Here is a 237,861-nt window from a genome sequence, read left to right on the forward strand (position 1 = left end):
GTCCTGCCGCCTACCTGTGCCTACTCAGTTCCTCCCTGCTCCCTGGGCCTGGGTAGGGTGACCCTGTAGGCCACCGGCCCCTGCACAGAGCTGCTGGCTTGTTTTCACTGCACAACTGCCCAGATCCGTATCTCTCGACTAAAATGCAGTGGGGCTGAGGCACGCTCTTGTCTGATCAAACCCCCACGCCTTCCCCAAGGGAAAAGTTTTCATGACACAAAGCAAGATTTGGGGCCTTGAGAACCAGGGGGCCTAGAGAGAGGTGAGTGGTTCATGGACTCCTTTGGGCTAAGGACCTCGGTTTCTGTTGAGATAATCAGTGGGAGTCAGGGTGGTTCTAACTTTCTGAGCCAGCCCCATGGTACATGTGGACTCGAGAGAGCTACGTGGGGCATAGTTGGAGAGGAAGGTAGAGGCTGGATGCTGGGAAGGGGGGAGCCGTGTGTCCAGAGGGAGAGGCCAGAGCACTGACCATTCCTCAGTGTCAGGCCCTGGGCCACCTCAGGTTCTGGGCAACTCCCAGGGCAGTGCTATGGTGGTTCTATTTTACAGAGGAAGAAGTCAAAGTCATTTCCAAGGTGGCGAGGCTACATGGGTGAGAGTGAGAAGGCTAAACATTCCTTTATCTTGTAAACGGCCTCTCCATCCACCAGAGCCAGAGGCAGGTCCATCAGGTCCCCTCTCCCTCCCCCCAGCACCAAGTCCTATCAAGTTTTCTCCATCCCCTTTGGCATCATCGCCCAAGTCCAGGCTGCCATCCTCTCTCAAGTTCACGTGACAGCGTCCTCCATCCCTTCTCTGTCTGTAGCCTCTTACGGTCAGCATGAGCTGGAGGAAGCCACAGTCCAGCCACCGGACTCCTCGACTCAGACCTTCAAGGGCTTTCCAGCTGAAGGTCAGTCCACCCTGCCCTGTTTTGCCATCCTGTCCTACTACCTTGCCTTCCCAACTTCATTTTTGCTCTTCTCAGTTCCTTGAACATACCACGCTTTGTTTTGCCGTTTCACTCCAGGTTTTCCCAAGGCCTCTTTCCTCTGCCCTAGCCTTTCCCCGTCTGCACCCCTTTTCCTGGCTAGTCTCTCTTCTTCCTTGCAATCTTAATCTTTAAACGTCAGTTCTCCAGAGACCAGCCCCTTGTCCTCCCCCACGCACAGGCACACGTGTACACACACCCCTGCGCGTGCGTGCATGCACATGAGGGGTCAGGCCCCAGGGAACCGTGAGTTTCCTCCGGACGCCGGCCGTGTTTGTCATCACCATTTATCTTCCCTACCAGGGCGAGGTGCCCTTAGCCACTGCCGTGCCCAGCACAGAACTCACAGCAGGTGCCCAGGGGACCCACCTGCTCAGTGAGCCCTCAGTGTGCCGGTCCACAGCCCAGTGGCAGAGGGTGTGGGGAGCCTGATGAGATGGGCATGGAGGTGAGGGGACAGCTTGAAGGTCCAGACATCAAGCTAAGTAGGTGTCGTGCAAGGTGAGTGCCTATTTAATATAAAACATCGACTTCAGTCATTCGGGTTGTAGATACGAGAACAATCTCCAAAAGACATTTGAAAGCATTTCATTTTGGACATGGACTTGATCCTATAGAACATGCTTTGCCTTCTTTAGTGGTTCTTTTTTGTACGTCACGCTCTGAATTCAGCCTCGTGTAGGGGGTTTGATTCCACTCAGTATGTGCTTTCACCTTTTTATTTCGGAAACTCCAGCATACACAGAAGTACGGAGAACAGTACAGTGAACCCCCACTTACCCATCACCCACTTTAACAACGACCGACTCGGGGCCAGCTTTGTTTGATGTGTACCTCACCACCCCCGCCATTCCTCTGAAGCTAATCCCAGACACGCCGTCCGGATTTCATCTGTTAGTGCTAAATGTGCTTCTGAGTACCATTTCCAGAATTGCATATGTGCCTGCAGGGTTGGTCGTCTGAAGGCTCCCAGAGGCTTTGTGAAAAGTTACAAAGTCACAGTTAATGAGAAAGCTGGGGAATGGGGAGTTCTGATTGATCAGATTTTCTGTTTCACTGAATCATTAGCTAGAAAACCCTTGTTGTTTAGAGAGGGGAAAGCTTTCTAAGATAAGAGTCTGCTTTCCTGCCTCAATGGGCATGCACAGCAAACAATCTAATCTCTTGATCTCGTCTGACTGATTTTCGCTCCTGGGGGATGTGACTGAACAGGGCTGGTTGGTACCATTACAGGTTTGGGGTGCGGGTGGGGCCTTCCCACCTGCCCCGTCACCTGTCCCCCAGCCGAGTCCCCAGTGCCCCCATCGGCGTGACTGCACCACCTCCCCACTCCCCAGCTTCTGTGAAGCATCTTCGGTTCTGTGTCTCCTCCCCCAGCAGCCGCCTCAAGCTCACCCAGCCTCCCCCTCTCTCCTCCAGTCTTTGGTTGACACGCGTCTGCTGAAGGCCACATCGGAACTCGGGGGACACAACAGTGCTTTTATTGGAGACACGACCAAATCTATCTTGCTACCGAGGGATGGGGGAGGTGCGGGGGGGCCTAAGGAGTCGGGGAACATCCCCGAGTAGGTGGCCCCCGAGCCAGGACCCAGCAGGACCACAGACCACAGGCCCAGGGGGCAAGACCCGCAGGGCAGAGCATGTTTCCAGGGAGGAAACCGCATCCAATCCGACACCTTTCGACCTCCCCTCCCTCCGCCGGGGTTTTCACGGTCCGTTACGTCTTCAGTCTCATGCAGTTTTCTTCTTTACTAACTGGCTTTCTTCTCTCCCAATGACTTCTCAAGTCTCTTCCTTGTCCAGGCTTGAGCCTTCAGTCTCCCCCGCCAGTCACGTGTTCATCCCCAGATACTCTGCACCGTGATACGGGGCATTGCCATCCACCCAGTGGCTCCAGCCAGAAATCCAGGCGTCACCCTGAGTTCTTCCTTCCCTTCCCTCCTTTGATCCAACAGTAAGACCCCTCAGTGGTTTCCCCAAAACAATCGCAAATCCAGCCACCTCTCTCCATCCCCACCGCCATTACCATCTGAACCCTGTCACCTCGCTGGACAAGCAGCATTCCCAGGTCCCCCCTCACTGCTCTTGCACTGGTCCTCCACAGAGCCAGAAAGGTCTTTTTAAACACACCTGCCATACACTGTGTCTGCTTAAATGTCCAGGGGCTTCCTGTTCATTTAGAAAAAAACCCGAACTCCTCACCATCTGGCTCCTGACTGCCTTGGGCGAGTGATAACCTTTCTAGGTCCGGAAATCTTCACCTATAAAATGTAGGTGATAATTACACCAACCCCCACCCCGATGGCTGCGAGGGTAAAGGCACCAGTTTAGTTAGAGTCAGCACCACTAATGTCAGCTCCTTCTGCTCCTCTCCGCCTGTCTCCACTTCCCCACCGCCTTCCAAAGTTCCCTGTGTTTATTAACACGACGCTAAGACCCTCCTCCTTTTTAATACCCTGGAATCATTCTGGTTCTCCTTTCCCCATGGCATCTTGCCTGCCCTGTCATTCATCAGACCCTGTGCTCTGAATTCTTTCTCCAGAATGTGGGCCCAAGCCAGGCGTGGACATAGCGGGAACAGGTCAGGTTCCTTCTCAACGAATCTTCCCAGCTCTGGCCTGCAAAGGTCAGGAGAGAGCTTGCAGCTTCCTTCCACTGTCCCTTTTTCAAAACTCAGCCCCTCCCAGCACTTGAGAACTTAACTGCTTTTCTAGGAAAAAAAGCCCCCACGCGTAGCCTGGTGCTCAGCTCAGCACTGATGTCTCCCATTGCTCCCCGTTCCGGGTTCCAGGCAGAGTGGACTCCCTGTGGTTTTGTGGCCTCGCGCCTCATTTCTTCCCTCTCTGCCTTCGCCCACATTCCCTCCGCCTGGAAGGCGTGGTGCTTCCTCCTCTCTGTCGCCTGCCCGGCCCAGCCCGGCCCAGCCCGTCCCACCCTACTGCGGACTCTGAACTCCTAGTGGTGCTCTATTTCCGCCACTTCCATCACACGCCACCTTTTGCTTGGCGCTGTAAATGTCAGCGCTGCATTCATGAAATCACCTCTTCCTAAGGGCAGGACCCACATCTCATTTTATCAGTCATCTACCCTAGCACGAAGCTTCAGTGTCCTGGGCTGGTGATCGAAATCATATCTACCACTACCTGCCACGGGATGATGCAACCACCCAATGAAATAGGCACTACTATTGTACCCAGTGGAGAGATAAGGAAGCTGAGGCTTAGAGTCACAGAACTTGCCCACTGGCACCATCGCCAAGTGCGAATCTGAGCTACAGACCCAGATGTGTCTGACTGTAGAGCCTCCGCAAGTGATAACAGCTGAGGCGCCAGCACCCCCCCCCCCCCCGCCTTAGACATTTTTACATTACCCACTGTCATCCTCAAAAGACCCCATTGGTGGAGACTATTATCCTCATTTTACAAAGAAGAAAACTAAGGCTTACCTTCCACAGTAAGAGCACTCAAGGAACTGGCAGTAGAAGGAAGTTCCTCAACCTGATAAAGGCATCCACGGAAACCCCAGAGCGAGCATGTTTAATGGTGAAAGACAACGCTTTCCATCTAATCTAAAACAGGAACAAGGCGAGGATGTCCACTCTCACCCGGACTGTGCACCCCTGTCCTGGAGGTTCCAGTCAGGGCAGACAGGCAAGACACAGAAACGCAAGACGTGCCGCTAGGAAAGGAAAGAGTAAACTCTCTCTCTCTGCAGATGACATGATGCTTCTTATAGAAAACCCTAAGGGTTATGTGCACATGCAGGCGCGTGTGCGCGCACCCACATGAGAGCTGGTAAACAAGTGCATCCAGATCACAGGACACAAGATCAACATACAAGAGTCAGCTGCATTTCTGGATGTCCGCAACGGACAACCCAAAAATGAAATTAAGAAAACAATTCCCTGCACAATAGCATCAAAGGGGGTAAAATACTTAGGAATAAATTCAATCAGGAAAGTGTGAGACTTTGACACTGGAAACTGCAAAACGTCATTGAAGAATATTATTCAGCCATAAAAAGGAGCACAGGTTACAACATGGATGAACCTCAAAAACATGATGCTATGTGAAAGGAAACAGACACTAAAGGCCACATAGTGTATGATGCCATACATATGAAATATCCAGAATAGGTAAACCCATAGAGCCAAAAAGCAGATTGGTGTTGGCAGTGGGGAGGGAAAGTCAGAGTGTACTTAATGGGTCAGGGGCCTCTTGTTGGGGGTGATGACAGAGTTTGGGAACTTTATATGCATGGTACTTGCAGGGGATTGTGAAGGCACTAAATGCCTCTCAGCTGTACACTTAAGATGATTAATTTCATGTTATGTCAATTTCACCTCAGTTTTTTTATGTTGAAGAAAAATAAAGACCTAAATAAATGGAAAGACAGCCTATGTTCATGGATTGGGAGACAAAATCGCCAAGACAGTAATACTCCCCAAAGTGAGCTGCAGATTCAGTGCAACCCCTGTCAAAATTACAATTACCCTTTTGGCAGAAACGAACAAGTTGGTTCTAAAATTCATATGGAAATTCAGGGAACCCAGAATAGCCAAAACAATCTTGAGAAGAAGTACAGAGTTGGAGGGCTCACACTTTCCAATTCAAAAACTCACTGCAAAGCCACAGTGATGAAGACAGAGTGATACTGGCATCAAGATAGATGTGTAGATCAGTGGAATTCTATTCCATTGAGAGTCCAAAAATAAACCTGTAAATCTGTTGTCAGATGATTTTTGACAGGGAAGCCAAGACTCGGAAAGAATAATCTTTTCAGAAAATGATGTTGGACTTAGAAGAAAACAGGTGTAAATCTTCATGACCTTAGACTGGTCAACAGTTTCTTAGACTTCACATCAAAAGCACAAACAACCAAGGGGAAAATAGAATACATGTCATCAAAAATAAAAAACTGTGTGTGTGTCAAAGGACACTATCAAGAAAGTGAAGACAAGCCATAGAATGGGAAAAAGTTGTAAATCATATAAAAGACAAGGGGCTGGTATCCAGAACGTAAAAAAGAAAGCTCTTACAACTCAACAACAAAAAGACAACCCAATATATACAAGGTCTTGTGGTAGCTCACAGCAAAAAAAAAAAAAAAAAAGTGACGATGAATATATATATGTTCATGTATAACTGAAAAATGTGCTCTATGCTGGAATTTGACATAACATTGTAAAATGACTATAACTCAATAAAAAAAATGTTTAAAAAAAAAGACAACCCAACTTAAAAACAGATGAAGGATTTGAATCAATCTTTCTCCAGAGAAGATACACAAATGGCCAATAATCACAAGAAAAGACGCTCAACTTCATGAGTCAGTTATTAGGGAGATGCATATTAAAGACCATCATGAGATGCCACGTCACACCTACTAAGGGGGCAATAACAAAAACAAACACACAAAAAATAACAAATGGAAAATAAGTGTTGTTGAGAACATGGAGATACTGGAACCTTTGCACGTGGCCGGTGGGAGTGTAACATGGGGCGGTGGCTGTGGAAGAGTTTGGAAGTTCCTCCAAAAGTTAAACAGAGTTTGTAGGTGGCCCAGCAATTCCATTCAGGGACTTAGACAGTTGTGTGCAAGGATTCAGAGCAGCATTATTATAGCCAAATGTGGAAACAACCCAAATGTCCTTGAATTGATGAACGAAGTGCTGACTAAGCATGATTGAATGTGGAAAACCGTAGGCCAAGTGAAAGAAATCAGACCAAAAAAGGCCACATATGGTATGATTCCATTGAAATGAAGGGGAGGTCCAGAATGAACAAATCCATGGAGGCAGGAAATAGAGCGTTGGTTTCCAGGGGCCGAAGGAGAGGAAGAACGGGACATGACTGCCTAGGGTTTCTTCCGGGGGGTGATGAAAATGTTCTGGCATTGGATTGCAGTGATGGTTGCACAACCCTGTGAATGTACAAAACTACGCATACACATATCTGCAGGCACACTCAGACTACTAAACTGCATACTGTAGAGAGCTGAAGTAATTTGTCTAAGGTTACATCACACATAGTAAGTGGGGGACCAGAAACTGGAACCCAAGAATATCTCCTTCTACACCAATGCTGTTGGGGGAAGAATGCTTCTAGGGCCCTTGAATAAGTAAACGAATAAAGTCTGGGATCTCAAAGAGCCTCAGAATTGTCATTTTGAATATTCCTTCTCATTATGAAATACTGTCCGTAAAACGGCTGAGGCAAGCAATATTGGTCACACTGAGAAATCAGTTACACTGTGTAAGGAGTAATCTGCCCTGATGCCTACTTTCGTTGTGCCATTCAGTGAGAAGTCTGAGGAGCAGATGAAGAGCTGTGAACAGTGGACTCCGGTCTAATTTCCGAGATCAGTGAGAAGAAACAACAAACCTTACAAACCTGCTACTCTGGTGGAGAGCCTTGGGGTGGCCAAAGAATTTTGCCATTACCAATACATATAAAACCCTCCATTTTCCACCCACATTTCTCTGATGGCTAATTCTTTCAAAATTTGACGTTGTGTTCATTTTACTGATTACTAAAATTATATATACCGATTTTATAAAATTTGGAAAATACATAAAAGTATAAAGAAAATTACCTTTGTCCCCAAAGATGCATTCTTCCAGTCTTGCTTTCTGTCCATATACAATTATATATGTACTCCCTTAAAAAAACTCAGTGGGGAATCATCATAATACAGTTTAGTATCCTGCTTTTATAAACATCATATTTGGAGCACTGTACCATACTATTAAATTTGAGGAAATGATTTTGAATGGCCAAATGATGCCTTCTTATAGAGACACCAGGGTTTTTGTTTTGTTTTGGTGTCTTAGCTGTCCCCTTATCTTTAGTCATTTGGGCACATGGCAGCTGTGAAAATGTGTTTCTCAGATCTCTACTTTGGGAAGCGTAATGGACTGAGGGTCCCAGCTGCTGTGTTCTGAAATCCATCAGCCCATCAAGCAGACTCCCAGCACCCCCACGGGCCTCTCCCAGCCAATTTCAGGGTGGCAGGGACCCCAAGGCTGGCTCACCCCTGAGAGGCACGAGGTTCCTCTGACAAGTGACTTGGAGGATTTCCTGGCAGCATCGCCGATCTCTCTTAGAAAGGCTCTTCAGAGTGCAATGCTGCCCCCACCCCTCCTTGCTTCCCTGTTTCCTTCAGCAGGGACCAGACCCGCCTCTCCCTCCGCGCTCAACCACACCGACCACTTCCCCTCCAGGCCTGTCTGCGGATAGACCTTCATTCGTGGCAAATCCCATCTTGCTATCCCCGCCGCCTCGGCTGGCCTGGACTGACACAGGCTGCTTCCTCTCCTGTTTCCTTGTGTTTGAAGTTATCTTGATTGCTATTGTGTGTCCGTCCTATCCTAGTCACGACCGTCTCCTTAGGAAATTGCATCAGGATAGAACACCGAGGCGGGGAGGGGGTCCCCGGGGGGATCTTGTACAAGGCGGATACTTGTTTCCGGAAGTGGCTGAGGAGGCCTTTCACAGCCTCATCATCAAGCCTGATCTCTTGTAAAATCTCTGCTGTTTGGATGGGCAGGAAAAACACTTTCTGTTTATTTGCTTTCTCGGTTACTTGGTGAGGTGCAGCTTGGTTTCACATTTACCCGCTGTTTGATTTCTTATTTTCACATTTAAGCATGTTTCTCTTTTCTTCCCTCTCCTCCTCTTCGTCTTCTCTTTCATCATCTGATTGCCTCTTCTATTTCCTTTTGGTTTTTCTCTCACTTCTTAATTCTCCAGAATAAGGAAACAACATGGCTTAAAAATGTTTTTCTTACAGCTTGCTATTCCCTGCTCTTCCTTTATAACTAGTGTTTAAGCTTTAAAATTTAAGCCCAAAACGTTCCCCCCAAAAAAGTAAGTCATATTATCGTTTGATTGTTTGCTTCTCTGTGACCCTTGATGTTCCTTATTTGTTTCCCTTCCCTGGTGAGTCACCAGCACTTGGTTTTTCAGTGTCATTATTTTCGAGTGTCTCAAGCACAGGACAGACCCTGGAAATCATTTGGTGGAGGAAATATTAAATTTGTCACAAAATACGGAGATCTGCTTCTCTTTTTGTCTCCTCCTGGGTTTTGGCGGATGACCACCAAAAGAAGTTCTAACTGTTTGAGAGTTCTTGTGAGCTGAGTTCCAGGTGACAGGATTCCTCACCCTTGTCACCTATGGTCGTCTCTGTCCTAAGCTGCTGTTGTCAGGAAAGGGAATTGGCTTACTTCCTCTTGAGCAGTGCTTGGTTTCGAGGCGAATTTCTGCCCTTGTCTCCTCCCCCATCTCCCTCTCCCATTTTTCTTGTTTCTTCACGATGGGGTCTCTGTTCGCGTGGACCCCCTGCCTCGGGCCTTGGCGGCCTGCGAAAAATGTGCTGACCCCACGATGCTCAGCAGCAACAGGGAATGAAGCCCCGACAGAGGCTATAACAGGGATGAACCTTGCAAACATGGTGCTGAGTGAAAGAAGCCGGATGCAAGAGGCTGCAATGTTGTATGACCCTGGGTATAGGCAATGTGCGGAACAGGCAAATCCATAGAGGCAGAAAGCGGATTAGGAGCTACTGGAGGCTGAGGGAAGGCAGGAACAGGGAGTGACTGCTAATGGGCACAAGGTTTCTTTCTGGGGTGATGAAAATGTCCTGGAATTAGTGGTGGCTGTGGTACAGTTCTGACTATACTCAAAAAACATTGAATCGCTTCTCAGCCTTTTGGCTAAAATCAAGTGCAGCATCAGCTCTTAGCAGTTTCATATCTGATACATCCTCTTATCCGAGGATGATATATTAAATGGATTTTTGGAGCAGGGAGTTAGAATAGGGGCTTGCTCCGTCCACTCCACACGTGGACCCAGTATTACAGGACCTCAGGAACGGCGCACCTCCTGCGGGGAATAAAGCTGAAGTTTAAAAGTTAGAAAAGAAAACCCAAAAAAGCATTGAACTGTACACTTTAAATGGGTGGACTTTAAGTTGTGTAAATTGCATGTCAATATAGCTGTTAAAAAATAGCAACCCCGGGGCCCAGCCCAGGCCGACTCAGTCAGACTCTTGGTGTCAAACCCAGAAGTCTGTTCTTCACCCAAACAACCCAGCAGGACCAGCCGCATCGTTTGCAGGCTCAGTGCAAAATGAAAGTGTGGGGCCCCTTGTTCAAAAGTCATTAAGAATCTCAAGACAGTGGCAACACAGCATTGAAAGAAGCATGGGGCCCTTCTGAGCGTGGGGCTCTGTGCCGCCGCCCAGGTCGCAGGCCCTCAAGGCTGGCCCCGCAGCCTGGACTCACGTTTGGGATGCTCCATCCAAAGGAAGGAGGGAACGTGGTGAGCAGGACGCCTCTGCGTCAGAAAAGCTGTAGGTGGAGGAGCTGGAAGTACAGGAGGAGAAATCAAAAGCTTCAAGAGAAGGTCTTCTCTCTCTCCAAGAGCAATGAGTTGGTTTTAGTCAGAAGAGCGTGGTGGAGTCCCCCAGCCCGGGGCTGAGTAATCTCCAGAACTGCGGGCTTTCAGTGAAAAAATAAAGGCTGGGACTGCGGCCAGATCTGCGGGAGATCCCGGGTCACTCCATCAGCTGGGCACCACTGACAGACCAACTCGAGCCTAACGGGAGTTTATGGAAGGAAATGAACAAGGGGCCCGTCTGGGGCGGGGTAGGGGGTTGGCAGCCACTGACAACTCAGTGCCTGCTGCCCCGAGACTGGGTCTCGGAGCAATTGCCACCTCTCCCTGCAGCCATGGACTTCCCACCGTCCCAGCTGCTTCATCACCGGGGGTCCCTGACCCAAAGTCTGATGGAGCTGCCAGGGTCGCAGGCTGTGACTTAATAAGAAATGCATATTCAGTCTCTGCCCCCAGTTCCTCACGTGGAGCTCCTGAAACCCTCGTAATTTCCTGAGCTCTGGGGGTGATGAGAGCATCTAACACACAGCTCCTAAAGCCCTTGGAATTTCCTGGGTGGGAGGAAGTCTTGGTTCTAATGCAGTGACTCTTGGCAGCTCCCGGCTGGAGATGTTCTCCAGGAAGACGGAGCCGGGATTACACACGTGACACTCTGGGGAGGGAAAGGGCCTGGAGACTGAGTTCAGTCAATCATGCCTACACGATAAAACCTCTGTAAAAATCTCCAAGTTGCTGGAGATCGGAGAGCCTCTGCGTTGGCGAACACATCCCTATGCGGGGAGGGTGGCACAGCGCAGCCCCTCGGGGACAGACGCTCCTGTGCTCAGGACCCTTCCAGACCTCACCCCATGTACTTCTTCATCTGGCTGCTCGTCTGGCTCCTTTATGACGTCCTCTGTAATAAACCAGTAAACACAAGTGTTCCCTGAGTTCTGAGACGTCCTAGCAAATTACTGAACCTGAGGAATGGTTGTGGGAAGCCTGGTTTGTAGCCAGGACGGACAGAAGTGTGGGTAACCTGGGACCCACTACTTGTGGTTGGCATCTGAGGTGGGTGGGGGGCAGTCTTGTGGGACTGAGCCCTGAACCCGTGGGATCTGCGCTAACCCTGGGAGGTTAGGGCCAGAACTGAACTGACGCGTAGGACACCCAGTTGGTGCCCACGGAGAACTGGAGAGTTGCCTGGAGTGGAACCCCCCACCCGTTGGGTGGGAAGTGATCTGTGACGGGGAGAAGCCGTCTTCCTTGGCACCGGTCCCCCCCGCCCCCCCCCCCCAGCTGCAGGGAAGGCTAGGAGGGCAAACCTCCTACCTTTCCAGCTTCAGTAGCAGGAGGCAGGCTGCACTTTCCACCAAATGTACGTCTCAGGCTATTCAAACTTAATTCTCAGAGTGAGCGCATGCCAATGAAATACTGATCTCCTCCAGGAAGGAGTCGATCAGCACAGCACGACCGATTCAGAGGACAACGCCAGAAGCTAACATCTCTCTCGCGCGCACGTCTGTTTACCCATCACCAGTGGAGGCAATGAAGACTGGAAGGAAATGCAGAGGTAGACGTTCACCTGGTTGGTGTCCTACAGCCACAAAACCATCACCCCTGGGATCATCTCCTGGAGAGAAATCATCGATCAGTTTTCTACAGGTTCACAGACTCTGCGACCTAATCAATAATAAACCATGACGAATGGAGTCCCAGGCCCTGAAAGCAGTGCTGTCCAGTAGAACTTTCTGTGGAGGAGGAGATGCTCTGCGTCTGCGCTGTCCAGCACGGGGGCCTTCAGCCACGTGCGCCTGTTGAGCACTTGAGATGTGGCTAGTGTGACTGAGGAACTGGACCTTTAAAACTGGTTTTTAAAGTTTTTTTTAATTGAAGTCTAGTCAGTTTACAATGTTGTGTCAGTTTCTGGTGCACAGCATCGTGCTTCAGTCATACATGAACACACATGTATTCCTTTTCATATTTTATAGGTGACTACGAGATATTGGACAAAGTTCCCTGTGCTGTACAGTAGAAACTTGTTGTTTATCTATTTTATATGTAACAGTCAGTATCTGCAGATCTTGAACTCCCAGTGTATCCCTTCCCACCCCCTTCCCTCCCTAGTAACCAGAAGTTTGTGTTCTATCTGGGAGTCTGTTTCTGTTTTGTAAGTAAGTTCATTTGTGCTGTTTTTTAAGATTCCACATACAAGTGATATCATACGGTGTTTTTCTTTCTCTTTCTAGCTTACTTCACTTACAATGATGATCTCCAGCATCCATGTTGCTGCAAATGGCATTAATTGTTTTATTTGGAAATGAATTTGGATATAGAGCAGAGTTACAGACAGTACAGAGTTCTCATAGACCCTTCTCCCAGCTTTTCCTAAATGTGAAGCTTTACATAATCATGGCACATCTTCAGAACTAAGAAATTAACGCCAGTACAGGCTTAATTTGGATTTTCACCATGGTTTTTCACAAATATCTTTTTCAGGATCCCCTCCGAGATTCCATCCAATTATCTCCTTGGTCTCCCATCTGCAATGATTTCTCAGTCTTCCCTCGAGTCTCCTGACCCTGACACCCTTGAAGAGGACCGGTCAGGGATTTTGCAGAATGTCCCACAATCTTGGTTTGTCCGATGTTTTCTCGGAAGGAGGCTGGGCTGGTGGATCTGGGGGAAGAGGCCCACAGAGGTGAGGGGTGCCCTTCCCGTCGGGTCACCTTGGGGTACCCGAAACCCCCAATGTCACTGCAGGTGGTGTTGACTTTGCCCCCTTGCTCAGGGAGGTGTCAGCCGTGTTTCTCCTCCACCGAGTTGCTGTCTCTCCCTCCGACTCTGTGCTTTAGGGGCAAGTCCCCATCCAGCCCACTGTCAAGGGGACGGGAGTCCAGCTCCATTTGCTGGACGGGGAGCATCAGAGAATTTGTGGACGCAGGTTAAAACCTCCACAATGATGAGTAAGTATGTGTGGGCAGGTGCTGCGGGGCTGTGCGAGTTTCCTGTCTCTCCTGCAAGTCTCCCTGTGAATTTCACCTTCATCTGAGCACCTTGCCTGCAGCAGTCATCACCGAGCTGCTCAGTGGTGGTTTTCTGTTTCCCTCATTGCTTCTACGTTTATAAGTTAGAATTCTGTAGGGAATTTGTCCCTTTCCCCCATGTGTTTATTTCTATCACTACAGACTAGGGCACGTTACTTTCATTCTTCAGAAGGACACGTGGTCATCTTTTGCCTTATTTTCCTGTTTTGGGTAATTTTTCTAATAATAATAATGGTGTCCTTAACGATATGATCAATGTCCACCAGAGCGGGTGTTTTGGAAGGATTGACCAAAACCTTGTCATCAGAGGCTAGGATTTGGGAGCTTTAAAAGCCTGATGTGGGACTGGCGTAGAAATGCCCACAAGAGTAAGACTGAGAAGTCGGAGGCTGAACTGCGTATCTCAGGGTCCGGACCTCATCCACTTTATACGAGACCTGGGGCAGATCATCCTGTCTCTTTGGGCTTCAGTTTTCCCCCAGTGGAGGTGGAGGTGGAGGTGGAGGTGCTGGTCAACTCAGGATCAGCACTTCTCAGGCTGGAGTGTGCATCTGAGTCACCTGGAGGTTTCGTTCAAACACTGGTTGCAGGCTGCACCCCCAAAGCGTCGACTCAGTAAGTCTGGGGAAAGGGGGAAGGATCTGCATGTATAACATGTTACCAGGTGCAGCTGATGCTGTGGTCCAGAGACCGTGCTTTGAGGACTATTGGTCTGGATGAGCGCTAAGCACTGTTCACAGCTTTGGACTCATCTATTCAAATGATTCCATCTTTGACCCCGGCTATGAAGAGATCACTGGTGGAATGATGGAACAGACCTGTGTGGGAGCAGAGGTGCTAGAAATCCACGGGGAACCACACAGTAGACACCTGGGTGAGTGCCAGGCATGGCACGAAGTGCCTCGAAGACCCAGTCAGTGCCCAGGGAGGGATAAAGTTTGGGCAGAGCAGTGGAGAGCAAGCTTGAATCGGGGTCCCACCATGTAACAGCCACGTGGCCTGGGGCAAGTGACAAAGTGACTTCTTGCCTCTTTCCCCACCTCTGAAAGAGGACACGGCCTGACATGAAGAGAATGCCCAATGAATGGTTGTGGCTGACAGAATTATTGTCATTTGGAACTAAGCTTGTCTGGTGAGGAGAAACAGCAGTAACAGAAGGAAGGTCTGTGTCCACAGCACGTCCCAGGCACCCGCGGACGGGGTGCACCGCCCAGCCCGGGTGCCCAGCCGCTCAGTCTCACCTACTCAAGAAGTCCAAAACAGACGATGAGGGAAGTTCAATATAATTTATTAAATAGTTTCCAAGGGCTCCTCCCAGGAGGATTAACAATCTCAATACGATAAATAGCAATAAATTAACATAGCTGCCATCTCCTGCCCTCACAAGGGTGTAAGAAGTAAGGTTTAAGTCTTCAGAAGGAAAACGTCCCATAAATAACAAGACTGATAACAATGACATAACTTGAAATTGGTTTCAAGTTAGCTCATACGTTTATATCTCAGTCCTCCCAGGACCAGCCCATCCGAGGCTTCACTGAGATTATCATTGGAATAATTTACTTACTAAGTCAGAATTCAGGCAGTTTGAAAACTGATTTAAAATAGTCAAGATGAATCTTTTCTTTTCAAATTGATCTGTAGGCACAGAAATGTTTGTTTTTGGTGCACGTTGAAATTCGAGTTTGTCGAGATGTTCTATGACCACATCAAGAGTTTGGTTATTGAGTATTGGTTGGATCGCTCTGAAATAAGGCAGGATGGCTGAGCTGTCGAGGTAGTGTGGGGGTCTGGGGTCAGCAGTGAAACACGGCATCTCGTACTGGCTGGATATTGGCACTCCTTTCTCGTCCTGCAGCTGGGGAACAAGGAGTCGAAATGGGTGAGCGTCAGTTTTGCGAAACAGCCAGAAATCCCAACAGTTCACATCTGAGTGCCTCCCGGGCCGGCCCTGGGCAGGGCTTTCCCTTCACCATCTCATCTGGTGGGTGCTACGGTCCTTCGAGGCTGGGATCGCCACTCTCCCCCTTCCCAGAAGAAATGGAAGCGCAGCTGGTTTGCAGAGCTGGTGCAGATCCAGCCCACAGCAGGCAGCAACTCCAAAGCCCAAGCTGATAGCCACGCTCCATCCCGCCTCCACAGCCTCCTGGAATCTGCTCTTAGCTGCCCAGCTGCTCGGCTCAGAGAGGCGGGGAGCAGGAGGGCCCTGGGTTTCCATGGAGCCCTTGCTCTTAGTGACTCTGGGTTAAAATCAGCATATCCCCTGCTCACAGAGGCCAGTTTGTGCTTGTCTGGAAAGGCCTCCAAGATGCCAGGGAGAGTTTATCCAAACATACTAAGGATCCCAGACCATGCCTTCTCCCATCCTTCTTCCTAAGGACTAAGAGCATCTCATAAGCCTGAGCTGCCTAGTCACCTGGGCTGACCACAACCTCGCCTTTGTGTCTATAGAAGACAAGGCTAAGGCTGAAATGCCGGGTGGAAGGGGAGAGCAAGGCCAATTTCACGAATTGTTTCCATGTTTTATTATTTGTTTGTTTAGTCAAAGCTGCCTAAGAGCATCTGTCTTAATCACAACCCTGAGACAGTGAAAGAGTATTTACATTTACGCAGCCTCATACTTTCCCCGCAATGGGTCAGGCTCAGCAGAGCCTCTGCTGGAGGCCAGCTGGGCCCTAATTAAGCAAATCAAAGAGCAAACAGACGCCTAATTGGTTAACTGGCCTTCTCCGCAGTAAGAGACCCTCTTCGTGACCCCCACAAGAATTGCGACATCCCGCGTTTGCTGGGCTGTCACTGACAGCTTAGGCTGGCATCTGCTGCTCCTGGGGTGGGTGGGCAAGATGGCCCACCTCTGGAGATGTGCTACAGGAGGAAAACTCACTATTACTGCGAACCAAGCACATTAGGGACTGACACGCCGACTAAAGCAGATCCTACAGTGCACGAGAAATTGTTGAGCTGTGGGCAGCCTGGGTTAACCTCTGCCTCTGACCCCCACCCTCATGTGGATTCCATCCTAGCCTGCCTGGTTGCTCCTACCCCTTCCTGCAGTACCCACAGCCCTGGCTTCTGGTCTGAAAAGAGTAGGCATCTTCTGGGTGCCATGGAAGGCATTTTAAAGAAATGGCTTGAAAGAAAAATCTCGAGGTCACTTACATAGTTATCCAAAAGCTCCTTAAATGAGATCTTTAACTCCTCGATTATGCCTCGTTGGTCATATGGTTCCGGCGTGTAGGTGGGCACCGTGCGGCAGGACAGGAAGGGTCCCAAACAGCAGAACAGGAACAGGGCAAGTCTGGCAGATCCTGGAGAGAGAGAATGATGCTATGAAGCCAGACACCCCCGCCTGCCCCAGCTTGCGTCACTTAAGCCGCTGTTGGGTTGAGCCACCTCTGGGCTGACCCCCTGCATGGTCTTCCTCTCCATCTGGAGACACCAGACTCTCCCCCCAAACCAGCGGCAGCAGGCCGCAGCGGTACCTGTGTGGGAGACCATGGCGGGAGAGAGAGAGGCTGCTTCGGCGACAGCTTCTGGAGCCCGATGTGCTGGCCATGGTCCTCGGGAGGTATATAAAGGGCCAGTCGCAAGGAAGAAGGACCATCAATGTCCCGCCCATAGCAGAATCATTACTCAGCTTTTCTCCAGAAAACACTTTCAAAATTCTGCCACCCAAGGCTGAAAGGAAACGCTGAGGTTACCCTGAAGGTGGGCCACCGCCTGACTCAGTCCAGACGCACACAGGCTGGCACAGGAAGGTGCGCACGTCTTTGCCATTTCTTCTTGGAAAGAGCTTATTGATTTGACTAGAAGAAACTCTGAAGCCCCAGGTTGACAGGCATCACCCGCAAGGAACATGTGACTCAGAGCAGTCGAGGGGTCAGTGCCCCACTGGGAATTTCTGGGGAGGGTCATGGGTGAGTGCATGTGGGCGTAAAGCTGGTGCGAAGTTTGTAGAATGTATTATCTCTGGAAATTTCTGAAGTGTGCGCAGGCCAGGGTGCGGGGACGGCCCTGATAACCACCATGAATGTGATGAGTCAAAGTCTTCATCTCCACTCCTCTTGGCTTTGAACATCATTGGATTCTCAGTGATGTCTTTGCAACCGCAGGGTCTCAAACCGGAATCTGTGTCCAGAGTTATCTGTTGAAATCACTTATTCGTATTTCGTTGCCAACCTTGACCTTCTCGGGTCTCAGGAAGAAGTCGCACAAGGTCTCTGCCTTCAGGGGGCTGGTGTCCTAGTGCACAAGGGGAAACCACGAGCAACATTAAAACACAGGAATGTACCAGGCAATCATTAGAACATACACATAAAGCAAGGTGACGGGTGAGAGTGATGGGTGAGACACTTCAAGTCAGGTGATCAGGAAGAGTCTCTCCGAGCAGCTGCCGTTTACGCCGAGTCCTGAAAGATGAGAAGGACCAGGTGAGATGTGTAAGTCAAATGTGGAGCTCTGGAGAAAGATGATTTAGTCTAAAATACTGACACCCTCCAAGAGGGAAAGAAATGTACTAGAAAGCCGTATAGTCATGGAACAAGATGAAAAGTGGTTTTCAACGAGGCGGAAATGATTGGCCCCACCATAAGCCACGGAGAGGTCAAAGAAGATAAAGCCTGAATAGACGCACTTGGTTTGAGAACATGAGGTCATTGGGGACTTTGCTAGGAGAGTCTGAATAAATTGTTGGGGGGCGGAAGCCATGTTGTGGTGGTTTGGGAATTGAGGAAAAAGTAAAACCACTCCATTGCTTCATCAGGATCCCAGAGTCCTCCCTGAATCATCTCTTTGATTTGTTTATATCACTACAGACTCATGGATATTTGTTTTATTCTTTAGTGGAACATATGGTTTCCTTTTGGCTTTCATTTCCCAGTTTTGGAGAGTTTTTCTAATAATAGTAAAGGTGTCTGATATAGGACTGTCAAAAAGAACGACAGATGTCCACAAGAGTGGGTGTTTTTGGAAGGATCACAATCAATAAACTAGACTTCTTCAAAATTATTATTTTTTTCTCTTTTAAAGACACTGTTAAGAAGATAAAAAGATGAGCCAAGACTAGGAGAAACATGTTCACCAGTCGCAAATCTGAAAAAGGACTTGTGAGCAAAATGTATAATGAATGCTCAAAACTCAATTTTGTGGTTTAGGTAGTGGTTTCTTAAGATGATACCAAAAGTACAAGCAACCAAAGAAAACACAGATAAATTACATCGCAAAAATTAAAAAACTTTTGTTTGTCAAGGGACACTATCAAGAAAGTGACAGACAACCCCCAGAATGGGAGAAAATCACATATAAGACAAGGGGCTAGTATCCAGAATATATAAAAACTCTTACAACTCAACAATAAAAAGACAACCCAATTTAAAAGTGACCAAAATATTTGAATAGATTTTTCTCCAAAGAAGATATACAAATGGCCAATAAACACGAAAAGATGATCAAAATAATTAGGCATAAAGGAAATGCAAATAAAAACCACAATGAGATGCTACGTCACACCTATTAATTAAGATGGATATAATTATTTAAAATGTAAAATAATAGGTATTGGTGAGGATATAAAAAAAATTGGAACCCTCATATATTGCTGGTAGAAATGTAAAATGGTACAGCTTCTGTGTGAAACGGTTTTGAAGTGTCCTCAAAACATTAAACATACAGTTACCACGTGACCCAGCAATTTCATTGCTAGGTATCTACCGAAGAGACAAGAAAACATATATTCATACAGAACTTGTACATGAATGTTCATGGCAGCATTATTCATAAAAGTCAAGAAGTGGAAACAACCCAAATGTTCATCAACCAATGAATGGATAGGCAAAACCCAGTCTGTCCCTATAGCATTATTATTCAGTCATAGAAAGGAACGAAGTACTGACCCAGGCCACAACACAGATAAACCTTGAAGACATTAGGCTGCGAAAGAAGCCACTCACATAAGGACGAATACTGTATAAGTCCACTTACATGAAATATCTAGAAGAGGCAAATCCACAGAGGAAGAAAGCAGATTAGTGGTTACCAGGGCTGGGCAAATGGGGGGGTGGGGTTGACTGCTAATGGGTAAGGTATTTCCTTTTGGGGTAAGGGAAATGTTGAAAGTCAGACTACAGTGGTAGTTGCATTATTAATACAGTGTCCCTGTGACTCTACTGAAAACCATAGAACTGTACACTTTAAGCGGGTTAAACTACATCTCAATCAAGATGTTGCATTTCCAGGGGGAGGCGGGTGTAGCTCACTGGTACAGTATGTGCTTAGCAGGCATGAGGTCCTGGGTTCAATCCCAGTATCTCCACTAAAAAAATAAATAAATAAACCTAATTACTGCCCCGTCCACCAAAAAAAAGTTGCATTTCCAAATTATAGGAACCTGATTAATTTCATAAAGCAGTGCTCAGGAGCCCCTACTGAGTGGCGGGCAGTGGGCTAGACGCTCTGAGGACCGGAGAGGCGAATGAGATTGAATCCGTGTGAAATGGGGCATTGGTATTAAACCAGTTGTCTAAGTGGACAGTGGTTAAAACCCCTGACTCAAGGATTAAAGAGACCCACCGTGGTGGAATCCACTGATTAGAGTGTTAAGATTGATCTTGGCCTCATTCCTCCTTTCCAGTTCTGTCAAAAGGGGTTAAGAATTAACACTTTATTCGGAGGGTGACTGGGAGAAGTAACAACAGAGTAGCATATGGGGAGCGTCCGCGGCCCGCTGAGGGCACCACAGTTATCGCCCCCAGCTGTGGCGGGGAGTGTATGATGATCCCACTTTTACAGCTGCGAGCACAGATGAGGTGGGAAGAGAAAACGCAGCCCGTCTGGGTCTGAGTCGGGGTCTCGGATTCCCGGCCAGGAAAAGTGCGCAGGTTCCGGGAAGTAATGGGTCCCAGGAGCGCCCGCGCCCCCGCGCGCCCCCGCCGGCTCGAGCACGAGCACGCGCCGGGCCCCGGCGAGAGCTTCCGGGTGGTTGCCTAGCAACCGGCTGGCGTGGCGACCCCGCGGGCATGGAGGCGCCCGCCGGAACCGTGAGCGCGGCGGTCCGGGAGCACCTGCGGCAGCTGTGTCTGCGCGAGTTCCCGTGCGGCATCGGCAGCTGGGTGCGGGCGCGGCCGCAGGAGGGGCATGGGAGTCTGGGGGACGGAGGGGACTGACCGGGGACCAGGCCAGGGCCGAGGAGCTGGGAGCGGGGCCGGGGTAGGTCTGGCCCCAGGAGCTGAACGGGCCGCCAGCCCTGCGGGTTGGCTGACCTGGAGAAGCCTAAGAGGTCTGGATCTAGCCGTGTGGGGAGGGTGGGGACGGGGATGGACTGTGGGAACAGGGCCACTGCAGGGGTGGATGGAATAGGCCCCTACGCAGGCGCGTGGGGGCTGACCCAGGTAGGAGGGCAGAGCCCCCTCCTCCACCAGAGTGAGGCCCCATCCTGAGCACACCAGGTTGGTCCGGGACAGGCCCCTGGCTGTCTTAAGGACACCAGGCTCCTTTGGGGATGAAAAGCTCATCCTGCAAACAGTGTCCGCAGTTAGGACCGTGCTGGATGTGGCCAGCTTGATGGGAGGAGGAGCACACATCCAGAACTGGGGGCTGCTCAAGTGTGCGGGGAAATACCTTGCGTCCTGACTGGTTCCTGTGGGCCTGATGGGAAGCTGGGGCCCCACATACCCTTGTAAGCTGGTTCCCATTTTCATAGAAGTGAAAACTGAGTAATCAGGGGACTAATGTGTTTGTTTCATCAACAAACACTTGTTGAGCACCTCCTGTGTGCCTGGCATGGTGCTGAGCTTTATTTAGGGTTTCACAGATGTCTCTCCAGAGGAAAGAGTGGGAGAGAATAAACTCAGGGACTGAATTCTTTCATCTTCCACTTATGTCATCTGAAGGTTCTGAATTTACTTTTTCAGCCTCGCTACCTCTTATCCAAAAACTTTTCCTTGACTAATTGCATCCCGCAGATTGCCTTTTGTGCCTTCTGGCTTCTAAACTATCCCTGATTGTCCTCTTTCACAATCGATCCCGTTTTGAGAGTTTGGAACCCATGAAAGGGCTGCGTCTTACAGAGGGACATTCTCTGTCTCCACGCCTGCAGAATAAGTCTCGCTTTCTTCCTCAAACTTCACGAGCATGGCGGGAGCTGGTCCCCAGAGAGGAGGAGGCGGTGAGCCCTGGGGAGGAGACGGTGGAGGACCTGCTGGGCCTGGTCCGAAGCCCCCACTCACCCTGGGCTCTGCCAGAGGCCTCAAGTGCTGAGGACTGTTTTCTGAGAGAACTGGCCATCCAGAACCCCCTGGTGCTCAAAGACAGCTTCTTCTACACCTACTTCAAGTCGCTGCGGGTGGTGGACAAGCAGGTGAGTGCGGGAACAGACCAGAACACAGAGTTGATGTTAAGGAGGCCACTCCCCTTATGGTACTTGGTGGGAAGACCCCGCTCTGCCCTCCTGCTGATTACTCGAAGGGCCAGACATCCTGCAGGGCAAGCTGGCACAGTCGATCACCCTAGAGAAGAGAGGCTGGGCCAGGCAGGGCCCCTGATGTCCTTGACGCCGAAGGGAACTGCGGATTCACAGAAGCCCCTGAAGCTTCTGGTCTGAACCTGCTGTGTGTAAACTGGAGTGATTCCTTAAGACCTTAGGGTTCACCGTGGCTCTGGGGTAGACAGCAAAGAAGTGGGATTCCTGCCCAGCAAGGGACATGGGACAGGGAGCTGGCAGTTGGACAACGCCTGCAGTCAGAGGAGGAGTGAGGGTTGAAGAGGTGAGGGGCCACTGCGGTGGCGGAGGCACCTGGATGCTGGCCGGAGGATGCAGGGAGGGAGAGGAAAGGGTGGGGCTGAGGGGGGTTGCTCTGAAGACAGATCCCCGTTGCTGTCCTCACGTGGACTCAGTTCCTGCTCCAGGGCTGCCTCGCCCACTAGAGCTCTGAGCTCCCTCTCCTTGCCTTCCAGGTGAGCCTGGTAGACAAAGACCTCCTGAAATTTGTGAAGCTTGAAGAGTTGATTCTGAGTGCTAATCTAATCAAGGAGATTGACCCCACCAACCTGCCCCCGACTCTCAAGGTAAAGGAGCCCAGGTTCCACTGGGGGCTCTGGCCAGTGCTGCCCAGAAGCCCGGCCTCTCCCCTGCCTCTGCCAAAGTTTAGTCCTTGTGTCTGTGTGCTAAGGCCAGCCCCAGGCTTTTGAGGCAGAAGCCAAATTCCTCACAAAGTTAAATAGAATTTCCATATAACCTAGTAATTAATTCCATTCCTAGGTCTATGCCCAGAGGGACTGAAGGCAGGAACTCAAACTGACTCTTGTATTCATAGCAGCCTTATTCACACAGCCAGAAAGTGTAGCTCACCCACGTGTTAGCAACAGACAATCCATCAGCAAAATGTGGTGTATCCGTTCAGTGGAACATTATTGATTCTCAGAAAGGAGCGATGACACATGTACAACATGATCAGACCTTGAAAACACGATGAAAGAGGCTAGACACAGAAGGCCTCGAATTAGATGATTCCACTGACATGAAATACCTGGAAGAGGCAAATCCATAGAGAAAGAAAGCAGATTAGAGGTTACTGGGGGCAGGGGACAGGGACTGGGGAATTGTTGCTCAGTGGGTACAGAGTATCTGTTTGTAGCGATATAGTGTTGGAAATGGACAGTGATGGTAGTTGTCCACCAATGTGAATGGACTTAATGCTGCTGAACTTCGCGGTTAAAATGGAAAATTATGTTATGTATATTTTACCACTATAGAAAGTTTTAAAATGTAGGCCAGGTTTTGTTATGAATCTTCAGATGTCAGAATGGGTCTTGATTTTAAATTAAATGTGAGACTAGTAGATTTGGTGGCAGAAGAGACTCAGAAATCTGGCTCAGTGCCCCACCCAAGAAAGAACCCGGCGAGGCCTTTGAGGAGAGATACAGCAACTCTGTTACCTTTGGGTTTATTCCCCATTCCATCTAGGATCCCTTCCACATCATGGGGTGAGGAGTTGCCTAAATGTTACGTAGCTCCTCTCTCCCAGCCCCACGACATCACCTCCACTCTAGATTTTAAAGTTTCCTCCACAAAAGAAGAGGAAACTTCCTGACACCTGCTGCAGGAGTACTTTCTTCGCAGATTTTTAAAAGGGTGTCCTGATGGACTCAGGGAGACAGGGTGTGAGTGCTTCGTAATTGCCCTCCTGCGTTGCCCAGGGCGGGAGGAGGGAAGTGGATTCTCGGCTGACCCGGCTCACAAGCGCCTTGGCCGTGTTGCAGGTGTTGGAACTTTACGGCAACAAGATGAGCAGCGTGGAGTGTCTGTGCTCTGGCCCCCCCCCGGGGCTGCAGCACTTGGGGCTGGGCCACAACAAGCTTCTGGGCCCGCTGGAGAGTCTGTACGTCACCAGCGACCACTGGTAACCCGGGAGCCCCACGTGGAAGAGGGGGAGGGGTTAAGCACTAGGTTTGGGCCGCTCCACCCTGGTGGCTGGGAAGACATGGCTTTGCTTTTTCCTATAATGACGCCTGGTTGGCTGCTGACACCAGACCTAGGATTTATTTCTCTGACCCAATAAACAAAAAAATCCCACCGAAGCCCAGAGAGGGGACACCGAGAGGGAGTGGGAGTGAGTGGGACCTTCTGCTTTGAGGACATGCTTTAGCTTTGGGGTTTCTGTTGACATTTGGGCTGGATAACTCTGCGCTGTGAGGTCTGTGCCGGGCACTGTGGGAAGCAGCATCTGCGGCCTCTGCCCACCAGATGCCGGCAGCCCCCACCCCGCACCAGCTGTGACAACCAAAAGTTCTCCAGACAGCACTGAATCCCACTTTGGGGGCAGAACAGCCCCCCCTTGAGAACTGCTGCCTGACGGACAACTCTTGGTTTGACCTTGTCTCCTTGGTGGGGGAGCAGTGGGGAACGGAAACCCCGGATCTGGGGAGCCTGAGTGGGTGGGAGACGCCCTGTGAAAGATCATCAGAGGAAGCAGGGCCAGAGGCCTGTGGAAGCTCACTGTGAACATCCCCTGGGGCTTAGGGTCACTGCCGTTCCCTCCTTCACAGCCAGGAAGGACACCAGGCGCAGGTCGCCCCCCTGTCCGTGCTCCCCAGGTAGCCTGGGAAGGTGCTCTGGGAAGCCCCCTCTCCCTGACCCTCATTTCCTTCCTCCTCCTCGTCCTCCTGCTCTCGGCCAAGCTGCCCCCACACAGCCTTGGCCACATCCGATTCCAGGTCCCTTCCTCCCACTGGCCGCAGCGCGGGAAGGAAACCTCCACTTTGGACTTTCTGTGACAGCCGGGTTCACTCATCCCCAGGACAGAGCCCCAAGGGTTCTGAGTTTTGATTTAGAAAACAGGCTTGCCATAACGTAACCTGCTCGTTGCTGAGTGTGGCTTTCATAGAAAAACATACATGGGAAGCCTCTGTCTCTCGCCGTTTTGAAATTAAAAGGAGGGTACGCTTCCTGCCGATCGATTTTGCTGTGTTTCCACCCATTCCCTTGAAGGTGACACTGGGGAGTGTCTGCGTGCTGGTCCCCACGAGATGCTCTTCTTGTGTGTTTCCCGGGACTGTTTTCCCGGGCTGGCCCGCCTCACCTGCAGGGTGAAAGCAGGAAGGGGGAGGTCAAGCCGCCGAACTCAGTCAGCGGGAGACGGTCACCTGCGATCACAAATGGGCACCGATGTGTCCCCCTGTGGGTTTTTTGTTGTTTCCCTCTGTTCTCAGAGCTGCCATCAGTTTGCTTTCTGGTTTGTGCAGTCGGGGGGCTGCCCCTGCCCCACTTCCCGGCCCCCCTTACTGGCCAGGTGGGCAAAGGGGCGGGGCCAGGCACCCCCAGCTTCCTGTGTCCTGGATGGACGAGGCCTCTTCCCCTTGACTCCTGGATGGTCTTGCTCACCTTCTAGGCCCAACCTCGTCTCCCTGGACCTGAGCTTCAACGACCTGACGGACCTGAGGAGCATGGTGGCCAGCCTCAGAACGCTCCCGTGCCTGAGGCTGCTGGTGCTGCAGGGGAACCCTCTGGCCCTGGTGCCCTACTACCGGGGCTTCACCATCGACAGCCTGTCCCGGCTCTGCGTGCTGGACGACATCACAGTGACATCCAGTGAGAAGCATCAGTTCCGGGGGCTGAGGCACAGTGGGGGTAAGGGGCTGATGGGCAGGGCGAGGGGACGGGGGAGCCGCTTGCCTGTCCACCACCCTGCTGGGTGCACATGTCCATCTGTCACCCAACTCTCCGGCTGACCCAGACCCTGGTCACGTGTAGCTCACCTTCTTGGTCAGAGTTCTCTCCCAGATTTTGACCTTTGTGATTGAGATTTGGGGACAGAAGTGGTAGGGAGGCTGGGACCACCACGGTCCCCTCCCTTCCTAGGCAAAAGGGAAACATTCAATCAGTTTCTTCACTTCCATGGTGGCTTGAGATCACCCCCTTGTGGCTCCCACCACAAGCTGCATCAGAGCCTCCTCAAGGTCAGGGCGAGAAAACTGACAGTGATAGCTGCTGCGTGCCAGGCGACATGGTCCCATCTGTAACCATCCTGCACTCCCATCACACAGATCTGGAAAACAAGGCTTGAGAGGAGGGGTGTCTTATGCAAAGGAGACTTACCCCCAAATCATTGTTTGAACTTGGCAGAGCTGGGATTTGAACTCAAGTCTGTGGGAAGAAAGAATGCAGGAGCCATGCTCACCTGCTCCCCCCGCCACCCCCATCCCCATCCGTCTGTCTGTCCACTTCACCCCTGGGGCTCCCCTCACCCCAGCCCCTCGCCCTTGCAGATCTCCTCACCCAGGAAGCACAGTTGGTGGTGACTATTGGAAATGTCCGAGGGGTTCTGGACACCTCGGTCTTGGACCCAGAACCAGGGCCCCAGGGCCCTTTCATCACTTACAGCTATTACGTAACCTACGATTTTGTGGAAGATGAAGAAGCCGAGGGAAATGGATACGGCGGCGTGCTGGCTGAGGTGCGTGCCCTCGGGCTGTCCTGGGAACGTGTGGGGCTCTGCTCTCAAGTCCATGGGGTCTACCGGCAGGCAGAACGGCTTTGAGGGCCCAGGGAAACTCTTAATGTGGATCTTCCCAATTCATACCCTGCTCCAAGCAGGAGACTGGCTTCGGCTCAGCCCCTTTCTTGCAGCTGGAGTAACTCTGGAGCAGCCCAGAATTTCCCAACTAGGCTGATGGCTTCCCAGCCCCGTTTCCAACTTCCCCTACACGTCCCATCTCCCTTCCCGTGAAGAGAAAACCCAATGATGTCATCAGACTAGGAGAAAAGTGAGGGTACCGTGTCTCATGCGGAAGTTACTGTTTTTGCTCTTAACACAGGACTTTCAGAAGAAATAAGTCTTTCGTTTTTTTTTCTAACTTCCTGCCTCCCAAGCCCCTGTGTCTGCCGTGCGTCACACCCACCAAAACCCAGGCACCCGTTCACCCACCTTCGCGTCATCATGTCAGATGAGCGCCCGAGGACGGCAGCCCTGGGTGTGTTTTCGTGTTTTCTCTGGCAGATTGTCAAGCCCTCTCCCAGCACAGAGCAGCTGGGCGAGGATGTTCCTGAAGAGGTCGTAGAAGAGGCTGAAGACTCCGTAGAGTCCGGGCCAGTCTCCCAGTCGCAGTCGGGTGAGATGGAGGAGTCTCTGGTCTCTGGTGGGTCGGCACCCTTGCTGCGGACGTCTGTGGACTCTGCTGAAGAGCTGGCCAAGCTCCGGCCGCATCTGGATCCCCGGCTCTGCCCATCCCCGGGGTAAGGATGCACCCTGGTGGGGAGCAGGGCTGGGGGTCACCAGCTGGCCTGAGTTCAGACTGCACCTGCCTCCCCTTTCTCGTTTGGATCCTGAGTGTCCCCTGCAGCCCACTCCTGATCTGTGGGGTGAGACGGTTTAAATTTTTAATTCATCTAGGATTTATCTAACACGTGGTACAGATCTTCCAACCTGAGTAGCAGGTTCTTTCCTGCCCTAGTAAGTCCAGTCTCGTCCATTCCACAGGCTTCGTGTGTATGAGACATATGAATAGGTTCATATTTCTCATGTATGAATAGATAGATGTTTTGCCTTATTGATCATGCTTTTTGATGATGATGAATTTTACAAGAACTGAAGAGTCAGTTCTCACTTAGTATTGAAGCTCTGTTAACTGATTTTGTACTAATTTCAAAACATCGAGCCTGGTTTGGCTTTATTGGTTGATTGATTGCAAAATTCCTGTTAATCCGCTTTTTGCCGTTACTTGGTTCTTCTGATGACCAGAGGGCAGAAAGCACAATTTGCAGCTGAGGTCTAGTGGGCTGAGCTTTCCCTTCGCACAGAATTACTTCGCTGCTGATGCCCTCAAGGAATGTGAGAAGCCAGCTGCTGTCAAAGTGTGTTGAAAGAACTATTTTTGTTTAAATTATTTAAAACCTCAACAGAGCGTGAGTGATACAGGCTTGTCGAGACTGCGGGGGCAGCGGAAATCGCTCAGGCCCTGGTACTGGTGCTCCCACCGGTGCCGGAGCAGCTGGCCCGCCGCAGGGAGGGCGGTGATGGAGGCAGCCCTTCCGCGCCGGCGCGTGGAGTTAATCACAGCCGCCGCTGCCACCACTGCTGCTGCTGTTGTCATTTTGGAAAGATGCACAAAAACATTAAGAGCCACAAAGAATTCTACCACATTAGCCCCAGTCGCCTAATGGATAAGGCACTGGCCTCCAAAAGCCAGGGATTGTGGGTTCGGGTCCCACCTGGGGTACCAAAAAAAAAAAATGAATTCTACCACTTTAAAGATCGTGTTAATTATAAAACAAAAGCTTCCTCACCTCCATCCAAGTCATCCCACACAATTAACTACTCTTAACAGGCATGATTCTGGGTGTGAGGCTCGCAGAGAGCCAGCAAGATACTTCATCTCGGTGTGTTCCGTGGGGCCCTCACCCAAGTCGGGAGGGACCCGCACCGACGGCGGGCAGTGGACGCTCAGCGTGAGGAGCGCTGCCCTCTGGCAGGTACAGGGGGGCGTCCGCGCTCCTGTGACGGGCACGTAGATTTAGGAGAAAACGGCCGAAGGAAGATGGAATATGGAAGAAGGTGGAGATTGGAAAGACATAGAGCTGGAAAGGTGGACAGACAGAGAGAAAGCCTGCTTCCTCCTGATGGGAAACTGTTAAAAGTTTTCAGCAGAGGAGTCCCAAGTCAGACGTGCATTCTAGGAAGATGACCGTAGCGGAGATGCTGGCCTGCAAACAGACCGTGTCAGCAGCTCCTTTCTTTCATCTAGTAGATTTTTGAATGCCATCCTTGGCGTGTTTGTGTACACAATTTTATCATTGGGTTTTTTTTTTTTTTGCATACATTTTAAATTTCAGGAGGTTATGACATTTCTTTAATCTGGGAAGTACGTATTCACACTCTGTCTCAGATTCTTTCTGTCCGCATCCCTGATTTTTAACATCACATGTACTTCCTCTAGTTTTATGTTGCCCTCTTAACGTGCGTTTTGCACAGCTGATCTGCAAGCCCTGGACTGGCGTCGTTATTTTGTTGAATGCAGCCTCTATTATACTTTGATCCGTAACTTTATCTTTGATTGCACTCTACTTGGAGGAAAAGATTTTCTCCCGCCTCGGTGCTGGAGTAAGTCTTGTATTCTCTTCTAGGTTTTAAAATTCATGTTTAACTCAGATTTACCTTAAATTTGTGACAGTATGTTGTTATTGCTACTCCAGGCTGTGACCGAGTTGTTAAAACAACACGCGTCACACTGCTTCCTCGTGGTTATCACGCACATTGTAATTCCAACCTAACTCCTGCGGATTCTGAATTCTAGTCTGGGGGACTCGTTGTTCCCGCTTTAGACCCAATATATTACTATTTTGGGAATTTTTACTCTCCAGTATACTTTAGAAATCCAGTGGCACAGATAACTGATTTATTCATGAATCCACTCATTCATCAAGTGCTTGTCTTGATTTGCCAGGAGCTAGATTAGGCACGAGGCATTTGAAAATGAGTAATGCGGCATCATATTCCTGGAGTTCACAGTTTTCGGCATCTTTTTTTTTTTACTGTGGTAAAAGACACATAACTTAAAATTTACCATTTTAACCATTTTTTCAGTGGACAGTTCAGTGTCATTAAAGGCATTCACATTGTTGTGCACCCATCACCGCCATCCAGCTCTAGAACTTTTTCACCTTCCCAAACGGAAACTGTGTTTCTGTGAAACAAAACTCCCCATTTCCTCCTCCCTCAGCCCCCGGGAACCTCTATTCTACTTTCCTTCTTTATGAATCTGATTATTCCAGGTACCTCATGTAAGTGGAATTCGACAATATTTATCGTTTTGTGTCTGGTTTATTGCATAATGTCTACAAAGTTTGTCCATGTTGTATCAAGTCAGAATTTCAGTCCCTTTAGTTAAGGCTGAGTCACAGTCCATTGTACGGCTGTCCCATCTTTTCTTTATCCGTCACTCGGGTGGTCCCTGCCTTTTGGCTGTTATGAAGGATGCTGTTGTGAACGCCAGTGTACAGACATCTGCTTGAGTCCCTGTGGTCCTAAGTCTGCTTAGAATTAGAAATTAGCAGAATGAATTTCCACCTCAGTTTGCCAAGCCTTGTGACATTCCCAGGAGAATTTTGCTTGGCACTTTGTGATGACTCAGGAAATTCATCATGAATCTACTTTTTTTTTACAACTACTTTGCTGAACTTAAAAAAAAAACTTTTGATTCATGTTTGGTTGTTTTCCATGTTGTTCGGTGCACAGTCAGGCCCCTGAAGCATGTCTCCACTCGGCATTTATCATTTTGTTTTCTCCTCTGTGCCCGTATGGGTCCTAGCCCTCTGGCCCCAGCCTCCCTGGGGGGCTGGCCCCGCAGTCCCACGCTGTGCCCGCACAGCCTTGTCCCTGGTCCCCGGTACAGCCCCCGGGTGACGGCCCCCGTGTCTTCATCTTCCCTCCCCCAGGACAGTCCTGTTCAGCACAGTTCGCAAGCCCTGGGCCGACGTCATCCCCTGCAACTACGAAATGCAGCACACGCTGAGCGACCTGGTGCCGCTCAAGGCCTTCCTCATGTCAGGAACCACTGTCACCATCGTGGAGGAGAAGGTGGGCGCGCGGCTGGAATTCGCCAGGGGCCTCACACTGCCCTCTTCTGCTCTGTTCTTTTCTGTCCGGGTGTGTGAAGCCCCGCTCCCTTGTTGGTGGAGTCTCAGCGCCTTTCCAGAAAGATGCCGTCTAGCCCCGACCTGGCCTCCGTCCCCTAGATTCTCTCCTGGCCTGTGGTGCCGCCTTCCCCCGACAGCCCCCTGCCTGCCAAGAAAGGAAAAGGGGAGAAGGACAAGAAAGGGAAGAAGGAGAAAGAGGAGAAAGACAAGAAGGGAAAAGATGGGAAAGACAAGGCAGGCAAAGGGGAGAAGGACGCAGCCAAGGTACCTCCGGGCGGGGGCGGCCGGGGAGGAGGGAGGGCGCCCCCACAGCCCCTGCCCGCCCCGTCCACCTGCCCGGCCTCTCCCCGCAGGAGCAGAAGGAGGGCAAGAAGAAGAAGGAGCTTCTGAAGGATCTGCGTCAGGACCCGCCCATCCTGCGCGTGCTGGGCAGCGGCCGGGTTGCCCTGGAGCCCCTGCTTGCAGGGGAGCCATTCGTGTCCACCGTGTGCGACTTTGGGGTGATCCGCACCTTGGAGACTGACAAGCTGACGTTTTTCAGGGTACAGCAGGGCCCCTGCACAAGGAAGCGCTTGGGCAGGGAAGGGCAGTGGCCAGGCCACGGAGGGAGGGGAAGTGGGCTAAGGGTGGGGGCCCAGAACCACGGGAAGAGGGGCAGTAGAAGGGAGGGGCAGCAGGAGGAAGGGCCATCATGAGGCAAGGGTCACCTGCACGTGGGCAGCCTTCTCAGGTGCGGGGGGCCAGGCAAGCGGGCAGGTGGGGCAGCTCCTTGCAGGAGACCCCGCCTTGCCTTCCTGGTCCAAGAGAGGCCCTGGCCGGGGTGAGAATGCCCACGGGAGGGCACTGGAATCTGCACCCACTCCTTCCCCAGCACCCCCTACTCCAGTGAGGAGTCTATTGTGTGGTTCTTTTTCTTAGGATTCAAAGAATAAGAAAGCGACAAAGGGTAAGGACTGATGATGGCGACAGGGCAGGGAGTGCTTCCCAAGCACCAGTCCTCGCCCCTCCGGGTTGCTATGAAATGGCTCAGCCTGGGTGGCTTAGAAACAACAGACGTTTGTTTCTAGATGCTATGGAGGCTAAGAAGTCCAAGACGAAGTTGCCAGCAGCCATTGGTAAGAGTCCTGTCCCTGGCTCACAGCTGGTGCCAGCTCCCTGGTCCTCACATGGTGGAAGGGGAGGGTGGTCTCCCTCTGTGCTCAGGACACAGTCCCCTTCCAAAGGCCCCCACCTCCCTAATATCATCACCTTTGGGGGCTGGGATTTCAACATATGAATTTGGAGGGAGGGACACAAATATAGCAGAACCTGCTGAGGGGTCAGCCCAACTGGGGACAAGGGGATAGAAGGATGGAGAATCGTATCTTCCAGCCAGTGGGAAGGCCATGCCCACCCTGGGGACCAAACCCTGTGTCTTCCCTGCCACCCTGAGGTGCAGCGGCCTGCTGCGGTTATGACACGGGCAGGAGAGGCACTCTGGGCAGAGGCCAGGATAAAATGGGTGGGGAGGCTCAGTGCTGGGAGCGGCCCGGTGTCCTTCTGGCTCAGCTGTGGTCCTGCTCCAGCTTGGGGTCATTAGCCCATATTTGCTGTATGAGGAGCCTGGGCTTGTGGTCCGGGCAGTGGCAGCCATCGAAATCGGTAAGTTTTAGATTTCAGTTTTAGAAAGAACTGTCTGGCTTGGAGGGAGAGAGGAGGGAATCCGGCTGGGAGACTACTACAGAACTGTAAGTGAGGATCTGAGCAGCATTATTCACAATAGCCAAAAAGTGGAGATGGTAATTGTGGGCAAATACGGACTCGTTATTTAAATATCTTTACATGACAGTTGATTATTTAATGCAAAAAGTAAGTGTACTGTGGTGCCCATATGTAGAAGTGAAATGGACGCTAACAATAGCAGAGAAGCTAAGGGTGGGAGCAAGGAGAGAACGTGTGTGTCTGTAAGGTTCTTCCGGTCACTGTACGTGGAGCGGTGTAATAACCCCTGACGCGAGACTATGATAAGTTAAAGATATTTATTTTAAGCTCTAAACAATGAGTTTAGATAAAAAATAAACAAAAGTTTATTTTAAACTCTAAAATGACACAACAAAGATTTGTAGCTTACTAGCCAACAGAGGAAAGAAGACAGAGATCATAAAAATATTCAGTTCATCTAAATGTGGAAACAAAAAGAAACAATATACGGGATAAATAGAAAACAAATAACAAGGTGGTAGTCTTAAACCCAATTACTTCAGTAGTCACACTGAATATAAGGGGCCTAAATACCCAATTAAAAAGCAGAGATGATATAATTAGATAAGAAGGACAACTATATGCTACCTACCAGAAACCCACTTTAAATAGGAAGATACAAAAATGTTAAAAGGGTGGAAAAAGCTATTCATGTTACCGCTAATCAAAAGAAAATGGGAGCACTGTATTAATATTGGGCAGCGTAGACTCCAGAGCAAAGACTGTTACCAGGGATAAGGAGTGTCATTTCATAATAATAAAGGAGTCAGTTCATCAGGAGGATGTAACAGTCCTGAACATGTATGCACCTAATAACTGAGCTTCAAAATACATAAAACAAAAACTGATAGAAGTACAAGAAAAGGTAAACAAATCCAAAATTATATTCAGAGATTTCAGTACACCTCTCTAAGTAATTGTTGATAGAACAAGTAGACGGAAAACCAGTAAGGATATAGAAGATTTGAATCATACTGCCAATCACCTTGAGCTAACTGACGCCTGTAGAGTAAGCCATCCAGTAACACACACCACACACACACACACATGCACACACACACACACTCTTTGCACACAGAACTGAGATAATTCTATAACCTGGGCCATAAAACAAGTTTCAATAGTTTAAAAGAATTCAAGTCACATAGTATCCTCTATGACCACAGTGGAATTAAATTAGAAATCAGTAACAAAGATATTTGCAAAATCCCCAAAGTTTTAGAAACTACATAGCACACTTCTAAATAACCCATGGGTCAAAGAAGAAATCAAAAGGGAAATTAGATAGCATTTTGAACTGAAGGAAAATAAAAATACAAAATACCCAAATGAGTTGGATGTAACTAAAGCAGTTATTTAGAGAGAAGTGAATAGCCCTACTACCTGTATCAGAAAAGCGTCTAAAACTAACAAGTGAGTTTAACAGGGTGGCAGAATACAGGATCAGTACTCAAAAGTGATTGCCATATACTAGCAATGAACAATGAAATACTGAAATTTTAAAACAATACTATTTACAGTAGCACTGAAAAAATATAAAACAGGGATAAACCTGACCAAGGATGTAGACATTCTGTATACTGAAAACCATAAAATGCTGCTGAGAAAAATCAAAGACCTAAATAGGTGGGGGGTTATACTATGTACGTAAGACCAGGAGATTCAATGTTGTTAAACTGTTGGTTTTCCTCAGATTGATCTACATGTTTAATATAATCTCAGTCATAACCCTGGAGAGTTTTTTTGGGGGGGGGCGGGGGGTAGAAATCAGCAAGCTGATTCTAAAGTTCATATAGAAATTCAAAGAACCTAGAATAGCCAAAACAACTTTGAAAAAGAACAAAGGACTTACACTACTGGACTTCAAGACCTGTACAAATATGGTCAAGAGATTTGTGATTGAGCCATGGGGGTAAAATGGGCTTTAAAAAGAAAAACTTTTTTTTCCATATTTTCACAAACCGCTTTAATATCTGGCTTAATTGAGGACAGCTGTGTTTGCATAGCTGCTTCTGCAGTCAGTCTCTGCTGCTTCTGCAGTCAGTCTCTGTGATGTGTCAGTGTGGTTGAAGTGTATGAAGACTGTCCAACCTCAAGGACGTATACTGGAAAAGAGAAATATTTCAATAGGCTTTTAAGTAATTGTGGCTATTCTTCTTTGACATTACATCAAATTTGACAACTAGTAGTTTTTTTTTTTACAGGTTGTTACAATGTGAAAACAATCTATATGGATGAATTTTCTCATAATCAGTTATGTTAAAATCTCTTGGTCTACATCGCTTTTTTTCTCACTTTGCATTTTGAATGGCTGTCACATCCGCGGACAAATGGTAACTTACATCTGGCAGTTGTGTATTTGTAAAAATAACAACTGCTATTTGTAAAGTAAGTTATTTGCTCACTGAGTTATGCAGATCTTCCAACTGCTGACACATTTCTTTATCCATTATCCAAAAATCGCATTCTTTATCACTACCCACAGCGTAAGAAAAGGCTTAGAGTATTGGAAAACTGTTAAGTTCATGGAGGCAGATACAGTGTTCCAAAATTCTAATTTCTACTTGAAAGCTCGAATGTTATAAATGTATTTGTCAAAATGCTTTCAGTTGTTTTCCCTGAAGTGGCAGGATTGCTTTATTCGTTTTTCAGAAAATGCCTGCCCAGTGCTCACGTCGGGATAAACAAGTTTGTCAGGTGAAAAAGGTGTTCCAGGAAAAAGGCGCTAGTTCGTCTTGTAACTCAAAACAGCTGAGACTGGTTAAATGACCTAATTAGATGTGGTTTAGGTTTATTCCTTATTACGGTTTAGACCGGAGGGCGGAATGCGGTTGTGACACTGTGGTCGCCTTGGGGCGGAGGCCAGGTTTGCGTTTCGGGGACGTGCGACGAGCGGGTCGGGGGCGGCCGGGCAAGCCAGACCTTTCGCGCTGCCGCTCATCGCTCCGCATTCACATACTCTTGTTTTTATCTCCTCAGAAAAGGGAAAATCTTTGGTTTCAGTGTACGAAAGCAACTACCACCCAGACCCCCTGACGGTGGAGGTCCAGATCCAGCTGACCCAGTGCCGCTCGGCGGAGGAGGCGCTCCGGGCGCTGGTCCTGTAGGGCGCGGGATTAAAGGCTGTTCTGAGACCCCGGCTCCGCGTCTGTCCCGCCGCGCGTCCCGGGAGCGGGGCTCAGGGCGCGGGATGCTGGCGGGCGGCTCGGGGACCTGGCCGGGGAGAACTGGGACGGGGTCGGAGGGGAGGGGACCCGGGGCCCGCCCCCCAGAAGCCCCGCCCCAAGCCGCCTCCGCGGCCGGGCAGGTGGGCCGCCCGGGGGCGTGGCCGGCGCGACGGGGCCCCGCCTCCCGCACGAGCCGTGCCGGGCAAGGTGCGCTCAGCGGGCGGTCCGGGAGCGGGCTCCACTGCGCGAGCTTCTCGCCTGTGCCCGCTCGGCGTCGCGGCTCAGGTACGTCTGCGAGTGGCGGGTGGCGCCGGGCCGCTGCTGGGAGGGGCTGGCCCGCTGTGAGCCGAGGGGCGCCGACCCCCCGCCCGGGAAGCGCAGGTTTGGCCGCGGCGGGGCGGTGGCCGCACTGCCCGGCGGGAGGGCGGCTTTTCTCCCCCAGTGGACCAGGCGGCCTCCTGCTGCCTCTCGGCTTCTGTTCGCCCTCTGGGGCGACAGTGGCCGGAGCCGGGCGTTGTGGACGGGGAGAGCCTGAGCGGCTTGCCCGGGACGCCGCGGCGGGCAGCCCTGCTCGCTGTGCTTAGGCCGGGAGCGGTGTCGACCGCGGGGCTCTGGTCCTTGCTCTGGGCACCCCGGGGCCTTTGCGCCCCCACAACAGCACTTTATAGAGACTGTAGCTTGGAGAGAATGAACCAGCCCTTGACTCTTTCCCTCACTGTAGCATGTTGGGTCACAGAGACCTTTTAGGACCCGGGGCAGCTATCACCCCAGAAACAATTTCAGAACCTTAGGACTCAGCGCCCAATTGGAGGGGGCCGTGCACTCGCTGAAGCCCATGCTGGTTAAGGACCAGGCTTGGGCTCACGGTATGGAGAGAGGCATACGCTCAGCAGGAACTGAATTCGATTCCTAGTAGGTGTGTGGAAGTGGGGAGCAGAGGAATGGTCCCCGTCACTGCGGTGGAGAGTTGCAGTTGAGTTCCCGCAGCAGAGGTCCGAGGGTGGGGGTGGGAGGGTGTTGGGTGCCTGCATCGGGGGCGCCTTAGGCAAAGGGGAAATCTTGTCCACAGCGCATCTCAGCCTGGGCCTCTGAAATGCACAAGTCAAAACCAAACGGCTGGCTTTGCGCACTTCTCAGTAAATGGCATTATCAACCCCCTTCCCCCAGCGGCCCTCACCCACAGCCGGCGTATCTTCCACACCTGAAATCCACTTTCCACTCCTGAAATTCACCTGGCTCTTACTCGCTCCACAGCCACCACCCTAGTCCCAGCTGCGCCTGGGTTCTGATTAATGCAACAGTTTGCTAGCTGGTCTCCTGTCTCCGTTCTTGCCCTTCCACAATCCATTATCTAAGCGGCAGCAGTAGTGACCTTTCAAACAATGTGAATTCTTTACTGCCTCTGCTAAGTCCTCCAAGGGATCTCCATGGTGCTTACAATATATATAACCCCAAGTGCTTTCCCAATCCCCTCACCACTGCCTTTGCCTCCCTCCTTGTGCTCTTGTTCCGCTTCACCACCTACCACTTTCCTCCTTGCTCTTTACCCTCAGGCCACGCCACCCACCTGTCCCGCTTCAGGAGCTCCGCTCGTAACTGCTCCCTCTGCCCGGCACACACTCCAGCAGTCTTCATGTGGTTTGGTCCCTTACTTCATTCACTTCTTGCTCAGATGTCCTTTTTCAAGGAGGGCTTTCTAAACTCCTGTAGGTTAAAATAACCTTCCCAGTCGCTGTATTTCATCACACTGCTTTAATTTCTTCTCAGCACTATCTGAAGTTTGTACTTTTTTTGGTCTCTGTGAGGGCTGTGACCCTGCCTGTCTTGGCATCCCTAGCCTCTAGAAGAGATTCTTTTGCGGCAGTGGTGGCGGCGACGACCAGGATGAGGTTAACGTGGGTAGACTGGATGAAGTGACGGCTGGCTGGACCGGGGCATGGCAGGGGAGGTGACCAGGAGGGGGATGGAGGCCTGGCTTTGCTACTGTGGACCTTGGGCAGGTTACTGTGCTAAGTTACCATTTCTCAGCCTTCTCTCTGGGTGGCTGGGAGACTTGCTGAGAGAAAACCAGAACTCGGTGGTGGGGACAAGTGAGGCGTGGCCCCCGGAAGCCATCCTGGTACAGGTCTCCAGCTTGCTTTCCTGCTCTTCCTGTGTGTTTTTCCCCTAAAGTCCCATTTAAATGACTCCCCAGGAAACTCAGGCTACTTCAGGCAGATGTTCTGTGGTGGCCACAAACCCCTGCTGCTGCCCTGCAGTGGCTTCCTTTCCCTGGAGGAGCAAACTCCTAAAGGGCAGTGCCTCGGGCTGTCACCTGAGACAGGAAACTCAGGGTCTGCCACCAACAGACCAGACTCCACTTTGGTTTTTTTTGGAAATAAGCTGTGCCCTTTTCACTAAAGCTCATTAAGTACTTGAGTTTCCTGGGACATGCTGACAACACTCGTGGTGCCTCAGTTTTAAAGTGGCTGCAAGTCCTTTTGGAGAAAAAGTTGACCCCACAGCCGCCAATGACAGAAGGAAAGTGGGGGCTGGCAGAGCAGGTGTGCGGGGTCTGTCCCCTGGGAGAGGGACTCTGGAAAGAGTCAGCAGAAACACTGATAAGAATCAAAGGACGTCCCAGGGACTAAGCCGCTGAGCCGTGGGTAACCGCTGCTCCTGGAACTGGGAGGGGGAGGCCGGGGAAGGGCCCAGGCCGCTCACCCGCGCTTTCCTCGCAGGACCCGCCATGCTCCGCAGGCTGGGCTGGCTGGTCCTGTACAGCCTCGCGGTGCTGCTGCTCAGCTGCCTGTTCTTCCTGAAGAAGGGGGCCCAGCCAGCCGGGGACCCCGGGGCCCACCGGCCCTTCTGCGCTCCCGCAGGGCCCCGCCGCAGCCAGTGTCCACCCAACCACACGGTGGCTAATGCTTCCCTGTTCCTGCCTCACCGCCACCGCCTCTTCTTGACGTACCGCCACTGCCGCAACTTCTCCATCTTGCTGGAGCCTTCGGGCTGTGCAGAGGACACCTTTCTGCTCCTGGCCATCAAGTCGCAGCCTAGCCACGTGGAGCGGCGTGCAGCCATCCGCAGCACCTGGGGCGGGGCAGGAAGCTGGGCTAAGGGCCAGCAGCTGAAGCTGGTGTTCCTCCTGGGGGTGGCGGGACCTGCGCCCCCAGCCCAGCTGCTGGCCTATGAGAGTCGGGAGTTTGACGATATCCTACAGTGGGACTTTGCTGAGGACTTCTTCAACCTGACACTCAAGGAGCTGCACCTGCAGCGCTGGGTGGCGGCTGCCTGTCCCCAGGCCCGCTTCATGCTAAAGGGAGATGATGATGTCTTTGTGCATGTCCCCAATGTGCTGGAGTTCCTGGATGGGTGGGACCCGGCCCAGGATCTCCTGGTGGGAGATGTCATCCGCCAGGCCCTGCCCAACAGGAACACCAAAGTCAAATATTTCATCCCACCTTCCATGTATAGGGCCCGCCGCTACCCGCCCTATGCTGGGGGTGGAGGGTATGTCATGTCCAGAGCCACCGTGCAGCACCTCCAAGCGGCCGTGGAAGAGGCCGAACTCTTCCCCATTGATGACATCTTTGTAGGTATGTGCCTGAGAAAGCTGGGGGTGAGCCCCATGCACCACGCAGGCTTCAAAATGTTTGGAATCCGGCGGCCCCTGGACCCTCTGGACCCCTGCCTGTACAGAGGGCTCCTCCTGGTGCACCGCCTCAGCCCCCTGGAGATGTGGACCATGTGGGCGCTGGTGACAGATGAGGGGCTCAAGTGTGCACCTGCCCCCTTGCCCCAGCTTCGAGGGGTGGGTTGAGCGAGGGGACTTTAATTTTCCAATCATGATGAGAAACTGAGAACCTTGAAACTTGGCCCTCAATGGTCTACAGGAAATGCTGACTTCATTTTTGTAACCCCCAGCAAACCCTGCTAACTTTGATTAAAACATTGAAACTGGCTAGCTAGTACCAGCATGTGTTGAATGGGCAAAAATGCAGCGAATGCAGAGCTCTGTGGGGGCCTCCTGGAGCCCCAGGGGCCCCTCCAGTCTGGGGGTTGAAGGAGGGAGGCTGCACAGGGCTCCAGAAGATACACACACTTTCTTTTTTAAATTGCAAAAAAAAATTATTCTCCTTCAGATACAATAGAGAAACTCGAAAGAAATGAGAAGCATGTGTTGGAATAAGTCCTGCTGAGAGCACCAGGTAAACACTCCGCATCCAGTTCCTGGGCCTGAGCCATCCTTACAGGGCAGCGGGGCCAGGTCAGAGAAGGCATTAGAAACACTTAAACAGCACAGGCTCCCCTTTCCCTGAAAAACTCACATTCCTATGGAGGGAGCAAATACTAAATCATATTTGAAACGTGAATAAGGTGGGAAACAGGTTAAACGGCTACGAACTTGTGGACATGACAGGGAAGACCCCCTCTCTCTGGCCAGGCTGGTGAGATGCCCTGGGTGGGAGGTAAAGATAGGTGGTGAGAGGGCCCCTGTGCTGGGTGGGTGCAGTGGTAAACAGGGTACAGTGCCCATGAGCTGAGAGCCAGGTCCAGGACAAGCCTGAGACCCTGGGGTAGGGGTCAGGCCCTCGCAGTGACCTCTGGGCAGGGGCAGGACCTGTCACTGCCTCTCCTTGCAGAGGAAGATGTGCCGACCACGGGCCAGCTGGTGTCTGCCCCGCCTTCCCCGGGCTGAGCAGGCAGCCGTGGGCGACAGCTCAGGCCCTCAGTCCTCACGCAGGTAGGCCTCCTGCTCCAGCTCAGCCCTCTCACTCCCTTCCTCCTGTGTTTTCTGTCGGAGTTCTTCTGTCTGTGCTTCTGCCAACTTGGTTTCCGCTTTCTGGGAGAGCTGGCGCACCTCCTGAACCTGCGATTTCACCAGCTGGATATGGCTCCTGGCGGTTACCGAGGCCTGGTCCGCTCCTGCCAAAAGATGAGCCAAAGATACTGAGCGGACGAGCAGGGCGAAGAAGGTGCAAGTGGACACAAGGTAAGCCTGCAGGTGCTGTGGCTGTCACCTGAGCCGTTCTTGCAGCCACGTTCCTTGCCCTCCCTGCCGGCCTTCTCTCTGCAGAGTGGAAGACCCTCTACCTCCATGTTCAGGTCTGCATTTTACTCATTGTCAGAACCCCGGCATCCTCCTCCGGCTCTCAGCAGCTACCATTATCATACGTATCAAATGCAGTTCCCACAATCCTCTTTATGGCTACACAGCTTAGTATAGATGTTTTAAGATTATAATTTTTTAACTGTACAAGTAATACATTTCTTTTTGACAGTTTTTTTCCTTTTGACAAATTAAGAGATCACTTATAAAACTGTCAAAAGATGTCTTTCCTCACCCTACCCAATATTCAGAGATAACCTCTGTTGGAACGTTTAAAGGGCATCCTCTTCATTCTTTAAAATGTTACTATAAATAACATTCTTCTAGTTCCTGGATGGGCTGCTGTCCAATTCATGAACCACTGAATAAAGCCAATTACGTCTTTTAAAAAAGTCACTATATGTACATGTGGGATGCATAGGAAAACATCTTGTGACTTTCAATCTACATAATGGCAAAAATTTACTGAACATGTTTGGCAATTTTGTTTGTTCTCGAGCACTATCATGACACCTGCTGTCAGTGCATGTCATCACAGAGATACGCGTATTAAGTTCATCTGCAGGACCTTTGGGTGGTTCTTTTCTGTCTCACTGCATTGAGAACCTTCAGTGCCATGTTGAGAGGTGGTGAATAGCAGGCATCCTTCTCATTTCTGACATTGATGGAAACGCTTCTCATATTTCACTATGAAATGGGATTACTTAGCCTTTATCATGTTAAGAAAATTCTCTCTATTCATGTGTACTGAGATTTAAATCATACTGCACACAACACTTTGCTGAAGGCTTCTGGGGCATACATCGATAGGATTGTACGGGTGGCTTTTCTCCTCTAATCTACTGCAGATAAACTCAAGTAGTAAATAAACGTTGATAGTTTTAATGTTGATTTATTGTATTTTGAAGGTAAATGGCTACATTTGATTTATACCCATATTCATGAGTGATACTGAGCTCCAGTTAGCCTTTTTGTGTTGGTGCCGGCCCAGCCCAGTCTGGGGTCAGGCTATGCTGGCTCGTACAGCTGCAACAGCCGGGAGGCGTGCCGTCACTTTCTGGGTACTGGAACACTTTCTGCAACACAGGCAGTACGCTTCTTGCAGATTTGATAAAACTCTCCCACAAAACTGCCTGGGCTTGGTGTCTGTTTTGAGGGCCCACAGTCTTTGTGAGTACTTTCAACTTTTGTGGTTACTGGTCTCATTTAGATTCTTTACTTCTTGGGACAATTTGGGAATTACATAAAGAACAAAATATTCTCACATAATTTAAAAAAACCCTCTGTATCTATAATATCCCTTTCTGATGTCACCTTTACTCTCTAGGCAGCTATACTTGTGAAATCTTATTTTTAATTCCTTTCAAGGAACCAGGTTTTGCTTTTTTGACTATTTCTTTTTAATCATATTTTTTATTTCTTATTCTACACTGTCTGAATTAATTTTGCTCTTTTTCTAACTTACCGGGTTAAAAGTTTGTTTATTTTCAGTACTTCTTAGTTCAAAGAACACTACCTGTTATTCACGGCTGCTGTCCTTAGTATTCATGACATGAGCCTTTAAAGGGGTCAATTTCTACTTAAGAGCTACTTTGTCTACAACTCTGGGTCTGCTATACTAGTCATGACAGTCCCAATTATTTTTATTTTTATTTACATATTTTTTAACTGAAGTATAGTCAGTTACAATATGTCAATTTCTGGTGTACAGCACAATGTCTGTCATGTATATACATACACATGTTCGTTTTCATATTCTTTTTCATTAAAGTTTATTACATGATATTGAATATAGTTCCATGTGCTATACAGAAATTTTTAAAATCTATTTTTATATATAGTGGCTAACATCTGCAAATCTCAAACTCCCAATTTATCCCTTTCCACCCGCTTCCCCACTGGTAACCATAAGTTTGTTTTCTATGTCTGTGAGTCTGTTTCTGTTTTGTAAATAAGTTCATTTTCTTTTTTTTCTTTTAAAATCCCACATATAAGTGCTATCATATGGCATTTTTCTTTCTCTTTCTGGCTTACTTCACTCAGAAGGACGATCTCCATGTCTATCCATGTTGCTGCAAATGGCATTATTTTATTCTTTTTATGGCTGAGTAGTATTCCACTATATAAATATACCACAGCTTCTTTATCCAGTCATCTGTCAGTGGACATTTAGGTTGCTTCCATGTCTTGGCTATTGTAAATAGTGCTGCTATGAACACTGGGGTGCATGTATCTTTTTGAATTAAGGTTCTCTCTGGACATATGCCCAGGAGTGGGATTGCTGGATCATATGGTAAGTCTATTTTTAGTCTTTTGAGGAGTCTCCATACTGTCTTCCATAATGGCTGCACCAAACTACATTCCCACCAGCAGTGTAGGAGGGTTCCCTTTTGTCCATGCCCTCTCCAGCATTTCTTGTTTGTGGACTTCTGAATGATGGCCATTCTGACTGGTGTGAGGTGATACCTCATTGTAGTTTTGATTTGCATTTCTCTGATAATTAGTGATATTGAGCGTTTTTTCCACGTGCCTATTGGCCATTTGTATGTCTTCACTGGAGAATTGCTTATTTAGGTCATCTGTGAACTAAATATTTTTAAATTTCCATTTTTTAAAAATTGAAGTATAGTTGATTTACAAGAGTATATAAGTTTCAGGTGTACAACATAGTTATTTTCAATTTTTAAAGGCTATACTCCATTTACAGTTACCATAAAATGTTGGCTATATTCCCTGTGCTGCATAGAATATCCTTGTAGCTTATTTTATACATGGTAGCCAGTACCTCTTCATCCCTGCCCCTGTGCTGCCCTTCCTCTCCTTCCCTCTCCCTCCAACTGGTAACCACTAGTTTATTCTCTAGGTTCTTTTTGGATTCCACAAACAAGTGATATCATACAGTATTTATCTTTCTCTATCTGACTTATTTCACTAAATCTAATATCCTCCAACTCCACGCATGTGGCTGCAAATGGCAAAATTCTGTCCTTTTTTATGGCTGAGTAGTAGTCATGTGTGTGTGTGTGTGTCTGTCTGTCTTTCTGTCTGTCTACACACCACATCTGTTGATGGACACTTAGGTTGCTTCCATATTTTTGGCTTCTGTAAATAATGCTGCTGTGAACACTGTGCATGTATCTTTTCAAATTAGTGTTTTTGTTTTCTACAAATACAGATCCAGGAGTGGAATTGCTGGATCATATGGCAGTTCTAGTTTTAAGTTTTTTTTGAGGAACCTCCATAGTGTTTTTCACAGTGGCTGCACCAAGTTACATTCCCAGCAGCTGTGTACTAGAGTTCCCTTTTCTCTACATCCTTGCCAACATTTGTTATTTATAATCATACGTATTGATGCTGTCACCTCACACCTGTCAGAATGGCTGTCTCACTGTGGTTTGGATTTACATTTCTCTGCTGATTAGTGATGCTGAGCCTCTGTTCACGTGCCTGTTGGTCATCTGTTGTGTCTTTGGAAAAATATCTATTCAGGTCTTCTGTCCATTTTTCAACAAGGTTTTTTTTTTTTGATATTGAGATGTATGAGTTAAATTTCCCTTTTGATTTTTGGTGAGGAAGGGGAGTATCAAAGGATTTGAGTCTTTGTCACTAGGCATAAAAATCAGCTTCTGTACATGTTTGTGTACTATTTATATTTGAGAATTTTTTGGTGGGGGCAAAATTTTATATTCAGTATATCTATACATATATATATATATTTGGTTAAGCTCTTAAGTTATTCTGTTCCAACCCTTAAGTTTTTTTGGTCTTGACCTGTAAATATGAGATGTGTATAAAGCTCAATTTCTCCTTATAAATCTATCAGTTTTTGCCTTATTAGGTACACATTTTGTGACTGATGTCTTCTTGATGAACTGTCCTGTCCCTTTTATTTGTGTATATATATATTTATTGAAGTGGAGTCAGTATACAATGTTGTATCAATTTCTGATGCACAGCATAATGCTTCTGCCATACATGAACATACATATATTTTCATATTCTTTTTTACTGTAAGTTACTACAAGATATTGAATATAGTTTCCCTGTGCTATACAGTATAAACATGTTATTTATCTATTCTATATATATTAGTAGCTGCAAATCTCAAACTACCAATTTATTCCTCCCCAGCCCCATAACCATGTTTGTTTTCAATGTCTGTGAGTCTGTTTTATTTATTTTGTTCTGTCCCATTTAATGTATTTTGTCTTGAATCTCTTTTCTGATTCTGACATTGCTCTGCTGCCTTTTGGGGGCGGCATCCTCCTTTTTGTTAATAATGGTTCAGTTTATCTTTTTATAATTTTCAACCTTCCTATGCCTTTTTGTTTTAGGCGTGCCTCCATAAAATTTTAGCTAGAATCATTTTTCTACTACAGTCTGAAGATATAATAAATTTATTCTTAGTTATTGTGATTACTGATGTTTGAGTGTGTTCCTCTGTTTTACTTTGCACTTTCTAATTGTCAGGTTTTATTTCTTAAACCTTTCCTGTCTTGATTGAATTTATCAAGTTTTCTTTGTCCCTTTCCCCCTAATTTCTTTTGAACTATTTAACAGTGTCTAATGTTAAGCTTGTATCTCGCTTTTCAAAGAAGAACGCTTAGCATGCTTTCACTTCTTCCCCAGACACTCAGAGCTTTTGGCAAGTTTTACTAAATTTTGTTCATTATTCTTGTATATCAGCTGCTTCTAATTTTCCTTTACAAAGTAGTTTTTCTAGAAAGCATATGTGGTTTGTAAATTTTGAGTTTTTATATGTATGAAAATATCTTTCATTCTCACATTTTAGTGATACACACGGATGGATAGAAAATTCTAGGTTACTGATCTGTCACCCTGCATCTAGGGCTGTGGACAGGATTAATGTCTAATTATACTTCCTTTGTAGATAATTCTATTTTTTCTTCTAGTTTTTAGGAGTTTTCTTTTTGCCACATGAGAGATACATACTTCTATTTTAAATTCTGTTCAGAATCTTTGTGAGCCCTTTCAATCTGTTCTGGGAAAATGTCTGTAATGCTTACACACTCTCCCTCTTTCCTCCTGCCAGGTCTGAGCCTGCCTAGGGAAGTTCCTGCTTTTGTACCGTCAGCAAATACGCCTGGAACCCTTCCTCCCACTTTTGGTGTGCCACTACCATGAAGCTACTTTTAACCTATTATTTCACTCTTCATTTCAACCCTGTTTTCAGACTCTGATTCCTCAGATTTTGGTTAACTAATGATTCTTTTTGCTTTTGCTTTAAAAAAAATCCTTTATCTTTTTTAAGACTTCAGAAAACAAAAGCATTTTAACAAATGAGTTTAAGAATTTCTGTGGCAACACAGTTTGGGACCAATCATTTGACCAAGACTGTCAAATGAAGGTTTCCCTCAAATACATTTAATTAGAAAACAATTCAGCTCAAGTCCACCGGAAAGGTAGTGATGGTTAAAGAACACCCCGGTGAATGAATAACTGCATTTTCTGTACTGGGGCAGCAAGACACAAGGCTGAAGCCCTGACTACCAGGAGCAAAGGCTTCAGAATTTGATCCACCTGGCAGAATCCCAGTTTGGCTGCTTACCTACTGTACACAGCATACTGGGTGAGTCACTTACCCCTCTATCCGCCAGTTTCTTCATTTCTATCTTCATCTGTAAAGTGGGAATGATAATAGCTCCTACTTTAAGTTAAATTGTCTATAAAATGCTTACCACAAAGATACTAGTTATTCATAAATTATCTGGGCTATAAGAAATAAAATACTTAAAAACTATTTGGAAGCAATCAAAATTTCCAACTGACAGAAGTTTTACTGTTTTTCACTTTCTAGATATTGTTCACCTAACTTTTACTGATCTCATCTACAGGGGCAAATAAAATATTGGTTAATATATTGGAAATGGGAACATTTTCTCACAGTCAGAGCCACAATATCCTCATTTTACAGCTAGATGGAAACTCAAACAGCACTCCAGAGTAAAAGCTTCAACCTACCAGTCTGGTAAGCAGCTTCTGCTGCCATCTCTGAAAGACTAACTGCAGTCATCCAGGTGGTTTCCAGCTTCAAGTATTCTTGTTGTTTTGACGTCATCTGTAAATTAAAGCACTCAGGACAACATGACCCTTTATTACGTCACTGAACACATTTAACTGGACTTATTCAGAACAGATTTAGACCAGTAACTGGTAACACATCTTAATTCAATAATTTAGATATTACAGTGAGGTAGGAGCACTAATACAAAGGGCCTAGTAACTGTTTGCTTACCTCAACTCTAGCGCCTATGATCACCTGCCACACTTCATCTTCCTCCTGTGAATTCATTTTCCCAAGTAAACTTGTATATTGTCGGTACAGAGAAATTAAGGTATAAACAGCCTACAAATGTAGAAAAAATGAGTAGAGTTAAGTGAGGCATATTAGAATTAGTGAGACTTACACATCAAGGTGATGAAGTCCCATTACATCCACTGGCCCTTCAGTCCCATCTCACTGAAACTGCACTGCTGCATGGCGCAGAGGCGTTATTCTGGGACGTGGTTATCTCCCCTCGTAAACTTCTATGTTCCTAAAAGCTTGTTAGCAATTCAGACATAAAAAGAGAACACAATGCAGATGAAAAATTCAGAAAGCTGAGAAAAAGTCTACTGCAAAACGAAGGTAGGTAAACATGTGAGACTTTTATCCATAGACTCCATCAGGTCAGATCAGAGGTTTCAAACTGTCCTCACAAAGGAGTCCCCGGTGCTGCTGCTGGTGGACTTTTGGACCCCTTCACCCCTAACTGAACCAGATCAGTGTGTCTCCCTGTCTTATATACTAGGCTGCTGTATTTAAGATTTTTCTTTTAAAAAGGGTTCCTGGAAAAAGTCTAAAAACCAGTGACTCAGATCAGGGCTCAGCCAGCTTTTTTGGTAAAAGGCCGGAGGGGGCCCTACAGCCTCTGCTGCAACTACTCCACTCACCGGAGCAGTGGGACAGCACCCAAACAACGAGCCCGGCTGTGCTCCAGTCAAACGACAGACAAAGATGGCAGACTGGATCTGGTCTGTGAGCCACAGTTAGCTAACGATTTACAGGATCAAGACTTAAGAGAGCACTTACCTTAGTATATTCAGTGATAGCTTCAATCAGTGCGTATGTGGTCTGAGAGAGAAAGGTAGAGGTGCTATCTGTTACCAAAGACACAGCCCTCCTCATTAATGCATCGTTACTAAGAGAGTGAGGCTCTGATTTCTGAAAGACACAAACATTTTCACTCAACTTATAACTAAAGCTGGAGCTGAGAACATCATAGACGGTCACGTGACAAACAAACATGGTTCTCATGCCTATGCTGCTTCTGTGCTACTTTTTAAGCTTTATTTTTACTATTAAAAACAACATGAAAATAATTCTACCATAAAAACAGATCTATGGATCAATGGAAGAGAATAGAGAGCCCAGAAATAAACCCACAGACCTACAGTCAATTAATCTTCAACAAAGGAGGCAAGAATACACAATGGAAGAAAAACAGTCTCTTCAGCAAGTGGTGTTGGGAAAACTGGACAGCAGCATGTAAATCAATGAAGTTAGAACCCTCCCTTATACCATACACAAAAATAAACTCAAAATGGCTTAAAGACTTCAAGAGAAGACATGATAAACCTCCTAGAAGAAAACAGACAAAACATTTTCTGACATAAATCTTAGCAATGTTCTCTTAGGGCAGTCTACCCAGGGAACGGACATAAAAGCAAAAATAAGCAAATGGGACCTAATTAAGCTTTTCCATAAGAAAAACAAAAAGACAATCTACGGAATGGGAGGAAATATTTGCAAATGATGCAACAGGTTTAATTTCCAGAATATATAAACAGCTCATACAACTTAGTAACAAAAAATAAACAACCCAATCCGAAAATGGGCTGAAGACCTAAACAAGCAACTCTCCAAAGAAGACATACAAATGGCCAATAGGCACATGAAAAAAATGCTCAATATCACTAATTATCAGAGAAATGAAATCAAAACTACAATGAGGTATCTCCTCACACCAGTCAGAATGGACATCACTCAAAAGTCCATGAACAATAAATGCTGGAGAGAGTGTGGAGAAAAGGGAACCCTCCTACACTGCTGGTGGGAATGTAGTTTGCTGCAGCCATATGGAAAACAGCATGGAGATTCCTCAAAAGACTAAAAACAGACTTACCATATGATCCAGCAATCCCACTCCTGGGCATCTATCCAGAGGGAACTCTAATTCAAAAAGATACATGCACCCCAATGTTCATAGCAGCACTATTTACAATAGCCAAGACATGGAAGCAACCTAAATGTCCAATGACAGATGACTGGATAAAGAAGCTGTGGTATATTGATACAATGGAATACTACTCAGCCATAAAAAAAGAATAAAATAATGCCATTTGCAGCAACATGGATGGACCTGGAGATTGTCATTCTAAATGAGGTAAGCCAGAAAGAGAAAGAAAAATACCGTATGATATCACTCATATGTGGAATCTAAAAAAAGAAAAAAAGAGGATACTAATGAACTCATTTACAAAACAGAAACAGACTTGCAGACATAGTAAACAATCTCATGGTTAAACTGGGGGAATGGGGGTGGGAAGAGATAAATTTGGGAGTTTGAGATTTGCAGATGTTAGCCACTATATATAAAAATAGATTTTTAAAAAATTTCTTCTGTATAGTACAAGGAACTATATTCAATATCATGTAATGAACTTTTATGAAAACGAATATACGTATGTATATACATGACTGGGACACTGTGCTGTACACCAGAAATTGACACATTGTAACTGACTATACTTCAATTTTTAAAAAAGATACAAAAAAAAAGAAAATAATCTAGAGAGTAATTTATCCCTTATGTTCTGCTCCAAAAAGCAAAGTATTCCTTTATATAAAATAAGAGGCTAGTATTTATAATCAACAGATTTCATGCTTGGGATATAAAGATAAATGAGATATAGTCTCTGCTCTTGAAGATTTCAGATGGGGGAGAGGGAAGCTGGGGCTAACAGTGAACTTGAAAATTAATACAATCAAGTACCGTAGGAGCTGTGGAAGAGGTCCTTAGGGGCACACATAAGGGAGCAATCACTTCTATGTGGAATGAGAATAGCTTAGGAAACGCTTCATAGTTAATAAATTTTAAGCTGAGTCTAAGAAAGTGAGTGAGTGGATGGGGAGGACAGTTCTGCAGACTGAGCAGTACAGTCTTGGCGGGAAGGGAAACGCTTCACTCTGATCTCAGCTGTTATGTTAAAAAAAACAAACCCAAAGTCAGTAGAACTACTTCAAGAGTTAAGGGAATGTGGCCACCTTGATCAAAAACTGGCAACCATGAAGACAAATCATCCCTAACTCTGCCTTTTTCTTCTTCAGCAGAGGATTTACTGTATCAGAACCAACAAACCAATCCCCCTCTCATCTGCTGACCTGTTTTTGCTCTTTAAAGTATAAACACTGAATCACTGCCTGTTGAAAGCAGCAGTCAAATATCTTTGATACACTAATGAATCACGAATTGTATTTATCACATTTAAATTTCACTCAATCAAATAATTATTTAAATATTTATTAAGTACCTTGCACTGAGGGGCTAAAAGGGAAAGAATGACATCATCTCTGCTCAAGAGAAGCTGATTTTGACATATTCTGATGATTTATGTCTTCACAACGGCCTCCATTTTACAATGCATTTTTACTCGTTCCTCACAAGTCCAGGTATTATCGCTTCTTTTTCAAAGATGAGGAAATGGATGCTCAGAATAATTACGCAACTTTCCCCAAAAGACACACATCTAGACCTCAAACCAAATCTTCTCACCCCAAAGTTTCCATTATGCTCTGCTGACTCAGGGGAGTCAAATGGATTATCATCAAGTATCAAAATATACAACATCAGTGGTCAGAAAGGGAGATCGCTGTTGGCCAGTAACTAGGAAAGGCTTTCAAAAAAGGTGGGATTTGGGTCTGAAAACAACTAGGATTAGAATGGACAGGCACCCTGGACAAGAAACAATGAGGAAAAAAATACATAGCTTGCACGCAGGGGATGTTCAGGGACCTAGCCTGGATGGAGTAGGCGGCACAAGAGAGATGAGACTGGCTAGGGCACTGAGTGCGGGGAGAGCCTGCTGGACTTTAGTTCTGTAACACATAACGGAGAGCCTCTGTAGACTCTGAAGAACCGAAGTGGCACTGCTGTTCCTGCAGGAGAATGACTAGCGGCTCCTGTCAACCGGAGGCTCCTGTCTTGTGGCCTAGAACTGAGGTAACTAGAGCTTAAGGAACAGTATATGAACTAAATAGGACAAACACAAAAAAATCTTTTGGAGGCAGAAAGAAAAGACTCTCTTAATTGTGACTGAAAATGGCTTGCTGTTTAAGTAAGGGTTTTGGGGTTAAAAATTCATTAGTCTGCGGAGATGAGGGTTGAAGTAAGGCACAAAAAGAGAAGGGCTCATGAGTGAGCCTCAGAAGATGCTGACAATACTTGTGATAAATGGAATTAACCTTGTTGTGACAAACACATGTTTAAGTATCAGGAATATTTTGCCAAAATGGGGCTTGCTGGTTTCCTATTTAGCTCTTCCCTATAAAGCACATAACAAATGATTTCTTAATAAGGTACCACTTCCATATCAACTGTCTGCTTGACAGCTCCACCTAGATGTCTACCGGACATCTCATTCTGTCATTTCCAAAACTGAACTCTTGATTTCCTCCTCCCAAAACCCACTCCTATCCTACCGTATGGCAACTCCTTTCAGTTGCTTAGGCCTTGTAAAAGCACTGGAATCTAAGTTACATACTTCACATCTGATCCATTAGCAACTCCCGCTGACCACATTCAGCCTGCTTCTCTGCATTTAATCCAAGCCCACCATCATCTCATGCCTGGACCCCTACTGGTCTTACTTCCACACAGAAACCTTTAAAAACTTATGTCAGGTCATAATAAGCTTATGTTAAAACCCTCTGTGGCTTCTTTTTCATAATAAAATCCAAAGCGTTTTTGCACAGCAAAGGAAACCATGAACAAAACAAAAAGACAACCTACAGACTGGGAGAAAATATTTGCAAATGATGCAACTGACAAGGGCTTAATTTCCAGAATATACAGACAGATCATGTAACTCAGTAACAAAAAACAACCCAATCAAAAAACAGGCCGAAGACCTAAAAAGACATTTTTCCAAAGAAGACATACAGATGGCCAATCGGCACATGAAAAGATGCTCAATACTATTAATTATCAGAGAAATGCAAATCAAAACTACAATGAGGTATCACCTCACACCAGTCAGAATGGCCATCATTCAAAAGTCCACAAACAAGAAATGCTGGAGAGGGTGTGGAGATAAGGGAACCCTCCTACACTGTTGGTGGGAATATAATTTGGTGAAGTCACTATGGAAAACAGTAATGGAGGTTCCTTAAAAAATTAAAAATACAGTTACCATATGATCCAGCAATCCAAGTACTGCGCATATATCCGGAGAAAACTCTTAATTTGAAAAGATACATGCACTCCAATTTTCATAGCAGCACTATATACAGTAGCCAAGACATAACAACCTAAATGTCCATCGACAGATGATTGGATGAAGAAGTTGTGGTATATTTATACAATGGAATACTACTCAGCCATAAAAATAAAACAATGCCATTTGCAACATGGATGGATCAAGAGATTCTAATAGCAAGTGAAGTAAATCAGAGAGAAAAACATATGATATCACTTATATATGGAATCTTAAAAAAAAGATACAAATGAACTTAAACAGAGACAAACACAGAACAAAACCAAAGGGCAAAGGAGGGACAGGATAAATTAGGAGTTTGGGATTGGCAGTTACAAACTACTATACACAAAATAGATAAACAACAAGGTCCTAATATATAGCATAGGGAACTACATTTGATACCTTGTAATAATTTAAAATGGAAAAGAATATGAAAAAGAATATATATATGTATAACTGAATCACTATGCTGTGCACTGGAAACACAACACTGTAAACCAACTAAACTTCAATTAAAAAAACTCTAATCAATTCTAAAAATTAAAAAAAAAAAATCCAACACTTTACAGTGGCCCACAAAGGACAAAAATTGAAGTACCTTTTGGTCCTTAGCTATCTCTGGCTTCATATATTACTCTCCTTCATTCCATTTTCTTTCCATTTCATTTCTCCAGAATATAAGCTTTATAAAAGCAGAAACTTTTTTCTTGATTTGCTCTTACATTCTCAGTGTATGGCACAAAAAAGTTGCTCAATAAATTTTTGTTAAATGAAAGACTATATTGTTGGGGGAGGGTATAGCTCAAGCAACAGAGTGCACGCTTAGCATGCACAAGGTCCTGGGTTCAATCCCCAGTACTTCCTCTAAAAATAAACCTAATTACCTCCTCCAGCAAAAATTTGGTTGATAAACTTTAATATGCTCTTCTTCTTTCTTCCCTCTTTATATAATTCGATCAACTTGACATACTGTTCCTACCAAATGAGACTATCAAAATGGGAATATGAATATATTTGCTCAGCTCTGAAAAGAAGATGCTGGTACAGTAGAAAGTATACCATCATGCAGGGGTCAGGGGGAGCACTGCGTAAAACCATGAGAGCTTGTCAGCTGTTTCACATCTACCTGAGACTTCTAGAGGACACAGTACACTAAGACAAGAAACACTGAATGACAGGACAGTTACCTCACCTGTGCAATAGGAACTGCACACAGGGTTACCCCAAATCCAACTGCCACAGTTTTGTGCCATGGTTTTATCAATTCTGAGAAACAGCGCTTCTTAACGTTAGCCACGACTGGAACACGCTGTCTGTACCTAGAAATAGAAGTCAGGTTTAACAAGGCACATTCACCAATCGTAAAAGTCTCTTCAGTTTATTTGCAGGGGTTGGAAACTCAAACTCGGGCCACGCTGGAACCTAAATTAAGGCGTAGGGTGGCCTCCCGGACAACAGGGCTCAGTGAGGAGCGTGGTGGACTGGAAAAGCCCCGACTGGCAGAAAGGGACAACAGCTACTTGGCTCCCGTGAACCATCGCCGTGCAGGAATGAGGGCCGAATGGTGCTTGTAGTTATTAAAACTGCCACAAGGTGTGGAAGTTTAAAAGGTTATTCAAAGTTTCTAAAAGACCTCATGCCAAAATAAAGCGCTTCTGCAGGCAGGATTTAGCCCTGGACCCCTGGCCTAAGCTGCAAGATGTCTGATAATCTCCGCGGGGCAACACCTGGAGCCCGCAGGCGCTGCGAGAGGAGCTCTGGCGTCAAGAGGCACAGGGAGCAGGGCCGGCAGGGGGACACACAAGTCCCTGGAGCCCCTCTGCGCTCAGGGAAAACTTCCTCTAACAATTTGCCAACTGCCCGGGCCTCTCCCCCTACTCTCCCCAGTGACCTCGACGGGCCAACGGGAGTCACTTAGCGGGCAGGCCAAGCAGCCCCCAGAAGGCCGCCCGAGATTGGGGGCCTCGCTTTCAGAAGGTTGAATAACGGAAAAGCCGTCAGTGAGACAAGAGCCCAGGCTGAGCCAAGGAGGCGGGAGGCCTCTGGCCCGGGGCAGAGGCGGGACGTCCTCAGACCTTCGAGAGGGGCGGGACGCCATGACCCGCTCGGCCAGGAGCGAAGCGCACGCCCTCAAAGCTGGGGCTGCGGTTCTGGTTATGACGTTCTCAGCGTCGCCTCCCTCCGTCCAACGCTAACGTCCTACAAGACTGCAGCGGTACCTGAAAACGGAGGCTACGCTCCGCGACAGCCAACTCCGCAGAGCCGCCATCCCACCGCGAGCGGACGCCAGATGTACACGGCGGAAGTGACGCCACTTCGTGGGCGGGGCGCGGGGCGCGGCCTCCACTTGGGCGGCCCTGGTTCCATGGCCACGCCCCTGCCCGAGGGCACAGTCGGGATTGGACAAACGGGGAGGGAGAGGGCGGGGCTGAGGGTAACGGCTGTAACTGCCTCTCCCGACACCCAACCGCCGGAGTATCTGCGCGGGGCAGGGCGGGCCCTGGGGCTGAGGGCGCAGAGCCTGCAGAGCGAGGTCGGCAGTCCTGAGGGGTAGTTGGTCTGCCCAGGGCCTCGCCTCGAAAGGCAGCCCCGGCCCGGGCGCGAGGCTGAGAATTCTCTCGTTAGCGGGCTATGCGGGTTCCGCGGGACAGTGGCTGGAGGCGGAGCAGCGCACGGTTGGGCCGGCGGCTGGGGGCGGGCGGGAGGCGGGCGGGGCTGGGAGCCCGGCCGGCGGCGCTGTCACTTCAGCACCAGGAAGTAGGTGGTCCAGCCGGCCAGCAGCAGCGCCCCGATGAGCACTGTGTAGCTGAGGAGCACGAAGGCGAGCAGCTCCCGCAGCAGCTGCAGCACGTGGATGGTGGACGAGGCCGGCATCGCCCTACGTGGGAGGCCTGAGGACCTGTGGGGCAAGGGGAACCCGGGAGACCCTGAGCACTCAAAGAGGACGGTCCCCTCCCTTGCCCAACCTCCACTGGACACTGAACAAGCGCTACTGAGCCAGGCACTCTTACAGGCGGTGGGGAGACAGGAGGCTAGACTAGGTCCTCGCCCTCTAAAGAGTAAACACGCTTTCCTAAGGCTAGGGAAGCCCAAAGTGCTGATTTTCTCCACAACAACCATCTGGACACTCTTTATGCATTTACACTATAGAACTCTTTCAACCCAAAGTTACCCTCGTTCTTTGGCTCCCTATCTGGATCTGAGCTGGAAAGAGAAGTCAGACTGTTCCCAGCCCTTGCTGCTGCACTGGTCTTCATCCTCGGCCCTCTCCTCCCACCCACCTCCTGCATTTTTAATATTGTGAGTGCTACTAATGGGCTAGTGGAATCAAGCTTTCTTTTGCCATCACTCAAGCTGCGGCCCCGGCTGTCAGTGCTGCTTGGGAGGGGAAGGGAAGAGAGATCCATTTGGGTAAGGGGAAGGCAGCAGGCCCTCATTGCAGCCCTTCTGCAATTCCTCTGGCCCCAAGGCTTATCAGTTCACAAGAGTTTGAGGATCTCTACTTTGTGGTTCGGCGTGCTTGCCCTTCTGGCCAGCCGGGATCACAGGAGTGCCAAGAGGTGGGCATCAACTTGGTTCTGGGCTCATCTCCTTCCCCACTGTGCTCTTGTGCATCTTCCAGCACAGATGCACCAGGTGCTAACAATCACAGACCAGTTTTTCACCTCCACTGCTGCCCTGCCCAGCAGCTGCCCTCAGTGCCAGCCACCAGCGTCCCTCTCTCCCCATTTCACTCACTCAGCAAGGTTTCCAGGACTCCTCCACCGTGGCAGCTCCGTGGTCCCTCTCCCGTCTGGCGTCCGAAGGTAGGCTTGTGTGCGCCCCAGCGATGGCGGCAGAGCTGAGAGATTTTCAGGCAGCAGCTGCACTCACCAACTAGGTGTGGTCTAGAGACCAATCACATCTCCATGTGGTCCCTGAGCTCTCCGGAAGCTGCGCACAGGCAATCCCAGGCCAGGCGGGGCATTGGCAACGCTGCCCGCCCGCCCTCTGCCTCTGTCACTACCACAGCTCACAGAGCTCTGAGGTTCCCTGCAAAGCTCCTGACTTAGACGGGCTGAGCAAGTGGTGCCCCAGGGGGTCTTTCATGACCCCCTTGTCTTGCTTTTCTAAACAATGCAGGTGGGAAATAGTCCAAAATCTCTTCTAACTCACACTGAGATCAGTTCCATCCTACTCTTGAGTCTCAGATAAGAACCACTGTACAAACAACATTCGCTTATGACTGTCCCACTAAAGCAAAAGCTGTTGCTTTAAAAAAAAATGCAAGTCTGAGCATTCGTGTGTGAGAACCCAGAGCTCAGAGAACCAAGAGCTCCCAAGTGCTCGATTCTAATTTACAGAGGTTAGCAATTTGGACTCCTTATATGGTCACCTTCCCAATGTGCCCACTTCCAGTTTCAGCTCCTCCAAATGTGAGGTAAAAAAGAGCCAGTCGGGATTTCAGGCAGTAAAGAATAGACCCTTTCCCAGATGTAACGATGAAGGGAAAAGAAAGCACAAACTTTATGCTGCTTCTGCTGCTTTTGCTTTTTGTAGTAGTTTGTAGTTAGACTATGTTTTGACCTTTAAAAATGCAGGCAGTGTGGACATCAACCCTTTTATCACCATCATCATCCAGAAGCAAATCGCTTTTTAATTTGATCAGGATCTCTTATTATCAAATCATTGCCCCGCTGCAGCCAGGCTGAAAACAGGAGCAGAACATTATCAAGCTGCACAGGAAGCCAGTGAGTTAGTAATTGCTCCCCTGGAGAACTGGTCATCTGGAGGGCTCTGTGTCCTGCCGGGTCACAGGGAAGGAAGGATGGCTGAGATTTATACCCTCACCCGAAACCAAAGTAATGGATGAAAAAGGCTATTAAATAGGCCTGATTTTGTTCCCTTTTAAATCTCATGTCCTTCAAAGGGATATCTCAAGGCAGTTATGTGTTCTAGCCTTTGCAGCCTTTGGTGCACCCAATTTGAGGTATTGTTACAGCAAGGGAGCAACTGAAGCTGAGAAAAAATTATGTAGCTTGGAGTTCATATGCATTCATTTAGAAAAGAATCTTGAGAAATTTTACATTACTGCCTGTTTTTTTTTTGACTGATGGATGACAAAAAGGCATTCTCTATTTTCTATAGTATGTCCTCATTAAACCATATGACTGATAACTCACAGCCTGTTCACAATTCATGGTCTGTGTGATGCCTGCATTTACACACCTCAATGTCCTTATCACAGCCCCTCTTCCTGTCTGCTTTAGATACTCAGTTCTTCTGGTTTTTTTTTTTTTTTTAAAGTACTTCTTGAATTCAACTCTGCTTAATATGAACACTTCCTCCTGGTGACAGGCCAGTCTTTAACGTACAAGTGAGAAGAAGAGAGAAACTGGCATGTCATGATTAACCATAATCCACTTGCGGGGAGGGCAGAGCGACAGTGGACCATCACATGGAGATCCTCCCTTCCCAGTTCTGTTCAAGAATTACAGGCGCTGTTTTTAATCCTCCTCCTCTTAACCAATACTCTCATTTTACAGTTAAACTACAGTTCAAATACTTATTCCTCTCTTGGCTAAAATTCAAGTGTGCAGTAAGACACAAAACAGTGCCTACACAGACTTCTTTATCTATGCAGATTTCTTTTTTGTAGGATGGCTGGTGTGGCAGAACTGTCTACCCAACTAGACAAAAGTCCAGACATGATGTACAATCCACCCTCTCCAGGAATAAATGTACCATTCACATACCCTTTTTCTCAGTAAGGGCACACTCCTTTGAGACAAAGGCTGCTTCAAGTATTAAATGAACTTACACAAAGGCGTGTAATATATAATTATCCACCTTTCTATTTGCATACAAATGAAGCAATTGATGTTTTGAAGTCTGCTCCTGAATGCGTTTTTAGGAGCTGACCTAACTATGCTTGGAGCAAGCAAGTATAGAGTCCCGAGTGAATGCAGACACACGAGACACCACTGAGTGTCTGTTCACAGGACAAAATGCCAGCCAAGCAGACCTGACTGAACTTGAATTGAATCCCATGAGCTAAAAACACTGAGGGACAAGGTGGATTTCATTCTCTAAAGCAGCCGAGGCTGACAACCGCTGGGGCCAGAAGGTATAAACTAATCTCCCTGGAATAACAAGGATTTGAAAAAGGATTGTAAAAACAGGAATGTCTTTAAGACCTTTCCAAATACTGAATGTCAAAGCCACGAGAAGCTAATCTTTTAAATATTCCCACTTCTACCCCTCATTCTTTTATTAAAGAGATTCTTGGTAAAAAATACACAATTTCTCCTTCACTCATATAACACACCGTGTGCTAACAGAATTCCACTAATGAAAAAAAGTGAGGGAAACAGGTATGGGTACTAATTAACAATAGAAATGACACCTGCAGAGGGACACCAGCCCCGGGCAAAGAGGGGGAGCAGCTAATTGTGTGGAGACTTGGGCAAGGGCTATGAAACCATCGATTTGGTCCCTTTCTTGGCCTCCAGATTTGGTCCCCTTCTTGGCCTCCACTCCTCCAGATGCCGGGGTGGAGCAGGAGGGAGATTTCCAACTTGCCACCAGCACCCACAGTCCTCTGTCCCACAGCCTGGCCATCCCTGGCAGGGAGGGGCAGCTCTGGCTGCTGGAGGATGAGGTCACCAGACCAGGGGCTGAGACGGAGCTGGGTGTTTTCAAGCAAAACGAACGCGAGAGGCCGAGTGTGGAGAGGCCGCGGACGGCTGGGGAAGCAGTAGGGAGAGGGAGCTGCAAGATGCTGAGGAGGCCAAGTTGCTGGCTGGTGGGGCCCACGATGGGCAGTGAAGAAAACTGCTGGCCTCTACCACTGAAATGTCTTGGAGTTAATATCACGTGCACTAAGTGTCTTTGAATGGTTACATTCTCAGGAAGCCGCTTCCTAACTATTACGCTCCTCAGTAGGAAAAGCCCTTGCTCAGTAGGGGACCCACACTGACGTGGCGGTGGATCAGAGAGATCATAAACTTTGTTCTGGGGAAAGAAGCTCCCCCAAACCTCCTACTTTATAGAAACAAGAATTGAAAACGGAAGGCATCACAACTTGCCTTAATAACTAGATAAGACAGAGACTGGTGACACTGAGGGTACCAGCTCTGCAGAAGAGGAAATCTCACCTCCGTGATTGCAGCAGCGCTAGGCCACAGCACTTAGCCGCTGCCCTGGGCATGACGTGCTTTCAAGAAATTCAGCACTATTTATTAGGGGTTGGACTTTCCCCTTTTATTTTCATTTTTACCTACTTGGTCCCTGCTTTCTTAAGAACTACCCCATCTGTGCAGCTGTACAGATTACCCATCCCCAACATCCTTAAATATTTCCAGAGGTCCCTAATGAAGATTTTCAGAGCGTTAAAAACTGGCATTTCTTTTACCCAGGTGGATTCTCTTCCATTCTTCTTTCTTTAAGAAATTAGGGACACAAAAGAGAAGCAGAAAGGAGAAAACAGCATAATTTAAGAAGCTGACCCCAACGGCAATTCTACATTCTGGTGTTATTCCTTTACGGGGCTGTACTTCCTTCCAGCACCTTCTTCAAAGGAGCAGTTTATTCCGCAGTTCCCTTGTCAGTCTACTTTGAACGCCCTAGAAGGGTTTTTCCATGAGCGACTCTATCCAGCTGGCCCCGTTCATCAGTTTAGTGGTGGCAATTACATACTCGGTACCTCCATCTTCCAACTGGGAAAGGAACCGCAGGGCAGCAATTTCAGCAAAGGTCACACCCCCGAGGAAAAATATCAGAGTGACTCGGTTTTCTCCTGGCTGACCTAAAATTCGAACATTGCAGAATTAAGAATTATTTATTACTAATGCATCTTATCCTACCTCTTAAAGAAAAAACTGCATCGTTTATAAGGAAAAAAAGTCATACATGTCTCAGTACAGACCACTCATTTGACACTCAGGAACATGATTTTGATCTCAGTGTTTTTTCTAACTTCTCAGATCATCAGTTCAGATGCAGAAAGCTACTGACAAGAGAAGTCTATCAGACTCTGACTCCTAAGTACTTTACAAACGTATTTTACAAAGCAATTGCACAATACACGAAAACCACACTAGCAGTACGTAATTATCTGTGGGTAACGGCCACGGACTTACGTTTCTTCTGCAGTCCCGTGGGCAGTGGCTGCCGCTCCTCGAAGTGGGGCCCCGGGAGGATGCGGAGAACTTCCTCGATGCTCCGCCAGCCGGGCCGGGAGAGCAGCTGGGCCAGCCGCACACTGAGCGGGGCATAGCCACTGTACACGTAGGATATATCCGTGGGATTCTGTTAAACAATCAGAGGGAAAAAGCCTGTAGAGAGAGACACAGAGTACCTACCTGTGGCTTTGGGGGCAATCCAGAAATACTGGATTTGGCTTTGAAGGCAGAAAACAAACGAACCCCCAAATATCCTGCTCAATATCCAAATATTCTGCTCCAATCCACCCCTGCTGGGCTGTGTTCTTAGCAGCCAGGGGTTCATTTTTGACTCAAACCTTGAAAAGCCACTCAAGGCATCTCTAGGTACTAAAGATGAAAAATTATTACTTGGTTTGGCAAGAAAGTTCTTGGAGGGTGAAGTGGCACTCTCTAGCTGAGAATTACGACCTGGAACCCAGCAATTCTACTTTTAAGCATTTATCACACAGAGGGCCCCTTACTCACTCCAGGGGAGAAAAGACCAAAGCACAAACGTATTACTGCAACACTGTGTACCAGCAAAAGACAGAAAACGACCTGAATTTCTATCATTAAAAATCTGTCAAATCAGGGGGAGGGTACAGCTCAGTGGCGGAGTGCATGCCTAGCATGCATGAGGTCCTGGGTTCAATCCCCACTACCTCCACTAAAGATAAATAAGTAAAAACTTAATTACCTACCCCACCCCCCAAAAAATGAAATCTGTCAAATCATGAAATAAGGTATATCAGCAAAACCATTATGCAGCACCTGAAAAAAAAAAAGTATGTATCTGTATAACTGAATCGCTTTGCTGTACACCTGAAACTAACATTGTAAATCGACTACACTTCAATAAAAAAGAATTTAAAAAAAAAGTCAACATCAAGTAGAAAAAAAATCCTGTTGGACTTTTACTAGGATTGCACTGAATTTATAGATTAACTTGAAGAATAGTTAAAATCAAAGTACTAGTTATTTTTATACAAAAAACCCACTATGTAGCAATTAAAAGGAACTTAAGATTGGGATAGGTCACAGAAGGCTCTTCAAGGTAAGCAGTCGGCAGGGTGGGGAGAGGCTGGTCCACGCAGTGATGAGAGCAGAACTCATATATTATTTACATTGTACAACACAGGAATTGAGGCAATCGATAGTCCCACTGGGGAAAATAATCCAATTTTTCTATTGAGAGAGGAGACTTTAATTATTAGCTTTTGTGGCAAGAGGCAGCCTAAGAAAGTCCCTTATGAAAAAGATACTAACTACTATATATAAAATAGACAAACAGCAAGTTTCTTCTGTACAGCACAGGTAACTATATTCAGTTTCTTGTAGTAACCTATGCTGGAAAAGACTATGAAAAGGAATATATGTATGTGTATGTATGACTGAAACATTATGCTGTTCACCAGAAATTGACACAACATTGTAAACTTCAATTAGAAAAAAAAAAGATCATTAAAAAAAAGAAAGAAAAACCAAAAAGGAAAATAAGAAAATACGAAAAATGAAATTTTGAAAGACTAGAATAAACAATAAATATAAAGCAAAGAGCATGCTACTTTGGAGACCAATAGTTTAGAATATGCACCATTTGTGTAAAAATGTTAGTCTAGACATAGAACCCTTCCGGAAGGACCAGATTAAAAACTGGTTACAGTGGCTGAGGGGAAATTGGAGTTGGATGTGGAGGGAATTGGATTTTTCACTGCTAGCTTTACTTTTGTTCTGGATCCTTTCCAGATCCTCTGCACCCCACCCCTGTGCTCCATGCCCAGGAGGCGGACCTATGGGCTCCGCACCCACATGCTCCCCCATGGAAACTGGAGCGTGGACGGCAGGGTGCGGCCGGGGTCTCGATGCCCCGACTTCCTCTCTGTGACGCTGCTGGAGGCTGGCTGTGTCCCTCGTCTGGGCAGCTCTGCACATAGCTTTTCTCTCCAGGTTCTGGAACAGGTCTCTGGAACAGCTCCCTGTCCCTGCCCTCAGGCCTAGGCTGGTAAGAGATGCCCCCTGCACTGCCCCACACTGGTCCACCCCACATCTTTATAAAACTCTCCTCATACCTCCACTGTGAGAGCATCCTCTGCTTCCTGCTGGGATTCTAACAGACCCAACACACGAATGCATGACTTTCCCAGAAACATTAGGAGACCATCTTTAGAAAGCAAGGTGGGTGTACAGGTCAAGCAGCAAACGTCATCACAATCAAGTGTTAACTGGTAACGGAACTGAGATGAAGAAGAGGAGGGGCATCTTACTTGTTCGTTTACATCATCCATCCAGAGGCGTAAGGTTTTCCGGATGGTTGGGTAGTTGTTTCGGCCCCCGGTCTGTGGTTTCAGCAGGCCCGCCTTCTCCAGGTTGTGTAAGGTCAGTATGTGCTCATAGCCGTAAGTCTGCAAGAGAAGTCGTTTGGCCTTGATGTCAAATCAGGAAAAAGGTTTCTGCGACTTTCAGAAAAAGAGCACTGGCAACAGATCAATCAGGTTCTTACTTCAGGGCACGTTACTGAAGTCCAGGCAACGACTGTCCAAGGGCACAGGGCTGGGCAGCGAGGAAGCCCACCCTACAACTGTGGGCAAGTTACAATGAGTCCGGCTCACTGTCTCAAAGAATGATGTAAGGTTTTTACTTTAAAGCAAAAGCAGTTACTTTTGCTACGACATATGCAACTTTTTACTTTAAACTTTTACTTGAAAGAATTTATGGGGGGGAGGGTATACCTCAAGTGGCAGAGTGCATGCTTAGCATGCACAAGGTCCTGGGTTCAATCCCCAGTACCTCCTCCAAAAATAAATAAACCTAATTACCGCCCCCTCCTGCCAAAATAAAAAATAATTAAGTAATGCAATAATAAATAAATACAATATTTTAAAAAAGAATTTATGGACCCAACTTAAGCATCAAATAAATTATAGTATATTTTTCTATCGGATATAATTAGCTATTTAAAAAAAGAATGAGACAGTATATACATCCTGATAAGAAAGATCTTCTGGATTTATTCTCTAAGGACAGGAAAATATAGTAATAGAATACTGTGTATAGTAGGATTTTATTTCTGTTAAAAATAAGCTGTAGTAATAAGAGTAGTAGCCAACACAAAACACTCCCTATGTGGGGGGCTGTTCTAAGTGCTTTATAAACGTTAACTCAGTCGTTCTTACTATAACCCCTCAAGGTAGATATTATTATTACCTCCATTTTACAGAGAAGTTTAAATAACTTGCCCAAGGTCACACAGCTAGTAAGTAACACGGCTGGGTCTTGGGGTTGGTGTCGCCCCACGGTCTGTGTTTGTAACCATTCTCTGTACTAAGCGCAAAGGGAACCTGGAACCACACAAACTGAACTGCCGGCGTTGGTCCCATCATGGAAGGGAAACGGGTCGGGGTGGGAGGGAGGCAGGGAGGTTCGCATTTTGCACGGTGTACTTCTGCTCTATTTGAATGCTACATGATGAAAATGCACGTGCAGTTTGGGTAATGTTTAAAAAGGCTAAGAAAAAAGTGTGAATGAGTATTTCATTTTAACAATAACGTTATTTAATGGTCACTAGTGATAGCAAATAAATAGTGGCCAAGACATTTTTAAACAAAGAGGAGGATTTCAAAAACCATAGTGGGCTTTTCCTTATTATAAAGTAGCAGAGGCTTGATTTCAGTAAGTCTGCTAAGGAACTGATACCAGAAATTTGCGAAAGTTCCCTTCCTCCATCGAACAGTCTGGAGCAAGGGCACGGGTTTCACGCTGGCTCTGCCCCTTCCTAGCTGGGTGACCCTGGACAAGTTACAGCACTACTCTGTGCCTTGGTTTTATCATCTATAAAATGGGAGTGGTAACAGTTTCTAACTCAGAGCACTATTGTGAGGATTTAAACGAATACGTATATAAAGCTTTTCCAACTGAGCCTGGTACAGAGTGAATACTCTAGAAACATTTACTGTTGTTATTATGCAAACACAATAAACAATGATCAATGCCAAGGACAACCCCTTCAGGTAGCAAAACATTTAAAAGACAGTGTAAACAATATACCAAAATAGCAGTTTTTTAAAAAGATGTTTTCTCCCCTGGTAAGTTAGTAATTTACAAAAATATACTGACCTGCAGGATTTCTCTTTTGTAATAATCCAAAACTTTTTGTTTGAGCCCACTATTGCACACGGACTGGAGGCAAACTAGTCTTAACACCTTGATCAGCGGGTGTTTCTGGGCAATACAATCCTCGATGTAACTGTTGACCTGGAAACCAAGGACACACAGGTACCAGCGATCGGTTTGGGGACCTAGAGAACTTGGTATTTACAAATAGTTTTCAAAGTCAAATAAAGGAGATGCGTGGGAGAACAGCTCACTCTTTTTTCACTTTCCCTAAACCCTCTCCAAAGTAGCTCCTCCAGCCCCTGCCACCACGCAAACACACCAGCGACTGGGAGGACAAGCTCGGGAAATCCTAAGGCCTGTCTGGACTCTTCTGTCCCTACAGACAACCTCCTGAGAGGCTGCTGCCTGTCTGGGGTGTGTGACCCAGTCTACTTTAATAACAGCAGGAATTTATCAGCATAAAGTAGCAGGAATCTTTTTAGGAGATGGGACTTTTCATAAATTGAATAGCTTTAAATGTAGTCATAGAGGTGGCTACCTAAAGGAACTATACAACTCCCTGAGAAAGCATATCTATTGATTTATCTATGACAGCCCTTAAAAATCTCTGATTTTAGGGGCTGGGTCTCACCTCTCCGTGCACTGCAGAACATCATCTTAAATATTTGATACTTGATAAAAATCTCTATTTATACATTTTGCATTTGCCCTTAAAAATATGTAGGCAAGGCCTGGGAATCAAAGCAATTGCTCATCTCGCTGTAATCTTATGTTTGATAAGATATCAATTATTTGTTAGAACAGTTTTATTGTTCACATACCTTATCAGTATCTATTCCAGACATAAACTCCTGCTCCACTGTTAGTTTATCAAAGAAGTCTTCAGAAGCTAAAATAGAATTGGCAAATTTGTAACTAACAAATTAAATGTTAATGCTTTTATACACAGAGCATGATTAAGAAACAAGACCCGAAAAAAAGAAAGTAAATGAAGTTCAAATTGTCACTTGAAAAGAATCTTCTTAGAAGCATGGAAAATGCTACAACCCTGGATTCCTAAATTATATCTAGAGATAGCTGACCACTGGACCCCTCTGCCGTCCTTAGGACTCACATAAGATCTAAAGAATTTTACCTCAGTATCAGTGAAAGCTGATTTCCCAAGAGCATTTCACCTTTATCATCAGAGCCAACCCAGTTTCACCTGATTTCCACTTCTATTAACACACTGATCACCCACTGTGGGTCGGGTGCCCCTAAGGAAACACAACTGCCACCCAGATTTGGGTGACATGGTAATCCACACGTTAATATGAAAACAAAGGACTGATTTCCCAACAGTGTTTTATTTAAGATTCAAAGTATACTTTATCAAACAAGGCATTGAACAATCTCCTCCTCGGCTTCTACAGCCTCTGTTTTAATGAATAAGCTTATCTTTGTTGTAATATACGTCTTCCAAGCTCTTTCAAATCCTTAACGTGTGCTCTCTACCAATTCTGCACACAGTCTTCAAGGGAAAAACAAAAATGAAAACAGAAACATTATGCCGTTCTAATTAGGTAATCCTTAACAACAGGGAAAAAAAACAGACTGAAAAAATTAACTGCCTTGTTATGAAAGCAAATTTATGGAAGAACTGTTTTCTCTCTTTGCTAGTCCAAATATTTTGTCATATTATTCTAATAATGAAAAAAAGACTGAGTCAACTACAAATAGAAAGTTTTTAACTATAAACATGTGTCCTTAATTAACATTGAGAATCACAGCATTAAATCAGAGCTGACCTTCCCAAGGAAGCACGGTGGTGCCAACGACCGAGGGGTCTAACGCTGTGTGTGCAAGCCAGCCCCGCTGAGCGCGCCCACTCCCAGCGATACTCACTAGTGACATCTTTGATTAACTCTGCAATCGAAGTGTGGTTGGCGAGTGAGCCTCTCGCTGCCTGCATGTGGGGCAGCTGTGAAACGAACTGCTTGATTTCCCCAACTGTCTTGGCGTTGTGCCTTTCCTGAAATGTAAAACAGCAGAATCATCGCGCGGGGAAGGTATTTTATTTTTAAGTGCTCTGTTTCTGTATTGCTTAGAGGACATTTAATGTACGTTAATTCGAAAGAAAGAAGGGAATACAAATAAATCAGGCCAAACGGACCTCCAACATTAGATAGAAAAGCAGAAAAGATAAGCTCATTGTGCCTGATTACCGCATTAGTACTTCTTTAGGGAGCAAATGTCCCAGGTTCTGTCTTCCTAGGCGCCAGGGCATATGTATCGTGATTAGCATTTGTGAGGTCAGTGCTAGGTTATTAACAAACATTTCTGAGTTAAAAACTGAAACGGGTCGGGGGGTAAGGTATAGCTCACTGGTAGAGCATGTGCTCCGCATGCACAAGGCCCTGGGTTCAATCCCCAGTGCCTCCATTAATAAATAAATAAATAAGCCTAATTACCTACACCCTTACCAAAAAAAGAATTTTTTAAAAATGTGGAAAATCAATAAGATAGCTCAAAAACAAGTATAAAAAAATGAAAATGAAAACATTATGTTAAGAGGGGATGCTAAACAAGTTTCCTCCATGATAGAAAAAAATCCATTCTTACTGCTGAACCTCAGACTTGAATACTGTCCATGAATAAAGTGACTCCTGCTCAGCAATGAGAAAAACTTTTTGGCAAAAGTTAGTAATTTAAGACAAAAATAACGTCAGAAACTTGAAGAAAATCAATTAACGAATATAATTCCCAGGAAAGATGAAACCTGGAAATACATACTCAGTAGAAAAATCAGTCTTCAAAAATTCTCCCAATTTATGTTTCCAAAGACTAAATATGCAGAGTTCATCATCTTACTGAATTCCCATGTTTCAAAAATGAGCCTAACCAAGAATAAACCAGTGGCTGGGCAAGTGGAGGCAGGAAGGTGATAATGGTGCCGCCAGTTTAAAAGCTTGGGGCTGCTGGGACTTCACTGTCATTATCACCTACCGCGGGCATGTTCGCTAACCCGGGAGCTTTCGGCCCAAACTGCCAGTTCCATTATAGAGGGTCTGTAATTTATAGTACAGCTGGCTTCCTCTTAAGTTGAGATAGGAAATAATTTTAAAAAATGTAAAACAAATGTGTATGGTGAAAGTTTGTAAACGGCAAACACTACCCCTTCCTCCTGCAAAAGGAGAAAAACTTAACACCTTTCTCATGGGTCTGGGAAAGAGTTTTAAAAGAAAACCTTGGGTCCTCCAGCGGCTGAGTCTGCAGTCTTCTCGGGATGAGAACTGTAGCCCCACTTAGTGGCTGCATCTTTTGGCAGCTCTTCCTGCCATGCTGGGTGGGATGGGCGGTCCAGCCCGTGACCTACAGAAGCGGGATGCTGACCAAACCGTCTCACCTCAAAGGCCGCAGAGATCACCTTGGCTTTCTTGCTAAGTACGGAGCCCACTGCATTGAAGTTTTTATCTCGGATCTCAGCATACAGCTCCTCCGCAGAATTCAGCTGAAGCTTCTTTGCTTCCGTGGGAAGATCCTTACCACCATCGCCCTGCTTCTTAGGTGCAAATTTCTCTGGAGGTAACTTCACGTAACCTGAACAACCGGGGAGGGGAACAAGCCTCTGTGTGCATTTACTGGAAGAACCAATTAAGTGCCAGGCACAAAACAGCATTTTCCAACTGAGGAGAGCAGGGAAGCCGGCTTCAGGAAAAAATGGCCTTCCACACTGAGGGTTCAATTTTCCCACGATCCAAGTACAGGATGCAGTGACTCTTTACTATTAATATCATGGTTCTACTTTTCTTCGGCGGCATCTATGTAAATCACTGCACCAATGGCCAGTTCCTAAACTTATTCACAGATTAGACCACCTTTTCAAAAAATTTACAAGGATCTCCCCATTATCTTCTGGTGTTTTTCAAACTGGAGGTCGTGTCCCATTAGTGGATCATAAAATCAAGTTGGTGGGTTGCAGTTAGCATTAAAAATAAATAACTAACTAAAACAGCAACTAAAACATTAAATACTACAGTGCATCACATGGAGTAGGGAAAGTTTTTGTTTTTAAATAAAATTTTGCATCAGTTTCACACACACATACAATATGTGTGTATATACTGGATCATGATTTACATATACTTATTATGGGTTATTGTCCAAAATAGTTTGAAAGCTATCACCTGAAGGCCAGTTTGAGCCCACTTCCCGTTTTTGTAAAGTTTCATCGGCACAAAGCCACCCCTATTCTTTACATCTCCTCTGGGCTGCCATCACATGACAATGCGGAAGTGAGGTTCCACAGAGGCACTGCAGGACCTAAAATATTTCCTATCTGGCTCTTTACAGAAGTTGCCCACCCCGCTGGAGAATAAGCTGCCACGTCTCTCAGCAAGGTATCCAGCTCCTCCAATAAGTAGCCTTAACCCTCTTCTCCCACCTCTGTTCCTGCCAAACCAATTTAGTTACCATTTCGGGAACACCCCACATGCCCTCATGACCTGCCTGTGGCACATGAGCTGGTTTAATTCTAAGAAGTTTGGCAATATGAACCAAGGGCCTTATAATGTTAACACCTTTTGACCAAAAAATCCTGCATCAGAGAACGCAGAAAAAGAAAGTAATATGGTATACAAAAAAATCTTTATGTATACAGATGCTTTTATTACCATAAAAACCCCAAACAACCTAAAATGCCCAGCCCCGGTGTGACCCACCAAGCGGTTTGCTCAGAGGTCGCTTAATCCTAGCATCTGCAGGTCAAAGGTCAGATGACCTTTTTTTTTTCAAATATTCTCTGATTTATTTGGAAAGGAAGAGCCTTCTTTTAAAAAACAAACAAATGGCCTTTTGGGTATTTTTATCAGATTTCCTATTAGTAAAAGTAGATGTCACTTTACTCACTGTTCTGAATGCCATAAATTTCATCAATGAGTCCCTCATACGTCAGCTGAGTGGCAAGAGGCGTTAACAAATCCACGTTCCGATCGAGCAACAAGAGGTTATCAAAGACGGGAAATATTGAGTTTTGGCTTCCTGTGAACTCTCTCTTCATCCTGATCATCATATTGGCCACTTGCTGGAAACAAAACATTGGATCAGGTGGGACTGTCCTGGGAATGAGCAGGACATTAAAAAACTCGACTGAAAAATGGAAAGACAATCAAAAAAGTAAAAAAGGGGAGAAAAACCGTGGAAGGTGAGATTGATAAGAAATACAGAAAAGCATTCACTGTCGGCCGCCGTTCTAACACTTCACACTTTAGCCAACAGGAACCACTACTTCCCAACGAGGCATGAACCCAGATAGTCTTGTTTTGTTATTCCCAGTAGTCCTGGGCTATAAAGTCACCGTGACAGCGATACTGAACCACTGCTCCGAGGGGCAGTGCAGGGTTAGGGTCCCACAGGCCTCTGGTTATAACACTTCCATCATCTGATCAATATATATCACAACCTTGTTTAATGTGTGTTTCTGTTTAAAGACACGCTGTTGATTCACTATCACTCACGCCTGAACAAAGCTCATCTAACACATGTGGTTTCTCCCTTAGGCACATCACAAACCTTCCTGCGCTCCGAACACGAGACACTGCTTCGGTAACACCCTTGGGGGCCACTTTGAACAGCAAAATCATCAACAAAAAAAGCACAAAAATGCAAAAAAAAAAAAAAAGGTGGCACTGAGTAGCGCATGGCACTATGTAGTGGCAAAAAGGACGCCTGTGTACTGTATGAGCTGAAACAAGAAAGCAGGGGGTAGGTCCATCTGATCTCAGCTGGGAACACGCACACTGGACAAGTCAACTCACTGCCGCTCTGGGCATGTCCGCCAAGCATTGTGAATATCGATTCCGGGGCTATAGATCAATTTTAGCAAGCAGGTGAATCCCCCCCCCGAAAAAGAGTTGACTGTGTTTGTAAACAGTTTCCCCCCTTTCTGCGTCCTGGGAGGCCCTCCTTCCCCACCAGAACCGTCTTGCCACTTCTCACCCGGGCGCACTCTCCTTTCCCAAAGATCTGGGGGATCGTGCCGTACAGAGCTTGCAGGGTCATCAGCCCCTTGGCTGCGTGGTACAGGCTGGTCTGGTCACTCTCCAGGTAGCACTCCTGCGGGTAGGGAGGAAGGGCCGGTTACGGTCAGGCACGGTCAGCCGGGTGCCCAGGGGGGCCCGGGTTTGTCCGGCGCTGGGATCCGGTGGTCATCGGGTAAGACCATCTCCACTGACTCCCCACTTTGCTGGGGAAGCTGGGGACCTGAGCCCATTTCACAAAGCTGCTGTTTGGCAGCCCAGGCTGTGAGGCCGACAGCTCTGCCATCGGGGTGCAGCTAGGGAAGCTACTCTCCCAGGGCACAGCCTTCTGGAAGAAGAGCGTTCTTCTTAGTTTATCAGCTCTTGAATAAACTACAAATGGGTTCTCTCAGTCTGGTAGGACACTGTGGGAGGGCCACGTGCTAACACTCGTAAAATGCACATATTCTTTGACCCCTTAAATACCAGATGACCCCACAACAGAATACTTGGCAGTCTTCACAAAGAACATGAGCAGATTTTCAGATACACAAATGAAGGCCATAACATCTTGAGAAATGAAAAGGGGCAGCTGAACAATCTTTAGAGTGTGATCTCATTTTCAGAAAATAAATTTTATAAAGGATATAAAATTATGCTTTTTTGCATAGGAAAAAAATGCTAAAAAAAATACATACAAAACCAGGTGGGAAGTGAGAGGAGAGACTCAGTTTTGCTTTTTGTTTTTTAACATTTTTTATTGATTTATGAAGAGACTCAGTTTTGAAGCTGGTAAGTAAGAGCACAGGTTCCAGACTGTCTTGATCTGAACCTCGGCTGTGTTACTTCCCAGCTGGCACCCCCGGCCAGTTAGATAACCTCTCGTGCCTTAATTTATTCTTCTGCAGAAGGGAGTATATTTGACACAGTATAAGGATTAAATGAGAAAAACACATGTAAAATATTTCATCCCAGCACCTGAAACATACAGTAAGTGCTTGATAAATGTTAGCTTTTATTACTGGAAATAGTTTGGTTTGTTTTTTTTTTAAACAATCATCATCCACTCATACTTTAAAATTGGAACACTGTACCAGACACCCCTCACCCACCCTCCCAGTGTGTCTCTAGCCTCCAAAGCCAGGTGGGAGGGGACACTGGCCGGATGATGGAAGAGAGGGTGGAGCTCTCATTCACTCTGCCCCAAGGACAGGAGGGCTGTCCCTGCAAAGATCCTGCGCTTGGTCTTTACTGAAAGTCTGTCCAGTGGCTCTTCCAAGTCTAGTGATTTTAACATTTCAGACTGTGACACATCAAAACCAAGAACGTCCAAAGACACACTTTCTTGAAAAATTACTTAAAACTCCCGACTGGAGCAGAGCTAAAAACTCAAGAAAAAAAAATTAGGGAACATCTCTCAAAATAATATTCTTTTTTTTTTTATTTAAAAAGTTTTAAAAGACAAAGGCACTCCTTTTATAATTCCATCTTTTATAAAAAGACTTAAAAGGTGATGACAGATGTTAACCTTGCATTTCCGCTCTAACATGGGGTGGCAGTGGGGTGATTATTTGTACTAATATCCCCCTATTCTGCACCTGTGGAATTTCACATGGTATTTCAAGCCATGAAGCCATGAGGACATTTTTGGAGGGAGTGATGGCTAATGGGCAGGGGGTTTCTTTTTGAGATAAAAATGTTCCAAAATTAGACACTGGTGACAGTTACACAACTCCGTGAATATACTGAAAACCACTGAATTACACACCTTAAAAGAGTGAATTTTATGGTATGTAAATTATGTCTCAATAAAGCCATTATTTAAAAAATTAACTACTTTATAATTGGAAATGTCTACATGATAAAAGACATTAAAATTAAAGTTACAAGGGAAGCCACAGCCTGGGAGAAGATATTTGCAGCTTTTATCATACACAATGATTAGTATTCAGAATATATAAAGAATTCCTCAAAAAAGAAAAAATGGGCAAAGAAAATGAACAAGTAATCTGCTAAAGAGAAAAATCTTAAACACCAATAAACATATGAAAAGAGGCTCAGCTTCACAGTAATCATGAAGATGCAAATTAAAACAATACTGTTACCAGAAATCAACACAACACACTGTAAACTGACTATACTTCAATAAAAAAGAATGCACAAAAATATTGTTGATCCTCTTGGATTGGAAGAATCAACATTATTAAAATATCTGTACTACCCAAAGCATCTACAGATTCAGTGCAACCCCTATCAAAATACTCAGGATATTTTTCAAAGAACTAGAATGGATAATCCTAACATTTACATGGAACCACAAGACCTGAATTGCCAAAATAATCCTGAGAAAAAAAGAACAAGCTGGAGGTATAACCCTCCCAGTCTTCAGATTATACTACAAAGTTACAGTAGTCAAAACAGTGTGACACTGGCACAAAACCAGAACATAGAACAATGGAACAGAATAGAGAGCCCAGAAATAAACCCACACATCACAATCTATGACAAAGGAGGCAAGAATATACAGTGGAGAAAAGACAGTCTCTTCAACAAGTGGTGCTGGGAGAGCTGGACAGCTACATGGGAAAGAATGAAATTAGAACATTTTCTCACACCATATACAGAAATAAACTCCAACTGGATTAAAGACCTAAATGTAAGACATGAAACCATAAAACTCCTAGAAGAAAACACAGGCAAAACACTGACATAAATCACAGCAATATTTTCTTGGTTCACTCTCCCAAGGCAAAAGAAATAAAAGCAAAAATAAACAAATGGGACCTAATTAAACTTAAAAGCTTTTGCACAGCAAAGGAAATCATCAACAAAACCAAAAGACAATCTATGGAATGGGAGAAAATATTTGCAAACAGTGCGACCAACAAGGAGTTAATTCTCAAAATATGCAAACAGCTCATACAACTCAATAGCAAAGAGCCAAACAATCCAATCAAAAAATGGGTAGAAGAGTTGAATATAGACATTTTTCCAAAGAAGACACACAGATGGCTAGCAGGCACATGAAAAGATGCTTAACATAGTTAACTTTACAGAAATGCAAATCAAAACCACAATGAGGTATCACGACATATCTGTCAGAACGGTTATCATCAAAAAGTCTACAAGTAACAAATGTTAGAGAGGATATGGAGAAATGGGAACCCTCCTACACTGTTGGTGGGAATGTAAATTGGAGCAGCCACTGTGGAAAACAGTATGGAAATTCCCTAAAAAAGTAAGAATATAATTACCATATTACCCAGCAATTCCACTCCTGTGTATATATCCAGAAAAAATGAAAACACTAATTTGAAAGATACATGCACCCCAATGTTCATAGCAGCACTATTTACAATAGCCAGGACAGGGAAGCAACTTAAGTGCCCATCAACAGATGAATGGATAAAGAGGATGTGGTATATTTATACAATGGAATATTACTGAGCCATAAGAAAGAATGAAATATTGCCATTTGTAGCAACTTGGGTGGACCTAGAGAATATTATGCTTAGTGAAGTAAGTCAGACAAAGATAGACAAATACTGTTATATCACTCATATGTGAAATCTAAAATACTAATACAAATGAATGTATATACAAAACAAAAACAGACTCACAGAAATAGAAAACAAACCAGTGGCTACCAGTGGGGGGAGGGGCAAATTTACTAGTTTGTAATTGTAATAACCTATAATGGAATATAATCTGCCAAAATACTGAATCACTATTCTGTACACCTGAGATTAACATGACATTGTAAGTCAACTACATTTCAATTCTTTTCAAAAAGGCAAAGCAATTTCGTGGACACTGTCATGCTCATAAATTTGGCAAAAATTTAAGTCTGACTTTCTTTTTTAATAAAGAAAATGCCAAACTTACTTTGAATGCACCTTCTGATTCCATGGATAAAAGATCCCCATCGAATGGAATGAGATCCAGGCTGTACTCCTCTCTATGAATGAAGGATCCCAAAACACCCAGATCCTTCAACCGCTGTTCGCACAGCAAGCTACGTCGTGGCACAAACAAAATGTGGAAATCTCTTGCTGGGCCACGTCTGTCTTCACTGCAAAAGAAGTAACATTTGTGAGCTTATGAGCTCCTTAGGGTCACAGACAATTTCACTTACTCTATTCCCACTGCCTGGTACACAGTTGGCACTAAATAAATGCAGGTTAGATAAACATATGAATAGTGACTTTCAGACCCAAACTGCTACAGTTGCCTTCTCACTCTCTCTTCACCCACCCGCCTACCCCCTACAGGAAAGCAGCATTGATTCAGAGCCTGTATTTCTGATGCATTTTCCAGCTTTCTCTTATTTATGGGGCATTAAAGCTCTCAGATTTACTGAAACAGGATATCTGTGTCTTATTGAAAACAAATGGTTCTTTGACCAAACCAATACAGTAATAGAGTCTCATATTCAAATGAAAGATCATCCCTGACTCCTACTTCTATTCTCCTTGACAGTGGACTTCTCAAAATAGCTCATATGCTTTTATGATTTCAGGGGCCACATCAATCGATTGTACCACAGAGTGCAGACTGGGCTGGGAGAGCTTCCTTTCTAGACTGGATGCTTTATTAAATTTTAATCGGCTCTTACTTACTTTGCTTATGAAATTCAAGCACACTATGTTCACTATATTGAAAAATAACCATTAGCGGTTTTGTTTTTTAAATCAGAGTCCTTTCTACTGATACAGGTCCACACTTTCAGCTGTCCTGAAAGAACAGAGTTATGTCACGATCACGCTCTCAAACTGTTTGAACATCCCAAGATACCCATTCCGTCTTGTATTCTTTTGTGCCTTTCCTAGTCATCTGAAAGACCACTTTCCAGTGCATTGGCAAGAGACAGGGTTTGCAATGAAAAGCTCAGGACATTAAAACCATTAGAAGGACCAACCTCTTTTGGCCCAAATATAAGCTCTAAGAGATACCTGAGCACATTTTCAGCAATTATATCCATCAATTCTAGCCTGGGTCGGACAAAAAAAATTATATTCTTGACATCAGCTGCTGGCAAACGACTTCCTTTAAGCGTGAACATTTTTTCCACTTCATGTTCCTAGGAAAATACACAAAAGATTAACAAAACCCCTGACATTCACATATCATATCCAGACTCAAGACATCATAAACACTCCCAGCAAATGCACATCAGTACTTGTTAATAAAATTTAGATTTCCCAAAACAAGCTGTATAAAGGACAAGGTTGCAAGACGAGGTCACTCCTATTGTATCTGAGTTTAAATGACTCCCGCAGGATGAACTATCAAAGACACCGGGTGACAATTACCTAATACAATGCTAATAACTAGGATCAGTACAGCATCACTGGCCAAGGGACCACTGTATACAAAATGTTAGTCAGGCATTAGCATCAGTGTTTATAAAGACCAAACAGACTTGCAAACCAAGTTACTCAGGAGGAAATATACAACCTTATTATTATTGTTAAAGTACAGAATTAATCTCTCAACAATCCCCAGGTAGCTCATTTACCTTCAGTAGTGAATACTGTGCAATCAAGCCAAACGGTCCTGTGAGGTACTCATCCCAAACTATTGCCTATAAGAGGGGAGAAACATTCTTTTACTACAATTAATATCAAGAATTTCAACAATATCAACAGAAAATAGTAGTCATATGTAGTACAAATATGGGTCTCAAACACTGAATTAACAAAAATTATAATTGGACCTGAGCACATTCATATCCTACAGGTCTAAAAAAGTAGCATCAGGGCAAGTGATGCTACTGTTGGTCATGAGAAAGTTAAGACTTAATCGCTGTCCTCAAGAGAAAGAAGGAACTGTAGTTTGTTATGTATCTGTGTCACGGTATTGATGACTAGACTGAACCGTATGGAAACAGCCAGTTGCAACGGTTTGATCTAGTATTTTATATATAAGCATCATATAATCCAATTATAAAAATTAAAACCTCTGATACAGGTATTACAAATACCTTTTTAAATTGAAGTTTAGTTGATTTACAATGTTGTGTTAGTTTCTGGTGTACAGCATTGTAATTCAGTTATATATATTCTTTCTCATTATAGGTTATTACAAGACATTGAATCCAGTTCCCTATGCATAGGGGACCTTGGAGATATATATATATAGTATAAGGGAGTCAGGACTTTTTGATCCCAAAAGCCATTGCTCTGGGATCAATGAGCATTTCTACTGCTAAACTTCTGTGTCATTTCTTTGTCTCTTCCTTTTCACTTAAACATTTTATTAAGATAACTGAAGATTAATATTCAGTTGTAAAAAACAATACAGACAGATCCCTTGTATATGTTGCCCAGTTTTCCCCAATGGTAACGTTTTGCAAAACTATAGTTCAATAGGTATTACCACCAAGATACTGACACTGATACAATCCATGATCTCATTCGGATTTCAGCACCATTTCCTGAGCTTGAATAGCTGCTAGCACCCACTCTACCCCTTGGGATCCTATTCTTTCTACGACTGATTCCTCAGTTTCCCCAGTTCTCCTTTTCTCTTCAGAGTTGTGCTGCAAGTTACTTAAAGGGACTGATAAATCCTAAGCGGAGAGGGGAGAGGTAATACCACTTAAAAGAAATCCTATAAACTCCTTGATCTACGGTTTCTGATTCCATTATGAGGTGGGTGCTAATAAACGTCTAACAGGAGAAACAATTCTGTTTTTGGAAGGTCACGTTAAAACCTCAAATAGCTACCACTTCTCCCACCATCCGTGTGAGCAGCAGGTTGTAAGGTGTTGGTGCTTCAGACTTTCTTAGGTATGATTTGTAAATACACGTGGATCGCTGCAATGAATGGACACTGGACCATCTACGTTCTTGGGCCGGGCCCGCCGCACCAGTACCAGTGTTTGTGGGGAGGTGGACAGCGGATCGGCCCCTCTGGACCTGAAAAGCACCTGACGCAAGCTGGTTCGCGAGGGGCTGAGACAGCACGGTGGCGGACTCTGGGCTGGATGCCCCTCTCCCCCAGTCACCGTCACCGCCAGCTTGCCTCCCTGGAAGCCCCGGCGGACCTCCTACACCTGGAGCTCAGGCGGTTAGGGGCCGGATTAGGCCAGGCCGCACCGCCCCAGAGGGCGCAGCACACTGTCCCTCACCTTGCTTCCCGCGCACTTGTCCAGGAACTCGCGCAGCTCGCGACGCACCGCCTCGCGCAGCACGTTCAGGTTCACCCGCCCGTAGGACAGGTGCGCCGCCATCTTGCTCCCCCGCCCCGCCCCACTGCAGTCCAACCCGGTCGGCTTCCCCTTAAGCCCCGCCGACGGACGCCGTCACGTGACGGCGCGTTCACGTGACCCGGGCCGCTGACGGCCCGCCGAACCCGGAAGCGGCCTCGTCCGACGTCTGCAGGTCTTTTCTGGCCCTAGCGCCCTCCACTGTTCCACCGCGGGGATCCTGAAGAAGCTCCCCGAGACCAACCGCCCCGCCCAGACCCCGCCTCAGTCCAGGAGTCGTTGGGCGCTGAGAACGGAGTTTAAGGACGGAGACTGGAGCCTCCTGGTCCCGTTTAAAAATCACGACTTTCTTCTTACCAGCAGGCATACTCGCTGTAAAATGGTAACTTGAAACTAAACTTGAATGGAAATCTTAAATTATAGCAACCAGAAAGTCCTGCGTTCTGCTCTTCTGGTTTGTCAGCTAAAATCTACAAAAGTGCCTAGGGGCTGAGGGACGGACCCTTGAGTGACTTGTCTGTTTAGCGCTTCTAGGAGACTGAGGCGACATGGTATTTCACACAAGTTCTTTCCGACGTGGGATACAAGTAAAATGTTACCTCTTGAGTTGCGAGGATAAAAGATGTCATTTACATCGTGTGACTTATGTAAAAGGCTTAATATTTAATAATTTGCTCAATAAATAACATTAGCAAGGTATGTGGGTTTCAGTACTTTGAGGTGGAAATGGATATTTGGGACCAGGTGAAAGAGGCTTTAAAATGTTTGGTCTTCGAGTGCCTGGCTCCCTTCAATCCTTGTCCTTTGTGAAGAAGGGACTTGCTAAGCAATTACCATGGAGTGTGTGTAAGCAAAGAGCGGGATTTGGAGATGAAGCAGTGACCAATCACATATACATACTTGCATTCTTAATTTCATGGCTCTATTAGACATTTAGATTTTAAAATAACTCCTTTCCACACATGCTGACTGTTCCATGCCCTAGTTCTCAACTCGATTTTCACTGTGGTTCTCAGCGTGTATCACAAACTCTTCTCACATGTGCAGTTTCTTTGCTCAACTGAGAACATTTTAGCACAATCTGCGAGAATAAATGTTGAGCTCAGCAAGCCTCGTCATGGACTGTTAAGCGAGGGCACGACTATGTAAGAAGTAAAATTGCCCACAGTCACTAAAATCTCAAGCGTGCATGGGTGCAAATAAGCAAGGCTAGGATAATAAAGGATCCTCCTCAAACAGGATCAGGATGCTAGATGATCAACAGAGGTGTTTTATTTGTGTAGAGATTCAATGTTTGGAGACACTGCTATACTACTGAGTTGCCATATAAATATCACAGACTTGTTTATAGTTTGAGGCTTTTTTCTTCTTTTCAAAATGTACTTTTTATTGAGATATAACTGATATATATTAGTTTGAGGTGTACAATGATGACTTGATATATGTATATATCATTACCATAGTAAGTGTACTTAGTAGTTCAAGGCTTTTCCAGTCTCTTCAGCAAATGGTGTTGGAAAAACTGGACAGCTGCATGTAAGTAAGTTAGAATACCCCATCACACCATACAGAAAAATAAACTCAAAATGGCTTAAAGACTTAAACATAAGGCAAGACACTATAAACCTCTCAGAAGAAAACATAGGCAAAACATTCTCTGACATAAATCTTAGCAATGTTCTCCTAGGGCAGTCTACCCAGGCAATACAGAAATAAAGGCAAAAATTAACAAATGGGACCTAATTAAACTTATAACCTATTGCACAGCAAAGGAAACCATAAGCAAAACAAAATGACAACCTACGGAATGGGAGAAAATATTTGCAAAACATGAGACTGATGAGGGCTTAATTTCCAGAAAATATAAACAGCTCATACAATAACAAAAACAAACAACCCAATCCAAAAATGGGCAGAAGACCTAACAAGCAATTCTCCAAAGACATACAAATGGCCAAAAGGCACATGAAAAAAATGCTCGATATCACTAATTATCAGAGAAATGCAAATCAAAACTACAGTGAGGTATCACCTCACACCAGTCAGAATGGCCATCATTCAAAAGTCCACAAATGATAAATGCTGGAGAGGATGTGGAGAAAGGGGACCCCTCCTACAGGGATGATGGGAATGTAGTTTGGTGCAGCCATCATGGAAAACAGTATGGAGATTCCTCAAAAGACTAAAAATAGACTTACCATATGATCCAGCAATCCCATTCCTGGGCATATATCCAGAGGGAACCTTAATTCAAAGATACATGCACCCCAATGTTCATAGCAGCACTATTTACAATAGCCAAGACATGAAAGCAACCAAAATGTCCATCAGCAGATGACTGGATAAAGAAGCTGTGGTATATTTATACAATGGAATACTATTCAGCTATAAAAAAGAATAAAATAATGCCATTTGCAGCAGCATGAATGGACCTGGAGATTGTCATTCTAACTGAAGTAAGCCAGAAAGAGAAAAAAAAATACCATATGATATCACTTATATGTGAAATCTAAAAAAAAAAAAAAAGACAAACTTATTTACAAAACAGAAACAGACTCACATAGAAAACAAACTTATGGTTACTGGAGGGGGAGTGGGAAGGGAAAAATTGGGAGTTCAAGATTTGCAGATACTAATATATATAAAATAGATAAACAAGTTCATACTGTATAGCACGGGGAACTATATTCAGTATCTTGTAGTAACTTATGGTGAAAAAGAGTATGAAAATGAATATGTGTATGTTCATGTATGACTGAAGCATTATGCTATGCACCAGAAACTGACACATTGTAAACTGACTATACCTCAATTAAAATATATATATATATATATATATATATATATATATATATATATATATATACACACACACACACACAAAATAAATGAGTCTTTTCATCAATTCAGTTGATTCTGAAGTCAAGGACTACTGTAAGTGTATTTTTTAGGTAAAAGTAATGTTCAGCTAGTAAATGTGCTTTGGAAATATCTCCCTGTAGGGTAGTCAGAGCTCATGAAACAGATGCTCGGTTGTCATCATTTTGGTAAACACGATAGCTTTCAGTTTCTTTCCCAAACTTCTTCATGCATTAATAGTTGGTACTACATGGTGCCATTTACATTTGTCAGGTAATATAGTAATGGGGGTATTTATTTTATGCTAAGTGGGTCATAGAATGCTTTGAGATAATTTCTTAAAAGCTGTTTATCAACAAGACTGCAGTAGAAATTGCTATTTGGATCTGTACTGCTTGCTCATTTGCAGAAAAACCATTATGACAAATAAACCTGAGAATAATTCCAGTTTACTACCACTGGCAAAAAAGAATAACCGTTTATTAAAGTAGATACAGAACACTTGTTTGCTCAAATTTTAATACTGCTTTACATACTGTGTTTGTGAAACAGTTCCTATTATGTTTATAACCAAAAATTTCAACTGATTACAGATTTGTCACTTGTCAAACACATAGCTGATAATCTTGAGGGGAAAATACATCAAAGGCATATATACAATTATAGAAGTTTCTTATTATACATGTCACATGGAAGATACATTTATTTATTCCTTTTTACATATTCTAGAAGACATTCAAATGAAGATAAATAGATTCAAAGTGGTTGATAAACTTCTGATGGTTGAGGTCCTTCATTTTTTTTTTTGTGATAAGAAAATCCAAAATTATTAATGTTGAATTTCTCATCGTACATTCATCTAAACACAGTAAAAAAAAAAAAAAACTTGTAGAGTTTGTAGATTGGCTAATTTAGGTGTTTCATAGTGGCTTATTATCCAATTAATTGACTGCTGGGGATATCCATTGGAGAACGAAAAAAAAAATCTGGAGAAAATGCTCCCAGTTACTTATATCTGATAAACAAAATGAAAACAAAAAAGAAGGAGCTGCAAAGCCACATGGTGCCATTTCTGGCCTAGTCTGTTATGTCCTGATGAACATTTTAAGTGTTTTCTTTTTCATAAAGGTAAATACCTGAAAAGACAGACACACTGTGTATGTTTCTTCCCAAAATATAGATTTTTAAAAAATATATACATATCGTATTATAGAAGCTGAAATTATGCAAAACCAACAAACAAAACACCACAGTAGAGTAAGTGGGTGCAGCATAGAGATTATAAAATGTCCCCACAGCAGCTTGGGGGCTCCCCCCGCTTTACCTGTTTCATGATTTTATAATCACACCTAAGTATTATCAAGCCTGAAATAAAGGCACTACTGACTTCAGGTAGTGCAAAGAGCTCAGCTATTTCTTTGATTAAGAATAAAATACTTTAAATGAATAGATGAAAATGCAAAATGGCACATTTTTTTCAACTCATTCCAGTGTCAAAGCTTAACCAAAACATCTAAATATACAAATGCAGCCTGCAAATACTTTAGTGCAAATGTGAAAAGTAATGGCATAATTTAAAATTACTTAAATAAGGTATTGTAAGGGTAGGAATTGTTCTAAGAGGTCTCCCTAGGGACAACAAACGTAATGGCCTCTGGTGCAATGTCTTGTTAAAACTTTCAAAAATCAAGAAGACAAAATTAGAGGTGAAAACTCACCCAAGTATTTATTATTCTAACTTATAAACTTAGAAGGGGAGGCTAAAAGGGCGATTTGTTGAAGATCAAAATACTTCCTTAGATTTGTCGATGGGGTTCAAAAATAACGTGAGTTCTCCTGAAGTCTGCTCACACGATGCTGGTGGTCAGTTGCCGACATGCTAGCGCGTCTGAGGAAGCCTGGGCCTCGCGGGAGGCTTCATCAGAAGGTCTCGTCGTCATTGCAGTTGGTGGCCCAGTGCCCGAACATCTCACAGATTTCACAGTAGGGGCGCTCCTCGCTCCGACTGCCGTGGTGTGTGGAGTGGGGGGGGTCCTCGGACATCTGTGTCTGGGTAGGACAATCCTCTGTGTCATGGAGATCAAAGCAGTCACATATGTCACAGAAGAGGCGAGGTTTCTTCTTGGACTGTTTCTCCTGGTCATCACTACAAATGTTAATGTGTATAGTCAGAAACTCATTTCATCAGAAGAAATTTAAGTGACAGTATCACTTGTAATGAATAAAAAATAAGGAAGAAGTGGTAGAGCACGTGCTTAGCATGCACAAGGTCCTGGGTTCAATCCTCAGTACCTCCGTTAAAAAATAAAGTAAAAAACAAACAAGAACTATGGCCAAGTCTAGGAGCCTCAAGTGTAAAGACTATGTCCACATTTCAGATTTTCACCCCATTGGTAGTGTACCGCTCTCCCGCCAGATTTATGGAAATCGACTGATGGCCAAGTAATCACAAATCAATGGCTTCTCCCACCCATTGGAGAACCTAACTTTACAAACACAACATTAGACAGACCTCAGGGCGCAATCAGCGCTGCTTAGCATGGAGTACCTGTCATAATTGTTCAGGTCGTCCCCATTCCCGTTAAGGGCTGCTTCTGACATCATCTCCACCTTCATCTTGAGGTCCTGATTCTTCCTTTGAAGGTCCACTATTACTGAATTTAGGAAATCAATCTGATTTGTTTGGGGGAAAAAAAAAAAAGATGTGAAAGATGTGTGAAACGTGTCCGCTGGAGCGTCAAGCAGGCAGGAAGCACACTCGCACTACGGCTACAGAGTGTGCGGGGCGGCATCAAGGGGCCGACAGAGCCATTAGGGACCCCGGGTTTACACATGTTTATATGCAAACACACACACACACACACACACATATGCAAAATTTTACAAAACGCATAACCAGTTATTTGTTCCATTAAACTGCAGAACTAATCCAGGACTTTTATGTTCTATAGATTTGAAAAAGCTCATGGAAATTCTGCTCAGATCATCATTTAACATTTAGTTATTAGTCACTATGAGATGGTAAATGTGTCTTCAGAGTAAAATGAAGGAATTTTAAAGAGAAGGCTGAAGCTCCCTTTTAACTGAGGAGACACTGGTGCACACTGAGGGCCGGCGTCCAGGGCCCCCAGGCAGTGAGGTGACCAAGTGACATCGGGAGCAAAGACTCTTAATGTTTCCTTTCAAACTGGGGTACTTTTAATTAAAAACAGTGAGTTTCTTCCCTCTTCTACAGACAATAAAAAGGTCTCATTTCTCTAAAAGTCCATTGAAAAAAAAATCCCATTTTGCAATATTAAAAAAAAGTGTGTGTGTATATCCACATATATACATATTTCACTTTTTAAAAGAAATGTTTGGCCTTTTCCTCCCACTGTGGCAATTATGAAACAAAGCATCACTAGCTTTGTGATTCCTGGCAGAACAGCCCTTCTGACACTGACGGCAGCCCCTCTGAATCTAATCTCATTTCTCAAACTGCATTTTCTAAGACATTATCCTCTTAGAAGCTACATATCAGGAAGAAATAGCCACAAAATGGATGTAAGTACAGCGGGAAGCCACACGCTCACGCACAAACACACACGTGCTCACAAATTAGGAAACATAAAACAAACCATTTGCTGATTGGAAGATAAGTGTTGGCAGTGGCAGACGAAACAAACGGAAGCGGAAAGGAAAGGGGGAAGAGAAAACATTGTTAGTTAAGTCTATGCTCCTTAGACACACACGCTAAGCAGACAATGCTGTCAGGTAGGTCAGGACGTTTCCTGACTCCTTACAAGCTTTTCAAAGGAGATGTCAGATAACTAAAATCACAAACTCACTCAGTTTTTCTTTCATTTGAAAGTGAAAGATGGCTTTTACACCTTTGAATTTTGAATGGGATAAGTATGTTCAAAATATGTTATTAAAATTGAAGATAGTGGGGAGGGTATAGCTCAAGTGGTAGAGCACATGCTTAGCATGCAGGAGGTCCTGGGTTCTATCCCCAGTACCCCCTCAAAAAATAAACCTAATTATCTCCCCACCCAAAATAAAATAAACAAACAAAACAGTAATAAATAAAGTAAAAAAAAGTATTCTCATAAAATTGAAGATAGATGTTCATTGCTTATGGGCTATACATTTCCAAAAACAATAATTTGCCTCCGTATAATTCCATTTTTTAAACTAAAGCTATTTTGATAATTTCAGCTTTAGGAAATAGTTTTCAAGAACCCATCTTTTTAAGGTAAAGATGAGCAAGGAAACTTTTGACAGAGTAATTCTACTTCTAGAAATTTATCCTAAAGAAAAATTAGTATATCTGCAAAATGATAGACACCCAAGATAGTTCATTATAGCATTATGTATAGTACACTTAAAAGATCAGAAACATGCAACTGTCATGTCAACCAATAGGGAACTGACTGAATTATGATATGTCCATACAGTGGAATACTATACAGCTATAAAAAAGATCAGTGCAGCTCCATTTACGTGACATGCTCCATTTGTGTAAAAAAGGAGAGAAAAGACTGTATTAATCTTGGCTTGTATATACTTTTTTTTCAATGCTGAAAAGATTTTTAAAAAAGACACTGATAATACTGATTATCTATTTGGTGGCTGGGAACTGAGCAGGAGAGAGATGGTGTTTGGAGGGAGACTTTTTTACTGTACATATTTTTAATGTTGTTTAATGATCAGACCATATGAATATATTACCTATGCAAAAGAGTAAATGATTTTTCTTAAATAGCAGGTAAGCAAAGCAAAAGGAAAGATTGTTACCTGACTCTCCTGGGCTCTTTCATCGTCTTCTGCCTGAGTATCAGTATTACCTTATATTAAAAACAAAAAACAACAGCAGAGGGGGGATTTTTTTTTAACTGCCATTTTTTCGTTGTTATTGCAACGGAAGGGCCAGTGTTAGAAACTCATTCTCACGTGGAATTCCCAGAGGCGCCTCTTTGAGGAGACATCCGAAGCTCCTGTCCCGCCTCTGGACCGCTAAGGGGCCCGCACGGACGCGGCCCAGCCCCTCAGGTGTCCTGTCTCAGGCTGGCCCACTGAGGGGTAGGGACGCCTGCCACACCCATCTGAGTGTAGAGACGTGAGCCCTCACTTTCTCCCAAAGAGACTGTCCCTCTCTCCTCCCCTGCAGTGCACCTGCCGAACCCACAGCTGCTCCCGGGCGGCTGCCTATCAAAGCTGTCTCATGCAGACTTCTGCCAACACTCAAGACCACGCGCAGGTCCAGAGGTGGGGGGTGCGGGGAGCCCGGGCGGGGTCCCCGGTGAAGGGCATGGCCTCGCGCAGCAGCCCGGCTGCCGGAGCGCCGGCGTCGCGGAGAAGCGCAAAGTGGTCATCCTTTTACCTGAGGAGCTGCTGAGCTGCCTCTTGTTCTCTTTGAGTTGAAGCTCCAAGTTCTTTACCTTGAGCTCAAGCTTCACCTTATCAGACTCTAGAGACTGAACGACTGAATGCAGGGACTTGGCGGAGGCGTTCTCTCCCCTGAGCACCGTGACCTGGAACACACGGGCTGGCTCAGGCTGGGGGTCGGGACACAGAGAGGCAGCATGAACGGTCCCCGAGATGGCACCCTACCTCATTTCTCAGTTTTTCCAGCTCTGCATCCTTTTCTGTGAGTAAGGCACTAGTGATACTGATGGATTTCTGCAAGGAAGCTTTTTCTTCATCTGCGTCTTTTATTAACTTGGATTCTCTAAAAGACCAAAGAGTTAAAAATTCCAGAAATCAACCGAGAGAGTGATCAGTGTACAACTGTCCTAGAACAAACATGTAATTAACTTTAGCTAATGTAAAGGCACAAAGTATCACAGGGAAGTGTTAGAGGGGGTGGAGACTATTACGCTTGCAAAATTTTACTTGAAATTTTACTTACTGTGAGGGGAGAAAAAGTTTACCTATGCACAGACATGCCAGAATCTGCATATCATTGTATCCATTTGAATTTAAAGAAACAAGTTAATAACTTTGGAAGACGTGGAATTAAAAAACAAAACAAGACTGTTGCACCCCACCCCAAAGAGTTATTTTTAAAAAATCTAACCTCCCCCCCGAGATGAATTCCGTTACTTCTTGAATAAATTGTTACCAAGCAATAACAACATTTAAAATACACACATGCAAAGCGGTTATACAGATGTCATGCAGAGCAGTTTTATGCTGGAAGTATCGATTGGTTCTCACTAATTTCGGTAACTTTTAGCAAGTTCCAAGAATGTGTTTTGGAGAGCTCGTGGGCCAAAACGGTAGCGGAGATTATTACTACTATTCCAACTGAAAGATTATGACTTTTCGTCCATAGTCTCTGAAGAGGGGATTAAGTTGCTCGTAGAAATGAAAGGTAATTACATAAAGGCTAGAACAGAAACGTGAAAACAGACTTCCAGGGTAGGATGGAAGCAAAGTGGCATCTGGAAGGAGGTGAGCGCACCTGAGTTTATGCTCTCAGGCTGCCCCAGCGTTTGGTTCTCACCAGAGCAGCGGGGACCAGGCTTTTCCTGAGAGGGACACAGTGACCTTGGAGTCAAGGAGTGGGGAGAAAAGGGGGAAAGATGAAAGGATGACAGGGAAGGAGGGCAAGACACACTAGAGACGACCCCAAAGGGCAGGCTACTACATGTTTATCAATGTGTGTGTGTATTTACATCTTTGTGGTCAAAATTCAAAAGTGCCAAGGTCATCTAAGCCAAGGAGAGGCTGAGGAACTGCCGCAGACTGGAGGGGACTGAGGGGATGTGACAACAAAAGGCAATGGGGTCTCCTAGACGGGATCCTGGAAGAGAAAAAAGACGTGAGGGGCAAACGGGGCAGAGCTGCCCCGCGTCTGGGGCCTAGCTGGGAGTGCCGCACCACGCTGCTCTCTCAGTTTCATGAAAGGACCAGGGAAGGCAGGATATGCGCACGCGGGGAAGCGGGTGAAGGGCAGGCGGGGAATCCCTGGACTGCCTCTGCAACTCTTCTGGAAACCTCAAATTTTAAAATAAGAAGTTTTTAAAAATTACAAGCGGTGTGAAACAAGAGGAAAAAAAGCTCGTGGCACAAAATTATGTGGGGAAAACAAAACTGGAGAAAAAATTCCTAGCTAGCCCTCAGGTCACACAACCATCGGCCCTGCGTGAACGTAATCATCACTGGGAGCTCACGGCTTAAACCACAACAAACCAAGTCCCTCCTGGTTCTGTTAGAAGTCACCGGGTGAATGCAGAGCATGACATGGTTCAGCCTGGCTTTAGAACCCCTTGAAGGGTCGGAAACTGAGGCCCAAGTTAGAAATGGCAGAATGTATGTCTGGTTAGTGAGACCCAAGATATCCGGCACACGAATTACAGAATTCTCGTGATTTATGGTAAATCGAAATTCTATACAAAGATGAAAATATAAGTGTTGTATTTTTCTCATTGTGTGGCTTACGCTTACACTCCAGCATAAGTAGTAAGAAAAGAATCTGAGACTAACAGAAATTTCTTGAATTCAACACCTAAGCGTTACATGTACACTTGGTGCTGTGAAATAACTGAGTGACACCTCGCCCGGAAACAGGATCTTGTTTAAGGGGAAACAAAACAAAGATTTTTGTGAAAGGAATGTACAGGCACTTTTTCCACCTGGAAAGTAAATATCTGATTTTATACCAAGAGTCAATAAATTTTGGGCTCCATATGTTTCTACTAAACTTATTTGGTAGTTGATCCTACTGTAAAAACGATTTCAAGAGATTTACTTGTAAATCCAACTCAAATTTGAGAAATGTGATTTTAAGTGTTTTTACTGAAAAATACCAGGATTTGGAGGCTAACAGATTTAGATTCTTCTATAGTCAGGACTCTACTTAGTCAAGATTTGACGGGTGTTTTGTGGGGGAGGGAGGGATAAAGACAGCATCAAGCTGGCAGAAGGAAAAAGGAGCAGGTATCTTTGCTTATCAGCACATACGTATAACCTCTGAGGCTGCTTTCTAAGAAGATGGCAAGAAGATGTTTCTTGTACAAGTTATCAAGATGCCTGGTTAGGAAAGGGATCTGACTTGTGATTTATACGCCAGATGACGGGACAGACAGACCTCGTCAGCTCATCTTTGCGACAGATCTTCATTGCCAGCATCTTAGTCGATTTCTAAGCCCAAATCCCACCGTGCAAACCGAGAGGGGCTAAATTAAACCACTTACACCAATATTACTGACACCTGAGTCACAACTCACATTGACAGGAAGGCCTGGGTGACTTTTAAGCCAGGCTGGCTAGGATGAGTTGGCATTACTACAAATATCAAGAAGGGAAGACAAATATAACATGAAAGAAGGGCTACAGGGGCCGGAAATCTTCCCCAGAGGGAACATCTTACCCAGATTCTTTCCTTACTACTTACATGAGAAATAAACTCCAGTAATGAAGCAAATACCTTAAAGTGTTACTGGGCAAGCTTTAAAAATGCAAGATAACAAGAACCAAATATTAGAAACATGAAGAGGAATGCAAATACAGTAAGGAGAACTCAATTTGCACGGCAGTTCTGTGCTGTATACAGATATAAAAAAAGACGTGTGTGTGTGTGCGCGCGTGTGTGTGTGTACTGCTGAGGATATTTTACAAAACAAAAGCAAGACACAGAGGGACAAAGGCAGCCAAAAAATATATACAACAATTTGGTTTACTGAAAATATATGAAATTTATTTATTAGAACGTGGATAGACTTTCTTTAGTCTTACCATTAAAGACACACAGATAGAGCAAGGGAAGCGAGAGTGGAAAGGGAAAAGAGAGGGGTGAGATGAGCATCGGTCAGCAGCGCAAGCTCGGAGACAGTCAGACAGTCAGCACCCGCAGTGAGCCGAACGAGCCGAGCGGCGCGTGGCCTCGTCAGCCGCTGCTCCTCCCTGAGTACAGAAATCTTGCATTGCCGCTAACACCATCAGTTCTGACTCTGCAAACCCACGTCTAAGATTCTGGCTCTGGAGAACCTTCTTTGACATCAAAAAGCCTAGAGAAGGGAGGGAAGCCAAACAGGTTCCCAGATCTGCTGTAGGCTTTCTCAGCCAGAGGAACGCACTTCTCCGCATCTGCCCGTGACAGCAATTCAGCGTGGCTCTGCTTTACCTACTAGACATCTCGGAACCTGGTTTGCCTGACTTGAAGGCCTGTTTTCCAAAGAAATGATTACACTTTTAAGCTAAGAGGAAAATTTTTACTACATATTGTTTGCAACTCAATGTTTAGGTAGCAAAAAAAAAACCACAGCAAATACAAGGTGATACTAATTTCTTAATGATCAGTAGTTTACTCCGACATCAGGAGTAAGTACTGCACTTCACTATAATGAACAATATAGTTTGAAGGAAGCAATTACATACTATTTTGGCTACATATGTTCAGTTATCACTAAACTGCTGCCTAAGATCTCAGTTCTTGCACAAACACTTCAAATATCTATGACTTAAGTACTTTTGAGACTTTCAATTAAGAACGTACCAAATTCTGTCTAGTAATCTATGCTAAAATTTACTTAACGATTACACACACGGACCTACATTGGAATCCATCACCAAACGGACTTTTCGAATGCATTTAAGGGCCCACAATATTAGCTAAAATATACTTGCATTCATATTTCTGAAATAGACATAACTTTCTATGAGGGTTAATTAACAATTTGAAAAAAAAAAGTCCTAAATATAAGAAACTAGGTTTAAAACTTTTTTCACTCCCAGAAAAAAATATCATCTTTATCTCATTTAGTGATTAAAAGAGTAATTTTCTGGAGACACTCTTCTACGCATACCCAGGACCTAAAACGGGAGCAGGGTGAAACCAGCACAGAGGAATGGACAAGCATCCAAATTTGCTCCAACTTTTTAAGCCATGAAAAAAGTCACACACCAATCACATCTTGAAAGGCATGTGATTCAGTCCAAGTCATGTGGTAATAAGGACTAACAAAGCAGAGCACTGTTCTTTTTTAAAAAAAAAAAAAAAGATTAAAGAGTAAAAATAAATACATAAATGATAAACGAATGTACGGTGAGAAAAAAAACCAGCATAGAAATCTGAAGACCTGGGTCTTATGCCTGCACCTGACTTCTTGGCCAGGTTGTCTAACTTTGGGGGCTTCAGTTTCACCGTTTTCAGATGCAAGCCCCACCACATATTTCACAGGGTTGTTTTGAGATTCAATACGTGTGTGAATTAAGAAGTGCTACTTAAATGCAAAGGGGTTACATCAGTACTCACACCAGCCCAATGCCTCAGGAAAAAGCACTATTAATTTTTTCACATGCCCCTGCTAGCGGCATACATGGGTTCTTTTTTTTTTTTTTTTTTTTTTTAAGAAATCAAGTCTTCTCTATGTAAAACAACTATCCCAAGGCTCACATGAGCGGAGCTGTGCTTGGACACGGGGACCAGGCTGAGGCATGGCAGCCACCACAGCTCGTGGTCACATGGAGAACAGCTGGCCGGACAACGGGCGAGGCAGGGATGAGACACACATGCATTCTGTTGTGAAACTTTAAAGCAGAATGAGTCTAAGGATTTCCTAAAAAAGAAAGGAGGAAGGTACCTCTGGGCTGAGGCCTAATTCCCTTCAGAATGTGGCTTAGGGAACGCAGATATCTTTGTGGGCCAAATAAAGCCCCTAATTCTGAAGCAATCGCCATGCTGGCAGGAGGGGACACCGACAGTGTGAAACACATGCGTCAGTGGTCAGTGAGGGAAACTTCCTGCCCTGACAAGGAAGAATAAAGTGTTCTGCAAGATTATGAATGAATTCTTTTCTTCTATTACTATTTTTTAATTGAGGTATGGAAGAATTCTTGACTGTACTATTCCTAAAGTTTATTTTTATTTTTGTATTTAGTAAGACAAAAAAGTGTGGCACTGTTGTGAGGCACTGTACAGCAAACCACTGCATGGGCTGCGGGTCTCGGCAGCAGTACTCACTAATCTGCTCGGCATGCGGGGTAAGCACAGAATTTCTCAAGACACAAACCGCACATCTTAAAAGAGCGGACAGAGACCATCAGAATGCATAAGCATTAGGCTTCTGAATGATTATTCCTGGGGGTCCTTTATCCTCACCCATTTGATTATCATGAAAGAATAATGAAGTTCTTTTTTAGAAAATAAATAGGAACATTGAAAGTGGTGTCTCCCAAGGTTGGGGGAGTGTGGTACAGCTCAGTGGTAGAGGGCATGCTTAGCATGCACAAGGTCCTGGTTCAATCCCCAGTATGTCCACTTAAAAAAAAAGTTTCCCATTATTACTAATTAACATTTTCATAAAACTGAAACCAGTATTTATAGGCAGATCAATTACTCTAGGAAAACTATTGTTTCTTTAGTTACTGAAACTAGGAAGGAACAGCGGCATAATATGAGACAATCTGATTTTAGAACACTTCCGAAAAAACGCAGCTGAACATGGCTTAAAAATCAAACTGTTCTGTGTTTTAGTAATACTGACACTCTTGCAAATGGATTTCCATAATTTGTCAATTATGAACACCAAACTATCACAATGCAATTTTCTGTTCAGGTCGTATGTTTTCCACAAGTCACTGTGTGCATCATGTTCTAACATTTTCCTTATTAAACACTCACATACACACACATACACACACAAACACACACAAGACAATAAACACAAAAAGAAAGCCTACCTCTTTTTCATTTCTAACAACTGATTATTGAGCACAGACCTCTCTTCTTCCAGCTGGAAAAAAAAACACACATATAAAAGAAGTTTAGTTCGTAACAAGTCCACAGAGGGGCCCCATTTCTCACCTTCAGGTCCCATTCCCACGCTCCAGTTAAAGCAACTGGCTTTCCTCAGAGGTGATGAAAAAAGAGCAAGCGTATCTCAGATATTAATTCACAAATTGTTTATGACCCGAATGATGCCCCCTCCTCAGGGACCTGAGAGTTAACATATTAAATAATACCACCTTGAACAGTACACATTGCATCTCAGACATTCAGTAAATGTCTCCTGCATCTGATAAATGCATGAGTGAAGACTTCGCTATTAACATTCTGGTCCTTTACTGAAACAAGAGGTCAGGTGTCACCAACGTGTAGGGCGAGGAACAGGTAAGTTCCTCTACACGGGCCTCATCTTACGCCTACTATATTCCAGGCACTTGCTCCTGACATACAAAAAAAGAAATTCTACAAAAGAACTTTAAGAGGTCCTTTAGTTCTAAAATTGTTATTCTATTAAGGATTAAAACAAAAAAAGAATCAGCTAGTCCATCTTGTGAGAGGAGACCCACCACGACCTTCCGTCTGCACCACGCAGTTTATTTAGCCAAATACAGCACCGATGTTAACTCATACTTTTAAACAAAAAGACAAAAAAGCTCTTCCGTGTGTGTGTTTTTTTAATCAAAGGACAACACCAAAGACTATGTAATGGTTTCCAACCATGGGAGTGGCCCAGAATTTAAGCCACTGGCTCACTGTAAGTAGTTATTGTCTTGTTTCTGATTATGTATCAGTTATGCACACGCTTCGCTATAAAGGTCCTCATACTTTAAAAGTTCTTAAATATAAACATGTATGGTTTAAACATAAATTTATCAAGAAATCTACACAGGTTAACATACAGTTTTTTTTTTCACTACAGACTCCCCTTTCCTGGTCCATTAAGATATATGCATTTGCTGCATAAGTAATTTTAAAGAGTCAAAGGAAGGAAGAAGTGGGGGAGGCAAACTTTAAAAACTCAAATGAGAGCGAACATCTGGAGAGTGGGATGTGGAGATGAGAGGGGCTCTCATTTTTTCCTTTGTGCCCTTTTATATGGTTTATATTTATTTTTTAAACAAGGAAGCCGTTTCACTTTTATAGTTAAAAAAAATTAAAACAGAGGGAAGAAAATCAATAAACAAACTTAAGACTGAGAAATGACTACAATGAAGATATAAATGGATACAGGACATGGCAGATAATTCACAACAGAGAAAATACGAATGATTAATAAACACCTGAAAAATCATTCAACACTGCAAACAAGTATGTAGAGATTCTCCCCGTTTCTCGAGGGACGCACTGTGCCCGAATTTCCACAGAACAGAAATTCAGGCTGCTCATTGTACTGATTCTTTACAGGGAAACAATGTTTTTCCCTTTTTCTGGTCCAGGACCCAATCCAGGATAACAAGTTTCATTTAGCAGTCATATTTTTTTAGTCTAACTGGCTCCTCATTTTTCCTTGTCTTTTGTGACCTTGACAGTTTCGTTGTGACCTTGACAGTTTCGAAGAGCACAGGCCAGTAGAATGTCCATCAATTTGGATTCATCTGATGTTTCCACGTGGGTGGAGTCAGATCAGATTTTTTTGGCAGGAACACCACAGAAGTGATCCCATGTCCTTCTCAGTACGTGACAGTAAGAGGCACACAATGTTGATTGTTGCTGAGGGTAACACTGATCACTTGGTTAAGGAGGCATCTTCCACGTTTCTCCACTGTAAATGCACTATTAATTTGTGGAGAGATATTTTGGAACTCTGTAAACATCCTGTTCCTCAACAAAATCTCACTCACTGGTTTTAGCAACAATTGATGACTCTTGCCTAAATAAATTATTACCATGATGGCTACAAAATGGTGATTTTCTATCATTTTACCTATCTTCCAGCTGGCATTTTACTGTAAGGAAAGGCTTTCATTTTTCTTTCATTCATTTATTTATACCTATCTGTTTCCATGACATATTTATATCATGGTTTCTTATTTTTTCAGTAGGCTATAAACCATTACAAACATTATTTCTTTTGATGCTCAGATTATCTCAGACTTGGCCAGTGGAAGCCCCTTCAACGTGGTTCTGATCTGGTTTTGACTAATCCCCAATATTCTTTAAGTACCTCCTTGCTTTTTGGTGCACAAGATATTCCAGGTTCATCCTGTATTCTTTCTGACTCAGCCCTGGAATCAGTCATTTCTCAAAGGACCTTTTAGTGGAGAAGAGCATTTAGAACCCAAAATCTAGGTAGCTAGGTGTTCTTATTGATATTGGAGTGTTATTACTTCTAAGTTCTGTTAGTGGACTTGATCAACACTTGAAACTTCTGCTCTTCAAAAGACTGTTAAGAAAGTGTAAAGACAAGACACAGACTGAGAAAAAACACTTGCAAAATATAACCTGATGAAGAACGTGAATCCAGAATGTATTAAGAACTCTCAGAACTCAATAATAATCCAGACAACTAAGCAAATTTTAAAACATGCAAAAGATCTGAACAGACACTTGACTAAAGAAGAGATGAAGGCGGCCAATAAGCAGATGAAAAGAAATTCCTTCATTAGTCACCAGGGAAATGCAAATTAAAACTACACTTGAGACACTTGTTATCATTTCTAGTTTCACTCCGTTGTGACTAGATAACATACTTCGCGTGATTTGAATCCTTTTAAGTTCAGAGACTCGTTTTATGGACCAGCACATGGTCTACCCTGGAGAACGCTCCGTGTGCATTTGAGAAGAATGTGTCTCCAGCTACTGCTGAGTGGAGTGCGCCACAGATGACTGTCATGTCTCGCCGACATACAGTGTTGTCCAAGTCTTCTATTTCCTTGTTGATCTTCCCCCACTATCAACATCCCACAGCAGAGCGGCACATTCATGACCACCCACGAACCTACACTGGCACAGCATTATCACCACAAGCCCATAGCTTACATGAGATTCACTCCTGGTGTTGCACATTCCATGACTTTTGACAAATGTATAAAGACGTGGATCCACTGTTGCAGTACTGTACCGAACGGAGTCACTGCCCTAAAGACCCTTGGTGCCCTCCCTGTTCATCACTCCCACCCTCCTCTACCCTTCACAGCCACCATATTTTTGTCTGTATAGTTCTGCCTTTTCCAGAATGTCTTATCTTTGAAATCATACAGTATGCAGCCTTCCCTAAATTGGCTTCTTTTACTTTGCAATATGCATTTAAGGTTCCTCCATGTATTTTCACGAGCTGATAGGTCATTTCATGTTGCTGCTCAATAATATTCCATCATCTGGATGTACTTTAATTTATTTATCCACTCACCTACTGAAGGACATCTTGGCTGCTTCCAAGTTTTGGCAATCGTGAATCAATCTGCTATAAACATCCACGCGCAGCATTCTGTGTGGACATAAGTTCCCAGTTCATTTGAGTAGATACCAAGGAGCACGACCGCTGGATCACACAGGAAGAGTATCTTTAGTTTTGTAAGAAACTGCTGAGCTGTCTCCCAAGGTAACAAGAGTTCCTGTTGCTCCGTACCTTTGTCAGCGTTTGGTGTCATCAGCGTTCTGGGTTCCGTCCATTCTGACAGGTGTGAAGTCGTACCTCACTGCTAGTTCCCAAATGACACATGATATTGCGCACCTTTTCGTATGCTTACTTGCCATCGACGCATCTTCTTTGGCGAGGTGTCTGTTCAGGACTTTTGTCCACTTTTCAACTGGGATGTTCATCTTCTTATTAAATTTTACAACTTCTTTGTGTATTTCAGTAACAGTCCTTCATTCGATGTGTGTTTTGTAAAAACTGTCTCCCAGTCAGTGGTTGTCTCAATTCTCTTTTCACGTTATCTTTCACAGAGAAGAAGTTTTTAATTTGAGTATCGTCCAGCTTATCAATTCTTTCTTTCATGGATCATGCCTTTGAGGTTGTATCTAAAAAGTCATCTCCATACCCAAAGTCAGCTAGGTTTCCCCCTATTTTATTTTCTAGAAGTTTTATAGTTGTACATTTAACATTTAGGACTATGACCCATTTCAGCTTAGTTTTCATGAACAGGGTTAATATGCGTCTAGATTCACTTTTTTACATGTGGATGTCCACTTGCTCCCACACCATTTGTTGAAAAAAAGATCTTTGCTCCATTGTATTGCCTTTCCACCTTTGTCAAAGATCAGTTGTCTATATTTATGTGGGTCTATTACTGAGCTCTCTATTCTGTCCCATTGATCCACTTGTCTATCCTTTCACCAATAACATGCTGTATCTGATTACTGCAGCTTTATACTAAGTCTGAAGTTGGATAGTTGTCAGTCCTTCAACTTTGTTCTTCAATACTGAGTTGGTTATTTGGGGACTATCTGCCTCTATGTATAAATGGAGACTGTGTTAAATCTATAAATCATGTTAGGAAGAACCAATAACTGAACAATACTGAGTCTCTCTATCCATGAACATAGACTATCTCTCCATTTATTTAGATCTTCGATTTTGAATCAGTCTTTCTTTCTTCCTTCCTTTTTTTCCTTTCTTTTCTTTCTCTCTCTCTCTCTCTTTCTTTCTGTGGGAGGAGGTAACTAGGTTTACTTATTTATTCTTAGAGGAGGTGCTGGGGACTGAACCCAGAACCTCAAGCATGCTAAGCATGTGCTCTACCGCTTGAGCTACACCCTCCCCCAGCTCTTCTTTGATTTTGTTCATCAAAATTTTGTAGTTTTCCTCAGATGGATCTGGTACATATTTTGTTATATTTATACCTAAGTATTTCATTTTGGGGGGTGCTTATGTAAAATGGTATTATGTTTTCAATTTCAAATTCCACTTGTTCATTGCTTGTATATAAGAAACCAACTGACTCTTGCATATTAAACCTAGTATCCTGCAACTTTGCTATAATCACTTATTAGTTTCAGGAGTTTGCCGTTCTTTTGGATTTTCCGTACTGTGTGATCTGTAACAAAGTTTTATTTCTTCCTCCCCAATATGTATACCTTTCAAATCCTTTTCTTATCTTATTGCATTAGCAAGGAATAGCAGTATGAGGTTGAAAAGCTGTGGTGAGAGGGGACATCCGTGCCCCGTTTCTCAGAGGGAAAGCCGTGAGTTTCTCACCACTAAGTATGTTAGCTATAGAGTTTCTGTAGCTACTCTTTATCAAGTTGAGGAAGTTCCCTTCTATTCCCAGTTTGCTGAGAGTTTTATCATAATGGATGCCGGATTTTTCAAGTGTCTTTTTTGCATCTATAGATATGATCATGTGGTTTTCTTCTTTAGTCTGTTGATATGACAGGTTACACTCTTATTTTCAAGTGTTGAACCGGCCTTGCATCTCTGAGATAAATCCCACTTCGTTGTGGCATCTAATTCCTTTTAAACATTGTTGGGTTCAATTTGCTAACATTTTGTTGTTTTATACTATTTTGATTCCATTTATGTTACTTACTAGAAAAGGCAAAACTATAGCATCATAAAAGAAATGAATGGTTTTTAGGGATTGGGAAATGATTGACTATAAAAGGAGTATGAGAACAGTTTGGGGTGAAGAAAACCTTGATTGTGGAGTAAATTGTATGACTGTATATATACGTTAAAACTCACCAAACTATATACCTATGAAGGATGAATTTTATGTAAATTATACCTTAATAAATACAAATTTCACGGGGAAGCAAGTTTGAGCTATTTATACAATACAGCTTTTGTAAGAAACAAAACCCTATGTACATGCTGTTACACATGTGAAGAACGGCATGAAAAGATACACCCAACCATTTATAATGGTGCCTCAATGAAATGAGAGGAGTAATGGCTTTGAGATATGTGTTTGTATGGTTTCATGTTACAAACATGTATGATTATTTCTAAACTTGAAATAACATTATAATTTAAAAGGAATAAATAATTCCTATTTTTTAGAGGCACAAAAGTATTTGCAGAAAAAATGATAGTATATCTAGGGTTGGCTTCAAATTAATCCACAACAGGGTGGAGGGTAAGTGGCAGTAACCAAGAGTTGACTGCCTTTTGGATTGAACACACGGGGATTCACTATATCGCTCACTCTGCTTCTATGTGTGCTTGAAATTTTTCACAATAAAAGGCTGAATGAAAGAGAGGGTTACTTTACCCCAAAATATTAAGAAAATAATATTACAGTGAAAAAGGTACAAGAATGATCATGGTTTGGGGAATACTAAACCAAAAAATCTCAAATAGCTCATCCATCCACAAATAGCTCATCTGTCCACAAAACTGCTTAATATGTAAACATGGTGGGTAACTTGCTTTAAATCTATCACTTAAGAAAAATGCTAGCTTGCGTCCAGTGAAGGATGTGCTGAAGTTCAAAATCATTACATACACTACTCCTGCTTTTGTAGGCTCAGTAAAAACACTTGAATACAAATCTTCAGAAAGGAGTGGCAATTTTCTGTTTTGCTCACCACTCTCCTCCATTTCTGGAACACTGGTAGGCATGCAGCAGGCGCCCAATAACTACGTGCTGAGTGAACAACGGTGGCAGATCGTCAGTAAGCTGGTGCTCTGCATGGGTATGAGTTGGCAGTGGCCATTGGAAGCCAGGGTTCTCAAGAATGACCTCTCTCTGCTCAACTAGTCTAAGCGAGCCAGTGCTAAGCCGATTCTTTTCTCGCCGACTTCCCCAGTGAAGTGGTTCACATTTGGGCTATTTCAGTCTCTTCTCTAACCAAGTGTTCTGAGGTCCAAAATAGCAGCTCTACCTTGACAGCACAAAACACATTCACATTCCCTGTGTCTGAGGATTTCTAGTCTCGCCTCCCACACACACACAGACAGACTCCTGCTCTTAGAAGTGGAGAAGCTAATGGGGGAAAAAAGGAAGAGGAGGATTTAGTCATTTCCGTGGACAAACCCTTCCAGAGAAGAAAGGAGGGTGGGATGGACACGGGGAAGTGCTGCCCACACCCCGCTTTCCAGCCTGGCCTTGTCGCCAGCCTCTGGGAGAGCTGTCAGCAGAGAGCCCCCGGTTGTCGACCCTCAGGGATCACTGCAGCAGAGCCACCTCTGCTGGGGTCACAGCCCCTTCCTGGGATGGACCACCTCCAACGACTGATCCATAGGAGATTATAAAAAGACTGGACATCTGGTCCCAACTGGGGACAAAGTACGAGGGCCACTCCAGCTCCAGAGCTTCCTGTGGGGGTGGTCAAGGCTGTCGCTGGGCCTGCATCATGGCTCAGCTTGCTCTGCCCTGTCCTGCCTCCTTCCTTTCTTTTCTACAGGTGCTGCCCCAAGAACACACCTTAATAAGCATCATGCCCACTGAACACTCTCCCAGCCTGCTTTCCGGGGAACCCGACCTCCAACAGTAAGCATTCAGGTACCACCCTAAGATTTTAGAAGAGGCACAGGATGATGGCAGGCCTGGGAGACTGGTCTGACTTTATATAACGTATGTAAGTAAATATACATATGAATATATTTATATCTTCAAATACACGCACACACAGGTATCACTGGCCTTTAACAAGAAAGCTACTGATGGTGCGGTTGCACAGTGGGGGGACTGTGACTGAGTGAGGCCAGTCCTCAGGACGTAGTTCTTCACACAGAGCACACCCATCAACCTAGTCTTTAATTTTTGCTCCTGGTTGCTGGAAAGACGGCTGCTAACATCTTCGGTGTAGTTCAGGTGCGTCCTCTGCAGGGCTGCAAGCATCCTTAACTAAACAGAAGCAAACTGGAGGAGACCCATGCTCTTCGGTCTAGACATTCCGGCAGTCATTTACAGACAGGGTGGAATCTCAGGGCTAGGAAATGCTTTCCTACAAATCCCCTCAAGAGCTAGGGTGCTTATGAGAGCCGTGCAGAATCTAGAGAGCTGCCTCGAACAAGAAACTTAGAATATGCAAAAACGGAGTATGCGGAATAAAAAAACACTTCTGCAACTGAACACACCCCCGGCCCATTTCTTCAGTGTAATGTTTGAATACGCTTAACTGGGTGAAGGGGAGATGCCCTCAGAACCCAAACAAACCACAGGTTTCAGCTTTAGCCAATTTCTAAGTTGTAGATAAACTTGGTATTTTTTTTTTAAAGAATACTTTATTACTTTGGTTAAAACCATATATGATCTTTTTAAGATAATTCAGCAATACAGAAAAAGAAAAAAAGAAAGGACAAAATTTCTCCCGTTTTACCACTGGGAAATAATTCTAAGTGAATGGGATACTTCATGTGGAACTTCATGGTGAAATAATTCTACCAGAATTAACATTAGCTGGATGGCATGCCAGCTGTCCCCAACTATACAGAGCAATAAGGACAGTTAAAGGGGGAAAAAAGCAAATTTAATTTTACTTGAATTTAATAGAAGGAAAAACTGAAGCAAACAAAAGAATATAGTTGAGGGTAGAAAAATATTCTTCACCAAATTCTTTACCACCATACTCCATTCTAAGAGCTCCCACTAGGTTTATACTACACATTTATTTTATAAAATAAATTTTAAGTAGAATTTTTTTTAAATGAGGTTAATATTTTCTTGGGTGTAAATTAATTATAATTTTAAACAACATCAAACATCATCCTGATATAAAAGACAAGGAAGTTTTCACGCTTCCACTTTGTTTCAGTCCTATAACCTCAAATTCTGTTAATCATAGTCTCTCTGTATATTTTTCTCTTTTTTTCTCCTGTTTCTGTCTGTCTTTTTTTTTTCTTTCATTTTTTTCGCTTTTATCTTGCAAATGCTTTAAGCTTAAATTCACTAAGTGATCAAAACCAACATCAATAATGAGATAAAGAAACACAACCTGCCTCCTGGCGGGTACAGTGTCACTCACAGAGCCTTTCGGCTAAAAATGTGTAACCAACCTAAACACTGCCACGATGAGACACCGACAAACCCAAAATGAAGGGTTTTATACAGAATAACTGGCCTGTTCTTTGCAAAAAAAAAAAAAAAAAAAAAAAAAAAGTCAAGTTGTAAGAGGCAAAGAAGGCAGAAGAACTGTTCCAGATAAAGACTATAAAGAGACTTGACTCAAAGAGTGGAACACATGATCCTGGATTGGATCCTGAATCAGACCAAAAAAAAAAAAAATCACACAAAAACTGTATCGAACATTTCTGGGACAGAAGCCTAAATATGGAACTTGGCCTGTACACTAGACAGTAGTGCTCAACTTCCTGAGTTTGACACCTGCACTGTAGTTTGGTAACAATGAGTCCTTAGCTTCCACGAACACTCTTTTATTTTCACAACTTTTCACCAGACTTCGTCTGCACCTGTGACCTTTCTGAACTGTTAGCTGAGTTGTCTGTTCACCTGGAGTCAGCGCTCCTCTCCAGTCCTTCTGCCCCAGCTTCTCTCGAGCTGAGCCCTGTATTTTGATTCATGTCTTGCTTGGCCAGATTTTATCAGTAAGTAGCTACTTTCCAGAAGGGCTCGTAGATGCTACAGCTTCTACGATCTTTCATGTCTGAAAACATCTGTCTTCTTCCCTGGATAATAACTGCCTGGACACGATGCTCTTCTTCCTATTTCCTGTCCCTTTTCTTCTGTTGTCCCACAACTTTGGAAACCGTGAACTATGGTTTCCTGGCATTGAATGCGGCTGCATTGGGCTGCTTTTTCTCCTTTTTGTAAGAAATCTGCTCTTACTGCCTGGGGACCACAAGAATTCTCTCTGTATTTTTAGAAACGCTCATTAGGCTCCTTTCTGTTTCTGACGCGTGTAGTGGTTCTGATACGCTGTGGGTTTGGCCTTCGATTTGTCCCCTTAACTCTTTGCTGTCTGTTCAGCTTGTATCACCGCATCACCTTCTCTTTGAACAGCTGTTTTATTTACATCACCGAAGTTTCTATATAACACAGAGCAGTATTTCACTCTGGGCAGTATCTTCTCATGGCCTGAATTTCTCCTCTCTCTGTGGACCCCTAGGTTCCCTTCTCTTTTTCCCTCCATGGGTACAGTAGGTATTCAGTTGTTCATCTTACCCTGGGCAGCTCCACCTACATCTTGCTGGATTGGCTCACATGTAATGTAAATGACTTTTCCTTTATATCCCTCCCACTTTATCTGAGACCTTCAATCCTCATCTCCAAGCCACAACTGAAAAACTGGGCACTGCAGTCTACACACCTCTGCAGCCAGAGGACCCGGGGCAAGGATGGGTGTTGCAGTGCCTGGAGGTACAACAGCCACTGAGATGAGAGGATGAAAACTACGGTAAGAACAGCAGCCGCGCAGAGAGGAAGAGCAGGGTTCCCTGAGGACGCTCCTGAGCGGCTGGGCCCACCTGGACAACCGGTCTGTGCGCTTATCAACATTTGAGAAAGAAAAACCCACCTGCTCCCACCCACCCATTTACTTAAACCACTCCGTTGGCCAGACTAGCCATGGAAAATGACAACTCGCAGTTTTTCCTGCTCTGGTACATCCTGAGTGGTAGAAGAGGGCTTCTAGCTTCAAAGGCTTTTCCTCGACTGTCCCCCAGGCTGCCTGCTCACTTCTTCAGTCTAATTTTCTCCAAACTAGGCTGGGCATGGGAATGGGAAGATGATTTTAGAGTAAAAATTTTCAGGATTTTGTTATTTGCTTTCCTTTCTCTTACCACCATGAACACAGCGTCAAATGGAGTCAAACCACAATTTTGTTTCTTTCCTTGGTTGTCAATTTCAACATGTACAACATGAAGTTGACGGGCTTTTCCTGGAGACATTTTTCATAGTCAAAAATGTGTTCATTCCACTAGGTATTGAGGGAGGTTCTGCGATCCTGCTCCCCTCAGACCTACTTGCCCAGAAGTCTTCCCAGCCCAGACTGAAATTTGACGACTGACGATCACTGTTCCAAAATAAAACATGACATACTAAAAACAGCGTCCCCCTTCTAAACATTCACACCTGGGAATTCAAGCTTATTTAAAAGGCGGGCGATTATTCATGGATCAATTGAGATAAGCCCAGGGTTTTTTTTGTAAACTGCACCTGTTACAACCTCTGTCAGGAAGAAATGTTGATGACATACAGTTATTGACTCATCCGCTAACTGTCCAGTTTCCACGAGCCAACTGTAACCTCATTTTGCAAATAACCAGGGCGAAAATCAGCCCTGTTCCCATAGTGACAGTTCAGTGTAAGTGTAGCCCTCACAGGGGGGAATGATAAAGCAGACATTTCTAAAGAGTCTCCCCTAAGGTGACTGTTTCTACAGAAGGCTCATATTATTCTGATTATTTTTAGTATTCTCTATGAAAAGAAATAATGCTCTGTATGGCTTCCATTAATCTCAAAACCACGAGACCCTGCCCGAATTCACACTGTACACACTACCACCCACGCAGAGCAAATGCCCCGCTCGTGTGGCAACAGGCTTTTGGCAACCACAACTCTCTGCAACAAAGCCACGAAACTGGAAGTAAGTAGACTTGTGCAACAGAGTAGAAAGAGTGGTCAAAAGGCTCTGCATCCCATTCCGTAAAACAGGACCTGAGGCCTGGCCAAAGAGACACTCACTTCACCCCCCGTTCCTTTTTACTCACTAAACCTGTACACCACGTTCCAGGAGGCCCCTCTCCCACCACCTGTGCGGGGAGGGCCTGGGACGACCACGGACAGTGTTCCCTGAACCAAGGAAGAAAGCATCTCCCCGGGAGACCAGCGGTGATGGCACTTAGGGTGGGCCCCCAACAGTGAGGACAAGTTCACCAGCGGAGGAAGGGAGAAGAAGACATGTAAAAGCTGACACACGAATGGCAAGCGGCTGGGGAGTGGCGGCAGATGCAGGAGAAACACAAGCAAGTGGTGCAGAGAAGCCAAAGGAGGCGAGCCGGGGATGCGGGTGGCGGTGCCAATGTCCATGGACGGTAGAAGGAAGCCCTGCGCGTGTGCAGTCATAGGGCAAGTGACAACTCGAGCAAGAGTCATTTCTGGAGTGTACCAGTGGTGGCAAAAAGCGGACTGCAGGGGACTGGGAAGAAAATGGGAGGTGAAACAAACTTTGGAAGTAAAAAGTTTGGAAGTGAAGATACGGAGAAGATAGGGTTGTGATTGTGGACAGTGTGGCAAGATTGCCAGAACTGCTTTTAAGGAACTGAGGAGGATTTCCCAACCCACAGAAGACCCAGAGGCACAATCAGAGGTGGTGGCTACAGGCAGGGATGCAGACTTCAGGAGGAATAGGGGGCGGTCTGAATGCAGAGAGAAGACGTGAAGCCCCTGAAGCAAATGGATAAACAAAACGCAGTAGGTCCCTTCAACAAAATACTGTTCAGCCAGGAAAAGAAAGAAGTGCTGATACGCTACGAAATGGATGGACCTCGAAAACATGCTGAGTGAAAGAAGCCAGACACAAACAGACACGTATTTTGTGGTGCCACTTATATAAAAAAATCCAGAATAAGCAAATTTATAGAGATAAACATAGGTTAATCCTTGGCAGGGGCTGGGGTGGGGGAGACTGGGGAGCTCACGTGGGCATGGGGTCTCTAGGGTGATGAAGATGTTCTGGAGCTAGACAGAGGTGACGGCTGCACAGCATTATGAATGTACCAAATGCCACTGAACTGTAAAATGGTTAAAACGGTATACTTTATGTTATGTGTATTAGAACACACACATACACAAACCTGACCCAAAGCAGCATGAAACCAGTCAGGCTATCAAGCTGGAAACATGTGAGTGTGAACAGTCAATGGCAATTATGATGACAATCTCCAAAATCGTCAGTCATCAAGAAAAGAAAAATTAGGGACACTGGCTATTAGGACAAACCACAGGGAACCATGGGACAACAGTAGTTTCATATGGTTCAATCTAAGACAGTCTCTTTTAAAAGACAAGGCGCTCTATGTGACATTTCACAAGGATTTCTGTCACTGTTGATGCTGGAGAGATCCAACACTTCTGTCTTGACTTTGGAAAGGGGACCTACAGAAATCACTGTCGCTGGAAAGGAGACGTCTGACAGAGCGGACAACTGAGCGCACACTCGTGGGCTGCTCCCCTCTGGCTCGGCCGGCTCCGTTCTAGAGGGCGATGGGCCTTTCAGTGGTTAACATGCTTCTTCACAGGGGTGCACGGGGCCCAGCTGTCAATCACGTCCAACGAGGGCTTCTCATGAAGCACAGAACCTAGTATCACTATCTTTGGCCAACCAGCCCTGCTCACTATTAGCCCTCTTACTTCAGAATTTCCCACAATCCCCTTTTAAGGTGATAAAGAGAGAGGATGCTCTACAAAACCACTGTCACGGGGAGGCACGGATTGTTTTATTTCAACCAGTAACCTCACTTCCAAATGACAAACAGGAAGTGAAGCAGCCCTCTCCTAACGGGGGCTTCTCAAGGAAATCAAAGGCCTCAGCCAGTATTCCTAGCGGAGCCTCCAGATGAGGAACAGATTCTGGGATCCCCTGGGCTTTCTAAGCAAAATAAATACTGGAGGCAGAAAACACAAATACCAGTAGTAGTGTTTGACCCCCATCTACCCCATTCCCAGCTCAGAGGGTTGTTTTTTTTTTAAATCTTAACAACAACAATTATGAAGTACACAGATGTTAAGCTTTATCCTCAGTAAAGTCCGGCAGAGAGCAAACAGGCTCACAAGGTAGCTGGACACGCGCTCAGACCCCGGCTCCCCCCGCAGCCTCATTCTGTGCCTTTGGAAAGCTGCTTCAGTTTTGAGCCTCACCTTCCTTGTCTACAAAATAACCTCACTGTCTCAGATATGCGGCCCTGAGCCTGTGCAACCCCGGCAAAGCCGTCTGCTCGGTCAACGGTCAACAAATTCTGGTGCTGCTCAACAAAGGGGTCAGGGTGGAACCAGGTCCCAGGTCAGTGTTTATCTGTCCCGCATCAATCCAGTCTCCACTGCCTTCATTTCAGGATGAAACCCTGAATATTTCTATAGTCCTATAATAAAGACTCTTTTTTAAAAAAATAGGGTTTCTGCCAGACTCTGTAGTATATTTCTGAACAAAGCTGATCAACAGTTTGGCTCAACTATAGAAAGTAACGAAGTGGAAATCCGTGATTTTACGTAAGCAAGCGGCACTCCAGAGTCTTGGAGATTATTACACAGTAAGAGTAACGGAGCCAATGAATGAATCCCCCTTCTTTAGACAAGGCTGCTTCTAAGTTGTTTTAAATGGCTGATTCTCGCCACTCTTTTGAAACGTATACATATGTATCAAGGGAAGAGATACCTGCAGCCTTTCTCGGTGATCAGTACCTCCCTAAAGTCTTTATCACTAAGTGTTAGCTCACGGCCACCTGCTTCTCCCTCCCGCATAAAACACACACAACAGCCCTTCTTCAGAGGTCGCTGTCCTAGCTGCTCCTCTGCAGGAGCAGTTTTCTAACACTCCTCAAAGTCACTGATTTTCAAAATACTGGTCACAAAACCTTTTCAAAAGGAAGGTAATTCAAGTCCCAAGGCAAAAGAGAAACAGCCGGAGGATGGAGAGGAACCCTGAAAACCTCTGCCCAAGAAATCGAGACGCTTCCCTCTTGGTCATCCCGGTTCTGAAGGACTGAAACAGGAAATGCAATCAACAGCCCAGTTAAGGTCACGGCGCAAGAGGAGAGGCTGGCTTCTGCGTGGTCCCCACGTGTGTGGAATCCACTCTCTCCACCAAAGACGTTCCATGGGATGAGAGAAAAGGCAGCGAACAGACTCAGCACGCAGCTGAGATCCTTCCCTTGCAAGTCTTCATGGATCAAGGACGGCAGAGGTCCCCAGGGCTTCAGACGCTCTGGTTTGTGCCAGGAAAAAAGGAACCTCATCCGGTCAAAGGGCATCTGTCTTTCATGACCTTCACTTTCTCACACACTGACCAAAGCAGAGTGCGGCGACCCATTTAAGTCACCCTGCTCAGATTCTCTGCCCGACCCAAATCAGATGACACACATCTCCTGACGCTATTGGCTGAACGAGGCTGAGCGCGATACTATCTTCTTGGTGCTTCCGTTTCCTCTTTCACACGCGGGGATAATGACTGTGCCATCTCCTAGGATTACTGTGAAGACTGACAGGACAGCTGTCATTTACTTGTGCCTGTCACACAGTTCGAGCCTCTAAACCACCACCACCATCATCCTGGAGTCTGCAGAGAGGGGCCGTCTCTCTTGTGAAGGAAGAAAATTGTGGAAAGCCATAATGAGGACTTCAAAGTCTGAAACCAACTTTCCAAAAAGCGCTTTGACCACCAACTGTACGGCATCAACGGATACATAGTACAACTAACCCAAACTACCCCGTCCAAGTGAGAAAATAACGTTTACAAAGTACACCTGGGGAAAAAATTTCTTTCCCTCGATGTGTAAAAGCAAGAATTAATGACTATATAGGAAAATTCTCTTTAAAATGACATTTTTCGAGCCTCTGCTCTGAAGTCAGATGTGACTAACAGTTTAGCAGTTTAATTCCACCTCTCAAGAATAAAAAGGAGAAGACAGCATTCTTTACAATTGGTCTTGTTTCAGTGTTCTATAAACTTGTCAGAAACCTTTGTAATTTAAATACAGAAGCAAGTGGGTTGCGGTTAGGTCATTACAGGTGTAACACACATTCCAAACATCAACGCACACAAATGCACATATATACACAGTTCCATTAGATGTTTAAAAAATTTTTTTTTAGTTTAAAGAAAAGCAGAGTTCTATTTAAAAACAGCTGCCAACCCTCACACCAAATCCATTTTCTTGGAATCTGTTTCCTGAAAACCAATTCTCATGAAAGAAAGAAAAAAAACATCTTAGAGGAAAAAAAAAATTGAAACCCAAGCAGTAGGGAGAAGATACTGTTCCTTTCCGTTTAAACGCTTTGCTATAAGATCATCGGAGAGAGATCTTATTTTCTACTTGCTTGCAAGTTCCTAGTGGTTTGTTTTTTTTTTAAAGACCTGTCACTCCTGCCCAAATCCCACCGCAGCACACTTGAAAACAAGAAGACACACAACACAGGTGACTCGAAATCCCATCTGAATGACCCCACCACATCCAGCACGTCTCTGAGGAGCCCGCAAGTGCCCTGACCACAGCAGCAGGCACCAGCAGGGCAGAGCCGGGAACACCGCCCCCGCCCCCTCCGAGGCCCACCGACCTTTTGATGACCTGTGACTTCGTCCCTGCTTCTCCCCAGCTCCTCGGCAAGTTTCACGTTCTCTTCTTGCAACGCTGAAAGCTGCTGGGACTTCTGAGCCGCTGCCTGCTTTAGGGTTTCTCTGCAAGGACAGTGAGCGCAGGGTTACCATAGAAACAAGACAGGCAAGGAAACTGTGGGAGACGACCAGCTTCACAGCACTGAGGAAAATATATCTGGGTCACGTGCCTGATAAGATGTATAACAAGAGGCAGACTCATCTACAGGCAAGGGGGGCCACACGGCTTTAACCTCAGGAGGACTGCCATCCACAATTATTACATTTTTTTCAATCTAATAAACACTACATCCACCCTCTCGCCACCCACACTTACCCCACTTCTAAGCACTCCCCATACAAAAAGCAGTCATTAGCAAATAAACGACAAATGAAATGGCCGGCATTCCCCTTGTTTTATTAGAAAATGATATTGAAACCAACTACGTTGAAAAAGTGCCACAGCACTCTGTTCTAATTGTACGAGCCTGTAATCTGTTTTTTCCGGGCAGAAGTGAAAATCTAATAGTCCCCCTTGCCAGTATCTGTCAGAATCAAGTGCTGGTGTGAATCTGGGGATACTTCCAGTTCAACCAGAGGTGCAATGCCCAAAGGAAATGCAGTTTTCTAATTACATAACAAGTGATGTATTTTGAGTGTATTCTTTCCATAATGCTAACTTGCTATTAAAAGAAGCAAATAAAAATGTAGCTTGCTAACCTATATCATGAATATCAGCATTTAAAATGTGAACAGGATAAATGTATTTATTGAAAACTCTTCCCGTTATTAAGATTAATCCAAAATATATACCCCAAATTATTATCCTTTACATGCAGATATTCAAAATAGTTTATTTGATCGTTGGATTTTAGTTTTATGCCATAGAAGGTTTTGATGTAATTATGAATTTTAAGTCTGTGCTGGCCATACTCCATTGAGTGAGCTGTCACACATGGCTGGGTTTTGCATCAAGTCATCTGGGTTTGAACCATCTGCTGATGCATGAACACATCTATTTTTAATTTCAATTGTCTAATGGGTGGCAGTGCTTGGCGTCTTCAGTTTTCTCGATTTTGAATTCTCCATGCACCTATTACATACCTACAGAGCTGACCTCATGAAGATACGGGGAAATGTATCTACACAAAAGTTCTCTTAGCACATTAAATTTGGCGTTTTGCAGAGATGTTTATTTAGCAAGTGAAGAAAACCAGAGAAGGAATTTTAGCCTCAGGTAATTAGTCATTCCAAAGCTGAGAGGTTTGGTTTTAATTATGGTTCAAAACATATACACACACACTGTACAGGTTAAGGTTCATCTTCTGGCCAAAGTCCATCAGTTCTTGACAAATCAGAAGACTTTACTTATGATAGAATCATCATAAGCCAAAACTTTTAGTCCCAGGTGGTCACTGGCTTATCAGGGGCTATTTGGGCTCAGCATTAATGGTTAGTCAGTGAGAGTTTTGTGATACTGTTCTTTCTCTCTCAAAGATTTTCATCCTTTAAAGTTTTTTTTAAATCCTTGGTTTAAAGAACCCATAGTCAGGAAAATTAAAACAGGGAGTCAAGGAAACAGCAAGATGCCCGAAGATTTAAAAAAATGGTATTTGTTCAGTGTTTTAAAACCTACAGAACGCTTTCAGGTACATGTTCTCATTTAATCTTCAAAGCCCGAGGAGGCTAATGTTGTCGTCTGTATTTTAAAGATGACAAAACTGAAGCTCAGGGAAGTGAAAAGATATGCCCCAACACAAAGAAGCTGCAGACCCAAGAGAACCAGAGTTAACACTGGCACACAGAGCTCAGCGGCGACTCTGATGTGAGACACCTTTCCACCTTCCTTCAGACCAGAGTGGATACATACACGTCACAGAGGGAGCGGGCTCTGACAGCTTAACTGCTGGACATACTCAAAGGAGTCATCCTGAAAACACCTACAAATACATTTCTCACAATTTTTTAAGCTGCGTTTCTTTCTACATAATAAGGTGTCTTGCAACAGAAGACTGTCACAGTTTTAAAACTGAGAGGCAAAATAAACATTGCTAATACCGACTTGCAAACATTCTACTTAGGAATCCATCGTAAACCCATTAATTACCTTGCTAAATATATTCCAGATTTATTACTGTGCCAGGTGAGTAATTAAAGGCAAAAATTAAATGGCTTGTATCATTTTCCCTGAGATTCAAAATTACACACCAGAGAAAAAACATCTTATTCTCTCTCTCCAACTAAAAATAGGAGCTGGCTAACCAAAATCAAGAGTTTTCCTAAAACCAGTTCAGTAAATAGCATAGCGGAAAAGGAACATTTAGTTACAAGTGCTGGGTGTCCAGGGCCCAGGATAAGATTCTATAGGAGGTGGGTCTCTTTTCCTTCAGGAACTGCAGTTTGCCTGCCGGGTGAAGAGGAACACCCCAAAAGCTCTAGAGGACGTGAAGATCCCGGATATGCGCTGAGCCGCAGAGAAACCAACAGCTGTGCACTCTCCAGCTTCGAGCACCGGGGAACAAGACTAAGGAACAGTAGGAATGACTGCTTTTCTTCATTTTTATTTTGAGAAGCACTGTTCTCATTATGGAGCACATTTCTATCAGATGGTCCCTGAAATGTGGCCAAGTCTAGGGCAGGGGACAGTGAGTCACTGGGGGCAGCCTACACCTCACACCTCCCTCCAGCAGTTTCCCACGACGTCACCGCTGTGTCTCCCACTGCCCCTCCCTCCTGCTAAGAATGGCGGCCACGTTGTGCTGAGTTACCGGCACAGGACGGGATGCTCTTGGGTCTGGCGGGCCAGAGAAAAGGCTGACAGTCAAAAGCAGCCCAGGCTCTGTCTGCCCTGTGGTCTGGGTCCTCCTTGCCTGGACCACTGCCCACAGGGGTTGGAGCTCTGGGAGGCAGCACGAGGGAGGAGGCAGGCCCGGGTCAGAGGGCCAGCAGCGTGGCCTGCGCTTTTGCTCCCGATCCCTTGTGCCCATAGGCATGAGGCTAAGCGTTTATTATTCAGTGGGATCATCAAAGAAGGGTGCACAAGAACAGCTTCTCTCTTGGTAGAGATGAAACCACCCCATGCCATCTGGGGGTAGGCGACACGACAGAAAGATTGGGTGAGGATTACACAGCAGACCAAGGTCATGCCCATTACAAGAGACTCCTAGGAAGTGGTGCAGGAAAGAGGAGTGTTCTCTGACTCCCACGAGCCCTCGGCTTGGTCCCTCTGGCCCTGCCCCTCCATCACCTAGCACGGCCCAGAGAGCCCAGAGGAGGGACTCTGGCAGAGGGAGGCTGGTAAGGGACTCTTCTCCTGCCGCTCAGATCCTCCCTCACCAGCTGCCTGTGTGACACAAACGAACCCAAGTCAACGTGCTGCTCCGAACACTCCAGGTTAGCACAACTACTGTGTCAAAGGGCGGGCGGACCCTACACTACAGCTGAACCCACCCTCTCCGAATTGATCTGACTTCTCTTTGTGTGATTTGGCTTTGACAGACTAGGAGATTTCAGCCTCTCTTGGTGGCCACCACCACAACTGTAAACGTGTACGTCTGTGTAAGTGCAGCTGCTGGGAGCTGTCTGAATGTCACCCAGGGAAGTATCACTAAGACCGAGGAAAGGACCCATCGTCCACCTTGTGAGCTGTCCATCTCCTCAGATGAGCAGCTCAGATGTTTACTTCTAGGAGGATTTTAAGAACTGTCAGAAGAACTAGACATAATATACACTAATTTAATCCAAGCCTGATCAACAAACAGAACTAGGGATAGAGACTTGGGAATAGCAGCTTGGAACTGATGCTTTTGTATTTGAAGCTCATCTGTTTGATCAAACCTGGAAATAAATAATACAAATCCCTGAAGGGTAGGGCCTCCGTGTAATCCACCTTTGTACCTTTCCCAGTTTAACTATACCTAAGGCAAAGGACATACTCAAATGTTCACCAGATCAACTGGCTTTACATTTTTAGGTTCACACATAGATGATACAGTGGAGTTCTCAGAACAGAGAAGCAAAATGAAATCTACTCTGTGACTCTCATTGAAAATGCCAGATAAATGACCATCTGCAATAATTGTAAGAACCAAATTTGAAAGGCTGTCTTGACAAAGGAAATGTGGGCAGCCTATCTGCCTGAAATCTGGGTAGCAGACTGACGGGTAAACCTTGATGAGGAAGAAGGGTCTTCCAAAATTCTGCTCATTTAATTTTATGTCGGAAGACTTGATCACTCTTAAAATCAAGATTATTGATAATCTTGAAAGTACGTGCTTTTTCCCTAGAGGGTTTTGAGGGATTTACGAACAGAGGGTCTAATGTTTCTTAACGTTGAGATTAGCTACCACGGGAACACACGACTTTAAAAAACTGATTCTACTTGTATTTTCGTAAGGCTTTAAGAAGTCACGTTTGGATTCCAAAATGTCCTAACTCATGAGCCAGCGCACATTTCATTTTGATCCTGTAATTGAGCTACAGTTCCGACTTCTCAGGTTTGCAACAGCCTTTGCGGGGCAGGAGGGTGACTATTAAGCTTGACTTCATGTATCTGCCAAGCACCTTTAAAATAATTAGCACTGTTCTCACTTTTGCAATTTTAAATATGTTCCCACAATTTCTCTCAAAGGAGGTAAACTTACATTTCTTTCCTGAATTCTTCCATTTTTTGATTCTCTACAGTCAGAAGTTCTTTTGATTTGTTCAGCTCTTCCACATTTTTCAAGTTGTTTTCTTTAAGTGTATCCAACTTAAAGACCAAGAGAAAAAAACTTGATGAAATTATTTCATTTTCCAATGACATGACTGGATAGACAAATCATTCATGAAAACGTACATTAGAAAGGTAGGTGAAATTAGTCACTTGCAAAAAAAAATAAGAGGGTCACCTGGGTGAAGAGATTACAAATGATCAGGTCTATTATAAGCTGCAACCTCCCCCTTACATTTAGTCAGACATTTCCTGTACAGCAGGCCAAAATGTCAAACTAAACTGCCATGTAAATTAAAGCAAACTTTTTTTCTTCACCTTGGGTACAGTTCTCAATATTTATCACTGAATTTGAGATGTATGTATGATCCATCTTTAAAAAAAGAAAGAAACTGCAAAGGCATGCTATCCACAAGGATTAACTCTGTAATGAAAACAAACCCCTCTTGTTCCCCACAGATTTGTGATTTAGGAAATGATATTTTTCAGTGCTGTACCACTCTTACATAGCCCTCATTACAAAAATTATTGGAATATTTGTGTATGGGAAAAGATTTAGTTATTCATCTGAATTTCAGCCTGAAAAGGAAAAAGTCATGTGGTGAGACTGAAAAGCACTCGCTCACAGTCAGTCCCATCACCTGCCTGTGGGGGACGCAGCCAGCACAGGGCCAGACACGCTGCTGGAAGGAGTGGGGACACGACCAACCACAGGCTCTGGCAGGCGGCTGGAGCTCTAGGTGCTCCCAGGTGGGGAGCTCGTTATGGGGGATCCACCACCCAGGGTGGGCTCCTCGGGCGGCGCTGGCTTCCGAGGACTTGTGCAGTTATCCCCTATGGCCAAAGATACTTCTGCCACGTCACACGCTCCCAAGTCAGGAGTCCTAGAGAGTGTCCTGTTAGTTTTAACACCACCATCTTCCTTTAATGCCCTCTAGCATTCCAGATTCATGGAACAAAAAAATCCCCAAATATCACAGTGGGTCCAAAAAATGATTCACCCAGTCTTGTTTTCTGGACCCACTGTGATAGATGGGACACCAAGGGGCATGTCATGGAAGCCCACCTTTCTCCCTTCAAAGGCCGAATCTATCGTCAAAGGTTAGAGACATTATCCAAAATTTTCTCGTTTACTTTAGTTTCTAATTTTGATTATCATCTATGGTTTTTTAATGCTTTTATGGTTTCAGCTTGTCTTCTTCTCTTAGGACAATCAATTCCATAAATGCACTCCCTTCTGTGTCAAGTTTTATTTACCCTATAATTATCTCAAAACATTCACGTCTTTATGGATTTCAATCTTTGACCTCCCACAATGAGAAGGCTTGATGTTTACAGTAGCCACTCAGTGTGGCTGCCTTCCCTTGCTTTAATTCCTTAATGTCTTACCTATCACTTTAAAAAGCATCTGAAGTTCTGCAGAACTTCACGTAACTATTTTGGCGAAGCAATCTGCTCGGGGTTTACATAACAGCTTTCCAAAGAAAGAAAGGGTTGGTATGAGTTGGGAGGGGGAGGGGGACGTCAAAGAAGGGTGCAAGAATGAGAAATGCTACTTTTGGACAGAATCAAAATTATCCTGATGCCACAAATTTGTCTGAAACCCAGAAGTGACTGATTCAAAATGACTCTAAAGGGAAACAGTACTGAATTAGGCCAAGAGAAGGCCTATGTCAAACTCAGGGTTGAGGAATGGAGTTCAGTAGCTCAAAGTTGGGAGATAGTTGAGGAAAAAATTACGTTAATTTAGGATAAAAAAATATAAAAGCTAGAGAATGTGATCAGTACCTCTTCTCATTAATTCTATCACTGAAAAATTATCATAGAAAAGCCACGCTATTAGGGATTCCTCCTCATTCTTTAAAGGTTGACCCTACTAAGTAAGCAGTGGAGTAGTACACTTTATTTAACATTATCACGGTCCTGGTGTACATTCCACTCCACTAACATCGATCAAACCTGTGGAAGGCCACACTTCAAAAACCAAATAATCCTGAGTTAGTGACCAAACATTCCATGAAGTCGATAAGCTGTCCTTTGTACAAAAAGCCACTTAAATCTGATTACTTCATTCTGCAGTTTTTCATTTGTTTGCTTGGAATCCTCCAAGGAGGCCAGAGTTTCGGTCTTCTCTTTGGTCATCTGTTCCATTATCTGCATGGCATCCTCTGCTGTTTGAGCAGCCTAAATACAAGAAAGCACTGTGAGAAACAAAGGCACCCCTCGCCGAGCCGGTGAGGTGACTGACGCTCAGGCCGAGCTGCCCAGCAGGGCTCAGGGTCTGTGTGGTTAAAGGAAGCACACAGAGAGGGTGGGCCAGTCACCAACCTGCGGCCAGACAGACAGACCAGCACATCAAAGGTCTTGACTCCAAACCAGAACAAAGTCACAGACCCCCAGTGCCATTCTTCAACAAGCCAATTGTAATACACAATCTGTGTATTTTCAGACCCCTCTAAGCCTACATCTCCCAAGTTTCAACTTACAGTGACTAGTGTTCACCATTCTCACTTATGTTTGAGTGACAAGAAAGAGTAAAATTTTTGTGTGGTCGAATTTTTCCCTTACTCATATTTACTGTTGTATGTTTAAAAACTATTCTTCCTCATTTCAAATTCGGGGCTTCTGAGATCACTCGGAATTTAGGTTGAGAATTTTTCAAATAAAAATAAAATTTGGGCAAATACAGTGCAAGTCTCAAGTGTTTAATGCGAAGCAACGAATGGCAAAGTCTATGAAAAGCTGCAGGTTATGAACAAAAGCATGGCTGTGAATAAAAAAGATAATACGCATATGAAAAAAAATCCTTAGCTGATAAAGTTTTGGAAAAAACCGTGAAAGTGAATTAACGTCTTTTTAGGCACTTGCTTACAATTTCACGCGGCCTCTAAGCTGACGGGAACTCGGCCTGCGCCCCCGGTTGCCAGCGGCGGAGACCTCCCTGGACTCTTTCAGCGGCAAATGAACAGACACAATGAAGCAGCTGAAGGCCGCAAAGAGAATACTATGTTTCAAAACGTGCCCATTTTACCACTTTTCTTAAACCTTTGAGAACCACAGTTGCCCTCTGTCACAAAAATTTCTCCCTCAATTAAAAAAAAAAATAACATCGTTTTTATTCACAGTTTGCAATTTTTTCCTAATGGAGAGAGAGACTACAATTAGACATTTAGTAAAGAGCTGCCTTTTTCAGGTGGTAACCAAACAGCCTGCAACATCTACGCAAGTGACTACACGGGGTGGGGTTCCTTCTGTGGGAATGAAGACACATCCCTCGGCCACTACAGGGTTAGTGCACAGTGTTAGTCGAGGTGCTCCGGACTCGAACCTCCCCCTTTACCGTAAATGACTGCAGCGTCTCGAGCTCCCTAATTTTAAGAGTGAGCTTGCTCTTGTCTTTCCTCAAAATACGGTTTTCATTCTGAGACTCTAGGAGATTGGCTGAGATATGGCTGTTGGTTTTGGCCAGCTGGCTAATCTCTTTCTGAAGGATGAAGTAGCTCTCGGCCAGCTTCTCCTTCTCCTTCAGGAGCTCGTCCTTTCTCAGCATCATCTCTCTTTTCTCGGCCAGGAGGTTCTTGTTGTCCTGCACCACCTTGGCTCGCTCGGCCAGGGTCACCTCGTGGTTCAGCCGCAGGTCATCCAGGATCTTGGTGAGGTAGCTGTGCAGCTCCTGCAGCTCCAACTTGGACTTGGACAAGGTGGCAAAGTCGCTCTTCAGAGCCTCTATGTTGGCAGCAAGCTGAGCCGTCTCTGCACTCAAGAGTTCCTTTTCCTTAATGATCTCCGCCACTTTTTCCTCTGATTTGGTCTTGTCTTGGATGAGCACAAAGTTTTCAGACTGGAGCTCCTTCATGCACACTCTGAGCTGTTCCACCTCCTGCTCCAGGAGCACCATTTGCCCGTGGAGTTTGTTGCTTTCATACAAGGACGACTCTCTGTCCTGTGCTCTGGCTTCTTTCTCCAGGATGAGGGACTGCTGCACTGTGTGCACCTCCTCGTTCAGCTTCTGACACTCTTCCTGCAGGTTCAACCCATCCCTCAGCAAGATGTTCTTTTCAGAACAGCAAGCCTTCAGTTCAGCATTCAAACTCTCCTTGGCCTGCAATACGTTAGTGTGTTGTTTTTCTAGGATCTTTTTGGCATTCTGAGCCTCTTTCAGCATCAAAGAGAGATCACACTTGGTGGCTGTGAGCTCTTGGTTTTCCTTCTTTCTCTCCTGAAGCTCTTTCTTCAGAGCATCAAGATTACTGAGCAGTTTCATCTTCTCGTGCACGATGATTCTTCTGTTTGCAGACTCCTGATCATATTTCTTTTTAAGGTCTCCTATGGCTTTGATGGAATTCTCCCTTCCTGCAAGTAAATCCCCATTTTGCATTTCCAGTACAGATTTTTCCCTCAAGAGACTATCGTGCTGCTTTTTGAGCTTAACGATTTTCTGACAAGCCACCTCCTTCTCAGAAGTTAGGAAAGTGATCTTCTCACTCAGGCTCGTCTCCACGTGGGCAGCCTCTTCCGTGCACTTGTTGAGCTTTTCAGTGATGAGCCTATTCTCACTCAGAAGTTCTTCATTTTCCGCCAAGAGCCTTCTCTCAGACGAGGCCAAAGTTTCTTTTTCGTGCAAAAGCTGGATGCACTCGGAGTCTGTGATCTCCCGACTGGTCTTAATTTCTTCCAGCAGCTTTGTGAGGCTTGTGTTTGTGGCCTGAAGCTGCATTGTCTCCAGCTCGGCCTTCCTCAGAGCTTTGCTGGCCTCATCCAGCTGTGCACGGAGCTCGTGGGCTTCCGTGCTGAGCAGATGTTTGACCTGGAGGGCGGCCTCCAGGCTGGCATTCAGTTTGTCCTGATCTTGAAGCAGCATGTCCTTCTCAAACTGCAGATCTTTGCTGTTTTGAAGAAGCCGGTCTCTTTCCACCCGTAAGGCTACACAAGTGTTATCAAGAGCTGACTGTTTCTCTAAAGCTGACTTTTTCTCAGTTGTGAGGTCCTCAATCTCCTGCATCAAGGTTTTCTGATCTTTGACTAGCTCCTCATAAGAGCTCTGAAGCTTCTGAATAATTTCATCTTTATCTTTAGCCAAGGCAAGGTTTTCGGTAACAAGCTTCTTGATATGGTCCTCCAGGTGATCTTTTTCTTCCTGACTCTTCTTAGACTCAGCAGTCAGAATATCCTTGCTGAACTGGAGTTCCTCTATGAGTGCCTGCAAGCTTGCTTTGGAAGCTTGCAGGGAGTCATTTTCCATGTTTATCTTCAAGAGTTCTTCCTGTGCAATGTTGACCTCGCTAAGTAATTTTTCTCTCTCAACAGCCAAAGCTGCTTTATCGAGCTGTTCCTGCTGATAAAGCTTTTTGGCATCTTGCTTTTCTTCTAAGACTTTCTCCTTTTCTAAATTAAGAGTTTCATTTACTGACCACAGTTTCTGTTGGTCTTCCTGAAGTAAAGTTATTTTGGCCTCCACCTCTACAAGCTTTGACAAAAGTGAACCTTTTTCTAACTTTAAAGCATTTCCCTCCTGTGCAAGAAGCTGCTTCTCTGATTTCAGACCCCTCAGCTCTTCTGACATTAGTTCAATTTCCTTTTTGGCTGAGGTTAATAAATAAGTTAGCGACTACAGAAACAAAAAGAGGAAAGAATGGAAACAAAATGAAATCAAGCAGACAAATGCAAGCCCAGATAACTTAATGTAACCTAAATCATTAAAGTTTAAAACATTTTTACAATAAATGTCACAGAAACTATCTGGATAATAAGGGAAAGAAACCAGATGAACAGAGCCCATAAAAGGGAAATGCAAAGCAAGTCTAGCTTCGCAGAGTGCTGACATATCTATTAGTTTATTTTCTCTTTGAAACAACTTTTGAAATATTACTGATAACTACCTAGAAGATAAAAACAGTAGCTTGATCTTGACATCGGGGCCTAAGATTCTTTTTTGCCATTCCAATTATCCAATTATTTTTATCACTGAAAGGATTTAATAGAGGGATTTTTTAAAACACAATCCAGGAATGGGGTAGGGTCTAGCTCAGTGGTAGAGTGCATGCTTAGCATGCACAAGGTCCTGGGTTCAATCCCCAGTAACTCCATTTTAAAAAATGAAATTAAAAAAAAAATCAAATTGAAAAAAATCCAAAGGACTACAAAAAGTGAGTATATTTTAACCAAAAAAGGGGAGGAAGGGTGAGGGAAAACAAACCGTTGCTTTTCAAATTAACCACAGAAGCTTATTTACTAAATGACCTGGCCTGAAACTGATTTAGTCCCAATATTACATGTAACTTATTAAAAATAGACTAATTTGCTAGGCTTTGGTGACTAAAATAAATAGGTTTTTAAAAAATGTACTGGTTTATAAAACAATTTGACCACAGTGTCTCTACTAGCACTTCCCAGAACTTTCTGCAGTGATGAAAATACACTTTATCAGCACCATCCATTATGGTACCACCAACCACGTGTGGCTAGTGAGCACTTGCAGTGTGGTGAGTGCGACTGAGAAGATGAATTTATAATTGTACTAATGTTTAACCGATTTAAATTTAAATGGCCACATGTGGCTGGTGGCTACTGTACTGGACTCACTGGATCTTAAACTAGGGAACACAGAAGCACTGTAGGCTCCATGAACCTCCTGAAATTTCATATAAAACTGTTGAGTGCAGCTACAAACACTCCTGGAAAAACATCTTAATGTTTCATCAGATTCTCAAAAGAGTTTGTGAGCCACTGTTGTTGACAAACATTGAAATCCACAGAAATCATATAACCAGACAAATTTAGAGGGAGAACAATCCTGGCATTTTAACCAAATGACCCCTGTAAACAAACAAACAAACAAACAAAAAAACCCAACAAACAAAATTAATGAGACCTTACACAAACTACTAGAACGCTGTGGTTTGGTCAGGCTGTAACATTTTAAGGGAAACACTAAAAAACTGGGGTCTGTCCAGATAAAGGGAACCACAAAGACAAAAAGTCTGGAAATTATATCCAGGGTAAAATGTAAAAACTGGAGATATTTCATAGGGAAAAGAGAAAGCCTTGTCAGCCAGAAGAGTCAAAAATTTAGGAGGCATCTTACACGACATACACTATGTCGTGCCCCACTTAATTAACGAGCTTTAAATGGTATCTATTTCAAGGGCTACGTATGCACTTTCATACTTTCTTTCTACTAAGCTCCTATATACAGAAACATTTCTCTGACACATTAAAAATAAAGACAGGAGGCGGGGAGGGTATAGATCAAGCGGTAGAGTGCGTGCTTAGCATGCACGAGGTCCTGGGTTCAATCCCCAGTACCTCCTCTAAAAATAGATAAGCCTAATTACCTACCCCCACCGCCAATAAATAAATAAATAAATATAAAGACAAGTATTTGTTTTTCTTTGAGCAAGTTAAATAGTAATTGGAGGGTTGAACTTCATTAAGCAAATGGAGTCAAAAAACATATTAGGACACTGATAAGATCCTGACACCATAAAATGAAATTCAGTATATCAAGTTCTACTCTATTTAACAGTAGGATGTTTTCTCACAGTTTCCTGTTAATAAGCCTCCCAGTGCCCTCCTGGGGACATTAAAAGCCCTCTATAGCATTCTCCCTTCTCATCTTTCCTCAAAGCGCTCTGGTCCTACCACCAGGCTCCATTCCCTGCCCGCTTGCTTCACTTGGCCTCTGCCTCTTGCTTGTCTGCAAGACACCTCTCCGATCCCTGGTGCAAGGTGGCAGTAAGATGGCCAAGATTAGAGGAACATGCTTTCCCACAACAAAGAGTCTCTTGCAAGCAGGCAGGCAGAGCTCCAGCAACAGGAGACTCTCCGGGACAGCTGGGGAGCGAGCAGCGCAGGGGGTGGTGGCTACACAGTGCGTCCAGAGGAAGGACCTGCAGCCATCACCGCCTGAGAAGGAACAGCGGGTGGGACAAAGTGCTGGAAGCCACGGGAAAGCGTTCACCATCCCGCCATGCACGCTGGAGGTCAGTGTTTGCCAAGGCCAACTTAACCCATCCCGTTTGCTGCTGCCCCCCAAGCATCCTCGCAGCCACGATGCCAGCGGCGACACAACGCGCTTCTCCCGGGACAGGACGTACTCTGGCTTTGTCGGCTTGCTTTCTCAGCTCCTCCACCTCCTGCAGCAAGGCGCTGTTTTCCTCCTGCGCGGCCTTCAGCCGCTCCTCCGTGTCCAACAGCACCTTCTTGAGGTTCTGCAGGACTTCGTCATGCTTGGCCTTTGTCTCAGAACTGGCTTCTTCATACCTGGCTTTCAGATCTTGACACTGGTTGTGGCTCACTTCCACCTTCTTTTCCTGCAGGAACCGCAAGCAAGGAGTCGGTCACCAAGCCACAACCATCCTGCCCCTCACCTCCCCGCCAGCAAACGGTCCCCCTGATCCTCTCCTTACCAGGTCCGACAATTTTTTCAGGAGTTCTTTCTTCTCTTCTTCATGCTTTTTAGCTGCTTCTTGCTGGCTCTGTTCGGCCTTGAGAGTTACCTCCCCAATACTTTTCTGCAGAAAACTTGCATTTTCATTAGCCTTTGTAAGTTTTAGCTGTAATTCCTCTACATTCCTAGAACAAGTTTCAAGACAACATGTCAGATGTTTCAAGAGTGCTTTAAATTCTAGAATTATACTTTAAAAGATACTATTTAAAATGTTATGAGTAATTAATAACATCTGAAATAAGCCAAAAAAAAAAAAAGACTTCTCCTGAAGAATAATTTTAACAATAGTGGTGGTTATAAATACATTACCTAGAGTAACAACAACTACTGTAATTGCCAAGGTTTATTATTTTATGTCAAGAGAGAAATAAGGAAAAGTTAGTGAAAAGTAAACCTACCAGAGGAAATAAATCTTTAGAAAGGTTTCAAAATTTTAGCAGACTAGATTATCAAAGACACGGTTTGGTGTGGCTTGAGATCAGAAGATACAAAAATGACATTAAATAATTCCAAGTTCCAGCTTAAAGATAACCATGGGGTCAGATAAAGATGTACAGAAAATGATGCCATGACCTGGAGAACAGGCCACCTAGTGGACCGGAGAACAGGAGGGAAACTTCGAGGGGACCTCTGGATTTTACACCTACAGAGGTAGAGCGTCTCAAAGGCTCTGTGCCCCAGCCACCTGTGCAGCTCACCTGCCTCACAGCAAGTCTGACCTGAGTTCCCCACCCCAGGCTCAGGCGCCCACCACCCACCGGCGCCGGACTGCACATGGGCGCACGGCTGGGTGCAAGCACCACTTGGCCGAGCAGTAACGCTTTCAGAATCAGAATAACTGGGCTAATGTGTCCTCTAGAAGTTTCTGCCTTATAAAACATTCAATTTTTTTATATGGCAGCTGTGAAAAGGAAAAAAAAAATGAAAGCAACGAGAGCCTGAGAATAAAAACAAAAACGGAGATTGAGATAAAAGAAGCTTTCGCACGGAGGAAGTACCCTGCAGTGACCACGAGCAGCTAGGCTCCGGGACCAGGCTGCCGAGATCCAAGACCTCCGGCAAGCTGCTTAGCTTCATTCAGCCTCAACTTCTTGTCCTTTAAAATGGGAACAATGATACACTAACCTCACAGGATTATTATGAGAATGAGAAAATATTCTCTAGAAAATACAGAAAGCTGCTAGCACAGCACATGGCGCACAGTCAGCCCTTAATAACAAATGTTACCTATTATTATACTGAAATAGGTTAAAAACATTTTTAACTGCCTGTAAAAGGTGTTATTGCCATCGGTAAACCACTACCTTTTCTTAACAAGTCACCAAAAAGTCTACAATACTGTTCTCTTTAGAAGGTTAAATAGTTCATTCAAGGATATAGTGAGATAATAAGAGAAAGGAAGGGAGACAGGCAACTTTAAAACACAACAATCCTGACTACATGGAGAATACAGCCAATATTTTGCAGTAACTGTAACTAGAAAGTCACCTTTAAAAATTGTAGAAAATTTAAAATTAAAAAAAAAAAAACACATAACAATCCTGAAGAGTTCAGATCCCCTCCATCCAGACGTTGCTTCAGAGCCTAACCCAAAGCACACACTCTTATTAACGTTCACGCCTACCTTTCTTTCAGACGTAATTCGTCATTCATTTTTGTCAGCTGAGAAGAATTATCTCCCGACATTTTCATTATTTCTGCAATATCGTTTTCCAACTTTTCCTTTGCTTTTATCAACTGCTCTTCTCTTTCATCTCTCTCTCTAAATTTTGCCTCCATATCTGAATACATGTAGAAAAAAAATTGCACTGTTGTGTTATAATTAACAAAAATGCATTGATTACATCCTGTGTGCCAAGCCTTGCTCTGGGAATACTTGCATACAGCAGCCCCTCCCCTCATGCAAATTATATTCTAGCAAAGCAGACAGACAATAAACAAGATAAACATGGAAAATAAATCATGTAATAGACAGTGGTAAGTGCTAAGAGGAAAAAAAAATACAAGCAGAGAAAGGAGCTAGGAAGGAGTTGGGGAGGTTAAAATCTTGATAAGAGTCTCTTGGAGATGGTGATGTTTAAGTATAATCCTGAGGGAAGTGAGGGAAGAGGAATGCAGGCAAGTGCAAAGGCCCTGAGGCAGGAACATGCTTGACAATCAAGTGTAAACAAGGAAGCCGATATGGCTTTACTGGAAAGAACAAGGGGATAAGAGTACAGGATGAAATCAGAGTGATAACAGGCCCCGATGATGGTAGGGACCACAGCTTTTAGTCTGAGGGAGATGGGGGCCACTGGGCCATCTTGAGTAACATGGTCAGACCTAATGTTGGAAGTATTACTCCAGCTGCTGTGCTGAGAATGGACTGAAGGGCAAGAGCAGAAGTGGCTGTTACCAGCTGTTACAGTAGCTCAGATTAAAGAAGATGGTTTGGAGAAAGGAGGGTAAAGTGTGTGCCTAGCATGCATGAGGTCCTGGGTTCAATTCCTGGTACCGCTATTAAATAAATAAAACCTAATAATCCCCCATTTAAAAAAAAGAAACATCAAAGATGACGGTTGGCTTGGATCAAGGGTAGCAGTGGGAGTGGTGAGAGGTGATGGATGCTGACTTGCAGGGAAACAAGGCAGAGAGAATTTGCTGACGCGTACAGACCTCCAACAAGTCTTTTACCACAACGTAACACAACAGCGAGTGAAGAATTTATGCCTGAATAGTAGAGATGTTACTGTGAAGTACTACAGGGATAGCAAATCCCAGGAAGCCTCCTATATTTAATGTTTATAGTAACCAGACGTCTTCTTACCTGTTAAATTTTCTCTCAACTTCTCCAATTCAGAAGACAACTCATTAAACTGTTCCTCTTTTTGGTGTAATTTATTTACAGTCTCTATTCGGGATAAAGTTAAAAGTTTAGTATATTTCACAGTTAACAAACCACCTACAGCTTGGCTGTCTTACAACCAAATCAAGTCATATGCTTGAGACTGGGGATCACAGGAACACTAAAGAGTCTCGTTACAGATCAAACAGATCACTGTACAGGGAACCTAAGGAAGGAAGTGAGCTGCTCTCTCTTGCCTCCCCAAATCTGCAGATGAGGCGCTAGGCAACCCTTTTCCTGGAATCTCTTTCCTACTTTCACTTAAAACTCAATAAAGCTACCAAAGACGTAAGCTTAAGTAAGATAATGCTTTTCCCAAGTATACTTACATTTTAATATGGAAAAAGCTTTAAGTCAAAAGAATGAAGAATTAATGGGAGTCTGAGGCTTCAGGAAGCCAGTGGAATCCAGCACTACTGGGCAGTGTGGAAACTTTCAGGAGAGTGAAATTAGACCACAGGCAGCATCTGTCTTACATAACGCCAGAGGCCAGCTCCAGTCTGAGAACACGACATTCTCTAAAGTGAGCTGCTCACTTCAGTAAGACGTACCTTGCACGCTTCTCTGAACAGAGACTGCCTCTTCTGAAGCATCAGCAAACTTTTCTTTCTAAAGAAAGAGAATTGGAATAGAAACATCTCAAATTATAAAAAGTTTCAATAAGTACAACATTATCTACTTTCTGTTGCTGGTTTCATTTCATTAAAACGACCTTATGCTTAAAGTATGCAAGCATCAATTACTTCCATACATATACTGTCCACGTATACACACGAGTGAAGGAGGTCCGCACATGTGTGTGCATGTCTGGCTCTGCACATGTATCTGCACACACGTGTGATGAGCATGCATACTTATATAAATATATGCGTGTGTATACACGTGTGGTGCCACGTGCATGTTTTTTCTTCATGTTGCTACCCTCAAGTAGCAGAACTTCCCTTCAGAAATCTGCCTGAGGCAGTGAGCAGTTCTGAAATGTTTTACATCTAAGAATAACTGGAACTTAGTATCTTGAAACTGGATTTGGTCCACTACTTAAAACCGAAAAGTCTCTTGCTCAGCTACTATACTATCTAAGCATGACAGGGGGCCAGGATAAAATCACTCTCCTGATTTTCCTGAGACGAACTTTGAGCTAGATACACCAAGAGAATTTTTAAACGAGTATTTCTAACTAATTCAGGTTTTATTTTAAAAATGGGCACACGAGGCACAAATCCATCAAAGTCCACAGGTTATCCACCTGTGGTGTTCCCAAAGCAGGACTGCAGGCGGCATGCTTTCTCTTCAGAGGACACAGAAGAATACTCTAACTTACAAAAAAAGTAAGGCATTCAGTAAGTTTGGGGAGGAGGGCAGAGAAATTATGTGAGACTCAAAATACATTTTCTTAAAGGCTACCATATTGAAAAACGGTAATTTCCAGGCCAACTTTTTCTCAAAATGTAGCTGAAATACTATATATCAAAACTGTCCAATAGAACTCTCTACAAAGATACGGTGCTGTTCAATATGGCAGCTGCCAGCCACACATGGCTATTAAGCACTTAAAATGTGGCTAGTGCAACTGAAGAACTGAATTTTATATTCTATTTCATTTTAATTGATTTAAATTTACATATAGTGGACAGTAACTCAGACAATGAACAGTGAGCTACATAATTAACATTTTAAGAAGTAGAAATTTGTAATATTGGCACTTAAATAAGAAAAAAATGCTTTTAGTCATCACTGCTGTGAGCACAGAAATGCGGTGAGTGGAGACCAGGAAGGAATGTGGAGGATCTAAGACATGTCTCTGTTATCTGGTTTTCTCCATAAGCCTATGATTTTCCCTTCTCATGACGTGTGGGTATCACTGGCTCCCGCACATGGTTATCGGCCACGACTAAGCTTGTATTTTTGACGGAGGAAGCAAGGCAGAAGGAACAACAGTTGAGAAAAAAAAAAAAAAGTCCTACTACTTGAGGTTAAGGAAAGAGGATATATATGGAAGGAGAAGTAATTTCCTGAGGTGGGATAAACTGAGCTGTGAGAGAGAACTCTGTGAATTCGCTAGACAGCACCCTGCCCTGCTAAGTAAGAGGGGGTACGGACGGGCCAGGCTGCAGGCTTGCTGTCAGGCACAGGGCAAGACCTCACTATAAATGGACCCTGATGTGCTGGGTGTATAACTTGGAAGGTCCCTGTGTTTAGTGGAACTAAGCAGTCAATAACATGCCAAAGCAATGCATTACCAGAGGCAAAGGACAGGAAAAAGAAAGAAAGAAAGAAAAAGTAATACTTACCTTTACTGCTAGTCTGGATTTGATCCAATTCCCCTCAAGTTATTTATCAGCCAATAACAGTAATACATGGAATTTAAATCAATACTTTGCAAGAGAAAAGAAATAGGGGCCTCACTTCTTTATAGAGATTTTCGTTTTTAAACAGGAACAATACAAATGGCCACAAAGCCTGGGATTCAGATTCCCAGCAGGTACTCACCAAGATCTGAAGCTCTTTTTCCAAAGCCTCTTTCACTTGACTGACTTCACTCAAGTTTTCCTGAAGGTTATTAAGCATTAGCTCTTTTCCCTGCAGCTCTTTGGTGATGCTACTAGCCTACCATACAGTTACATGGTTCACAAGTCAATGAAAAGGAAACAAAAAAGAATGAGAAAGAAAAAAATAAAACAAACATAAAAAAAAATGTATGAGAAACAAATATAACCAAACAAAACTTAAAGAAATAAAGGCATGGATAAAAAGTCATTTTGGTATTTTTTTTTTAAACTCTAAGAAGCCAGTGACTTCACACAATCAGTTACAGGTAAAACTGTCCAATAGCCATTTTAAAATAGGGAAAACAGAGTATATTTCTATACCTAAGTTCAGACTATCAGCATGATTTAAAGCAGAAAGTGCAGATGCTTACTTTCTAAATGAGACAGTTGAGTAATTTCATTTTCTGGACTTTAAAAACTTGAAGATAGGACTAGTGATTCCTGTGGACTGTGTATCATTTTCTGTAGTTCTGTATATCCTTTAGATATTTCAACATTCAAAATAAAAATTAAAATTTTTAAATGCACTAGACAACAGCCATCAGAAATTGGCTTTCAAGCTGTGATGTAAAAAAGTGGACCAATCACGAGCTGCATTTTCTCTACTCATTAATTTTGGGGGAGGAAGGTCATTAGGTCTATTTACTTATTTATTATCAGTTTTTTTTTTAAATGGAGGTACTGGGGATGGAACCCAGGCCCTCGTGCATGCTAAGCACACACTCTACCATTTGAGCTATGCCCTCCCCCTCAATTTTTGTGTTTCAATCAGTATTTCGGATCCAAGTGAGATTTGAGAAAAATGTCCTGTTATTAGTTTGTTATCTTCAACTAATGTTACGTTACAACTTTAGCTGTTTGTCTGTCCTCACCTCTCCCCATTTAACCATCACAACCCTTCCTTCTTTGCCAATAGAGCAGCTTCTCCCGCAAAAAGCTCAGAATATTCAGCATCAGTACCAGCGCCTCAACTAGTGGCAGGAGGACTGGGAACGAGTATTCATTCCTCGAACAATCCTTAAAAATGAAGGTGACATTTAACAAGGCTAGTTAGTAAGAAATGTAGCTGGCAACTGTTTCTTATAATTTCCTATGCCTTGTTCAAAAGCACACTTGTCCAGTCTTTCCTCAAAAGCGCAGGAAATAGATCACGTTCTCATTGTGGCAGAGGAAAAACTCCAATGAGAAGGGGATGGCACTGCAAAGGGCTCCAGGCTCCTAACCTTCATTTTGCTATGAACGTTATATTTATCACAGCAGGTTCACTCACGATAGGCAAGTGCACTCAGAGTTCACGTTCTGTTTTACAGACGAGGCAACTCCGTAGGTGGGAAAGGAGGAGATGATCTGACAAGTTTCTAGCTCAATTCATTTACCTTAACAACATCATTTGAGGAGTTCTCGATTTAAAAAAAAAAAAGAGTTTGTAGACCAGAACCAAGCTTAAAGAGGAGATCACAGAAAGTCCAGAGATAAAGTAATAAAGTATTCAGATACTAGGAAACCAGAATGAACTTACATAGGTGGGCCATTATTTTCTCTAATCTCCTCAGATGAAATCATACTCAAGTTGCTCTCAAGATACTGTACTCAATTGGGAAATTTGTTAGCACCAGTTTCAACTAAGTCAGGGAATTTGGAGGATGAATTACCTCAACTTGAGAAATAACACACAATACAAACTAAGAATAAGAAATGGAAAAGAAAAGATGGAGGATGTGGATACAAACCTTGCCACTTTCAGCATTCCTTTCAATCTCTAAATTTTTAATCTGTTTGTCAGCCGCCTCAAGCTGCTGTTTAAATTTCTCGATTTCCGATTTACCTTCGGAACTGGCTTTCCGAAGCACATCAAGATCCAAGAGCTTTTCTTCGGCAGCCTTGAGCTGGGATGTAAAATTATCAATAACCTTGGTTTGTTCATTGCATTTGGCTTGTAGTACCTCTAGCTCCTTTACCTTTATCTCAGCTTCCTGCAGTTTGTTTAAGGTGTCTTCCATTTCTACCAGATGCTGGTCTTCTGCTTTGTCCAGCTTCGATTTGATGGCTTCCAGACTGTTCTCTTTCTCTTTAATGACTTTCATCAATTTAGCCCTTAGGGCTTCGAGCTCTTTAGTGTGAGCAGACCGCTCCGAGTCTTGTTTATTCTGCAAACTTTCAATTTCGTGCTGGTAATCTAGTCTCATTTTCTCTATTTGGGTTTTTAACTCGGCAAATTCTGCCGTCTCCGTCCCGACGCCCTTGCTGAAGGACACCTTCAGCTCCTCCATCGCCTGCTGGTGGGAGGCGATGGCGGTCTCCAGCTTGGACTTCCACAGAGCGATCACATCCGAGTTCTCCTTGTTGGCGTGATCAAGCTTGTTTCTCAGGGACTCGTTCTCTTTGGAAAGCTTCTCTGTGACAGCCTGAAGAGCCTTTATCTCCTTCTGATGTGTTTCTTCCCGGGCTCCGAAGCACTCTTTCAGAGAAGTGATTTCCTTCTGGTGGTCAGTATTGGTGGCTTCTAACTTTTCTTGCAAAGAGCTTATCTCTTGTAAGAGGGACAGTGACATATCAACGTCCCCAGCAGGCTTACTGGACTCCAGCCTTCTCCGCAGCTCTGCCACTTCCTGTACTCTGAATGCGAGGTCTTTTTCTAGTTCCATTATGCGTGACTTTTCTGATACCGTGGCCACCTAGTATCAGCAGTCCAAAGAAAAAGAGATCATTTAAACAACAAATCACTGATGGTTTTCTTTAACCTTGAAGATCTTCAGTAACTACCCCATCTCAGGCAGCAGTCAAGCCACCGGGAACGTCTGTGTGTTAATCTAACTCTGAGATAATGTCTTAAGACCAGTTCTGGGAGCTCCAATTCAAAACTACTGTCTTTGGCAAACTTTCAACCATTTTGAGATGCTAGAGGAAGATAAAACTGATAATAAGGTTAACTCACTCCAAAAAAAATCTCTTTTCCCTCTAAAGAACCTTAAATCAGGGAGGTGCCCAGTGACTGGTCATAATTTAATAGAAACAGGAACTTTCAAAGTTCTCATCTGTCTGCCTTCTGGAAGAAAGAATCCTTATTTTTAAAATTTAAAAAAAAACTTTTTTTTATTTTGGGGGGAGGTAATTAGGTTTTTATTTATTTACTTATTTTTAATGGAGGTACTGGGAATCGAACCCAGGACCTTGTTCATGCTAGGCATGTGCTCTACCCCTGAGCTATACCCTGCCCCCAAGAATCCTTATTTTTGCTAGTTTTTTCTATCCCACTTCACCCAACATGTATAAACGCTTGTCTATCAGATGGAGGTGATCTTACAGAAAAGCGTGCTGTCCAGTACAGTAGCCATGAGCCACACACAGCTATGAGCACTTGAAACGTGGCTCATCTGAAGTGACATGTGGTGTAAGCATCAACTATATAATACATAATGAAGACTTGGGGAAAAGAGAACATAAAATACCTTGTTAATAATTTCTTATATTGATTATATAATGAAATGGTAACAGTTTGGATATATTGGCTTAAATAAAATAAATTATTAAATTAATTTCACCTGCTTCTTTTTACCTATTAGAAAAGAATGTTAATATGGGTACCAGAAAAAATTTTTCACTATATACATGTGGCTCATGTTATATGTGTGTTGGATAGCACTGGTATAAAATGTGTAAAAAATACCTGTTGTGTCTCAGTGAATATCACCACAACCATAGAATAAAAGCCTCAAGTGGGTAATGAAGAACTAACTTACTAATCTTTTTCAAAAAGGACAAAGTAAGAATGCTTACTTACCTGCAACAACACATAAGAATTCTATACAGAGCTCCTTCCCCTTTAAGATTTTATAATTCTTTCAGCATCTTGACGTACACGTCTGGCTCCCCTAACCCAGTGGCTCACCAATCACCCAGGATGTTATGTCTACACTGCAGGCCCCAGCTACCTGCCCCACCCCCACATGTTGATTCTATCTGAGTTCTGAAGTAGTACCGAGGAATTGCTTTTTTTTCTTTTTTAAACAAACACCCCAGGATGAGGAAAAACACTCTCCTAACCTGCGTCCTTTTATCCCTAGGAAGTTACTTCCCTCTATCTGTTAGGCAGTTGGTTTGCTAGACAAAATATGTGAGAAATGGTAGCTTCAGGCATAAATATTAATTATCTGATGAACCTGGGAAATAGAAGGGAACATGAATGATGTAAAAACACCAGGGAGTCCCAAACTCCATGGGTCAAAAGTCCTCTAGATTGAAGGCTCCTCCCCCTCACAGCCTTTACTGGGACAGAAGGTACTGGGTGTGTGTCCTTCCTCCCCTCTGCCCACTGACAGACTGTGAGACGGACACAGAATAAAGTGTCCACAAAGAACAGGAAAGTAAGGCACTCAGGGCCCCCATGCTGCATGACCAAGTCATTAAGTATTTCAGAGCTGCCTCCCTGTTGTGCTTCAGGGTTATAGACCCTTCAGGTCAAAGATGCCACTTCATTTACACAGTTTTTCCTGGGGGTGGGGGGGTGGGAGGGCGGGGAGTCCAAGAGTTGCTACCACAAAGTAAAGTACAAACCATTAATAAATCCCATTGCTACAAGGTCTAGAACATAAATAAATTAAATCCAATAGGGTACTAGTTCTTAACTAGTCACAATAAAACATCCAAACTGAGGAAATGCCAAGTTAAAAATAAGGGAAAATAATAAACAGTGTGATTATACTTTGTGTAGCATTTTCACAGCACTTCTGTTTTTTATTTCCCAAAGTCTGCCCTCAGGCGGAACTATCAATGGGCCTGCCTTTCCTGTTAGTTTGAGGACACAGAAGTCAGGTATCATTTTTTATTCTTGCTAACGTCTCTACAGCACCAAGCACGCTGTTTATAAACCAGGCTTCCTGGCTGGGAGGAATTCTGAAGCGCTTCCTAAGAAGGAGTGCAGGTGACAGGAAACTCAAGGGTCGGTGGTTAGTTTCCCACTTGGCAAACCAATGGTGAGGGTCAAAGGGGACTCGGCAAAGGTAACAGCTTGAATGTGAAGTGTGTGAATACACCGTGCTGTGAATGGGTGCCTTCTTATCCACAGAAAGCAAAACAAAACAAACAGCAAAACTGTTTGCTGATAAAGCTGTATGGGAGAGGAGTTCAGAAGTTAAAAACAAACAAAAAAACCCCACATCCTGACTTCAACAGCCAGCCGCTCTACAGCAGCTCAGTCTTTTCATCAGTCCCTTGTATTTCCCAGATCAAGTCTTTGGCTCTCCGGTAACAAAGAAACGGCAGCAAACTACCAGGATTTTTTTCTTGTCAAATACACAGGAGACATCTTTAGTTTTGAGGTTGACCGAGAACATTTTCTTTCTTCTGAAAAAAATGAAAACTTACGACTTAGAGAAGAAAAATCACTTGATTTTCTATTTTTTTAGATCAGTCAATGATTTCTCAACAAGAGAGATTTCTACAAATGATAATAAGTCAAAAGAAAAAAATCAGGATATCAAATTTGATCAGAGACAGTAATTTTTGAAATTTTGAAGTTAAGGATTTGGGCACTTCGCCATTGACAGTCAAATTCATGATTTAAAAGGGACATATCAAAATACATTTTCACTTAAATCTTTCAGCACAAAACTACTTCCGTAATAGACAGAATCCATCCTGTTAAGAGCACAGACTCTGGGGTCAAATGACCCAGAAATAAATCTTGGCCCCACTATTTCTACTAGCTGGGTGACCTTGGGCTTATTATTTGACCTCTATGTGCCTCAGTGTCCCCATCTGTAAAATGGGAACAGTATTACTACCTCCCTCCTGGGGCTGTGGTGAGACTGAGTAAGTTAATACTTGTAAAGTGCTTGGAATAGTTCCTGGCATGAAGTAAGCATTGTGTGGGCGCTTTAACATGTAAGTAAGTGAAACGTGACTAACGCACTGGCTCTGAGGGCCAAACACAGTAAGTTGGGGGTTGTAAGAAGCCACTCTGTTCCCAGCACACATCTCCCTCCTGACCACTGAGATTTTAACCTTCTGGGTAACAGAAATGCAAAGGGAAATCAGGTGCCAAGAAAAAAAGATAACTGGGGTGAAAGTCCTTAACTCTCATTCATTAGGAAGAGCCAATGTTTCAGTTCCCTTCCCCCAACAGGCCAGGGAAGAAGGCAGAAAACGAGAGCTAAAGAAAAACAATAACAAAAAATTATTCAGAAAACCCAGTAACTAGAAATAGGAGAACAAGAGGACAACTGACTGCTGGTGGCAAACCAGGGAAAGGTATTCACGATATTAACTCAAGAACCTCAAACGGAGCTGTGGACGCCCGGGCCGTCTATACGTTCGCAGAGCTTCTGACCTTGACCGTGGCTGAGTTAACCAAAGGAACAAGTCTTCGCCTTTGACAAAAGGTTCCATGTAACACCTGTGCCTGCCCATCAGCCTCCGCTCGCGAGCACCTGAGCAGCACCAGGACCAAACCTGGGTCGAACCACTGGGTCAAGGCTGAGGCCAACTGCAAGGCCCGTTACCCGTGGCGTCCGCCATTCACAAACATGGGTCTGCTTCATTAAATAGTGAAAACCATTACCCTAGTGTCTTCTAACTCCCTCTGGAGTTTGTCAGCTTTGGTCTTTTCAAAGAGCAGGCTCTGTTCAAGCTCCTTAATGCGGGCATGCTCCAGTTTGGTCTGCGTCTGTTAGTAAAAAGGAAGAGGAAGAAACACAACAGTGCCACCATGACATGCCAGCACAGGAGGAGAGAGCGCAGCATGCAGGCTGAGCCACCAGTCCCTTCCGCCAGAGGGTGAACAAAAAAGGTGATGGAGGGGGACGAGACGGGACTGAGATGAGGGGGTTGGGAGTGAGGATGATCCTATGGACAAGAGGATGAGGTGGGTGGGAGACATGAGCTAATCTACTGAGAAAGAAAAAATGGAACACACATGAGGCAAGATGAAAAGTGTCAGATGCATGCAGCCAAATATGAGTTATATTGATAAGTGAAGTTTATCAGCACAAATTAGAATCGTTAATAATCCTCTAAACTATCATTTCCCTCCTCCCCACAATGGCTACTTGACATTAATGTGTATGTAACTGACTCAGTGACTTAAAAAGTAGATTGACCTTAAAATGATCATCATTTTTATCTAAATATGGAAAAGATAACATCGTAAGTCTTGTTAAGTGTTCAGTAAGTCCCTAAAGCAGATCCTTGCACTCTGGCTTACAACGTGACCTGAGCAAGGGTCAAGTATGAAACCTAATGCAGGGAACCTAGAAATGGGAGCTGAGGAAGTCACACCAGTGGCCTCTGCTGAGGTGAGTGAGGAGGGTCTGAGATTCTTAGCAACACTGTCACATATGACAGGTGAGGAGCCACTAAAGCTGTAATTTCCTTCCAGTGGTAGATTTCCCAAAGATTGTCTGTCACCAGAAAATAAAGGAGGGAGATCAGATTTAAAAGACAAAATTCAGTAATAACTATGCTTGACAGCCTCCATCCCTGAGGCTCAAAGCAGGAGAAAAGTTTAGCTGGAACCTAACAGGGACTCATAATCTTGATCCTAAGATGAAGTCATTCTTCTCAGCTCGGAGGCAAGAAATGGTGACTCAACAGAAAGACATGAATTTCAACTCCATGCAAAAAGAGCCACTAAGATCCTAGCGTGTTTCAAAACCTCAGACTCTCCAATGTTACTTCCTTAGGTGTAATCTGATGGAAAACCTAGCAGGTGACCTCTTTCTAACAGGCACAAATGCAGTACGATCTTAATCAATTTGAAATAATCTAGTCTCAATGTACCTCTTTCCTCACTCACCTCTTCTACCTGAGAGGCTATCAACATAATCAACTGATAAAAATCTGTTGTTACTTGTATTAAAATGTAAATATTTTGTGGCTCTAACTGGTGAGATCTATCAGTCTGAACAATTACGGGCAATGAGGAAATGACTACAAACTCTAAAGTAACAGAAACTAGTGCAGGGCTTAAGTAGAAGGTGGACTGTTTTACATTATGAACATCTTTACTCAGTGCAGTGGTACCCTGAGGATTTCAGCGCATTCAAGGGGTCATTTTACTTGTGAACCAGGTATAAACCATGATGGAATATGTTTAAAGTAAATAAAAATTTTTAAAAAATTCTTCACCTGCTTCAGCTCTTTAAACTCAACAAAAATAATGAAGTAAAATTCAAAACCTAATTGTCTGGATAGTCCCCTTGGTCCATATGTGCCTTAGACAGAAGTTGTTCAATTTGCCTACTTTTGTAAGAAAAGAATCTCATCCAGATCTACATGACTGAGGTCACAGCCTCAAGAACAGAAATCCAAAATTAGCAGGAAGAAGCAAGAGGCAACAGAACCTTTCTTCTCTCGACACTGAGTTCAGTGTCCTCTGGGTGAAAAGGGCACCACTCCCAGATAAAAAGCAAATATCCATTGAACACGATCTTCTCCCCATTCCGACATCACCCAGATGCCTCCTTACTGGTGGGAGTGCACACCGAGGATCTGGGACTCGGTCACCTGTCCACAAGGGCACTAGCGATCCACTTCCATGCCGTGGGATGCAGTAAAGACATTACACTCAACAGTTACAAACAACCCTCCTTTTAAAATTACTCCTTTCTTAGAAAAGGACAGCGCATCCCGAGAGGAGGGTCCCGGGGCAGAGGACTGAGAGGGAAAGCGAAGGCTCTGCAGGAAGCGCAGGAGAGAGGCAGGAGGGAGTCCCATGCAGACTGACACCGATGCAGTGGGGGCCTGTTCTGGAAGGAGAGAGGAGACCCAGATCACTGAAGTAGCTTCACAAAAAGGAAACCTTCAGAACGGAGGCCTTTTTAAAAGTTCAGTCTTGAGTTGTCTATTTCAGCTGCCAGGAGGTGGCAGGAAGATAAACTATCTGTTTTAATTTCGCTCTCTTGCGGTGGTAAATCAAAGGAAGAAGTTTTTAGGTTCTTTCCATTGGCATCATGGCTGGCGGGGCGCACCAAGAAGCCGTGCTTCTGGGGCCACTCTGGTAGGATGTGAATTGGGTGTTTGGATGTTTGATCTTAATCAGAGGGAGGAAAGGGGGAAAAAAAAACACCTACATGCCTAGCAGCACTGCTACTAGGGAAATCTCGCTTCAAGAGTAATAAATTTAAAACACACAGTATCTTCACTGAAGAATGCTTGCCTCTAGTTTCACAAACTAGGGAAAATTCTGCTCCAACGAACTGAAGTTTGAATTTCTTGTCAGCTGCACTGGCGGTCACTGGCCAGCAGTGGGAGTTTACACAAAAGGCAAGCAGTCCTGGACTCACAATGCCTTTATTCTCATGGGAATAAATTTAGACAGCTTGGGGAAACTTTCCCCCACAATGTCTGTAACAACTTCACCGAATATGTTTTATGTTTCAGTCAGCTATCACCTCTTTTGGAATAATTCTATTAAAACTAGAAGACACTAGGAATTAAGTGAAGGGCCATGCTCATTCTCCTGACAAAATTCTTTTTTTTTTTTTTTGCCGAAATTATAGAACATTTGCCTAAGCATTAAACAAGTGGGTTTACAGAGCTTTAGTCATTACATACAATTTCTTCAGAATTCAAATGTAACTGCTTTGAAAGCCCCATGCACAGAAATATTAAGGACAATGTCTCAAGGTCAGATTATGCAGTTAGTATTTGAGTATATCAATAAGCATTTTAATCTGCAATCAATCTGTTAACAAGAGAAATATCCACACAGTTAAGTGCCCTCTTACATTCTCAGGATCTTCAGAAATCTGGCTCTTTTGCTATCAGTAAAAAAATAAAAAAATTAAACAACAACAAAAGAGAGATTCAACTAAAGTTTCAATACGGGTTAGGGTTTCAAAATAACTTGGATTAATTACAAGTCAGTTTACCAGACAGACTATACTAGCCTAGAGCTGATGTAAATATTTTAACCTGCCCCTCCTCAAAACACCACAAGCTGTACTTCACGTGAATTAGATGATGATATGAAACTTCTAATGAGACTTTGGGGTGTTTTTAAATGGATGAGAACAACACAGGAGTCAACTAAAGGAACGGGACTGCATGTGAAATGAGTGAGGACGGCATCTACTAAGTTATTAACGATCCAATAAATTCTGGGCCTCATAAAACTGGAACTCAGAAAATGCTTCCCTTGCTCTTTGTTGGCCACAAAGACACATTTATTTCCAAAGAAATCAGAGTTCCTATTTGGAAGGGCTCTTGAAATTTAAGTATGATGTGGGCAGTTAGTAGACTCTAAAATTATAATGGTAGCAAAAATATATATTCTGAGAATTGCACAGACAGGTGAAACTTCCACTAAAATATTACAGATTTTTAAAGTACCAAAAATCTGCAAAATTTGAAAAATTTAATAACTTATACTTGTCATACATCTAGCAGTGGTTTGGAAAGCATCAAAATTGTTCAATTCTGGTTATTAAATAATAATAATTAATAATAAACTTATTAAAAAACTAGTATGAATTACCATTAAGAGATGAGAAACTTGATGCTAAAGGAAAATCTCTGAGAATTTAAAATATGCCATGGAATAAAAGAAGTTGAAATATGAATTGTACTTTTCTTCTGGTAATTACTTTAAAAAAAATCAATCACTAGAATGTATATTTATTCCTTCTGTAGGGTTATAAAGTATTTATCCGGCTCAACTGAAAAGCAAAGCCGAGATTCTTTTGGACTATCCCACTGAAATGAGAAATGCTCTTTAAAATGCCACTTCTGATCATCAGAGGAACGTGTAGCGTCTTACTTAGGACACACTGCCAGATTTATGACTTGATTAACTCCAATTCAAGATTTTGAATTTTGAAGTACGAGTAAAAGAGGAGTGAAAACTGCCCTCGGCCACCGGAGTAGGGACGGCTGGGCCAAGGCTCGAGAACAGGCGTCACCTTGGCCCGCAGCCCGGGGGCCTGCCTTTCCCTCCGCTGCCTGTTCTGGCCACACGCACCCGCGGGCGGATGACTTCAGCCGCGTTTCTGAACGCTGCACCCACAAAAGCTTTAGGGAGCTGCTGGGCTTTTACCTCAAGATCGCCCTTCGTGATTGATTCTTCCTCAACCCGGAACTGAAGGTCCTCAACCTTCCTGTGGAATAAAATGGAAACAAAACACTTACAGTAACTAAGGAACACCTCTGCCTTACCAAAAAAATGTATACACACACACACACACACATATATAATCAATACTCTGATGAATTTCGCAGATGGTGGTGGTAAGAAATGCCATAGAGACACAGAAAACAAAGAAACGTATCTTTAAGCCTCTGGTTTATAAATCTAAGAGCTCTACTCTACTGTGCACACTGCAAAGTGTTATCCAGGTGCAGGCTCCAGAAGGCATGAGGTATGAGCTGAGAAAAATCAACTGGTTCCCTAGGTCACAACCACCAGAGATGGCTCTAACCAAGACAAGATCAGCCTAAAGGGAAAAGGTACAATTACCACAGAAACAGGTTTGAGAATGGAAGTCTATGACTTCTACTTTCCAATAACAGAACATAGGGGAAAATGGCACAGAACACGAATCTTCCTCCATACCACCCCACGCCAGGCATTTCAGGGTGAGGTCAGCAGGCTACCCAGGCAGAGACCTCGATGACAACATGGGAACCTGACCCAAAATGGGAGAACAAGGCTGGGAGCAATTCTTTGCTTCTAAGATGCATATATATATTTTTCAAATTTTAAAATCTCTGATTTTGGATGTGGGTTTCAATCAATGCCATCACTAAGTCAACGACATATGGTATTAGGAAGAGTTACAAAATCTGGGTAACATCCACACTCTGAATCTTCGCAAAACTGGGTGTAAGAGAAGGAAGAAAAGGAGGACAAAGCCCATAACCTACATGCAAAAACAAACAAACAAACAAACAAAAAAAACTTTCCAATTCACTAGTATTTCTAGCAAAATGAAGAATTAAAAAAATTCTACTCAGTAAATCAGAAATATAATCATAGGTTAAAGCCCTCAAGCGTCTTGCAGAGCTGGGGGGGACACTTCTACTGCCCGTAAGTCGGCAGAACAAGAGCCAGATAAAGAACAGAAGCAAACGGTACTGGTGCCTTGGCTTTCAGAAGGGCCTAGAAGGGTCTGTCGCTGTCTCTCATTGACTTGCAGCCACTTTTAGGATGCAAGGAGAATTTCCTATGTATAGTGTTTCTCTCTCCAGTGGAAAAGGTGCTTCCTCAGTAAGACACTGTACTGTACCCCTCTGTACCCCCTACCACAGCAGTGCTTCTGACAGCCCTAAGCGCACAGCTGTCCTACATAACCACTGCATTAAGTCACCACCATCAGAAATAACACAAGATGGCATTAAATGCAGCAGAGGGCAAACGTCCCATGACTCAGATGGTTTCCATGAACACACTCTTTTCAGAGATCTTGTTTGTTCACAGCCTTAAAAAAATGTTTTATTTAAAAAAAAAACAAACCTTTTATGAGAACCAAACTTGCTCTCTCTGTCTCACACAATTTAGCATTGATTGCATCCTGACCTGGGTAACTCTCTCACTGCAAGTCTTTTCCTGTTAAGGTGGTGTTTCTCAAGGACAGGACCCTCTGTCATCCGCCAGACACAATACAGCTTCACTAGATGTGTAGAAGGTGTTTCATAAATACCAGGTAACTGGGCCTAAAACATCCTCTCACCAGGAGTGGCTCCAGGTGAAGCTGGAGGATGCTTGGCACACAGCAGGTGCTCAATAAACAGTTAAATTAATCAGGGCATGTCTAGCTGATTCGAAACTTCAAAAAAAGGAGTCAAATTAAAGGAAACCCTCCTCACACAGTATGAAGAGTTCACACTCCTCCACACACAGTCATTCCTTTGGTTCTAAGGGTCTGACACCCACAGGGCTGTTAACGGGGAAGTTCTCTCTAAGGTCATTTAAGAGGAGAAGAGTTTGGGATCACCTTTTCTCCTCTTCAAGCTGGTTGAGAAGCTCCACCTTCTCTCTGTCGGCAGCTTCCACCATGGCTCGCAGCTGGTCCATCTTGGCCTCCAATTCCAGGACGTGCTGGGGAAGGCAAGGGCGTCGGTGAGTGGCCTCCCTGTGACCCAGATGCGGGCTCAGGGATGCTTCCAAAGAGCTACAGCTAAGTGGTACCACCATGGGTCGGCATTACTCAAAAACCCTTTCACATCAAGATGCTTTCTATGATTCTAACAGGCTATTCTCGGCAGCATTCCTGGAAGCCAGATGATGAAAAACCACACCATTAAAGCCATAGGGGACGATGTTAAAATAACTCTCATCTTTTTTGAAGCTGGAACTCATACAAGGAAAAATCCACAGAAGAGCAGTTGTAGTCACTGGTCAGGTCCTAGCACACAAGCTCAGCTGACACACACAGGCCAAGAGACCCGTATGTAGAGACCCAGAGTGTGGGAGACTCGAGAAGAACAGAGCTTCATCTTAATGATGATGCCCACCAGTACCCCAGGGCACAGCTTTCAAACTAGCCTAGCAGAGACGTTCACGCTCATCTCCAGTGCTCTCAAGACCAGCTCCTGGCTCCAAGCACCGGGTACACTGTTCAGCCTCCTCCCACAACTTAGAAACCATCACCGTCTCCGCAGTGAGATCAGCTCAGAACCCGTCACCGTCTCCGCAACACAGTCAGTGCCAGACTTCACCTGGTCATGTCCGTCCCGGGCCAGAGCTAGCTCCTGCTCTATCTCCCCCACGTGGCTCGTGGCCTTGGCCACCTCCGCCCTCTCTAGATCCCGTTCGGCCAGCAGCTGCTCAATGTGCTGCTGCTTCTCCTTCAGGGCCTCCTGCAGGGCCGTGGTGCCGGAGATCTTCCTGGCGTAACGGGAGGAGGTTTCGGTCAACTGCAAAGGAAAGGTAGAGAAATGAAGGGCCATGATGCTACGGGGAGGTGCAGAGGGAGCAGAGCATGCATGGCGTGCGTCTCCTCGGCAAAGCAGAAGCGCTGCCCCGATCATTAGGAAAGGCTTCTTGGCAACGGAACAAGACAGCACGTGCCTCCTGTCTGGAAATTTCACAAAGAACACATCAATGTACAGAGGCCACGGAACAACCGGGGAGATCTTTAGGAGGAGAAGTGGCTCAAGACCAAAGGTGCCCTGAGCTCGGATGACAGGGCCTGGCGGGAATCTAGAAGAATTCCTCGGGACCCACGTAAGCTTCTCTAGACCCCATCTCGGCCTGAGCTTCATTAATAGTCATTTTCTTGTTGTGACAGTTTGGCCAATTTTTTCATCCTTAGGCTTGAGGAGGTGACTCTTTCCAACTTCTTAAGCTTCTAAATACCATTGAGTGACCAAGAGGCCACACTCGGAGTCACAGACTTCCTTCAATTGATTACACAGTTGGATCTTTGTCACGATTTTCCTCATCTTTCTTTCAAAATGAGAGGCAGTGGTGATTTCACCCGGGAATCCAGCCTTCAGGACCTGATTCCCAGTCACCAGGGAGATATGTGAGGATAAGAGGCAAAGGAAATCTGTAGCTGCCTTCAAAAGCATGTGTGAGTGGAGAGTGAGGTGCACACAGAGAAAAGGGGTGCAGGACAGAGAAAAGTGGGGAGAGAGAAACTTGCGGAGAAAGAGATGCAGGGGAGGGGCAGAGAGAGAAAAAGCGGGGAACGGAGGGGAAGGGGGGGAAACGAGGGGAGGGAGAGAGACTGGTGGGTGAGGCGGGGGCAAAGCTCACTTCACCTCAGTCGTCTGTTAATCTCTGCTGTTGCACAGACCCGATTGCTCCACCTTGAGGCTAACAGTCTCGTAAAAAACCAGAGGAAATAACCTGTTAAGTGTTAGTAGGTAATTTGGGAAAGCTGAATGAGATTCCTCCAAGCTGGGCTCCTGGGGCTCGACAAGTCCAGGAAAGGCCTTGTGCCTCAGCAAGCGTTTCTCCGTAGCCGTTTACTTGGCAATTGCTGGCTCCAGACCCAGGCCGCTCGACTTCATCCTCTGTAATCGAAGCCTCCTTTGCCACCTGAACACTCTTCTCGCCCCCGTCTACCCGAGCCCCCAACCAGGATGCAGACTCACAGTGAGGATCTGCCATCAGTTAGGCAACCTGACAGCTATGAGAGCAAAGTAAACCCAAATGGTCCTTCACTATTTCTATTTAGTGAAATTTCTTGAATTACTTAAATATAAGGGGGGGGGGAATTTCTGTTCTTTCAACCATCTGACCATAACTTTCCAATTTCTTCCTGAATACAGAGTATGAGGTCCCCACGCCCTGTGCAGAATTTCAAGGGGAACACAGCGACACCTGTTGGACATCAGGCAAACTACCTGCTGGAGGGAATTCAGTTTCAACCTTAGATTGCACTACATTCCTTTCGATAATGTCTTTTCGAAGCTGGGTTTTGGCTACTGCCAGGACGAAAAGCAAGTACTGCGCAAAAATCAACGTGGCACAGGACATGAGGGTGACCGTGTTCAGTAAGAATCCAAGGTTTGCAGGGCCCAACAGGAGAGGGCAACCTAGGATTAAGTAATTGTGGCTTTTTAAGAATGAATTTAAAATATTACTTTTTCTTTCAATGAATGCTATCTTTTTTTTCTGAGCAGCTACTAAACTGTTAGGACATAAATATTAAGTTGTTTGGACCTAATTACTTACTAAATAGAGCTGTCAGCTATTTCTTTTGGCCTACGGGCACTGTGAAAAAATAACTGAGACTTAAATGTTCTGTGAAACCAGAAAGTTTGAATACCTCTGTGCTCAATAATTTCAGAAGATCATTTTGCATTAAAGAATCTTTGGGAGATACAGATATATAGGATCACATTGCTGAGATGTGTTATTAGGAAGTCACACCTTCAATTACCCAATGTTTTTCATATTTTCTTTTATGGTGATTTTTGGTTTAGAAACTACAGCCACTCTACAAAGACATACAGAAACAAGCTGTTTTACAAGGCAAGGGGACTCTTTTCTCTTTTGGTGGTTTTCTTCACTGAATGAGGTGAGCTAAGAGGAATAAGAACTGGTCTAAAAAGTAAGAAGAGAGGTTGGGGGAGCAGGGAGGGCTTGGTTATTCTCCAAAGAAATGGACACCTAATTACAACATAATAAAAATTACTAAAGAAAGAATTCTTCATCCAGAGTAGACACTCGCACGGAACTGCTTCTGGGTTAGCGACGTTAACCAGTTAAGCGCATCAGAGTCCGCTGACCCACTGTGGACTCTGAACCAGGCTTTGGCCAAACGGGGGCTTTTCTTCAACTCCATTTCATTCAAACATTCAAGAAGTTCTGGGCAGGCTTTTCTCATGAAGTCCAGTTGTAGTTTTTCTGTGGAAGATGCAGGCGTCCTTCTATGTGCAACATGACAGAGTCCGAGCAGGTATGTTACCTGAGCATACGAGGAAGAGTCCGGCTGGCTGCAGAGGAACATGACCCCTACTTTAAAGAAAGGCTCCTCCGCCTTGCCCTCCCCTGCCCAAGGTCAATGGAAAGAAGGCCAAAGGGGATCTAGGGCCAGCAGCCTTGCTCCCCAGTCACGTCACGTCACGTCACATTCTAATTCCTGTCTTAGTCCAGAGTCGCAAGGCAGAGGTCCAGAATTCAGGCTGGAGTACACTCTTACGTGGCCATTTCAAATTTAAACAGTATTTGCCTTGCTTCAAGTGAATAAACTCAGGGGCGGGGGTAGGGCGGGGAGATGAAGCCAAAAAGTCATTGCTTTGACCCTAAAAAATAGGAAGTTGACACACAGAATGAGATGTTGCCTATTTTGTTTTGATTCTGATGAGTTTATCTCACTGAGCTAAACGGGAAAGAGAGGAAAAGAGGAAGAGGGAGTGGGAGGAGTAGGTGGTGAGAGGAGACAAAGCAAAACACGGCTCTTCCCAGCATCCTTTCCAGTTCCCTAAGGTCCCCTCTGCATCCTCCGGCCTGAGTCAGGAGGGCTCCACACACTAACTGCTTTCAGAGGGTGAGACCGTATTAACGTCACATTAAAATTCTAAGAACGTGCCTTTTCTCAAAATACTTTAGTTCCTAAGATTGTTTGAAGTCAAAGAGACCCACGTCCTTGAGGAAAAGGATCCCTCCAGTCTTCCTATCATCCTTGTGCCAGAACGATTTCAGGATGAAGGACCATCGCGTATGTTAGACTAGGGAGCAGCTTCCACAGATTCACCAAGAACTGCTACATCTTAAAGCCCTGAGAACCTGAAAAGAGCTGTTAAAACTACTTCAAAACTTGTATTTTTGTTAGTTTCTTTGTGAAATTTGTTAGGATTTTCACAAGCTACAACTAACACTTAGTACAAGGGCAAGGGGAGATTTGATATTTCCTGGAGCAAAGCAGGCGTGCCGACAGGGGGCATAGAGAGCGCGCGGCAGGAGGAGGGAGGGAGGCTCACCAATCCTGTCCGACTGGGCTTGCTGCTCACGGAGGAGGCCACGGAGCTCAGGGAGCTGAGCGAGGAGGCCGAAGGGCTGCGCTTCAGGCTGGCGGGTGTGGTGGCCATCACCCGCCTCACTGCAGCGGCCTTGGCTTTGGCTGGCGTAGTGGAAGGGAAGCCAATCTTGGTCACTTTGTGGACAGGAGCAAACAGGCCATATTTGGGTTGACACTGAAAATATCTTTAGAAAACAACACAGTAACAAAAAATGCAACTTAATGACAAGAGATAACAACTATAACCAAAAAGCTCTCCTAACTCCTAACTTATGACCAGTCTGCTGTGAATTCTGTCAACAAGCCGGGGTGACGCATTCACTCGTATGTAGGTTAATAAATAACAGTGTAAATAACAGGTAAATAATAAACAGTGTGTTTCAGGAAACACACTAGGAAATAAAAATACAAAACGGAGAGACGGAATCACACATCTGTTACTAAGATTCTACGCAAAGGGAAGACATTTCTACTGTCTGATAAACATGCAACAGAGGAGTCCAACAATCCAGCGACCCCACTTAATAAAACTTTGCCAAACAAAGGGAAAAAGAAGTCAAACAAGCACCTAACTAGTGATTCACTAAAGTAAAGGGGGGGAATTGTCGACCAGTAAGTCAGTCATCGGACTGACACTGGAGATCCTATGACTCTAGAGAATGATAACATCTTAACACCTAGGACAGCGTCCCTGCAGTACCTTGCAGTAACCTACAATGAAGAAGAATATGAAAACAGACATATGTACGTACGTGAATGACTGAAACGTTACGTTGTACACCAGAAAGTGACACCTTGTAAAGTGACTATACTTCAATTAAAAGAATAAAAGAAATTACAAGGCAAAGCAAAAAAAAAAAAAAAGGGATGACTTCATAATTGATGTAGCACCAATAAAATGTATCCCCTCCAGGCACTGTGATTGTATTTGGGGCATAGGGTCTATACGCTCGTGATCAGTCCGCATATATTTTGTGAGTAAAATGTTACCTACGACACTTCATACTACTAAAAATCATATACCACACCAGTGCCCAAGGCCGTCAAAGCATTCTGAAAGAAGTGTGGGAAATGCCTCTTGCATTCATTTGCATTACTTAACTCCTGTCCTACCCCTGGGAGGCGAGAGTGGGGTTACCCTCACAGTGGAAGAGGTGTGCCTGCTGTCAGTTCTCTCGCACAGGACAGAATTCTCGTCGTCAGATATGAAGGCACATTTTGCCTTCTTGTCCTAACAAAGCCAGCTTCCTTCTCTTCACTCCCCCACCCCCGATGCCCAGAAACTCACTCAGACGTTGACTGCGATCAAGGGGAGAGAAGTCAAAAGAACGACAGAGTATTTCCTTTCTATTTAGAAAAATAAAATGAAAATACTGTATATGATCCTCTAGTGGTGGGATCATGTCATTACTGTAACACAGACTACAGACTTCAGGTGATACTGATGTGTCAGTGGAGGGCCATCAGTTGTAATAAAGGCACGGCTCGGGTGCAGGAAGCTGGAGACAGGGAGGCTGTGCATGTGGCGGGGTAGAGGGGAGGTAGGTGGGAAATCTCTGTACCTTCCTCTCAGCTCTGCTGTGAACCTAAAACTGCTCTGAGGAAATAGAGCCTTAAAAATAAATAAATAAGCCGAATGCTTGTTCAGATGCATTACAAATATGACTAAGAAAGACAGTCGAAAGAACTCCAGTACTAGCGGGGGAGAAAATCAGTGATGAGCCTTAGGAAATAAAAGCCCGGCTCCTCAAAACATTCGCGTCCGTTTCATTGCACACAGCGGGTGGGACCCGCTTGAACACCTTTGCATGCAAGAGGGAGACGAGATTCCAACCGTGAACAAACCTTGTTCCAGCAACAGCCCCGTCGTTCTTCCCAAGAGGCTCGTCTAACTCCACGCCACACCACTCCCCCTTCGCGAAGTCTGTCTCCCCGAGAAACCGGACCACGCCGGCCTTCGTGCCACCAACCTGGAGGAAGAGAGTTAAAATGGAGAGATGAACACAGGCACCATCCTACAGTGTGGTCCTTTGCAGCTGCAGCCAATAACTGAGGGCTGTGTTCCATCGTTTCTTTTTGTTTGGGGGGGATTAGGTTTATTTATTGGGGGGGTGATTAGGTCTACTTATGTATTTATTTTAGAGGAGGTACTGGGGATTGAACCCAGGACCTCGTGCATGGTAAGCATGTGCTCTGCCACTGAGCTCTACCCTCCCCGCTGCCATTCTTTTTTTATTTCAAATACTCATTTCATCATATTCTCCCTTGTGCACATGAGAACACACAGATGAGGCTGAGTCTTATTAAGATTTCAAAAGTTCAGTATTTGTGCTACTGACACAGCATCTTAATTACCGCTACTTCACAGTCTGCATCTGACTTGCTAGTGCTGGTTTCCCCGACTGCTCTTCTTCTCTGAACATTCTTTGATTTTCTTTTTTCTAAGTTTCTTTTTTTTTCAATTAAAAAAAAATTCTCCAATTATAAGAGAGATGGGTCACCGTGGGCGACTAAGAACATTAGAAGCAAAGAAACGTGCCACCTGTATTCTCTGCACCAGAGCAGAGGCCAGAGCAGGCACTGCTGACATCCTGGCTCGTGTTCCCGCTATGCCGTGGCGGTTGTTCAGCACCCACCGTACAGATGTACCACGCACTTCAAACAAAGGCACTTCACCCAGCCTTTGTTTGGGATGTTCACACTTTTCTTATTCATTTAAAAAAAACCTCTTGGGGGTTGGGTCTAGCTCAGTGGTAGAGCTCACGCTCAATGTGCACGAGCTCCTGGGTTCAATCCCCAGCACCTCCTCTGAAAATAAATAAATCTAACTATCCTCCAAACCACAAAAACAAAAAACAAAACAAAACAAAAAATACCTCTTCATAATGAACAGAATTTATTCTTAAACAGCCAGTACATTCTCATGGTTCAAAAAAAATTGTTAAATATAAGTACAGATGAAGGGCAGAGTGTCTCTGACTGAACTCTTGTCCAGACCTGCCCCCTCTCACCATCACAGGGGACCACCGCTCCTGATTCATAGTGCGTCATTCCTCCCAGCATTTCTCCATGCATATAAAAGCACATGTTAGATTTATATTTTCCTTCCTCCCTTTCATTTTCACACAAAAGCCAGCATACTGCACGCACTGCCTGCACCTTGCTTTATTCCCCATCAAGACAGGACGTCCGCCCTTGTGTTAAAAGCACACATCCTTCCACCCTATGGCTTCACTGAAATTTATTAAATCAGCCCCTACTGGGAGACACTGAGGTTACACACGTTTAATATTTAAAAATCATTTTGGCTAATTTTTTTAAAAGTCCAATGGGACTGTGTTAAATGAAGCTTACCTTGGGAAGGTAACTTACTGATCTTTACAAGAAACCAGCTTTTAGGGTTTTCATTTTTCTTTTTGATGTTCTGTGTTTAATTCACTTTTTATCTATTTCCTTTTTCCTACTTCTCTGTGGTTTATTACTCTTTTCTCCCTATTGTCTTAAGACCAATACTAATTTACTTTTTAATACCAAGGGCATTTGTTTCTAATTTTTCTCTGAATATAGCTTTCTGTGAGTTTGAGATGATAAACGTTTTTTTCCAACTGTATTTAACCTTTGTTGAAGATGGAAAGTGTTAAAGCCTCAAAGCTATATACTTTTTCTCTGCAAGAGAAACTCTGTGAAACTGATCGGAGGAACCAAAGCAGTTATGGTTTAAAGTACCCCGGACAGGACGGACAGAGGGCAGGAGCGCCCGGACACTCCAGAAACGTCCTGGGGCCATGGTCGGTGTCACTGAGGAAGGAGGGAGCTGGAGGCTGGAGAAACGCCACGCAGGAACCCCACTGTGCCGAGCCCAGGAAGCACTCAACACACCTCTGCTGAAGAAATGAAAGGTGACCTTCTCCGCGGGGCACTACCCAGAAGAGGCCACTTTTCCATGTAAACCCACAAAAAGGAAAAAAGATACTCCACGGCTGAAAAAGATGGCTCAGAAGTAAGCAAAGGATGAAATATGCTAAACATAGACTAAGCCTGGGCTCTAGTCTGTTAATTAGTCAAGTCGCTCAATTTCTAAATCTTAGTTTCCTCATAAGCAAACTGGGAATAATTATAGGACAGCTGAGAGGATTAAACAAAAAGATCCACATAAAACTGCTCAGTGCCGGGTCAGATAGACAGCCAGGGTGCCCGTGCTGAGGACAGGACCAGCTCCAGATCCAGCAGACGGGACCTTTAACACCCCTCCGGTAACCACGGACTGTACCAACAGCCCCCCACACACAGCTGGCCCCTGCTTGCCCCGTCCTCTCAGAGCAGCAGGCTAGCCAGCGTCACATGAGCAGAACCCAGCACATTAGTTAAAGATGATGCAATCTCCTCGGATGATCTGTTGAATTCTTTGCGGGTGAGTCTAAGTCACTGTCCTGACAATTGTTTTACTGGGAGGCGTCTAACAGGCTGTGGGCAGTAAATTCTCTAAACAATCCACAGGCTTCATCCAGGTCAGAAGCTTTGTAACAAATTACCACAAATAACAGATCAGCAACTTTTCTCTAAATGTAGGTAATAGAATATTACCTACAAAATTAAAAATGCCTGAAAATAAAAAAAAAAAAAGATGCCATTCAGTTTGTTTCAAATGGATGCTTACTACTTCCTAGAATGAGCAGTCTTCTTATGCTTTTTCCTCCCACCTAACTTGGAATTCTTGACTCATCCAACAGATAATATGCTTTCCTTTTTCCCTATAATAGATCTTTAGTAATTATTCAACAGAGGAAGTCCCATGAAGTCCAAAAATCACTCAAACTCTTTTCTGTTTAATCATTGTTAAGTCAAATTTTTTTCTAAACATTTAAACATGATTTTATCAAGTTACATTTCACTTCTCATGTGTCCAGAGAACCCAGAGTATTCTAGTACGTGCATTTACATTAAGTATAAGCCACAGTTTTCAAATCTATGTTTTAGGGGCAGATATCAAGATTATTAAAGAAAAAAATTTTACAACATTGAAACAAAAACAAAATCAAAATGGCCAGCACAAATAACTACCACTCATTCTCTTTACTTTCAGAATACGTAACTCCTAACACTGTGGTCAACATTAAGTCAACATTAGAAATCACTACTGGAGACCAAATTAATTTAAACTAGAAACTCAGCTAAAGGAAAACCTAGCTGTGTCCATGGTTTAGCAAATCTCAGATTTTTAAGTTCTCACTCATTTATTCAATATGTATTTCTTGCATGCCTGGGCCCTTAGGATACAAACAGACAGAATACAGCGTTGGCCACTGACAGAGAAATTCAAACAAATAATTCCAGTAAAAAGTGACAAGCACTTTAAGAGGTTTCTATGAAATGCTGTGGGAACAGAGACTAACACCCTCCTTGTAAACCCTTGTGGAACAAAACCCTGACAAATTCTGCTGGGCTAATGAATGGGTCCACAAACAGGAAACAGGAAACATTTAACCCTCTCTGAACTCTCCCATCTACTTATCAAGTCCCAAACAAGCAGTTTAACCTCACTGTGCCTCAGCTCATGAAGCTATAAAACATCCAATGAGTGGTCACAAGGGACTGTTTCACAGGGACTCTGTGAGCAACAGAATTTTGCGAGATGGCATCTTATTTGCCATATTATAAATTAAGCAGCTCATTTAAAAAGATAAATAAGGCCAATTGGAGTTTACCAAATATAAATTTAGCCCTGACGTAAAACTTAATCACCTGGGAGATGACCGTGCCAGTGCAGGTACTGAACGTTACCTCAACTAGAGAGCCATCCAACTTCGGGCAGCCCTACTGGGCGCCTCTCCCACAAGAAAGGTAAGATCCACACGGCCCGGTTTTCATCCCCTGGGCCGAACAGCACCTCTTGTCACACTTCACAGTGCTACTCCTCCCCTTGAAGGGTATAATGCGACAACAGTATTTAAAACCCTCTGATTCCTTCAGTACTATTTTATGAGTACCTACTATGTGCCGGGCGGGCATGGTTCTACGTGCTGGGGATAAGACAGTGAATGAGATCAAAGTTTCCAGTCTTTCATGGAGCCTACATCCTGGTCAGGGGAAGATAAGACAACGAACACATAACTAAATGAGAAGATCACTTTAAATACGTAGATGGCTATGAAAAACACAACATGGGAATGTGATGATGCTGTGAAGGGCCTTTAGTTGGGGGGACAGGGAAAGGATCTTTGAGATGACCTATGAGCCAAGACTCAAGGACTGTAAGACATCAGTCCTGCCAAGACCTGGGAGCCGAACATTCCAAGCAGAAGAAAGAGCAAATCCTAAGGTGAGAACGAGTCCGGGCACTGAAGAAACAGCAAGGAGGCCAGTGTAGCTGCAGTGGAGTGAGAAGGGAGGTGAGCGGAGGGCTGAGGTGGGAAGGGTGGGCGGGCTCAGATCATCAGGCCCTGCGGGTCTTCAGAAGGGATTTAGATTTAGATTTTAAACGCAGTGGGACATCCATTAGATAACACTGCGCTGGTCTGGGTCACTGCCAAATCTATAACACCTAGAAAAATGCGTGGCACACAGCAGACACTCACGTACTTACTGGGAGTTAAATACAGCTGTTACAGCCGGCAAGTTTTCTCTAGGCCAAATAAACAGTCCATTTCTTTCACTATTCCCTTTATGTCATCATTTCGATTCTCTCAATCTATAAAATATGATGGTAAGTAAATCCCTTTAAAAAACTAAAAGAGCAGATGATGTACAATGGATATTCTACTTCCAACTCCCCTGGAGCAGGGAAACAAAAGATAACACAGTGAGGAAGACACCAGTTAGAAGTTATGCTTGACTTGTGCTTCTCACTCTTGAAATGATGCTTCCTCTCTGAAAAGCACAGTAACTCCTTCAGGATCCAGGACCCCGAGAATACCAAGAAACGGGGGGGGGGGGGGGGTTAACTTGTTACCATAGAGAGTAGGCATAGAACTGCCCTTTAATATAAGATTATAAGCACCAAAAATGTGACATGTTAAACTATAAGCATGAATTCCTTTAAAATTTTTTAAATTAAAACTAAATAAATAGGTGAGTAGATAAATGTGGTATATCCCTAAAACGGAATATATCCAGTCATAAAGAGCAGTGAACCTTTAAAGCACTATGCTAAGCAAAAGAAGCAGACATTACAAAACTACATATGATACAGAGGCACTTATAGGAAATAATCTTGAAAGGCAAATCTACAGAGACAGAAGGCAGATCAGTGATCACCTGGGGCTGGAGGTGAGAGGCGGAAAATGACTTGCAAACTGGCATGAGGGAACTTCTGGGGTGGATTACAGTGACTGCATAACCCTATACATGCATGCATTAAAAATCACTGAATTGTACACTTACAATGGATGCATAAATTATACCTTCATAAAACTATTTTTAAAAGGAGATAAATATAAGATATGTTTAGCTTAAAATAAAAGACAGGGGTAATGGATGTACATTAGAGCAGCAGGAATGTGTGGGATCCCCTGAGGGGCTAGCAATACAGAAAACCAAAATGCCACCTGGGTGTCACACAGCATTTCTTTATCTACTTTTTAAAAGACGTACCAAGATGTACAGAGACACCAGTATGCCCAACCACCAGATTAATTTCGTCATACTACTCGCAGTGCTTCTAGAGGACTACCACGAGAAATGAGCCAACGTGTAACAGCTAAGCATACTGTGTACGCACAAATGTCTCTTGCAAAAGGTTATCTGGGAACTAGGAAGAAGTCAAACAAATCCATTCTCCATCCCTGGGAACATGCAAAGAAAATTTCTACATTTTTCTATCCCTGTACACTCCTATTCAAAACACTTTGCATAAACTCCTGAAAACACCAATGAAACAAAAAAGCAACAAAACTCAGTGTATTCCATGGTTATGATTTTCAAAATAGGCAGTTTAGGCAAATGTACTTCTACAAATAGTTCACTTTTTTTCTTCAAAAAAAATTTTTTTAATGAAAGTACTGGGGATTGAACCCAGGGCCTCATGCATGCTAAGCATGTGCTCTACCACTGAGCTATACCACCCCCAAATATTTCACTTTAAAAAAATCTACTTGTAACTGTTTAAACATTTAACCGACACCTCCCCCAAAATGAACCCCTACTAGCCCTGAGGTTGATGGAAGTGTAGACTATTGAACTGCCAATCACATTATGATACAGCACTAAGATTAAAAAATATCCCACTTGACCAAAATGATATTAGCAAAGTCTACTTTTCTAATCTACATGTTTCATAAGTTACAAAGAGTCTCAGGCTCAAGATATTTTTGTAATTATGCTTCAAGAATTCACAAAAGCAGTATTAGATGTTGGAAGATGTGGTCTAGCAACAGGCATTTAAACACTAGACGCAGGCCTGGGCAGTGGTCAGACTCTCCTCTAAGTCCCAGAGCTTGGCAGGGTAAACTGCCTTCTCAATCCAGAAACCCCCAAGCCCCAGGGCCTAGTCAAAGTTCTCAAGGCACAGATACCAGCTTTGATGTCTTTGGTGTTAAGACACTGGCTTAGGTTTGCAAAAAGAACCTAATTTCATGGTGATCAGCCAAGTCCAGGTACTGAGCCCTGTAGAAAACTTTCAAGACTGTGAAAAGAGCACTGGTGTAGGCAGACAGGACACCACCATGCAGGGGAACAGCTTTCAGCGCATCACTCTGACTGTGTGAAGAGCAGAACTGAGGAGAGACCAGGCTAGCACATGGCGGCAGTCTGCAGGTCCAGGTGCAGAGGATGACGGCCTACCTACATCAAGGCCGCTCAGGACGAGGGGGCTGGAGCGAGGAGGATGGGGAGTAAAACCAAAGACGGGCACTCCCACGGGCGGATGAGCTTATACACTCCCAAGCCTCAGAAGTGAGGTGGGTAATAAGCACTCGTATCCTACCCGCTCACAGCTGAAAGCAAGGGCAGGAGGAGGAGCGCTGGGAACTGCTAAGATGTGACTCCACTAAACCCTGCTGGGCACGGATAAGAGGAAGCTGCCGCAGCCAGCGGCTCATCTGCAGTGTGTCTCTGCATTTCCCTCTGAGACAATCCCACAGGGCTATCCTCGGTAAGATTTAAGGCTTCTGGAAATTGAAAATGAAAAAAAGCAAAACTAAAATCAGAAAAAAATAATTCCTCAAGACTGGGATATTGTGCTGTACACCAGAGATAGACACACTGTAATTAACTGTCCTTCAATAAAAAAAATTTTTTTTTTTAAATTAAGAAAAAAGAAAAAAGAATTCAAATCTGCAGTAATCCTCATTGCAAAGGAATTAGGCTAAGTAAAGACTATGGTGCTGAAAAAGATCTCAACATTTCAGCCAAGCTGTCCAGAAAAGAGTTGTTAACATAATGTGAACATGTGGAGCCTTCTCAACTTTGGATCATACAAAATAAGATCCTTCTATGAACAACAACTCTATCAGCAATCAAGGGACAGAGAGGCCACCGTGCAAAGAACAGCTTCAGCAGAGCACAAACCTCCACCCCAAAGGAGCCCCAGAACCCCCTAGGTAGATGACAAACAAACGCCCAATGGAGGTCACGGCCAGACTCATAGATTTGGGGGTTATAAGTCACTGATAAGAAGACTCAGAAAAATAGAAGGAAGCAAATTATTACAAAGGGTATACTTGTACACTCTTTGTGGGAACATAAAACAATAGAGGCTTTTTGGACTACACTTTGGCAATATTACAATTTTAAATATTTATATATTCTTTGACTCTCAAATTTCATTTTTTGGGGGAAAAGGGGGAGCAACCCAAGGACCTAAGATTAAACCAGGTACCCCAAACAGTGTGATAGTAAAAGCATGCTTATTATTTTAAATGAAGAGTTATATTTACTAGCATAGAAATGCCCCAAATCTACCAAAATATACTGTAAAATGATGTATAATATGACCCCACTGTGTGTTTTAAGTCTACTCATTATAGATAAATCTCACAAACAATGTTGAACAAATGAAGAAAGACATAAAAAAGTACATACTGAATGAACTGTAGTTATTTAAGACTCAAACACAAGCAAAATAACTTATTTTTTTTTTTAAATCTCGGAAAGATATTTTTCCCTTTCACAGTATTCAAAAGACCTACAGATTTATGCCATAAGATTCTTAGTTTAAGAGTCCTGGGAGCAGCTCAGAGAAAGAGAAAGCTTGTTACTTTAAAAACAAAAGGCTAGTAAGTAGCTTCCTTCCCACATGTGGTCATAAGCTAAGAATTAGAGGCACCGAACACAGAGTCCCAGACGCGGACACAACCATGCTGAAACAGAACAGCTGGAAGTCAGTCAAGTTCCTTAAGAGTCTGACATCACATCCTCGAAATAGCGAATACTCCCAAAAATGCAGCAAGATCATCTCAGAAACACTCGGTGTAATTAGTTCCCCCAGGGATGTCCAGGCTGGAAAGAGGTAAGTCTCTGCGAGCCAGGTGAACCACGGCATCAACCCAAAGCAGCCCGTCCCAGAGGACCGACAAAAGCAATCTTCATCCATCAGGATCCATGGAATATTCATGAGGACAAATGGGAACAGAGATGCCAGAGAGAGACGGGAAGGAGGCAGGTGGGTCTGTTATCAGCAACTCTGCCTGGCCCTCAGGGACAGAGCTCACTTACCGCACTGGGGCCCAGGAGCAGGGAGGCTTGTGCCTCCTTCGTGCCTCGCCCGCCCACCCTCCCCTCTCCCCTGGCAACCACCAGTTTGTTCTCTGTATCTATGAATGAGTCTTGTTTGTTTCATCATGTTTGTTCATTTGTTTTTATTTTTTAGATTCCACATAATACAAGTGAAATCATACAGTATTTCTCTGTTAGACTTACTTCACTTAACATAATGCCCTCTAGGTCCATCGATGTTGTCACTCACGGCAAGATTTCATTCTTTTTATGGCTGAGTAATACTCCATTGTGTATATGTATATATATGTATGTATGTGTGTACACATGTACACACACACACACACCTTCATCGTCTTGATAAATTCATCCATCCATGTACATTTAAGTTGCCAGCAGAATTTCATTTAATTAGGAAAATTCGAGGTCAGTTTCAATTTCTAAATCTAATTTCCTTAAGACACTAATTTGGAAGTCAAAATGTTTTACATTTCTAAATCAAAGATCTCTATTAAACAAGGCAGCATGATAAAGTAGAAGAAACACAGGAACTGGGAGTAAGAGGCCATGGGGTATGTGTGCACATACATCACATGCCACCTGAAGCAAGTCACACTTCTTCTCTGGGCTTCAGCACTCTAAGCAAAAAGAGGCACTTGGTGATCTCAAAAGAGCCTTTCCAGCTCTAAAATACTGTAACTCTAAGGTACTCCTTTAATTTCTCCTAGAAATACTAACCAAAGGCAGTAAATGATTTTACTGCCTCCAATAACACACTCATGACTTAAGACTTACAGCTACAAATTCTTTCCCAAGTACACTAGTTTTGAACATGTCATTAAAATTTTCCTACAAATATGCCATTCAAACCTCAAAAACCCAATCTGCATCTGCAGAATCTGCTGCTTCCTTCCTATGAAAAGGGAGGAAGTCTCGCCCTATGTCTCAATCAAAGGCAAAGCCATCCCTGTGTGTACTCAGGGTGCATTTCACCACTGATCCCCCCTCTCTACTGTGTCTGCCACCTGTTCCTCTGGTCTGGATCACATTAGTCAGAATATAAACACAGTGGACTCCACCGTCTTTGTAAATACACCTTCCCTGGATCCAGCACTCCTCCGGCATCAGCCTGACATCTCTACTCTCCTTCGACATTCAACTTCTTCCAAGAGTGACCAGCCCAAATCCACTCTCCACCACCTCAGTCCATCCTTTACAAAGCAGCCGGAGTCATCTTGTCCAAACTACAAATCTAACCACACCACTTACCACTCTTGCTGCTCTTAAGGTCAAAATCCTTCACATACCCTACCCTTACAGGCCCTCTGACACCAGTCCCTGCGGACGCCACCTGGCAACGAGTCTCATTTCCCACCCCCATAATACAGACATAGTAGAGAGGGGGGATCAGTGACGAAATGCACCCTGCATGGGGAAGCTCCTGCATGGGGGTCCCGGGGAAGGACATGGGCCTCTTCCACAAACGTGCCAACTCCCTCCCATCTGAGGAGCCTGCCAATCCCTCTGCTAGAATGTTCCCTCCTGCCACGGCCATCCCTTCTGCCTGACCAATTCCTAGTCTCCTTCAGGTCTACTTCAATCATTACGTCCTCATGGAAGCATTTTGTTGTGAGCTAAACCATCCTGATCTTGTCTGTTTTATCAGCCAAGCAGCATAAGACTTGACTGACGTGACCAGTATTTTAATCAGCTTTGGCTGGTGGGAAGGCAAACTTGCTTTGAAAGCTCGCCACGCGCTTTCCCATTTCATTTACAGCTAAGCACTCAGAATGGCGTTGCACATACCCTGCAGCGTAGTCTGCAAAGCAGTCCTGCGCCGAGGTAACGGGCTTCTGATTTAACCAAAGCTTACTAGATAAGTATGTACCAGGAGCCTAAAAGTGCCTATGCCCTTTGACCTAGTAATTCCATCTCTATAAACTGATCCTAGGGCAGTAAGAGATACACACACACAAATGTTAAAGGGCATTCATGGCAGCACCATCTATAAAGTACAAAGGGGGAAAATAGCATCAAAAAACCTTCACTGCAGCCGTGCCAAATTCAGAACTGGTGCAGCGAGTGAGGTCTAGAGAGTCGAGTTACAGGCTGAGCTGCTTAGCCCTGAAATGCTGTTTTAAGAACGTTCGACGTTCGGAAGCATCGACCTCTGAAACTCATGATTACCATAACTGGAAGAAGGAACCTGCTGACCTTGAAACCAAGAGATCCAGAAGGAACCCCCTGAAGGTATTAAAGGCCTCCCACAGGCGTGCAGGGGCTCCTGGATTCGCGACGCTACAGGACGGGGAGGCAGAAGTCCTGGATTCTAAACCTAATACCTGCCTTGGACACACATGTGACTCAACGTCGTCACTTCCTTTCTCTGGGCTTAAGTTTCCTTGTCTATAAGACTAACACAATCACAAATACTTCCAATTTTTAAATTATACTATCAATCATCAACTCTACATAACAGGTTCTGGAGTAAAAATCCCCAAACTTCAACGGCAGGTTTACCACCCTTCAGGCTGGGCAAGACCCTGGGCAAGTGACTGTACTTCTTAGAGCCTGTTTCCTCATCAGTTCCGGGGGGGGCCACCCCATCACACCTTTGAAACATGACAGGAGGGGCACAGCGCACTCTTGAGGGTGGCGGCCATTCTTCTCTCCCTACGGCATTAATGGGAGCCTCCGGGCCCGATGGAATTTGACGGCTGTTGAACTCAGAAAGGTAACCGAAAGGGCACAGGGTCAGAGACCTCAGACAAGCCACATGCCTTGAACTGGAGTGACTAAAGTGTTGAAAAAGTGGAATAGTGAAGCTTTAAATTTTCATCAGCGAGGAACATCACTACCATTTCTTGCGTGTTGACTGGGTACCAGGCACTGCTCAGACTTTTATATGTATCCCCTCGTTTAATCCTCATGACAGTGCTGTGAGGTTAGTGCTATGATTCAGCCTCATTTTCACATGAGAAAACAAAGAAGTTAAATAACTTGCTGAGGTCACAAAGGCAAGGCTGGACTCAGCCTGTGTTTTTAGCGCTGCTACACTGCCTCTCATTTAAAACAAACAAACAAACAAAGAATAACAATTGCTGGGTCGTAAAGTCAGGGGTTCTAGAATGCACAGCCTGTGACCTTATACACTGCGTTTCCTGCTTATTAGTGAAACAGAACCTACTGTACATTTCCTTCCTTTTCCGAGACCTAAACCTATCATTTAAAAGGCACAGAAATTCTGAAGTAACATTCCGTGATGTCTGAGTTCTCCAAGACACTTAAGGAAACAGGATCTCATATCTACACACTCACTACCCTTAGAGCAAAAATTAAAAACCAGAAAGAAAAAAAAAAATCTTAAAAAAAAAAAAAAGAATCCAAGTCCACCTCTGAGCTTGTTTCGTCAAGTAAAGCTACCTTAATCTTTACAAGCTAAAATCTCAATATTCTTTTGGCTAAACTGGAAGCTAAAACTAGAGTTGATCATTGCAAACCTACACTTTTACTACGCGCAAACTACAAAGCCAGTTTCTAATCTGTTGCGTGTTTATACATAAACAGAAACAGAAAAGCTGATTACTTTGTAGGTGAGCAGTCATCCCCACAGAACAGATCCTCAGCCAGCGTGTGTGTGTGTGTGTGTGTGTGTGTGTGTGTGTTTCCACCCACTCCAGTGGTCATCTCTCAGCTCAACACAACGACCTCGGAAGGTCTGTGAACTCACCAACACTCGGTCTCCAATTTTGAGCTCTCTTTCCCCTTTCTTGATTGAGCCGGCCTCGGAGAGGTTGGAGATGGATTCACTGGCAGTTTTTGTAAGGTTGCTGATCTGAGATGCAGCTGAAGGTTCCTTGGCCGGGGGCTGGGACGATTTATGGGGAACGTTTGAGGCGGGGACTGGGGAGGAGGACACCATGCTGGCCGCGGACGTGGACAGAGGCGAAGCCGCCCTGGACGCGTGGGTCGTCTGAAGGCCGTTAGCTTCATCTTCTGCCTGCACCTTCCTCGTCAGCTTCGACGGTCGGGTGAAGATGCCCTTTAAAGGCTCACACTGGAAATACCGAACTCCTGCCACCGAACCGTCATTCTTGCCTATGGGTTCATCGAGAACAATCCCGGCCCACTGGCCTGGTGCAAACTGGGTTTCTCCTAGAAACTGGATAAATCCAGGCTTATTCCCATTCACCCAAACTCGCTCCCCAACTCGGAAGTCATCCACAAACTCCTCCTGTGTCTCAGAGGATGGAGTGCTCGATGCTTTTTCACCAGATATTGTCTTTTCTACTGGAGCTGCAACTGAAAACGGAAGAAAGGATCAGGAAAGATTCAGTTTCATATTTAAGCAGACAACCCCTAAGTTAAAGTCAGATAAACTAGATTAAAAGGCCGAAAGCAACAGAAGTGGCCACAACACTTCAAGAGGTGCTGTTTATCTCTTTCTTTTCTCTGTTTTTTTTTTTGTTAGCAAGGAGGCAAGTACTGATCCATCACTACCATTTTCAGTGCTGCCAAAATTCAGTGAGTTGATAAGACTTAATCCCTATTTGTAGTTAAGACTAGAAAGTCAAAACAAGAAAAAAAAAAAGTAGTCCTCTTCCCAGAATTCATAACATAGGTCTGATTTCATTCTTAACCCCGACCCTGCACACCCATTCAGACCCCCTGAGACAGGCTCAATTCCCCCATTTGAGTGAGTGGTCAGTTACAGCTGACAAGACCAGGCCCATCTGGCCACAGACCTTCATAGGAGGGGATCTCTCGATGCAGAAGGGGAGTCAGTGCCACAGCCCCTACCATCATTATTCCAAGCCTATTCCTTTGCTAGCAGAGATGGAAATCACAGCAAAGGAAGGAAAGAGTGCACCTGGCCTGACTCCCTGTACATCAAGGCAAGACGATCTCTACCCTACAGTAAAGACAGAGTTAAATTTTGCCAAAAATGTTGTATTTACGCTGGAAATGCACTCATGCAGTCACATGGCAAGCGTTTATTAAATAGTGTGAACTGGCAAAGAGAGGCCACATTCTTAGTCAGTCTGCCATTTACCGGGCATGTCGTGATCTCAGGATGTTACATGACCTGAGTTCAGTTTTTTCATCTGTAAAAGGGGAAGTGGTAGTATCTGTCTTGAGGGTTTTTTTTTTAAATGAGGATTAAATGAAATAATGTTCTTATTCATGCTACACATCTTTTTTTGAGTTCCTACCACTCTAGGACTAGTCCCAAGCATTGTTCTTCACTGGCAACAGAGCAAGACAATACTCTGTGCCTTCACAGAGCTCAGAGTCTAGAAGTGGAGAGGCAGACAGTCAAGAGACACCCAGTAACTTCAGGTGGTCTAAGTGCTGTGGAGGAGACAGTGCCTTTGAGCAGTGCAGTCAGGGAAGGCCTCCTGGAGGAGGTGACATCTGATCTGAGGCCTGATCGACAGGAGTGAACCCTGCAAACACTGGGGAGCAGAGTGGCCTGGCTGGCCTACAGTGGGTGCTAATCATCTCTTTACCCTATACAAAAAGGGAGGTTGTGGAGTTTCCATTTGTGGACGGTTTCTTTCTCTTCCCTTTTTTTTTTTTTTTTTAAGAGGAGAGTAGATGCCATCAGATAGAACAAATAATAATCTGCCAAAGACAGGGGCCAGTGTTTTAGTCAGTTCTAGCTTTGTACATCAACAATTGCTCTACGGAGTGCTCCAAGTGTGAATTTCTGAAAAACAATCTTCATAAAAGTGTCTTGAATTCCTTGCCAATTACTTCCCTTTCAGCATACAAATTTAGGTATTAATAAAATGGTTTAATCTTAATTAAAAAAAACCCTAACATGTGTCAAGTAACATTGGGGAGACCAAGTTGAATTCCTCATGATCCTTATACTCAAGGACTTTCTGTGCCCAAAAGTGTGCATGAAAAATGCTAAAAGAGAAAAAGACAATTCTAAAATAGGGGTACAACAGCAGAAGGCTTTAAAGAAGGGTTGGCATTTGAAGGAGTCTTAAAATGAGGAAGGATTTTGAGGAGAAGCAGAAGAGGGGATGCCAATTTTGACTGATCTCCCCAAAGCTAAATAGCCCCAAAACAAATCCATTTCCTCACAATCTTCTGCTTTATCAGTAAAGCTTTCCTCTCATTTAAGATGTTTTATGGCCTCTGTGATAAAAACCAGGTTTTATACTGATACATAAAATGTAAATAACTTGGCCTCTCCAATCAGTCAACAAATATTTACTGAGCTCTCGTTACACGCCAAGCAACTTTCCAGGTGTGTGGATGGAATCCAGCAGTGGAAGAAAACCAAATAGAAGGATCCTTTCCCCCAGGGAAGACCGATGAATGTCCTCCTTCACTGGAACTTGAAGAAACAATGTTGGACTTAACAGATTATGGGGGGCACCCATCTGCAATGGCTGATAACAGAAGACAATCTAATAGTATATAAATCACTTTAAAAAGATGATAAAAGCAAGCATCAGATGCCCTCTCTGCTGCCTCTGTTACTAAAGACTTTAGGTGATCATTATGGGATGTAAACTGAAATGGTCGAGGAGGAGATGGAGAACAGGTGAGGAACAGGTTGTGAGAGACAATGCAAAGCATGGGTTCATCTGTAAAATGGGGAAGGTGCCCTCGTGAGCTGGACCTGAGCTTCTGCACTGCCTGCTCCCTTGATGACAATGGCCAATTTCAGGTCATTGATTGTCATCGTATCTTTTAAGCCAGACTCATCTTTGTTTCCTCTACATATCCCTAAACCCCAAGGAGAAAGGTCCCGGTGAGTTCAGGAAGACACATGGGGAGAAAAACTGAAGAAACACTTTAACACTGTTTAAGGATCAACTACTGAAGTTAACTTTACTTGACAACTAGTTCAGCACCTTACACTGTATCAGTGAAGTTAAATTAAGAGAAACTACAAAAAAAGTGAACTCTTCATTGATGAAGACTTCTAGAAATAAAATTCTGCCTTTTACATTGACACTTTCTCAACTATTTTCAACAATATGAAGTTTTAGAAGACTGTCTTTTTAGTATTTTCAAATAGAAGTCCTCACATAGGATTGTAATTTACTTGCTATTAAGGAAAAACGTAAAAGCGTTACCAGCAGCAGGTGTCTTCAAGGCTGTGCTCCCAGGCTTAAGGATCTTGGTAGGGGCCTTAAGCCCGCTTGGCTTCAGCATACTCATGGTCCTGACTTGTTTCTCCTGAGAGCTTTCTCCTCTGCCTATTGCCACTATCTTTCCCCAAGCATTGATACCACTGTAGGTGCTTCTACAGTGAAATCAGTCTCTGGGTAGAATCTGCAAAGAGAAGAACATAAAAAGAGTTTAGAATCTATAGGAGAAAGAAAGTAGAAACAGTTATTATGAAAGTGGCCTTCACAGCCTAAACCTCTCCTGATGTGTGCTAACAAAACCATCTCCACAATGAACCCAGAAAACTCCAGATATTCAAAGCATGAGGACGCAACTGAAATGAATTTAAAAGCAATTTACTATCCTAAAGACAAGTAGCTGGGGCTAGCGATATATTCACTTTTCTTTATAGCATCTAATAATACCAGCTCGGTACACTGCCTAAAAACCACACACGCCACAGAAGAGGATTGAGGAAAATGTGCACCAAACTTAATGGGGGGAGAAGAAGGGAGCTTTCCGTTTTCACTTCATTCGTTTCTATGTCGTTTAAGTTTCATGACCATAAGTCTATATTAACTGTATATACTTTTTAATCCACAGAATTATACATCAATACAAAACCACAAAAATGCTAAAGAAAGGTTCAAACCAAACTCTGTGAGAAAAAGCCGTATCTGCAAAGCACTAAAGAAAAATTATCTTTGTTCTGTCTACAGAAACGTAACACATTTCTGACTTACTCAAGATCAAGTATGAATCTACAGCTTTTGGGCTCAGGCAAAACAGCATCTTGTCATATGCTCTGTAAGAGAGGAGGGACTTTGGAATACGGGAAAATATTTCCAGACGTAATACTCAAAAGAAAAAAATTCAAAGAGAAAAATGATGCTATTTATTGACTCTCAAATGACTGCATTTTGCTTTTTTTCCTGCGAGTCAAGCTTGTAGGAGAAAGCGCAGACCTCGCCCTCTCACTGCCTCTCTCATGAGCAACGCCAAGCATCAGTAAACAATTCGGCCAGGGTTGACAGAGGAGCTTGCTGCGGCCCCTGCAGCAGGCTGAACGGTGGCTGCCCCAAAAGATACGTCCATCTGGAACCTGTGAATGCGACCTTATTTGGAAAGCGTCTTTACAGGTGTAATTCAATTAAGGATCTTGAGATGAGCTCATCCTGGATTACTTGTGTGGGCCCTAAATCTGAGGACAAGTGTCCTCATTAGAAGAGGAGAGCACAGAGGAGAAGGCCTGTGAAGATGGAGGCAGAGAGGGCTGTGGTGTGGCTACGAGCCCAGGACGGCCAGCAGCCACCAGAAGCTAAGGGAGAAGCACGAGACGGACTCTCCCTCAGAGATCCAGAAGGAGCCAGCCCTGCTGACACCAAGATTTTGGACTTCTGGCCTCCAGATCTGTGAGAGAACACATTTCTGTTGTTTTCAGCCACCCGGTTTGTCGTAATTTGTTACGGCAGCCCCAGCAAACTAACACAGCCGTGTAAGTTTTTCTATTCAAAGATAATCAGACCGAACGGAAATCAGATCAAGACAGTACAGGCTCACTCTGCAGACTCCCCATCGTTCTCAAGAGGGTCCAAGATGGCACAAAGTATTTTTTTTTTAAAGTCAAAAGTAAATTCTGTGGTTTGGGGGAAGACTGGGATTAACAGACAGAGAACTGCTGTGTACTTGAAGACAGTGGCTGCCCGTCGGACGACTAACACAGAATTCCCGGGCTCTTTACCATCACCACCACTGCCATCGCATGTCAACTCCAAAACACATGCAAAAGGAGGAAAACACAGACTCCCAGGATGCCGCCGTGGGCGTGGGAGTCTGTGTGCCAGGTCAGGTGGTTCTGACTCAGAGGCGGACCTGAAACCACTTGCTCTACTGCCCGACCCTCCCCATCCACGGTCCGTAAGGCACACGCAGCCTTAGAAAGATGGACGTCTCCTCTAGACTATTTACATGTCCAAAAATATTTGAGGAGCGTGGGGATAATCTAAGTGCAGAGATTACCGAGGGGCCCAGATATGTCTTGCCTACTCTTCACCCTGGCCCAGCATCACAAAGTGACACGGGTCAGGAAGGTAAGGACGGAACAGACGGAGGAGGCACAGCGGTCCTGGAGAAACCATGGTGGTGGCAGGAAGAAAGGATGAAGTACTCCTTAAAATACTTCACTCAGGCAAAACAGTGAATTCTCAGACTCAGGTCAAGCATCCTCCTTAAGGAGAAATTCTGAACGCTGCCATTGTAAGTGACTAGGGCAGCCTCAACCAGTTTCAAACTTTGCAGCTCAGTAATCCTAAACGCACAAAAAGCTGGCCACCTGAAAGCCTCGGCCTAAGAAACAGAGGCATGTGGCTGTCAGGAACCTACGAACAGACATAAACTCAAAGTCTTAAGTCTTCGGTTGTCTAATCCTCATGCCTCTGGCTCTCAGTCCATCAGAATTACTTGAATCCCAAAGCAGGGAACTGTGACCAAGATTCACTGAAGGAGAAAAATTCTGCCTGTCTCAATAAGAGAATTAGGAGCAACATCACCAATGCTGGTTTTTCAATTTGACTTTCGTCTTCATGCATTACTAATGAATGCCACGTCAGGCTTGCTTTAAAAAAAAAAATCAATTCACTGAGAAACAAAAGATCAAAGTCTTGGTCACGGTACCCACAAGATGTAATGACCCAGAAGCAATGGCTCTGCATAATGTTTCAAGGTCAGTGAATGTCATGTTGAAACTAATCAATTCCAAAACACATGCGAAAGGAAAAAAAAGATGTTCTTGCCTCACTAACACACTGAAAATATTTGTAATTTTGATGCTTATGCTCACTGAATCAAGAGTTTGGGACCTAAAAGGAGACACCCTCACCCTCCCAACATGTGAGGACCATAATATCAGAATATTGTAATTTAGAAATAATTGTTATCCTTATTATCTCAGTTGAGCCTCACAGTAATACTACGGATTAGCCTCTATAACTATTTGTTCTTTAATGAAGGAACACCTCAGAAATTAACACGTTTTCTCCTCATTTGTTAATGACCTGACTGATGCCCAGAGTCATTCGCCAAAGAAGCAGAGTTGTAAGCACAAGTGTGCTTCCAGAGCCCAAGTTCTTTCCCTATTCGAACTTTCAAACTGAGGAGACTGAAAGATTAAACACATCAGGACTCGTATTACTAAAATAACCGACATATGTACAGCACGAAGAGTGCACAAAGCAAATATAAAATTGCCTTATTTGTGTCTCAAAACAATTGTGAAGGCAGGTGAACAATTACCTTATGCTCATTCATGGACAAAGAGAATGAAGGTCTGAGAGGTTGTGACCTTCCCAATGTCACTCAAATAAGGAACTGGTGGCACTTTGGGGACCTAGTACTTTGCCTAATAGAGTCACTCTCTGAAGGAAATCTTCCCACAAGATGGTCATCTATTCATTCAACAAATATTTCCTGAGAAACGACTATATAAACGGTACTCTTCCATTTTCTCATCGGCCAGTGGGGTAAGCAGGAAAGGAGAGACCTCTGGGAGGCTCAGGGAGTGTTCAACACAAAAATGTTTGCCATTGAGCAGAGAAAGAGGACTTACTAGGGAAATGGAGCAGGAATGCCAAGCAGCACAAAGAATACATGAGAGTGGTGGTCATGAATTTTTAAAGCGAAACCAGTCTCCCGTTAGTTTTCCTCTAATAACAAGCTTCTGCTCAGGCACAGATACAAGGAAGGTAGATAGCTAAGTTCAACTACAATCAAACTCTTGCCAGTGAAATTAAAATAGAAGGGAAAAGCAAGGGAGGTGATGGCGATTTCAAAGGAGTGTTTTACAGTAGTGATTATAATGGCATAGGGAATCCGAGAAAGGTAAAAAGGGAAGTGGAGACTGGGTGGGGGGGGGCTGGGGAGGCCTCTCAGAATGAAAAACTGGGTGAGAGTTCTCAAATAGGACGAAGGATTGTTAAAATGAAGACACTGGATACTCAAATGTGCTCACAAATCCCCCTGAGATCTTGTTACGCTGCAGTTCTGGTCTGGGCTGGGGCCTCAGTTCCAGCTTTCTAACACCCCCAGGGGACATCAGTGCCGCCGTTTTGAGGACACCCCCGCCCCTTTGAGAAGCAAGAGGTTGATGGATAGGAGGTGGAGGTTAGAACGAGACACTTGCAGGCTTTGACCAGGGGGATGGGGATGGAACAGAGGCCTGAGCACTGAAGGGGTTACTGATAGGAGTGCGGGGTCTAAAACACAGGGAGTGGGGGAGACGTTGATGGCAAGAAGGAAGCAGAATTTAAAAGGAATGAAGGCAAGAGGCTGAGGTCGGTGGATGTCAGCCGCAGGAGAGGTACCAGGTGGCAGAGCTTCAAAGGAGCTGGGGTTTCTGAAGGCGCAGAAGTAGCCGTTTACAGCATCAAACAACTCGGTCACCTCTGAGGAAGGCCCTTGAGAGGGCTGCAGGGGAAACTGCCTTCAGGGGCCAGTCAAGCTCTAGACAAGGCAAGGAGGGAAAGAGAATGTTCAGAGAAGAGGCTGCTGATAGAGACAGAAGATTGATCATCACAAACTTGACTCATAGAAGGCCGAGTTAAAGAGCCTGGGAGGAGTAAAGAATTAGGCTCAATGAGCAGATGAACCCAGCAGCACAGGCACGAATGGTCAAGTATAAAATGACCTGTCCTACATCGCAGTTAAGAGGTAGTATACTTTAAAAAAAAAAAAAAAAAAGAAAAGAAAAGAAAAGAAAAAGTGGACTTGTGAAGAAAGCAATCTAAACATGACAAACTTAAAACTTAACAAACAAAACATAATGCTACGTTCTGTAACCATCAGCGATAACGACGTTGACAGTCACCATCATAGTAATGTCAATTCCTTAACCTGGGTGGGGTGTGCATGGGTATCCGCTCCATCATTCATTATGTGCACACAAATCCCCTGGGGATCACGTAAAACTGCAGATTCTTATGTAAATATACACACACCCACACATTTCATATGTATAATTTATTTTATAACATGAAAATAAACCAAAATGAAGAAAGGTGATTATGTATTGTCAAACTAAAAAGAAGTTTCTCTCATTATAAATACACAAAGTTATAGTTTATAAACTACAATTTCTGGATTTGTCTGTATGATTCAAGGGTCTGATCTCTGAGTAAATGGATGAGAGATGAGTTTCTGAGCTTACAAAGGAGCGGATGAGACAGCAGTTCTCTAAGTGTGGTCCGTGCACTGCTTAGGGGCACCCAGAGACCCTTCCAGAGAGCCAAAACTATTTTCACGAAATTGCTGAGACACTGTTTGCCTTTCCCCGCCACGCAGACACGTGCACTGACCGAACAAGCAGCAGTGAGGAAACCAAACTGCAGGTGTTCCGTCGGGGCAGCAGACCCGTGCTGGACTACCCCTTCGGGATTCTCTGCCACCAGAGCTTGCAGGAAAACAACAACAAAAACCACCTGTGCATAAGAATGCGACAGAGCACATGATGAAACAGAAAAATGAATACTTTTATTAAATTTCAACCCTGAATACATGCGTTTTTAATACTCTGAGTGACAAGAGGGGAGGGGCAGGGGAAGCGCCCCCACCAGCACAGCACGGCGCCAGCACCGCTGGATGAGAAACACCCCTGCAACTGACGATGAGCCACTGGGCAGGGAACGCCACTTCCCCCGGGAAGAATCACTGACAACTACGGTCACTTAGACTTGGGATCCAGCAGACGTTTTCTTGAAAACGAACCATGTCGGCCTGCCACTTCAAGGAAAACAACTATTTGCTGACAATGACAAAATTTAAGCTTTCAAGAGAGAATTTTGGAAAACACACCCTTCCTGTGAGCTTGAGAGCTTCTCAATACTGCAGACTTTTCTGATGAGATTGATTAAACAATGTAATTTTTTTAATACTGTATAATGAAAGTGCCAGTATTTGGAAGATCTCTTAACTCAGTAAATCAGTATCTTCCAACCAACAATGCATACCGTTACAAAATCGTTTATGGGTAAAGGATTCATTCAAATCACAAATTAGAATAAGGGATTTTTATGTAACAGTAAAAGTTCATTCTTATAATGAAGGGCCGCAAATGGCAAAATATCCTTCTTTATGGGTGAGTTGTATTCCATTACATATATATATGTATATGCTGCATCTTCATTATCTATTAAAATATCGATGTGCACTTAGGATTCTTCCATATCTTGGCAATTATAAATAATGTTGCTGTTAATAGGGTATATCTTTTTGAGTTAATTCTTATTTTGTGGTTGGCTTTAGTCCTTTGATAACTATGTAAGTTTAAAAAGCTAAAGCTCTAAACATTCTTAGAAACAATGAACAGTGCATATATGTAAATTTAAAAATACATGTAGAGTAAAAAAAAAAAAAAAAGATTTATCAAGCCATGAAAGACATTGAAGAAACTTAAAAGACATATTACTAAATGAAAGAAGCTAATCTGAAAAGGCTACAAACTGTAAGATTTCATCCAAATGACATTCTGGAAAAGGCACAGCTACAGAAACGATAAAAAGATCGTGATTTCCAGGGGTTTGGGGGGAGGGAGAGAGGGAGGAATGAATAGAAGGAACACAAGGGATTTTTAGGGCAATGAAATTATTCTGTATGATACTATAGTAGTGGCTACGTGTCATTATGCATGTGTCAAAACCCATAGAATGTACATCAAGAGCGAACCCTAATGTAAACTATGGACTTTGGTCAATAATCGTGTGTCCATGTTGGTTCATCGATTGTACCAAATATGCCACACTGATGAGGGATGTTGAGCATAGGGAAGTATATGTGTGGGGGGCGGGGAGGGCTATGTGCAAACTCTGTGTTTTCTACTCAATTCTGCTATGAACCTGAAACTTCTAAAAGAATAAAGTCTATTTAAAAAAAAACTGTTCATTCTTACAGGCTGAGATTCCACCTTTAAGAAACTACAACCTATCAAGTTTTGGGGTATTAAAGAAGAAAATTCATAATTATCTGAAAATGAAACAGAGAAGGACCCTGGGGGGCCCTCCCGGGTAGGGTACTGTATCCTTTCTTGTTTGTAGGAAAAAGGCTTCATTCAGCCTCCTCGACCTTCCCTGAGTTCCAAAGGGATGATTCAAACTCATCTAATTGCTAGTTGCTAATCAGGGGAGGGAGCGAATGCAGAGACAGAGGAGGAGCAGTCAAGAAACAATAGTGAGGCAGGTCCCTGTTTCCCCGCAAGGAATTCACGTAACAAAATACCTCTGAGTTCTTCCGCAGGACCTAAGGCCCCACCCAGGGGGAGGATGGTACCTTCAGGCTGAGCACAAGATTCCCGGAATACCACCCTGTTACCTCACCACCGATCATTCGATCATTCGGAAGAAGTCTGTACACAGTGGAAGGTAACAAAGACACTGACTCCTTCCCCAAACGCTTCTCCCTTTAAAACCTTTCATGGTCAAGCAGAATCTTCGGAGTTGGTTTCTGGACACAAGTCCACCATCTCCCCACGTTGCCAGCCTCCTGAATAAAGTAAATTTTCCTTTCCAACTAATACCTGTCTCTAGGGTATTGGCTTTCAAGGAGCGAGAAGCCAAATCTGAGTTTGGTAACAAAAATGTTCTTCCCTTCCTATAAATCTGTGTGAGGCCAATTTTCTTCATGGACTTCAACCAAAACAATGTATCACCACTACAGGTTAAAGGCAGGAGCTGTCTTCCATTAAGCCTGTCTTCTGCGAAAGCCAGACATTTAGAAAGATTTGCATAAATGTAAAACAGTGCCATCTTCTCATTAAATTTTTTACTTTAGAAAATAGTTACTCATCATTAAAGATTTATGTAATATGTAATGGGTTAGTATTTCCAGTGAATTAATAAATATTTTAAAATATTTTCAGTTTCAATTTCTAATATGGTAAAAACCAATAGCTAAAAACCTACATAAACAAAAGCTCTTTGGAATCCTCAATAATTTTTTAAGAATATAAAGGGGTCCTGAGAAAAAGCGTGAGAACTGCTGCTATATGCATTTTTGCTTTACATTCTGAGTCACAAAAAGTCCCAGTTCACGAGGGCTTCCAGAAGCGTGCTTCTCAAGCAGCTATTTATAGGTCTGAATGACAAGCAGGCAAGCACAGGATCCACTAGTGCACTACCATTGTTACAGCACTGTGCTGGGGCTGGGTGTATAAGAAGCCCTGAACTTACAATCTAGGGAAGACCAGTTGCAGGAGAAGCAGCAAGAACACAATGATGCATTAACACTGGGGCATTTGCATACCCAAGGCAGACGTTTCTCTGAGGCAGATTATCAGACGGACTCAAAATCAGTGCTTTTCAGAAAGTGCAGCAGCAGCAGCAGCAGTACCTGGGAACTTACTAGAAATGCAAATTATGTGGGCCCCTCCCCAGACCTACTAAATCAAACGCTGGTGGCGGGGCCAGCTACCTGCATTTTAAGACCTTCTGGTAATTCTGATGCTAAAGTTTGAGAAACACTGCAAAACGACTGATAAGAGGCTCATTTTCTCAATTACATGTACGTGAATCATCCATCCACCGGCCGCCCCTACAGGGCCTCGGTGCTTTCACTAGGCTTCTGTTTCAGGTTCTTCACTCAGCCTTGAATGCCCTTTCCCAGTCTAGTTATTTTCATCTACTGAAACCTTACTGGGGGTAAATTCAGGCATGCAGACTTCTCCAAACCTCACCGAGGAAAATCTGTTCATCCTTCAATTTCCCACAGAGCTGGGTCTGTATCTCTCTCCTATTACCGAGCACACTGAGCTGGGTGTGTGCAGTCTACAGATTCTACCAGGCTGTAAGTGTCCTGGGGGTAGAAACTGCATGTTAGCCATTGTTACATTCCCCCATGGTACTTTATAAACGATGCTTACGAAATAAAAATGAGAAAAATAGTCTCAATTGTTTAAATGAGCTTACAAACCAGTTGGGATGTATCCACTATTTTTAAGTTATATGTGGTGCTTGCTACAGGTGACAGAGAAATATATGACACAGAGGTAAGCTCAAGAATTCATAATGTAATTGGAGAGAGAAGACACACATATGTGAAAAATAACTAAGAATCAAAGCAACTTATGAGAAATACCAAACCACACGGTGGTCTTGGAAGTGTGTATGAGATGGGAGGGCGGAGTGGACTGAGGCACAAGAAAAGGCTTCAGGCACAAGGCAGGACTGAGCAGGGGACAAGGGACAGTAACAGTGTGGTACAAGTGTTGCAGTCAGGATTTTTTTAAACATAGAGAGAAAAAATTTCAGAACGGACAAAGGAAGAATATGGAAAGCTATAAAGCACGTGAATCAGACAGTGAGAAGCTCAGTTTGGCTAACATTAGAAGAGTCTTGTAAGAAATCAATTTAGAAAGGTAAACTGAAAGAAGACTTTGAAGAGCCTTAGAGATCATGCCAGGAGATTTACTATGGTCAATTTTTACTTGCCTTACACTTCAAATGAAAAGCTTCCATTCAGATTCTACTGGTTCAAAATGAAAGCTGTCTAGAGTTTCCCTTTAGGCCTTATATTTACTTCATTTGTTCATTTCAGTCATCTTAACCATTACCAAGCAAAGATTCAGCCCCAGGGTTGGTAGCCCCTTTTCCAGTGGTATGCCAAGTCTTCACTCACTCCAACCAACAGCCGTGGGGCTGCCAGGACAGGTCATATGCTTTAGAGAAGAACCATGAGCATCAAAAAACGATGATTGCAATGCAAATACAATGAAAAGTTCTCATCTAAAACCCTTCGGGTAACACCTCAGCAAGGATCAGCCTGGAGAGTCTATACAGATTAGGTACTACTGAACACAAATGACAAATTCCAGGCTTTTCCACTACTCTGCGTGCTGCAGAGGGGGAGGAGGGTCACATATTCCACAATCTGCTTTGCCTTGATGACTTCTGGTATCCTACTGTAAACCGCTCTGTCCAGTTTTTAAGTCAGGCTGAAAGCTACATATTCTAGGCCTGCACTCTCCAATATGGTAGCCACTGGCCACATGCACTGTTTAAACTTAACTTTAAACTTTTGAAAACTGAAATAAAATAAAAAAATCAGTTCCTCAGTCATACAAGCCACATTTCAAATGCTCAGCAGCCACAATGCAACATATAGAACAATTTTTACCATCACAGAAAGTTCTATGGGATAGCACTGTTCTAGAACTTTCTTCATCCACAGACCATCTACTTGCCAAAGTGTCCTTCAAAGTGACCACCCGAGGACATGGTAAGTTAATTTGAATAATACTGTGTTGGTCAAAATATTCTTAACTCTTTTAAGAAATAACGTCAGAGACAGGTTAGCACTTTATTAGTGACCCAAGGTGACAGTGACCATCTCAGTCTCTCAGTACTCTTCACTGGACTTGGCTCTTGGCACTACTAGCTGTTTCCAAGATTTGAATCCAAAAACCTCAAAAATATAATGATGTGCAACCACTGAACACAGCAAAAATGTATCCAAGGCACACAGGCCAATTCCAAGAGTTCCAGAAGGTATTTACTAATGCTTTATCACTGTTAATTAATGAGCAACACCTCTCTAGATGAAAGAACTTAAGCTCTGGCTCTTTTTTTTTTTTTTTCCATTTATTTTTAAAAGTCAGTCACATTACTTTATGATCTCACCTTCCAAACTATCATATTGCAACACACACCATCCACTGACCACCAGAACCCTTTACTTACACCACTGACTGATGCCATAGTTCTAATATTTTTTCAAGCCAAAAACAGTTTGTAAAATGTTTATCTCTAGAAGTTAAGAACTCACTTCTGGACAGTCAAAAATAGCTTCTGTTTTGCTGGTACATTCTCAAGTGGGAGACGCAGGAGAGATCCACGTCCCAGAGGCATCTATGTACCGGGGAGAAGACCGCCGGGGCACAGGGCTCAGCCACACCATCCCTGCTCTCCCCCTTCTCATCCAAAGCTTTATGCTTCCACCTAAAAGCAGAAAGCTTTGCTGCTAAACATCAACACCACCAGAGAAACAGTTTTTTCTGTTTTGTTCTGTTTTTTTTTTTTCCTGTGTAATCTGCAGGTTTATTTTAAGAGACTAAAACACCAGGCCTGAAATGAGCAAAAATGTTTTAACTAGATTAATAGCCTATATTTGTGATTAAATGCCAAGATCTGATCTAAATTACAAATTTAAAAGGGCAAGATACGTATTTCAGGAAAGCAAATTAACCTTAAGAGACCTATTGTCTTCAATGTTTCTGAAGAAGTGTGCTTTCTATTTCTTGAGAATGTCAGCTTTACTCAAAGTCAGGATTTCAGAAAATAGGATATTCTCCATCCACCCAACAAAAAAGTGTTTGGTACACATTAGTCTAGTGTGTTAGAGACTGGAAAATACCAGCATCTGGAGAGGTTTCACGAGATTAAAATAATGCCAGTACAAGGAAAGCACCACAAATATTACTTATGATTGTTTCCAAGAACCCAAGCACCCCACTTTCCTCTCAGATACAACCTCTCTCACCACACATTACTGACCAGGAAATTACATACAAATCAGTCTCCCACTCTAAACAAGCAAATTTTCAGAGGTTGAGGATACACAGTTCAAGACTATAGCCTTCTCAAAACATAGAACATATGCTTATGGCAGTTCCCCTTTTAATAAGCAATTTAGCAAGCAATCATCCATCACCTGCCTCATAAAGGTAAGAAAATTGAAAACATCCAGATAAAGAACATTTTTTATTTATGGTAACAGTGGCTTAGTTACCAGGACCGTGAAGGGAAAAAGAAAAAAAAAAAGACCCTAGGAACGAAGCCCAAATCTAGAGGTGACGCTACTGCCATCAAACACTTCATGCAAGACACAGAGAGCCGTAGCTGCTCCAGCCGCACCAGGAAACTACCAGTGTCACTTCAAGCACCTGGGATCGCTCCCCATCCGCCAACACCCACTACCATTCAGACTGCATCTCGATAACCCTTCCATGAGAGAGGTCTCACAAAGGGAATGGGAAGTCAAAAGTTAAAGAGTCAGCTCAATTCTCCCTGAGTAAGAATATATGCCGAAAGCACAGAAATGTTTTCAACAGTGAGAACTGATCTAAAGCAGTATGTTCCTGGAGCTAAAACTGACTTTAAATTGGCAGTTTCAAGTGTCTACAACCTAGGTGACCAGGACAACTCAATTCTAAACAGCTGTCTTAAGACATCTCCGTTAAAGAGATACATTTGAGAGGGAACATACCTAGCAAATCTAAAAAGGGCTCCTAGTCTCAAAGAAAGTAAATGTTTTAAGACATAAGGTCATACGTGTTTAGGAAAATAGGGACATGTGACTGTCACAGAGGGGTAAAAATAGGGAACACATGCTTTAAATAAGGAACAATGCTTTAAAAAGAAGTCTACTTCAAAAACTGGAATCTTGGATACTGACATGCTTTGCGGGGTAAAAAGCAGTAACAAAACAAAAAATTTTGGCCACGTGATCTCTCAGCCTAAACTCATGGGATCAAACTTAGGAAAGGGTCCAATATCTACTTAAAAAAGAGACAGGAGGGGGTACTTTATCAAGTGCTCGCACCCAGCACACAGGAACACAGGTTCCTGAAGTTTTTGTTTAAAGGACAAGAATCCTTAAGAAAATTACATCATGTATTAACCCTCAGAGACTAGATTTCTGGATATTTGTATGAACCAACACCTTTTCTTCTAACTCCAACTAACACAAATACAGAGAGCAAAGCAGTATGTTCAAAACTAAACGGTGACAACGTCTCAATCGTGATGCGTCAGAGTTTAGGCCTCTGGATCATAAATAATTTATACACTGATAACCAAGTCCAATCGTTCCAAACTCCTACTTGTCTGGTGCTGTAGACACATTTTCACAGAACAAAAGTGCTACGTTTATTTGCAGGGAACAGGAAAATTGATAGCAAATTTCACAGCAGACAGAGCCACTGGTTAACCACACAGCCATTCACACAGTAAAATACTTCCGCTCTGCTACTGAGTTTTCTGTTTTTAAATGTCCTGCCAGAAGATATCTTAAAACAGCCACTTTTCCTATTATACACTCCTTCTCAATAAACTATAGCGGGCCCAATGTTATTGTCTTTACTTTTTATCTACAGAAGTTGCGGAAAAGGCAAAATAAATCTAGCAAAACTAGACAACCCAGTACCTCATGGTGTTTGCAGATCTGGGCCAGGCCTAAGCTCATATCCTGGCAGAAGCTGGGCAAACATTTCGAGCAGTCCTGGCTGTGATGTCATGATGATGACCTCACAAACAGGAATTCTTACGTTGGTCTGCCTCTAGGATGCAACCCCACCACTTTAAAGGAAAACCAGGTTCTGTATCCCTGAATCTGGAGCCCATGACTCAAGAAATTCACCTTCTCCCAGGAAATTATCCTCCCATGTTAAGATTAGCAGCACCTTTCTCCACTACTGAGCAGCACAAGTCACGCAGGTAAGCAGAGAACAGCACACGTACCTGAGTTAAGTATTCAGCTCACCACCAGGAATGCATTTTTATATATTTCAAGTTTGCAAGTTTTTGTTTCAGTTCAGTTTCAAACACCTTTTCTTAGTATTCTCTCCTGGCAAATGGAGCTATGTTTAAGAATTCTGAAAACCAAGTAGGAAGTAAATCATAAACTTAAAATGTCACCTCTGCCCTGCCACTCTAACACAAACTCCACCAATCCCAGTTTGTGCTCTCTTTACTGAGAGGAGTGAGGATTACTGATGTCTAAGCCAGGAAAACGCCAGAAGTACAAAGCCTCACCACAGCTCCGCAATCAATGTATCTTTGCTAAGAGAATCCAAAATTGACAGATTGTTGTTTCTGCTATGGTTTTTGCCCCTCTCATGAATTCTGGAATTTGCAAGCCAGCACAGAATAAGAATTAGTGGCATTTTATCGTTATTTCTCAGTAGTTGAACATTCTTAAATTGGAAGGAAATGTGACAGAGGATTAATCGTAATTAATTATATCAATAATCCCAGGTGATGGGATTATTGATAGTTTTTATACCTTCTTGTGTTTTCTTGAATTTCTCAAATTTTATTTAATGAACAGGTATAATTTCTCCAGCAGGAAAAGAAACTTTAATGATTCTGAGCCACAATAAAGTGGGTTTCAACCAGGGAGTAAGGAACTGGCTCTACTGCTCTATCTGCACAGGAACAGACACACAGCACAAGGCCGTACGAGGGAGAAGGGGACGCCCATGCAGAGTGGCTAGGGGTTCACCAAGCAGGCGTCCTTCTCTTCCTGGAGTCACAGACCACATTTCCAAGCTCCCTCTGCAGCTCAGCATGACTGCGTGACTGAGTTCTAGACAACTGAATGAGAGCAGTGCCAGGGATGGGTGCCCCCGTAAAATCTTCCCACACAAAGCCCCCCAGCCCTTGGCCCTTCCAGTGGCTTCATGGAGATGAGCAGGGCAACCTCAAAAGCATGGATGGAGCCTGAATCCCTGAAGAAGCCTGAATCCGGGCATCACTTCTCTCCATTCGCCCATCAGCAAATATCTACCCCACACTTTTCCACAACTTAAACTTTCAACTGTTTAAGTCACTAAAATTAGTGCAGTTTGTTATAGCAGCTGGCTTTTCTTACCTAATACGGTGGCAAAGAGATAAAAACTTTGCTTAGAGCTTTGGAATCATCTCAGCTAAATAAACTCGAAGAAAATTTTAGGATAAGCACCTGAGATAGAAATGCTTCATTCATACCACAAAAAGCACAGTTATATGAAAAATAGATAGAAGTATCATATTTTCTTAAAAGCAAAAGGACATTTTACTGGCAGGAGCAGAATATGTTTAAAAAACATATGCGTTTGAGTCCAATATACTAAAATACAGATGACTGATGATGAGGTAAGTGCTCAGGAGTTATGTGATATGGTACTATCCTCTCCACTTCTGTAAACGTTTGAAATTTTCCATAATAAAAAGTGTTTACTACAGAAGACAAATTTTAGTAAAATCCAAACCCCATCTTCTTCCTCACCACTCATAACCTAAAAAAAGCTTAAGCAATTTACAGAAACAAGAGGTTCCTCAACACAAGCATGGTGTAAATTATGTTCAAGTGAAAAGGAATAATATTCTTCATAATTCTTCTCTGATTTCCTAAGATTTTGTGTATTCCTTTTTGTTGTTGTTTACTCTAATGAAAAAAATGTGTTTTTTAAAAAAAAAAGTATGAAAAGAGGGTTAGATTGGGAAATGAGACACCTGGATTCTGTCCCAGTTGGGTAACCTTAAACTTGCAGTTAAGCCCTTCCTGGACCTTGGTATCCTCACCTGTAACCTAAGGATACTAATTAAATATGATCAGTTTCACTGCTGAGGATTTCAAATCCAAACTCCCTCAGTGAAAGGGCAAGGATTCAAAAGTGAAAGGGAAGCGACTGTGACTCACACTTTGCCAAAGTAAGAGGACCCTGCTGTCAGTGAAGACAGCACCACATCTGATAGGATCAGCAGCACATCCCAGCACTCTCCAGCACGGCATTGGGTCGTCCGACACAAACCACATCTCCCCGCTTCCCCTCGGTCCCTGCACGGTCCACGTCGCCCCACCAGCAAAACGAACACACTCCTTTATTTACTAACTCTGGACATTCTGCTGGGAGGCAAAGGAGAGGTGAAGAATTTGCAATGAATTCAATCTGCCAGGAGAGGGAGTTTAACACGGAGCCTCCGGAAGCAAGCTGCCTGCAACGGCAGAGGGGACATCTGGACACGGGTCTCCACTGGACCCTGCTGGGTGACCGTGAGGAAATCCAGCATCAGACAGGGTAGGTGACTTACCTGTAGACAGCTGCACCCTGAGACTTCTGAGCTCCCTTCTAGTTCTCAAATGTTAAAAGTCCGCAAACTTAATGGCAGAGGGAAGAGGAAAGAAGTTCTGAGAGTAATGGAAAGTCTAGTTTGAGAGAAAGATACTCCTGAAGCTGATATTCAAGTCAAGTAAGAGAGAAGAACTCAAAGGCTGTCTTCCTGTATCACGCTCCTGAATTTGGGAGGTTCATTCACAGCTTCCTCCCATCCCCTGAAGTCATGGTTATGTAAGTGGCTGGTGTGTGCTGTGTCACTTGGTGTCCCCCACCCCCACCACACGAGACGCCTGTAACCTGAGCCCTGCTTCAGCCCCTGAAAACACTTACACAACATGCTGGTCGCTTTCCAGAGTGACGTGTATTTCTACTAAAGGCAAGTTATTCCATTTTTCCCCCAATCTTTCAGTTTCATTCACATTGGTATTTCTATACATACATAAATCATAAATAAAACTGAAGATCATTTACATATTTTCTTCAATTCCCGAGTAAAACAAGAAAGGTCAAGTATTTTATCTTCACAGAAGGATATCAAAACCCAACCAACAAGCTGATCGGCTTGCTTGGGGCCTATTTAAACACATCTTATGGCCGAACTGAGCTTCAGGTCCTCTCATGGGAGATGCAGAGTCATGCCTGTTTACACACCCAAGGACCACACTCCACTGCTCCACGCGGCACGTCCCACGAGTAAGGGCTTCCGGGGACAAGAAAATGACTGAAAGAATAAGAGTGGCCGCATCTCCTCTTTGCAGGATCTTTTCTGACCACGCTTCCTGCCCTATCCCCTCCATCTCTGGACAACTCAGGCCGCCCTGCAGTCTTCTATTACTGAACCATGAATCACACTCATTTCTGCCTGGTTTGCACATCACACAATGACTAAGTTTCTCATGGTCAGGGATGAAATTTGTCTTCGCTTCTGACAGACCTAAAATAGTATCTGGTACCCAGTAAGAGTTCAGAAAAGTCCTGAACTGACTCAACAGAACAAGAACCCCTAAAATGAAGCAACACTGCAATTTTCAAACTAAAGCATCAAGTGACTGTATCTCACCCTCTATGCGTTTGATGAAGAGAACAACATCAGAGGGTTTCCCAACCCTGGACCCTCTTATAGAAAGCAGGCCAATGAGGCTATGGGCAAACTGCTCAATTACTACCTCCAGTGAACATTATGTCAGAGCCGTAAGTCTCAAATTAGACTACTTTTGTTGACACTACTATCCTTGCTCTGCCCAACAGAAATATAATGTGAGACAAATGTGTAATTTTGAATTTTCTAGTAACCAGGTTTTTAAAAAAAATTTTAAACCAGGTGAAGTTAGTAACATATTTTATTTCACCAAATATATACAAAATATTATATCAAATGTAATCAATATAAAATTGTTCATAAGTTATTTTACAATTCTTTTTTTTTCTACGAGGTCTTTGAAATTCAATTGTGTATTTTATACTTATAAGCACATCTCAACTTGGACTTGCCATATTTCAGGTGCTCAACAGTCGTATGTGACTTGTGGCAACTGTACTGGACAACGCAGCTCTAGGAGACATTTAAGGCAGAATATAAAGTAGCCCTGCTCTAGACATCAATAGTAAACCTCCAGTCAGACACCCCAGATCTCCCTGGGTAAGCAACATTCACCTTTCTATGTCATTACAACAACATGTGAGGGGAAGGAAAAATGTAAACTCTTGCACACAAAACTGAATAACTTGTTAGGATAAAAAAGAAAAAATAGCATTTACAGTAAGAAGACCTTTAAAATATCTATTCGACAGGGATACATAATGTATAAAGAAGACCGGCTTGTAGCACAAGGCGCTGCCCAGTAAAGCTCAGACAGCTCAACGCAGTGAGTTGGAAAACACACCCACACAAAACTCAAAGCAAAGTACGGAGATTGAGTTACAGATGAAAATTTAATAAGTGTGTCTCAAGATACAAGAAAGGAACCTGAGAGGTAGCGACTGGCAGATTTAAGGGCAATGTAGCAGGAGGTAGCGTTTCAAGTATGAAGAGGGGGATGAAAGCATTTTTCTACTGAAGCAGCATCACACGTAGCTGCTTCGGTCTTCCTGACTGCAGGAAACTGACACACAGTCTAGGAACGGTGGCATAAGAACATGTGTAAAGACAGGCTTGGAGCCTGGAGGGAAAAACTAGAGAAGAGAAAGAGAGGTTAAGGATAAGACTGTCAGTTACTCATTTCTCACTAATCTGTTATTTTTCCCCCTAAACTTTAGTAAATTGGCCTTGATTTAGAAATGGTTTAGTGGTTATAATTTAAAATGTAAGTGGTTATAATTTAAAATGTAAAATGGAAGAAAAACCACTGTCCCAAGTTCTAACATCTGGGAAACATGTCAGTCTAGCAAACGAAGACGCAGAATGCTCGCTGTGGGTAGAGAGGGGAGCACCCACCTCCTCCAGGGCAGAGTACCTGGCGAGCACGGGAGTGGTCGACGCGAACTGATGAGGATGAAATGAAGCCACTGAGGTAACCCTAAGGTTCTGGCCTCCCAGACACTTGGCCCCTGGAACTCAGGGAAAATGTGGGTGATGTCACTAACACAGTGCTGGCCATGGGTCACAGAACAGCCACTGCTCCACAATAACCAGTCAGTGCAATAACAAGTCAGATACACTGGAGAGGAGGGCAAGCAGGGGACGGGAGCCATCAGGTTTTAGCAGCAACTCAGTGGTTAGTTTAAAGGGTAAAATGATAAAATCTTAAATGAGGGAAGTGTGTCTACAAAGGCTGGTGTCTGTGATGAGAGAGAAGGAAAACCCTAATGGCCCGTTTCCCTACTCCTCCGTCTCCAGCAGAGCATTCCAGTACTCAGGGATAACGGAAAGATTAGGCAGGGGAAAAGGCCATGCAGCCCTCTCAGAAACAAACACACACAAGATGTGAAAGAGAGACACTTTCCCAGGTGGAAAGAGAGAAAGGGAGAGACTCCACCTACCAGGGAGCTGACACTGTCCTCCCAGGGAGGAGGCCTGAAAGGGCGGGGCAGCGTCTCAAACCTGCGCAGGAGGCAGAGCATGTGGAAGTACTGGTGTTCTTAAGAGAATACCTTGAAATACTGAGCGACAGTACAAAGTCTAAAACGTCTAAATACACAATAGCAGGAGACTAAGACTTGAAGTAAACTAAGAACTCCTTTACAAGGTAAAAGATGAAATTAAGGAAACCACTGTTCATCATTTAACTTCTCATAAATTGGGAAAAGCAGCATCTTAGCCTAGCTCGAAGATTACCAGCATTCTACAAAATTCACCTGGCTGAAGAAGCAGAACCTTCTAGGTTCTGAAAGTTACCTGATGCCTCCCTCTGTTCATTCAAGTCATTTTGGTTCTGCTTTTGATAAATGTGCAATTAATTCACAAGCTGAAGACAGAGCTAGTAATAACTTGCATTCGAGGAGCGCTAAACTGTAAATAATCATAAAGCATCATGCAAAACAGTACCGTAACTCAGAGGGAGGGAAAGGGAGACATGGGAGATACAGGTTAACATGTAAACAACACCAGCTTAACTGTGGTGCCACTTGTCAGTACTCCCGGCCAGCCCTACATCTATCAAGTTTACTACCTTGTTTTTACAGGATTTACTATCCGAAGTGATGACAGCAGCGGGGCCATCCCCATGTGACAGAACACTCGATGTGGTACCAGGGGTTGAAGATCTTTGAGGAAATATCAGTGTTCATGTGATACCCCAGTCAAAAAAATTAGAGTCCAGGAGGCATAATTCTGGGTCTCTCTTTGCCTTTTGGACTTTCTGTCACCTTACTGACTAGGGGACCACTAAGACCTGTTTTCACTGATATGTATCTACATGTGTAAGTATATATATTTCATACACAATATATCACTTTTAAACAGACCAAACAGCTTTAAAATTAACACAAAGATTAAAAACACAAACTGTGCATCTCTGGCACTGATAAATTACATAAGATGAAAGTAAACAGCGTGGTCACTGTTTGTTTAAAAAGATCGATATGAAAAGTCCATTTAGACCCTAACAGGCTGACACAAGCCAGTAGGGTCAGAAAATTAAGTGGCTCCTTAATTCAAATAGTGCTACAAGCAAGCTGTATTTCCACTTTCTAACTGGTAGAGCCCTCACAGAGCAATTTATAAAATGAGTGTACCAACCTTAAGTGCTGGTTTAAGACTATCACACAATAAGATGCTGAAAGTAGAAAGTTTTACAGCTTCCCATCAAAATCAGAAGTAGAATTTTAAATGATTAAAGACTCAGTTTAGGAAATTTGCCAAATAAAGTCAGAACAGGATATTAACAGAGAGACATAACCTCTTAAAAATCATTCTGTGCTTGAAAATTGTATATTTTTAAAACCTGAAGTGTGTATGACATAGTACCAAATACTGTTGTACCCAGAGCTTCAAAATCTACCATAGTTTTGAAAAGGAAGGGGAAGGTCCCAAAATCCAACCAAGGCAAAGAAAGCTAGAGCATTAGATAATTTTTCTCAAGATGGAACTCTGTGCTATGATGCAATGGCCTGAATTATCAACATCTTTGTACAGATCAGTTTGAAGATTTTTTTTCCACAATTTTAAAAAATATTTGTCCTGCCATTACATTTTCTCCTTGGAGATTGTTGTTTTACGGTATTTTTTTTTTTTAATGGAGGTACTGGGGATTGAACCCAGGACCTCGGTATGCTAAGCATGCGCTCTATCACTGAGCTATTACCCTTCCCTCCCCCGAAGATTTACTTTCTGTTCCTGATTCTTAGACAAGCAGAAAATAAGCAGATTCCCAAACTTCCTCCATCTGCAAAGGAATTTTCTTTAAAAGGAGGGGAACACTCCATAGCCATAATTTGGGCTATTATGCTCATTTACCCAAGTTTCTACAAAATCCTTATGACTTTGTAACTCTAATACCACCAGCATTCAGATGGATCCTAAAAGGAACTGAAATTACTAGACCTGGTTAGTATCTCCCAGAAGAACTTACTTAATAGGTCGGCAGCAGTCAATTATACTAATGTGTGAAAAGGAACAAATAGGCTTAATATAGCATCATAAAATTTTAGAATCAGAAGAGACCTGCTATCTAGTTCAACTTTCTCATTTTACTGCTAAGGAAACTGATTCTAAAAAGTGAAATCACTTGTTAAGGTCACAGTTACTTAACAGACTAGGTCTTAAACCCCAACCTCCAGTTTAAAGTCTCCTGAGCCTAAGCCATGCTGACAAATAAAAGGTTCTCAGCTGTTATAAACAGCAGTGGGATGAATGAGTCGATCTCAAGGCAAGTTAAAACTCGTTTCTCTTTCACAAAGGAGCAAGAGTAGGAATATTTTCGCTTGCCCTTAAACAGTCACACGCCGCCCAGACCAAGAGCAGACGTAAAGCAACTACTTGTTCTGAACAGGAAAAAGGGCAGCTCGACAACTTACAGAAGAATCAATTACTTCCTTTCTGGGTTTTTTCCTCTTTACAAAAACTTCACTTTTGCTTTGCAAATGAGCCATTTTAATAGTTGCAGGTCTTTAGATCAAATGGAAAAAATAACCGCATTTCTATTTTCACAGTACTGAAAGGTTATCAGCTATTTCAAATTTATTCACAAGCCCCGAAGACAGTTTTCCATACGACCACCCTACATGCTGTACATGGAACTGGTTTCATTTGGATTTTAACACCCAGCTTCGTTGCTGGTTATTTTCTACCTGTGTCAGATTCGTGGCAAGTTCTATCAGACCTGAGAAAGAAACGCCTTTTAATTAACCTGTGGGAAATAAAACTGACGAACCTGTAAAAGGGCCTGAAGTTTGGCAAGGCACAAGTTCTGATGTGAGGAGCGAGAGTTACTTTTCCATGAGGAATATTCAGCTCCCCATAAATTACAAGTTCTTCTGAGAAAGCTGTTCACTAAAAATGTGCCCTTCAAATAACTGCAAGGCACTCCCGCTCAAATTAACTTTCTAAAACATGGCAGGAAGGGAAGTTTTCATCTCCCATACTCGTAGAAGTAGGTTTTTCCCCCTATTCTGGCCTAAACGAAAGAAGAAAATTGAGGTGCTGAACTGTGACTTCCTCCAGCAACAGAAGTCAGGAAGACACAGGGATTAAAGGGGAGGGGAGAGAAGGGTTCTGACACTGAGTTTTACATACATTAATTCATTTTATCTCCATGATGACTATACAAAATATTATCTCTGATTTATAGATGAGGAAACTGAGCTCCAGAAAGTTAAGCGGTTTGTACAAGATCTTCCATAAAGTAACAGAACTGGGATTTGCTGGCAGGCAAAGGACTGAATTCTTGCTCTTAACCTTTACTTCCATTAACAGCCCTGGGCTCCCCAAGAAGTTGTGCCTGTTTAACTCAACTTTGTATCTCCAACATCTAGGCTAGTGCCTCACTGCAGTAGGTGCTCAATAAATGCCTGATGAATCTATGCATTAAAAGATAACCCATAAACTCAACAACACAAAATCCCAGTTCAAAACTGGGCAAAGGATTTCAATGGACATTTCTTCAAAGGTACACAAATGCCCAATAAGCACATGAAAAGATGCTCAACTTCAATAATCATTAGGGAAATGCAAATCAAAACTACAGTGAGATAAGATCTCACGCCCATTATGACGACTATTAAAAGAAAAAGAACAAGGGTTGGCGATGCTGTGGAGAAACTGGAATCCTTGTGTGCTGTTGGTAGGAGTATAAATTGGTACAGCCTCTGTGGCAAACAGTATGGTAGTTCCTCAAAAATTATGAAGCACCGTATGATCCAGCAACTCCAATTCTGGGTATATACCCAAAAGAACTGAAAGCAGGGTCTTGAAGCAACAGTAGTTCATCCATGTTCATTATTCACGACAGCTAACATGTGGAAGCAATCCAAGTGTCCACTGACAGATAAATGGATAAGCAAAACACGATGTTTACACACAATGGAGTATTATTCAGCCTTAAAAAGGAAGGAAGTTATGACACATGCACAGCAAGGATGAATCTTGAGGACACTATGCTAAGTGAAATAATCCAGCCACAAAAAGACAAACACTATGTGAGTCCACTTGTATGAGACACTTCAGAGTAGTCAAAATCATAGAGCCAGAAAGTAGAGGGTGGTTGAGGGAGAGAGGAATGGTGAGTAGCTGTTTAACAGGTAAAGAGTTTCAGTTTCACAAGATGAAGAGTGTTCTGGAGCCGGACGGTGGGGATAGTTGCACAACAATGTGAATGTGCTTACTGCCACTGAACTGTACACTTTAAAAAGGTTAAGACAGTAAGTTTTATATATGTTTTACCACAATAAAAACAATTTAAAAAGAAAGATAATTGGTATTCTTTCCTATACCCTTTTTATCTTCAATCATACCATACTCTTGTCCTGCACTTTGCTTTTATACTTAATATTTTGAAAACAAACAAACAAAAAAAGATTAACTGGTACATTCTCCAAAGACATACAAATGAGCAATAAGCACATGAGAAAGTGCCCAACATGACTAGCCATCAGGTAAATGCAAATCAAAATCACAGTGAGATACCACACTTCACCTTCACTGGGATACCTGTAACCAAAAAGTTAATAACAAGTGTTGACAAGGATGTGGAAAAATTGGAACGTCATTCATTGCTGGTGGCACAACCACTTTGGAAAAGAGTTTTTCATTTCCTCAAAAGGTGGGGTTCCCACATGATCCAGCAATTCTGTTCCTAGGTATATATTCAAGAAAATGAAAGCACACATCCACACAAAAACTAATACACAAATGTTCCCAGCTGCATTATTCATAACAGGGAAGAAGTAAAAACAACCCAAATGTCTATCAGCTGATGAACAAAATGTGGTCTATCCATACAACAGAATAATTCAGCCACAAAAAGGAACAAAGTAGTGTCGACATATGCCATGATATGGATGAACCTTGAAAATATTCTGCTAAGTGAAAGATGTCAGTCAGACTGTATGATTTCATTTACATGAAATGTCCAAAATAGGTAAATCTAGAGAGACAGACATAGGGCTGGGAGGCTAGAAGGGAGATGAAGAGTGACTATTAACGGGTACAGGGTTCCTTTTCCATATGAAGAACATATTCTAAAACTGTTTGTGGTGATGGTTGCACAACTCTGCACAAAAAAGATAACTGGGGAAACAAAAGATAACTGGTACACCCAGAAGTTTTCCTATTTATAATTTACCACCAGATATTTCTGACCAAACATCATAAAAAAGACTTGCAAAAAACTTAATGATTATAAGATGCTAAAGACCAGTAAGAAGGGCAGGGAAGACTCTCCTTGATATAAACCCAAACGTCTTAGTTTGATTTCCTGTTACCTGCTCTCAAACTACAGAGCGGTAGACTATCTGCGATTATCTCAACATGCTACTGCCATGCCTCCAATCTCTGCTCAAGCTGCCCATCCCTGCATCTCCATCAGTGCCAACCACAAGTGCTAATTCTTACCTCCGAAGCTTCCTTAATCCCCCCTCACTCACACTACATGCCTAAGCCAAGCGAACTGACCGTCTGCCACCCTCCGTTAGGTCCCATCACAACTCCTTTTCAGCCTATACCTGGCCTGTCTCACAGCTCTTGGTACCCAGCACAGTCTTCACAGCGCTCAACGAATGTTTGATAAATTGGTATTTCTGGGGTTTCCCCCACCCGACGGGACACTTTCTATTGGTCACGTTCACCTGAAGAGCTTTACTATAAATGTAACCATGGGCAAAATAAGCCAGGTGACTCACAGGCAACCAGTGATACAAGACCCTTCTTTCCTCAGTTTTCCTGGGCCTCTTCGGTATTTGAAAGCACTGATGACTCCCTCTGCACTATTACTACCACCACATCCCTTTCATTAATAGAGTAACCCCACCAGGTGGACAGGGCGGGTGTCACCCCCATTTTGCAGAGCGAGCAGCAGACTCAGAGAGGACAAGTGACTTGCCCAACTTCACGTGACTCACAAAGCTGGGGCTGAAGCAAATCCAGGACCTAAAATGTCCTTTTTTATTTTTTTATTTTTAGGTTTCTTGGCTGCAAAGGTCCTTTATCTACTTATTTTTTGTTTTTTTATTGAACTATAGTTGATTTACAACATTGTGTTAGTTTCTGGTGTACAGCATAGTGATTCAGTTACACATATATTCTTTTTCATTATAGGTTATTATAAGCTATTGGATTTGGTTCCCTGTGCTCTACAGTAGGATTTTATTGTTTCAGGACCTCAAACTTCTTAATAGTAGTTCTAACTTCCTATGTTGGTTTGCTGAGAGTATTTCCAGTGGAAATATTATACTTTTAATCACTTCAAAAATAGAAATATAGATCTAGCCATAAACATTTTTTTAATGAAAAAGAGAAAAAGACTAGAAGGACATACTCTACAACACAAATAATTTTCTCTGGGCAATAGGATTATCGATAAATTGCTTTTTTCTGTGTTTTTTCATGCGTGTGTTTTATACCTTATGCACTGAAACCACATATTATAGGATAACTAATATTTTTTATTAAAATGTAAGGGCCCTTGTAAAACTGGTATGTAAGGGGAAAATAAACCTGAGAAACTCAAAAAGTAAAAACATCACTGAAAGACATTTCCTAAACTCTAAACTCGACTCTGATGCTGGATTCTCAAAGTCACAACCCAAGCAAGCCACAAATGCCTTACAACAGAAATTAGCAATACATATTTTCCCAGTCACTAGCGGTGAAAGAAACTTAGTGATAAAGCTTTTTTTCACTTAGGCCGGAAAAAAAAAAAACTACCCTGCCTAGAGGTGAGGGTATAGCTCAAGTGGTAGAGTGCATGCTTAGCATTCACAAAGTCCTGGGTTCAATTCTCAGTACCTCCTCTAAAAATAAATAAATCTAATTCCACCCACCCCCGCCAAAATTACCCTACCTATAAAGTTTATTTATTCTGCAGTCTGGAAAAGCAAAGCCTAAATAGGTTCCTTCCTGCCTTAAGATACTAGAACATGTCTCCAGGAAGAAATCATTCTACAGAGGAAATCAGATAAAGACAGAAGGTAGGTGATCAAAAGATTTGATTGAAAGATTTTTAGTGAAATATCCTATTATCTTTTATCTTTCATGAAAAGATAGGGGAAGAAATATGCCAACTATTTCACTGCACTTCTTGACTAGGGATTTTTATTTTTAATTTTAATTTTTATTTTTTAAACACTGACTAGGGATTTTTAAAATCAAGAAAAAAAATCTTATTATAGTTGCCTTTTCTTTTACATCAAGCTCAAATTTTGGATGATTTGCACTCCCTGAACATCTGGATCATCAGGCCCTTAGTTTCAGAGGAGATACAGTAAATCAAGGACTTGGCAATTTTAGGCGTAAAAATGGGCAGAGTTAAAACTGCGATCTAATCCAAGCTATACTTAGACATAAGCAAAGGAGAATACAAATATCAAACTACTTAATTCAAGTCGGAAGTATATTATGCTTATACAAAACATTAAGGCAGCAAAATGTCTGTCTGTAGTCTCATTAGGATTCCTAAGAAGAAACAGACGAGAATACATTTCCCCAGGGAAAGAGATACCAGAAAGGGTTCCCAATAGGGATTCTGTAATAGGACTAATTCTTTTCTAAGACTTTACAAGGAACACTTCTAAGATTTTTGTTGCTGAACCACCGTAAGACAGACAATTAAACAACAGACCCACCCACTGAGTTAGTGCTAGCAGACTCTGTCCTTCTGGAAGTGCCAGATGGAGATTTAAAAAAAAAAAAAAAAAAAAAAAAGACTCTCTACTAACTGTGGCCAAGATTCCTTGGTACTTGGTGCCAGGGCCAGGATATTAACCCAGATGTCCTAGCCAAATTCAAGGTTGGTTAATTACAGTCTGCCAACCTACACCCCCTACCCAACACACACACACACGCACGCACGCACGCGCGCGCGCCTACACACAAAAAGGCCCTCTCTGTTCCCTTGATGTAAAATGGGAAGAGGTCACTCTTGAAATTCTTGTATAGTACCATCAGTCAATATGTTTTCCCTTAAAAGTGCATTGTAACTCAAATGCTGACTTAAAGCATATGGATTCCTTGAGTTCTATCTACATGAGAAACATACACTATGTATATTGAAAATATGTAAGATGCTATATTAGTTTCAAGCCTCCCTAAACAGTTATCTAAAAACTTCATATTCAGAATAATACTGACACTGCCTTCCAATTAAGATTGAAGAGACTTAAATAAAGGTTTAAATTAAACACAGGTTTTGAACCATGAAGCTTTTAAGGCTAAAAAGGAAGGCTCTGCTGCCAGGAGCACAATTCCAGTAAAAAACTATATATGCAAATGTCAGTTACAAGGCCCCCCAGGATCGAGCAAATATCCTGTATCCAAACAGAAAAGTATACATTCAACAGCAAGTCTGAACACCAAGTACTGGTCTGGCCTTCCCGCCAGCCACTTAAGGTTCCGCTGCCAACATATTCTGTGCACTGCTTAATATAAACTAGGGTTCAATCTCTAATTCTGTATTCACTGGCTGTGTGGCCTTTTAGGCAAGTTAGTGAAATTCTTTCAAGCCTGACTTTCCCATCTTTAACTTTTTCTTCATCAAAATCACTAATAACACGGCACAAAATTATCCTGTATCTTTCACTATTTTAAAATATTTTAATACATATTTTAAGGACTATAACCTACATGGCCTTAAATTATCTGTCTCTTCCCCCAACCCCCAGCTCCTCCCTCAGGACCTTTGCACTTGCTGTTCCCTCTGGGATCTCATTCCCTCACTTCCTCTAAATCTCTATTTAAAAGATGTTTAATCAGCAAAGTCTCCTCTTACCACTCTAAAATTTCCATGACCCTAACTCTTGTTCCCAAAACTTCAGATTCACCCTTCCCTGATTTTTTTTTTTTACCATGTGTCACTTTGCAACATACAATACATTTTATTAATGTGATTATTGTCTGCCTCCCCTACTTGCAGGGGAGTTCCAAGAGAGCAGGGATTTCGGCCTGATTTATTTACTGCTGCATCACAGCACCCAGCACAGCACCTGGTACAGTAGATGCTCAACAAACATTGAATGACTACCAAAGGAGACATAAGGACTGCCCACGGATAGGTACACCACAGCCCTGCAAGCTCCCTTTTGGGGAGGCTATCACACTCTACAAATATACTGAAAAAGAGAACTACCGTCAGCTTGCAGTGATTAATGAACAACACTGTCTATTCTTTGTATCAGAGAAAAACAAATTCAACCTCCCACCTCATTTGCACAAGGAAGACAGGAAAGAAGCTGATAATTCGGATAAAGTGGAAAATTATATGAGGTGAAAAGTTTCACTTTAGTTAACACTGCACTAAGTTTTCCTTTTATTTATTTATTTATTTATTTATTTATTTATTTATTTATTTATTTTGGCGTGGGGGTGGTAATTAGGTTTATTTATTTTTAGAAGAGGTCCTGGGGATTCCACAAAGTTTTCTTTTAATACTAAGCCATCTTCCTGTGAGTTTAGCACACTACCTTCAGTTTTTTTCCTTTATCTTTAACTTCTATAAAGCAAGTCCTGAAACTTACAGACCTCATATTTTCAGTTAACTAAATAATAAATATTTACTGAGCACAAGGGACTCTCCAGAATTCTGTAGAGGGTGCTATAATGTGAAATACAAGGTCCTTGATATACACATTTATGTATGCACACATACATATCACTGAGATATATATACACACAGATACACACAACTTGAGGTAGATATATACAAACCACACACACACGGAAGACCAGAAATATATCTTAAAAATAATATGGAACACCAGGTAGCTAATATGTGACAAATTCAACAATGCCTACCTTTGTATGGACTTATAAAAGGACCAATTCATCTCTTACACACCGTGTATTGAGCTTAGAATCCCAACAGAGGCAGCACTTAAAAAGCAAGACTCATTTGACACAACACTGTAAAATGACTATAACTCAATAAAAAATGTTTAAAAAAAGACTGACTTAAGTTCACGTGTATTTATGGGTCACGTGGTATGCGACAGACTCAATGTTAGACACGAAGTTAAAAAATAATAATTAAGGTAAATAAGTAGAGCACCAAATTCTAAACACCTAAAGAACAGAAACCATATCTGCTTACGTCATTTTCAAGCACAAGTAGGAGCTTAAGTAATTGCTGAAAAAAAGAGGGAATGGCATGATCTTTATCTTCAGACAAAATACCTTCGCAGGGTCCACCCAGTTTGTTTTTTACCCTTTTGAACTAGGCCTAGTGGGAAGCCAAAGCTGTACTTTACCATTTCCTCTGAATCTCAAAATCCTATGACAAGCCCTTGGCCAAGCAATCACCCACTTTCTTTGCTTTAATAAAAGCCAGCCTTGCTCCTTGCCAGAGATTCACTATACTAATTTAATTACTAAGCACCTGGAGTCAAATACCTGCGCTCAAATCCTGACACCACCACTTACTAGCTGTGTGACGCTGGGTAAGGTTCTTGACCTTTCCATGCCTCCTCTGTAAAAATGTGGTTAGTAATGGCACCCTCATGGGGTTAAGTTGATTAATGATATAAAACACATAAAAGACCTGCCCAGAGCCTGACCACAGGAAGCCCTCAATAAAGGTTAATATTCCCAAAGAGTAACGCCCCAAGGCTGAGGAACAACATACCTGAGGACTCCCGCAAAAGGTTACCATTAAACTCAAAAGGCAATCACGTCTGCTCCGGACTTGTGCATACTAGGAGTAATAGTAATAAAGAAATAGCAAGACCAACCAAAACCACAACCGTAAGAGCACACTAACACTTACACTAATACTAATCTGGAACTCTTACTGGCCAGGCACTGTCCTAACCTAAAAACAGGAAGAAGGCAAGGCTGCTGAATTTAAAAAAAAAAAAAAATGCAGAATTTTCTCCACTTTCCTTTTTAAATACGGTAACTGGCGCCCAAGTTTTGCTAAAAAACAGGTATCTAAAACGATCACAGACTTAACGTGTAATTTCTTCGTACCAAAGAGGTGGGGCTGTGAAGGGAGGAGGGGCTGGTGCTCGGCTCCTGCCAGATGGAAAAGCCACATGAAGTGGAGAAACAGCGGAGTTCACGGTTTCTCCCCAGATCAAAATCGGATCTTGGAAGCACAGGACCTCCAAATGAGGGGAATCAGAAGGCTTTGCTTTTAAAATAACCTCTGAACAAGTGTCATCTGTCTTCCGAGCCAATCCCTTGCCGAGGCAGAAGGTTCGGGTTACCGGGCACTGGTGTTATTGCAGAAATCCCTGTCACCTCTTGTCATCCACCTTCGCCAAGAATCACAGTCCCACTCGGGGGTGGGGGGATGAGCAGTGGGGGACAAAAGCCACGGCCGGCCAGGCCCCAGGCCAGCAGGGCCAGCCCGCCGGCCGGCGCACGCCTCGGAGGCCACAACCAGGGTGCCCTCCATTCCGGCTCGCAGGCACCGCCGCCAAGGGCCCGAAAAATGCTCAGGTGGCCGCCAGGGCAACAGGTCCCGCCGGGCCTCGGCCTCCCCGGGGTCCGGCCCACCCCAGGCCCCCCCACCCAGGGTCGAGGGGAGCGGAGAGGGGCGCCGGGGAGGGAGCGGCGCCTGGGGCGGCGCAGGGGCAAGGAGTCCAAGCTCCATCTTGAGGCGGGCGGAGGAAGGGAAGGCCGGGCTCGGCGCTGACAGGGCCGGGCACTTTTTCGGCTCCGGGAGGCGCACCCCAGGGACCCTGGGCCTCCAGGGCCGTCCCCCCGGGGCTCCCCGCGTCCCCTCGGGGCGACCGGGTGCGCGGGACTCGGCCCCCGTCTCGGACGCCGGGCCCGGCCCCCGGCCCCGAGCCGGGCGGGCTGTAGCGGGCCCGGCGGGGCGGACGGGGAAAGGTGAGGAGGGGACGGGGAAGGGGAAGGTGAGAGGGCCCGCGCCGCGCCCCGCTCACCGCTCGCCGCCGCGTCAGTCGCCGCCAGTCGCCGCCACCTGCCCCACTGCAGCAGCAGCAGCAGCAGTAGCAGAAGCAGCCGCGCGGCCGCCGCCTCCCGCCTCCCGGCTCGTCGGCTCGGGGCGGGGGAGAGCGTGACGCGCCGCCGCCGCTGCCGCCGCGGGGCCGGGCGGGCGCGCGCCGCCTGGAGAAGACGCCGAGGCGGCTCCTCCCCGCGCGCTCCGCCGCCGCGCCCACCCCGGGCCCGCCCCGAGCCCTGAACCCCGCGCCGGGTCGGAGCCCCCCACCGCCGCCTCTTTGTCTGCACCCGCAGCGGCCCCGGGGAGACGAACCCCAGACCCCCGGCGCCCCCGCCGTCCCGCCTTCGGGCCCTAATGAGGACCGGGACCGGGAGGAAGATGCGAGGGAAACCCGAGAGGCCTGGACTGAGGGGCTTCTCATCCTCTCGGTTAGCTCCCCGTTTTCTCAAAGTGTTCCCAGAATTTGCAAGTCACGGTATAGCTCCATTCAGTTTCGACCACAGCCTGTTAGTTTGGGGCTAATTTTTTTCCCCCAGACCCAGAAATCCTTTGAAAAAGCTAGGAGGAGCCGCCCACGGCAGGTTAAGTTAAGGGAGCATCCTCTCTGTCCTCCTGGGAAGACTCAGGGTGAACAATCCTTGGGGGAAACGCTCAGAAGAGCTGCCTACAGCAAGTGAAGCTTGGGAAAGACCATCTCTGCCCATCCCTTCCCTCCAGGGAAAGACGAGGATTAAAAATCCCGTGAAACAACCTCAGCACTTGCTCCTTTAGTTTGAGAAAAGCCTCTTTTATTCGCGCCAGCCGCTTGGACAGAAGCCCTGGTTAGTATCCCGTCCTCCCACCTCCCCCCAGGGAGCTCCTTTAAAAGCTTCTGAAACGGGCGGGAGGGGAGGCAGCAACAGCCTGCTCCGGGCTGGTGCAGCGGAGGGCAGCCAGCATTTCACTCCCATGGACCATGGCAACCCCAGAAGCTTGGCAGCTCCTGGGAAGAATTTGCAGCTGTCAGGGAAGCCCAGGATTTTGCTGCGACTCAGTGTTGGATAGGGGGCCTGGGGTTTCCTCCTCCTCCCTGGTAGAAGAGAATAATCAGGAAGGTGACCCCTTTGCTGACCTTTATTCAAAGCACCGTGCTGCCTGGACCAACAGGCGTGCACAGAGCAGGGGGAGGAAACTACGTTGGAAATGCATGGAGTTCTGAACAAATAAGTAAATTTATCTGCCGGCCCCTCCCTTCCATTCACATTTTAAGTCACAAAAATTTTGTTTTCTTATTCATCAATTTGGTTTGCAAGTTGGGAGGGGGAGGTCAAAGTGTGGTGGCACCATTGATACCCAGTTTCGATATTTCTAATCTGAGAGGCACACCTCACCCTCGCATCTGGACACTTTTCAGCTCTAATACACAACCTATGTAATCACACATGCCATAGAAAGAGGCAAAGACCACTGTTAATCGTGGGGTGTAAATATCTAACACTTCTGCCTTTTTCTTCTCTCCTCTGCTCATTCTACTTGGCCTGTCTTTATTTCCAAATTGCTGATATTTTGTTCATTAATGATTTTTTTGGCATTACTTTTGATTTTTAAAATATCGCATTAAAATAGTATTTTTCTTGACTACTGAGTTTTTAGCGCCCCCTTAAATGTTATGACCAAGGCCTAGTCCCAGCCCTACTCCCAGGCCACTGACTGTGTTCAGTCCGGCATTGAGGCTGGAGTTAGGACTAAAGAAGTTGCTCAGTCCTCATTCAAAATAAGCATTCACATTCTGTTTTCAGATCAAGCCACTGAGGTGTTTTTAAATGCATGCCTTCCATAAAAGCATTAGAATAGCTCAAGTGCTAAGACTTTGGAAGATGGAGGATTGAAATGGCTGAAGTTGAAAGCCAGGTAGTAGCTCCCAAATCTTTATTTTACCAAATGTGGAAGTCATTAAATACTTTAAAAAAATAATAAAGGCTTAATTATATCATTAGTGTAACCTAAGAATAGCTACAAATAGTTGTAGACTTGTGTGGAGGGGAAGAGGAAGTGTTGCTTTAATCATAACACAAAGTCAATAGATAATGTCTACAGATGATAAATCAATAACAATGTAAGTATATTTTTAGAGATATGGAAGTTACCACCAGAAGAACTGAAAGCAAAAAATTAGTGATCTCTGAGGAATAGGGTTGGGGAGGAGGGTGAGCAGAACAATGTTGCTTTTCATGACAAACCCTGATGTACTTTATTTTTTTAAAAGTGCATACAGTACTTTGATTTCTTTAATAAAAAAACCCAAAAAGGTATTTAAGAATTTAAGATCCTCAAAAAAATGAGTAGAGCATATTCTCTGCAAAGTGATGTGAGTTCATGGTTTAATTTCTATCACAGCTCTTCAACATTTATTCTTTTTCTGACAGTTTTATAGCAGGTTTATTATTTTGTTTATTACCTGTCTTGCTCCACCCCTAGAATGTAAGTTTCAAGAGTGCAAGGATTGTTGGTTCATTCATTGCTCTAGCTGCATCCCCAGAATATGTCTGGTTCATAGTAGATTAGTTTTTAAAAGGATGTAGTATAAGACTTCGGGTTCTAAGTAACTAGGAACTTCTTCCCAGTGTTTTGTCTTTTTTTTTTTAAAGAACAATAGAGTGTTCATTACATAAAATTAAAACAAGCAAAATGAAGAAAATAAAACAGTTATAATCCCACACATCCAGAGAAAATTACTGTAAATAATGGTTTTTAATTAATTTAATACTGTTGAAAATATTTTAAATCTTTCACTAAGGCACTGATAGTTCTTATTTCCATTCAGGAACAATACTCAGTATAAAATAGCGGTTAGAGAGTGCTTTGTAAATGTCTAAAAAGGTAAAAGGATTTATAGAACTTTTAAAATAGAAAGTGAAACAAAAGCTGTCAAAACAAGAAAACTCTTTAAAAGTAAATTTTTTTTCTTTCTTTCTCTTCTTTTTCTCTAAGTTCCTGAACCATGATAGATAACAATTAAAAATGTGAATCCTCTAGTTATAAAATGTCATGGCAATGTAACATACAACCTGGTGACTTCAGTTAATAATACTGTATTGCATATTTGAAAGTTGCTAAGAGAGCAAATCTTAAAAGTCCTCATCACGAAAAAAAGAAAATTACAACTATGTGTGGTGAGAGATGTTAACTAGCCTTATTGTGGTGATCGCTTCACAATATATACAAATACTGAATCATGTTGTACAGTTGAAACTAATATAAGGTTACATGTCAATTATACCTCAATAAAATTTTTATTGTAATGCCTAAGAGACAGTCCATAATTAAAATAATCTTTATAAAGAAGATGTAAGAATTCATTTTTACTATGCTGTTTTTAGAATTACATCTACTTTTTATTAGCATTGTTTCAAAAAACAGAGTCAAATTAATTTCATTCACTCAACCATCAACTATTTACTGGACCCTTACTGTGTCCCAGGCACAGTTCCAGATACTGAGGGAACACAGCAGTGGAGATCAAGTCTGGTCCTGGAATCTTGACTTTTACTGCTATGTGGTTTACTAAATCAAGGGGGAATAATCAACATTCCATGAATTCCACTGGTTTTATGCCCACGGTGGGTATAATGCACCAGATCATATTCCTTATCAATTTCATTCAACTCTGCCAAAAATTGAGAGATTTACAAAGTCAGATACAAGAAATATATTTAAGTTAACCTTGGTGTTTTAGGAAATATTAACATTTCCATGCAAAGGTAGGAGCAAGGGCTGGTTCTTCTAATCAAATAGTGACTAATCCAGAGCAAGACAGTGTCTTAAACTGCAAAGAAAGGAAACCAAAAAATAAATCCCACAACACACGACCAAGCATTCAGACTATTTTGAACCACAAATTAATTTTAATCACTGAATCCAATTAAGACACTCTGCCCTATCTACGTTATACAAACAGTGCTGATGGTGGTGGCTTCGTGGAATTTTTAAAGAAGCAAAACAATCAGAGAAGGACAAGCTACTATATTTAAATGCACAGATCACTTCTGAAGGAGAACCATCTTGTACAACAAAAGCCGTATTGTACATATTCAGTTAACAAAGAACAGTATCAGTAGGGCACCACGCATCATGATGTAAACTGTACCCAGGGCCTTCTAAATAGACTACTGCTTTGAGTGCGTGTGTTTTCACAATGAGCGGGTTGAACAAGATGACTTATGAGGTTCCAACCACAAACATTTTTAAGATTCTGTGACTTTTATCCAGGGAAGCAAAACATTTGTGAAATCAGTGGTTGGTGCAACAGTTCTAATCTAATTCAACAAATATTTGTTGAGCGCATGAAAAGTTGATTCTATCTTCAGCAAAAAAGTCAGTCAGACTCAAACAAATACACGTATACACATCTTCATAGCAGCCTTATTCACAATAGCCAAAAGGCAGAAACAAGCCAAATGTCCATCAACAGATGAATGAATAAACAAATTATGGTACATACATACAGTGCAGTATTACTCAACCCCCCAAAAATAAATGAAGTATTGATACATGCCACAACCTGGATGTACCTGGAAAATGTTATGCTGAGTGAAAAAAGGCAGACACAAGAGGTCACAGATTGTATGATTCCATTTATATGAAATATCCAGAAAGGATTATTTATATGAGATAGCCAGAAATATCTAAATCCAAACAGACAGAAAATAGATTAGTGGTTGCCAGTGACTCAGGGGAGAGGGAAGTTGGAATCAGCCATTTAACGGGTACAGGTCTCCTTTAAGGTGATGAAAATGTTTGGAACTAGATAGAGGTGGTTGTGGCATACTAAATACTACTGACTTGTATACTTTAAAGTGATTAATTTTGTATCATGTGAATTTTATCTCAATTTAAAAAAATACATAAATAAATGAAAGTAATAAATACTCAAAAGAAAAAAAAAAAAGTAGAGAATGGTTGATAACCAGGGAGGTGGAAAGAAATTTTTAAATCAGGAGGCTGTTTGGATTAAAGTCCTTCCCAACTCTAATATTCTATTATTTTACAGATTGAACTCTTCCTTTGTGTTCAATCACAACCATATTAAGATCTAGAAAGTCTGTACAAAAGAGACCAAAATTAGATTTGGACTAAAATTAAGGAAATGTCAGCCTCTGCCAGGGCTTGTATTCAAATAAAATGACTTAATTTTACTTAAGACACGTTCTAGAAGGAAAGCTTCAAATAGAATAGGCAAATTTAATACTATCCTCAATCCTACAACCTGGAGATATTAGTTTTTAATTGATTTCAATTAAAAAATTAATACTAGATTAACTAGTTTATTTAACTCTTTAGTGCTAAATTAACTTATTGATCTCACCTCCCATATCTGTGTGGGTATATGTGTCTTTCTGAGTGTAAGTTTGTTACATGTGAAGCGGTTACACTTGGAATTAATGATTGCCAATGAGACTCATATCAGGATTTCCTGGGGAAAGTATTTCAAACAAAAAAAAGCAAGGTACAAAACAGGGTGCATAGTATGCTGTGTTGTTTTTTTAAATAAGTGAGGGAGAGATACATACATGCATGTTTAGTAGAAGTATTCATTTTAAACAAAATGTTAATGCACTTTTCTTGCCTTGTTCCTTGTACCTGACCTTGACCTTAAATAGTGCAAGGCATTCACCTGCCATGACTGGAAGGTAGGAGAGAAAGTGAGGTGGAGTTGTTATCTAAGCAGAGAAAAGAAAACGAAGGAAATTAATATTCAGGTTTGCCATTCAGAACAGGATCTGTGTAACAGCTTTGTTGAGATGAAATTCACATTCCCTGTAATTCACCCATTAAAGCGTACAAATCGATGGGTTTTGGTGTGTTACATCACTAACTTTTTAAAAATTACGGTAAAAAGTGTATAACATAAAATTTGCCACTTTAACCATTTTTAAGTGTACAACTCAGTGGCATTAGCTGCATTCACAATGGTGTGCAACCCCAAAAGAGAATTTTGTAGAGAAAAAAATGGCTTGCTATTCCAGCATTGTCAAGTAAGCAAGGATTATTAAAAAAAAAAAAAAAAGGATTATTTTGCTCCCATTTGTCATACTGAGGGCCTGAAAGACCATAGAGTTTCTGCTATGATGTACAGAGAAACTCCTGTCTAACACTGAGACTTAGTCAGGAGGCTGGACCGGGAGGAAAGCGAGTATGGCATAGAAGAAATCTTGAGAGAATGCTGTCCTTCCAGGCATAGGAGTTGATGTGGGAGAAAGATCAAGAGAGCAGGTGAGTAAATGTCCATCGACAGATGACTGGATAAAGAAGTCGTGGTGTGTATATATATATGTGTGTGTGTGTGTGTGTATGTGTATATATATATATGTGTGTGTGTGTGTATGTATGTGTATATATATGTATATATGGTGTGTGTGTATACACACACACACAATGGAATACTACTCAGTGATAAAAAAAGAATAAAATAATGCCATTTACAGCAATATGGATGAACCTGGAGATCATCATTCTAAGTCAAGTAAGCCAGAAAGAGAAAGAAAAATACCATATGATATCACTCATATGTGGGATCTAAAAAAAAAAGGAAAGAAAGAAAGAAAAAGAGGACACTAATGAACTCATTTACAAAACAGAAAAGACTCGCAGACATAGTAAACTCATGGTTATTGGGGGAAAGAGAGTGGGAAGGGATAAATTTGGGAGTTTGAGATTTGCAAATGTTAACCACTATATATAACAATAGACAAAAAACAAATTTCTTCTGTATAGCACAGGGAACTATTTTCAATATCTTGTAATAACCTTTAATGAAAAAGAATACAAAATGAATATATGTATGTATATGCATGACTGGGACATTGTGCTGCACACCAGAAATTGACACGTTGTAACTGACTATACTTCAATTAAACAAAAAAGAGAGAGAGAGAGCAGATGAGGAAGGCAGATCCACAGGTTGAGATCCCGGGCAGGGAAGGAGTGTGGCCCCCAGAACAGGAGTCTTTGTCCCCACTCCGCATGTGAGAGTTCAGAAGAAAGCCCCTGGGCAGAGTGGTAGTTCTCTGCCGACATTGTTAAGAAGATGGGCGGCAAGGTCAGGTGTAGGAAAGATCCCATTTGCACTTCTGCACTCCCTTAGGCACATGAATGGCTGGGGAGAGCTTTGTGCTCCTGCTCTGGGACCCACTCTGGCAACATCGTGGCAGATGCTCAGAGGTGCCCGCTGTGCCAGCCAGCGGAGGGGAGGCTGAGTCAGCAGGAGGAGGCAGTGAGCCCTGAATGAGCCAAGAAAGAACATATGTTAGGAACAGAATCCAAGCAAACACTCGGACACAACCAGGACTGCCGCCCTCCAAGAACTCAGCTGTGGCCAACACAGCTGATTGCCTCCCGGAGATCCTCTCCCCTTTTTCAACTTAACCAACCGCAATTATATTTGACATGGCTACGTGCCCAGCAATTTATGCTCACTTACTCAGACTCTCCCTAGGAAATTCAGCTAGTGGTGCTTCTGGGAAAGCGTTTCCTTCTGTGATCAATGGAGACAGACACAGATGTGCTATCTGGAGCCAAAGCAGCTATGTTGTTATTCTGAGGTAGTGGACATGAAGACAACAGCCCATACACCAAGGTGGCAGAGCAGAAGGACTGAAAGAACAGAACTCCTCTCCTAGGAAGAGACCTGTTTATCTGGGGCAAATATTTGATAAGAACCAAAATAAACCTGCTTAGAACGATAAAATAAATATTTGGGGGCTAACAGACTGGGTGAAAAGGAACTTTATGAAGAAAATGGAAATGGCTACTGAGGATTTTTATGGTTTTACTCTATGTTGTGTGTAATTGTTTTTTACTGCAATTTTTAAAGAAAATGTATGTCTTTGTGAATTTGGATTTGCTTTTAGGGGAGAGCCATATAGTTCTGAGCTCTGCTTCAATGTAGACGTGGGTTCAGGGGAAACCAAAAGCTACTTACAGGCGTTTTTCCTCAGTGGAGAGTTCTCAGATGAACTTGCCTGCTCTATAATGTATATAATCCATATGTGAATACAAATATAAGTAGTATTTTCACATACGAATCATCTCATTGGTCCAGACTTTGCCGGATAAAGTAATTTATCATATCGTTATTTAACTTTCTGCATACCTACCTAGGTCTCAGGTTGAACACTGATGCCAAGTATATGAATCGTCTCTTTTTTTCCCTCCAGTATCTTCATCCTGTCTCTCTCTACTGGCTCATTAGCATGTCAATATATTCAAGCTTCTCTACCTTAAAAACAAAATGAAACAAAACAAAGACTCTCCCTCAACACATCTTCACGTTCCCAGCCAAGGTTTTGAGTAAGTTCTCTGTGCCTGAGCTCTCTGTTTCCCTACCTCAGTCTGGCTTTTGCCCACATTGCTCACCTGAAACTGTTATTGCCAACCTCATCTATGACAGCCATGTCATTTAGAGGACTTAGTGAAATGGGTATCAAAGGATGGCTTTGGTAATAGTCCTTTCAGCTGAGCAGGGGAGACAAGACTTTTACCTACTTGAATCTTAGCAGCATTTTCACTCTTGGCTATTCCCTCTGTAATCGATGGCAAAAAGTGGCTACTCACGCCAAACTCCATTAGCAGAGCTGCCCTAAATAATTTGCAACTGATTTCAGACTCATCAGGGAGCCCAGCTGAGACCAGAAGAACTATACAACTAAACACAGTCTAAGCAGAAATCTACAGAATCATGAGCTAAATAAATGGCTGAAGTTGTAATCTACCAAATTTGGGGATGGTTTGTTACTCAGCAATAGCTAACTTGTACGTCCTCTTCCCATATCCCCTTCTCATCCTTTATTTTCTCTGACATCACACTCTCCTTAGCTTCATCCTTCTTCTCTAGCTATTCCTTCTCATTCTTGCAGGCCTTTCTCTGTCTACCCCCTTTTATTGATGTTCCTCAGGGGTCTATTCTAGTTCTCTCTTTTCTACTCACTCATCATTTTCCTCTGAATAATCACACCAATTTATTTGTCTTCAGTTACTATCTGTATAAAAATAATTCCCAAATCTACATCTCCAGCCCAGAATTCTTGACTTTCAAATTAGTATTTACAGATGAATATTGGACATCTCCACTTCAGTTTATTCACTAATTATTTATTGGTTATGTCATAGGTACAAACGGCATATATTCAATACTGAACTGCTGACTCCTCCTCTAGGCTCCTTATTTCCTCAGCTCCTGTCTCCATGCAGTCAGTCACCAAGTTTTGCCAATTCGACCAAATTTGTTGTAAGTCCATCTGCTCGTCTTCATCCTGACTGCCACTCTAGTCTAAACTACCATCCGTTTGGGGATTGTTGCAACTTCCCTTTCCTCTGGATAACACAATACGTATGGTTATTAGTCTTTCTGACTCTTGTGTTATCGCTCTGTGATCCCTTCCCTGCCTTCTTATCAGAGTGATCTTTTTACAAGGCCAAGTTGATATAACTCTTCTATTCAAAACTCGCCCATGGGACAACTAGCCTTTATGTGTCTCTGAATGTGATGCCAATACAAAGTAAGTACACAGCACCATCGATGAAGTAGTCTTGTCCAAATGAGTGAATGTGGTCTCGCCCAAATAAGTAATCACCCTTTTAGGGCTAACTTCTAGTTTACAAGAAATCTAGGAGATAGAGGGAAAGTTAAATAACAAATCCAGAAGGTGGAATATTCTACAGGACAACTGGCTCATTTTTTTTTCAACTAGTCGTGGTATTTTTTAAAAAGAAAAGAAAAAAAAGGGAAGCGTTATACACAAAATAACTAGACAACATTGTTAACAGAAATTAAAGGCCTAAATAAATGAAAAGATGTCCCATACTCATGCATCAGAAGACAATATTGTTAAGATGGCCAAACTCCCTAAAGTTCCCCAGATTCAACACAACTCCTATCAAAATCTCAACTGGATTTTTTTTCAGAAATGGAAAAGCTGAGCCTAAAATTCACATGGAATTGCAAAGGACTCTGAATAGCCAAAACAATCTCAAAAAAGGACAAAGTTGGAGGCGTCACACCTTCCCAATTTCACAACTTATTACAAAGCTACAGTAATCGAGGCGGTAATGCTGGCATCAGAACAGACAGAGAGATCTATAGATCAATGGACTAGAATTGAGAGAATAGGGGAAAAAACCTTACATTTAGGGACAGTTGATTTTGACAAGCTTGTCTTTTGCCAAGAACATTCAATGGGGGAAAAATCATCTTTTCAACAAGCAGTGCTGGGATAAATGGACATTCACTTGCAAGAGAATGAGTTTGAACTCCTATTTCACACCACATACAAAAATTAACCTAAAATGGATCAAAGACCTAAATGTAAGAGGTAAAACTATTAAATGCTTAAAGGAAAACATAGGTCCTTCATGACCATGAGTTCAGCAGTGATTTCTCAGATACACCACCAAAATACATAAGCCACAAAAGAATAATAGACTGGACTTCATCAAAATTAAAAACTCAAAGGATATCCTCATGAACATGAAAAGATAATGGGAGAAAACATTTGCAAATCATATAGTTGTTAAGGAGTTTGTATTGAGAATATATAAGGAATTCTTACAGTGCAACAATTAAAAGGCATATAACTCAGTTAAAAAGTGGGCAGAGGATTTGAATGGACATTTGTCCAAAGATAGGCAAATGGTCAATAAGCAAATGGAAAGATGTTCAACATCATTAGTCATTAGGCAGATGCCAGTTCAAATCACGACAAGACACCTCTTCACAACCACTAAGATAACAAAAATTTAAAGAACAGACAGTAACAAGAGTTGGGCAGGACATGATAGAACCCTTAGGTGCTGAGGAGAGGAGATGGGGACTGATCACCAGTGGACACAGGGTTTCTTTTTGAGTTGATTAAAATGTTCTAAAATTGATTGTGGTGATGGTTTCATTGTTCTGTGAACACATATACTAAAAACCACTGAACTGTAAATTTTAAAAGGGTGAATTTAATATTATATGAATTGTTATGAATTTTTATTTATCACAGGAATATTAATATTTTATCATTTGAGATAATAAATTATTATCTCAAAACTGTTATTCAAATGTTGTATAGAGCTACACCCACACATAAATAAGTATGTGTATAACTGGTGAAATCTGATAAACTCTCTGGATTGTACCAATATCTATTTCCTTTCTCAATATTGTACTATTGTTGTTTAAGATTTTAACATTGGGAGGACTAGGGGAAGGATGCGTGGGACTTCCCTGTACATTAATTTGCAAAACCTCCAATGAATCTATAATGATTTCAAAATAGAAAAGTTGAAAGAAACAAAAAATTTTGTGAGAAGGAAAAAGAGTAGGTTGTTCTACATTAAAAGAGAATAAAGGACATCACAACCAAATGTGTGAACTTCGATTAGATTCATAATCTTCTTAGGTACCCTGAGGGTACTGCGGTTAACAGGGAGAATGTCCTTACTCCTAGGAAAGGCACATGGAAGTATTTAGGAGTGGAGTGTCATGGTATCTACAATTTACTTTTCAAATGGTTCAGCAGTGCACACACACACAGATAAAAGTAAGTGGCACAGTGCAGCCACAGTGGAAAACAGCATGGAGGTTTCCCAAAACACTAAAAATAGAACTACCATTTTCCACTCTTGGGTATGTATCTGGAAAAAAACAAAACAAAACAAAACACTAATTCTAAAAAATATATGCACCCCAAAGTTCATAGCATTCTTTACAATAACCAAGATATGGAAGCAACCTAAGTGTCCATCAATAGATGACTGGATAAAGAAGATGTGGTATATATATACAAGGGAATACTACTCAGCCATAAAAAATAAAATAATGCCATTTGCAACATGGATGGACTTGGAGGGTATTGTGCTTAGTGAAATAAGTCAGACAGAGAAAGACAAATGCTGGATGGTATCAGTTATACGTGGAATCTGAAAAATACAACAAGCCAGTGAATAAAACAGAAAAGAAGCAGACTCACAGATGTAGAGATCAAACCAGTGGTTACGAGTCGGGAGAGAGAAAGGGGGAAGGGCAACGTAGGGTGTGGGAGGAAGAGGCACAAACTACCATGTATAAAATAAATAATCTCCTAGGATATCCTGTACCACACAGGGAACGTAGCCAATGTTTTATAATAACTATAAATGGAGTAGAACCTTTAAAAATTGTGAATCATTATGTCATACACCTGAAACTTATATGATATTGTTTATCAACAATATACCTCAATTAAAAAAATTAATTTAAAAACCTAAGTGGTAGAGGGGAGGGTATAGCTCAAGTGGTAGAGCATGTGCCTAGCATGCATGAGGTCCTGGGTTCAATCCCCAGTACCTCCTCTAAAAAATAAATAAACCTAATTACCTCCCCCCACCCAAATAAAATAATACAATACAATAAAAAATAGTAATAATAAAATAAAAAACTAAGTGGCACAATATTAACAATTGCTGAACCTAGGTGATGTTTTCTGGGTATTCATTGTTTTATTCTTTCACTTTCCAATATGTTGAAACACTTATCTCTACTCCCGTCCCAAGTCCTACCAAAATGGTGATAAGCGGGTGTAAACCCACAAGGCTAAAGAGAAGGAAAAAGGTGCTGACGGTGGGTTTTTTTTTTTTTTTTTTTGCCCTTTCCAACAGTGTATTTTTGGAGGATAAAAGGCAGATTAGAAGAATACCTGCCTTTAGTAGAGACAAGGAAGCTGGAAGTCACTTCAGAGGCGACACTGATGAGGGGCAGGATCCTGGCAAAGCGCGGGCAGGAGGCACCGCGCCCTACAAAGGACGGAGATGCAGCGTGGGACTGGCCCCACAGTGCTGGATGCTTGCGGCCACTCTGGACTTTCAGCCTTGCCGCAGCCACAGGGGATCTTTTTTCCCAGTGTGTTTGGGCCTTTGCGTGCCTTCCTGACTGTTTTAGGTCCTGGCAGGGTCATCCAATTGGCCCAGCATCGGTCCAAGGGCTGTGGTGCTGCGGAGACTGGAGATGGAGGAGAGGGAACAGCACTGTCCCTTTGGTTCCCTATTAAGAAAAGGGGCTCCAATCTACCCCAAATTTCCCCAAATCAGAATGTCATTTGAATTCTAGGCAGTGAAAAGTGGTAAGTGTCCACTTCCCCTTCTAGGACTGAGGTGTTTCAGTTCAAAGTAGCCATAAGAGCTCCTGCTGTATTTGAATAAACGTCTCCCTGGCCGAAAAGGTTGGGGTAGTTTGTCAACCTTCCCAAAATGTTAAGGATGATCATTGATTGCACGGCAGCAATTCTCATGTTGTTTTCCTCAAGAAAAGATTCCATAATTCAGTGAGCTTCATAAAAACTTTTTTTTATTTCTTAAATTATCATTACTCTATCAAAAATCATAAGCTGACATTAGAACGCATCACTTCAGATCTTCCATTTCACTTTTTGTCCACCAGACCCTAATACTCATGAATCTTCTTGGCATCTGAAGCCAGTTTTCTACATGTTGCACCACAGTGCTTTTCTACTTTGTGACTATGTGAAAACTGTAAAAGCAAAAATTGGCATCTCTGGTGAGGAAGTTAATTTTAGTTTAGAATGTTCCTTTTGTCATTATGGAGTAAGGCTTCAGGCTGCTAAAGTTAATTTTCCTTTCTGTGTTTATTTCAAGGAGCTTAAGGGCAAAAGAAAATTAGTTTGTATTATTATTATTATTTTTTTGCATTATATAATCTGTGTAACAGTGCTTCTGGTTTGGCAGTAAAAATACAAACAAATGAGCAACAATAACAATAACAAAACACACACACACACAGGCTTTAAGGCTAAATGCACAAAGTCATACGACAAATTTAATCTAAATGAATTTATTCTACATGTGATATCGCCTTCAGAAAACAGAGCAAATGAAGAAGATGGTCAAATAGTATTGCTCAAGGGGAAGAAAAGATACAATCTCTTCCCTGCAGAAAATTTAGCTTTCCAGCTATTCATGCCGTAAAAAGCTGCATTAGAAAGTGACCTCTCCAGGAGGTGGGTAAAGCTCAGTGGTGGAACGCACGCATGCTTAGGATGGGCGAGGTCCTGAGTTTAATCCTCAGTACCTCCATTAAAAAAAAAAAAATTCTTAACTGAACCATTATGCTGTACACCAGGAACTAACACAACATTGTCAACCGACCATACTTCAATTAAAAAAAAAGCAAGCAAGCAAGCAAGCAAGCAAGCAAGCAAGCAAGCTACCTCCCACGAAGATCAGCCACTTACATTTTCCATGTCTTGCAGCTAAAAAGACGTTCGGTGTAATAACAAGCAATAATGCTCCGCTTCAGATCTCTGCATCTGACGAGCACAGGCTAACTATTGTTACAATGCTGTGTCCTTGTGAGAACAGGAGGTAAAGTATTATTATCCCCATTTCACAGATTAAAGAACTGAGAAAGTGAATTAAAAGCTCAAGGCTACTTGAGTCAACAAAGATTGAAACTCCAAGAGTTCATAGGCCTTCCTGCAAAATTGATGAGTGTGCTTTTCTGCATTCAGACTCTCGGCATCTTAGGTTGAACCATATGAAATTGCTGGCATTCGGTTATTTTTGTGTGCAAAAACGACCCCTCCATATGGTTCAACCTAATCATCTGTTTACATTGATTGTGGCACAGTATCCGTGCAAATCTCAAAGCGATGCATTTCCTCTCTTCGTGGTGCTCTCCAAAGCAGAAGGTCCTTGACAGTCTTTTGTTTGACTCTCAAACAAGTTGAGATTCTATACATTCTACATTGAACCACTGCCTCTTGTCTGAACTAGCTATTGCTGTGTAACAAATAAGCCTAAGACTTAGTGGCTTAAAACCATAAACATGGTCTCACACAGTATCTGAAGGTCAGGAATTTAGCTGGGTCTTCCGGCTCATGTGCAACATCTGGGAAGTGTTCTTAAAGGGATAAAGCAAAACTTTCTCTTCCTTTTCTCTTTCCTGCTGATGGGAAAACTGATGTGATGGCTGGAGCTAGAATTGCGATGTTGACCCCAAGGGGAAAAACTATTTGTTGTGACTGATAGAGAGCCAACAAAAGAGGATCCTGGGTCCCTGATAATGGAGGCTTAGAAGCACGCTAATCTGGTAACTGGGTGTATTAATCTCCTGGGATTGCCTTCACAGAGTACCAAGGACTGAGTGACTCAAACAACTGTCATTTACTGTCTCACAGTTCTGGAGGCTGGAAGTCAGCATGGCATAGTTAACTCCTCCGGGCTCACTAAGGGGGACTCTGCTCCATGCCCCTCTGCTGCTTCCGATATCGGCTGGCACTCCTCAGCCTGTAGACGCGTCACTACAACCTCTACCTCCGTCTGCACCTCGCATTCTCCCTGTGAATCTTTGTGTCCAAATTTCCCTCTTGTAACGACATCCGTCATGTTGTATTAAAGGCTCACCCTACTCCAGTATGACTTCATCTTAACTAATTACAGCTGCAACAAGCCTATTTCAGATAAGATCACCTTCTAAGCTTCTGGACCACATTCAACCCAGTACAGTAGGTAAGGCCAGCGGTAACCTCTTCACATATAAGCTAAACTGACCCTAATTCTGGCACCAGCTGTGTTCTGCCCTCTCCGGATATTGTCCAGGAACACAGCCCAGTACCTCTAATTTATTCCCTAAGGACCAAGTCTAATTGTTAAGGTCATTCGTTTCAACAGTCTCTTCCACTGTATTATGTCTTCAACTATAATCATTTTCTCAAGTTACTCTTGGACATCTCATCTCTATTTGACTAAAGCCAAAAGCATTCTGATTAGCTGGTAGTATTCTCAGCCTACTCTGAATTTTCAGTGATACTTCATAGTAAGTTTCAATGTTTCTCATTTTCAGCCACATCCAGTAGTTAATCATGTACTTTCTTTTTCCTCTCAGGAACAGAGGTCTTATTCCTGTTTACATAAAGGGGTCTCAGAAAAGTGCATTGCATATGGCAGGTGCTACACAAAAATTTATGCCATTTGCTCTCTTATTCATATGAAGAGGTTGTGTCAACTTTGAATTTTATCAAACTGATGTTACATCAATCATGTGACACAAAACATACAACTTTAAACTTGAATATGGTACTTTGGGCCAATCATAAGACAAACAATTCCTTGGAAGAGCAATCTGTTTTTTTAGGCCAGATGAATAAGAGGAGAGTGTTTTAAAAATTTAGGGTGCTAAAATTAGGTTGGCTTGTCAGTATTACCGTTAGGCACTGTTATCCCAGTGGTTTCCAATTTTAAACACTATCTTATTTCACTTATTTTTTTCCCTATTCTGGAAGTTATCTGCTTTTAATCTCAGCTATTTCCAAAATAGGTGAGTTTCAAAACAATTTTAAAACATGTTATCATTCATACTTTCTAGACTGGACAGATTGCACTAAGTAATTCTGTGATACAATAGAATTCTCAGTTAAAGAACTGAAGAGATTTATAATACTTTGCTTGAAATATACACAGTAGTAGATTTTTAAAATATATATATATATATATATACACACACAGTGGAATACTATTCAGTGCTTAAAAAATGAATAAAATAATGCCATTTGCAGCAACATGGATGGACCTGGAGATCATCATTCTAAGTGAAGTAAGCCATAAAGAGAAAGAAAAATGCCATATGATACCGCTTATATATGGAATCTCAAAAAAAAAGGACACAAATGAACTACTTATTATTTATAACTGAGTGATTGATTTCTTGAATATGTGTAAGCACATTTGACTGTCCTTTATCATTGGATTACTGCATTCTGTTGATTCTTATTTTGTGATTGGCTTTATTCCTTTGATAACTGTGTAAGTTTAAAAAGCTAAAGCTCTAAATTGTTCTTAGAAATAATGAATAGTACCTATATGTAAATTTTTTAATGTGCAGTATATTGTATATATGTCTTTACATGCAATATATTGTATACATGCAGTCAAATTGTAACAATTCTACCTAATAAAACTGAAAAATGAAAAAAAGTTTAAAAAGCGTATTATGTGCAATGGCAGTTTTGCTCTGAATAAAGAATGAGCTTAGGAAATTGCTTTGGTTCAGCAAAAATGAAATGCAGTTTGTGGCGAAGGAAGCCTACGTGAGGACAAAACACAGAAATTCAGAAGTTAGAAGGGACCTTAGAAATCACAGAGTTCAGACTCTTATCTTGTGCACAAATCCACTTTTCTGCTAAGATGCCAGCCAATCTCTAAAAGGTAACAAACAAGTAGGATTTTCCAACTTTCAAATCCAGTCACTTAACCAGTAAGAGTTTATTCAGAATTTACTAACATCCCAGGCACCGTTCTAGGCTCTTTGGACGTATCAGGGGACAAAATGATCCCTGTGCCCGTGGAACCTAAATTCTAATTGGGGTCAGGAGACAATAAACAGTAAGCAAAATAAGTCTATGGTACGTTAAAGGGTGAAAAATGTCACAGAAAAGAGAGTGTGAACCAGGGGAGATTTGGAGCACCTGGGAGGCGTGCATATGAGTGTGTGGGGTTTTAAATCAGGCGGTCAGGGTGGTCTCAGTGAGAAAGGGAAATTTGTAGCACAGACTTGAAGGAGGTGAGGGACCGAGCCAACTGGATTTCAGGGGGAAAGCAGTTCAGGCAGAGGAAACAGCCAGAACAAATGCCCTAAGCCAGGCCAGAGAGACCCCTCCTCTCTCAGATTGCTCCAGTGGGAGGCTCTGAACTGTGAGTCCCAGACCTGTCAGGTAGAATTCGGGGAAACCTAACAGTTCCTTCAATTACGAATGTTGGCAACACTTTCTGCTCCTACCCATGCCTGTCCAGATCTCTCTAAGTCATGAAACCACTCCAGATATCAATCACCCTAACCTAGTAGGGCCTCATATATTCTCCTATAAAAACTTGAAGCTGGACCAATACAGGAAACAGAATTGTAATTGGTTCCAAGGTGAACATCAGGACAGGCATGGAAGGCAGGAGGCGAGAACAGAAGGGCACTTGTTAGAAGCCCGTGAGAAGCTGGTCCCAGGTCTAATCCCACAACCTGTCCTAATCCAGTTTCATTGTCATTCTTGCTTATGACTCATGAACTAGGCTCCACGACTGAAAACAAGAATGACTCAGGCTGGCGTGATGTCACCCTTCTGGAGGAACAAGCTCAGCTGTCCAGAGTGACAGAAAGCTGAGTCAGGGTTATAGCCTTGCATTTTCAGTAATTTCTTGTGGGACAAAAAAACCCGAATGTAGCCAGATTGTTGATTGTGAATTTTGTTTTAAAAAATGCATTTCTGATATATAGAACCTCCCCATTACTGCAGCTATAATCAAAGGATTTGGTGCATAACTTTTTGTTTCTGGCAGGATCTGTTTCTCCTTTTGGTTGGGTTATCAAATATTTGGGGCATTCTGCTACAATCATTTTTTCTAGGTGTTTTTTTTTTCCCCATTTAATCTGTATGTTAAAAAATATCCAACGATGCCGTTGTCTTTCTAGTTTATTCAGAAAGAAAATCTAAAATATAGTGATAGGTTAAGGTAGACTGAACCAAATCTGGACAGTAATTAGTAAAATTACATGAAAATAAACTTGGAGAGTTGTAAAGAGGGATAGTCTTACACAATTTAAATACTGGGGAGGAAGCAGTTTTTCAATAACAGTTTCAGTCAATAGCCACATTATTGGATATCAGATAGTGAATTTGCAAAACAAATAGTCTTTTGGAAAACACAGTATCACACCAAAATTGTCAATTCATAAAGGATACGATTCAAGGATATGACTTGTAAGAATTTGAAACTTCTATACCACAAAGAACATCATAAACGAGTTAAAATATACATGACAAATTACAAACATAATTTTGCAGTATATCTAACAAAATATATTTTTTTAAATAAAGAATTACTATATGCCATTAAGTAAGCAAATAGGACAATGAGCAAAGGATATAAAGACAATTCATAGAAGAAATAAAAATTGCCAATAAACATAAGATATTCAGCCTGATTTATAATCTAGGAATAATGCATCCCATGTACATCTTTTCACAAATACTCAAAGATTTACACCTATTAAAAATGTTCACTGCAGCATTGTTAATATTGTAAACAATTTTGAATAAAATATGGTATGCTTCTGTGCAGCCATTCATAATAAGAATTAAGATTTCAAATACTGACAAAGAAAGTAAAATATAATCTTACTTATGTTAAAACACACACATATATAACACATTAAGAAAAAGTTCTTAGTTACGTGTATTTGCTCAGGAAGAGGGTATACCAAACTGTGAACAATGAAAGTTCTCTCTGAAAGTTGTGATTATAAAGGATGTTTATATCATTTTATTTGAATTTATAAAACAAATATGTACTATGTTTATAATCAGCAACAAAATAGAGTCTCCATTTTGGGAAAGAAAGAAAAAGTTTTGGGTTTAGAAAATTATCTGGTAAGAAACTTCTGTACCACAGGAAGGAAAAACGATGTGGGTTTCCTCTGTGGGTTATTTTTCCTTCAAATTTATGGCTTTGTTATTCCTTCTGCTTACAATTTAAAAAGTAAACATTTTAAACAAAGACAAATCAAGTATCAAAAAAAAAAAAGAAATCAAGTGTCTTATCTTGTTCTTTGAGTGGTTTATGAAAGAGTGTAATTTAATTGCAAATGAAAATGTCCTAGAGGCTGCATCTGTACACCAGAAATTGACACAGCATTGTAAACTGACTAAAGTTGGATCTAACCCCTAGAAATTTCACATCAGCCCGCAGAAGGGTACGGGAGGTGAAAATTTCAGACAGGCTGTTTGCCAAATTATAAAACCCACAAATTCAAAACCCAACTGTGTTTGACAAAGACATGCTTGCGATACTATGAACAGGGAGTAGTGAAATAAAATTCTATTTTAAGGCAAGATGAGAAAAATTTAAACAAAATAGTTCTTTGCCGGCTTGGGCCTCCACCACCCTCCCGCCTCGTGTGCACTGCGTGTTACCCAGGCCTCCCCAGGGGCAGAAAGACCTGTGCAAACATAAAGGTCAGTTTTTCTGCTGGTGCCAAACATGGGACTCCTTAGATGATAACATTATTTACGACCTTATTCATGTTACTAGCGATATTACTAACATTACTAATAATCTATTTTACAAGATTATTGTTTCTTGCATTACCAAATGTGTGACTGAGCCTCCGATAAAAATGATGATGGCTAGGTGACTTGAACCGATTGATCAAACTACAAGATCAATGATTGTAACGTTGTAACTCTAGATCTGGGGAGAAACAAGGAGGAACCATTACACGCTAGTAAGACACCAGGCCCAGAGGCCTTTTGTTACTGCGGACAGGGCCTCGTCCAGTGACAGCACATTGGGTGGCTTATCGACAAATTCCTCACCCGATCTGGGAACAAGCATTCCTAGCGCCGTGGGACAAATTGGTCATGAAATGCCTCCCAAACCTTAGTCAAAATTAAGACCGAAAGGGAGGGGATTGTAAAATAAAGAATGTCGCCCACCACCCAGTTCTACAAGAACCAGGTCGTTGGCCGCTGCGGTCAGTGACCTACAACACACCCTGAAATGAATTCAGGGCGAAGATCAGGATGAGGCATTTTGTGCGCTGGGGAAAACTGGCAGAACTGGCCCTCACGTAGATCTTTCAGGAGAAAATTTGAACCCAGTCTCTTCATACTTAGAAAAGCACACGGTTATCTTTTCCTTATGAATAGCAGTAAACTTCTACCAAGATGTGTGGCTTGATCGCATGTACCCTTTCGCCAGGATCACATCTATGCCGACCTTACCCCTTTTTGTGATTTTGGAACAGCCCTCAGAGTTTTCTGAAAGATTGTCTCCCAAGTTATAATTCTCAGGTTGGCTTGAATAAAAATTTCCATTCCTTCCCTAGATTGACTTTTGACTACTTTATTCGTCAATAGGAAGGAACTCTTGTAGTTTCATCTCATTTCACATTTCCCCCACCTCCCTCCCACAAAGTGCAGTTATTTCTTTAGGAGACAAAAGAAAAAAAAAAAAGATATTTCCTTTAAGACGGCTGCCACTTTTTCCCCCTCCGATCCAATATTCCAGTGTAAACATTCTAGCTAGATTGCTGATGATTTTCAAAACATGCTTGTCCAGAGACTTCCACGTTATTTAGAACATAGAAACGGCTCTATAATTAAAAACTATTTAGAAACTCTTTAACAAAATAATTTAACCCTAAGCATCTAAAAGTGGCTTTATACCAGGAAATGAAATGGATATATTAAGTCGAAGGGAAAATAACTTTCCTGTATGTTGACAAAAAACACAGGCTGTGTGCACATGATTTCTTAGGAACTGAGTCATGCCTTACAAATACACAATCGTTACAACACCTTTGTTGGTTGTGTGTGCTAATGACAGTCTACAAAGTAGGAGACAGAAGGGCAAGATGATTCCAGCTGAGCTGAAGGACAGAACTAGCAGCAAGTTTCTGGTTGGTAGAAAGTAGACTATTTCTGACCACTTAAGGACATGCAACCTTTCGAAAAAAAAAAGAAATCAGTCATTTGGTATTTTAGTAAGGACGGTGCCCTCTTTCCACTTACCTGCTCAAGGAGATGACAAAGAGCTGGCCTTGTTTTAGCAACCTGCATGACAATTCAAATTCCTCTGAACCCCAGGCAAAGATTAGAAACGGGTCCCCACCCTGCTCCAAGTCCGTCCTGAAGTACAAGGGTTTGGTTATGATCTCACCTCCCCACACCTGGAGACCTGTCACAGCGTGGACAAGTCCAAACAGTAACACAGTCCTCCACCCAGCACTCTTCTTAACTCTCAAATACGCCCAACAGAATACATTTTAAAAATGGGGCACCTTCTTAAAGCAACTACTTCCCATTTTTTCTGGGCTCCCTTCCGTAAAGTGTCTCCCCTCAAATTATTCTGAATTCTGCGTTAGGATTTCTCTTCCTAAAATACCACTTGGGTGAGGTCACTTTTCATTGGAAGATCTACAGCAGATCCCTTTCCTTAAATAAGATTCAGACCCTAGAGCAAAGCAGCCAAGAGTTCAGAGCATCAATGAATAAGCAAACCCTTTACGTCTTTTTTTCCTACCATCTTACATTTCTTGAGTGTCCCTGCTTGTTTAACTCCTGCCATTTCCTGTACCTTCCAAGGCTCATTTTGTCTATGGGAATTCTACCCCTTAAAGATTAGCTCAAAGGTTCTTTCCAGAAGTCTTCAAATGCCCTCCAAGTGAATGCTGAAAGCCCTGGCCCCGTGAGTTTGAAGCCAGCACTCCTAGGGGCTTCGCGCACCAGCTCGTATGGCCCAGCTCCCTTGCCCTTTGCACAAGACCACTTGGCGAATCTCCTGATTAAGAGGGATCCGTCTACTTTCTCCCACGAAGCTCCTTAAAGCAGATTCTGTCATTTTCTTTTTCTAAGGCCCCAAAGCACGTAGAACAAATCAATACACGTGTGCCCTCAGTATGTAATTGAATAAATCAAGAAAAAGGAGCCAACTTCTTGAGAATCAGTGCTTTTTTAAGAGCTTCAACAGGGAGGCAAAAAAAAAGAGGCAAAATGGTTAAGAGCTTGGACACTGGCCAGGGTCAGAGTGATCTGGATTTAGGTCACTAGATTACTTCCCCGCTGTGTGTCTTAGGTGTTTCCTATAAAAATGAAGTTAACGACACCTACCTAATATGGTGATTGTGACAACGGGGTAACACACAAAGAACTTCAACGTGATCGCCTGTGGCATACGCTAGAGAGAACGTGAGGTATCTCTGGTGTTCAAAGAGGACTCTGTGGAATGCAATGCTTAAAGGGGCACTGAAACCACTGCTTCTATGGTTTAGAGAACAGTCAAGTCTTTAGTTGGACTGGCCACTCAGTAACCACTTCGTGAATGCGACATGTCCCTTTAACCTCTCTATGCTGTTTACGTCTCCTTATGTTACATACATAGTGTGGAGATAACACATTTACCTGACAGAAACGCTCAGTGAGGTAATGGATGTAAATGCACTTATGCAAACTACTGTGAAGGATGTTTTATTATGGACCTCATCTCGGAGAAAAAAGCCACAAGTATTAAACATTTTATTCAATTTCTAGCATGTCCTGTGAGGGCCTCGAAAATAAATTTCCTCTTTTCATGTAATTTTCCTTTTCTTTTACTGTTTATAGAACAGTAAATTTTGTTACTCAGGTTCCCCAAATGAAGACTAAATCGGGAATGACTAAATTTTGCTCCCTCTGCTGGCCTCCGAGCAAAATAACACTACCTAAGAGTAATTTAAGATTATCTAAATGTTTATTTTCATTGGCCTCCTCTGTAGAGATGTAACAGCATTCCACATAAAGACAAAAAACATAGTTTCAGCTCTATCTTATGTATCTGACAATTGAACACAATTTGTTTATGTCTACTTTTTAACTACGCATTACCACGGGATTTAAATCTAGAAAATTATTTTTGTATAAAGGCTAGCTGCCATCCATTTATTTTTTTTCAAAGTAATTACTTTAAAAGGTTCTGCTGTTTCTATTTTTAAGGCTGAAATCCAGTGAAAATACCCAAATCTGCAATTTCTTATACTTCCTTTGTGACCACATAATTTAATTCCGAACTTACAACGTTGCATATACCAATTTAACTGCGAATCATTTCTTTGTATTCAAAGTCTTAAATTACGCGTATGAAAACTAATTTATTAAACCTTCGTACACAAAGATGACCATACCTGTATTGCAAGCTTATATGAAGAACGCAGTTACAAAAAAGTAAAAGTGTTATTAAAATTGATGCATGTAAATAAATCACTTACAAAAATACCCCAAATGGGATAAAGCTGCTCATCCCTGATTTTTCTCATTTGGTTGTCGGAGTTGAAATCTGAATTTAAAATGGTTAGAATTTTTTTCTTTTAAAAAGTGATATACTAAACTTACATACAGGATAATTAGCAAAATGTAGAAAGGGAAAAACAAGGTACAAAAGACAGATAAAAACCATCACGCTTGACGGACGCTCACAATCCAAAAATAGTGTAAACTTAATAAACTATCTCTAAGCCAGCTCGTGTGACATCCACCCCCCACGAGTTTCTATCCGTGAGAACAAAACAGAGGAAACCAGCCAGCCCAGTCTTTCCATCCTTTAAAATAGGCCTGACTTAAGGCCACAAATAAGCCGTGGCTAGAGTTTGAAACGTCGGAGGGACAAGTCGGAAGACAGTTTCATCTGCCCACTTAGTTGTACTAATTCACAGAACGCACAGGTACAGATAAACAGCTCTGGGTGCTACGTGAGGCAGTTATTCAGGAGCCTTCTTGTTTCTCTGCTGGCTTCGGGGCGAGTTCTTTAACAAGCTTCTTATCCTGAGGTACATTCCGGTAGATTCCGCCATATTCTCGAATTCGAATGGTGTTATCCCGGTTGCAAACTTGCTCATGTCGGGGACAGGACTATGGGTTTTAGTGGCTGTTGGGGGGCTGATGTCCCTGTGAAGGGGCTTCTGGCTGCTGCCTCCGTTCCTGACATCACAGGGGGACTCCTGTGATGGCGACTCCACGCGGCCGTTGTCCAGAGGAGCATCTTTGGCGTCCGCCTGAGCAAACTCTTCCTTTTCCTTCTGACCGGGCGAGGCAGCCTCAGGATCCGGACTGGAGGATGGTTCCGCTTCGGATTGTTTTGAACAAGTGTCTGGTACCTCAGCCTCATCTGGCACCTGCTTCTCAGATGTTTTTCCCTCCGGGACGGGGAGGTCTGGCTCGTTTGGACAAGGTGAAGAGGCGACCGAATTACCAGTCACAGGTGTGTCGACGGGGACATCAGAATCACTGTTGGCGCTCTCGGCCTGCTCCAGGGCTGCCCATATCCGCCTCTGCTGTTCTTCCAGTTCCTCCAGAGTCAGAGCATCCTCATCCATGGGCACAGATGCCGCTCGCGCCTGGGGTGAGTCACTGGGAGTCAGCGGCGGGGTGCCCTTGGGGAGCGGAGGAGTGAAGGTGGCCGGAGGGGTGCCCTGGGGGAGCGGGGGAGGAGTGCCAGGGGGCAGTGGGGGCTGAAACTGAAAAGCTCCGCTGCTCAGGGAACCGTGTGGGACCTCCGCATCTGAAACAAGGACGATGAGACACTAAGTTCTCACCTAGCATTTGATTTTACTAGCGTTTATTATTGGAACTCAGGTGAATCCAGAGATTCAATGGCCGAAATAACTGGCCCAAGAGGGGAAGAGTGGATCCTCAGATGCCACAACAATCACTTAAGGTCCTCCACCCACCTGAAACCACCACCTACAGGGGGAGTGGTCAGGATCGCCGGCACCAGGAACCTTAACCGAGGGAAAACGTGAGCACAGTAAGACATCTGGCTGGAGAGTCAGCTGCCTCGACTACTGAGTAAGCGGAGGCTGAAGGAGACGAAGCTGAGGAGACGGGGCAGGAAACTCCCTGGCTTACTTCCCGCTTCTGCACCTCCAGCCTAGACTGTACGCCTCAACTCGGTCAGGTCCAGGCAGCTTCCTGGGCACTGGTCATCGCTCCCTGTGTGTTCCCAAGACACAACAGAGCCGACCTGTCCAAAAAAAGGATCTTTCCCTAAAATCTGCACTCTTCTCCTATCTGCTGTGCTCATTGACAGCGCCACCAGTGGCATCTGGCTGAAACCTCCCAAACTGAAGCCTGCCCATCATCGGAGAGTCCGCCTTCTCCTTCTGCCCACACCGGCTCCCGGCTCCCTGGGGCCCGCCCTTGCCTGCAGCCTGTCAGAGCTGCTGTGTTCTTTTGGGCCCATTACTGGTTGCCAGGAGTATGAGTCGTTCCTGCCTCTGGACTCATTTCCCTTATATCCATCCTCCAAACTTGTAATCTTTCTAAAACACAAATCTGGCCCTAGGAACCTTTCCATCTCATTTAGAAACCCTTTAGCGCCCTCTCATCACCTACAGGAAGAAGTCCCATCTCCTCCAAGCCTTCTGAGGCTCTCTGCAGCCAAGCATCTGCCTAATCCCCCGGGTCACGTCTCACTGCCTGGTTTAAACAGCCCCAGCGGCCACGCTGTTGCTGGACCAATGCGCCGTGATGGTTCATGCATTTCCAATTCCCACCGTCTCAAGTGCCCTAACCCTGCTCCTCTCCCTGGTAAATCTCTGAATTCACCCCCCAGGATGCAGCTCCTAGTCATCGTGGGAAGAGGCTATGACTTCACCCAGCACGGCTGCTCAGTTTTCCTTTGTGCCCCCTTTACAGTTGGTAACCAGCTCTGTAATACTAACCTCTGTGCGCATCCCTGCAGGCCACCGCACTGACATTAAAATGCTGTTTACATGTCTGCAACCCTAGGTGACAGACAGGGCAGCAGTTGTGTCTTAATAACCTTCCTGCCCTCAGGGTCTAGTAGAGGAGTCTGAAACATACTGTGTGTTTAAAAATTTTGGAAAATTCAACTAAACAACGCGGAACCTTAAAGGCTATGCAAAACTGGTCTGAACTCTGTTGTACAGGCAATAAGATCTTGGAGGAGATTTATACATTATCACTTAGATTTTAAGAAGTTAACTCAACTGGGAGAGCAAAGAATGGGTAAAAAAGCTGAAGGGAAGGATTAAAAAAAATGAGTTATAAGGGCACCAGGAGCGATCAGGAGAGAGGGAATAGTCTGAACTGAGAGGCAGTTCCTGAGACAGTGCTAGGACGGTGTTAACTGGCTAGACAGGGAAACCTGGGATTAAGGTTGAATGGGGTTGCGGGCAAATGGAACTTCTCTGTCTGTGGAGCCACGGGAACACTGTTAACCAGGACCAACAGCACAGAAGAGGAAGAGGAACAGGTGGCAGGGAGAAGAGAATGCAAAGTTAGTGAATTATCTGACAATATATATATTGTATGCTTTGAGGAATAAACCATAACCAAAGCTTAACCCGAGTTTCATTTGCACAAGACATCACAACCAACACTATTCGCGCAAGACTACTAAATGGGAAAAAGACACTCAGGTAGTTACAGTTCACAATTTCAAGCCGACGTGGAATCCATCTCGCTTATAACACATTATTTGTTTTTAATAACAGTTTCCACAGGAAAATAACAATTAGACCAGCTCAGTGTTTCTTGTTCTTGGGAGTGAGCTGACCACACAAGTCACCTGCATTTATAGTATGCCTGATGGAGTTCCACCCAAGAGGACAGATTTTCCTAGTGGTCTCTCTTTCCCGGAGAAGGGAGGGACCTACTGGGCTGACACAGGTGAGAAAAATAACTGAGAAGCTTGGCTCGGCTCTGCCTGTCTTCCTCTCAGGGGCGAGCTGACAAAGGAACACTCCCCTCTGCCTGTCTCAAAGCACTGCCCCATCAGGCGGCCAGGCCGGGCCCAGGGCCGCTGGGACTGGATGCAGTCTGTCTAACTCAGCGGCTCTCACCCCAAGCTCTGAGCGCTTCAACTCCGCTCTCATCGGTAGCAGTGGGGATGCTCTGACATCAAGGACAAAATAAAAGATTTACTATTTAGTCAGTGTTTACAGTGTGCATAAAGAGCTTCCTCTTTCTTTTAGGGAACTCAGGAGCACACAAATTCATCCCACCTTCTCAAGGAAATCAAAACCATGGCCCGAAACCCACCCGAGTCGAGCTCCATGTCGGCGGGCGAGGCTGCCAGGCTGCCTTCCCTCTTCTGCTTCTTCGGGCTGCCAGGGCTGGACTGAGACCCACACCTCTTGATGCTGGACCGCATGCTCGGCTAATGGAGGACCAAACCAAACACAAGGGAGGCGAGGTAGACAAAGAATTAAACTCCAGCCCTCTGTTTAAATATGACACAGAAAATCAATCTGGAGCTAAGTCCAAGTAACTGGTGAATGTAGCCACCTTTTCCTTTTGGCGTCATCAGAAAACACAGAGAGCTTTATATAACAAAGCAAGACAAGGCAACAAGACCCTAATGAGTTACAAAATCCCACAGATATAAGCAATACATTTTTATAAACCACACTCAAAATCTATTTACCGCTTGGAAGTTAGAAGTTAGGTAATTGGCAAACACGTCCTTCTGCTGGCATGCCTGCATTGGTATGGAACCGAACATCCTCCATTCCTAATGATGCAAAGAGAAGGGAAAAGTAAGTATGCCTCTCAAAAAATGCCACGCCTTGAGATTTTGCTCACAGGAGGTAAAGTGGAGGTCTCAAACTACATTTCTGCTTCATATGTGCCTTTTCCTTTTGGGGGGAAATAATGAAAATAATGGTACACTGAAGGAAAAAAAACCCAAAAAACCAACTCTGGCTGCAGAATGATCAGGACTGAATACCAGGAGAATAACTGACAAATCACTTGCCCAAGACGGTTCTACCTACTACAAGTTACAGGTAGTGATGTCACGGCTCTCATCCGGCTGGCTGGCCTCCGCCCCGCCCCTGACACGCACTAGACCTGCCCACGTGACTGTTCGCTGACCCTTCCTCCCAACTCACTCACTCACTCACGCTGAGTTTTCCACCTTCTGTCCTTTCCCTTTCCAAACTAAGTACTAATCTTAGAGGCTCAACATCACTCGTTTCTCTCTCATCGCTAATCCCACACTCGACAGTGGTTCTCAGTGAGAATCACGCTGGGCTCTTCTGAAGCCTCCAGATTACAGGGACTGAGTCAGTTAAGTCTGGGTTGGGAGTGGGGGTCAAGAATGTGCACTTCTAGCAAGCGCCCCAAGGGATTCTGACGTAGGCTGGTACTTGGACCCACTTCCAGAGGCACTGATGGTCTGTACCGTGCGATTTAGCCCTGAATTAATTATACACTTGTCTTCCTATCTGTTCACTAGACTCTTTAAGTCCAGTCCTTTGGCTGTTACTCTACTGCCCAGTCCTTAAAAACTAGGATGCATTTTTTTTTAATTAAAAAAAATTTTTATTTATATTTTATTTTTAAAATTTTGTTGGCAGGAGGAGGTAATCGGGTTTATTTATTTCTTTCTTACTAGAGGCATTGGGGATTGAACCCAGGACCTCATGCATGCTAGGCATGTGCTCTACCACTGAGCTGTGCCCTCCCCCCTCTAGAATACATTTTTAAATTAAAATATCACCACCACTACTATAGTTAGTTGCTGAACCCTGAAACATAAGATATAAGTTGGAAAAGATTAAATGTAGAAAAACTTCCTTGTATAGGAAAATTTTTACTTGGAGAGGAGGGCGGAAAGTAGGAAAAAGAGTTACAGTATTCTTAGATTTATTAAAGGCAGAAATTTACTTCCCAAGTAATTCTGTAAAACTTACAGTACTGCCTCAAACCATCCTATATTTTTAAAAATAATCTTTTAAATGTAGAATAGTTTCAGATTTACAGCATTTAACCATTTTATTTTAGTTCCTTTTCTTAGGACACAAAATCAGAAAAAATGGTGTTTTGTTTTGTTTTCTTAAATTTTTGATGAATGCAAGAGTTCACTTAACATTCTAGTCAACATAAAAGAAATTAAAAAGTGAACCACAAAAGTAACACATTTACTTCTTTATGTGATAGTAACTGCCACATAAGCTAACATTTTGAACAATCTACATAAATAATGTCACATCCCAGAAGAATAAAAAGCCAATATACTTACATCTGGAATTCCTCTGGGAGTGGATATATTAAAACCTGGGTAGTTTACCAATTTCGAGAGATCGTAAGTGACACTTCTGTTTTGCTGTACCTCTCCAGCTTCTGTCTCTCCATCAGCACCATCTATCACAGACCATCAAAAAGGCTGACATTGCGAGATGCCCATGTAAATCCCTCTCCAGACCAAAAGCAGACCTGGCAAGCGCTTATACTCATGGCCACAGAATTATTCTGAGAATGGCTTTCATTATAATTTGTCTAAATCATTAGATTAAAATTTTTAAAATAATGTGTACATACCACTTTGATAAAAATAAATATTTAAAATCTTGGAAACTTTGATTCTTCTGTGAGTTGCCTGAGAGTCTATTTTGTACTCACCTTATGACTTGCCGAATGCTCTCCCCCAATGCTTTTATTTAATAAACATTTACGTATGCTTACTATGCACCAGTGTTTTCTTTTCAGAGAGTGATTTAAACAGTTTATAAGTATTCGTTCACTCAATCTTCATAACAACCCTAAGAGGTGCATACTATTAAAACCTCTTTACAGGTGAGAGTAGTCTTTGAAGGATCCTTGGGAACTGTTTCGTTATTTTGAAAAGTACTAAATAAATCGAACATCATTTTGCTAGTCCCACAATGTCTCTATACTTAAGGTAACCGAGTCGTTTATGAGATGCTTCTCTTTATATAAGTAATCGGGACAATGAGCCAAGAGGTAATGAAAGAATGAGAATATAACTGTTGTGCCGCCCGTGGTTAATTAATAGGTACAGACAATGATTACCAACGACTGATTCCACCACAATCCTCAGGAAACAGAGGGACAGAGAAACATGCTAGAATAACCCCACGGGGCCGCATCAGCAAAATCCCAAACACGCGAAAGAACAAAATACACAGTTTTGTTAAAATCCAGAAAGGGAACTTTTAGGTGAAAGAGAGATTTAAGAGATTTTTCAATCATCCACAGTCTTTTGTCCAAAGAATCCCTATTGAAACAAATCAAAGTACAGAGAGAGGGAATAAAAGAGAGAGAAAAAAACAACAGGAAGGCAAGCCCTTACAGAGAGTGGCACGAGCAACACTAACGTGCATGGCGGCAGGACCCGGGGATGTATTAAAAAGCCTGTGCTCAGTAGTCTTTGGTACTATTGGAGAAGGAGGGGCTTAGAAAATGTTTAAAATATGTTTAATTACCTAAGTAATATTTAGAATCACTTTCATTTTTTTAGAATCTAGAGCATTAGAGATAAAACTAAAATCTGAAGCCCAATCCTGTTTTCCTCCTCAGGGATGACCACCACTGAGTTTGCTGTATATTGGTTAAAACTTTTATTATCTACCACATGCCAGACACTGCTACATGACAAATAAATATAATCAAATTGTGATGTGGTGTGAAGAAAAACAAACAGCGCAGTGGTAAAGACCGGCAGGGCAGGTGGGTGAACGCGGGAGAGGCATGTTTAGATAAGGTGGTCAGGGAAGGCCTCTGTGAATCTAAACCCTAAAATCTAGATCGTTCTTGGTTAAGATCTTTTAAAAATACTTTTTGCAAACGTAATTCCTCATAAGAAACACAGAGCATTCTTTCACCCTTGTGGGTTTTTCTTTTTTAAATTTAAGATCAATGGTATCATAATACATAAGTCACCCAGAAACTTGCCTTTTTACACACAGCACTGCACAGGGATTTTCCATGTTAGCTCACACAGAGTCACGCCACTCTTTAAATGTTGCCGGGATTTCACAGCCCAGATCTACCATCGTTTACCTAACCATTCTCCTTCAGGGCCTCAATGTTGTTTTTAATTTTTCACTATCAGATTCAATGCTAAAAAGCATCTTTATATACATACATTTCCTTGTGCACAAATACGAATATTTTTCTAGAGTAAATACCTAAGATAAGTTGGAGAGTATAAGAGGGTTTATGTATTCTAAACTTTATAGGTTTCCTGGCAGAGACGGATGCATTTCTGTTACGATTACTGAGAAAGGCAAGAGCTTATGAGGACTAGTTGGAGAGCTAATACTGCAGCCTAGGTAGTCATTGAGCAAGTCCAGATAACCATCTGACAATTCCCAGGGAAGTTTCAGTTCCTTCCTTGCAAAACAAAGGAAACACCATCATGGTATTTTCTAGTTAACTCAGCACACAGCAAACAAGCCAGCCATCTCCATCATGTTTTATTGATTAAAAAAAAAAAAGATAACACTTAAGATGACTTATCTAACTGAACATACTATACCTTTTCCATCATAGAGTGCAAGCCCTGAATTCTCTAGTTCGGCCTCTTTGAGCCATCCTGGCGGGTACCCCAGCTGGCGCATTCGATATATAAAAGGTGGAAGACTCTTGTCCGTCACACCCAGTGCATCCTGGAGTTCCTCGCTAAGTAAAAATAAAAGAGGAAGAAAAAGTACTGTATTCCTGTTTGGATGAAAACACATACTGTTCTGATATTTTAAAACAATTCTGTGTCTTATTACCACACAGCAAGTGGCATGGTGCATATCCATCCGAGAGCTAAAATTTCAATAAACGTTTCTGGATGAACTGGTGTACATTACCTAGAGCCGTGCTAGCGAACACTTGCAACCTGATTATTACCCTGAAGAGACACGCAAGGTTCCAAATATGTTCTGGGGGAAACAGAAATGACATTCTATGGTAAAGCGACGGAGGTACCTAATAACTCCTGGCTTGAATCTTCCAAATCTTTCTTCTACTTCTTCTGCATGGTACCGCTGCTGAAAATTCTGATTGTTTGTCTCACCACAGGCGTCCAAATACTCTTTTCTCTTTTCACTTATTCGAGCAGCATTCCGAGGCTAAACAGTCATGAGTTTGGAAAGAATGGTATCAAGCAGTTTAGAAATATTTCAGAAATCAAAAAAAAAAAATACAAGCACTTTGTCTAAGTCAAGTAAATAGATTATTTCAGTTTTAATGTATAAAGAACAAGCATAAAAGAGAGTGGGTATTTTAGAAAAATAAGCAAGGAAGAGAAGCAGTCCTTTATTACCTCAGTGCTATTATAACATAAAATCAAGTTTTTAAAACAAGGTATCTAAAAATGAACTCTAATAATGTTTCATTCATCTCAAATACAGAGCACTGTAATAAATTACTATTTTTTTAAAATCCAGTGTTGTAAAACTTATGTGCAAATCTGAAAAGATTTCAAAATCAAGGACTACAGGAAAAGTAAGACAGGAAGTTTCTCAGATCACACAATGCCACAGATCTGCTCGAAATATTAGAAAGCTCTGGTTCAAAGACATTTTTTTTATATGAGAAAAATTTACCATTGGGCAATCTTTCATTTGATGCTCTTCAGAACCACAATTGAAACAGTGAGGCTTTGGCCTATTTGGTCAAAAAAACAAAGATTTTCATAATGTAAACAGAAACATAAAAGCAAATCAGTAAAACTCTGTGTGACAGCAAAGTGTACGAGAGACAAGAAAGCACGTAGATCACAAATTACTGATGTCTGCAGTGACATTAGTCACCTCCTGTGCTTAGCGATTTAAACAAGCAGTGCTTTTAACCACGTCTTTTAACCAAAAACCCTTAAGTTCCCGACTGATGTGTTACCTCTGAGTTTTGTCCGTAGTTAATAACGGAAGAACTGAGGCAAACAGATTATCAAATTTCCTTTAGGTCACTTGGAAAGGGGCAGATGGTTACAAGACAGCAATCAAACTGACAGCAGCAATTACACCTTTCCACCCACCCAGGCACATCAGGCGTGAGCCAATGAATTCCAATACGGTCGATTTAAACACTTAACACATGTCTATATATTGAAATTCTCGTTTAACCTGTAATTTATTTCTAGTAAACCAGCAGTAAAGAATATTAACTTTTCAAGCTACAAGAGCTTATGGTTTTTGTTAAAGAAAAAAAAAAAGAAGAAGAAAACAAAAACGACTCCCCACACAAACCTTTTTGCCTTTACTTGTATTTCTTGCCCTTCTAGAGAAACAATGTGGCTGAAGACTTGCTGGTACCTTTAGTGAGTTTTATTAAGGAATAGTTATCATAGTCTGCAAAATTTGGTTTTTTTTTAAAGGTGAACTTAATGGCAAGATGCATAAAGATCTTCATTCACTATGTAGGATACTTGGGTATTTCCCATCCTTCCGTAAGCTGAGGGTTTTCATTTAGTAGCGGTTGCCCCAATTTATCAAGGCAAAAATTAGTAAAATACAGGACACTTCCTACAACCTGCAGAAAACAAGTCAAAAAATATTGCTATTTAAGCAGAAAAAAAAAAGACATTAAATAATGTAAGACTATGATTAATTGTTTTAACAATCTATTCCTGGATGAAATTATTAGAAATAATAATCAACTTCCTAGTTAAAGGAGCCAGATTCTGACGTGTAAGTAAAATCTCCATCACTGAGTTCCCCTGTCTCCTAATTACTGGCTTTCTCCTCTCTATTGGACCATTACTGTCAGCCGCACTCTCTCCAGTTAAAAAACAAAAGCTTGTCAACAGCTCTTGTTTTTCCCTCCAATTCCTCATGTCTTTGCTTCCTTTTGCAGCAAGATCCTCAGAAGGTTGTCTATATTTACATACTTATTGTTTCCATTTCCTTTCCTCCCAATCACTCTTTTCCTTTCCTTCCAATTTTTTGGAAAAATTTCCTACAGAAAAGTTGGAAAAAATGGTACAAGGAACACCCGTGTACTCTTCCATCTAGATTCAACAATTCAACACCAATTGCCGTTTCTGTGTGCACATCTCTCTCTACACACACACACACACACACAATTTACTGAGCCTTTTTTAAAAAGTTAAGTCACCACCATCATCTTGGTCTAAGCCGTTATCTTCTCCTGCTTGAGATTAATGCAATAACTTCCTGCCCGGGTTCCAGCTTCCAAACATAACCAGCTATGGACTCTTTTCATGACACTTCACCCCTAAATACTTCACCATGAGCCTTCGAAGAATAAGAACATTCTCCTACAAATCACGATACCATTGTCACACCTAAGAAAATCTGTAACTCCTTAATATCATCTATATCCAAGCTATATTGAGTTTCCAATTGTCCCCAAAATGTCTTGTACAGATTTTTCCCCTGTAAGCCAGCATTTGATTAAGCTTCACACACTGCCATTCATGTTAACTCTCTTTTGAGCCACTTTTAATCTAGAATAGTTGCCCTACTTTTTTTTTTTTTTTAAATGACACTGCCATTCTCTCTGGAACATCTCCAGCAAGGCTTCTTTCTGGTCCTCGCGCTGCCCTGAGCTATGTGACCAGGGCTTACCCCACATGGCCAAGTTCAGTGGACAGTTCCCAGTCTGCAGCTCAGCCTACTAGCAACGACTAACACAGCTGATTCCTCCTTTCTTCTAGAAACCCCTTCTTCTTTTGGCTCCCAGGACACCATTCTCTCCATCCTCCTCCTTCCTTGCTGATCAGTCATCCTCAGTCTTCTCTGCGAGAGCCTTCTCATCTCTCCATTCTCTGTAAGGCTCAGTCCTTAGGCCTCCCCCCACCTTCACTCCTGAGGGGACTCATCCAGACTCGTGGGTGGAAATATAATTTCTATGCTGACAACCCTCAAAGCCCAGCTCTGACCCTTCCTAAACTCCAATCCTGTACCTGCAAGTGCTGACTGGACAGCCCTCCCTGGACAGGAAGTGGCATCTCAAACTCACCGATCTAAGGCTCCACCCCTCCAAAGCTGCTCCTCCCGCCAGCCTTTCCCATCACAGAGAAGGCAATGATACCCTCCAGTAGCTCAGACCAACACCTGTCATTCATTCTGTTGCACAATGATGACTTGAATCTATCACCCTTGACTGATGAAACAAAACAAAACAAAAACTCCCCCGTCATTCTGATCATTCTCTCTCATACTCTGCATCCAACTCATCAACACGTTTACTGAGTTCTGCCTCTCAAGTACATCCGGGTTCTCACCACCTCCACTGCCATCACGACCGCTGCAGCCTAAGCCGCCATCTTCTCTCACCTGAGGAATATAATAACTTCCTCATCTGTTTCCAGCCTCCACATGTAACCAGCTACGGACTCCTCTCCACAGAGAAGCTAGTTCTTTTAAAAATCCAAGCTGCATCAGGTCACATTTCTACTTAACCCCCTCCACAGTGGCTTCTCATCTCACTCAGCGTAAAACCCAAAGTCCTCACTGTGGCCGACAGCGAGTCATACGGATTCAGATGATACGTTCTGGAGTCAGAAACCTGGATTCAAGCCCTGGCTCTGCCACTCACTAGCGAAGGGACCACGGCAAGCTACTCAGTGTTCTCCGTCTGCTTCCTCATCTGTACACTGAGAAGGCCAGCACCTTCCGGGGCGGTATCTGTAATGAGCTCAGGGCAGCCCCGGCCCCACAGTGAGCAGCGGGTCTGCTTCTGCCTCGGGCTTCCCACTCACTGTCCTCGCTGCCCCAAGCGCCCTCCACATTCCACTCCACCCGCAGCACAGCTCGCTTCCTCAATTTTCTCAGGTCTTGGCTCAGAGAGGCTGTCAGTAATGACTCACCCACCAAACCAAATGCCCCATGGTTATTTTCCTTCTGAGCACTGCCATCCCCACTAGGATGGACTTCAGTGAGAGCAGGGACTTTTCTTTTTTTCTTCCCCCCCTCTCATTGCTGTGTCCCTGGAACCTAGAATGGTCCCTGGCAGCAAGAAGCATGTAGTCAATATTTGTTTAAGGACTAAATTAATAAATGCAAAATGCCCCGTTTCCAGGCAGGTGCCACTTTAACTCCCAGAACCTTAGGGTTTAGAAGGGAAGTGAAAAGTTATCTAGTTCAAGTTCAAGAATCTTTCTTTAAAGGGACCTGATAGCATCTTGGTCTTTCCTTGATTTTATCCAGTAACACGGAATTCACTTAAAAAAAAAGAGAGACTGCTTCATTTTTCACACCTCTAAGAGGCATGTCCATTTTCTAAAAGCTGAACTGAAATGTGCCCCTTTGTGCTCAATCCAATCACTAGTCCTAGTTCTACACTAGGCACTCCACGGGGTAACAAGACGAGACCTTTGCAAACAGTAGCCTTCATCACATTCGCAGAGATGTGTACATAGTTGTAAATCTTTTCAGTAAGATTCACGGGCTCCTCATCATCCCAGTACCCCCAGGTCTTTAAAACTGTGGCTTATCAGTGGGACACAGTACTCCGTAAACATGAAAACTAGTCTTCCTTTAACGGAATCTAGGATTGCATCATCTTCTGTAAAAAAAACTTCAGTGGCAAAATCACACCACGACACTGTACTGACACTGCTGAATTTTGCATAAGTACTGAAAGGCCTAAATGTAGGTTCATCCCTGTTAAGCTTCCTTCATTTCTCACCTACTATTTGAGTCTGTCAACATTTAAAATTTCAGATCTGCCACCTGTTATATTATTTATCCCTCTCAGCTTCATCCCTCGGTAAGTTCCACAAGCATGCTTTCTATAGCTTCATCCAAGTTCTTGAAAATGAACAGAGAGGATAGTCAGGACAAAAATTAAGTCCTCTAAAGTACATCTACTATGCCCCCAAGTCACGAGAAATAGTAAGCAAACTATACTATTTAGAGGCTGAAGTCTACACTGTTGTTTATTACAAATTCAAAATGTGTGATCATTTGATGACATATGACTGCACCACTTTGCCATTCAAATGCCACTCAACTGACATAGGATAGGAAACATATCTGCAGAATTCAAAACTAAAATGTCCAAACTTACACTAAAAGCTTCCTTGTTGCTTTTAACGGCACTGGATTCCTCTACTTTATGATCCTCTTCTAGCATAACGCTGGATGGCTAAACAAAGAAACACACGTTACAGGAGGTGACTGGCTTTTAACAACTTTAAATTTCTAATATTAAGAATTTGAATACACTCACTTTTATTTTGCAATATATGCCATTAAGGTATGTAAGATTTTGAATTCATTGTTGTCATTAATTAGGGTGAGTTTAGAAATTAAGCTAGGTAGGAATGTTCATAAAAGAAATTTCCCAAGTGGGAAAGTTAAAAAGCTATAAAAGATAGTCTTCTGAAGTATCAGCATACACTATGACTTTTATGTTAATAAATATTAATTATGGAACTTTCGACACTGAAACAGACAAAAGACTTTATCTTCAAGTAAGATTAAAAAATATGTAACTTAACATAACCCTTACAGACCTCAAGCCACAACAAAATTCTGAAATGCTTCTTGAATCAAAATTTAAATACTATTCAGTACGATTTTTATGGTTAAATGTATTTTTGTTCCTTGAAGCTTTAAAAATTGTATAGGATAGGTGAAAACTAAAGGTGATTTAAAAAAAAATCAATTAATCAGAATACTCCATTCTCCAGCCTCTACGTATGAACAGCAACATATCCTTATTTGAGAGACTCTACTTACCTTAATTTTTAACTTAAAAAAAAAAAAAGCCCATAAATCACAATTCTCATTTTCTTATATAAATTCATGTTCTAAATGAAATTTCTCAGACTTCTTTGGGCAGGTTATTGATTTTTTTAAACTAGTAGGGAAAGAAAGGACAGTATATGAACCTGTTCATTTTAGATAAAAAGAATCCATCTTTTATAAACCCCAGAAATACAGATTTTTTTCCCGGGGCTGAAATTAATTTTCTGCACTAAATCATGTGTGCAAGTTAGGGAATGGGGGAAAAAAGCCTTTAATTTTGAGTGTAGCCAGGTGTGAATATGACTCTTTTCTAAGAAAAGCAGCCATAATCAAGGAGAAAACCTCAGGGCTGCTCTGGTCAGACTGCGGAGAAGGAAGCTGGCTGGAAGGATGAGGGGCGAACAGACAACCTCAACCATCATTCTGGTTTTGATTCAAGAGGATCCCCGTGGCCTAATAATTGGCAGTGAAAACACATAACCTACTAATCTTAAAGTCTCTTAAGTTTGAAATACCTGGGGCAAAAGATTAAAGGAAGTCTTTTCCACATCATTTTTCTGCTGTTCCTCAAATCTTTTTACTAAATTTGATACAAATTCCTCTATTTCTTGATGATATTGCCTGTGTAAGAGGACAAAATGGTCAGAACCCAGATAGAGTAAAACATTGAATTGACTGAAGTCTTCTGCATTTTTAGAAGACGTCATGTATAAACTTTGTTATTTTGTTTTTCAGAGTTTATCAAATCACTGACTCTATAACACTCAGGAATCTATTCCTTGGGGGAAAAATACACAATGTTGCCAAGTTAACAAAATGATTATGATAACTGAAAACAGAGCCTAGCATGTAACAACTGGTAAACATTTAACCAAAGACTAAATGGATTTTATTTACGAATTTTACATACCTAATTTTTGGATACATAGTACATGTAAATGGTTCAAAATTGAAAAGAAGTAAAAGGGTTAGTTACATAACGAAAAGCTCCCTTCCTACCCTGTCTCCTAGCCACCTATTTCTGCAACACAATCAGCGCATTCAGTTCTTCCACACCCTCCTCCCAGAGACTCTCTCTGCACATATGAGGAAATACCTATATAAATATTCAACTTGGAAAAAAGATAAAGCAAAATGCAAGAAAAACTACTGAGGTCTACTTTCTCCAGCCTTCCAGGTCAAGAACCAAGTTCATCAAATATTCTTCAGTGCTCAGCTCAGGAGGGGCCAAGAGCCAACTTCCTCTTCACAGACTTGATGATCCGTCAGGACCCTTTAAAGCTCTGATGTTCTAAGATTTCTGCAGGCAAACCCCCAGGCGAGTGGTGCAGAAGTTAAGACTGCCAGGAGCTTGAGTTAGAGGCCGACTGTGACGGTGACAGCAGTGCCAGAGCCAGCCCGGCCAGCACCGTGCTGCTGCACTGACCACCCGGCTGCCCGCCCCACAGAGGCGCAGGTCCCCCTCTGCTGAGACACAGGAAGCAGTGGACTTGCCACACAGGTAACACTCTCTGTGTGGTTCCTTTACTTTCTTTACTTTGCCTAGCACAGAAGATAATATAATTAAGTGATGCGGGAGGGGGCAAGCAACTGTCTGAAATGTCTGTGACCATGTTCCCAGGAAGGGACAGGTCAAGGTCTCAAACCATTTCAGAAGATTCTAGCAAGCACTGCAGGAATGCATTGAGTCATCCTGGACCCAAGCATGCTGGAAGGCTTACAAAGGTCTAGTTTTGGTATTTAAAAAAAAAAAAATCACGTGGGTAAGCTTTGAAGATAGCCAACAAGGAAAACTCAGTTACCTGATTTTGGTAGTGAAATGGCTAACATTAGTTATGGTGTAGTGGTTATTTTTATTAGAGGAATTTATTAGGCTCTTATAGGTGCTCATTTAGCTCCCTGAGAGGCAGTTACTATTAGTAATCCTGTTTTCTACCGAGGAAACTGATGTGCAGAGAAGGTCAGTGACCCGTCCAGGTTCATACATGTACAAAGTAGAGGGGTCCAGATTCAAATTCAGGTTTATTTAACTCTAACGTCCTTGCTCTTAATCATGATTCCATAAATTTTAAGTAAAAAAATAAAGGTGGTGTAAGTACATATGAAAACAGTATCTTTATAGAACACATTGTATCATAAATACATCAGCTCATAATATTTAGGAAAGGGAAAGTTACTTACTTTGAAATATTATTGTTCATAAATAGAATCTGTAATAAAGGTCCATCTAACTTAGTATTGTTCACCAATATTCCACTAAAACAGAAGTTAAAACATATTCTTAGAAGACATTAAAGTACAACTTGCATATGTACATATAAACACAGAAACTTTATAATTCTTAAGTACCAAAGATCATATAACATTTTACAAATAAGATCAAGAACCACCAAGAACTCCAGTTTTCACCAAATTTTACCTACTTTAACGGTTTTACAGAGGTATCCTTTACATTACAAATTTTAAAAAAGTATTTCACAAAAAATAAAAACTACAGTTACTCTTTCAGTTTTCAATCAAAAAGTTTCTTTACCTAATGGATGTTTCTTTACAAATTGAGCAGAGGGAGGAAATGGATAAACCAGCAGGTTATAAAAATATATTTCTCAAAGAATCAGAGTGAGTTTGGGTTGGAAATATATGGGAAATTGAAACACTCTAAATAAATGGGTAGACTCTCTTTGGAAGGCAGAGCCCACCACACTAAATATCTCAAATCTAAGATTTTAAAGTCAAGATGTAGAAGTATATACTGTTACCGGATTTGACTTTCAAATAACTGCAAAAACCAGACCTAGAATGCAGCCCAGAAACAGGCTCCACAGCCCTCTGGTGATCGGGAGCAGCTAAACCTCTGACTCCGCCACACCTGCCTCAAATCCCTCTACCTGTCCAGCATGGGAAATAAATCAGTCTGTATATGGAATTGCTCACATCAAGCAGAAAAATAAAGTTAACATATGAAGACGCTCAGAGACTTGTTTCAATTCGCACAAGTTTCCGTTTTAAAAAATACATCATGTTTTTAAAAACTACATACAATTGCATGGCCCTTGACTGGCGTCCAGGTTGAGCAATTAGCAATAAAGACATTCAGCTGGGGAAATGTGACTACGGCTGGGAAGATTACTAAAGAAATCATGCCGGTCACTAGGTGTGATAATGGTGGTGTGGTACTGTATGTCTTTTAAAAAAAAAAAAAAAAAGCTGAAATATTCAGGGCAAAATATGTATGTGGGATTAGAAGGAAAGATGGCAAAGTATTAACTGCTAAATCTAAGTGATGAAAATATGGGTACTAATTGCACTATTCTTTCCACTTTCTGTATGTTTGAAAAATTTCATAATATAAAGTAAAAAAAGAAAAAAAACCCCACAATGTTTATTGGATAAAAAAATAAAGACACTTCTGACCATGAAAGTTTCAAAAATAAGGGTTAAATCAAGAGACCTGCAATATAAATTTTATCTAAATTATGTTTTTCTTCCTTGGTTTTCCGTAGAATGCTTGTCAGTCTGATAACACTGAGGGCACTAATTCTAATACGTATATATATTGCGTTTTCATGCTTGCTTTTTATAAATTGGCAGAGTCTATGATTGCTATAATCATTTGAACGCAGGTGACTATAACCCCGTTAAATAAATATTTAATGTTTAAGTTATCAACTCTATTACAAAGCATGCGCTTGTCTAAATAAAGTATCTTTGTATGTATATATATATATATATATATATATATATGATTTATATACAGTTACGATTTTTGAGAAATCTTAGTTACATTAAATATATGTACTATTATTAACCAAAAATGAGTTTAGATCCACAAAGTGTGCTCACATAGAGGAAGGAAGGTATGTCATAGGGAAGATATTCTTTAGACATATTCTAAAATACATCTAAATTCTAAAATTTCAAACTTTCAGTCACTAAAGTAGCCAGTTAGCCCAGCTGGTACCAGGGACAAAAAAGTCCACATGAAACTGCATCATGACACCCCCAAATTCTGAAAGCTTTAAAATACCACTCCATGTAATTTGTATTTTAACAAATATTTTAGATTCAGTGACCTATTACATAAATGTATATTAAGAGATATCAACATTTAATCTTCTGTTGAAATCAGATGAATCAGATGACTGAATGCAAATTTACTCACTGTACTTTTTTCAAAACCAACTACTTTCTCTTCTTCTAAGATGCTATCTCTTGCATTATTTCTATATATGAACACACTTTGTGTAAATAAATCTTCAGCTAGATTAATACTGTAATCTTAATTCTAACTTTCCAGAAGTTTGTGAATAGGTACAGCTGGGTTGATAACCCTCCTGTTCTGTCCACTAAATCAAAAATTTCCAGATTGTGTTTCACAAATATTTTCAGTCAGTTTCAAAGTTCAATGCAGTTATGAGAATTCAAACTTCACCCCTACAAATTAAAAATAAAGCATCATTATGCTGACTTCTTCAGAGTACACTTAACAAATAGATAACAAAAATCCTAAACACTCTTTTTACAAAAAAAAAACAAAACTGTGATTAAGAATTAGTATCATTGTAGAAAATAAAGGATGGCTCTGGTGTAATTTCAAGAATCTCATACCTTGGTCGAGTCAGAATGTTCAATTTTCTTTTAAGTTCTTGATGTTATTACTTGTTAAGGAGTATAAGTCCTCATTAAATAGAAATATGAAGATCATAAAATTCATCTATTTACTCACTTTTGGTGTCAAAGTTGTAAACATTAAAAGCTTCACAAACATTTTGAGGATGACACACTTAACCGATCTCCTGTTCTATTTCAGGGACCTAAAACTAAAATATTGTTTTCATCCCTTCCAACATCAAAATTTCTAAGGCAGGGTCGTGCAGTTCAAAGGGGACTAACAGGCTGAACCAAAAACGTTATTCAGCCACTCAAGAAAATTTTCCAAGTCAAAATCATCATGATATTGCATAAAGTAAGCGCAGTGTAACAAGCTGTTAACGACTGAAGAATCTAGGATGGAATCGATGAATATTCACTGTAAAGTAAGTTTTCTGTGTTTTTAAATTTTCCATAATAAAATGAAAAAGGGAAAGGGCTTAGAAAACCTTAAACGATAATTTACCAACCGCTTTCAGGAGTCTTTACACTAGGAAAACTATCTGAAACAAATCATCTGTATGTATAGTAAAAACAAAACCCTCTAAGAATGTAAAAAACATACGAACACATCTTGCTAGAAAGGCTGTAAACTAAAGCCAAACGGAAACTTATTCGGCGCCTTTTACCTGAAGCTTTGCAACACACCTTCACCACGGAAGCTATTTCAAAGTGCAAGAACTTTAAAATGATTCTCCAGTGTTAATCAAGCAACGAACAATTTCTCTTTGCTTGCCTCGAATCCTTAAGGCCCCCAACTCTACATCCTAGGACCAGTAACGTTTGCCCCACCATAAAGACAGGTCTGCGCGAAGGTCTAAGTATCCGGTATCTCCTAATATACGACTATAACATGACTGTATCAACTTTAGCTTGGCTGCAAAAAAAATCAAATCGGATAATGACTCCAAAGAGGGGAAGAGAAGGGACGAACAGTCTACAACGTAAACAGCTGAAGTGGTCCGGAATAACCCTAAAAACCGGCCCCAGACTGGGGGCGCGGAAGGAGAGAATCTAGTCTAGGGTACGGCTCCCAGAAGGGGAGAGGTCGGCTGCGAGGCCTCCGGGCAGCTCACGCAGCCCGAACTCTGCATTCTCAGCCTGAATTCTGCCCCTCGCGGAACTCCCGCCCGCGCCCTCCCGGGCACGGCACCCACCACACGCCCGGGTGACAGGGCCCAGCGAGCGGGAAGGATATTCTCGGCGCGGAGCCGCTCGATGGTTTCCTCGCACTGCCGGAGCCGCTCCCGCAGCTCCGCGTCTCCGACCCCATTCTTGTCCTCCTCGTCGCCGTCGTCGTCCTTGAAGTGGGTGTGAATGGGCTTCGGAATCGACTCCTCTGGGTGGTCAAACGCCTCAAACAGCTCTAGGTCGCCAAAATCCACCTCCGCCGCCATTTTGGGATGTGGGAAAGATACGAGAAGAGGCGGAGCTGGCCACCCGGCCGGGGGCGAAGGTTGTAGGGCGCCTCCGCTCCCTAAGGCTCTGGCTGCGCTAAGCTACCCAGTAGGGTTTCCTCAAAACGTAGGCCGCCGTAGCGGCACAAGGGGCGGGCCAGGGCTGTGAGACTACAAGTCCCAGAATGCAACGGCGTCTCCCATAGCACTTCCGAGATTGCTCGGGAGCGTGGCATGCTGGGACATGTGGTTTCTAAGCGACTGTTAACTCATTGTTTGCATTGTATACTGGAATGGCCCCTTTTAAACGCGAAGAAAATCCAACTAGATCAGAATGTGTTACAGTATGGTTGGTCCCTGTTCAGGGGTCTGAGGCTGAAAAATCAGAGCACGATGCATGGCTTATTACAGGTTCTTGGTGTTTGTGCCAAACAGGAAGAAGACAGTAAGGAACTCCAGTTTTGCCACAAACTACCGTTGTGATCTTGGAAGAGCTAGTTCAGTTTATTCGGCTTGTTTCACTTTTCTTATGAAAAACGAGCTTGATCATTAGATTCTTTCAGATTTGTCTGTTGCGGCTTTTGGTGGTTTCTCCTGTTCACTCATTCATTCAGTAACATTTATTTACCACGTTTAATGTGCCAGGCACTGTTGTAGGAACTGAGGATGCAAGAGTGAGCAAAATAGAGAAGTTCCTGTTTTCGTGGAGGCTAGTCTAGCAAAAGAAAGAAAAAAATTAATTCTCCCACTCTTGGATCAAAGTGGATGTTGATGGGTATTGAACATATTAAATATATATATGAAATAAAAACAGTAAGTTATGGATATGTAACAAATTTGACATTTCTGTGGGAGTCAGTGAACTGAAGAATTGAGGTTTTAAC

The 237,861-nt window shown here is 43.2% G+C and overlaps 8 protein-coding genes and 3 non-coding genes across 22 annotated transcripts; 4 read left to right on the forward strand and 7 right to left on the reverse strand.

Moving 5' to 3' along the window:
* Positions 1-9,669: 9,669 nt before the first annotated feature.
* LOC116150080 (U2 spliceosomal RNA) lies at positions 9,670-9,860 on the forward strand. The gene has a single exon (XR_004133755.1). It is a non-coding gene; the product is annotated as a U2 spliceosomal RNA (small nuclear RNA).
* Positions 9,861-13,148: 3,288 nt separating this feature from the next.
* IL31 (interleukin 31) lies at positions 13,149-16,892 on the reverse strand. The gene is made up of 4 exons (XM_064480953.1): positions 16,877-16,892; positions 16,554-16,702; positions 14,962-15,252; positions 13,149-13,259 (listed from the first exon to the last, which is right to left on the reverse strand). Exons 1-4 carry the CDS (start codon positions 16,890-16,892, stop codon positions 13,149-13,151), a joined length of 567 nt encoding a protein of 188 aa, XP_064337023.1.
* Positions 16,893-20,380: 3,488 nt separating this feature from the next.
* LRRC43 (leucine rich repeat containing 43) lies at positions 20,381-35,393 on the forward strand. 3 transcript variants are annotated; one of them, XM_031442616.2, is made up of 13 exons: positions 20,381-20,500; positions 21,487-21,747; positions 22,344-22,454; positions 23,649-23,788; positions 25,277-25,515; positions 26,154-26,341; positions 26,885-27,120; positions 30,319-30,460; positions 30,619-30,783; positions 30,873-31,061; positions 31,438-31,465; positions 31,587-31,634; positions 35,239-35,393. In XM_031442616.2, the coding sequence occupies exons 1-13, from the start codon at positions 20,408-20,410 to the stop codon at positions 35,364-35,366; spliced, it is 1,968 nt and encodes a 655-aa protein (XP_031298476.1). In that variant the 5' UTR covers positions 20,381-20,407; the 3' UTR covers positions 35,367-35,393. The 3 variants fall into 3 exon arrangements, with proteins under 3 accessions (XP_031298476.1, XP_064337324.1, XP_064337325.1); XM_064481254.1 differs by having other exon boundaries at positions 23,649-23,767; XM_064481255.1 differs by lacking the exon at positions 31,438-31,465.
* A 254-nt stretch (positions 35,394-35,647) lies between these two features.
* B3GNT4 (UDP-GlcNAc:betaGal beta-1,3-N-acetylglucosaminyltransferase 4) lies at positions 35,648-39,370 on the forward strand. Its single transcript, XM_064481256.1, has 2 exons — positions 35,648-35,711; positions 38,147-39,370. The coding sequence occupies exon 2, from the start codon at positions 38,155-38,157 to the stop codon at positions 39,226-39,228; it is 1,074 nt and encodes a 357-aa protein (XP_064337326.1). The 5' UTR covers positions 35,648-35,711; positions 38,147-38,154; the 3' UTR covers positions 39,229-39,370.
* A 122-nt stretch (positions 39,371-39,492) lies between these two features.
* Positions 39,493-54,366, reverse strand: DIABLO (diablo IAP-binding mitochondrial protein). Its single transcript, XM_010995900.3, has 6 exons — positions 54,276-54,366; positions 53,249-53,375; positions 47,612-47,743; positions 46,775-46,885; positions 46,501-46,597; positions 39,493-40,334 (listed from the first exon to the last, which is right to left on the reverse strand). The coding sequence occupies exons 1-6, from the start codon at positions 54,323-54,325 to the stop codon at positions 40,138-40,140; spliced, it is 714 nt and encodes a 237-aa protein (XP_010994202.1). The 5' UTR covers positions 54,326-54,366; the 3' UTR covers positions 39,493-40,137.
* Positions 54,367-54,795: 429 nt separating this feature from the next.
* LOC135319775 (uncharacterized) lies at positions 54,796-54,974 on the reverse strand. Its single transcript, XM_064481432.1, has one exon. The coding sequence runs from the start codon at positions 54,928-54,930 to the stop codon at positions 54,796-54,798; it is 135 nt and encodes a 44-aa protein (XP_064337502.1). The 5' UTR covers positions 54,931-54,974.
* Positions 54,975-58,267: 3,293 nt separating this feature from the next.
* Positions 58,268-77,629, reverse strand: VPS33A (VPS33A core subunit of CORVET and HOPS complexes). The gene is made up of 13 exons (XM_010995901.3): positions 77,481-77,629; positions 75,867-75,932; positions 75,301-75,428; positions 74,234-74,420; positions 70,329-70,445; positions 69,240-69,414; positions 67,738-67,931; positions 66,237-66,363; positions 65,174-65,241; positions 64,353-64,490; positions 62,504-62,641; positions 60,177-60,345; positions 58,268-59,842 (listed from the first exon to the last, which is right to left on the reverse strand). Exons 1-13 carry the CDS (start codon positions 77,580-77,582, stop codon positions 59,661-59,663), a joined length of 1,791 nt encoding a protein of 596 aa, XP_010994203.1. The 5' UTR covers positions 77,583-77,629; the 3' UTR covers positions 58,268-59,660.
* TRNAA-CGC (transfer RNA alanine (anticodon CGC)) lies at positions 66,697-66,773 on the forward strand. The gene has a single exon. It is a non-coding gene; the product is annotated as a tRNA-Ala (tRNA).
* A 3,247-nt stretch (positions 77,630-80,876) lies between the features above and the next one.
* On the reverse strand, positions 80,877-193,043 carry CLIP1 (CAP-Gly domain containing linker protein 1). Of its 5 annotated transcripts, none has more exons than XM_031442600.2 (26): positions 192,900-193,043; positions 162,037-162,235; positions 158,667-159,238; positions 146,132-146,256; positions 144,249-144,471; positions 140,532-140,729; positions 139,808-139,911; positions 137,911-137,971; positions 136,604-136,636; positions 133,438-133,542; positions 128,609-129,553; positions 126,820-126,936; positions 124,881-124,938; positions 124,252-124,335; positions 123,070-123,226; positions 121,405-121,570; positions 121,093-121,308; positions 115,064-115,180; positions 112,929-113,035; positions 108,249-108,369; positions 92,085-92,137; positions 86,010-86,127; positions 85,780-85,930; positions 85,194-85,243; positions 82,966-83,090; positions 80,877-82,563 (listed from the first exon to the last, which is right to left on the reverse strand). In XM_031442600.2, the coding sequence occupies exons 2-26, from the start codon at positions 162,119-162,121 to the stop codon at positions 82,338-82,340; spliced, it is 4,317 nt and encodes a 1,438-aa protein (XP_031298460.1). In that variant the 5' UTR covers positions 162,122-162,235; positions 192,900-193,043; the 3' UTR covers positions 80,877-82,337. The 5 variants fall into 5 exon arrangements, with proteins under 5 accessions (XP_031298460.1, XP_064337327.1, XP_064337328.1 ...); XM_064481257.1 differs by lacking the exon at positions 192,900-193,043 and adding an exon at positions 177,901-178,111; XM_064481258.1 differs by lacking the exons at positions 133,438-133,542; positions 136,604-136,636 and adding an exon at positions 116,337-118,604.
* Positions 193,044-216,189: 23,146 nt separating this feature from the next.
* On the reverse strand, positions 216,190-237,093 carry ZCCHC8 (zinc finger CCHC-type containing 8). 6 transcript variants are annotated; one of them, XM_064481260.1, is made up of 14 exons: positions 236,777-237,093; positions 235,539-235,579; positions 233,112-233,186; positions 231,446-231,551; positions 230,248-230,325; positions 226,640-226,743; positions 226,461-226,526; positions 225,819-225,879; positions 225,199-225,341; positions 224,759-224,901; positions 222,500-222,621; positions 220,901-220,987; positions 220,516-220,633; positions 216,190-218,011 (listed from the first exon to the last, which is right to left on the reverse strand). In XM_064481260.1, the coding sequence occupies exons 1-14, from the start codon at positions 236,975-236,977 to the stop codon at positions 217,212-217,214; spliced, it is 2,145 nt and encodes a 714-aa protein (XP_064337330.1). In that variant the 5' UTR covers positions 236,978-237,093; the 3' UTR covers positions 216,190-217,211. The 6 variants fall into 6 exon arrangements, with proteins under 6 accessions (XP_064337330.1, XP_031298471.1, XP_064337331.1 ...); XM_031442611.2 differs by having other exon boundaries at positions 235,539-235,576; positions 236,779-237,080; XM_064481261.1 differs by having other exon boundaries at positions 235,539-235,582; positions 236,779-237,080.
* LOC116150086 (small nucleolar RNA SNORA9) lies at positions 232,519-232,653 on the reverse strand. Its single transcript, XR_004133761.1, has one exon. It is a non-coding gene; the product is annotated as a small nucleolar RNA SNORA9 (small nucleolar RNA).
* Positions 237,094-237,861: the final 768 nt, after the last annotated feature.

The sequence above is a fragment of the Camelus dromedarius genome, chromosome 31, assembly GCF_036321535.1.
Source record: "Camelus dromedarius isolate mCamDro1 chromosome 31, mCamDro1.pat, whole genome shotgun sequence".
Taxonomy (NCBI): Eukaryota; Metazoa; Chordata; class Mammalia; order Artiodactyla; family Camelidae; genus Camelus; species Camelus dromedarius.

Excerpts from the sequence above, each read along its gene's own strand:
- LRRC43 (XM_031442616.2), top strand. The coding sequence starts at position 20,408 with ATGGAGGCGCCCGCCGGAACCGTGAGCGCGGCGGTCCGGGAGCACCTG. Across the intron at positions 27,121-30,318 it reads CGGCTCTGCCCATCCCCGGG|GACAGTCCTGTTCAGCACAG; the intron begins GTAAGGATGCAC and ends TCCCTCCCCCAG. Across the intron at positions 31,466-31,586 it reads GAATAAGAAAGCGACAAAGG|ATGCTATGGAGGCTAAGAAG; the intron begins GTAAGGACTGAT and ends GTTTGTTTCTAG.
- VPS33A (XM_010995901.3), bottom strand. The coding sequence starts at position 77,582 with ATGGCGGCGCACCTGTCCTACGGGCGGGTGAACCTGAACGTGCTGCGC. Across the intron at positions 75,429-75,866 it reads CACAGTATTCACTACTGAAG|GAACATGAAGTGGAAAAAAT; the intron begins GTAAATGAGCTA and ends GTATTTTCCTAG. Across the intron at positions 70,446-74,233 it reads AATCAGAAGGTGCATTCAAA|GAGTGCTACCTGGAGAGTGA; the intron begins GTAAGTTTGGCA and ends CCCTACCCGCAG.
- CLIP1 (XM_064481258.1), bottom strand. The coding sequence starts at position 162,121 with ATGAGTATGCTGAAGCCAAGCGGGCTTAAGGCCCCTACCAAGATCCTT. Across the intron at positions 144,472-146,131 it reads GGGGCTGTTGCTGGAACAAG|ATATTTTCAGTGTCAACCCA; the intron begins GTTTGTTCACGG and ends TGTTTTCTAAAG. Across the intron at positions 85,931-86,009 it reads TGGAAAAACTGAGAAATGAG|GTCACGGTGCTCAGGGGAGA; the intron begins GTAGGGTGCCAT and ends CGTGTGTTCCAG.
- ZCCHC8 (XM_064481260.1), bottom strand. The coding sequence starts at position 236,977 with ATGGCGGCGGAGGTGGATTTTGGCGACCTAGAGCTGTTTGAGGCGTTT. Across the intron at positions 224,902-225,198 it reads TTCAAGCCAGGAGTTATTAG|CGAGGAACTCCAGGATGCAC; the intron begins GTACCTCCGTCG and ends ATTTTTACTTAG. Across the intron at positions 222,622-224,758 it reads TGCACTCTATGATGGAAAAG|ATGGTGCTGATGGAGAGACA; the intron begins GTATAGTATGTT and ends GGTCTGTGATAG.
- LOC135319775 (XM_064481432.1), bottom strand. The coding sequence starts at position 54,930 with ATGCCGGCCTCGTCCACCATCCACGTGCTGCAGCTGCTGCGGGAGCTG.
- B3GNT4 (XM_064481256.1), top strand. The coding sequence starts at position 38,155 with ATGCTCCGCAGGCTGGGCTGGCTGGTCCTGTACAGCCTCGCGGTGCTG.
- IL31 (XM_064480953.1), bottom strand. Across the intron at positions 15,253-16,553 it reads AGGAGCTTTTGGATAACTAT|CTGCAGGACGAGAAAGGAGT; the intron begins GTAAGTGACCTC and ends CTTGTTCCCCAG. Across the intron at positions 13,260-14,961 it reads ACTGCCTGAATTCTGACTTA|CAAATGGAGCTGGACTCCCG; the intron begins GTAAGTAAATTA and ends CTCCCCGTCCAG.
- DIABLO (XM_010995900.3), bottom strand. The coding sequence starts at position 54,325 with ATGGCGGCTCTGCGGAGTTGGCTGTCGCGGAGCGTAGCCTCCGTTTTC. Across the intron at positions 46,886-47,611 it reads CTATCACTGAATATACTAAG|GCTGTTTATACCTTAATTTC; the intron begins GTAAGTGCTCTC and ends CTACATTTGTAG. Across the intron at positions 46,598-46,774 it reads TCATAGGCGCTAGAGTTGAG|ATGACGTCAAAACAACAAGA; the intron begins GTAAGCAAACAG and ends TTTAATTTACAG.